Source organism: Podarcis raffonei, chromosome 5, assembly GCF_027172205.1.
Source record: "Podarcis raffonei isolate rPodRaf1 chromosome 5, rPodRaf1.pri, whole genome shotgun sequence".
Lineage (NCBI taxonomy): Eukaryota > Metazoa > Chordata > Lepidosauria > Squamata > Lacertidae > Podarcis > Podarcis raffonei.
The window spans coordinates 53,916,081-54,204,438 of NC_070606.1; the positions used below are offsets into that span (position 1 = coordinate 53,916,081).

The following is a 288,358-nucleotide window of genomic DNA, read 5'->3' on the forward strand; positions in this document are numbered from 1 at the left end:
AAAGCAATCCTGACAATGCAAACGATAAAACTAAATTTGCAGTTAAGAGGGAGGGGACAAAACAGAATTATTTTTAAAAACAACAACAACAACAACACAGTATCAATATTGTTTACTATGTTACTTCCGCATTAGCTTCTAGGTAGGAGGTGAGTTCTTGGGTTAGGCAAGAATGGGAATGTGTATCCACTGCAGCATGTTAAAACTGCAACCCTGGGTTCAGAAGTTAGCCAGTGTCCCCTGAAAAGGCTGCGGACGATTGCACGCTGAAACAGAGCGGAAGGGCATTCTGCACATGCTTAGGGGCTCTGGGAACCTTTTGGAAAAACTCCTAACAGGAACAAGTGTTAGAGAGTAGGGCCAGGGTGAGGCTCTCCTGAACTAAGCCACGCCTGACCCGGATGGCCGTTTGCAAGCTATATGTGTTTACATCAATTGGTGCTCCATTCCAGCGTCTCCGAGCAGCCCCAGACGCCCCAGTGCACTGTCTCCGTCAGTCGAAGTCTACCAGGAAACGCGAGAGAGGGCGGGGCGGCGGGTCCCGAGGGAACGCAACCTGCGTCACACTTGGAACAACCGCTCACACCCCCCCCCTGCGGATCGCATCGCCCACCGCCCGCCCCTTGGTTGCTAGTAGCAACGAAGACGTTACTGCCCTCTCGGCCAATAATAAAGGCGTCTAGGCGCGGTTGGCCTAGAGGCTTAAGGAAAAGGAGGCAGTCCTCACGTCCGGCTGCCGTTTGAACACCGCGTGCGGGGAAGATGCCTTATTCCAAAGCGAGGAAACCGCTCTTCCTTGAGATCTCTATGGTGCTCCGTCGTGCGTCGGTTGAGCCAACGAGTTCGACGCGGAACCAGAAGTGTTTGTCGCGGGTGGTTGAGGCGGTTCCCGTGCCTTTGGGCTGCTATGGTGGTCCCCGCTGCGGGTTGAGCAGCTGAGCCCGGCAAATAGAAGCGGAGAGGCAAGGCAGGTGAGGGACCTTGGCGGCAGGGATATGGAGGGAGGGGCGCTGAGGAAGGATGAACTGTTTCAATTTGGGGCTTTTAAAGTGCGGGATGGCGGTGGGTAAGGCGGGACGTGATGGGGGACCGAGAAAAATCGCACGGGATGTGGGGAAATAAACAAGTTTTCTCTCTTCCTCTCCTAGTACTAAAATTCCCCCTAGTACTAAAATGGAAGATTCAGGGCAACTTTTTCTCCCAGTGTAGAGTTGGAAGGGACCCCAAGGACCATCTAGTCCAACCCTCTACAGTGCAGTTGCTTCTGAGAGGTTTTGCATTTGCAAGGCGAGGTTGCTTAGCTACTCCCAAACATCTCCAGCAGGTGCTTAAAGAGGCCCGAGCTAATATTCATTAAGCAAGTTCTAGGGCAGCTCCGCCTTATGAAGATCCTGGATCAGCTGAAGTCAGATTTGGCAGCTGCCTATCTGCTTTAAGCTAAAGGAGGAAAGGGGAATATAGGAATGCAATGTTCACTTTTACAATAATCCCATGATTTCTAATCCTAGACAGATTGGTGGTGGTTGTTCTTCAATTCTGCCACTAGAAAAATGTCTGAATTAAAATTTCGGGAGGTGCTGCCCAAGCAAGGTGAGTGACTTTCCCCAGCATTCATCAAAGTACACTTGCCAAGCTTCTCAAGTGGCTGTTGTTGTGTCTCCTGTGCTTACCTCTTGTAATCCCCCTTCTTTTTGCCAAGTTACAAAGGTTGCATGGAGTTTCACCTTATCACACTACAAGTCGGCAGCACTCTTAGGGTTGTCTCTCTGGCAAATTCTTTATCAGCACTGCAAGATTTTATATTCTGCACTTTCTCCCCACAGCGTGATTAGGGCAGCAAACAGGATGCAATTTGGGGAAACTGTAGCCAGTATACGATACTATAATTTATGAGGACAATTACAAAAAACACAGTGCCTGGATGTACCTATTGCCTTCTGGAGCTCTGGATAAATACAACTGTATTCAAATTCCATCTGAACATGGGCAGGGAAGGGGACTGTCTGGAGAGACGGGGTGCTAACACAGAAGAAGCCCTCTTGTGCATTCTCATCCTCCTAGGCATCCACAGCAATGGTATTGCAAAAAGCGTCTCTTCCTGATTGTAAACTGTGCATTGGGGCCTACTGAGAAAGGTGTTCCTTCAAGTACTTGGGTGCCTAGAGCATTTAGGATGTCTGTATAATAGTACCAATACCTTAAATTGGACCAGGTAGCTCACCAGCAGCAGTGAAATACTCTCAGAATCGATGTGATGTTCTCTCTGGCCATCTACAGTTGTCTGAGAAACATTATATTGCAGGGATTTTTCCATACAGTGGTACCTTGGGTTACATACGCTTCAGGTTACAGACTCCGCTAACGCAGAAATAGTGCTTCAGGTTAAGAACTTTGCTTCAGGATGAGAACAGAAATCGTGCTCCGACGGTGTGGCAGCAGCAGGAGGCCCCATTAGCTAAAGTGGTGCTTCAGGTTAAGAACGGACCTCCAGAACGAATTAAGTACTTAACCCAAGGTACCACAGTATAAGTAATTATGTTGTTAATATGTAGCACAGGATCAGACATGTTACTTCAAGGTAACAGTTTACCACTGGCCTTGTTACAATGTTGAGATCTAAATGCTTCCTTAGGGAGGATTATGGAGCCTTTATTCTTCTCTTCATAGAAGTAGCCTGTTTTATAACTATTAATAGTTTTACACCTGTTTAGCTCTTTTATGCTCTGCATCCTGTATTATATATCTCCCCTTCAGTATTTTTAACAGAAGGTGAATAGATTAGGTTCTTTCAGCAAGGCTTGCCCTTTGACCCTTATATTGGAGCATATTTGTGCTAAGGGGCTAGTATCACACTTGAACTCCATTTTTTTTAGCACAGGTTCACAAATGGCCCAATAACATGAAAAGCTTTGATGCAAGTACTATACCAGCAGCTGCCCAAAATGTGAGGTGCTTAAATGGAAACTTCCATGTGTACTTCTCTACACAGCTGTCATATTTCACAGCTGAATAACTCAGAGAAGTGGGTTTGGTGGCATCCACATGGAACTGTAGTGTTTGTACTGGCAGATATATTCTTGAACATATATTTTATGAGCTTTGTAATTATCTTTGGTTTCTCAATTTTTCTTGTTTTAGGGATGTTAGCAGTAGAAGATGTGACTACTATGGTGTTATGCAAGCCGAAGCTGCTACCTTTAAAGTCAGTTACCCTAGAAAAGCTTGAGAAAATGCAACGTGAAGCACAGGAAACTATTCGACAGCAGGAACTACTTGCTCAGCAATGTTCAAACTCTGAATTCATTCAATAGTTTACTTAAATGGAGTTTCTGTACTGCTGTATCAATGTATATAGCAATATGATATGCTGTGTAAAACATTACACATGAACAGGATAGTGGTTGTAGATTCTTACAGATTTTCACAATTGTACTGCTCCCTTTTAAAATATATTCAAGTATGCAATCATTTAAATCCAGGTAACCTTTTAAAAAATGGCATTCAGAATCCTGCTCTAGGATTTCTGTATTGTTTTTCACATCGGAGGTCAACTTAGCAGCCTTACATATGTTACTGAACCTTTAACTTAGCATGGGGAACCTTTTTGGCCCAGCAGGTCAGATCATTCACCTCTGCAGGACAACTCTTGACAGGTGGAAGCTAATATGCCTGTTGCCTAATATCAAAATGATGCTGGATGATTGCCATGAGGGTTGCCACACCCACCAGCCCATCCCTTGTGCAACACTTGGGAACCACAATGCAAGTGGCTTTGCCAGCTCTATGCTCAGCAAAGTGCAGTGTATTGGGCTGGCAAAGCTGCTTTCTGCAGAGATCAGCTGAGCAATTGGATTTCCCAAGGTTTAGGTTTAAAAAAGTTGACATTTCTCCGCTAGACTATTAATAAAACTTGTTTCTATACTGTTAAATATACCAATATGCTAAAGAGTACTATTTTGTGTTGTGTTGAATTATTCATTTGTACTGTCACTCTTGCATTGGTAAGGTGAGCAATGAAACCATGAAAACATTCAGTACACACCCTTCTGTATGTAGACATGTCTAGGTTCATGAGAATTTAAGGTGTTTTTTTAAAAAAATCCATTCTATCTAATTCATACACATGCAGAGATTACTTTTAGAAGGTAAAGTACTGGTACCGTAACTTTAGGCTGTAGGACTGGACTCAGGACTGGCAAAGGTCGTGCAAAGACAGGCTGGCTCCTGTTATTCCATTTCCTGGCAGAGAGCCATGCTGCTGGGTGTGGGGCTGCCTCTGAATTCTGCTTTATATGTCTAATAGCTTTTCATGTAAGAAGGAAACATACTCTGCATGCATTCTAACTGAGCCAGTCAGTACCAGCTGTGGCTGGATACAGCCAAAATATTCCCAGTCTTCTACTAACTCGTATGCAAATTTCTTCTACACTTCTCTTTTTTTACAGCTAATCTTCCATCAACTTTGTCTGCACCGATTCTTACATTAAGGCTTTTAACCATGGCTGCAAACTAGTTTGAAGCTTATTACAGGCTAGCATTAACATTGGTGCAAACATTTCAGCGTACCATAATTAGCTTAGAGTGGGAGCATGTCTGCTAATAGCACACCCCTATTAACCATGCATAAAAGAATCAGCAATTTTATGTTAGCGGCGGCCTCTTTTTCTTGCCATGCAAACCCATTTCTGTGCTTGGCAAGCTTTTAGGATGAATCAGTTAAATTATTCCAGGATTAGTTCATTGTAGAGTAATGATGCTGGCATACATTAAAACAAACTAAACATACATTAAAACAAACTAAAGTGTACTTTAAGCAGATAACACAAAGGGCCACAGGTAGAGCTCCATAGATAGAGACGAACCATAGATATAGTTAAGAGTAAACGATTATGTACTTCTAGAATTGTTTAAGAAAACATGGCAAAAATCTGCTTCACAAAAGTTTATTTTGCAATACATTCTATCAGAACTGTTCGTTTTTCCAGTATTGTAGAAAAAATAGATGTTCCAGCCACCATTTGCTGAATTAATTTAAGAGCAAATCAATTGTTCCCCTGGAAAAAGATGAATACATCTTATGATCAAACTAAATTCTTAGATTCTTTAAAACAAAGAAAAAAACTTTTTTCTCCCAGCAGAAGCCAAAATAGGGTTCTAGCAGCTTAATGACCCATTCTATAAAGCTTTGTATAAACCAGTGATTTCACTATAAAAGCACTGTCCTTAAAACAAAGGAGTGGCAGGCAGGCATCAATGCAAAACATGGAATGATTAGGTCAAACATATGGCACTTCCAAAATAGTAGCTTATTTTAGCAAACCTCCACAGAAAGGTTGTTACTTGTTCTGTCCCAACTATAGCTCCAGAGAAAAGAAAACTGAAGAATTTCCCTTGTGAACACAAGTTTATAAAACCATCAGAAGGTATTTGTTCCCCAAAACAAGTGCATCTCTTAAAAAATAAATGAACTGTGCTAAGCAACTCTTACTATAGAATATATACATATATATTCCCTTAAACATCTACAGCTGCAAGAGTTTGTTCATTCAGTAGCTTTCAGCTTTCAGGCGGCCTCCATCTCCTTCACTTACAAAGCGCTTCCTTCCCCTAAAATTAAATATACAATTAGCTTTCAGTATATCCCTTAAACTTGGCCATATGAAGAGGAGGGCAGAAAGTTAATTTGCAATAAAAAATTGTAAATCACCCTCAAAGCAGTGTGGTTAGTTATATGTATGCAAATTATAGACACTTGCATTTGCTCTGTTCTATTAGCAGCATATGAGCTGCTTGTTGGATTCAAACTCTGATGGGGTCAGGGGAGGAAAGTTTGGAGCATTAAAGTGCAAGACCCAAAGCCAGGAATCTACAAAGGAGAACCCTACTCTGACATTTAAGGATAGATTGAGATTCCAGAATCGGCTCAGTTAATATCCTAGTTTTGGCGAGGGTTATGCTTCAAAATCATTTATTCTGCAGGAATCTAAGAATTCTTCAACAGGGTTATAATAAGTTATGGAAATTTATAAATAATATAAATAATTTATAAATAAATTAATTTATAAATAATAACCAGTTTCCTCTCACCCCAATCATCCTAGCAGAAGTGGAAAGAAATTAAAAGCAGCTACAGCACAGAAGAAGATTGGCAATATCTGAGAAAGCACAATGTAGCAACAGGAAGACACAAGTGAAATATCCATATAGTCTTACTCTCTTATATTTACATGCTGTTTTGCTTCAGTTGTAGAACCCAATGTGGCAAACACGTAGTTCCCAGGTGGTCACCCATTCAGGAACTGACTAGAACCACACCTAATTCACTTCAACAGGCTGACTGGCCTCTTGGGCCTTCAAGCCACATGCTCGGATTTAGAATGGAAGTTTGGATCAGAGATTCCAAGCTATTCCACCCACTTTAGCCAGCATCAGTCCTAAGACAGCCTGTACTACCATGCAAGAAGAAAAAAATAAGTTGCCAATCTGACTTGATTAAATTCTGTTGACAAACTAGCTAGGTTTGCACCCCTTGGACTTAATTTGCTGCACAGCTACCTCTCTGACACAGTGATCCTTAAGTATGTACCTGGAAGGACAGAGGTCTCTCATTGGTTTGGAAATTATTCCTGCTCTAAAGCATTCCTCTACAAACCGCTCAAGCACAGAGTAGGAATGTGGCACATCAAGATTAATGTCCGGGATTTCACGGTAAACTCGTTCATAGCCCTGCAACGTCAAAATTAGAATAAAATTCATTATCTCAGGAATTTTCAGTATGAATTAAGTAAACTTTAAAAATGTTTCTATCTAAACAGGTATGTTACCTTTAACTTTCACTTAAATATATATAATTATATATCTTTTATATCTGTTGCCAGACTTCATACTAATTTAGTCCCCAATATCTACAGTTTAAAATATTAGCAGTGACAGACCTACATTTTTGGGGCCCTGGAGCTTAAACTGTGATGGGGGCCCTTTCGCAACCAGCAATGAAGTCTGGGTAACCACTGTTACCTTCTTCAATGGGGTTGTTCCATGACAGTTCATCATCATCATCATAACTACTACATCTCACATTTTGAATAAAATTGCTGTACTGGATTATCTCACATGTCAAAGTCACTGGTGTGAATAAAGAAATTCCTATGCCTTATAGTTTTCAAGTTATGGGAGATGAAAATTAGGGAAATGTTATATACATGAATGCATCATAGATTGATTAGACTTGTGTGACTCAAATTCAGTCTACAAAACCCAAAAATTTTAAGCAATGTTGACTAAAGTGTCTTCTGGGGCCCCTTCAGGATTAGGGTCCCTGAAGCTTAAACTTCATTGCTTTCATAGTAGATCTGCCCCTGAATATTAGGTAGCAGGTGACAATAGAGCCACCATTACTAAATTTAACAGACAACCAATCTGACTTTTACAAGATAGATTTCTACATTCTTCCTAGATTTTCTTTTTAAAAATATTGTTGAAAAACCCTCAAATTCTGTAACGAAGTCAGAATTTGTGTTCCCTGATCTAATTCTAGGGCTGTTCATTTAATGCCAGTTAGTAAACACAAATAAATGCAACCTACTCTTCTCAGCTATAAGGATATTTAACAGGAAATGCTTAGAAATCTGTTAGGCACACTTACTCTCTTCATTTGGTCCATAGTAATGACAGCAGACCTCCAGAGGGATTTCAACAAATTAAGCATCATTTGAAAGTTTGTTTCTCCAGTTGATTCCAAAACCATCACAACTGCCTAAAATGTAAAATCAAATGAACTGAATGTTCAGGTAGAAATGGTGGGAAAGTACCTATTTTAAGCAAGGAACAAAAGTAACTATACTGCAGAGGAAAAAGGATATTATGGAAAGCACAAAAACAAGCTTGAGAAGAGAAAATCTCTCATAATCAATAGTGTGAAAGGCATCTAGAGATTTCAAGGAATTTGATACTATGCATTCCTATACTTTGCTGTTCAGGCCCATTTTTGGTAATCCCACAAAGTGTAATAGAGAAACATGTTTTTGAAGCCAGTAAAAAGAAACCCAAAGGTGATATGAAAACATTCTCTTTTGAAATGAACAATAACATGCAGTATTGATATTCCCTTAATTGAAAATGAAGTAAGATGTAGTCAATGAACTACTTAAGAAGGAACTTCAGTCTTTTTATTTACCAGGTATTTTATTAGGGAAATAAACTAGTATAAAAGGTACAGATTATGTAATGCAGGCTACTGTAGGAAGCATCTTTGTCAGCTTACAAGCGAGTGTAAAATAGTACCACCAAAGAGAAACTCTCAATAAAGCTCCTTCAACATAAAAATCATTATGCTTGTTAAAGTTTGTAACTTCAGAAGTAAACTTCCAATGACAGTTATACTACTATGTTGTAAAAAATAATAAAAAATATAAAGTTACAATCCTGCCTTACTTCATATACAAGTTCATGGTGAAAATGTGGTACTTCTAACTCCTGGAGACAACGTTCTGCTTCAGAAACATCTCCTGAAAGAAGGTATTCTTTCAACAGCATATCAATCTAGTAGATTAAAAATACAGGAATATATAAGACCAGATGTTAAAAAGCTTACAATTCTGAAATGTTCAATGTATTTCAATTTCTAAGTTAAATGTTTACTGATGAGCACCCTCTATGGCACAGTGGTCAATGCTTTCTTGATAAATACAAAAAATATATGAATTCATTATATAATGCAGGCAAGATCCCAAAAGATAAATTATGTATTAATTATTGTAAATGAGATATAAACGAAATGGAAATGAAATATTGTTCAGTACATATGTAATCATGAATGAATAATCATGAATTTAATAATATACAATGCATTAGTAAATTACTAGAGGAAAAAACAAAGAGGCAGCAGTTGCTTTGTCCAGTAGTTTACCCTACGTCTCTTCCTACTTGCACTCTCACTTTTTATGGCAGAACAGAGGATACCACTCAGTGGGGCCACTCAGAAAGTATGCAAGAAGAACAGCCAGTGGTAGCAGAATACCACCGAAAGACAGCTTGTGAGCAAGTTGAGACGACGTGGCAAAGGCATTGGGTAGCAGTTGCTCCCACCTCTGCCTTGTTCGCTTTATATGGTGCAGCAAGAAACATTAGGCCTGCTTGGAGGTGCAGAAGGAGAGTGGGAAGACCAAAAACATGTTGTCAAGGGGCCCCTTGTAACACTGAACCAGTCCTGTTAACTGGATATAAAAGTTAACCACTAATGAACAGCTGAACTTAATTACCTACCTCTTTAACAAGATGTTTTACAGACTGCTGCCCGCCTCCTGATCCCCACACATTGTCAATGCGTTTTCCACCTTTGGTCATACTCAGCAATACAGTAGCTCGATCCAGAGCAGCCCTGTGAAGAGAAAGGAGAGTTGCAAATAAAAGCAAACATATTTAAGAATCTTTACATTCACCATTAAGCCTTTAAACTACACTGTAGAAATCTGCATTAACAATGAGATGCAAGATTTATACACCAAGACTGCTATTGTAACAAAGTGACCTAATATTTATGGGGTCTGGTAACTTGTGTTCAGCATTAACTTAGGTCAAAAAGCTGTAGCTTGTTCACTACAAATCATCAATCCAATTCAAATTATTTTTCAAAGTTTTACACAGTGAATATAACAGTCACATTAGTTTATTTCCCAAAATAATCCTGCAGCAGGGAACTATTATTAGCTACTATTTAAGATATGATACATGTTTCTTGATTGAAAGGACACTACCTGCATGATGCTTCCTTGGTGAATTTTCTTTAAAAATATAGTCCATGAGATAGAGTACCCTATATCCATCATACCCAGATGTTTGAGATAATTGCTTCTGTTTCTTCTATCTAAGGCTCTAGCACCTCAATATTCTACCACTTTTAGAACTGATGCCCTAAACATCCAAACTTAGCAGCTGCTGATTATTCCTTAAATTTCCATTATTTGTCTAAAGCTTTTCTCTGAATTCTGTACTTTTAGCCATTCACTGCCTTTAGGTATTAAATATTCCACAAGCTATGCAATGGAAGGAGGCAGCGGAAACATTATATCTTCATAACTTTTCAAGAAAGAGTATAAACCCCAATCTTTGATGTTTTTATTTCTTAAAAAATAATAGGTAAGCCTTCTTTAACCTGGCAAATACAAAATTTTTACTGGATTATCACCTTTAATTGCGAACCCCAGCTATGAAGGGCAATGCACTTACCGAGCCTGGACACAGTCCACAGTGCCTTTGTAACCATCTATGTAACTATTGCAAAGAATCCCATCTCCGACTGCTCTTGCAATAAATTGACCCACCAACTGCCATGAAAAAGAAATATGTCTTACAGATTAAATTTGAGATAGACAGGGTTTCTTTGATCAGTCACAATGTCACACGAAGCAGTAGTACACCCCCAAAATGGGAGAAGGAAGCCATACCCAAGCACCCCTGCTGTTTCCCTCTCGGGCTGGTTCAAGCAGCAGTACAGGCAGTGCTGCTACCTCAGCTGCCTACATTTCTTAATTTTACATAAACAGATGAGCCAATCACATGCAGCTACAAATGTAATAAATAAGAATATATTGGCACAATACATAAAAGATAATACAATACATTGGGTGGTAGCAGGGAAGACAAGGAGTTCTAGGACACAGAAAGTTAAGGTACATTGTGCTGTGATGGAATTTGCATATAAATTCTAATGATTTAGCCATTAGGGGTATCAAAACTTTAGATAAAGATTTTATTGTGTACCTTTATGCCATAAAAGTACTTTAATAAATGTGAGCAACAGAAGTTACCACAGAAACAAATTATAATTAATAATAGGCAAGGCTTTTTTCAACCAGAACTCACAGCAACTCAGTTCCGTCACCTCTCAAGTGGATGTCTTTGCCATTATAAGAGAACAAGGGAGACGTTCATGGTGAGTTCTGGCACCTCTTTTTCTAGAAAAATAGCACTGATAATAGGTATTTTAAACAAACCTGTGGTGCTCTGGGAGTGTCCAATACCAATTCTGGCATCTCTCTGAGAAGCCTATCAAATGATTTTTCAACGTCTTGTTTGCCAACTACTGTCCCACACAGGTCAGCAAGAAGTTTAGATGTCATTTCTCTGTGACTGGCCTTTCCCTCCAGAGCCAATGATACAGCCAACACTGGTACACTGTATTTCATTTCACCAAGATTGAGGTCTTTCAGCATCTCCTAAATATGTGGAAAGTAAAATAAGCAGTCATTTTATTTTAGTTCAAGTGCACATGAGTTTTATAGTAGAGATGAGAGGAAAAAAACAAGCAAGGAAGAATGTCTCTCTTATGGAACCAGTATAGTAAGAGAAATTCTCTAACTAATGTGTTTGCAAGTTAAGTAAACTCCTTTGACATAAGGGACAATTGTCCAATTACCGTAAGTCAGAGGAGACCCACTGAAATCAATGGATGAAAGTTACTTAAATCAATTGAGTTCAATAGAACTACTGTGAATATGACTTATTTGGGAATCACTCAGGAGCAATTTTAATTCTTACTATATTTTTGTGGAAGTAGCAGGAGAGAGGAGTTCAATCTAAATATATGGATTTTAAAGAAAGGTACCATTTCTACCTATAAAATTTACCAGTCTTTACCATGAGTGTCAACTTTCTTAGGGTTTTAGTATTGTTTTAAATACACTGGCTTTTGTGTTTTTAACTGTTTTTATCTGATGTGTAAAGTGCCTTGAGACTGTTGTTTAGAAGGCAATTAATGAGTCAGTGATAATAATAAATAAAATTACTAGATGCCATCAAACTAATCTGCAACCAACATACCCACATTTCATAATCTAATAAAAGTCTGTTTATGCCACTAATTATTATAAAAAACAGAAATTTTAAAAGTAACATTAAGGACCTAAGTACTCCACGCTTGAAAGAACTATTTTAAATCTCATTAATCACTGCTTGTAATTTCCAAAATATAAGCCATGAGACTTACCGCAACTTCATTAGTATCCCCATGTTCAAAATATTCCTGGATTATTGGAGTTAGCGTTTTCTCAAATGCTCTTTCTTCCAAAGGTGGAACTACTGTTTCATAGACACAGTTATCCTGCTTTAAACAAAGGTGCAACAAATTTAATAAAACAAAATTTATATTGGGGAGGCTCAGAACAATTCAGTTTTAGAACATAGTTCCCCATAAATTTTCACAGGCCTTCCATTCATAATCCCTTTAATACTGTCAGTCAGGCTTCTATGAGTAATGGCTTTGTTCTCTGCAGTTGCTGCCATCAGTTTCAACTACTCTATAACACCAAGAAGGAAGAGGTAAGCTGTTGAACTAATCCAAAAATGGAGAAATGCAGCTATAGCTGAAGATTGATATGAAAAACAGCTCACAGTGTGTTCTTCAGCCACACTTCAATTCCACCTTCACAATTTATCTGTCAGGTGAGCAGAACAGCACAGCAAATGCTGCTTCAAACCCCTATGTTTTGCTCTTTCCCGGTCGCTGATTCTATCACTGGGCCACTGCTGTTTTCTCCTGCTCTAGGAGCTGTTAACTAAGCACAGAATTAAATGTCTGTGGCTAAATAGAGTTGAGATGGACTTTATGCCCAATTTCTGTTTTTATCAAGACTAGAAAGAGTCAGTGAAAAACACAGACTACTTACATCATCAGTTTTTGATGAAATAACTGTTCAGGGGTGGGGCACTCATCAGATGAGGAAGCTAACCATTTTCCTTACCTGAGCATCATCATAGTTGGGATCTTTAATGTCTACTTCCTCCAAATCATACACTTGCCCAGGTGTTCCCCAAACACCTTTGCCTCCTGATCCACCTGAAAAAAAGTTTAACAGCAAAGATGAGAACCAGACTACAAGTCAGTGTTATTTTTTGTCTTATTACTGCACTCTAACCTTTCATAGAAATCTAGTTTTCAAATTCACATGAAAGGCTCACAGAAGCTGAACAGCAAAGCTGACACTGTTCACTATCTTCCTAATATGAACAAGACAGGAGGCAATCATTTTTAATCAGGCTAAATAGAACAGCATAAGCTATCTGCAGCAGTCATTATCAAGTCTCCAAGTATTTGTGTTTGTTTTATTTAATTAACAATTTCATATTAAAATTATGAACCTTAAAATTTCAGAGTTCTAAATTAGAAAAGTATTATACATGCAGATATAAACTATGCAGATCTCTACTGTGTCTATATTCTTGTTGCTATCAAATTAATGTAAAACAAAACATTTAGGAATAAGTACAAAATGAAGATCAATCTAAACCTAGATAAACTCTCAATAGGTTATTTCTGTTTGCTGTGAATTCAAAACACACCAACCTTTCTTGGGTAGACCCCTTCCCTTTCCTGAACGAGATCGCCTATCCAGATGCTTTCCCTTTGGACTTGTTGGTACTGTGACTCCATTCTTCAGTGCTTCCCCATTATCACTCACTGAATCTCCTCTTCCAGAGTCTCTAGAAGAGTTTTTTCTCAGTCTCCTCTTTGCTCTGGCATTGATCTTAGCTTCATTAATAGACGTTACAGCGTTCCAGTTACCATTGATTTCAGGTTTTATTTCCTCAGTTCCACCATTTTCTTCATCACCGGAAAATGGAGTATCACTCAGATTATCCAGTTCTCAAAAACAGAAAGATACAGGAAGGTTTAGCTATTGGCAAGTAATTTTAAAATCACACAAATTTCCAACATGGTAAAAGTTCCAACGCCATTCTAAGCATCATGCAAAAAAAAAAAAAAAAAAACGTTTTTAACAATCCTTGACAGATTTAGTTCTTGCAGCTCTCCTGCAAAAGTGACAAACTAATTATTGGGTGAGATCAGGAAGAAATGTTTCAGGGGCATTTGGTGGAGGAGGAAGAATCAGCTGACAAAAGCTAACATGGTATTATAGTCACAGTGGGATATATCGCAACAAAATTGTAGTTTACCTATTGCAAATTATATTCATGAAGGGTTTGTTTAATGATGTGGCTGAAGTACAGCCCTACTTTTATATTTGTAAGCCACATTCATATGTATAACAGTGGACAGCTTATGACATATCTTTTTCATCAAGCCTACAGGTGTCTGTGTCTTAAATGTATTTTTGTGTTTCTTGTGCTTGCAGTGCTATACAGACGCGAGATTTATACAAAAGCATTGATTTGTAAATTGTTTTGTTTATTCACTGTGATTTGAACAATTACTATACAAATATGGAAAGGTGGAATATATATTTTTAATAAAGACATTAGAATTTGGGGGGGGGCTTGATTATTGTACAGTAGTTACTTTACACAGGAATATGTATTTTCCAAAAGTAAAAAAAATCAAGGGGATTTTTGAAAATAATAAGCGACAAAGACCTAGTTCAACTTCTTATAACAATGCAACATGCAAATCCAAGAGCATATGGAATGGGATACTGTAAAATTAGAACAACAAAGTCATTAACAAACCCAGTAGCATATCTCAGAGCTTAAATAAGTATAGGTATTAGGAACAATTTTCTCAATTTAAAAAACTTTGTTTAGTTATGTGTTCCATTCTATAATGGAAATGCATTTTGCAGCGTTTCAAGCATCAAAGACCGCAAATGAATTGGGCTGATTCCTTACCTGTCAAGTTGATGTTGTATGTCTGCTCATTTCCTATTTCCATAGCTGTTTTACAGTAACTGAACCAAACGCAAAAAAATGTTTAATATTGTTGTTTCAGACCTAAACACAAAAATAGAACCTTTTAGTGCAATTAGAACTATAGAAACTGTAGCTGTACAGTGTACTTTCTTTGATAAAATTGTAACACACAATATTTTGTAAACATTAAACCTTATGCAAATTTTCTATTATTTTTATTATTGAAACTGAACCAGCCAAGTTATTCTCTTGTTCTAAAGACTTCTCTTAAGCTTAGGATTTGTAAATTCCTACAAGCAGAAGTTTGGCAGGAATCATCCCTCCCTTCTATCAGACATTTTTTTGGAAAACTATACTATTTAGATGGGCCTTTGTAATATGAATTTTCTTTTTTAACCCACTCAGTATTTGTTTTTATGCATATTTTTGTTGATTTTATTCTCATACCTATACTGCCTTGAAATGCTTTTATAGACTATAAATACATAATAAAAAAAATTGTTTTACTTCATTTATCCGAACAACCCATAATCATTATTTCCACTTTGCAGTGGAACAACAGAAAGTTGCTTGTTTGCCATCCAAGTTCAGGTCTGAGGTATAAATTTAATTAAGACTAGCGTTTTTATTTATTTATCTAGTGAGTGTGTGAGTGTTTGCATCTATGTACCTATGTACATCAACAAAATAGAAATTATTTAGGCTGCAAGTCTTACTACCATGTTTTAATATTTATATAGCACCAGTTCTGCTTAGGTATTTTGTAGGGATAGCACCTGTTTTTTGGTAATTGTTCCATTGTTTCATCAGTCCTGTCAAAATACCATGCAGATCAAACAACGAAAAATATACTTTATTTGTATTTATTCTTTCACTCTAAGAACAGATCACCACCTTCTGGGAATTCCTGTTGCTCTCTGTTCACCTCCAACCTGCAGCTCATCCAGTGTTTTACCCCATGGTAGTACTCTCAAATAAGTTGGCATCATCCAAATCTAATCACATTTGTTTTAGATAGCATAGCTACAACACTTCCACTAGAGGGAAAGCATGCAGATAATACTAACAGATCTTATATCTTGCATCACAATTTTTACCTCTGTAGCTTTCATTAAACATTCAGCAGTCTCATTTGTGTTCCCAGGCAGTATCTGCCCCAAGTTTCTTTTCCTCCTTCCCCCACCTTTTATCTAGCAAACACTATGCATTGTTGAGTGGTGAGATTATGACATCAGGTCTTTCACATCATACCTCATAGCAAAGAGTTTTTCAACATTACCTTAGCCAATCATTCAGAAGTTTGCAACGTTCTGAAGCACTTTCCTTTCGATAGAAGAGTTTCCTCAGATCTCTCAAAAGGCAGAAGATTGGAGAGTTGATTTATTAGCTTGTAAGGTTAATTTTTGTCCTCTTGGTATTCCATTACATGCATCAACTCTCCTTCAAATCCAAAGGAAAAGCACAATGTTTATATAGAAAAATGTATAATTAAACACTGGAATTATGTATCTTCAGTATCTTGCAGATATGCAAATGTACAACACTTCATGAAATTAAAATAATTTCTAAGTGACAGCATGGGTAGGGAGTGGCAAGCAAACCAAAACCCTCCCCACACATCAATTAGGGCAGCAGAGGGAGGCAATGCTGAATCCTTGGGGGGCATCCTTGTTCTAGATAGTAACCCACTAGTTCAAAACCACAGAATTAACTTCTAGTTTAACAACATAACCACACACAAATGTTGTAAAAGTACTACATACCAACACCATGAGATGTGGTGCTGCAGCATAAACAAATTAACTCTAACACAAGGGTAAATGGGATGTGTAGGACAGGAACAAAACAAAATTCATTAAGAAGAAAACTCTTCTCACTTCTGTTACATGCCTGGAAACTACTGGCCTGGAAATCCACAAGTCGTCAGACTGCACAAATACAGACTGCCACATACTGCAAGCCATGCTTGCTAAACCATCCTGGTTTTGTGGCAACTGTGAGCCTGAGGCTACAAGAATAGCAAAATTAATGAAGCATCTGATGAGACATAGTTCACGATTGCTATTACACATACACTCCAGCTGGCAATGAACCATCTCTAAAAGTACAGAATTTTTTGAAGGCCTGAAGTCTATAATATGGAAAACCTGCCTCCTGCAGATGACTGCCTGTGTTCAACTTGTTTGACACACACTTTAAAAATAAGAAAGGGAAGTGGTTGTATGGTTAGTTGATCTTTTTAAAGTTTTCAAGTAACATCTGTTGCTAGACCTTTAAATGGTAAAGGAAACTGTGGTTTAGGAGGCATTTAATTTTTGATCTTAAAGCACTTAGAATGTTGTAGTTTCTCTATGGTGTTTCTGAACAGCAGGCAACACACATTAAATCATTATTCTCAACAACAAAAACAGTCCTGTAGCTCTAGAGTACTGAAAGGGTATGTGGTAGCAGACTCCTCACCCAATCAGTTTGTTTATCCTGAATGCCAAATTAAATTAATCCAGATTACCAAATAATATAAACATAATCCAAATTAAGTAAAGAGGGTCAATATAGTCGTGAAAACTATTTTGTTAATCATTAAATGCTTTATTGAGGATGTTTCCATGTGAAGAAACTGGCCTGGTTCAGATGTAATGGGGAAATGGTTTTCCACTACAATATTAAATTGCATCATACCTCAGGTTTATGTACTTTCTCCTCCCTGAAGGAACATCAGCGTAAAACTAGTCACAGTTCCCTGACATCCAAATTTAAGGAGCTATGGTTTCTTTACCCTATAGTTAGTAACAACAAACCAGAAAAACATGGTTTCAAATCATAGCTTGTTCTCTCACTTTAACTTTAAACAGACCACAGACAGGGAATAGTGGTAAGTTTAAATTCAAAGGCAAAATCTTTCGTCTCCTTTTCTGGATGGGAGAATGAAGTGTGGTGGGCCTCAAGCTTGCTATAATTCATTTTCAAAACAGGAAGCTATGGTTTGCTGTTATGTCTGAATCACACCATTGTATCCTGAAAAGCAACTTTAAGTTGTTTACAGGGGCTTCATTTATTTGAACTTTATTAAACTTGTACACTTCAAGGACTAATCATTCCAATAAAATATAATAGACACTCATAACATTGTTATACTTTTTGTGGTCACACAAATTGTAAGTAGACTAAGGTATGCTGAAGCCTTAAATTCAAATGCCAAAGCTTGACTAATGAACCCTAATAAAAGTGTCTTTAGATAATGCTGACAAAGTGGCATAGTAAACAACTACAAAGTGAGGTAATGCTCTCATTCTTCAGAAGACGATTTTGGCAATGAAATCTTATGGATTCTGTAATATTAAACTTCCAAGTCCAGTGAGTCCCTTATTATTGCATTTCACAGAAGGGGGTATTCCGATGCTTAACCAGATTCAGAAGGATAAGCATTTAGCAGCAAAAGTAAACGTAACGGGGTATCTTTTTGAGAACTATAACAATATCTATACTGATATCCAGTTGTCCCAAGAACAAGTTGGGGAAAATCAGTGCACATAAACTGATATAATCCAGTGGAGGGAGTGTTGTACAAAAATTAGTGCAACTTCATCCTGACCCCAAAAGCATTAAAATGCAGGATCAACCATCTAGCCTGCTGAGATGCAAGCTGGCAGGTAAGTGAATCGGCATTTGATGCATAAGGCAGGACAATGGTGGTTTTCAAACATCAATTAACTATTTCGACATTGATTTGCCTGCCACAAACCCCTTGTGTGCAGCAGAGAGTTCTGGGGCATGTTACAAGGGGCACATTCAATGACTTAGGTCTACGCTGGTTTTCACTTTTGCTCCACAAAGAGCATAGCCGCTAGGCCCCCCCCCCCCTCAGTGCTCCCCAGCAGTTACACATTAGGAGGTGAGGCCAGCAGTGGAAGGCAAACTGCCTTTTGCGTGGAAACCCAACTGCCACCCTTGAAATCAACTCCCGCCTCAAAACAAAAATAAAAATGCTTTCAAAGAGCAGCAGGATTTTCCTGAGCACGGTCTTCACATCACGGAGAAAGCCCTTCCTGAGGGAAAGAATATACTCCTGAGGTGGGAAGCCCCAATAAATGATACGGCGTGTACTCAGCATAACAGCAGCTCTCCCCTCCCTTTTAATACACGGGAAGCGGCACTAGGCCAAGCCAGGCTGTTCGTCCATCTAGCCCAGCGCTGTCTACGGAGAGCGTTATCGGTCGTGTGAGGCCAGTTCAGGAGCTAAGGTGGGGGAGGGCGGCCAATACACCGGCCAAATGACGGGCGTAAGGGAGGCGGAAAGGCGAGGAAATGGGCCCCCTTCCTCCTCCTCCTGAGGAGTCGGCAGACACGTACGTCCCTCTCCGCTCGGCGTCGCGAAAGGCGGGAGGGCACAGCCCTAACGGGAGACCCCCCATTCCCGTGCTCACGTTTCTGGGGCCGTGGTGGGGGTGGGGACATTACCGTAGGCGGCGGCCCCGGAGCTGCGCCACACGGTGTTTGTTTTTGTTCTGCCCAGCAACACGGCCACGAGCGGCCGATCCTGATTGGCTCAGCTTCGCCCTGGGGCCCGCAACAGCCAATGGTAAAAGGGACTCCGAAAGGGCGTTCAAAACAAAAAACCAGTTGGAAAACAAATGAGTTATGAGTGTCAAAATGGAGGGGAGGGGAAAGGGCGTGTGACGTGACGCGACGGGTGGGTGAGACCATCGAAAATCCAGGTGGGGGTGGAGGGTGGGGGAAGTATCTTTAGCCAAGGGGCGACAGAGGAAGCCATAGAGCTGCCTCACTGTAGCCTGGAGATTTGCCCACTCAACATTTTCTGCTTGGGGCTGATAAAAAGGTGTGGTGGAGGGCTCTCGCTTCTTTGGCTCCCAGTCATGTATCAAATAAAACTCCAGTTCTTCCCAGAGGCTATCATGTTATAGAGAAGCGCATGGCCTAGAGATCTGTTTATTAAATTTTATCCTCGAGCTTCCATATGTTTACTTTCAAGGAAGTCCCATTATTGGGGCTTACAGGTAAAGGTGCAAATGGTTATGCTTAAAGTTGGAGGAGCTCAGCCTTTCACACCTACCACATGAGAAAAAATTAAGGAGGTGGCACTTACTGGTACCCAGTAAAGAGCTGCTATGATGAGAAAGAATGCAATTGCTGCATTTAAAAAAAAAGCATTTGTGTCAGCTCCATGACAGCCTGAAAAAGGTTGTCAACCCTATACCACACATTTCAAAACACTTTTAGGCTGCACTGCTCACTAACTAGGAAGTAATTTTCATTGCACTTAATGAGAGATACTTTACTCCTGAGTGAGGGTGGTGTAATGGTTAGCGTGTTAAACTAGGTGCTGGGAGCCCAGGGTTCAAATCCTCACTCAGCTGGGTGACGCTGGATCAGTCACTGTTTTTCATTCTAACCTACCTCACAGGTTTGCTGTGTGAGGAACTTAGAGAAAAAATGGGATACAAATGTAATAATAAATACCATTAAAAATACACAGGATTGTGCAGTTAGTAAAATCAAGTGAATTTGTTCTATCAAGGAACATAGGACATTGCCTTAGATAATGTGTCTCAAGCTGTCAAGGTCATTCTGTATTTGGCCCTTTGTTATCTTCATGCTATTGTCTGATGTCTGAAACAAGAACCTTTTGCCTCTTTTTCCTCTCCTTGCTGTTCCTGCCCCAAGCAAATCATGAAGGCCCTTTGATGTTTGAAGTTTACTGAGCCAGCACAAGGCTATGGTTGGGAAGATGGCTGTTCCTGAAGTTTCGAACAACTGATTCACAACTGCAGTCTTCAGAGTCAGTACTAAGAAATGAAAGTGAGCCTACAAAATCCTATTTATGTTAAGCTCACATAAAAAATGCAAAGGTCACAAAATTGCAAGTAAACGAGTTAAATCCTATGTAGTCAGAGTCTCTGAAATGGCTGGCTTAAGCAGTTTGAAGATTGATATGTGCACACAGCTTATGATTAACCAACCTCCACCCTCTCAAAAAGACCTTTTCTTGACCTTACAGACAGTTTAATTTATTTTCTTGAAGTATACTCAGAGCCTCCCTATTAATTACATACTGTGCATAACACTGAATGCTGTACAGCCGTACTTAATTAGAAGGCTTAATGCTAATGTTGTTATGAAATATTATTACTCTTAGATATTCATTGCCAAGACAAGCTGATATACATCACTGATTCTCCCAGGATGCCACATCCCAGAGCTCTTTTAGGGATAAGATTATATATGGTGTAGTCCCATTCTGTGACTGTATTTCTCCTCTGTAAGCAAATGTATTGATCTGTCTATAGATGCACCCCCTTGAGTACAGGGCAGTTTAAACGTAAGGTTCTGAACTGTAATAGCACAGGCTTCAACATAAACTTAAGTAGTTAAGAGCTATACAAGAATTAAAAGGCTAGTCTTGTTACTACAGGTTCTTAACGCAAGTCAGTAATTGTTTGTATGTCAACATGCAACGCATACCTAACCTGTAATGTAAACATCAGGGAATCTGTATAAGTACATGAGTAACATATTTACTGTGTTTATGCAGATTCCCAGATGTAGTTTGGAAAGAGGTAATGACGCCACTCTAATGGCTTAATTATAAATGCACACCGACAACAGTTTGAGATCCACAAGTCACTTCCTGATTTGTCTTTGAAATGTTTTGAAGCACAAGCACCCAAGTTGTAACTTATAAACATTCAAGAACTAAGCACTGCTAGGTTTTACCTCGCAGGCCTCTTTTGCCTTTAGAGCTATATGACAGGCAGAAATTTACCATGTGAACATTTACCTAGCAAGCAGATTCACCGATGCCAGAATTTGCTTCCGCCAGGCAGAATCTCCACAAATCAAAAGTTGGTATCCTTCCTAACAACAAACAGAGTATCATCCCACCGCCTCTTCACATCCAGCCATTCCCTGGAATCATTTAAGCACACAAATCCTCTAGCTATAGAAAATAATTGCTACATGGGATATGTTAAACCACTGGTGCTGAGCTTTTTAAACACTGCTAGCATATATATATATTATATGCAGCCTCTGCTGCACCCTCCTGTTTTTATCCAGGGGTACTGCAGAATCCATTACCCGTACCACAGGTTGGAACTACATCCTAAAAGCAGAAGAGGAGCCTTTCTGGGTCAGACTAAAGATGAGAAGTCCACAAGTAGGACACAAATACGGTTTCAGGTGATTCACTGAAAATGGTATTCACTGGACTACCACCTACAATAATAGCCACTGGTAGCCTTATCCTTCAAGTCTGTGGCCATCAGTAGATTCTGTGGCAGTGAGCAATCAAAGGGGGGAAATGCTGCAAAATGAGTTTCTATTGATGCACAAATTTGTATCACTCATTAAAGTCTCACCATTAAGAAAACTTAGGAGGTAAGAATATTGCTGTCGTGATCCAAGAGAAGCATATTTTCAAACTCCTGTCTCCACATTGCCCTAAACACTCCACTGCCCTAGTTCCCACAAGGTGTCCTTTGAAGCGTTGCATAAAACTCTGTAAAGAGTCTAAATTGCAATTTAGTAGCTGAGCAATTATGAGAGGCTGAAACCTGGCTTATTGTTTCTCAAAGAGTCACAAAACCATGCTGTCTGAAAGAACCAAAGCTACTCTCTAGTCAGTTTCCTTGTTCAAATCCAAAGCCATCTAACCACAAAGTGACCCAAGCATAAAGAAAGGATATCTTAGAAATATCGCACTCCAACTAGGCAAATAGCACTGCACCACAAGACTCCAGCAAACCAAATGCCAAGCCACGTGTTGCAGGAAAAGCAAAACACCATCAAAGTCGCTAGCCAATCAGACATGGGGAAAACATTCCTTCCCAATCAGGCAATGAAGATAAGCGAAACCTATTGGCAAGTCTCTGGAAGAGAAGTTGCACTGGCCAATTGCAACTGTGCTACGCAGCGTCCTACCTCCAGTTAGGGAGTTTATTGGTTCTCTCGACTTACCTGCAAATTATGCCATCTAAACCCCAATGTCGTCGCCTCGCACTTCACAATACCACTAGCCCCTAACTGAAGCACTGAAAATGAATCCGAATGCACCCTGCATAAGTTTATCGAAGCCTCCATTAAGCTAGGTGGGAAGTCTAGATGCATCTAAACAAGCCCAAGTAGTAGCCAGAACAGATCACAAAAGCAGCAACCTTCAGAAAACCGAATAAAAGACCACTGACATGCAATAGCAGCACTTCATTTTCCCCACCACAATCCTACTTAAAGCAACTGGGCGCATCTGCAGCAAGGCGCACACCATTCCACTGCACGCTTACCTAGGAGCATGCCCCATTGGGCGCCATTGGGCTAATTTCCGAAATGACTTGCTACAGGACCCAGGTGAAAAGTCCCGCTGACACCACTTTCGATTCTATGCACTTTGTACGAAAGGGGCTTCCTTCCGAGGAAAGATGCAGAGGTTCGGGTTACATGCCGCCCACAGATTACAGTCTTATGCCCATTTTCTCGCTTGCAAAATCTATGAACACAATGGAATTTATGTCCCAGACAGCACAGGATCGGCAAAAAGCGCAGTCTAAGGAAACACACCCTTGCCTGGAGCAAAGTTCACTGCATACAGTGGAACTTAATTTCGAAAAAGCATGCATAAAATCGGGGTGCAGTATGACGAAACACTAAAAAAAAAGGCAGCAATCATAAAATTGTTATCCCCTTTCCCAACCGTTATAGCCAAAATGCATTATCAATTCGCTTTTTTAAAAAATGGAGCCGAACTCGATTGCCGAGAAGCCGTTTAGGAACAGCTCCTTTTGCTCAGATACGGGGATTTCCGCTCACATTTTTGCACCGAGCTCGCACGCCGCTTGCTTTGCATGTCTGGGTTTCTTTTCAGCAGCAAATGACAACGAGAGGCAAAGACGTAGCAGCCTAAACCAACAGCTACTTAAAGAATGAAAATGTGAGAAAGTCACCCTTTTCCTCCTCTTGCTTTTACCCAGAAGCTGTTGATCATAAAACTCTGGCCCACAAACTCTCTCTCTCTCTCGCCTAGTTTTTTCCTCGGCAGATCAGCACCAGATTTCTCCACTTGCGACTGTTTTCAAACAACCCTGTACTTCCCCCCACGTTTAAGGTGGCGGGGTAGTCCCGCCTACGGAGCGGAAGGAGGAAAGCTATTGGACGAGGTTGCCCGCATAATTAGAATAGTGGGCCTTCCCACCCGAGAAGGGCGGGTGTTTGTGAGACTTTTTTCCCGGGGTTGTCAGAAGCTCCTTTAACAGCCATTTTTCACTGGCGCAGATGATTTTGCTTAGAGGCGTTCCGTCGATTTCCGGCCTGTTGGCAAGGCTAGTTTGCTTTTGAGATTCCTTTAACGCTGCAGTATTTTACATGCCGATTCACTCCAACGTCAGAATTTATCAGTTGCAAACCTTCCAAAGAGAGTTAACATGCCAATGGATCAGCTTCGTTACTTTAATTTTTTGATTGCATTGCAGTTATAATCTCACAAAACATTTTTACAGCGGTGGGAGGGCATACCCTAACATTTGAATATTCCCCATATATTCTGCTGCGTGCAAAAGTAATGACTTCGACAGAACATTTATTGGGAAGGAACTCTCCCGCGAGCCCTGCTGGGTAGAGATTAGAGAGCCACGATTGCCTTACAAACCTTGGTCTTGAACCTACTTGCAGATCGATCGTGATCATATTTGCAGATAAGCAAGTGCCGCTGATTTCAATGAAAAGCTTCCCTGAATGCTAAGAAGTGCAACAAATTAATCTGAAAAATGGAGGAACTGCACGCATACCCGAAAGCGACGGGTGGGCGTGCCTGGGTGGTTACGGAAGAAACAGGAACACGCTGGCTTCTCAGAAGTATGGAAGGGGGAAACGGAAATTTGACTTACTAAGGCTTTCTGCGTGTAGATGCTGCAGGAAAACGTTCCTGCTGGAAAGTTTTTGCCTTCTTTCCAGTAGGAGTCACTGCTCTATATAAACTAAGAATGAATCCACCGTCACTTGAAAATCGCTAAGGTTCGTGGCAGACAATTAAAGGATGTTTCTGCCTCTTGTTTAGCAAATGTAATGCACTGCGCTAGATGCTACATGTGAAATTTCAATACATTTAAAAATCACTAGGAATATCTATGTGAAAAATGCAACAAATGGATTTTTAGCTCAATGGATGTTCTTTGCACACATGCCAGAGACCACTTGACTGAAGCTCATGTGGACCAGTTTGCGAACTCTGCAGGGTGGCAATTCAGAAAAACAGTGTCTCTCCCCCCCCCCCCGTATTATGAAATAGTATCTGATTATAGGCATTATGGGCCATGTGGGGTGGGGGTGAGGGCAAAGTAGCTGGTGAGCTGCCTGTAGTGACATTTACACTATGAAAAGCAGAATTTGTGAGTGGTGGTCATGTACGCGAACCCAAGAAGATTCCCACATGATTATTAAAAGGCAGGTGTGATATCATGGTGTGTAAATCAACAGAGCTGAATAATATATCCTAAGTTTTCAGCCAGGTGATCCTCTTTAAAATATATGCTGAATATAAAAAAGGAAGAGGGGCCCAGGGTGTTTTGCAATATGTTGATAACAGAGCCAGACACGTCTTTTGGGATCACAAGTCATTTGTTTTTCTGTCCATTCTTGCCGCAACAAGACAAGCACTTTGGAAGCACTCCACCTACCAAGAGCAGCGCAAGAGAAAGTGCACCATGATCTGATTGAGCCAGAATGAAGTCTCTACGGAGAGAAAGAAACAACGCTGAACAGACTTTGCTTCAGCATGAAGGAGTCACATGTCTGGTTTCCCAGCTACACCCACAGGTTTGTACTATTGGAGGCTATTATTATTGCTGCTGCTATTACTACATACTAACAGAAATCTCAGTTACCAGAGTGTGGTTGCATAAGTAACCAATACATCAGCACCCAGATACAAGGAGGCAGCACTGGTATGTGCAGGCTAACCCAGTGGTTCACAGAAGTTACTCCCCTCCCCCCAAAAGAAAATCCTTTAGGGGAGGGGAAAACCTAAAAGTGGAGAGACCAAAAACTGAGTATATTTAGAAGGCATGGAATGCTGACTGGCTGCAGAGAGGGGATGAGAAACCAGGAATGGGGCAAGGGAATAGCTTCAACACTTAACAGTGAGTGCGCACGCTGCACCATTTTGTTGTAGGTCCCACTTGTTATCATAATATTTAACATTTGCATAGTGCTTTCAAATATTCAGAGTGCTCCTCATGCATTATCTAGTTATAATCCTTACAACAACCCTGCAAGGTGAAGTGAGGATTATTCCCCCCCCCCCCCAGAGCAGATGGGGGACAGTGGCTGAGAGAAAACAGCTTGCCTAAGACCATCTCAGCTGTGAGTCCTGGAAGACCTGCTCCTTGCCTTGCTAGGCTTTTCCTACCTGGCCTGGGAGGGCGGGGCCCTGACTGACTCGAAAAGTTGAGACTGCTGAACAGATGCTAGGGCTGGGATATGGTTTAGGAAGTTTTGTTGGGTTTGTGTGTGTGTTGCTGTTATTGATATTAATTTTTTTTGTATCTTTATTTTAGATCTTATGATGATTTATGTGGAAATTGTTTCAATTTGGTTGTATACTTTGTATTTATTGTTTATGGCTATTTTTGTTATGTTTGTAATTATCTTTCTCAGAAGCTGCCTTGAGCATGGAAAAGAGGCATACAAATAAAATGATGCATGGATGCAGTGCTTTTTTTTCTAGGGTGCGCAATACTGGCACCTTTTTCTGGAAGAAAAGCACTGGTTAGAAGTGTGGCACTTACTGTAACAACTTCATGGTGAGTATCGACACCTTTTTTCTAGAAGAAAAGCACTGCATGGATGTATTATGTGCCACTAGTAGCTGCCTGTGGTGCATGGGGGGGTGCATCACAATGCTGTCTGGATTTGGGGCACTTAAATATGGCAACCCTAACTGCAAGTCACTTTAGGCCAGGGGTCAGCAAACGTTTTCAGCAGGGGGCCAGCCCACTGTCCCTCAGACCTTGTGGGGGGCAGGACTATATTTTGAAAAAATAATAATGAACGAATTCCTATGCCCCACAAATAACCCAGAGATGCATTTTAAATAAAAGCATACATTCTACTCATGTAAAAACACTAGGCAGGCCCCACAAATAACCCGGAGATGCATTTTAAATAAAAGCATACATTCTACTCATGTAAAAACACTAGGCAGGCCCCACAAATAACCCAGAGAGGCATTTTAAATAAAAGGATACATTCTACTCATGTAAAAACACAGATTCCCAGACCTGTCAGTGGGCCAGATTTAGAAGGCAATTGGGCCAGATCTGGCCCCCGGGCCTTAGTTTGCCTACCCATGCTTTAGGCACTTAACAGGTTCCCCAAGTGCTGGAACTGTAATTAGTGTCCTAGAAGCTGCCTTATAGCAGAGCTGTATCCTGTCTTAGGTGCTGTTGCATCTCTGATTTCACAGTACCACAGTCACACAGCAACCTTTTATTGAGTGTTGCGCCTATGGATCTATATAACATATTTATCATGACTGAGTCGTTCTGGAGATAAGTGTGCAAAACCTGTATGTGAAAGTTTGCAGCTGTGGAGAGCATGGTCATTTGGGCGTTTACTTTCTCCCTCAGTAATTAAGTGCAGAGCAATGGGTTTGCAAACAGTAACCGGTATTCATCAATCAGTCTTGGGATTTCAGTTATCAGTAAGAGAGTCTCAGTAGATTTGGGTGGGAAAACAACAGTTGCCTAGAGTTTCTAGGCATGTGATCTTCAAGGGCTCTGTTAGTTAGCTAAAACTGCTAACAATGGTGAAGATAGGACGAATACTTCATGCCTACTGATGATAAAGCCTTTGAGCTTTATATTATGAAGTTTTTCTTTCTTTGACTCAAGAAAATCTGATGGTGCATGCCCTAGGCAGAATAATGGTCTTTTGGGAGAGTGTGCAAGCTTTGAAGTTCATAGCATTTTTCTGCAGGATGTGGATGCTCATGGTGGCCAAAATGACCTAACTTTCCATCTTCTGAGATGGACAGTTGTGTGGCTGAATTGTGTTTTTTGGGGTTTGGGAGCCCACAAGAAGGCTTAGCAATAAGTTTATTCATATCATCGTATCTTTTTGTCTGGCTTGCACATTGGCCACAAGAAGGGCCTTATGAGATGACAGGATGACATTTGCTGCTGACATTTAAGATAAGGATCTAAGATAAGATTGTTATCCCAGTCCCCTCCGCTGAAAAGTCCTTGTTTGCTGCTGTGCCTTTTCCCATTTCTTCAGTCTCAACTAAAGAGTTAAGTTTCTTAGAAGGAAATCCGGATCCCTCTGTTTGGAAAAGATGTAATGTAATCAACAGAGGCTGCACATGATCCAGCATCCAAGCCAAGTGAAATCACCTGACTGATTCCAGTGCCACCTTTGCCAACTGTAATAAGCTTTCTTTGTTTTTTTTAACTGGGAAGTGGTGCTAAAATGTGATCAGCAGTTCAATATTGTCAACAAGTTCTAGGCAGAAGCAAGAGGAAGAAAAGAGTTATATTTTTTTTAAAAAATCTAAGTAGCCAGTAGCTGAAAGCTCTTGTATTTCTACAGGCAAACGTATGACATGACCCCCCGCCCCATCATAGAACTGTAGTGTTGGATGGGATCCAAAGGGTCATCTTGTCCGACCCCCAGCAATGCAGAAATCACAACTTAAGAATAGGCATCCAACCTCTGTTTAAAAATTTCCAATGAAGGAGAGTCCACCACCTTTCAATGTAGTCAGTTCCACTGTTGTACAGCTTACTGTCAGAAAGTTCTTCCCAATCACTCTTCATGAGATGATATCTTAAGGAGCTCCCTAGATATTATCACAATGGAAAGAAGAGCAGCAAACATTTAATTTGCCTAGGACAAAGAAAGCTCTTGGGCTAACCCTGTTTCTAGCCATCTCCAAGTGTTCAATTATCCTTGTCCTCAAACCCCCCAGGGCAAAATAATCTCACAGCTTCTTCCAACCCAAAGGCCTGGTAGGATGGCTTATAGCCATGGATTGCTAGCCAGCTGCACTGTTAATGGTCTTCTAATTGTAATAAGTTTACTTGTTTATCAATCATTGGCTTAAACAGAATGCACAGATACAATGAGTCATGTGCTAAATGCCACAAATGATATCATTTGCTACTAAGCACAGGTCTAGGCTGAGCATGTCTAGGCAATTCTCTTCCATCTAACTACTGACTTGGCATGCAACCTTAGGCCACTCACTTAATATCTCATCTTCTACCTGCTGCAGAACAATACTAATCATATACACCACATAAAAGTGCCATGCTTGCAATGATGCTTGCAATGCCTCTAACAACTGGGTACACCTGGGGGTATTTGGTAGCTCCAAAGTCCCGATGAGGACATCTAGCACATCTCAGATAGAAAGCTTTTATTAGAAGTAGGCTATGATTTTGTCCTAGGAAATTTTTCATGAATAATACAACAATGAATGTACAGGAAAAACAAGTTGCCAAAGAGCTGTTGAGAACCACCTTTCCCATTAAAACCTCTGGTCCTCCTGATGGTGATGGACTGCATTGGCCCAAACCAGCATGGCCAATGGTCAGGGATGATCGGTGGTGGAGTCCAACATCTGGAAAGCCACAGGTTCCCCACCCATGATTTACAGAAAAATTGTACATCACGTGCAGGTATTACTACTACTACTAGCTTACTGGTTCTTTCTCAAAGCAGAGCCCAGAGTGGCTAACAACAAATATAAAATACAACAAAAAAATCCTAAGAAACACAACATTAAAAATGAATTAACCAGCATAAAATACATTTACTCCAAACCAACACAGTCAGTTGCACAGTAGTATAAGCCAATAGAGCTGCCCTCCTTATGCTCCAAAGCCCAATACAAATAAATGTTTCAAGTTGGCATGTGAATGTAAATGGGAAACAATCTGATCTGTACTTGGAGTTTGCACATGAGATGCCACCACTAAGTATGCTCTACTGCATGTACCACCCTCCCTCTCCCTCTTCCAACCCAGAACATATTCATCAAAGTCACCAGCAGCAGAGTTTCCAGCCAATATTATGGTCTAGTCAGAAGTTGTGTTGTTTTTAAAAATTATTATTAATTTATTGCAACGTATTTCTGCTGTGGGGCATCACATGAATCTTCAAGCAGGTTTCAAGGCAGGGAGATAGGACGAAGGGGGCAGGATAGGAAGTAGACACAGGAACTAGAGGCAGGCTAGTGGAAACCTGAAAGGGGCAACACCTGTGGCAAACCCCACAGGACCTAAGCCAGGAGAGGTGTTGCCGAACTTCATTTTCCCACTCCGTCTTTAGCTTACTTTGGTAGAGGCACTTCTCCATTACTGGGCAAAATTAAGAGATCCTGGTCCAGCTCCACCACTTAGTTCAAAGCTGTGATTACAGGCTGCATGGGTGGCCTATTCATTTCATGCTCCAACACAAACATGGCTTTTCTCTTGAAACACCCAGTTACTCCTCACAGTGCTTGTAGAGTCTCTCTGCTTTGTTTGAAGCAGACTGTGATACCACAGTAGGTGAAAATGGGGACATGGCATCAATTCTTAATTCACCTATTTTTCTTGCCTTGAAAGATGACACTGGAGGACAATAACGGCAAGTTCCCACTTTCACCTCAACACACTGTTACATGATTTGGATCTGCCAGCATGCCATAGCTATGTGACATACGACTGTGTTTTCAGTGCTGTAATCAGTTCCATTTGTGCAACTTCACTTTTTGCAGCCAGGCCAGGTTTCCCGTCAACAGATGCAGATCTTTCAGCTGAGGCAACACCCTCCCCTCTAGTTCAAGGTAAGCGTCTGTGGCCACCAGCTGGCTGCTATCTGTTGAAGATAAGCTTAAGTAAGCCAAGCTGCTTTGCCAAGCCTACCAACAACAGAATCAGTTGCTACTTCTTTCTTCTCTTTTAAGACCAGAACAAAGAATACATGTTCAGACAAGTTCCAAAAAGCCTCAAGGAGAGATTTCATAACCCAAGATACAACAGATCCCAAGTTTTGGAACGATGAAGGGTAAATGTTATGCCAAGGGAAGGTGACATTTGCATCACAGGCCCCACCTAGCACCTGGTGGAAGAACTTGGTAATTACCGTATTTTTTGCTCTATAAAAGTAAGGGGAAATGTGTGTGCGTCTTATGGAGCGAATGCAGGCTGTGCAGCTATCCCAGAAGCCAGAACAGCAAGAGGGATTGCTGCTTTCACTGCGCAGCGATCCCTCTTGCTGTTCTGGCTTCTGAAATTCAGAATATTTTTTTTCTTGTTTTCCTCCTCCAAAAACTATGTGCGTCTTGCGGTCTGGTGCGTCTTATAGAGCGAAAAATACGGTAACTAGTACCTGCTTAATGGGTTGCAGTACATGGAAACAGGCTATAACTTGTTTAATGTAGCATGAGGTCTCATTCCTGACTGAGCTGAGTTAGAGGAAATGGTGTATGCCATTGGCAAATGTTGATCTGATATTGGGTTTGGGTCACCTTATCCGTTACTGAATCTGAATCAATATGGTTTACTGATTGCGTGTCTTCTGCTTTCTGAAGGTCAGCTCTGTGGCTTAGTGGGAAAGCAGTAGCGTTGACCGGTCAAGTTTAATCAGATGCGTAATATTTGCCCTACAAACAAAGATGACTGGACAAAAAGCCACTTTGGCTTTCATGCCCACAAGGATAATTAATAAATGGAAGGGCAATGCAATGTAGACTGAAGTAGAACTATTACGGCCTGCAGCCCAGTTTCTTCACAGTTCCCTGTTCCCTGTGCAGCAAGCAGGGATTTGGGCCTTATTCCACAGCAGATGGGAGCAGAGGATGAGAACGGTCTTTAATTGACGAACTATGTGGAAGCATGGCATCTGCACACTTTCCAATTGCCTTGCAAACTTAGTTTACAGGGCTTCCACCTAGCAACTTCAACAAAAACTTTCAGGGTTCGAAACTGCAGAAGTGAAATCATTCCCAATAATCTGTGGGTAGCAATCTGATTTTTAGGAACTTAAAAATCTTGCTGTTACGGTTTAGGCTGCTGTAGAACACATGGTTTGCATTCCTCCACAGTGCTGCTTCCGAAGTGCTTCCAGTCTACACAGCAATGGAATTTGTGTCTTAAAAATACACACACAAGACTGCAATGCAAAAAACAACAACACACACCCTAAAATGCAAGAATGCATAAAACCTAAAAGTCTCCGCATCGCATCTGGTACGTAACTCCTAAACGCCACATTTGAGTATCAGTTTCAAAACCAGTGAAATGTAGCTAATAGACATTCATTCACAAATATGCATCAAGTAAAATTATGAAATTCAAATTATTTATCCAAGAGATAATTGGATTGTACAGCAGTTTGCCACTGGTATTTTAAATGTACTATTTCATATACAATGTTAGATTAAAAGCTGAAATACTGACTCATGTCATTGCTGCAATAATTAACTGTCCAGTAGGGGGAATACAATATACATATCAAATCTAAAAAAGGAAAAGCAATATATTTTAATAAAATGGAAAAGGAAAAAAAGACTTAAAAATGGGGACAAGAATGAATTTCACCTGACTTATTTCTTTAGCACTACACAGGAAAGTTATTTGAGGTTCCTGTAAAAAGAAGTGTGTTTTAGTAAGCTTTCATCTATATCCCCTACCCCATAATACCTGCTTAAGGCCAGTTTACAGAGTTCTTTTCTTCTGACACATGAACAGTTAAATCTTCAAGCCATACCCTGATGTGCCACAGTTATGATATGAACATGATTATAGCTAGGGTCAGGCTTTGTTCTGGAACGACCTTCTGAATGCCTTGGCCTGGATGCAGACAAACAAAATGTTTGTTTGAGCAGTAGAGGCACCTGTCCTGGGCTTTGCATTTGTCCATCTCACTTGCAGAATCAGGATGAGAACACTGTGAAGTCTGGACCCTGCATGTTAGCTTAAACAAATTAAGCTTAAATATTTTGTTTGCATTGCGTGGAAAGGATCTGGGGGAACAGGATGTGATCTTGCAGCTTGCTCCTGACCTCCACACTGTAATTAAAAGGATCAGTAGCATTACATCTACAGAGAGAGGCATGTGCCATTGAAAGAAAAGATCACCAGTTCTTGCATAGCCATTAAAATTCTCTTTATTACAATAATTTGTCCATTTTAATAAACACAATTTGAAATCTCAGGTACACAGAGCAATTAAAACTTGTGATGCTTCCTAAATAACTTAAATTCTAATACATTCTAAATGTTTACAAGCCAATGATTAAACAAGATTGTGTGAACTCAATAAATAGTAACGTCTGGTCCAGTTCAAGTATATACCAACAAACACAGACTTACAGAGACAGAAAAACCCTGAAAGCCTGATACTAAACTAGTGTGCAGGCCAGTAGCATAGTTGTCAAGTTTTTGGGGGGGGGGCAATTCTTAGATTCTTTGGTTTTAGAATGAAAAATAATAATACATGGGATACTTAACACCCATTACAGTAGTAAGTAAAGACAAATAAGAAATTATTACTAGTTCTAAATACTTTAAAAAAATTATCTGAGATATTTTGCAACACTTTATAAATAAGAAAGCTTTTTACATAGTAGTAATAAATAGTCTGCATTGTGCTATACATACAACTTAATGTGTACAAATGACATTTGTGAAGAATTCAGTCAGGTATGAAAGTAGCATTTCTTAAGTTTCAGATTTTTGGTGCAAAAATTCCAAGCCAAGGTGGCCCATTGTTGCAAGAGAAGAGCCTCCCACCTCCACAGCTATGTGTGGTTATCTCCCAGCAGGATATGCATACTTCATTGGGAACTGCCCATGTCAGCATTTTTACTGATGGCAAAATAAAGATCTCCATGTTCCCTCCACAGATTAATTATGACTTTCCTGTAACAGTGCAAGAGTATTCATATTTCTAAAAGCCAGCCGTAAACATTTATTTCTTTTATTGCTGGTTTTCATTTTTCTATTTTAAGAGACTTAAAACTCTCTTATCCACCTTTGAAATTTTTATGCTGAAAGGTGGAATAAAATGTTTTAAAGTGGATGGATGCAAAGTTCAGTACACCTGATACGTGGGATTAGATGTGTGCTTGAAAGCCATGTCTGCCCCTGCCTCTTACTTACATTGCCTAGCCGAAGGTCAGGACCTCAAAGGCTCTAAAGTTTATGAATCTGAAATGTGCTGTTTGACCTCATCTCTGATGGTAATAAATGGAATGTTTCTGCCATTTAATGAAATGGAACCTAGCCTAGTGACAGCACACACTTACAAGATAACAAAGAAAGTTAACTGAAGATGCTGGTTCCATTTCCTCCCACAAAAAAACATTTTAATATGAAACAGGTAATATATTTTTATTGGGAGATCTTGGCAACTGGGCGATTTTTTTGTGTTAATTTACTCATAGATAAGAAAATGCTTAAAGGTGCCAATAGCAAGAAAATATAATATGGTAAACTTTATGAAGGCAGTGAATGATGGGAAGATACATTCACAGATATTTTCCCTATAATTTCTCAAATTTTCTTTAAAAACATTAAAAAAAAGAAATGCAACAAATACACTTGCTCTGATTTTAGATATGGCTCAGCAACTCAAATGGTACCTGGTACATTTTTAAAAAGATCATCCTGTGATTAATGCTACTAACAGTTTTACAGAATCTATGCATTTTACCACTCCAAGCCTTACTAAAACAACAAAAAAGTAAAGCAGTTTACTTTAGTGGAACTCTGGGTGATATAAACACACATATTGCTGAAACACAACTATAATAATACTATACTGGGCACCTATATCATCAACATAGAAATTAATGGAAGTGAAATTCAAAGTCTGCTCAGAGCTTTAGCTGATCAATCATTAAAAACATTTTAATTAATTTAGATGGTGTGTCTGATCAACTGGGCAAATGCAGGATATTTTTTCTTTAACTGTATATCTGCCTTTCTTCCATTATGCAACTCAAAGCATACCAGATGCTCCTCAATCATTTCCCCATGCAGGCACAGACCACACCCAACCTGCTTAGTTTCAGCAAGGCTGCTGCATCTTGTGTTTTCTACCATGCCCTGGGACCAAACCTTCCCACCATCATGTGCCACCACCTCCCTCCTGCATCCCTCATTGCACATTCTAAGATGGTGCAACAAGTATGTTCATCATCTGAGACAAAGGAAGATGTCCCTACTTTAGGACTTCTTTTATTCATGTGCAAATTTATGCAGACTTAATACACTTATACTGTCAGTCGACTAAGGTTTCTTAAATTGGGTGATGGCTCTGAGTGAAACAAAATTAAGTGCCTGGTTTATTTCTAAAATTAGGAAGAATAAAACCTTAAGGAAAGAAGAGAAGAGATAAGTAATCCTACCAGAGGCAAAACGTGGAACATATTTAGTCTTCTGAAATGTTGTCAAGGCACTGAAGGGGGAAAGGGCTTCACTGCTTCTGCCCCACCCCCACCCCAATGTAGATTGTAAGCCCTTTGAATATATGAACTGTGAGTATTTCATACAAGACATGGATATTGTTATCATCTGATTGAACCCATGTTATCAGCAGTAACACAACAATAACTTATAGATGTACTTACAAGACCCGTAGTTCGCTGCTGGACTAGGTGATGTAAATAAAAGTATTTTAACCAAGGATTTTTCAGGTTATTTCTTCCTCACTCCCAGAATATTTTCACTAAACAATTTACCTGAACCAACACTGAGAGAATCCCTGAGAATTCTAGTTTAAAGAGAGCTGTTGTGCCTATTACAGGCTGAGAAAGTGGAGCTTTACTGCTATCAGATATGTCACTTTGCTTCACTGTATTTCAGACATTGTTTTTAAATGGTGCTGTCAGTGTAGATGCATAGAACAAGCTTCTCACTATGCTTGCCTTTCAACAGTGCAAACAAAAGGTGCATAAGCAGGATCAGCAGAAAACCATTAGTGTTCACCTCATAGTTATTTCTCCTCAAAGTGAGGGACAATCCCATTATCATCTTGTGGCAAACTGCTTTCTTTCTCATTCATCTTCAGATTCTCTTCTGCAAGCTGGGATAGGTACTTCTGTGGTGAATGAAATAATGGAAATATAGGTAATTTGATTTTCAACCATATAACTTCATGCCTTCAAGCCACTGCCACAAATGCTTATGTCACTCTATAGGGCTGAAGATGCCTTGAGGGATAGGCTCAGCTAGTAGAGCATGGGACTCTTAATCTCAGAGTCATGGGTTTGAGCCCCATGTTTGGTGAAAGATTCCTGCATTGCAGGGGATTGGACTAGATGATCCTCGTGGTCCCTTCCAACTCTATGAGGTCCCTTCCAACAGTTCTATGATTCTAATGCTCACATAACTCCTAAAATGGAGGAAATACCAATATGATATCTAGGCCCAAAAACAGAAGTCAGCATAACCAGGCATTTACCAAGGCTCACATGCCACCAAAGGACCCCACAGCTGAATGAAAGATTATTTTACACCACATCTTATTACTGTTGATCTGCCTGCAACCTCACCTCATGCCCAACAGGAAGAAAACACTACCTATTTTGCCACCGAAAGGAACAGGTGGACAGGAACTAGCTAGGGATGAGAAATACTGCCACAGCAGTGGCTGTGAGCTTGTAGGAACAGCTGTCCTCTTTTTCCTCATAACTAGGTTGCTTTGTCAGCTTGCACCTCTGAGCAGTGCAAGGAGGGGGAGCCACATCATTAGTATTTAGCTAAACGTTAATTCACTATTGGTTTGTTCTGTAACAATAGCTCTGTTCAGAGCTTGATTTGAACAAGGTCTAAACTTGGGAACATGTGAAGTATTAAAGCAAAGTACTTCTGAATATGTGTAGCGAGTCTTCTCCCATCAAACTGAGTAATAATCCCATGAATATACTGTCCACATTATTTGCAGTACCAGGAAAGGAAGTGAAACACACCAGTCAATATGACATTTATAAAGTTCATAATGTCCAGCCATTCTAGTGCTCAGCCATGAAGGAGAGTAGGATAGCCCATCTAAGAGTTGCTTCACACAACATACATATACACAGCATGTTTTAGATATATATTTGAGATGGAATTGTGTACACACAAATATGTTTTCCCACCACACATATCATTCATATAGAAATGCCAGGGAATTGGGATTGATGTGGCTTCATGCTGCCTTGTACACCTAATAGTCAATGCAGGGTTGTTGTTATATAATGGCAGTGAAACCGTTTAGAAACTGCATCTAGAATCAGGGCCAGTTTATCTATTGCATTTGGTATTAAGGGGAGGTGGTGGCTCTCCTATTAATTCCCTTACCCCTCCCCACTTTATGGCCCTACTTTTGTAGCAGGAAGGGTGCTTCACATCATTTCTGATTAGCCCCCAACTCCTACATGCCAAGCTGCAACAGCAACTATGAACCACACATGACGTCACTTCTCTTCTGCTACTCAATGACATCACAGCCTTACACAGGGCAGTGCTCTTAGTATAGACCAGCTGTGCACCTAATGAGAAGCTGGATTCAGTATAAATGCACACAAGGGGTGTGGTGAAGCTGACAACTGTCTAAGTGCTGCTTCTCCTGACTCGCTGCCAAGGAAATGCCAGTTACTTCACGCTCTTAAAAAGAGATTCATCTGTTGCTTAGGTTCACTAAAACCATTAATGTATATAGACTTTTAATGAGCAAATGCATATTTTTCCATCTATTTAAAACTGCTTTGGTCTTGGATTAGTGGCTGCCCTAAAGGGAGAAAAAGAATCCCGAAGGCAAGCCTTTCACCTGTTGCCATCTCCCCTTTCACTTAGACTTGTGCGTGACTTGCTACCGTGCTCTACACAGCATTCTGTATTAACTTGCAGCATGCACTTCATTTTCTAGAGAAAGGCCAAGGCTGGGTGACAGTTAATCTTCTCGTGATGTGTAACAATTTGATGCGCAATGACTTTTGATATGTGCAGCAAGGGAATTGAACCAAAGCTCTTTAGCTTCTAGTTGGTTTTGACAACTTGCGAGATTTAACAGAGGGCCTTAACTGTAATCACACAAAATATAGAGGTCTGAAATGGCCAGAATTTATGATGAAAACAGCAATGGAAGTTCTTGAAAGTCAGAGCAGAGAGCTGTAGGCAAACACATATCCAAATAGAAAAGGCTTATTTATCTGAAACAGAAGTATGCAACATGGGGTTACAGTAAATCTTCAGCTCTTGTTATCTATAGGTTGTTGTTCTGTACCAGAAAATTTCAGTGACATACTTCTTTATTCACTTCATTTGACACGTAAGATATATATCTAAACCGCCCTGTGATCTTTGGATGAAGAGCAGTATATAAATTTAATATAAATAAATACATTTTGAAAGAAGAAAGCAAAGAGAGAAAAGGTGGATTTCAGAAAGTGAATTGGGTGTGATTGCATTAAGACCAGTGCTTTTTAGTTATTAGAGATATAGGAGGAGTTCATTTGGTCTGCTTTGTTAGTAGATCAACAGAATTCTACGTTCCTGAACTTGCTTGCAGATTGGAAGACTACTATTAATTGGATTATGCAATTCTCTAGATTTTGTGCTGCGGTTAGAGGAAATTAATCAAAATACATTGAAATGCATTGAAAAATGTGTACTTCACAGGCAGAGAGTGTTCAAAATGTGTACAATTTACATGTAGGCTTAGAATGTTCACAGAATGAACTTAGACTCATACACCCATCTCTTCTCACTGCTGTCTTATACTAGGTGTTCAGTACTGAACTCAACAGCTAACAATCAATATCCCATTATTTGTACATGATGTACAGCACACATACTCATATACTCCCTGCTGACAATGACTGCACTGCCTATAGATGTTCAACCAGGCACCCACCAAGCTGAGGATGTTCCAAAACACCTAGGTAACAGGTAGGAAGGAAGCCAGACACCCCTGCATCATGCTTCTTCCCAGAGCATAGATGCCATGGCTTCAGCCACCCTTAGGAGGTGCTTTACTAGAAACAATTTCTAAGCTTTGCCATGGCTGCTATAACTCCTAAGGCTCCAGGAAAAGAAGCTTGAAAGGTTGATCCTAGAGGGCAAGACTGATCCATCCCCCTAATCTGTGTCATTTTTTTTGCCATAGTTGAATACTGCCCATAAACTATAAAATGCTGCAATAAATGAGCTGTAGAACTGAAAAATGGGTTGAAAATAATCTAACTTGGATTCACAAGTAGACAGTGGTAAGTGCTTCACATCACAAGGGTGGTGAACATGCAGTAGTGCAGGAGGTATGCACCAAAACTTGTTTATGCGTGCCATTACATTTCAGATACTAATTTGCATGAATAAATCAGTTGTTACCTGAAGATTTTTGTAGTGAACAGTACTTCTGCAATGACGAGTCTTTGCTATCTCCTCATTTGTATAGAAAAGTCCACAGAGTTTGCAGTAAAAGCCAGTTCTGGGCACAACGAATTCCATGCCTATAAAACAATATTGACTTGCAATTATTACCAGGGGGTGGGGTGGGGTGGGAATCAGATAGCCTTATAAAGAAAATTCCTTTCCATGGAGAGAAAAATGGTCGAACTTATTTTGGCGTCACCGGAATTTATTAAAGTACAGTGCTTTCACTTCTCAGATATTTATAATTTCTCTATCAAAAATAATATAGAGTAATGTAGCATAGGAGGCTGCCCTATATAGAGTCAGACCATGGGTCCATTGTCTCTCACTAGTGGTCTTGGCTAAGTCACTTTTTCTTACTCTCTCTCCCACCTGACTGTGCCATGTGCCAGCCCTTCCCGTAACCTAGGGAATTGTGGTTGTCCTATTAGTCAGCCTTTAGGTCTAACCTGGTTGTCAATGAGGAGGCTGATCTGGTCTGTATTACTGAGTTTTGGGTGGGTGAACAGGGTGGAGTTGGTCTCACCCAGCTGTACCCACCTGTGGAGCACTAGGGCAGACTTGAAGGCTGGGGAGGGAGAGTTGCTGTGGTCTATAGAAATTCTCTCTCTCCAGGCTCTCTGTCCAGTGGAGGCCTTTTAAAGTCTGTGTGTGTGTTATTGTGTTTTTTTTTGTTATTACTTTATATATTTTTGTGTCTTTATATTGTAAACAACTCTGTGATCTTCAGATGAAGGGTGGTATAGAGTGAATGAATGAGTGAATGAATAAAGATAATGCAGGCCTTGTGCTGCCAGAATGGTTGAAGGTAGTTTAAATGGATCAGGTGACAGGTCTGATATACATTCAAGAGGTGAAGATAAGCTGTCATGAATTATTAAATAGATGGGCACATTCTGTCACATATTAAAAATGATGCTTATTTTAAGTATCTGTCTTTAGAGATGTACTTTTTTTTGTCTGATAACAATGAGTGATATTTATGTTAAGTTTATCTTTTATACTTGTCATGGATTGTATTTTTGCAGGGTATTGTATATGCATTAATAATAAATAGAAGTTTTAAAATATTGACCTACCTTGCAGTCTTCTTATTAACAATTACATAACGTAATTCACGAGAAGGGCTTTGAACACCAAGTTACTGACTAAATAGAGGCTCACCCCCTGTATTTGACATCTCTGTCCCAGTTTCAATGCTATTCAGTGCCTCTGGAGAAAATCAGAAGGTTGACTTGACTCTGTCTATTTTTAATTTATTATTTCCCCTTATGTCCCTAACCTGACTAAACACTGCTATTAATATATTGCCTAATGCCAACTGAGTGAGAGCAACAGAAACTTCTCTTTTCAGAAGCTAGTAACTCTTTTAAATAATCTGAAACAGATACCATGGTATTCTTGCAAAACAAATGTATTGTAAAGAGTTAAATGTTTATCGCTTATAATAAGACATACCTAGGGGAATGCTGAGCTCCGTAAAAACATCTTCTTGTTCCCATGATGGTGAAAAGTAAGATCTTTTGGATTCTACCTCTGGGAAGTCAGTAGTTTTCATTTCCTGATACCTACAATTTGCTTTGAAAGCAAAAGCACACTGAGTAAAATCAGTTTCCATGCAATATTTATAACCTGAACCCAACATATTTTCTAGATCAATCCAGTGTTGCTTCTACACTAAATATCCCCCCCATCAAGTTTTAAAGAGAATTCAGATGACATGGTTGACATACATTGCATTCCAGTGTTTTTTGGGAGGTACAATGTATATACATATCCTCTCTTGCTTCAGACCTCAATAAGGAATAGCTATAATTTTTAGGTGAACAGATGGCAACTCTAGGCTTTAGAAGTTGGCAAGCTATATGAGGTTTGAAGATCTGTCAGAAGGACTCCTACAATCTGAGCCTCAGTTATTGAGAAGAGAAACATGATAGTTTGCCAAAAGTAACAGGTTGTTTTGTGCTGTGCCTGTATGGGACACATTTGAATTCAAATTGTCACAAAGATCAGCTAGATAAAGATATTTGAAGTTAGCTGTGTCTTGAGGCTATACAACATCTGAACCACAATCCCACTGTTTGAATACCAGCTACAGCCATGGCCTTTGACTAGAACAATAAATTCTGAACTATTAACATAAATCATGAACAAAGAAACATATGGGTAACAAAAACAAATCAGGGAAAATAAATTATTATGCTCTGGCATGAAAAAAGAATGAAATGTGGCAATCCCAAAAGCCATTTCATGCCAAATTAATCTTTTAAAGATATCTAAGGAATATTTTTTTATCAACCAGACATAAATAATTTAGTTCTTGACCTGGTCTTCCCATTAACAATTCTAAGTAATTTAAGCTGGGTGCTCCAAAGGTTCAGCTCAACTTGTATGAACCCAGAAGTGACCATAATAACGGATGTCTCTTCCAGAACACTTGCTTGATACATATCTAATTTCCTTGACACAACTGAATAAGAAGCTTAATTTTGACAGTCCTGTTCTTCAACTGAGTTTCTTCCTAGGAAAATCACAACGCTTTGAACAATGTTTACTCTTAATGACAAAATAACTAAAAACACTGAACAGAAAAAGGACAACAAAACTGATCTAGCAAAGGGAGAGAAGGAAAAATATACTAGTTACCCGGTGCCTTTTGATGTTCCTGACTTCCACAGCTTGTTTCCTCCTGGGAGTTTTTTACCAGCATTTCCATAGCTTTTCTACTCTCGCTTTCTAATGATTCCATTGCTTTATCATCACCTTCGAGTGTGTCATTCGGCTGGAAGAGCTCTTCTTTTGGAGGATCAGAAGACACACACTGCTCTTCCATCCTTAAATGAATGTTAGTGCTTTCTGTTATTTTTCTTTGCTTAACATGGTAATCAGAATCCCTTAGAGGTCTGTCTTCTTGCAATTCATCTGGCTTCTGCTCAGTGTCCAGATTTAGATGTAGTGCTTTATCAGCTGCATTATCACCTTCAGAGCCAGGGAGATCTCCTGCGTTTTCCTCTTCTGACCCTAAGCTTGATTCCATTGCATTTGATTTGTTTTTACTTCCACTTAATAAGCTGTGCTCATTCTTCACCTGTAATCCAGCAGCTAAAGAACTCACTAAAGGACATTCTTGGTCTTTCTGACCTACTGTTACTATTTCTTCAAGTTCCGTTATATCCGGTTCCATTATAAGGTCGTCTTCTCCCACCTCATCTACAGTTACAAGCTCTTCCATATTAGTTGGATACCAGGTCTCAGCTTCCATCTCACTTCCGCTCTCCCAGTCCTGTAACAAAGATGTACATCCCATTGTCAATATGTCAATAAAGAGGATATTATTGGAGGTCCAGTTCAGATGCAACAACACACCATGGTTCATTATTTTAATAATGAGTCACAGCAAGTCACAGGCTAACACGTTCCTTCTCTCCCCTCTCATCATCATCATTATTATTATTATTATGCACATGTGGAGATTGAAAACTTCTGCTTCCCCCTTTTTAAAAATGCTGTTTTTATTTATTTTCATAGAACAGAAGATAAATTTTGAGAAAACAATTCTTATAACAGTAAAGAACAAGTAACTTGTCCTGATAAAACTATGGACTTTTATCATGCCATGTGTTAAGGTTTCATTTGATTGCTCTAAGAGATCACACCTTTTGTATTCGGGTTTGTAGACCAAGATGGTTACCATATACAGGTCCTGCACATTGCACTAATACTAAAGCCCAGGTATTTTTCTCTCTTGGCACCAGCAGTTGTTTTTAATCCAATTTCTCTACTCTATTATAAGCTCCTCCAGATTCCATGCCTGTGCATAACTTTTGACTCAGTCAATTTTATAGCCTACCACTCCTGGTATATCACAACAATGAGGAACCACAGGTGAGGCTGTTCCATTAGGCCAAGTGGGGAACTGCCCCATTATCCACAGTCTGCCCCACCTGTTTGCTTTTTTACAACCAGTCCAGGGGATGCACTGTGTGTTACCTTCTCCTTAGTGTCTCAGTGTTGCCCTTGTAGATGAAGATGGTCTGGAGAGTGGCCACATGAGAAAAGGCCTTTTCTGTGGTGGCTCCCCATTTGTGGAATGCTCTTTCCAGGGAGACTCTCCTGGAATCTTCATTACATATCTTTAGGCACCAGGTGAAAACATTCTTCTTTATCTGGGCCTCTGGCTGATTAATCCATCTATGGCCTTTAAAATATGTTGGGGGGTATTATTTTTGTTTATTTTGTTATTATGTTATATATTTTGTGTTTTTATACTGTAAACCACTCTGATCTTAGGTGGAAGGGTGATATATCAATTTAATAAATAACAACAAAGGGATTAAAAGTAGAATTAGTTGGCTCTGCCCCTCACTGGTTCCAGCTCTGCCCCTCATTGGCTTTGCCTACTCTCAGCCTCCCTGCTTTCCGCCCTACTAGTCCCAACGTGCATCAGCCAGCATTGAAGAATCTGTATGGTTTTCACTAGCCCCCTTTCCCCCCTATCATTTATGATAAAACAGCCTGGCACAAATGCTAGGAATTTTTAGATGGATGATGAATCAAACTTGAAAAAAGATTTTGATAGCAGCTAGAGGAACGTTTTGCCTAACAACTTTTGCTTCTGTTCAAAAGGCTGCATATGGCACACATCAGCTGTTAGAATCCTTATGTGTGCCCAATGCAGTGTGCCTATGGCTCTGCTGTTGTAGTCCCATTTGAACTTTTGACCTTACTATTTTTCATTGTTATGACAATTTTTGTCATATGCCCTGGGAGGAGCAATTGTAAAGGGTTGGGGGAAGGAAACTTCCAAAAATATAAAAGCTAAGCCTATTTGTTTCTCTCCTGTTTGCTCTATTAAACTTATCCTTCTAGTGTCCTAGAAAGGCGCGGAGGTTAGATACTCTTGGGAGATCAGTTTCCTGCTGCTATAGATACTGCTAGCTTTCACATCTGATGATCAGCTCATGACCCTAAAGATATGATGCTGGAAAACATCCAAGGACATTGGCCTATGTTTCTTCAGAGCTGGACTGAGGGACTAGCTTTTCACTTATGTATCCATTCAATAAGTTCTCACTTTAACTTTATTTAATTTGCTCCTGCTCAAAGTGACAAGTTGGCCTAATGCTTGGATTTAATTTTTAAAACTCTATAGCTTTTCAAAGATGCCACATTTTTGAAAGCCAGTGCCAAGTATTCAAAGCAATCTAAGTATGTAGAGAACAACTAAAAAAAGAGTCTGAGGATCTGTCCAAAGAAGCAAAGGTCATGATGACATAATTTGTAAAGCCTTTGGGTGAAATCCAGTAGTGTCCTTCTACAAGCAGAATACACACCATTGGAGCAATGGATCTTCACCCCTGCAGCATCCCACATACTCCCATAAAATGATGCAGAGGTTTGGGGTACTTTCTGAAGCAGATTTGGATGTGGGGAGTTGTGGGAGGAAGAGATGAAAGGGAAGTCCTTCTCACACAACAATGAGTGTCATCCCCACACCTAAATACTTTTGGAAGTGCCCTTCCAGTCCCAATTCAAAGTGCTGCTTATTGCCCTTAAAATCCTAAACAGCTTGGGTTCTCTGTGCCATACAGAGAGCCGCCTTCTGCATTAACTTCTTTTCAGTAAAAGTTCAGAATCTGCTCCCCAGATTGTAATTGCATTTCTGGCTTTTAGGGGGCACGCAAAAACTTAACTATTTACAAAAATTAATTAATCAAATAAATCTGGTGGCAGTTTTTTAAAATTAATATAACCGTACTGGCTATTGCTACTATTAATAGACCACCCTTCCTCATGATGGAACCCAGGGCAGTCATCAGCATAATAAAAAACACAGCAATTGTACACAATCATTTAAAACATTTTAAAACAGCATGATTAAAATTATAACTTTATACAGCAGCAAAGTAATACAAGACCCCATACAAAACATATGTCCCCAAAGTCTGGATGAACAAAAACATTTTCAGCTAAAATCTGAAATTTGACAGTATTAGATATGATCACACTTCCCTAGTGGAGGGAAATGTCCTACTGTTGAGGTGCTGCCACTGTGAAGATTCTGTTTTAAAGCAACACACCACAGGCCATGCTCATGAATGTGTTGCCTTCCTGAAGATTTGCACCTTCATTGTGCTATGTGTTTCTATCTGATTTTAGTGTTGTTTGTATTTTTCATGGTTTTGATTATATACTGAATATCTGGCAGCCAAGTGACTCAAGAAATTTTCAAACAAATTTTACACCAGATATCAAGGCCCATGAACGTATAAATCTCACCTTTTCTTTTCTTGAGTTTTCCATAGAATCTTCTGCTTCTTTCATCTGCTTATTTGCGGGAAAGGGTATCTCCATATTAGAATATATTTTTTTAACCTAAGACAGAGATTGTCTATGGGTGAAGACAGATGTAATATAAAAAGTGAACTTACATTGCATCCCTTATTCCTGATGTGAGCCCTCTTCCTCCCGCCTTCACAATTTGATGGATGGATGTACATACCAGAAAATCAAATGCTGATTTAGTGGAGGCCTCATCCACACTTCCACTTGTCCCGTGCCTAGAAAGCATGGGTCTTGGCAATATTCTGCTTGACTCATGCTTTCTAGGCATGGGTCCGAGCAATTTTCCCCTTGTCCTATTGCTTTCCCAGGGAAAATCTGCTCTTGAGTTTTAAATAAGAACAAACGGGAATGTGCAGAAAACCCAATTGTTGCTTGCTCCAACTGAGTTCTAAAGAGCAGTTTTCCCTGGGGGAAAACAGTGGAACAAGAGGAAGTGTGGATAAGCTCTTAGTATTGCCCTTTCTCCCAGGTTATCAGATGGGTTACCTGGTTTTTGTTTTGTTTTGTTTTAAATTAATTTTTACTGCACTCTGCAATCCTCCCCTCCCCTCCCCACCTCTTTGTGAACTTAAGCTGATCTTAGGTTCCCAGCTACAAAGAGCAAAATAATAATGCTGAATACTGGAGTTATCAGAAGATCCAGACAAGTCCATTCACTGTAAAATTGTACTGTAGGAATGCACATTCTTAACTTGTACAAATTAAGGTAAGGATTTGCTATTTTAAAATGTCACAAAATCAGTGAATTACCTTCCACATTATGACAGTTATGAAATAAAAATGAATGTGATCCAGTTCTCAGGACAATAATTATAATGGGAAATATTGTAAAAGTAATTTGATTATAATTAACAGTAAGTCACTTCTCAGCATAAGTAATGATACACTGGGCAGGGATATACAGCTGTACTGAACATTGCAGTAAATAGCTTTATGCAAATTTTATCAAATGTGACTGCTGTTCCATACTGATAATCTGCACCAGGAATTCTAAATTAAACTGTTGCAATATGCTTCTTGGGTATCTTTTTCTATTCTATTCCATTGGAAACTTTAGCTTGTATGTCCTTGTGATTTTACTTAACAACAACATTTGCTCCTAATTTCAAATCCCTTAATTAACAAATAAACAACACAAATTCTTAAATAGTCAGTTCCGTTGAGGTTGTTCACTGGCAGAATGACAAAGTGGTGACATATAATCAACACAGCAGATACACACACACACACACACAAATATATAATATAATATAATATAATATAATATAATATAATATAATATAATAATATACACTAGGAGGTGATGCCTGCAACATGGGGGGGATTATTTAATCTAATATGTAGAAATAAGCAAGGAGAGACAGTGTTGATGGGAGTCTAATTTACATCTGTGCATGTTCATTCTGTAAATTCACACCAAGTTATTTTATAGAAGAGGTACTTTTAATTACAGTGTGTCTCATAAAATTTTCCAATAGTAACTTAAATCACTTATTACCTCATTTTCAGTTCCTGCCCCTGTATTCACATTAACTCTTTCAGCCTCATCAGGTACTTCTTCCTCTGACTTTTTATCAGAATCCTTGAATTTTTCCTTATCACTTTGCTTTTGCTTGATACTGTCAGGGACCTTGTTGGGTTTCTGTTCTAATTTTTCTTCTCTTGTTGGATCTTCACAGTGAGAATGCTTGTGTTCTTTCAATCTTGCTTCTTCCTTCCTTTTACACTTTGGAGCTGTATCCAGTGTCTGTTTTGAATATTTATCGGATTTTTGCTTTGTTGGTTTCCTATAATAGTCTTCTTCTCTGTTCTTATATCCAGGCAAACCATGAATCCCCTTTGCACTGGGTGACCCCCCTCTTAAATATTTTTCTCTGTAGCTTCTGGTTCCTTCAGAACGTTCTTCCGAGTCTAGTTTATCCAAATGGCGCACATAATGTTTTCTCTCATGCACCCATGTGTCAGTTCTATCTCTTTTCTCTTCCCCATTCTCTCTCCAGGGCATTGAGTCTCTTTCTTCCTCCCTTCGGGAATATGAAGACTGATCCCATTGCTCTCTTCCATTTCCCCAGTCTGTCCAGTTTGTGCTCAGCGGACTATGTGGGGAACTGCAGGAAGTAAAGCTTGGAGTGTGTGATCTTGGGGAAAGAGAACGGCTTATAGGGCTGCGAGACCGAGGCCTTTCAGGTCCATATCTATAACACAAAGAAAAAGAAGGATGCTACTTATTATTCTTATCGTTGTTTTATAATAGTTTTATAATATTTTATACCACTTTTCAATCACAAGACAGAAACACCAAAGCAGTTCATACCATCGTAAAACATTACACTATCCAGTAACAATCTTAAGGACATTAAGATTCGTTCACATAACCAAACAATCTGATGATTTTGAACTGAATGCATATCCAGCCATCTACATATATTAGCTCTAGAGAATGACTAAAATACCTTAACTACTTGTAGTTAAGTACCTTAACTACAAGTAAAAAGATAATTTATGAGTTCATCTACTAGTTTTTTGTCTTAACTATAGACAACAATAAACAGGAAATAATAGAAAGTGGATTAATATTTTATTTAAAACTGGTATTTCACAGTGTCTGTGCATTTGGCATTTTCTTCTTGAAAATTTCAGAAACACGTTGTAGTTTGTGCTCAGCAGATTTTACTGAGAATGTCAGTATTTCAGCATGCATTTTCTTAACACAGTGGTACCTCGGGTTACAAACACTTCAAGTAACAAACTCAGCTAACCCAGAAGTAGTACCTCGGATTGCGAATTTTGCCCCAGGATAAGAATGGAAATCACGCGCCAGTGGCGCAGCGGCAGCAGGAGGCCCCATTAGTGAAAGCACACCTCAGGTTAAGAACGGTTTCAGGTTAAGAATGGACCTCCAGAATGAATTAAGTTTGTAACCCGAGGTACCGCTGTATAGCAAACAATTTTTAAGTCTCTTAACTTTTCAAAAAAACATTTGAAATCAAAAAAGTAAAAGCTGTTGTTCCTAGCTTTAGACTTGCAGAAATGTCTCCTGTCTGCCTATTTTTGTATTATCCAAAAGCATCTCTGTTCTATAAAGCAATCTCAGCGTCTTTCTGCCATCAACTGCTAACATTGTGTAATACCTGTCTGTCTCCCGCAACATGTCCCGCTCCCTCTGAGAATGGATGTCTTGGATTATTGCTGCCACATTCTTACCTGGTTTCTAAGCCAAATATAAACATACAGATTAATAATCGTAAATAAGCTTCACACTTCAAGCTATTTAAAGAGAAGCACTGGTATGAATATTTGCAATTATTTTATTATGCTTACTTTGCAGAATGCTATGACTTAATTTCTTACTGTTGAATAAGAGAAAACTAATCAACTAAAAACAATTATTCAATTACCAAGAAACCATTTGGTTAAAGAAGTTGCTAAGGACAGTACAAGATGGTGGTGAAGGCAGCAGCATAATACCTGACATTGCATCAATCATGTTGCTGCTGCAGACCAGGAGGCAGAGGAGAAGGAGCGAAGAGGGCACAGTCCATTTGCAGTACACCAACCTTGCCCCTCCTGGTAAGCAGGAGTGATACGGTTGCAGGTCAAGTGAGTCTGCTGCCCCACTATAGCATCCATTGCTAGCTAGTGGCTTTACATTTCCACTCAAACTGCTGAGAAATTACAGCTATTAAGAGCCCTAATAGACACATTATTTAGACAATATTTGGTATATATGGTATAGTATCTCATCCTGTGGTTAGTTCTGGACAGGGCTTTTTTCTATAGAAAGAGGTGCCAGAACTTGTTGACCTTTTTTTAGGGGGAGCTAAAACCACCACACTACAGAGGTTCCAGAACACACAAAAGAAGAAGTCCCAGATTTGTCTGTTCACTGGAACAGACACATGGAGCCTACAGAACTGAAGCAGCCATGTAGCTGAAGCTACCATTCCACATTACAAGTACCAAACTGATCATCTTCACTTGGCATTTATTCTTACCCACCCAACATTCCATTCAGCCCACACTCACTCCTTTCACAGCAGGTTCATACTGAGCACATGCGGACGACATACTTATGAGAGCCCACTGACTAACACTGGCTACAAAAATGCCTTTTTAATAAAAACTACAAACATGTCACACAACTCATCAGCAATGGCACAAGCTACACGTTTCCATTGATATGGTATATTGTTTACAGAAAAGCCCCATAGATAAAGTTTTGCTGAAATCTTCTCTACACAGGAGTTTATTACCAAGAGTGGTTAACTATCAATCCCAATTCCCAGGGAACACAGGGTCTGTGAGGGGAATAGGGGTCTTCTAACAACTCTCAGCACTCTTAACAATCTACTGTTCCCAAGGATTCTTTGCAGGAAACCATGACTGTTTAAAATACTATGATAGCTCTTTAAATGTATACACAGTGCAGATGGAGTCTATGGGAGAAATCAGGGGTCTTATTTGTCCAATACTTTAGTCTAATACTCAGTCTAAGCAGAAAAGGCAGGCTTGCCCAATAAATGATACCACATAATATTATATACCACATATATAAACAATGACATGGTGAAGGGGTAAACAGTAGAAAAGAATTTATGAAAGCTTATCTGAAAACAGCATACTAGCAATGAAAGCAGTTGAACAACTAACACCAAAATTCACAGTAAGACAGGATAACTAATTAATTTACCTTCAACTGAAGTTCTCTGTATCTTTTAGACATTCTAATGAGCAATTTGTCATCATTTATCATTGCAGGTTTTTCTTTGTAGTACTGCACCATAGCCTGAGCTGCCTCAGTGTAGGCCATTTCTAGAAAAGCCTGTTATAATACAGAAACTGTATTAGTAAAAAAAGAAAAACATGACAAAAACTGCATCTTCATAGTATATTAAAGTGAAGATCATTAGAATAAATAGTAAGATTATCTTAATATATTGTGATATTTATGTGTTGATAAGTAGACACACTTATTTCTCTACTAATCAAGATATGTGTGGGTGCGCGCGCGCGCGCGCACACACACACACACACGCATAATTTTAATTACACAGAAAGACAGGACACCAGTTGCTTCCACTGATATGTGAAAGAAAGTAGCTTGGTAGATGCATCTTGTAATCAGGGACGTTGAAAGGACAGTCTGCTAAGATTTCCATCTTGTACTAACGGTACAAGAGCCTTGCCCTCCTTTGCATCTAGCCACACAAGGAAAAATATATCCCGAGCCCTGTGGAAGATTTCAAGTAATTTTCATGGGACCGGGCACAAAAAAATTAGTAGAACGGAAACTCATAAATGTGGGTTTTTAAAAAATGATAATTGATTATTACAGTTTAACTATAAGCTATATGCAGAAGGAAAGGAACATTGGCCTCATTTACACATCATGGTAATCCAAAAAGTGGTTTACTGAAGCTGTGCAAACTGGTGCATTCTGGAGAGCAGCCTGTACCCACTTTGCCTTGGTCCTTTGAGCACAGTGCAGCAGCTAAATAAAGGTATGGCTTAGCATGTCATCTGAACTGGGGATTGGGTTTAAAGTTTCTCTTCCTCAACCATGATAGGGGTTGGGAGAGAAATTTGGTTCACTTTGCATTTCAATATTAACCTACCTAAATCACATTCCTTAAAATAACATGCACACTGAAACAGCCTTCCTTCAAATTTCACACTTCTGGATTTTACAATGCGTTTTTCCAACCCAATAATGTGTACAAAATTGTTTCTATTAGGAGAAAGCATGCCTAGTGAAAACAGCATACAAAAATGAGTTATATAAGGAAAAACTGCTTCCAAAAATGTATGTATATCTATATAAAGGCCAAAATTGCATCCAAAATGTGTATTATCGGGAGAAATGTGCATTGCTGTTCTGATGAAAGTTACTGAATAAATTTGTAAACTAGTGTGAAAATGTGGAGATGCAAACTTTAGGTAGGAAAAATGAGAAATTGAGAGACACAAAATCGATAGATTTATCCATCCTTAAGACTGGCTCTTAAGAGTGGACAGGAAAACCTAACCTATACAAGGATGTTCTCCTCCACTGAGAAAAGGTCACTAATGCCACTAATCTCCTATAATGCAGTCCTGTGTTTGCTTGACAAAGTTCCTGTAAAATATGCAGGCATCTGAAAATACAATGATCTAAACTCGGCATCTGAACTAGAGTATACACAATTCACCTTAAAAATAAAACAAGCAATTATTCTGGAAGAACTAAAGAGCTAACTACACACAGTCACTTTTGAAATACCAGTAACTACTGCACTTTAAGAAAATGCAATTTCTGTTAAAAACTCAAACAATACATTTACATATTTATGCTTTCATTATAGCAAACAATAAAAAGAAGGACATACTTGATTGGTAGATTTCATAAGGATATAATTAGTGACTTTTCCAAAGGGAAGTCCAAGATTAATAACATCATTCTCTGTACAGCTTCCTTCAGGAAGATTACAAATGTGTACTACTCGACCTGGTGTACTTTTCCTTTGTGGCAGCTGAAATTATTAAAAATAAATGTATAGACAGATATCTAAAACAGCATCCATCTAGACGCATACTTTAAAAAACCCTTTTTCTTAACTTGCACTGTATAGGAATACAAGCCTTAAAGGCAAATCTATGTGTTGTCTTTCTCCTGTAATCCTATGCATTCATTTCATATCTCAGACATATCAGTTTTCCATACACTGCTCAAAATACATTAAGATCAGATCTAGTAACAATAAACACCTTGATCAACAGTTAGGATTGGGATTTAAGTCTATCCTAGCCATAATTATACTACTGTAAATAGTTAATATGAATTATTTATTATTTATTATTATTGTTGTTGTTGTTGTTGTTGTTTGTTGTTGTTATTTCTTATACACTGACTTTCCTGTCTCAGGGTGGCTAACAATAAAAAACGAAACATTGAAATGAAGTTGAAACCATAAAACAATGGAGCCCCCACCCTGCCTCTGGCTTGCATGAGTGACAAGGTGGGGGCTCCCTTACACGGAGGGGTGGGCAGCTGTGTGCACCTCAGTGGAGAAGTTTAAAGGAGCCTCCACCTAGCCTCTGGCTTGCACAAGCTGGAGGTGGGGCGGGGGCTCCATTATACTTCTACATTAAGGCACACACAGCTGCCTTCCTCTCAGTGGAGAAGTGCCAGGCAGTAGGAGCAAGCTGCCTCATCCCTAGGTCCACAAAGCACTGGGGTGAAACCGCCTTAGCTCCAAGCTGAGGTGGTTTCACCCCTGCGCCTTGCAGGGCTGGGGATGAAGCAGCTCGTCCCTCCCTTCTGACATCACAATGTAGCACCAGATCACGATCTTTGGCTGGTGATACATTGCAATGCTGAAAACCTAACACTGCACAGCTCTACAGGGTGCTTTTAAAGCCTTTTAATTTTATTTTCTACATATCACTTAAACAGAGAGGAAGCATATACATGAATGTGGAAGGAGTATGGGCCCAGCCCTGGGCTACACGCAGGCCAGCAATTAATTCAAAATTAATTAGAAATACTGTTATATCATTTAAGTATATTCAATTATATTGTTTTAATGCTGTTAAAGAAAACCCTGGTGTTCACTAAGAGCTGAATGCTGAACTATACTTAGTATATTGTGTGAGATACTCACATTTACTCCGGATAGTATAGAAGAAAACGTAGAACCTGGCTGGCCAAATGAAGGTGTAGAGTTGTATGATGTCCCCACGTTTAAAGTGTAATCTAAACAAATGGAACGTATTCAGTGACAACCCAGAAATGTGTATGAGGTACAAAAAAATGAAGAAGTGCTACTTTCTTAAATAACTAGTATCTTTCTAACATTGGGAAAGCAAATCCTATCTGTCACAGCCTTCCAGGTTCATGGAGGTATAAGCCCATCCTACATAGCAGTCTTTCTCTAATGATAGGCTACCACTGCCCATGATTCTCTGGAGAAATTCTACAAACAGAGGGTGGGCTGGGGTGATTTCTTGAGCCCAGTGAAGCATCAAGTCAAAATGAAATATCCATCATGGTCCTGTTTCTGCTGGGCAAGATGAACATAAGGAGAACCCTGCTGGAACTGACCAAGCAACTATCTAGTCAAGAATTCTGTTCTCACAATGGACAAAATGCCTATGGGAAGCCCACAAATATGAAATGAGCGCAGCATTCTCTTGTTATTCAGAACTGGTATTCAGAAGGCATAGTACTTCTAATCCAAGATATACTATGTAGCCATTATGACTAATGGCCCCTGATAGCCCCATCCTCTGTGATGAATTTTGTTTAAGCCTCTTTTAAAACCATCTAGCTTGGTTGCCATCACCAGAACATTTAGTATCAAATTCCATTGGCTAAGAATGTGTTTAGCGTGCTCCATAGTTTAACTATGCATTATGTGAATGAGGATGTACGTACTTCCTTTGGTCTGTCCTGAATCTCCCACCATTCTGATTTATTCACTGTAGCACCATTGCCTGACCTTGAGATGTGCTCTTTGTTGTTTTTAGGATCTTTGTTGGAAAAGGCAAACAGCCAAGGGGGCATAGCGGTCTGATTCAGACTTTCCCCATGCCTGTCTTCAGATTTTTATTTATTTTTTAAACAATTTTTCAACTTTTTTTAGAGTGATGAACAAGTATTAAAAATAAATCTAAATAAATTTAAATATATAAAAACTGAAGTAATATAAAATGGCAATAAAAAGCAGATAAATCAACTAATTCAATTGAAGTAAAGCAGTAAAGAATACAAAAATAAACACATCATCAGCCAGCAGTCAGAGGAATAAAACCAGACTTACTATTCATTATAAAGGCTTAGATTCATTTAAAAGATTTAAAAGATTTATTAGAATATGGTAACAGTGACAGAGCTATGGGGCATTCTCCTTTGGCTGTATGCATGATTTGGATGATAGGTGGCCGCCTGGACAGATGATCTAGTTCATTTGCTATCAAAAATGTCTGGATGGGCTCAATCAGAACAGTTATAAATATATCCAAATATACAGTATATTTGTTCTTTCTTTATATATTATTGCATAATGCTACATTATCGCATAAAGCTTTTTTAAAAAAAACTTGGAACACAAATACATTAACGTATAGCTAATATTATGTCATGTGCGAATAAACATACAATTAAACGTAACCCTGCTTGCTGCAACTGTATGCCAACTAAAAAAAGGTTAAGGATGCAATCCTATGCTCACTTACCAGGAGTAAGTCTTGTTCAACTCAAAAGGTCTTACTTCTGAGTAGACATATATAGGAGTGCACTGTTAATTATATATTTTTGATATTGTAATTTACCTTCGGAACCAGAAAGATTAAATGCAGATGTGTTATTTGGAGAAGAGTGCAGCATTCCTTCTGCTGAACTTAGCACACACCGTATGTTGGAACTAAAAAGAAACAAAGGTTGACATTCAGCAACACAGTAGGAAAACTGGAAAAGATCTTGGCCTAAATACTCAGAGTTATCACAGAAACTCCCCTGCTCACTACCAGAAATTATTCTGTTATTGCAGGGACATTACATCACTGACGTATTAGGACTGCTTTGTAGGGCATTTGCACTATTGGTTTCACTGCAGCCTCCTCAAGAATGTCAACCCATAAGGATCAAGCATGCAAATGAAGTGGGAGTGGCAAAATAATGGTTAGGATTGTCAAAAATAGCATAAGCCAGTGTGAAGCTATGGGTTTCAGATGGAAATTGTATCTGGAGAAAGCATGCATTCCTTCTGCTTCCAGTAAGAACAGCAGTATGTGTGCAAATACATCTGTCTTGCAATATAGTTGTTTTGCATGACAAATAATTGGACCTCGGTACTCTAGTCTACATCTTGATGTCATTTGTCATGCATGCATTGTCTGTAGAAGATTCGAAACACATACATTCAATTGCAAAAGGTTCCTGTGTTCATTACTAGAATTTACATCCACACAGTATTTATGGTTAACATGTTTTATGATTAGATCACAACTTTAATTCAAGACGCTTGTACAAGAAACTAAATAAAACAGTAATATAAGTCACAAAGCAGGCACAAAATTGTTTCTTTACTTAACACTCACTTCTCTGAGAAAGCAATGCATTTTTGAATGTGAAGATTTCCTTTAATATGCTGATCCCAGTCCTACGTAAAAATAGTGAGAAAATATAATAAAATTGTGGGAAAATAGAAGAAAACACGTGCAGCAGCATTTGTTATAATAGGCCATATGAATGGCTGTATTAGAAGTTTCCGGGGATTTTTGTTTTTGTAGAAAATTCCATACTATTCCAAAATTTGACATGAAATTACTCCAGATGAAACAAATCTGACCCACTTAAACTCTGCAAACATGCATTATGCAAGTATCCAGGCCCATAAATTCCTAGCCATAGCTGGAGTCCACAAACTGCCAAGCCCTACTGCTGTGCTCCTTCCAGTGACTCTACTGTGGCTGAATTAAGCTGTTCCAACAGCTGCTGGAATTGCTCATCCCATTTACAGCAGTATCACTGGAGGAACACTGAAACAGGACTGGACATTTTCTGAACCCCTACTGCAGAAGGGGGTTTTGTATGTGAAGGAGCCATATCTGCACAAAGGGACTGACTGATCCACCTAAATCCATCCCACTTCAGTCTTGCTGGTGCTCAGTTGTAGGTTCATTCTGTCCCATTTTCTTATTTATTTATTTCATTTGAAATCACAAGGTGGTGGACAATAAAGAATACATTAAAATTACAGTATGAATTAAAACAGCAGTTAATACGTCAGGGTAGACATACAATTAACAAATACAGCAACTAATGGACAGCAAGGTGCAAACATCATTCACTCATTAATTCATTTTATGCTTTTTTTTTAAAGAATACACAAGAAGTCTACATTTAAATGGTGTGTATTTTGTACATGCTTTTAACATAAACTGCACAATTTTCAATGTATTCATTTGTAAAATAAACATTTTGTGTTACATAATATATTGCTTTCATGCATATTTCTGTGCAGTGAAACTGCAACTCAACTGCATCTGAAGAAGTGTATAGTCAGACTGGGAGTTACATTCTTATCCACAAGAAAATTAGGAGCACTAGATCAGGTTGAGGAACTGTAAAAGAGCAAACCAGACAAATTCCTCCTCCATGCCTATCTGCACAGTGCCCTACAGTGCAGCAGAACTGGTACTCAGGCTTCTTGTTTTTAATTGCAAAATACAAGAACCAAAAAAGCCGGGTGACAAGAAATCTCCTGCAATATTTCTGTTTTTTAAAAGGATTATATAAGGGAGGTTGAGTAAAATTAATGTAGCGAAAATTTCTGAAGTGCCGAATATACTTTGCCCACAAATGTTTTTTAAAAATATTTATTTCAATGTATGTGACATTTAAAAACAAACTAAAAAAAAATCTTTGTTCATTTACCAAAATTTCCAATAAGGAGAGTTTTTGACAACAAAGATGAAAAATATATCAACCCTGAGATATGATTCTTTTCTTAACATGTCAAATTATGTATTTATTGATGATAATAATATTAATTTCTTACCTATCCGTCACTTTAAGGTATCACGGAAGGTTACAACAATAAAAACAGTTTATTTCTCACCATATGGGGAACAATCTGACATAAATCACTTACAAATATGAATCAGGCTCCAAATACATATTACCTGAGGATAAGGAACTGGTACCAGAAGCTGGCAGATTACTACAGTACCATGGCAAGATAAGAAGCTAGGTTGGGACAGACATTTCTCTTACCAAGTTTTGTTCTAAAGGATACACTTTTCCTAGCACCAGAAATGTAACTCCATTAGTATTAATATTTTCTTATGGAGGAAGTTCATCATTTCACAAAAACAGCCATCTTGTAAAATAAAATAACATGGCCTTACTTGTGACAACTGGATGAGAGCAGAACCTACCTACTGCAGAATCGTGCTTAATTTATCTACTATTTTAATATCTGCTCTTCGTGAAGCGGTCTGACAAATCATTGAAATACTACAGCTCTTCTCCCCAAAGTGCTTCAGATATAAGGAAAGTTCTACATTTATAATCCATCTGTGTGTATAATAAATTTCCTCAGTGTACAACTAACAGAACGTTTTAAAGCATATTTAGCTTGAAGCAAGCCCTGCTAATTTTAATGGCTAAATCTTTTTAGGATTGTAGCTTTTGGGTGATATTTAACAAAGTTTTACTCAGAGAAACCTACTGAAATGAATGGACACAACATAGTAGTGGTCATTCATTTCAGTGGGTCTGCTCTTGAGTAAACTTGTAAGACCCATGTAACAACCCACAAATACACAGATTAAAAAAATCTAATAAACTCAACAGTTACACAACTTATATCAGGAATGCCTTGGAGTTAATTTAATGAAACACACTTCCAAGTACTAGAAAGATGTCCAGTTCTCCCCAAGACGTACCTTTAGATCAAAGATCTTCTTATCGCATAAGGTGCAGATGTGAGGGAAGCAAACAGGTGCTATACTATGAAAGTCATTTAGCTCATGAGACTGAAGAGGTCTCACTGAGAAATCTGCTTCCTGCTTCTGTCTCATTCGTGAGTTGCTGAAATTCTGCTTACTGCTTTTGGTTCTGCTGAAAGGAAGTGGAGCGCCAGCACTGAACTTTGTGTCAGGCGTTGGTTCTTCAGGGTTGTAGAGATCGTTTCTTATTTCATATGGGGCACTTGTTGATGGCCACATGCTGGCATTGGGCATGGTGTCAGGCTTATTTTGGCTAGGAAAAGTAGAAGGATTTTCCCACTGCTTTGTTTCTGTTTCATGTACTACAGAACCCGCCTCGCCTTTTTGATTTATAATCTGATGAGAATTATGTGGATCAGCAGCAAAAGTCAAAGTCTGTACACCAGCTGTATGCTGGCCTTTAGAACTCACTCCATAAAAGTCTTTCTGAAATCCTGGATGGTTGTCATGCTTACCAAAATGACCATCATAGGTTCCAACTCCAGAAGAAGTTGGGACTGAATGAGACGCAGTGGTCACAAAGCCATGCTGGCTGCACTGTTCTGCATCAGAGGGAAATACTTGTTTACCATAGTCATAAAATCCACCTGTAGCAGAGGAGATGCCAGACTTATTTAGTCCCATAACTACAGCCTGTTGTCCAGCTGTCTGAGATATTACACCTCCAAAAGGATTTATGACAACAGCATTTGGGTTTTGATTTTGAAGGTTATTTACAGGCCCCAGAGTTCCACTCGGTACTGCCAAAGCGGGGTTTTGTGCTGGAAAATGTATTCCACCAGGTGGGAATCTAGAGTTGGTAACTCCAGGCCCTCCAACATGTCCCTGAGGAGCGTTAAACATGGATGGATGTCTTAATTGGTTGAACAGAGGCTGAGACATGGCCACTTTGGAGAGAACTTGATTCAGGACAGTTGCAGCTGCTGTGTTGTTGGTGACTGCTGTCTGAGCCAATTTTAGCCTGTGCAGGGTAAGCTGGGCTTGCAGCTGAGCAAGCTGAAGACCTGCAGGAGAAGGAAGCAGAGGATTCGGGGTGCTGACAGAGAACAGATTCTTGTCCAGAAGCTTGGCAGCACTGCAAAACAACAGGCAATAGTTTTAGTTTAAATTAGTAATTTAACAGTAGACCCTTGTCACCATGACTAAGTGGTAAGATGCTACCCATGATATCTATCCTTGCTAAACCCCTGGAAGGAAGGAAAGTGATTTATGACATACTATTAACCCAGCCCGTCCCCTAATGTGTCTGGAACTATATTCATTTCAGTTATGATGCTAAAGGCAGATCAGTGTATCAAAGATTTAAAAAGAGGCTTATGTTCATTTGGGACCCAAGCCAAAAAACTATGTGAAGGTCAATGGAAGGACTTCATTGAATCCAGTGGGTTTTCTTAAAAGCCCATTACTGAGCAGTTAATAGAAGGGCACTTTCCTTGTAACAAATAAGCCAATGAAAATTAAATTTGCCCAGTATAAGAAGCTGGTCAGTGCAGGTCAGCTTTCACCAACCTGGTGTCCTCCAGATGTTGTTGGACTACAAGCATAGCTGTCAACTTTTCCCTTTTTTAAAGGGAAATTCCCTTATTCCGAATAGGATTCCTCACAATAAAAGGGAAAGGTTGACAGCTATGACTACAAGTCCCATCAGTCCCAGCAATATTAAGCTAAATGGGTCAATGGTATGACTCAGAAGAAGTCAGCTTCCTAGTTTCTTAAGGTACCAGATATTCATTGCTACTGCACAAGCAGAATTGTCACTGTTTCCAATGTATGCTCAGGCAGGAAGGGGGAAATACACATGACAAAAATTACAAAAACCGTGTTAAAACGGCAGAGAGCAAATATAGAGCTTTAGTTTTAGCACTGCTGGGTGTTAGACTAGATGATGTTCGGGGTCCCTCCCAACTCTACAATTCTATTACTGTATTCTATAATCTAGGGCTAGTGTAAAGTGCCATTGATTAAGGCATGGCTGTGGATTGAAGGGGCAAGCGTCCTTCCCTGTGCCAACCATGTGCAACTCACATGACTGTTTCCCTGTTTCAGGCAACCTGCCCAACAGCATGTTCCAGTGGTGTATCTGAGATGTTCTGCCAGTATTATCTGCAATGGCAGTGATGTATCAGGTGTTCTGCCAGTCCAGTGAGGCTTCTGCCAAGTCCTTTAGCCCTTCAACTATAGGCTATTGTGTTTAAGATTATGCCTTAAGGCTTTGAAGGATCAGCATTTGTTTATTAGACTAATTCACACACCACTCTTACTTTTAAAAAGCCCAGAGCAGTTTACAAATCACACCCAAATATACAATAGAGTAAATTACAACCATAAAATCATATTCATCCTTAAAACAGCTAGTAAACACGTCCATTGACTACTAGATTAGAAACATGATAATGATTTTTTCCAAGAATGCAACTACTGACCACTCTTCACTAACCCTCCCCATCCAAGGGCATTTTGGAGATGGGCTTCTGGTTTAGGATTATTGGTCAACTTGGGTTCAAGGGACTGAGAATGAACGCCTTGAAAATATAGGCATGGCAAATTGTTTCATTGTTTGCTATTACTGTAATTACTATAAGCATATAGAATAGGAATGGCTTTCTGGCAAAAGTTATTTACAAACAGATGTTTATTTTAACCAACTTTATTAGTTTAATTATTGTTCTCATGAAATGCATATTTGTAGGGAAAATTTACTCAGAGAATACAAAGAATTCACAATATAACATTTATGTGTGTGTTTCATTTAAACTAGGAAGCTGATCTGACATATTTTGGAGGGGAAATTGATAGCAGTTGAGTGCCAAGTGAGGAACTGACGGAACACAAATGACTATCCTTTGTCATTCCAACCAAGTTACATATCTCCAAATCCAAGATATCTAGCTTATACTATTATTGTAAGTTACACTCTGTGAGCAATACATTCTATTGTTCAAACGATGGCAGTTAGATGCAGAGGAATGAGTACAGCTGCTTTTCATATCTGCAACATTGTTTGTTGGATTTTACACTGTTAACTGCCTCATTGACTTGTGCCATAAATAATCAGCATGCTTCAAATGGTTGTTCTCCGTTTCCACAATTAGTTACACTACTTATAATGCTGAAATGAACAAGAATGATGAGCCAAACAACCAAACGTGGATTTCAAAAGCAAATTTGATTGTAACTTTCCTGTCTTTCTTCATCTGCACTTCTTCTGCTATCATTAATACTGGCAGATGAAAATTTAAACCATTTACTAAACAGGATTGCCAGATCTTCACTCAGATATGGCACTTACCTCTTTCAGAGTTCTATAGTGAGGAGAGGACGTAGCCATTAGGCTTTCATCCTTGCTATCCCACTGTCCCCTTTACCCCTTCACAGATGATGAAAAACTAGAAATCTGTTTCTAGGGAAATAATTAAAAGGTCAACTTCAGGCATGGTAAGGAACCAGTTAAGAAATCAGCTAATTGAAACAACAAATTTCAATAATGGCAGTGCCTGGAAAAAGAAAGCAGCTGCTTAAAAAAGTATTGAACTATTGATGATTGAAAGTTGAACTCCTAAACACAATTTGTACTGAATGGGACTTACTTCTGAGAAAATATGAGCTGTCCTATGGGAAATACAGTGCAATGTCTCATATGGAACTGCAATTTCAATTCTGCTTTCAACTGATTGAAGAATACCAACTGGAAGAATAATGGCTTAACAGTGGTAAAGGGAGCTGGTGTAGTAAGGAGCTTCATTGATGAGCAATGAACCAATTAAATAGCACCACACTGGAAAAGGACGTGATTATGAGGAAAGGAATATTTCACACCCAGCATACAAAATCTGGACTAGAAAGAGGGCATATTTATTGCCAGAAAAATAAAAAAAATAAAAACTCAAGTTGGTACAAATGATTTGTAATGCAGTTATGCAACTTTGTATCAGTTGAACATGCTCTAAATAACTGGCTTCACTTTATTTATTTATTTGTTTGTTTGTTTGTTTGTTTATTTAAAAAAATAGTATTTTCCTTTCACAGACACCCCACCGCTTAGCATTTCAACTGATTTCATGAGAGTTTAACCTTAAGACTTGCTTACGAATGGTAGATACAAATAAGATACTTCACATTCATAAACACCAACTTGTTTCTGCTTGGGCCAAGGCTTTCTCCCATCAACCCACCCAACCTATAAAAACTAATGTCAAGATTTGAGACTGCTCAGCTTTACAAGATTCAAGCCATTATGTACCAAACCTTAGCGTCCCAACATATGTGATATGATCGGAAACTCCCATGCATGTCATTACTCCTACTAGAGAATTAGGCACACTCATGCCGAATTATATACTATGAAAGATAGACTGTGTAGCTGGCATCTGGAATGCTACATTTTATACTTTGCTATGTGGGTATCACAACAATTACAACTATTGTTTTATTCCTTATCCATATTCTGCTAATCATACCAAATGTTTTTTAGGCAACTTGACTCAAATGTGTGTTAATGAACATTAAACAGTAATTTCAATTTTAAAAGTGAGTTTGAATTACCTTTTAATTCCTTACTATTTTAGAAGAGCAAATAATGTTTCTTTAATTTGACCAAACGAAAGTGCATGCATTAGCAGGCACAACTCGGACTAGTTCAACAGCTGCAGTGGCAGTCTAAAACTTTCTACTATCTGTGAGATTCATGGAATGGGCACCTGAGAGATACAGTAAAATCATTCATCTCTTCTGCATGCTGTCATAGTAAGTCTTGAATGCACCAGGGGCTTTCCACACCATAAATAAATAAACCAGTTAATCTGAGAGGGCTGATCCATCCCTAAGGACATTGTTTTAGAATACCAAAATTTCATTACAGGAGCAAAATGAACAACTCAGCGGGTAAGGATAGTGTGAAGATCAGCTTCAGTTGCTAAAGCAAATACGGGTCTGCTTAGTAGCAGAACAGAAGGTGAGGTTGTGTCCCTGTGGCAAAATGTTTGGGTTGTTTTGTGCAGCTGTTTTAGAGTACAAGTGACCTTTGCAGCACCCAGACTTTGGAATTCCCTAACTAGGAAGGGTTTGTTTTTGCTTGTTTCCTATGTAATGGCCTTGTGCCACAGCCTTGAGAGGCTGAATTTTATTTTATTTTGCTTTTTTGCTGTCCCTCCAAGTGTGGAAGCTATTTTATGGGACTAGTCTTTGATCGATATATAAAAGAAGTCCCCAGCACAGACAACACAGATTCTTTTTTTAAAAAATGCATGAGGTGGGGAAATACATTTTAGTCTGTAACAGGTACGAAGTTTAAGGTTAGACTTAGACTACTTAGCAAAAGGCCTAGATCAGACTATTGAGAGAGGGGTAGCAGCAGGACAGGAAGGGGATTTCCTTGGGGTGTTTGTTTCATCTCCTTGTAGCTCACATTAGTTGTGGAAAAATTGAACAATATGTCATACAGAAAACTGCAAGAGGGAAGTGGATAGGAATCTGGAGAGATGAGAAAGGCTGGATTTAAAGTAAGCCTGCTGAAATGAACATTTTGTGATTAGTATTATTTCAGGCTTATAGTTGTCTATTGCCATTTTCATTCTGTCATCATCATGATTAATATTGACGCAACCATTTTTCGAAATACTAAAAATATGAAAAATCAATATGGCTTGGGCCCAAACTACCTGAAAGATTGTATTTCCCTATACAAACCTGCTAAGATCCTTGGGTGAGCAACTTCTCTTGGATGCATCAATCATAGAAGCACAGAGTGACGCAAGAGACAGCCTTTTCTGTGGCTGCTCCCATATTGTGGCATTTCCTCCCAGGAGGTTAGACTAGCTCCCTCTTTCCACTGCAGACGTCTGATCTCATTGGAGACCAAGAGTTGTGACAACAGACTGCTCTGCCTCCTTTCTTTTAGCAAATGTTTTGTGCCACTGGGGAAATGGCAATTCTGTATTGATTTTGTTTTGTTTTGGATGTTGTATGTGATGCCAATAAAAGGTTTTACGAATATGGAATACAAATATGGAGCTCCCTCTTTGTTATCTGTCTGCTGGCAGCTTAAGACCTTTTAATTCCGACAGACCTTTGAAAATTAAGCTGCAGATGATGCTGCTCACTAGGCTGCTGTTAGGGGAAACTGTTTTTAATTGCTGGTTCTAAATGTGTTTGGATATGTTTTAATTATTGCTTTTAGCTAGTTTTTATTATTTTGTATTTTATAATGTTGTTTTATTATTTTATATTTTAAAATGTTGTAAGCCACTTTGAATTCCAATTTAAGAGAAAGGTGGGATATAAATTTATTAAATAAACAACTAATTGCATTTTGGAAAATTGTGGATGTATTTCTTTTGATACATACCACACAACCAGTGCAGCTGAGTCACTCTACCACTTCTGTCGCCATTAACATTCAAGAACCTATAGTTGTTTATGGTAAGTTATCTAGATCTCTGGATTAGTAAAGTAATCCCTTCTGTGAAAGTGATGAAAAGCTAAGCAGAAAATATGCCCCTTCAAACATTCAAATAATCTGATGATTGCTTATTCAAAGCCAAAATAAATAGCAAATTAAGTAGTTGTGCATGTGCTTTAAAAAACTATATTTCTATTTTTAGAAACAAAACATCTTTGAATAACATTTGTAGAGTGATTGACTTCAACTGGTGGGCTGACCATTAGGTAACAGAATATTAAATTAGTCTGCAACCTAGTTGTCTTGCAAACCACACTGTAACTAAGATAGTAGGCATTGCATTTAATTAATTATCCCTTTAAACCAGAGCTTTCCAAACGGTGTGTCACAACACGCTAGTGTGTTGGCTGCAGTGTGTAGGTATGTTGCGCGTCCTGGGGCTGGAAAGGGGTTAGTTTAACCTCCAGTTTGCTAGTAAAACTGAATTACTGTGTTGCGAAATGTTGCAAAACTGAATTACTGTGTCATGAAATGATGCATGTCTAAAAAGTGTGTCACCAACATGAAAAGCTCTGCTTTAAACAAATATGAAGAAAGGATCAGAGGAATCAGGTCTTTGGCTGATTTATATTCTACAGCCTTTTAAATGTGTTTGTGGGAAGGGGAGAGGTTGTAGTTTTAACTATTTACTTGTGTTTTTACCTTGTCTTTTATGATATGAACCTCCCAGAGATTTTGTGATGAAGGGCAGTATATAAAATGAATGAATGGGAATCAAGCCTTACATCCAATAATTCACTATCAGCAGGTGTGTTTGGAATTTTCACAGGGAGTCTAATCAGATTCCCAAACCAGTAACAGCCTATAACGCCAAACTTTTACATATTTCTGCAAGGAAGGGTCTGAAAGGTAAACTCAAAACTAGTTCCACAATAAGGATTAGGAGGTGATGGCAGTTAACACTGTACGAAGTACTTGTACATAAATCCGCTGGCTAACGCAGATGGTAATGTTTAACTATCATGGACATAGCACTAATTTTAACAACATGCTATCTATTCAACACACCACTTCAAAAATTGGCAGCATCTCATTTTTTCCTCTCTCTGAGCAAAGTCTACTTCCTAGCCAGTGAATGATGCTGATATGGTGCCAACTGTGGAAATACTACACTTAATCCAGACCATCCTATTCTTATGATTATTAGGGTGCTGTTGTTTTAAGTTAACACAGATCTTAGTATTTTGGATATGTGGGATGTCTCATTCCTTCAAAATGGCAGATGATAAGTCACTGGCTTCCCTACCCATTCTCCCTACTACATGACTATGGATATTGCTATAAGGAATTTTACCCACAGTTGGCTCTGCATTGCGGGCTGTGGGCTTTTTTCCTCCTCTATGCATGACTATGATTTGTTCTTTAACAATAATAGAGTAAATCGCTCTATGATTTTGGTCCCATTATACAGTTTTAACTTTATTCCTTACAAGGAAGGTATTGGGACAAATATATATAAGTGTTAAGTGGGGGTGGAAACCCTGGTCCCCAATGGAGATCCTCTTCAGCGATCCTGCCATTTTGCTTCTTAGTCCAGGTCCAGCTCAGGGTCTGGCATGCCAGCTATATCTCCAGGTTCACAGGTTGCTTATAGAGGAGTGGACTCAATATGCCAGGCGTTCTTATCAGCATTGTGCTAGTAAGGGGGGGGGGTTGCATTTGCCAGCAGGTAGGCTGCCTGATGGCGGAATCCTTGCACTGCCAAACTCAATGAGCTGCAATAACCTTAACTGTTTATCCTATGTGTAGTCTTTGCTCCTGGAAAATGAACTCTATGATGCTGGCACAATAAAATACCAACAGCAGTACTATTAACAAAGTTTTTAAAAGCTGACTGGATTTCAATTGTTGTTAAAAGTTCTGGTAAACAGAACAGTCTGAGCCTGGTTTCTCGGGGAAAACAAAACAAATGAGCAAAGTAAATTTGCCTAGAGAGGGAATTTCACATAAAACGTACTTTCACTGGTGGCTACACACATGACCTCTGAAGCCAGAGGCATTCAGAGAAGGCTCTCAAATGAAAAAAACCCAATTGTTGGGCAGGTTTATATGGAAGAAAGCACTTCTTTAGAAACCCTGGCCCCACAACATTAAGGGCTTTCTGGTAAAAATCAACACCTTCTATTGTGCCTGGATACAAACTGGAATCCAGTGACATTCATTAACTACTGGGGAAATATGTTATTCATGACAGTTCCTGATTAACAACTACAAATTAACAATTTCTAATTCTTTTTACAGACAGCTCCATATTTAGCACACTGTAGTGATAAAGTATGGCTATCCATTAGCAATACTGTAGCTCAGTAGTATGCAACCTAAGGCCCATGGGCCACAAGCGGCCCACGGGGGTTGTTTAACTGGCCCACGAGCTACCCCTGAACCGAGCAACCCGCTCAGTGAGTCCCCACACGCTATGCTAAACTGGCACAGCACAGATGGGTACTCGCTTCCGCAGTGCCAGAAATAGCGTCTGCACATGCTCAGACGCTGAAAATCACGTCTGTGCAGATGCTGGAAATCATGTCTGTGCAGACACAGATTCTGGAAATCGTGGCTAGAAGTATCTCTGCTGGAGTGAACTGGCCCAGGCGAGATAAACCTTGCCAACCCCTGTTGTAGCTGCTGCAATAGTGTTTGGTGTTTTATGAAATTGCTCATTTGCCACTGCCCAAAACAGCCACCTCTGCACCTAGACTTATTGAAGCAGATGAAATACCTAGGCCCCTAATCTTTCTTTTTCCACTCTCTAAACTGTTAAGCATACTTTTTGTACAGTTTAACTACAGGGAAAAATCAGGCTCTAGTTAAAATATTATATAGAAAATTTAGCCCCTTATTATGTCCAAACCAAAACTACATGCTTCCAAGAAACTGAGAAACATGCAGATTCTGAAGCAATTACAGATAATGGAAAATATGTTTAAGCTGTCATTCTATGGGCCCTCTAGTTCATCTTCACATTCATCCGCTCCTCTCGACCCCCGGCCAGTGGCCCAAACACTTAGCTTTCTTTTGTTTCTTAAAGTCAATGGGACATCTATAAGAAAAGTTAGAAAGCAAAATGTGGAGGCAACAGTATACAGTGGTACCTCAGGTTACATACGCTTCAGGTTACATACGCTTCAGGTTACAGACTCTGCTAACCCAGAAATAGTGCTTCAGGTTAAGAACTTTGCTTCAGGATGAGAACAGAAATCGGGCTCCGGTGGCGCGGCACCAGCAGGAGGCCCCATTAGCTAAAGTGGTGCTTCAAGTTAAGAACAGTTTCAGGTTAAGTACGGACCTCCGGAACGAATTAAGTACTTAACCTGAGATACCACTGTAAAGCTTATTAGGTAAATACAGAGGCCCAACTGTTGTTAGGGACACTTAGTCACCTAAGTTTTACTTAAAGCAGACATATTGAAATTAACATAACTGAATTAGGTTCATTGACTTCAGTAGGTCTACTCTGAGTAAAACTTATATGAATTCCACCTTAATTTCAGCTGTGAAAGAATGTGAGACATTTCCTGCTAAAGAGATTCACTCCCTTCCAACAGGAGCAGCTTGCAGCAACACATACACAAGTCCAGGAACATACTGAATGAAACTGTGTGCCTTTAACAGCTGTGCAGCTGGCACAAATTAAAGAAGCAAGGCTTTTCTGGTCTGGAAATACAATTATAGGGAAAGCTTCACCAGTTGACATTCTGTCTGTCAGGCATCTTATTATTTGTGACCCATGATTTTTCATCACAACAGCTTGCAACATTCTGAATGCTAGGGGGGGAAATGCTGAGGAAGAACTTTTTATGAACTAAAAAGTTCATTTGGATAAACTTGAGCTGAACCAGTTCCTTTTATAAAAGGAAAAAACTGGAACTAGTTCCTTGTGGACAAGATGAACTTGAAATAGAACAAACTACTTTTTAGAAACGAACTTTCAAAGCATGGCTCAGATGTGTATTTACCTTTACAATTTACTATGGGTTCAGTTTTATAGATGGAGAAGCTTGAAAGCTGGGGGCCAAACTACATGGTGCATTAGTTATTAACTGAGAATGGGATACCTACAAGAAGCCTTGGGAGCTATATAAAATGAGGCTGTGAGTGCATGTGATTCCCAAGCCACATGTTTCCTACCTGTTTGTTAGTGGGTGTTTAAATATCATGCTTTTGACTCTTTCCTAACAAAAACCAGCCAAGTGATGTTCAGGGCTGCAGAGAAGGGGGGTTAAATCTTTCCTGCCAAAAATACTCCCTAAGTCTGCTATTTGCACATATTTGCTCTTCAGGGGCAAATAGCAGATTTAGCAGGAAAACAGCGTATTCTGTTCAGTGGCTGCTTTTTGCCACAGAAGAGGCTAGTCCAGTCACAAACAAGATGTTTAAATATGCTACTAACATATATAATACACTACAATGTTAAATTAAAAATTGGCTACTGCTTGGCAGACTGCTGTCTTGCTTGGTCTGTGGCTTCATATAGCTGGTGAGCAGCTAGTGGCAGCCATGAACTGAGACTCAGGATGTAGCTGATGCCTAGCAGAGACTTTTCCTGCCCAATGACTTTGTAGGGGCAGTAAACAAGAAGACCAGTGCTAGCTGAGACTAAGAGAGCTGGTGGGGTGGGGGAGCAGTCTTCCTACCTTTAAGCTGCAAATCATCTGTCTGCCTCACAGTTCCAGTAATTCTAAGGAGTAGTGCAGTGAACTGAACTCAGAGGATACATGCTTGTCATCCCTAGTCAACTCTTTTCTCCTAGGCTGATGGGAAGCAAGCATCAGGCTGTTTCTTTTCAGCATAACTTTCAGCTCTTGGGACCTGTGGTTTAGTCAGCAATGTCAGATAATTCTGTTGGATATGGAAATGTGAGCAAAAATTGCCCACAATTTGCATGTTCATCTAAAGCCATGAATGGAAATCGCACAAGTGAATATGAGCGATATTTACTATTACTGTTTCTGTAGTCCGCAAATGATAGATAAATACAGTGGTGCCTCGCAAGACGAAATTAATTCGTTCCGCGAGTCTTTTCGTCTTGCGATGTTTTTCGTCTTGCGAAGCACGGTCAGTCGCAAATGCACCTCTTCAAGTGGTTTTTTTAAAAAAGGAAACAAACTCGCAAGACGTTTTTGTCTTGCGAAGCAAGCCCATAGGGAAAATCGTCTTGCGAAGCAACTCAAAAAACGAAAAACTCTTTCGTCTTGCGAGTTTTTCGTCTTCCGAGGCATTCGTCTTGCGAGGTACCACTGTAAATACATTATTATCTGCATTGTTTTTGACATTTCCCTTCCCTAGAAATTAATTATAGAATAAATTGCATTAGTTTTGGCCATCACAAATAGTGAGATGAATAATGAGGGTTTTAATCGAAGCCAAATTGTAGCGGAAGGGAAACAGTATTGACTTTGACAAACACAGGATGGGATGGAAATCCCTGCCTCCTTACATCCCTAGGTTTGGGGTGGGGGTTAAAAACTAGCTTTCCTGCATATGCCAAGGGTCTCTCTCTCTAAGGGAAACCCCTTCAGATCAGTAAATGCAAACCTTACTAGTGACTGAAACTGTGTTAGCAACTGTGTTTTTTGATTAAGCACGTTTTTTTTTAAATGTTCAAATCTGCCTGCTGCGAGTATAGAAACAAAACAAATACACGATTGTACAGCTAAATAAAAAATAGCACCTGTTCCAGTGCTGTCCCGGTACAAATTACATAAATATAATTCACTGCAACTAACCATAAAATAAAATAAACCACATAAACATGTGCTAGCAATACTAAAAAATGAACCCATCAATTTCTTATGAAATAGGTATCATAAATTTTAAAACATTTATTATACTGATATGTTCTCCCATTCCAGCTTTCATTGTTAACTACATGTAGATGAGATTCGTTTTGTGTTGTTTATGTTATTTTTGTGCTATTATTATTATTATTATTATTATTATTATTATTATTATTATTATTTCCTTGAGATATAAATGTGGAAGGTTAATAACTACTACTACTAATAAAAATGTTTGCAGTTGCTGCTAGCAAAAATGATAACTGAGTATAATATGTTGAAAAGTAGACCTGAATTTTGCTCAAAATATCAAATTCCATAGAGTTGCATGGGAAAGCAGCAGAAAGAGAAAGTAGCAAAAGGTTATTACCCAAACTCTATCGCTCCAAAGAATTTTAGGTGAATATTGGTATTCCTTTATATTATGAAAATGCTGAAAAAAGTTTGGAAATGTATCAGTATTCCTATTAATCTAACATTAGATTAAATGCATTTATTTTTGCTGTAGTATTATTCTAAAACTGTGATGCAGTATACTTTCAGTTATGAGCAGTTGTCCCATGGAAATAAATGAATTTTACGTATAACTGTATTTAAGTTTACACTGTTTGTTTTAAGAAACGCTTGAATCTTAAATATATAAGATTCAAATATTAATAAAAAGAAATATACTTGTTTATAATTTTATAAGATTTCATAACTCTTGTTTTCCAGAAATGAAACATGAAAATAACTTAGGCTCATGTTTTGTTATTCAGTTTCACTTTTCTCAAATAGTTCGATGCCCAGTGCCTAAATATCAACAAGTAAAATGTACACATAAAAACGCAATCCCTTGGTAATGTAACACATTTTTAAAATGTGACAGAATAATTTAACAGAACATTCAATTGTTAACTTCTGTTGTAACACAAAGTTTTGTTTCAATTTAAATTATAAACCAATCAGACAATTTTATACTATAGTCACTACTGTACAGGGGGAAAGAACAACATTATGGAGATGATAGAAACCTGTTTCACTTCCATAACAGCAGACTGAATGACATAAGAGAATCTTACCTTTTGGAGCATACCAAAATGCAAATAATATATCGTTCTGATCATGAAAAAGGATAGTGAAGTAGTCATTTCTGGTGTTATACACAGTCTTGTAAAATTTCATTTACACGTTTTCCCTGCTTAAACAACACACACACACACACACACACACACACACACACACACAGCTACATCCACGACTGGAAGATAGGTCACATGGCTCTGGGTGCCATTCTTATTGCATTACACATGCTGAGTGTAAATGGCAAACAATATCAGTTGATGTTTATGCCATATGTTCCGTCTCCTCACATTATTACCACCACAGCAGAGACATAATTCAAAGAATCCTGAAGAGGAGAGGATATTCTAGTTTAATAGATTCTGCATAGCAAAAAGGAATCAGTTTGCTTTTGAATAGGAAAAAAACACTGGAATGAATAAACCTATGAAGCTTAAAAGCAAGCACTGGAACATTTACATTGTACTCGATCGGCCAAATTGTCACCCGAACGCAGTGTTACCAAATCTCATATTTTAATACCTTCATTTATATTTATACCTCATACAATATACTTGTACACCATACATTATTGAACACGTTTTGTATTATATTCCTAATACATTCAGAAAGTGGCAGGAGATGCCCCTACACTCAATAAATATTGTAGAAAAAATGAATACACTTGTGCTACTATCAGAATAAATATATATAACCAGTAAGCATATATATTACTGAAGCTCTAACTGGAATTACATAATTACTGACATTAAAAAACTTTAGTGTGAAATTTAGTATTATAATTCAAGTCTGAAAGAACAGGAATGATTGTTTCAATAGATAGGCTTGAAAAAGTAGCTTATTAAATTGCCCTGCTATTAAGATTTATTATAAAATAAATATTTTTAAAGAGTTAAACTTTACTTTTATTTACGTAACAGACAAGTTCAAATATTCAGTTAACTACAATTTTTAGGCAGTGTGTGTGTGTGGGCTACGGGTTTTGCATATGAGGTTTTTTAAATAGAGCATATTGTTGCACCAATCAAATAATTTCTTTTACAATTAATTTTTTTGCAGTTCATCTGATTCATCTTTAAAAGATCCTAAGAAAGACATCTCTTTTCCAAATATCATTTAGTAAGCGTTGTTAATCTATGAATCTGTTGAACCATAGAGGGCATTTATTTGTAGTTTACTAAGTTTTTGTACCTTAGATAATCAAACTAAAAATATATTTGGAAGAAAACTCAATTTGCTAAAAATGCTTTCGTAACATTATAGATTTGCTCCAAGACTGACTTTTTGCTGTGTTTTATTTGTAACATCTCAAAAATATTTTCTTTAAAGAATTTAATGGCATGATTTAGGGCCGTCGTATCTATATAGAAGCTCGCTTGAAGTTTAACTAAAATGGAGAGTACTCAACAGATGGTCTTCCGTTGCATGAAACTTCAACAGTAGAAAATAGCCGAAAAGTCCAGAAAAAGCTATAGAAAGCTCCGTAACGCATGTGTCAAAAAAATATATATGAACATGCTGGGCATATCCTATTAAGAGTACTAAAAACACATTACATACTATCGTTATCAAACCTCCACAATGAATCTGTTTCACGTAAAGTTTCCGAGAAGCGTACGGAAATACATATGGTATGACTAGCCTAATAATCACAGTCGATTTCTAAATCCAACAACGAAACCAATCCTCACCAAAGTCTTGAGTATAACTAGCACCTGGATTCTGGGGGTCCTTTCGGTTCCAGCGACTCAGCCATCCTACAGCATGGGTCAATCTTGAGACCCGTTCTTTGCACAGACTAAATGTCCGTCTCCTACAAGTCAAGATGGACTGACGACAGAGTAAAGCAACCCAAATTAGTAAGATTCCTTCTACCTAGCGTACAGCCTGCTCCCAGTATTTTAAGTCTAGGGCAAGCAATATTCCAATTGCTTAGTCTTACGTTGTCCCCTATTACAGTCTAAAATTTAGTTTGTCATCCAACATTTTTATTTCACTCAGCACCTTGGGGAGAAACTGCCCCAAATAACAGCATTTCAATGAACCATGGCAAGCCTCACTCTTGTGGAATGTAATTTCCCACCCACCCCAATAAGGAATTTCAATTTAACCACCAAATATGGATTTCTTCCTTTCAAGAAAGCATTGCTCCCCATAAAATATAAAGAAGTATAATGCACCTTTCCCTTTGCTCATAGCTACAATTAAATGACCAAAATAAAGTCTTTTAAGGGTTCTTGCCTTATTTGACATCTGAAAATTAATCCAGTGGAGAGATGGATTTGTGATGGTACAGCCTTTCTGTACTTGATATGTAACATCAGGACTAGGAGCCATTTTACTGTTTTCAGATGGGAATTCTGGTCTAATCTCTAACCCACACTTGATCCATATAGATGGTCAACCATCTGTCTACATGCATGCCCAGCTGTTTGTGTAATAGGGTGTCTGAACAATCTGTAACTCAAGGGAATTCATAGACACATCTTAAATTGCACGGGTGTAAGAGAAAATCATTAAAACCATCTGTAGTGTGAAAAAATGCTAGAGAGAAACAAAACATTAAATGGCAATGACTCCAGCAAAAATAATCAAGACAATAAAGTCCTCCTCTTTCTTATAGTGTGTGGTAGGAAAGGTAAAGGACCCCTGGGCAGAAGGTGACTATGGGGTTGTGGCGCTCATCTCGCTTTTCTGGCCGAGAGAGCCAGTGTTTGTCCAAAGACAGCTTTCTGGGTCATGTGGACAGCATGACTAAACTGCTTCTGGCGCAAACCGACACCGTGACGAGTGCAGGAGCGCACGAAAATGCTGTTTACTTTCCCACCGCTGTGGTACCTATTCATCTACTTGCAACTGGTAGGCTTTTGAACTGCTAGGTTGGCAGGATCTGGGTCAGAGCAACAGGATTCAAACCACTGACCTTCTGATCGGCAAGCCCAAGAGGCTCAGTAGTTTAGACCACAGCGCCACCCGCATCCAGTATGTGGTATATGCCTGTGATACTCTTCTCTTGAAGGAAAAGATAAAATACTATTGTTCTTGATCATTCCCACCTATTCTGTATCTTTTTGGGTGGAAGAATGAGGCAAGGAAAATGTCTAGGATAAATGTCAGAACTCAGGCGCTTAGGTCAAAGGCTATTTGGGCCTACATGGTAGCATTTTCAAATATACTTACACATTCAAGTTTGAGTGAGTTGACAGAGCTACACGTTTAATAAGGTTATAGTGATGTCAGAGCCACCATATAAGAGTGGTTTTGAAGCTACAAACTTATTGGAGATGGAACAGAATCTATTCCTTTCCAAGTAGCTTAATTAGACTTGTGATATTCATCACTGTTTTCCACTATTTTGATATAAACTTCCTGTTTCTCACTAAGGCTTTGTTCAAAGTTTAAACTATGGAATTTGCTCCCAAAAGATCACCACAAACTTGGATGGCTTGAAATGATTAGACAATATTTCATGCAGGATAAGGCTACCCACGGCTCTATGCCACAATGGCTATGTTCTATCTCCACTGTCAGGGGCACAATGTCCCTGAATACTAATTCTGAGAGTCACATGTGGGGAGACTGCTGTCACACATGTCCTCTTTGTGGGCTTTACATAGGCATCTATATGGCTGCTGTGAGAAGAGGATGCTGCACTAGATGACATTTTGGTTTGATTTAGCAAAGCTCTTCTGTTCCTATGACAGATTATTGTAGATGCAGCCTGGCTAGTGGAGAATGGAGTGGAATTATTACTTCTTGTGATCTAGACACTAGACTTCTGTTTTTAGCAGCCACTTTGCAGCGCTGGCTCATGTTTAGCTTGTGATCAACTAAAACTAGATCTGTTTCACATGCACTAGTGCCAAGCCACGTCTCCTCCACCCTATACTTGTGCCTTTGATGCTTTGTACCTAAATGCAGAACTTTACAATTATGTTCATTTTATCATGCTTGTTTTAGCTCAGCATTCCTGCCTGCCAAGATCATTTTGAAACTTGATTCTGTATTTTATGGTGTCAGCTACCCCTCCCAGCTTTGGATCATCTGCAAATTTGAAAAGCATCCCTCGTACACATCTATACACTCTTCAACATTCAAGTAATTTATAAAACTGTCAAAGAGCATGGAGCCTAGCACAGACTGCTGTGATGATCCACTCTGTTTGGCACACTCTCCAAGGAAGACCTGGCCTGAAGGCAAGTCCAGCTGCAGCAACTTCTTGACTTTCTACACAACTGAACTAATACCAACAATGGATTCTTCCTAAAATTGTTTTTTGCATGGAAAATTTTTTGGGTGAGACCTCCTATTGTCGGTAATGCAAAAAGGGAATAATTGATTCTGTGGAGAGGTCAGAGGGAGAAGAATATTAGGAGTTGTGGGATGCTGAAGAGGCAACAGAATTTAGTGAACAAGGAGAGCTGGTGACAGGGAGCAGTTCAGACTCAGAGGCTGATGCAGAGGAGGTGGGGTAAGAGACTGCAACAGGAGTTTGCCTCTCCTAATGCAATTAGCTCCCCTTCTCCTTGTCTCCAAGGACATGCAGGATGATGTGTAAAGCAGAACAGAGATTAAAGGTTCCAGACACAGTTGGAGGTTGCTTGGGAAACACCCAGCAGGGGAGGAGTCTTGGTAGAAGGTGAGCACCGTCAGTCCTGGCAACTGCTATAAAGGGGCAAGACCTGCTGGGAAGTGTTGCTGAGATGTATGACATTTTTTGTGAATAAAGGATTAACTGAACTGACAGACTCTGCCTCTTGTGTGCTGATCAGCATTTGAACCCAGATTTGACACAAGAGAACAACTCACCACCTGAAAGACTACCTTCAGCGACCAACTTGAGATTAATGTAGCTTGACATGATAATAAAGTATAACATGAGAAAAATCCCCTTTGCTCTGAGATTCTTTTGTACTGTATGTTTTTTTATTTTTGGTCTATTAATCGTAACAAATTGATTGATTGACTGACTTACATGCAGAACAGGATTAAAATTTCATTGGTAAAGAAAGGGAAATGATAGCAAGCTCATCAATCCTGCAGACAAAACTGTTGCAATGCATTATTTAAAAAAATTAAGCATGGGCCAACACTTTTCAAACCTCATTCAGCAGTAGACCTTTAAAGCTAGAATGTGCAACTTGCCAAACACAGAAACCCAAGATATAGTTATAGTTCTGCTCTATTACTATGATACGACAAATTTCAATAATGGCGTTTGTAGCCATGTCGGTTCCACATTATAACAGTGAAATGATACCGTTTAACTGTGCAATTTTGTGGTAAGAGTTGAAAAGGTGAAAGCTTGTGGTAGATTTGTAAGCTTACAGCAGTTTTAGGCTCCAATCCTATAAAGCTAAGAGTAAAACCAACTGAGTTCAGTGGGTCTTACTTCTGAGTAGACATGAATGGGATCATACTATCAATCAACTATTGTTAAAAGGTCCGTCATTTTATTATTCTGCATCAGGACAATCACATACAGTAGCTCTTCCATTCCTTTGGATTTCCTGATTTGATAAGTGGCTTTTCAATAAAAAGAAAACAGACAATTCTTATAAGCTGAGAATCTGAAGATTCTTGTTTCTTAACTACTGTGGTTAAAAATTTGTATATCTTTTTTTAAAAAACTAATTAGGATTTTTCATTTTGTAGACATGTCCACTTTTTATAATAATTTACAACACTGCACTGTTTGCTGAGGCATTTTAACATTTTATTTTTAATCAAAATCCAAAACTGATGTATCTGTATAGTCAATACGCCCGTTGCTTCAATACAAAACTGCATTCTTAATAAAAATGTAAGTGGTGATCTTTTTTTGGGGGGGGGGATCTAGAAAAAGAATAATAATAATAGTATGAAACACACTACTGCTGATGGGAAAATTCTATAAAGAGTGACATCCAATGTTTAGTTATACTCAGAACAGGCCCCCTAAAATTAATGGTCTTTAAGTCGAAGTATGATTACTTAGTCAGATATGAGCCCCAGAGCATTTTTTCTCTTTTCCAACCAAACACAACCAAACACAATAAGTCTTTGGTTATAAAAAGAAAAGAGAAATGAAAACAAATATATTAGGACCTAATTTACACCAGTTCGTGACACACCTAGGTCAGCAATTCAGGAATTATCATCTCAGGAGAAAGGACCAAACTTGCAGATAGGAGGTGTGTAGATGGAGGTACTATTTGTATGAATGAATGATTCCACTTGAGGGATGCACACACAGCCATCACAATTCTCATTAAGCAGTCACCTAGTCTTTTTTTAAGGTGCAAGTACCCAGTAGCCTCTTCATACTGTCCTGTCCTGCCATTTCATTATTTTTTACTCCGCCCCCCAACCCAATTTTATCTAGTTCTTTTCAGGTTTCAGCAATGAAGTTCACATCTTTTGTTTTAATGAGACATCAGCCATTTCACTCCCCCATCCTTGTACCCCAGCAAGACAGCTACCAAAAGCTAATTACTACCAGTGCAGGATTGATCTATTTAAGATAACAGAAAGGCACACTGCAGGTGACAATAAAATCATAGAGCGTTCCCATTACAGAAAAAGGTATAAAGCTTGTGACAGGCAAGTTGAGAGAAAGAAGCAGATTTATAAGATATTTCACCAGCAACTGCTCTCAGTGAGGTTGTGATGTTTATTTTCTCCAGCTTGAGTAATTCTGGTAGCACTGCCCAAGTTGTTGATGACCCACTCTCTGGATCATCACCTTGTAGTGGTGAGTGGGCTTGCACGTTCCTGTGATCCTTGTGAGCGAAACTGTCAGGAGTACCGTACTCCCAGCAAGACGGTAAGGTCAAGGGAGAAGAGCTAGACAAAGAATGATTTAAGAAGTCCCCAATGGCAGAACAGGCGGAAGATAACAAGGGAAATACTACAATGGCTGTGACGGCAGATGAAGGCTGCAGCAAATAAGAATCTACCAGTCACCGTGATACTCATGCCATCAGAATAGAGCCTTACTGCAAAGACTGTGCATTGGTCAGCGTGCACTGATCTCCACACATAAGGCTCACAGGCGTCTTCCAGAAACACACCCCAAGCCCAACTCACCCATCCACCAAAAAGCCCCATGGCGATCGGCAAATGATAACGGGGGCAGGACCATGAAACCTGGAAGCCCCTAGTCATGAACATGGGTGGTGGATACAGATTCAGTCGTTCTGACTTAAGGATGAGGCAGTTGAGTAGCCCGGCTGTATCCACAACTGAGCAGCCCTATTTAGGATCCACTCTCTTCACCCCGAAAAGGGGGAGGGGGGCTAAACATAGTCTGCCTCTTTTTCTCCTGAATGGATTACCACACCCAGTGGTGTCACCACCCAGCGGTCGTAAAAGACAAGTGAAATTTGGAACATGGATTATACAGACTTTGCTGGATAACACAGATAATAAATATCCCGAACGCAGGAGTGTCATCATTGTAAGCTGCAAAGTTTTAATATCAATAATGCAGCACTTCAAGAAACTCAAAGAGCAAGAGAGGGACAACTGAAGGAAGAAAAAGAAGGAAATACATTCTTCTTGGATGGTCTACCTGAACAAGAATGATGAATACATGGCGTAGGCTTTGCTATAAAAAATGATCTTATAAAGCTCTTGTCAGAAGTCCCTATTGGCATTAATGAGCGACTTTCAACCCTTCAAATAAAGCTCACCAAAAACCAGCAGACAAATATTTTACATGCTAATGCACCAACAGTGGATGTTGATGAAGACATTAAAGAAAAAAATTATTCTCAGCAGGATGCCATCCTACCAGAGATGCCTAAGGAGGATAAAATTAGCTTCCTGGGTGACTTTAATGCAAGAGTTGGGCAAAATTCCGATCTGTGGCCAGGGACTATTGGGAAAGAAGGAATTGACAAAAGCAACCAGAACAGAATTTTACTCTTTGACTATACAGTGGTACCTCGGGTTACATACGCTTCAGGTTACACACTCCGCTAACCCAGAAATAGTGCTTCAGGTTAAGAACTTTGCTTCAGGATAAGAACAGAAATCGGGCTCCGGCAGTACACCAGCAGCAGCAGGAGGCCCCACTAGCTAAAGTGGTGCTTCAGGTTAAGAACAGTTTCAGGTTAAGTACGGACCTCCGGAACGAATTAAGTACTTAACCCGAGGTACCACTGTATGTCAAGCGCACAAACTTGTTATAACCAACACACTCTTAAAACATCATGGAAGCACCCTCAGAACCACTGGCACCTCTTAGACTATGTAATTGTCTGAGCCAAAGATTGCCGCGATGTTCTCCTTACCAGAGCGATGACGAGTGCTGATGACTGCTGGACAGATCACTGATTAATATGTTCCATGATGGTTATTGAAATGATATCTCAATGCAGGCTTCAAGGAAGGAAACCAAGGCGCAAAATGAATACTCAAACCCTTCAATATCTTATAAGTGGGACTGCTTCCAAATGACTCTTTAAGGGCCATCTGCTTTCAGAGTTCCCTGACAATATTGAGGAACACTGGACCAAGTTGTGAACAAACTATTGGATACCAAACCAAGAAACACCAGGACTGGTTTGATGAGAATGACACCGAGATTGAATGCATTATCAACAAAAAAAGGATGGTCTTTCAGATCTGGCAAAGAGATAGAAACTGTGCCACTAAGGGGAAAAAACCTATGCCAATGCTAAGGTTGAGGTTCAAAGAAAAACCAGAGAACTAAAGAACACCTGGTGGATAAAAAAAGCTCAAGAGATTCAGCACTTAGCAGATACTCATGATGCATGGGTCTTCTTTAAAGCCACAAAGACCCATAGCTGCTGAGATCCTCTCACAAATCTTCAAAGTGGGCGGAATTAAACTTACACAACAACTTTACAAGCTCATCGAAAAACTCTGGGGGAGAGAGGAGATCCCACCAGACTTTAGCGATGCCAAAATCATCATTATTTTTTTTAAAAATGGTGATAGAAAGGACTATGGAAATTATCGAGGCATCTCTTTATTAGCTGCAGCCAGCAAAATTCTTGCAAGGATCTTAGCAAACCATCCCCTAACTATATCCAAGGATATCCTTCATGAATCCCAAAATGGTTTGCGACCTCTAGGGGGAGAGTGGGTATGATTTTCACTGCTTGATAGCTTCAAGAAAAATGCAGAGAGCAAAACCAACCCCCCCCCCCCGTATATGGCATTTATTGACCTGACTAAGGCCTTCAACACTGTAAAACACACTGCCATGTAGACTGTCCTTCTGAAAATCGGCTGCCCAGGTAAATTTGTGAACATCCTTCAGCTCCTTCATGATAATATGATGGCAACAATTGCAGATAACAATGGCTCTCAAAGTGAACCATTCACAGTGGAGTCAGGCATTAAACAGGAATGTGTTATCACCCCAGCTCTATTTATTATCTTCATCACCATGATCCTACATATTGTCAAAGGGAAATTCGCCACTGGGGTAGAAATCATATATCAAACAGATGGAAAGCTCTTTAATCTGAGTAGGCTAAAAGCAAAGAGTAAAGTTACTGTAACTTCCGTCATAGAGCTTCAGTATGCTGATGACAACGTACAGTGTGCACACTCAGAGAATGATCTCCAAAACATCCTAAATATCTTTGCAACACCACAAATCCAACTTAATGGTGTGATGTTGGAAAATGTCGACCATTTTTCCCACCTGGGCAGTGCTAAATGAGAGATCAGTGGACACAAGCTGTGAATTTAAAAACAAATCACCACTAGATGGAGATGTCTGACTAAATCAATATTAAATAGGTTGCTTGTGTTGTATGCATCTATACTGAGGGAAAGATAAATCTAGGAACTGGAGGGAATTTATCTCCTTAAAATTATCTCAATAAAAACATAGAAGAAAAACTACATTCACCTAAGACCTATTATATGTTTCAGAAACATAGTTAAGTCTTTTAGGACCCTACAAAAAAAAATTCCCAAGTAATGTTTTGGGGAAATGCAATATGCCTCTCTCTTTCTTGTACTTTCAAAGGTTTTCTCTGTTTCATTTACAATGTGTTTATAATGCAAATGAGACTTGCCATGCAAATTTAAAAACCTATTCTTTCCAGAGACAGAAAGAGGTCTATGTTTATGGTTATTCAGAGCAAGTATATCCCTAAGACTGAGGTTTAAAACCAAACAAAGCCCTTGAATTGATCTCTGAATATTTCCCCCATAAATGGGTTTATAGTTACGTTTATGCCACCAGTGGATTTTAAGACATACTGTACATTTCAAGGGAAATAAATGGACAAATGCTGATTAAGAGAAGTTAACTAAAAGACTAAATTCCTTTGCATAACTCACAAAGGAAACTATTCAAAACAGAACGCTACTGCATTCCATTGTAATTGATGGGGCGGTGGGAAGGGAGAGATTATAAAATTTGTCTGAAATAAATAAATGCATTGTCTATCAGAAAAAAATCCTAATTAGGTATTCTCAGGACATATGGATAGGCAAGAGAAGAGAACAACAGTAACTCTCATTCCATCTCCATAATACAAGCAACATACGAGTATAAAACAGTTCATTAGCAGCTTATCAAGTTTTGGTTTTTTTAGGATTCAGGTACATGACCCATTCAAAACATAACTTTGTAGCATAACTCTGCAAGTCCTGGTTCAAAGATCTGATTCCCATACAACAGATCTGGGTTCCCCAGTGTGATGCCTGTGGGCACCATGGTGACCATGAAGTCCTACCAAGGCACACTTTTCCTCCCCCTCTGTGATGGATTCTAAGGATAAAGTTGATGAAGCAGTTCCAATTCCTCCTTGCTAGCTTTCCCATGTTGTCTGCTAAGGCCCCCGGCTGCTGTTTTGACTGGAGGAGAGACACTAGGAGTATTTTCACTGGATGCCAGCATACAAAGAGGAGGGGAGGCAAATAGAAAGAAACAAAGGAAGAGGTGGGTTTGCCTGTGTAGAGAAGGGGGTAAGAGAAGAGGACCAAGCAAACCAAAAGAGAGCTGAGTCAGCAGTGTTAACACGGGCTGCTGGAATCAAGAGAAGCACTGGCTGGCTTCACAGTTTTTCCTACATTGTGATTTTTGCATAGCATGCACACACACACCATGATTCACGATATATTTCCAGGTCAAAAATGAAACTGATATCACGATATGGACTTCAGACTGCTTTTAGATGACATAGTGATATATCGCCCAGCTCTGCTACCTGCCTACCACTAAGTAGCCATAAAGTGAGGAGGATGGTTCTAAAAAATTAAGCAAGCATAAGGGGGAGACACCCTTCCTTAAGTAGCCTTGCGGAAGAGAACAGAAGCAAAAAAAACAGCAACCATGGGTGGAGGGGAATGGAAATCTGTGAGGGGAGAAATAGGAGGGAAATGGAACAGCCATAAGGGAAGAGGGGGCCATGTGTGTTTGGGCAATAATCCTGGAAAGCAAAAGATAGCACAATTGCGTCCAAGTGACAAAAGAGAAAGGATGTACATGCCTGTAGAGGGAGAGGGAGTGATGAGGAGGGTAAGTTGTCTGGCAGAAAGAAAAGAGTTTGCCTTCTCTGAAAGTATATATTGTTGGAACAGAAAGCAGAGTTCAAATGAGATGTCCTATGTTCTGTGGCTCAGACCTCACCTCTGCCTTGTACTCAAGTCTCTTGTGCAAATTACTCATATTTCAGCTTCACCAGTTGTTGTTGTTGTTGTTGTTGTTGTTGTTGTTGTTGTTGTTGTTGTTGTTGTTGTTGTTTCTATACCACCCTATACCCAAAGGTCTCAGGGCAGTTCACATTAAAAATCACTTACATAAAATCAAAACAAAAACCAGATTACCCCCACCCCCACCCGAAAAGAGCCAGCATTTTAAAAAGGCTATAGGATATCAGATTAGGCAAAGGCCTGGTTGAAGAAGAATGTTTTCGCCTGGCAGAGAAAGCCCATTCTCGTGTTGCCACTCTCCTGACCTCTCGAGGAGGAGGTACACGAACAAGGGCCTTAGAAGATGATCTCAGGGTCCGGGTAGGTTCATATGGGAAGAGGCAGTCCTTAAGGCATTGCGGTCCTGAGCTGTTTAAGGCTTTATAGGCCAAAATCAGCACTTTGAATTGGGCCCGGAAACTAATTGGTAGCCAGTGCAGTTGGACCAGGATCATGTAATATGCTCAAACTGTTTTGTTCTGGTGAGCAACCTGGCCGCTGAGTTCTGCAGCAGCTGAAGTTTCCAAACCATCTTCAGAGGCAGCCCTACGTATAACAGTAATCTAACCTTGAGTAATCTTGCAGTAATCTAACCTTGAGGTTACCAGAGCATAGACAACAGTGGTTAGGTGATCCCTGTCCAGATAGGGGTGTAGCTGGGCCACCAGCTGAAGCTGATGGAAGGCACTCTGGGCCACTGAGGCCACCTGGGCCTCAAGCGACAGCAAAGAATCCAGGAGTACCCCCAAGCTATGAACCTGCTCCTTCAGGGGCAGTGTAAACCCATCAAGAGCAGGCGATCTCCCAACCATCCGGTCTGAGGAACCACCCACTAACAGGGCCTCAGTCTTATCTGGATTGAGCTTCGATTTGTTGGCTCTCATCCAGTCCATTACCGAGGCAAGTTTACCTACTGTGGCTAATAGATATGGATACCAAGCCTTTGGCTGGTTAAACAATCTAAGGCTTTTTAAACATGTTTGTAGCAAGGGGGCTATTGGTTTGTTTGGGGGTTTTTTATATGTATTTTGCTCGTTTTGTAACTTTGTGTTGTGAACCACCCTGTGATCTTTGGATGAAGGGTGGTATACAAAAATTTAGTATATCATCATCATCATCATCATCATCATTTCATTGAGTGACTGTAAGCTCCAGTGTCATAACTCCCACAACAAAATTAGCATTAGAAATAAGCTCTATTTGTACTGTTCTTTTTTCTAGTGCTATGATATTTGTTTGCCCAGACAGGCACATTATGTGACCCATAAGAGCAGTAAAATAACCAGACTGTACAATAGTGAAGCTCAACATCAAAAAAATAAAATAAAAACGAAGATCATGGCCACTGGTCCCATCACCTCCTGGCAAATAGAAGGGGAAGAAATGGAGGCAGTGAGAGATTTTACTTTCTTGGGCTCCATGATCACTGCAGATGGTGAGAGCAGCCACAAAATCAAAAGACGCCTGCTTCTTGGGAGAAAAGCAATGACAAATCTAGACAGCATCTTAAAAAGCAGAGACATCACCTTGCCAACAAAGGTCCGTATAGTAAAAGCTATGGTTTTCCCAGTAGTGATGTATGGAAGTGAAAGCTGGACCATAAAGAAGGCTGATCGCCGAAGAATTGATGCTTTTGAATTATGGTACTGGAGGAGACTCTTGAGAGTCCCATGGACTGCAAGAAGATCAAACCTCTCCATTCTTAAGGAAATCAGCCCTGAGTGCTCACTGGAAGGACAGATCGTGAAGCCGAGGCTCCAATACTTTGGCTACCTCATGAGAAGAGAAGACTCCCTGGAAAAGACCCTGATGTTGGGAAAGACGGAGGGCACAAGGAGAAGGGGACGACAGAGGATGAGATGGTTGGATAGTGTTCTCGAAGCTACCAGCATGAGTTTGACCAAACTGCGGGAGGCACTGGAAGACTGAAGTGCCTGGCGTGCTCTGGTCCATGGGGTCACGAAGAGTTGAACACGACTAAACAACAACAACAACAATAGTGATAGGATAAAATCAGGCCAAATATTTATTGACAGAAGCAGGCAGGGCCAGGGTTGGCATGGCATTGGGTCCTAGGATCAGTTCATCATTCCACAAGCCCCATGGAATGGATCTGCTGGGTTTGGATCATTCCAAACCTGAACTACGGGAGTCAGCCAGTGTTAAACCTTGCTGTGGTGCAAGCCAAGCAAGCAAGATCTCACTGGGAGACCAGGGTGCAGATTCCAACCAGGCAGATACTGAACCTATTTGTTTAAAGTGGAGCAACAGAACATGCATTTGCAGAAGAGATGCATAATTCTATCTCAAGTAGCTGCTGGATACAGACACACAATTAACTTTTTCTCTTCCTATTAGGGAAGACATCATTTTACATTTGGCCCTATATCTTCCATAAGAAAACATCATTTTCCATTCGGCCCTGTATTTATCACATAGAACACTGTTTCCCTTCCACTGCAATTCATCTTCTGCCCAAAACTATGTTATTCATCTTGTTGTGGTGAAATTATGTAACTTATGTAAATTATGCCACCTCATTCATTCCATTGCAAAGGAAATGCAATGCAAATGGGGGAAATACCACAACCAATTACATATCATTTGCAGACTGAGCAAGAGCAACTATTATTACTGATCATATTCACTGGATTGATTTCCATTTCGGACATGGGATAATAAGTGAGCATCAGCAATTTCCTCCCCTGTTTCCATTTTCATTGAAATTTCCTGACATCCCCCCATAGATACTTGGTGATGAAAACGCTGAAGTACATGCAATTTTCAGGTCTTCATTATAATCACTGACTTCTAAACTCCTCTCAAGAAGTGAGTCACAGAGAGTTAGGTCATGGAGGGACTTGAGGAAATGGTTCAAAGGCATCAGAAATCTCAAGTAGAATGAGATCAGAGAAAAGTCCTTTAGATATGGTGCTCTAGTAGGACTAAAGGAGATGGTTGGCTGTATCAAAGACAGCAGAGATCTCAAGTACGATGAGATCAGAAAAGAGTTCTTTAGATATGGTGCTGAGATCATGGCAGCTTTAGTGCAGAGGCAGAAAGTGAGAATGTAGAAGGTCAAGAGAAAAACTGGAAGAGAGAAAACCAAGGCAGTACTATTATGTTCCAGATGTTCGGAAATAAAGTGTAAAAGGGAGTTCAGTAGGTAGGTATAGGGAGGAGAATTGAAATTTGGGCATAGCACCTGTTTCAATTTCTTAAGGTGTCAGGTAAAACAATTTTATTTAAAGCATTTGATGGGATTTAATTTTAGGCAGCAACTGCTTTTTCATCTGTTTAGTTCTGTTGCTTTGAATTTATATCTCTATTTTATTTTGTCTTTATTTTTATTTTGTAATGTTTAATTCATTTTTATTAAAGAAAAAGATATAACTTATTATTTTTAAAAATATGTTAAAAGATAGAAAAATAGAAGGAAAAAATAAATTATTATTTATGTTCTAACATATTATATTTAGTTTTCCATGAATCTTCTATGTGTATAATAAGTGCAAAGTAAAATAAACTTAAAATAAAAGAGTAAACACAGAGGGTTTGAGAACTGCACATTCTATCACATATTAGCAAAAGACATTACAGTTCCTCTTTTTATATTTACCTAGGAAAAATGTCACAATATGTTTTTGCAGGAGGAAGGGGAGAAACTCCTCAGTTTCTTAATAATTTGTTACTCAGGGCCAAACATGACATCATATCAAATGTGGCTTTGAATATAAAATGCATTTTTAAAAATCTAAGCATCAACTGCTGGAGGTGGTGTGGTAATTATTTTATTTATTTATTGCATTTATATCCCATCTTTCCTCCAGGAACTCAACGTAGTGTACATGCTTCTCCCTCTCCTCATCTTATCAGGATGATCAGAATCACATGCACGGACAAAATATCCCTTTTCTACCCTTGCTGCAGGTCTAAAATCTACCAGCCGCCACCACCACCACAACTGTCCTATCTATCTATCTATTTATTTAGTGCACATATTACATGCAGAGACACATTTAACATTATTTACAATTTGCTGCTATTACACCTGTTCTTTGATTCTTCCTGGTTTGATAATGGGGGACAAGCTTTATTGTGCAGGACATCATAAAACACTAGATTAAAACCAACTTTTGCTTAATGCCATAAAAATAGAGTGTTAAATAAAAAACAGAAGAGTCTTAATCACAGCTGTGTAATTCAAAGACTACAGTGATGAGGGAAGGTTTGCTTCACATTGGTGGCAGCCTATCTTCAAGAGCAATACATGAAGCAGAAGGCTAGTTATGTTTGAAATCCTATCCAGACAAGTCAAACAGCCTTGATGCTTCATCTACAAAAATATGTGCCTCCCACACCTTCCAAGCTCTTGGGAAGTTATGAATTTCACATACTTCAACATATGTTGTTTTTCATTTGCTGCCAAAAGATTGAATTTCTTTCCAAGCATACAAAACTAGAGTTTTTGCATAATACTATGACACATACTAGGGATGCGGGTGGAGCTGTGGTCTAAATCTCAGAGCCTAGGGCTTGCCGATCAGAAGGTCAGCGGTTTGAATCCCCGTGACGGGGTGAGCTCCCGTTGCTCAGTCCCAGCTCCTGCCCACCTAGCAGTTCAAAAGCACGTCAAAGTGCAAGTAGATAAATAGATACCACTCTGGCGGGAAGGTAAACGGCGTTTCTGGTTTGCCAGAAGCGGCTTAGTCATACTGGCCACATGACCCAGAAGCTGTATGCCAGCTCCCTCGGCCAGTAAAGCAAGATGAGCGCTGCAATCCCAGAGCCATCTGCAACTGGATCTAATGGTCAGGGGTCCCTTTACCTTTTATGACACATGCTATTTGTCTTATCGGGGTTTTTTAATCGTTTTTTTATCTTTTTTTTCTTATCGGGTTTTTTTTTAAAAAAAACTGGACACCCACATTTTAGCCTATTTGTTTTAAAATATGCCCTGTTTTTTCAAAATATGGCATACTTTTCTGACACAATTGTCATCTAGCATTCACCATCTAGCTCCACTGAATTCTATAAAACAGAGAGAAAAGTTCTATAGAGGTTGTTTAAATTCTTACAAATTCTTACAAATCCCTAGAAAAGTTGGGAGTATTCCACATAACTTTCTTAGTTTGGGATTAAGTCTTAAATTTGCTACATAAATCCAAGCTACCAGGTCCAACTGCTGGTATAAGCAGCAACCCTAATTTCAGTAAATTCAAGTTGTGGGCTTATTCTGCTGTGATTTTAAATTGTCATAAGCTGCCTTGAGTAGTAAATGGGCAGTACCCTGCTCTAAATTCCTTGAACCAAGGGTGGGATACTAATGTGAAAAAATAATGTTTTCCCACTGAAAGATTATGCACTTTCCAAGATATTTCAGATTTAATGAAAATCTCCTCCTCCCCTCTTTTGAAGTCCTTCACTGGATTAGAAGTTTGTAGGAAGCAGCATCTGAATCCACACCATTATCAATTAAACATTTCAGGAATATATATTTTATGTGAACTGAAATTATATGTAATTGATTAGCTTTTCACATAGAAAGGAATCTGATTTTCTGGGAGTTGTACACCAACCTTTCTAAATACAGTGGTACCTCGGGTTACATACGCTTCAGGTTACAGACTCCACTAACCCAGAAATGGTGCTTCAGGTTAAGAACTTTGCTTCAGGATGAGAACAGAAATCGTGCTCCAGCGGCGCGGTGGCAGCAGGAGGCCCCATTAGCTAAAGTGGTGCTTCAGGTTAAGAACAGTTTCAGGTTAAGAACGGACCTCCGGAACGAATTAAGTACTTAACCTGAGGTACCACTGTATTAAATATTGCCTGATGTTAAGTATAACTGTTTGGCTTGCACTTCTAAAATAAACTGGGATGTGGAGGAAGAAACTGGCAGAGGTCTGGGTGGCAACTTGAACAACCTATGTGACTCTCTGCTCAACACAGGGCACCTTTAAAGTGAATCAGCTTTTCCAAGCTTAAAACAGGCACAATCAACACAGCGTTACCCAAATGTTGCTGAACTACAACTCCCATCACCACTTACCATTAGCTATGCTTGCTGGGGCTGATAAAGAGTTGTAGTCCTCAACATCTGGAGAACACTATGCTGAGTATCCCAGGCTTAAAGTAAAGAAAACCTTAAATCTCCTTTGATTGCTTAAAGCACCAGTACGTCGATCACGGTATATGATAGTGTAGTCTTTAATTTTATATTACTGCGTGTTAAGTGCTCTCAAACACTCTAGGGGCTTGCTTTGCAACTGAATTCACTTTAGCAGGCTGCTCAGAAAAGGCAAACACAAATGCTGGTGTTAAATTTGATGTACCAAGATTAGAAGATATAATATTTCAATATGAGAAAATGAGCTAGATAAGCATATCTTCATGCTCCATAAAGTTATAGACATGGTTGCCAGACACCAAAAACAGCACACAGCCAATCGAAGATTTGCTTGCTTAATGCAAATAACCTAAAATAATTAAAATATTTTCAGTGCGATATGAAATTAATATGGGTCGCCAGTGAAAAAATTCTCCTGATCCACATACACACACAGACTTCTTGACCTTTACAATTATGCCCAACACTGGGATGCAAGCTAGTGTGGGGGCACTTCTATTTACAGTAACAATAAATCATTTTATGTTAGCTACTGTCTATGAGTCTGAGAGATCAGTTACCATGGTCTCTGACAGATATCTGAACATTTCTAGTATAAGGTTTGTCTAATTAAAAGGCATAGTCACAATGTTGTAAAATGAATATCCAATTCTCTCTCTCTCTCTCTCTCTCTCTCTCTCACACACACACACACACACACACACAGCAGGGAGGCATGAAGTATATTTCTGCTCATAACCTTAAGAGTTAAGCCAAGAATAATATTTTGTTTTCTCAAAGTAAGCCTCACTGATTTGTTATTTTCAATACTATCTTCTTATAACATCACCATATTAGAATTTCTACTCATAAATTCAAAGCTTTTTTTAAAAAAAAACTTTTGAGTCATATTTGAAACACTGTACTTACTCTTAAGCACTTAGAAAATGTTAGGAAGAACAAACAATGTGGGACAACGCCCCCTCCCCAAAGATTTCATAGTGCAAGGAAAACTCATCAGCAATAATCCAACAAAGTACGTCTCCTAGCACAAGCATTTCCACTAGTGCACTAGAGTGCCCTCTCCAAATCTCCTCCAGAGGATTGGGAAAGCCCCTGAACAGATTTTGGGGGATGCGTAGTGAGAGGGAGAGGAAATTCCACTCAGCATCCAGAATACCTTCTGCCAACAGAAGTACTTCTTTGGATACTGCCCACGGCTTCTATTGGTTTATGGCTGAAAATAACACCCAATGGCTATTGTCTACAGGACACAAGGCTTGAAATTTTGGGTAAGAGTTGACTGAGCTCCCACATTAGCACTGCAGGGCATCCTCATATAGATGCTGCTCAGGTTGTCATGGAAAGCTTGAACAGATGGAAGGTTTACAATAGGAAAACCCACTAATATGCAGTTGGCAGAAAATTATTTGGACAAGAGACTCCCACTTGCTGGACTCTCTGGATTTTTCCTTTCCCTGGACTTTTCCTTTTCTTTTCAACCTCTGTGAGAGTACAGCTTTTTATGCAGCATTCACAAAGATCCTTGACATCTGACTGGACAACACAAGGAATGTACACTTAAGTTAACATTGTATACTTTTAAGTGTAATGCGATACTCACTGGGGCACAAAGTCCTGACTTTACATATACATTGATGGGGCAGTGACTGATGGGAGAAAAAGATATTGGGGTCATGGTGGTTAACACAACGAAAATGCCAAACCAGTATATGGCAGCTGTGAAAAAGGCAAATTTCATGCTATGGATTACTACCGAAGGGATTGAAAAGAAAACTGACAATATCACAAGTCCTTTATACAGCACTGTAGTACAACTACAATTCTTCCATTCTCATAATACTAAAATCTGGGATCATCCAATGAAGTGGAATAGTGGAAGATAGAGAACAAACAAAAAAAGGTACTTATCCAAGAGTGAAATTGACAATGATGAACTTCGACTGCTTTAAAAGGGGATTCCATAAATTAATGGAGGATAAGGCTGTCAATGACTATTAGCCATGATGACTATATCCTACCTCCATGATGAAGGGAACAACTTTGGGAAAGGACTATTACCTTCATGTCCTGCTTGCACATTTCCCAGAGACATCTGGCTTACTTCTATGGGGAAACAGCTTGGCCTTTGGGCTACCCAGGAGGGCTCTTCTTATAGTTCTGAAATATGTTCTTTTGTTTGCTAGTGCTTATTTTTCTGTGCTCTGCTGATTTCTATAATTTTGAAAAATTCATTTGTTTTATTAATATATGTTATTTTCCCTAGGAGTTTTTGAAACAGAAGGGTAATATATGTGTTTTTTTATTCAAATAAATAAAAAGAGTGAATCCAAGTTATATTTTTAATTATCAACTATTAACAAACACTGTAACACAGCATAGCAGCACACAGAACATTAAGAAAAACGGAAATCTTTCCCCTGGAAAATGGGATTAAGCCAATGACCACAGGAAACTGGTACTGATATGGAAGGGATTACTAACCATGTGTCCAGGCAGAATTAGGAAAAAAAATAAGTAATTCCTGCATAGGGAAATCATGCCTGAACAAAGAACAGAAAGCAAACGAAATACAGGTACACCCCAAGAAAACTCCAGAAACAAACTAATTTAAATGATCATCTGTCTTACGGGATAACTTTGCACGCCTATCATTATTAAGAGTACTAATTTCTCTGAATTTTAACTGATCCAGGGACTGAAGACTTGGCTTTGCTCTCTGAACGATTTTCACAGTGCTACAGCCTTAAAATCTGTTGGGTGTGATCGCTTGCAGACACAGCAGATTTCCATCTGTCATCGTTATCAAGCTGTGGCTGTCAATCCCAGAGGTTTCACGGGAAGCCCTGGTGTTACCAATCAGCCTGACCTACTGTGCACACGCCACATAGCAATAAACCATAACATTATTGTTTTTATAACAGCATTGGGTTTAAAGCTGCTCTTTTGTATTCAAACCACAGGACTTTTAGACTCCCCAAAATGCATGACTGTGACATGTGGAGTATCTGGCCAAGCACTTTTGGCAGGTCTGGGTTGCTAAAATCAAGATACATTAGGTATTTCTAATATCTATCTATCTATCTATCTAACCTGGTAAAGTATTCTAGATATCTGACTGTTGGATGGCCCAGATAAATGGGTAAAAAAGGAGGAAAAATTGGACAAGAATGGATAGTTTTAAAGATGTGTAAAGTCTGTATTTCATTCATGCTATTTCTGAAGCACAAGACCACTGGCAACTAATCATGATGCCACAAGTTAGGAAATTACATCATATATTTGGCAAATATTACAGGATATAAATAACCTGGAACAGCAAACTGTTCACAGAAAACAGATGCAAAAGGGAACTAATTTACATCTGAACAGCAGGCACTGTATAAAACTTACAGGTCTGTCACTTTGAAAAGTAAGTTTCCTCTACTTTTAAAAAAGACATGTATTAGCAAGGAGACTTCCAATCCAGCAAAGAACAAGGAATAACCCTGTGCTTTTGAGATGCTGAGGTACTGAGGTTAATCTGATACTTTATGCAAGGCTATCAATGTGCAAACATAAATAACATGTTCCCATTCCCAACATTACAATCTTTAATGTGAGCAAAGGAATAGAAAACATGCTTGTTAATCCATAGCACTTCACTTGTTAAGACCTTTAATGGCTTCCAATGAAAAACTATCCACTTCCTACATAAGAAAAGAAGTTTCCCACAACATCCCCTTTTAGTTACGCCTGACCTGTTCACACCCAGATCTGTAAAGTATGGTTGTGGCAAACATATGTCTAGAGATACATACAGGTACACTCATCATGGTACACTCATTCAGGTACACTCATCATGGAGCTGTAGTTGGCTTCAGTTCTTTATATGGTATACATTTGACTGGAGAATCCAGTTTTGCCTCCCCATCACAAGTGAAATGGCCCTTAGTCTATACCTACATCAGTAATCCTCACATTTCCTGTTGAATTTTTTTATCCCTCCTGCACTCCCTGTACAATCTTGCAATGTACTGCACATGTAAAGCAACATCCTCGCTTTCACTGAGACAAGCTATCTCTCTAAAAAATAATCAGTAGAGTTTTTACTCTAGATAGTGTTACTCATATGCACTATCATCTTCAGGACTGAATAATGACCAATAATCCAAATAATTTCCACACAAAGAAACATTTGTCAAGCCTCATTCTTTATAATCAAGTGATCTGAGAACAGCAGACGCAATCCTGTGGAGACTGCTGTGATATCCAGCCAGGGCACTGGCCCACATATCTGTCAACAGCAGCTACTGACCTCATCTGCATCACATGATCTTTCACTCCAAGATATGGTGTAGCTGGGAGTGCTGGAATGAGACTGGTATGAATCCATCAACAAGAGAACCTTTAGGGTAATAAAACTCTAAGTGCAAAGCTTATTTTATGCTACGTGCTACATTAGGGAAGGGACAGAAGGATGAATCCGCTCTCTCCTCCACTTCATGCATGCATGCATGCACACACACACACACACACACACACACACAAAACATGAGCTACCAACATGAGTTTGACCAAATTGCGGGAGGCAGTGGAAGACAGGAGTGCCTGGCGTACTCTGGTCCATGGGGTCATGAAGAGTCAGACACGACTAAACGACTAAACATACACAAACACACACACATGCACGTGTATATGCGCGCGCACACATGCTCTCACATTCATGTGCACACAAATTTACAAATGGGCATACCTACACATTATACAATACACACGGGCACACAGTGTAAGTGAATTGAAAATGGCAGAGGGAGTGTCCTTTAATGCTCTCTCTTCCATGCACACATCACCATGTCTACCTGCTCCTTCCCCATACTATTTTTCTCCAGTTCCCCTTTTCTCCCAGAACTCCAAATGCCCTCCTTACCCCTTATCCTTCAACAGATGGGGCAGTGGCAAGAAATGACAAAGAAGGGAGGCAGTAATCTCTAATCAAGTAGAGTTGCTGAGACTGCCTTGGGGCAGAACTCAGCTTATGTGCTAAGCCATATCAAATCTCCCAGATATGAATGCTTAGCAAGCATTGCATTGCTAATGGGATATTATGCTTTTCGAAGTGTAGAGAGTCTCTCTCATGGCTAGAGGTCTTCAACTGCCCTGACTGACTTTCTAATTTTTGGTTTTGGTCATACAGATGTAGATTAACTGAGTTGAGAAGCAGGATATAGATTAACTGTGTCTTTTCAGTATTAAATCTGGGGCAGTTGCTCTTTCCCTTCCTCTTACACAGGGGTCAGCAAACTTTTTGAGCAGGGGGCCAGTCCACTGTCCCTCAGACCTTGTGGGGGGCCAGACTATATTTTGAAAAAAAGAAAGAAAGAACTAATTCCTATGCCCCACAAATAACCCAGAGATGTGTTTTAAATAAAAGCACACAATCTACTCATATAAAAACACCAGGCAAGCACCACAAATAACCCAGAGATGCATTTTAAATAAAAGGACCCATTCTACTCATGTAAAAACACGCTGATTCCTGGACCATCCATGGGCCGGATTTAGAAGGCGATAGGGCCGGATTCGGCCCCCGGCCTTAGTTTGCCTACCCATGCTCTTACATGTCTAATTGGGATTGTGCTCCACAGTGTGAGTCAGCCACAGTGGGAAAGCAAGAACCACACTGAAATGATAGGTGGGTAAAAACTAATCACAGTATTTATGTCGGTCCCATTACCCAATCTAGGGAAATCTTAAGGAGTGGAAGGCAAATTGAAGACAACCAATACTGTGACGATTCATGCCAACTTGGGATGAAACAGTCATGCCAGCAACTGACCTGTGCTAGACCTTGAATGGACACTCCCAGGACTCCTTAAAGTGATTTCCCAGTGGAATCTGGAGAGCCGACTCCACTTACGCTCTGCTATGAATCCTGCCCCATGTTTTGAACACCAACCTGAACAGTTGTGACAAAAACAGGTAACACCAAAATAGAACCAATAACTAAATACATTTTGTATTGAGAAGGCAAAACCGCTCACTAGGCCAAATGCGATTGCGGGTAAAATTCCTTCCCAGACCCATCAACTGACAGCTAGCATGTGTCCATAGCAAGGTAACTGATAAACAGTGTAAGATGAGAGAAGCAGCCCAGGACAGCGAAACTGGCACTAGCTGAGGTCTAATTGGTCATCTAAATTTATTGCTCAGAAGTAGTCTAGATGGGATAGGTTCTCCATCTAGTACATGCCACAGTCACGCCTTGGGGAAATCAGAGGGTGCACCTGTTTGTTCCCCTGGTGGAGGCTAAGCTGCAGCACAGCCAAGCAGCGGCTGGACTGTGTCACCACGGGGCTGCACAAACCTACTACAGAACTCTCTGACTGTCCACTGTCCACCCCCAGCAATACTGGGACAAAAAGGGGCCCTTGGTAAGCAGGTTGTTTATACTGTACCAGGATCCCTGATGAAAGCTACACGTTATTCATTATACTTTTAATAAAAGCACAGTATTTAATCTGTAAGGGATTTATCAATTAGGTTAAAAATAAATGCATGAATATTTCAGAATAAACATAAAATACACGAATACTTTCCAGCATAGCAAGGAATGCCACAAACGTTTAGCTTTTAGCTTCATTTTGCATTTTCTGTGCAGTCTGGTTTATATTACTACAATGGGATCTAGTCACATGGGCATAGCCAAAAGGGGGTGGGAGAGAAGCTCTCCCCCAAATCAAATAAATAAATAGAAATTATTAACTAACAGCTTGTTCTGCCCCCGTAACGAAAATCCTGGCTATGCCCATGTCTAATCACATAAACTCCTGGAAGGAGTTAACATTTCAAGTATACCATGAGTAGCATAACTATTGCCAGAATAGTGATATAAGGCTACAGTGTCAGACACACAGAAATGGCTAGAGATCCCCAGAAACCCGTGTATTATTTGGTAACTATCTGTGGCATTTTCCTATAGAACACAGATAATATTATTATTGTTACTAATTTTTTTAACCGCCCTTCTAAGGTCGCAGGGTGGGTTACAAAATTAAAACAGAATATTTTAAAAAGATGAAAACAACTTGCAACATGACTATACCGGCATATATTTTAAAAGAATACCTTAGTGCTGAATTCCCAACAAAACATAAAAATACTCATCCAGTTAGTTAACATTAGATTTTACAAGTTGTATTTTGTACTAACTGTGGTTTCCAAAGGTCGTCCCTCATACGCTAATAACATATATTCTAATCCAGAGGTTACCATGGCATTGATCATTGCGGCCAGGCTACCACTGTCAAGGTAAGGATGCCGGTGGCCTACCAACCAAAACTGGTCGAAAGCACAGCATATCATGGAGGCAGGTGGGAGGGCAGATGGTATGGAAATCCTGTCTTCACACAGATAACTTCAGTCATTCATACTATTGTCATGCTTTCCTGGGGAGGGGAGTTTTCAGAGCATGGAGTTTTAACGTTTGAATTCGTATAATGATAAGAAACATGGAGCTCTTCAGCTCCAAAGAGTACAAAGAAACATACTCATAATCCTCACACAGAGCACTGCCATGCAAAACTATTTTCCAGTGGCATCTATATTGATTCGTATGTGTGTCTAAGATTTTATTCTGTTCTGTCACCCTTCATTTGTATGTATACACACACACACACACACACACACACACACACACACACACACAGTATTCTTACATTTATATTCTTCCCAGGGTAAATATATTCCAAACAGTTATTTTTATTTATTTTAATCACAAAATTAAAAATGTAAAACAGAATTTAGAAAAGTATAATCTTGACTATATAGTAATGAAATCAACTAAAGTGTTTATTGGCTGTTAAATTGAGCATAGTAAAAGTGGCAAAATAAACATTTTAACAATATGGCTTATCACTTGTATGTTGCCTTATTTATTTCAAGTGAGAGTTGTTTATTACAGAGCGTTATAAAAATCACACATAAGTTCTTCTGGCCAACTGAAAAACTTCCCAACATTTATTGCATCTATTTGCTACAAAAATGTATAGATGGACTGCTCTTTTTGAGATTTACAGTTTTGTACAGCTGCTGTGTTTACAATACACACAAAAAAACCCACAGGGCATTACTAAAACAGTAGACAAATTATTTGGGAAATTAAACACCACCATCTGTACAAGGGAAGCAAAAAAAAAAGCACAGATCCAAATTTTAGAATAGATGCCTGATAGAAAAGTTTAATATGAAAGATTAATCTTTTAAAACCAGGAATGTGTGGCAATTAAGACAGTCACACTTCAGAATTCCTGCTGCTCACGCTATAATTAATGTAATACTGCATTGTGCAATATGGGTGACTGCTTACTATAATTTCTGAATCAATGCCATGCCACACAAACAGGTCTAAATATATTATATATTTCTGTCACATTCAAAATTCAGAATTGCTCTATTTTCAATGGTTTTTCTAAATCTAATAATTATTTCCTTGATTATTCTTGTTCACTACCCTTTTGCTTCCCTTAGCCGAAGCTTAGATTCAACTTCAATCTCCTTTTATAGCTGGATAAAAGATATCACAATGCTGAAGACCATTGCACATTTATCCTGAAGTAAACAACATCAAGCAGGGCCCTGGTCTCTGAGATTTCTTTTTTAAAAACACATACGCATCTCTAGCGCTCCTAGAAAATTATGAAGCAAAATGTCCAGGTACCTCCTAAGCGAGATCTGAGTTGCCTGGTTGCTTCTGCCCTTCAGTGTTTTTAGTCAATGAGTCAACTGGCAGATGCGTATGGTCCAAAAGAGGTGCTGCTTTCCCCTATCTTTTTAGCACACTTTTCCTGCTTCTGTCATGTTTTCTACTCCTTGGAATCTCCATAGTTTGTCCTTCCTTTCCCCCCCTAGCAACTCTGATGCATCTTTCCTGTATGAGGTTCATCTGGTGGCCAGGTAATCCCTAACGGTTATATTTGTCAATAAAACTACACAGTATGTGCAGGTGAATGTTAAAAAGGATCAACCAACTCTCACCCACAAACACTAAGCGCAAAATGTGAAAACTTTGCAAAGAGGCTTAGACAAGCCTCTTGCTGCCTAGGAGCTGAACGGCAGGCAAGCATGAAGAATTCCCTACATACGGTAGTTAACTTACAGTGCAATGGAATACATATCTACTTAGAAGTACATATATGTGTTAAATTGGACTTACTCCCTGGGATTGCAGCCTAGGTTTTAGTTTGGGGTTGGCACTGGAAGAAAACAAGGTTCTTGTGCCTTTAGCAGCTGTGTGGTAGGCAGAAATTCAGTAGGGTAAACCTTTTCTAGTATGGAAATACAATTATGGGGAAAGTTTCGCCCATTCACATTCTTTCTGACTCGTTTTCTGTAGCCTCTGGTTTATTTTTGGGCCACCTGCAAACGAGGACACTAATTTGGATATGACACAAAACAAATGCAATTTTTATACAAATCTGTGTCATCCTCTGGAGATTAGTCAAAGGACACAAGCCACATACACTGTACGGGGTCTACAGAATTCTGTTGGCACTCTGCAAGCAACACTTCAGGCCAAGAGATGTACCAAAAAACTTAAGGTGAAGAGGCCAGAAGGAAACATCAACATTGTCTCTTCCCCAGACACAACAGTCTTTGAAAAAGACCCATGGGCCTGTTCACACTTTGAACTTACCTGCCTCAAACAACTCAAAAAATGTATGGTGTCTCTATATTGCCCTTTCCCCTCACCACACCATTGAGCTAGCTTAATCACCTTGTCAGAAAGGGTCCTGTCAAAATTTCCAAGTAGAAAACACGTAAATGGTGTTGGTGAGAACATTTTCCAGGCTCCAGTTCCTCTTCTATGTCTAGTTTCTCCATTTCAAATGACAGGACAGAGGGTGAAGATAGAGAACCCTCATCCACACCACTTTCACTATCAAGAGCAACAGAGTAGGCAGTGCCCCATTTCCTTGGATCTGGATGCCCACTCTACTCCTCATAAGATCAACTCTCATTTTAATTGTTCCACATCCTGGGAACATTCAATGACACAATGGCTGTGTGACATACTCTATCACACAAGGGAATGGTGCAATTAAACCATCAAAGCCAGAGTTTTTTCCCTACTCATGAGACATTCTGCAAAATAATGCACAGGGAGTATAAAGAATAAAGCAGATTAGTGACATTATGACAGTGATAGGAGAATGTTTTCATGTAAGCATTCTGCGGAAAAAAAAGTGTGTATCATCATTTTCTCCTATTTTATAATCTGAGAAAAAGCAGGGAAACTTTTTGTAAAATATAACCTGCTGCTTCTAATCATATCTCTTGGAAATATAACCAGTGAATGTAGAGTTTTCTGAACTACTGGGGTGGCCTTGAAACTTAGCAGTTTCAACCCATCCAAGCTCATAATGCAAGGGCCAGCAAATGAAACACAGTGTGGTTTGACATTCCAAAGAGAGAGGCCTGGGGCAAAACTAGCATAGCAGATTTTCAGATTATCAGGGAGGAATAACAGAAGTGTCAAAGCCTGGGTTATTCCACAGAGAGACATTTATCAAACAAGACAGCTGTTCTGAATCCACCATCTCCCTTCCTGCTGGAAGGGTTGCAATATTACTACAACAGAACATGATAGGAATGGCCAGTCATGCAGGCATAGCACACATGGGAATCCCGCTCTGGAGAAAATGTTTCAAGTAGGAGATTCACTTTGATGTGCTTTGAGAAAATTCCATATTCCCAAGAAAGTGAGAAAAGTGGGGAGGTACTTTCCATAACGAAACTTTTTCTTCTTGTCCTTGAGATTTTTGAAGAATACAACCTTGTATATTCTTCACACTTCATAAAAATTATCAACAAAGCCACAAACCGTTTGTTGAAGTTGGGGGGGGGATTATGTACCCTTCACTTGGACTTTTCCATGGTATTAAAACCTCTAGAATATTAATGTATTTGACGGTTTACATTTTGTTACATGGAGGTAATAGAAGGCTGACCAAAAAATAATATGCAATCCAAAGCATAGGTTGAGAACAAGTCACATACAACAACAAAATCCAACTTCAACACTTGCTTATTGCTTCCACTGTGCGTGACTTGGCAAACATATGCATAATGCCAGCTTATGTCCAGACGATGTATCATACTCCTGGAATAAAAATGGAGTGACTCCTAGGAGCATATGAAATTACTGGCACAGCTGAGCAACAGCAAACTCTTTCTGTCATACACCTTCAGAGAGCAGTCTTTCTCTAATATACACCTTAGTTCTCATATATATCAGACAAGCATACAATTAACACCAAATTTATAATATTATTAGATCTTTAATTATAGCATATTTTATATTAACTGTATTTATTTCTGCAATTAGAGAGCTTTTTTCTTATCAGATTCCTTGTGATAGTTAACTGCTACTATATGCTAGAGATTGTATCTGATTATATATCTCAAATATTGGTTAAGGATTCAGTTTTCTTATTAAAGAACACAAAGTACTGTAGTTTATATTTTTAAAACCACTGGAATTTTTTGAACATTTTGTGATTATAAAAACTCAAGCTGAAAACTCTAAAATATAAATGGCATTTTGCATAGAAATATAAGAAACATTGTTAGTAGATTATTTTTTAAAATTCTCAAGGTACCATGTTTAGCAATAAATATTTCCAAAGCTAACCTAGTTTAAGGAATCTGTATTTTCACAAAGTTCCTATACTGATCAAATTAGATGGACAGAACAATCCAAAGAAGGGGGTCAGGGAAGAGGGGGAGTGGGTGAATTGAACATAGATGAACTCGTGGCCATTTTAATAGGATGCAATTTTGTAGCTCTTTGGTTAATTATTTTTATTTGAAAATCTAATATTGCTTTCCATTTACATATTGCTGTTGTATTTCATTCATATGTTAATTTTATTGTAATATTTCAGTTATAGCTCAGTCTGTATATTTTCATCATTTTTGTGCTCTGATTTTAATAAAAAATTCCAATTTACTTTATTTTTTGTTTGATTGGCCTCTTTCTGATTACCACTACTAGTTTTCCAGAGCAAGCTCAATGGAGAGAAACTTAAGAACCTATTCTCACCAGGGAAATAGCAGCCTAAATTGGATTAAAAACAAGAGCATGGCATTGTGTTTCCTCTTTCATACATTTTCACTTAAGCTACTGCAGAGATAGGGAACATGTGGTCCTCCAGATGATGCTGGACAACACTCTCATCTTCCCTGACCACTGATCATAGTGGCTAGGGATGATGGTACTTGGGAGTTGATCAACATCTGAAGGATCACAGGTTACGCATCCCTGGATTACTGCACCCTTCCTCATAGCCAGTGAGAGTGTGAACCTGGTTCACATAAACTATATCAAGACAATGTTCAAGCTGCTGTCTACTATTAGGAGTCTCCAGAAGAATGTGGGAGCAAAGGCAAAATGCCAAGTAGCCCCCCACAAAGGTCTACACCTGAAATTTTATTCCTTGAAAGTGGGGTAAGTAATAACATTCTGGTATGGATTTTCACCTCCCAGCAAAAGTTCTTCAGGGTTTTAGCCAGCCAGTCTTGCTGTCCTTCAAGAAAATCCATCCCACCATAGTCACATTTTCAGAGTTTAGTTTAGGGTTTTTTGGTCCAACTAGCACTCAACATTCTATAACTACTAAGCATGCTCATTCCTCATTCAGCATTTTTTGGGAGGGAGGATTCTTCCATAGGTCTTATTTTTTGAAAATTTTTGTTTTGTTTTTTTACTTTTGCAAAGCCTTAAAGTAAATCCATCATGTTTCACCATGGCTTCAGTCCTGTTAGTACTCATTAACTTAATTCACCATTAGTAAGGCGAAAGTGTAATACATTTTTAAAATGAAAAAAACAACGACAAATGACCAGAATTGAAAACAAAAGGCAGTTTTCTATGAAGAAACAAACCACTCTAATATCAATTTATAGTGTCTATGATAAAAATCATTAATTCAACACACATTTTCTCATGTGGACAACTTAGAGAAGAATATATTGCTGCTTCAATTTCTTGGAAGCAAGCCTACCATACTATTTAAGGATATAAATCCACCTTTCACTGCCACATCCGAAGAACATGTATTTGTTTCATAAAAACATAAAAAGAATGCTGCTGGATCAGACCAAAGCTTTTTTTTTAGTTTCCCCCAAAGTTGAGCTTTTTGGGCAAAATTGCAAAGAAAAAAAGAAGCCATTTTTGAGTTATTTTTCTGGAAAAACGGCACTGCCGACACGGGCTAACATACGTCTGGATTTTCCCAGACATTTGTCCAATTCCTGCCCAGAACCTGCTGCTGACTGCAGTTTTCCAGTTATGTCCAGGAAAATCCAGACATATAGCAACCCTATACCTGTTCCCCAGTAGCTAGTATTCAGAGACACTGGTGGCACTGTGGTCTAAACCACTGAGTCTCTTGGGCTTGCCAGTCGGAAGGTCGGTGGTTTGAATCTGCACAACAGGATGAGCTCCTGTTGCTCTGTCCCAGCTCCTGCCAACCTAGCAGTTTGAAAGAACTCCAGTGCAAGTAGATAAATAGGTACCCCTACGGAGGGAAGGTAAACGGTGTTTCCGTGCCCTCTGGTTTCTGTCACGGTGTCCTGTTGTGCCAGAAGTGGTTTAGTCATGCTGACCACATGACCTGGAAAGCTGTCAGTGAACAAACACCGGCTCCCTCAGCCTGAAAACAAGGTGAGCTCTGCAAACCCATAGTTGCCTTTGACTGGACTTAACTGTCCAGGGGTCCTTTACCTTTTACCTTTATTCAGAGGCATAGCACTTCCAGGACTGCAGACATAGACATTGACTAGTAGCCACTGCCAGCCTTATTCTCTATTATATATCTGTCCTATTTTCCAAGAGGAACGTCTTAATCCCCTCTTTAAGCCATCTAAGTTGGTGGTCATCACCACAACTTGTGGTAGAGAATTCCATAGTTTAACTAGGTACTTTCTGGTTTCTGAGTGTGCTGAGCTGTATGATAGTGCTAAGCAGAAAACAATTTTAAGTATGAAACAATCCTGGTAAGCACAAAGCAATGCAATAACTGAGCTACTGGATGCTGACTCTGGAGTCCTTCTCTTGCTCTTCTGTACAAGAATATGACTCACATAACTGTTACAGAAGAGGGATGCTCAAGGCACAAATTGCTCATGATACCTGATAGAAAAGCTGGCAAAACTATGGACCGAGCCACCAATGCCTTTATGAGCACACAGGACTCTGCATTTGGTAATTTCACTGAGGATCTAGTCATCGACAATGTCAGTTATATCTTATATTAAAATATATATTTTGTATTTAAATTTTAATTTTAAACATGTCACAAGTTATTATTTCTCCTTGGATTGCATTCTCTACATTTGTTACAGTATTTTGACAAAACGATACATGAAACGTATTCCTATTTGCAGAATGTTATTCTAAGACAACTGTACATAATTCCAAAATCTGAACATTTGTGAGCGTTGGAAATAAAAAACTTTGAGTTGTCAAAAGTTTCAAAGCTGTTTTAATCACAAAACAAAAGTAGCAAAAACTTTAACTGTTATGTATTCCAGTTACGTATTCCTCCCTCCTTTTCCAATTTATGAAGAACTGTCTATTAAGAACAGAAGTTAATTCATTTCTCACCATTAGTCTTTATGATTAGCTATGGCATCAATTTTGTCTGATACTGACACCTCTCAATACTCCAAAAAACTGAAAATTCATCACCCCCATTGATGTGGGTTCAACTTTCTAATCTGAACACAGAAACTTATGTTTTCTATCATAAATGTGTTCCCTAGTCAGATGTATTTACTTTACTATTAATGCTTTGAAAACAATGATATCCATTATTCTTAAAATCAAATAGATATTTTAATGACATAAAACATGATCAAAGCACTATTTCAAATCAAGATCAAAAGAGATGCCAGTTTACATTCAAGTGAAAACTGAGCCTTAGCTGTCATTGAGCCACCAAAGAGGTTGCAGCTTTTGTCAGGCACAAAACTAAGGAAGCAGGTTTTGAGGAAGAGAGTCGGATAGGCGATACGGTAAACTCATCAAGAAATCTCATATGAAATATCACTCATTGCTATCCATAAACATGAGCCTGGTTTAGATATATTCAGTTACAACTAGAGAAGTGTATAATTAACTAGTTCATTACATGGAATGACTAGCACATGTGCAATCTTATTTATGATCTCTGCACCTGTGTTTTCTTTGGTTTAAGTTATACTAGTGATCTTTGAAAGTACATGAGTGAAGTATCTTAACTTAAACAGCTGACACACATTAATGTATTCTAACAAGTGAACAGGAAGGCATAGAACCATTGTATTTTATCAGTAAACTAATAATAATTCATCAATGTATTTGTTCAGATTTCAAGCCTCCAAACCATATAAGGGTAATTCCAGCTATTCAACACAATCACATATTTGGTTATCAGCCGCATTCACATGTGCTGCTGCTACTTGTCCCAGTTTGAAGAACCAGAGTGATGTTGTGGTTAGAACATTTAACAAGCACTAGAAAAAAACAGCTTTAAATCTCTGCTCATCCATGTAGCTCACTTGATTAGCTTGAGCCATACGTTACCTCTTAGCGTCCCCTGATGATTATTCCTATAGAGGTCAACTGAAACTAACAGTATTTTATTGGAACAGTACTGAGGATGTGATTTGTAATACAAATCCAAAGGGGAAAGCATGCCTATTTTAAAAACTGTTTCCACTTATACTTTTCAAATTGTTCAATATTTTCCCCCTTTTAGTTGTTTACAAAATCAAAAAAATCAGGGCAGTGTTAACCCATATAATTGCAGCAAAAAATTCCACTGTTAGACAAATATTTCCTGCAGAAAATGAGTCAAGTGCCTAAAATAAAATATAGACACACAACTTTAAGCATCCACATTATATACATCTTGGAAACCTGTTTGGCACAGCTCTCAGTGACGGAAGAAACAGCAGAGACAGAATAAATCTGAAGAATCCAGACTGCCTAGTTCCAATGTAGCGAAGTGTAACAAATCCAATTTATCAGCTTTCAAAAAGTAATGTATTTGTTGGTCTGTTTCTTTACAACAATTAACTTGTACACACATCTCCCTTTTATAAGTACAGCTTTCTCCCATATTCAATGTACACAGTATATGTATCCAATTGTCTTCAGTGGAACTTTAATATTTACTGTATATCTAAGCTTGTAACCTTAAATATAGGATTGTGCTGTAGCTATGCATGCTTTGAAAGTAAATGTATGCATAGTGTTGCAGCCTTACTGGACAGCCAGTCTTCTTGAAATCAGCAACACTTACTTGCAAGTAACTATGGTTAGGACTAGGCTATAAAAGAAAAAAAATTTCGGAGAGTGCTGGTTAAAATACTAAAAAAAAAATGTTCTAAAGCAAAAGGAACTTCACTCACTTATCACAAGAGTCTGATTTAAATACAGATAACTTGTTTCTCCTGAATCCAGAGACTATGAGCCAACTGCTTCCAGAAACTCTTTAAAAGCATATTTAAGGCCTGATTCTATGAATTATTAGGCCGGGATGTATTTCAGATTATTAAAAACTCTAATCCATCTCTCTTCACTACAACCTCATCTCAGAACCAAAAGCAATAATATCTTTTGTTTAGGATTTCTGCAACTTGATAAAATATATAAAGTCAACTCTGCCAAAATTTATTAAAAATAAATATATTAATTTGGCATTATTTTCTTTCCTTTCTCGGTACATTTCATGCAATTTATTTTGGCACATTGTTTTGCTAGTACCTTCTAGTTACAGCTGTAAGTTAGACATTTTCTTTAGAATGAGGCATTATTATTTCAGCAAATTTATACAGTTGCTGTCCACATAAATGAAGCATACATAGTTATATTAAGGCTAACATTTTAAAATATGTCCTCCAAGAAGTTTAATACCATTTTGTTAGCCACTATCTAAAATAAGCCAATTTAGAGTACAGCATAGTTACTCAGCTCAATTTTTGGCTTACAGAACACATTTTGTATATTCATACTCTTTAATGAGTAATGTGGCTTTTGATCTACTGTTGCAACTATTGTTTAATTTGTTTGCCTTGGATAACACAAACACACATTTGATTAGAGATTTCACATTCAGTATATTTTTCATTAAAGTTTGATGTACAAACTAGTGTTCCATTCTTTTAGCCTTCACTGGGTTTTTCAGGGGGGGAAATGTTAACATATACAAGCACATAAATGTTGTTTCCATGATTAAGATTAACCTGAATGTAGTACACACTGACAAAAAACATTTGCATTCTAAATTGAAGACCAAGAAAAATGCGGGAGCAAGGAGAGTTAAAAGTTTATCACATTCTAAAATATATAAAATACAGCTTACTACACATCACTAACTAGTTTTCAAAACTTTACATACCCAGTACCTTTGTATTTTTCAAAAAGCTTGTTAGTAAGTAACCAAAATATACCTGTCTGTGACCTTTCAAACCTTCTAATGGTTTTTTTCATATACTCCCCCAGCCCATTTCTTTACTTGGGCCTTGATAGCAGCCATGACTGAGTAAAATTAAAAATAGAAATCCAAAAGCTATGGCACTATCTAGGTATTTAAATACCACAACTATCTATGTATCCCCTTATGACCTACCATGGATAATGATATGCTGTCAACAAAGAAAAGGTGATAAGGTTCTCTGTTTCTGCCACTTGACCTGACAAAAGCCAGGTCTGGTTAATCACTTCAATGTCAAAAATAGATACTCTTAACTGAGAAAGCAGCTGCACACATTTCCAAAGTTATGTCAGATAAAGTCAATTCTATGGAATCTATTAAGCACTTGATATAAAGGAATATGGTACTGCTATTACCTCTTTAAAAATATCCCATTTCCCCAAAAGCCTTGAAAAAACAGTGTGATCATGAGTATTAATATGCAGTTTTTCAAGAGGACTCATTATAATAATGGGGACTCAGTAGTTGGCCCAAAGCCATATTCCTATCCTTTAGTCCAAAATACAAATGCATAGGATCAGGTAAATAAACACATCAAGTGCCTTGAAGCCACGACTGTCACAATCATGGCATCACTACCACTTCCTGGGACAATGCAGGGTGGCAAAGATGTTGGGTCTGTGTCAACACATTGACAAGCACATTGAATTGGTTGCATCCTGGTAAGCAGCAGTGACACCACTGTCAGGAGGACAGCTCTGTGTGCCCACCCAATCTGATTATGAGTACAGCTGAATATGGATCTAGCACTCTCACAGCTCTTCAGAATGTGATCCTAAGCACTAGGTTAGATTGAAATAAATTCAACTAAAAATAAATAACTACTAACCACAGCTGGACAGTACCTTTATTAAGACAATCCAAAAAGTCACAAAGTAGTAGCAAACTTTAGTTTAGAGCAGGGATGTACAACTTCCAAGAGACTGCGATCTACTCCCACTAAAATAAAAACTGGCACTGCTCTATTCATTGTATTGACCAAAATTGTTGAACTTTTTTGGGGGAGCATCGATCAGAGTTGTTGAGCTTCGTTTGGGAAGGAAGATACAAAGTTGTTGAGCTTCTTTGGGAAAGGGAGACCCAAAGTTGTTTTTGAGCTTTTTGTGGGGGGGACGCCCCATGATCAACTGTTAGATCGCGATCAACCTGTTGGACATCCCTGGTTTAGAGTACTCCAGAACCCTTCATTAGGTAAGATGCTACCCAAAGAGTAAGGCTGTATATTTAAAGTACATGGTTCCCTCCAAAGAATCTTGGGAACTGTAGTTTACCCTGACAGAGCTACAATTCCTAGTACCCTACATTTCCAAAGATTATTTAGGGAAAATAATAAGCTTTACATGTATGGTGAGTACACAGGCTGAATAAATCTCTGCTAAATGTTGTTAGCTATAAGGCTACACACCTAAAAATATGTGATAAAGCAATGTGTGGCTTTCCTATTTTTGAAAACTTCCTAAAGGTAAACAAATGTGTGAATGTTTAGTCTTGGACAAAACCAACAGTGTGTCTAGCAATAGCTTTTCGAAGTTTCAAGAATTCAGGAGTTGTACATTGTTTCTTTACAGAAATGAGCTACAACTGGTGTTCAGCTACTGCATTATTCCCCTTCAATTGGTTAAAGGGCAAGCCCCAGAATACTAAATTCCTACCAATAAATCTGAAATAAAGCCTTGACAAGTGGACCTAACAAAAACAGGCATTTCCTTTGACACTTTAACAAGACACAGAGGAGAGAAGAAATTTGTGAAACCTTTATTTCTGAGTCTAGGTTATGAGGTAAGGCTGATTATTGCATTGTTTCTTTTCACCATCTGGTTATGTAGCCAATAAAGCTAAAGACTTTGAAACTGAAAGTGTTCTTCAAGATTTCATGCCACTACACCTGAGCCAAATGTTTGCTATAGAAAACTTTCAGCTTGCAATGTGGAGAGAGCAAAAGGTCCCCTGAAACTGAAACTCCAAGCTCACATTTCTTTTCTTCACTTCTCCCAGTTGTTGACTAAAGCTAGCGGCACTTCTTGTAGCAGCTAGAAGCAACTACAAACAAACAAACAAACAAACTTGGAAGTCCTCTCATAATTCTGAGGGAATGCTTGGGGATTTAAAAAGGGCAGGTGCAAGCCACTGAGAGGACCATTTCTACATCTGGTCAAATTGAGGCAGAGAAATCGGAGGGGTTGTTCCAGTTTAGAACACGTTGAAAGGTACAGACCTCCGCCACTGACTCTAACTGCTTTGTGCATCCTACCAGATGAGTGTGGGGCTGTAACTGCCACAGTACTTGCCAAGAGCACTTAAAATGACAAACAGATAAGTGAAAATATGTGAGTAATGCAAGATGGCGAACATATATAACACAATCTTTTTTTGTCTTATGTACTGTGCTTATTATGCAGAAACATATACACCAGCCTATGGCTATTTGATGTCATCCACAAGCAGCACCTCTCAACATTCCAAAGGTCTAGCTCGGACATATTTTTAAAAGTCTGAAATGGTTTTTAAAAATACAAATACAAATACAATTCTATTACTTATATTCAACTACACCAAATCCTAAAAATACACTGCATTTGATATTAAATTACCTAGGAAATTCTTGCAAAAACTTAAAACTCTACTCCCAAGAATAAGGTAAAGGTAAAGGGACCCCACATGCTGAAAATAGAATAGGGAATAAACCATAAGACCTGAAAAACACAAGAGGTACACAAACAAACAGGGGGGGGAATACAAACTCTTAAGATAAGCAACAAAATATTGTGCGCATTCTAAACTAGAAAAACTTTGATAAACTTAAATTAAGACTATTATAATACCCACAAAGAAGTCCACCAAAAAGTCCTTATAGTGGGAAGGTACTGCATGTGGTTGATTGAGAATTTATTAGAATGCAATTTATCAACTAGTGAACAGTTTGCGTTACTTAATACACAAGATTTCTTGTTATACGAGAGATTTAAGAGGTAATCAATCTTCTGGTATTCACTGCCTGCTGACTTGTTAATCTACGTTATTCATAACGCAGTAACGGCGAGTTTGAATTAAACAAGTTACAGTTGTATTAGGCTCCTGAGCTTCCAGGGGATGTTTTTAATCTTGCTGAATGAATCAGCATAGTAAAGTTACATCATTTTGGAAAATATTGCAAGAAAACAACCAATAATATCAAAATATCACGCGCATTAAAATCAATTTGAGTTTCATAACAAATTTCTGCAGACTGATTGTTATGTGAATGGTGCACTGAAACCTTGGGTGGGTAATGTCGATCCTTTGAGTCCACAGACCACCAACTGGGAACCACTGGTCTAATCATTTGCAGTAAAACTTTCCAGATTTATTCTTTTATTCTCAGAAAACATTCTTTTAATATATAATATGTGTATATCTAGTTATGTGTATCTATATTATTTGTATGTTTATTATATAAATATAATACTTTTGTAGGGCTGCAAAAGCTCATCATAAAATGATGAGTTTGTTTTGAAATCAACCTTAATTGATAGTAGCATATATAGGACTGTAAAAGCAATTATAAAATGACAAGGCTGCTTTGAAATCAACCTGACTTGATTTATCAAGCCCAACAGCTGTTTGAATATGCAATGAACCGTGAAACAGTATCACTCACCATGGGGCTCAAATATATTCCCTGCTCCACCAAGACTGCTGGTCAGAAAGTGAATGACAGGCAGTTCACATAAAAAAAAGGTTGGGACCTGGAAATCAGGTTTCTAATATCTTACATATAGAAGATGTTACGCATAGCCAAACTTTGCCCTCCAGATGTTTTGGGACTACAATTCCCATCATCCCTGACCACTGGTCCTGTTAGCTAGGGATGATGGGAGTTGTAATCCCAAAACATCTGGAGGGCCAAGATTGGCCATGCCTGCTTACAGGAACCTGCATTCAAGGGATGATAGGGAGGGGGAGGGAGGGTGCATCTACTCTTTGTTGAATGGAACAGTGTAGGTTTCCATTACCTCAGAGGTTTTGGACCCTGAGCTGGAACGGAATTAATACAGTTGCCCCTAGGCATCTTCTCTGCAATGCAGTGCCTATCTGGCTCTCTCATTTACCACACACTATGTAAAGTCAGTGAAGCCAGTTGAATATTCAAGTTGTGGTTTTTCCATGACATCCAACTGTGGCAAAGAGATCATTTGCCCAGTAGAAGCTAATGACTACTTAACCAGGAAGTGTTGCATGAGAAAGGCTTCTAAACATAGTTGACTGATGTGGAATCAATACAATACAAAACAAACAAAACAAGGGATAGTCAGGCCTGAATGCAATGCTATTTTCACAAAAATATGGTTTGAGACAGACAATATCAGTCATGGCAGCCAGAACACATTAAAAATTAATATAACAAATATATTATGCTTCATTCTTTTACAGTATTTTTGTGTTTAAAATGTTGTTCCTAGAAATGTCACCAAACATATTTCACTAATTCATTATACATGCAATAAAAGAAAATTGGGAGAAAATTCATGTTACAGTCTACTCCCATATATTATGTATAACCAATGAATGGTATGCCACTTAGGAATAATTGATAAAGGGAATCTGTACCCTCTTCCAAAATGTACCAACTGTTTCAAATAGTCTTAACAGCAAACTGTCACTCACAAAAAAATCATAAAATTTGGAATATTACATTAATGAAAGACTTTGGAATAACTAAGCACAAACATCTGAAATAACTTCGCATTACAGAATAATATATTTTAATGGCAGGACTGGATGAACAGATCTCCTATTTGTTTTCTTGAAAATCAAAATATAGAACACCATGGCTAATTAAGCTAGAGTAACAACCAGTAATGTAAACAAACATTGTTAGAAGTAATATCACAATTCCACATGAAATTATTTTGAAAAGCAGCTTTATACCTATCCAGAAAAACACCATAAACACACTCTCATTAATTAATAAAACCCCCACCCATTGTTCCATATACTGTACATATCACTTGCTTTGATAAAACACGTTATTGGACACTATGTGAAAACTGCCACATTGCAACAGGATTGTATCCAGCTATACTCTACTTACAGCAGACACACTTAAATTAATGGATTTGAGGTAGTCATGTCCATTAATTTTAGTGCATCTATTCAGATTGTGATTAAGCTAGTGCTGTGTCCCTGCTCACTTCACTCACTAATCCTGCCTATCCCCAGCCCCCAACCCACCATCTTCTCTGCCAAATCCACTACTTCTTCCCCTTAAAGTTAGTTGTCTGTGGCTCGCCTGAGCCACCTGCCTCCATCTTCCCCTTTGCTTCCCTTCTCCTCACCCTCCAACACTGCAGTGATGGCCCAGTAGCTTTCAGAAGGCTGTTGTCATGCTGTACCTTGTGGCACCACCTGTCAGCCACCAAACAAACTGCTGCATAATGACAACAACCTTACCTTGTTAGTATATGTCAGATATGGTGTACAATCAACAGTTTCTGCTGAAAGCCAATAAATTGTTTATAAGATTTTAATACTGCATTATCCACTCACAGGTCTGAAGATACGCTATAATGAAAAATCCACAGTGCTGTTAGTGTCAATTTACACAGCTGTTGGAAAGACTAGCCTATGCTGACTTCAGTCGAGGGCTTCAGTCAATACAGAGCTGGCCACAGGTACTGCCACAGGTTGAATTCAATTCTTGGTACGTCATTAGAATCCCTCTCCCAGTATATAAAAAACCAAAACTGGGCTTAATGTGTAATTCAACAAGGGAGCTGAAGCAACATTATGGAGCTAAAACTGCTAAAAGTCACAATTAGTCCTTTCAGTGACTGTCATGAAATGGTTATGTGAATCATCCAGTTGCCCCTCATGTGTCTGGCTACAACAACTTAGAACTCAGGTTCCTATCCACAATAGTACCTTTTCCACTGAAAAAAATCTAGATATTCATAGATGACTTGTTATTTACTTTGAGAAATGTTTCCAACCAAAAAACTGGAGCACAATCCAGCCAAAGTTAGGCCCTTTAAAGTTCTAATTATTTCTATAGGAAAGAGCCAATGAAATGCCATATATTGTGGGATTACTCCCAAACTGCAAACTAGATTTCAGTAATTTTAACAATTAGATTCATAACAGCAAGTATGATCCACATACAATCTAAAATCCCATTGATTCCAAAACCAGAGATTAAAACAAATGCTAACTAGTCCATTTAAATCAACAGGTTAAAAGTACTTAACCTGGACTGGACCATGCCCTTCGTTCATCCAGTTTCCAAGTACATAAACACTGGCAAGATCTGCTAATTGCTAATGTGCTCTTCAAAACCAGCTTTCCATGGGAAATAGTCAATCCTGTAGACATCTTAACTTAATGTGACATTGAGAATGACTCTCAAACCAATGATCTACTTTAAGTACTCAACAGATTGACTGTAATAAATACCTAGATTAAACAGCAGGAAGATTGGCATGTTATAGCAGCTTTAATAAAGATTAACTAATGCATGCTTTGAGCACCATTGTTATGGAGCTATGAAAGCAGCATTACAGTTAAAATGTATCCCTTTTTCAACACACCATTATAAAGTCTGAACGCTCTTTTGTTGTAGACAGGGGGTGCCTCAATCAGCACTGAGGAAGCACATAACTGCCAACTAGCAGTCTGCCCTCGATTATAATTTGAAGCTCACACTAGGGGCTGCTAGTCAGTCAGTAACTGCACATTTGCATGGTACTAAGGTGCCCTCTGTCTCCACTGCCTAGCAGTTACGGGCAGGAATTCCATTCTTTCCATTATCACTGCACAGCAATGATTGGCATTTTCCACTAGCAAATCACTTGACTATCCAGCACTGTTCAATAACTCATGGGACAAAAGTTTGCAGTTTCTGAGAGAGGATGGATTTTTCACATGGAGATGATTATGGACCATAATGAAAGAAAGCTAAGGGGTAGGCAGCTCAAAGGCAGAGGCTGAAGGAAATGTAAGTAATGGAAAAAGAAAGAAGTAGGAAGAGTAAATGAAGAACAGAACTTGATGTAAAGGGCAGAGAGGATGATCAGACATGGTTCTGAATAAACTTCCTAGAGCTTAAAATAAACTTGATGGTGTTAATATTACAGAGGAGTGGAAGTAAGGAAATGTGGTCAGGTTGGCAAAAGGAACTGACAAGGTAGGCAAGGTAGAGTGGCTGGGGAAATCCAGCCAGATGGGTGGGGTATAAATAATAAATTATTAAATTATTATAGGCAATGACCTGGTTCTAACATAAGCGAATGTTTGTTTTCTGGTTGCCAGCCACAATATGAAGTCATGTTTGTTCTTTGCTTATGAACCATAGCTTGTCATTATGGCAAAATTGAACAGCCTTGCTTGACCATATTTTCTTTAGCCAGCCAATCACATATGTTCACTAAACTACAGAGGCACACGGCAAGAACAGCTGGAAAACAAGCTGTGGCTGGTCTGCTTGTTTGTGAGGTGATTCCTGATTTGTTGAACAGACCATGGTTAAAACAAACCATGTCTCAGCATTATGTAGAAATACAAGTGAAAAGTGTGATCTGGGGAAACAACGGATACTGGAGAAATGGAAGGGCCAAAGAAAAAGTATGACTGGGAATGTGTACTACGAGTGCAGTGAGAAGTGGGAAGTAGGAAATCGAGGAAGGACTAAGGGCTGTACATAAGGTTTCAAGTCTAAAGCTTAGTCCCTAAGAGGAAAGTGCTGTCAGCTGTCATTTCCAATGCCACTGCAGCAATGTGACCCAGCAAGACAAAAAGACTAAATGGCAATTAGCAGTGAGGGTAGAATAGGAAAAAACCTGAATTTTACATCTGAACTAACCAGCTAGTTCTTTGACTACAGGCTTCTAGTATGTGCACACACAGTAAGAATTGTTTTTTTAACAAAACTGAAAACAGAAAGCTTTCTTTCCTTAATCTATATAAGAGAAGTACAGCATTCTAATAAAAATACAAGCAGTTTAAATACAAGGTTTCTAACTTTCTAGTAATTTAATCCAGGTACTACATGTCTTACACCAGACAGACTGAAACCAGTAAGATTTTTAAACATATGGCTGTGATTTCTAAACAGATCATTATTTTTCAGGTAGCTATCCCAATTTCCCTTAACTTACTGACTGTAAATCCCTTTTAATCTCTTTGAAAGTAATCTGACCATTCCCTAAAGCTCACTTTTTTACTTTAAAGTGATTTGCAGACATTCACACAGTAATTAGCTATAGGCAATGTTGGTATCATTGTCATCTAACAATTTTTAAGCAGTAATTATTATATTCTCTTCTATTTTAACCAATTTTAGATGATATTTTATTACACCATTTAATCAGTATCTTATATCTTATTCTCGTTACAGACTCTTTGCATCATGACCATGCCAAGATAGAAACTTTTTATAAGTTTAAGACTCAGAAAATGATTTTCTTCTTAAATTCAATAGCTTCACATTTAAGGGTTCCAAAAGTTACTAGAACACAGCACTTTGTAGAAAACATACAGCAGAATCAACTGTTCTTAAATATATTTTTCATTCTCAAATAAAAATTTCAGAACCTTAGAGACATTTTTTCCCCTCAGCTGAAATTGCCTAAGGAATTATCTCTTCCTCTTCTACAGTAACTAATGAAAGAAGTAAGAATGAGAATGACACAGAGTAAGCAACTTGGATAAGACAGCTCTACAACGTTATAAAACTCACTAGTGGATTTGGACAAGCCAGCATCTCATAGTGTTCTCACAGTTATTGTGAGGATTAATTAAGATATGCCACCCAGAATTCCTTGGTGCGAGGGAAGACTATATTACAAATATAGACTGCCCCCCTCAAAAGACTACAGCTTACCGTATATTCCATAGTGTATAGAGCTGACAAAAAAAATAGATAATATTATTTAAATCAGGTTTTTTGAAAATGTTAATTGATTTCTTCCCCAAATTTCAGCTATAAGAAGTTTTTCTTTTTAAAATAACCTGGTTTAAAATGAAATCTAAACTTGATGTAAATTTACCATCTTCTAAAACTAAGTTGTCAACCTCTTACTAAGGGCTTGTACAGGAAACAGCTTCACAGCACATGTATCGTTCATGTATTGATGTAATAAGGGTGACAACCATTTCTTGCAGGGATTCCATTCCCAGCCACTGCACGCATCAGCGGAGTATGCCTAAACATGCCCTGCCCCGCCTCCTGTTCTTCCCTGTTCTGGGTCCAAAAGGGCCCACGCATCAGCAATCGTAAGTCATTTGGATGTGCCTAAAATGGTCACCACCTGTAGTTTGATACTTGAGGCCACAGGTACTAGAACCCATATTAATGCTAACCTGTATCTTACCAGGATCATACATTGAGCCCATGTGGCAGATTATGTACTCCTGTTTCATTCCCAGCTACTTAAGCTCGGTTATGTGTTCAGTTTTGAGAGTTTGGCATCTTAAAGATGACAAAAATTATTATTACTATTATTATTATCCACTTCAACAGATGCATGTTATTCTGAGCTGCAAGTAGATATATAGGTGGGAGGCAGGGAATTGTAAACAGGTATGCCATAAGGAAAGGAAATTCGGGGGGGGGGGAGCTCAGAGATTCCCAATTATCTCACAAACAGGACCCATTCACAACATATAGCAATTGATAACACAATATCTTTTAGCACTGGTAAGCAAATTAACATATATAGTCTGCTAAAAATACATTTTTTCTCATGTGACATATAGCTTTTCTTCCATTACATGTGTTGATTGGCTTACCAATGTCAGGAAGTTTATGTATAGCTACTGTGTGTGTGTGTGTGTGTGTGTGTGTGTGTGTGTGTGTGAATGGCCATGAATAATGCAGTTACCATTGTCCGTGCATTTTTTGCATTTCCTTCTCTTCCAACCTACTGTTTACATTTAAATACACCTCTATCATGCATATCTATACCTGCAACTCAGGAAAACAGTCCCAAGAAAACTTATGTCATTATAAATTTGTTAATCATTAATGTGCTTGTGTGCATGTGTTTCTACAATAATTCAACACGACTACCACTCTGGGACTTATTAATATTCATGAACATTCATCTTCCATCTTATGGAGAAACATTATTTTGTATAATACTGTATTTTTCCGTACATAAGACAATGCTTTTGCTAAAAAAAACTTAGGCAAAAATTGGGTGTCGTCTTATACACAGATAGTGAATGCAGAGGGGGGATGTGTGATTAATGGCAGCAGAAAGCAGGAGATTGGCAGCGGCGATTGGGCGGGTGATTGCTGGCTGCAGCAAGACCTGCTGGCGATTGGCTGTGGCTGTGGCAATTGGGAAGGCGACTGGCGGCTGCAGCAAGTGGGCGGGCTGTTGGTGGAGGCAAGCGGGCAGACAATTGGTGGCTGCGGTGAAGTGTGCGATTGGCAGTGACTGTGGCAAGCGATCGGCAGTAGCGGGCAGGCAGGTGAGCGATTGGTGGAAGTGACGTCCCCCCCCAAAAGCTAAACAACTTAATTTTGGGTTAAAAAAATAGGGATCGTCTTATACATGGGGGTGTCTTATACACGGAAAAATACAGTAACTACCACTGCTTGATTTTGGCAAGTTCTGGAAATTATTACAGTACTGCTCAATCATGCACATATTTACTCAAAAGAGAGTTCCAATTTCTTCAGTGATACTTGTTTCTAAAAAAAAAAAAAAAGGATGCACAGGATTGTGAACTTAGCCTTCTAGTAAGTGATTTTGCTCATCATTCTTAGATGTGTACATGTCTTATCTGTAACTAGGCAATAACAACAACCATATATAATTCTCCTCCCTACCCAACCCTTTTCATTTAAAACTATTGAGTGCATAACCATTCTGCAGTTATGCATAATCATTCTGCATCCAACTGTTGTTGACTTTCAAATTGATTCATGTTTATATGATACCTGGGTGTCATGACCTAGGACCCAGGTGAATGTTGTGGCCCAGGAAGTATGTCAGAACCCACAGCAAACACACCTATGAGCACACCTTCTGTCACAGAACACATCTCTGATACACAACTGGCCTCAGCCTGCTAAGTGTTCAGTCTGCATAAACACGTTATCACAGCCACAACCACAAGGTATCCGTGCCATTGCCCTGTATTGGCAATGTATTGGAAATATAGCAATCTCTCTACTGTCTGCTTATTTTGCAAGGAATTTAGTGCTGCCTTGAAGCTCTAACAGCTTGCTAATTCACCCTGAACCCCCTACCTAAAGAGGACCGGCATATTTCCAAACTCCCTCTGTAGGGTAACATGCATACATGGACATCCACTTACCTTGAAAGGCTCTGAAATCTTTTAGCAAAATTGCTCCTAAATGATCTCATTCCAAAACTAATAGAATGGGCTTTAGATAGATAAATATCATTCACTAGCCACTGCAATCTGTCGACAGAGTACAAGCATATACAGTGGTAACTTGGGTTAAGAACTTAATTCGTTCTGGAGGTCTGTTCTTAACCTGAAACTGTTCTTAAACTGAAGCACCACTTTAGCTAATGGGGCCTCCAGCTGCCGCTGCACGATTTCAGTTCTCATCCTGAAGCAAAGTTCTTAACCTGAGGTAATATTTCTGGGTTAGCAGAGTCTGTAACCTGAAGCATATGTAACCCGAGGTACCACTGTATAAACACTACGAAGCAGATAAAATTATCAAATTAAAATTATGAAAACTTATCTCTTGGGGTCCGCTACCCTACTCTTTACACACACATCCCCAACTTTTCTACCTCCCCCAACCTCAGGTGTTTTGCTGCCTTCCTTCCTGCCGCCCAAGTTTAGAAGGGGGTTCCCCTTTCTTACATTTTACCCTGGCAGCCAGGTACACTACAAAGCAAGGTAGCAGGCAAGGCTCCAGCTACACACCACCATTTCTACAAAATGCCTTTGGGCCCATGTGGCATCCAGGGGCTATTTTAGAAATGAAGATGGCAGGCAACTGCAGCCTTGTCTGGTACTTTGCTCTGGAGCACACCCAGCCACTCAGCACAAATGTGTTGTTGTTGTTTAGTTTTGGAAGGCTTCAGGATCTCATGGGTGTCATGGAAGGTCTCAGCAGGCACTGCATTAAGAAAAACATTGAGAAGCAGAAATGTACTTTAGGCTGCCATGATCACATAACAACTCAAAGGAGGGGAAGGCCTGATTCTTGTCTGTGAAAGTAGTGCATGGAGCAAAAAGGTAGGAAACTTAACACATGTGGACATAATGCAATAGGCCTTTGCACACAAAGACACACATGTGAGAATAAACACTGACTGCTCTGCACACGTAAACACAGAGGCTGCAAGTTTGCATGGTTAGTACTGTATAGAAAATAAGCAGATTACTGAGCTGTCTCTTGTTCCTCAACCACAAAGCACAATAAAAATATTACTGGCAGGGTTACAAAAGATAATAAAAGGCCCATTTAAATGCAAACTTTTTTAGTATGTCCAGCATATAAGTTTACAGTGTTACAGTACAGTAACATGAGAAGAGAATGTTTTGAATAAGTGGGTAATTGAATTAACAGAATCCTAAAGAAAGATTTCACATTCACATGCTTAAATGGATTAAAAATAGAATACTAGAACTGTCTGACTTCACTTTTTAATTTTAGCTTGGTGATGAACTGGCCCTAAATACTGAAAGGCACAGCAGTTTTTTTCTTCTTCAGCAAAGTGCTCATCATATGTTTATATGAAGGAAATGTAGCATGTTCTATTAATAACTCCTGCAGCCACAGTTAAATCTGTATACCCTGTGCATCAGGAGAATGCTTTTGCTAGCTACTATAGGTCAATCAATCTCAACATGCAATTGTAGAACTTTATGGAAATGCAAACCATTTAACAGTTTAGTTATCCATTCCCCTAAGAAAATATGTTTATCAACATTTTAGTTAATAAACAATAATAATGTGCAAAAATGTCAGAAAATAATGTGCAACACTGTATAAAGCTTTCATTTATTTTAGAGAAGAAACATTGTATCTTTAATATATCATTGTGGACAATTGGCAGATTTCCAGTTTATGTCACTTTCGCATATATTCATCTGTAAAAACGTTTCATCCTGCTTCTGCATTTTTAATGGAAAAATGATCAAAAAGTATAGTATTTTTAAACATGCTCTTTCTCAAAAAATGCATTTCTAAAAGTATTTTTATTCTTTTTTCAGCCATGAACTATAATTGGAACATTCAGGAGGTGCAAAAGCTAATTCCAACCCCTTATTTCACACAACTAAACACACGGAGGGGAACCAAGATTGCACTGGCTAACCCTGTGCTTGACATCTAAGATATTAGCCAAAGGTGCGAATAGCAATGTAAACTCCTATCATATCAGAGGTCCCAATAGGTGTACAGTTATACAGACATAGGACAACTCCCACTCTTTGATTGAAACATGGAAATTAGAGCCAGAAGACATGCAGAAGTGAGGCGCTGGTTCAGCCAGTATGATCGCTCTCCAGGCATTCAGCCTTGGAAGAGAAAGTAGGAACAGGACTACAGGGTGATTTTATTTCCTGCTTTAGAAGCAGCTGATATTCTAAAACTGTTCATCTTTGAATTTTCAAGTGTGTATGTGCATGTATTAATGGAAGGCACTCTAGATCTTCCTGTATAGTACAATAATCTCAGTAATCCTAACAGCCCATGATTATCCAAATCTAAACTATTCAGGTAATCATACATTGGATAAATGGAGGTGTTACTTGTATAGGCTTTTAAATGTAATGTAAATATATGGGTTCAAGCTTCTTTTGAAATGGAAGGGCATTTGAAAAGCAGATTATAGCATGGGGGTCATTTATTCAAAAGGGGGGGCCTCCACCGAGCTAGCAGAAGAAGTACTCTAAGAAACACATTGGATCCCAACTCAAGATGGAAAAATGTTGCTACTCCTCTATTCTGACATTAAACTAATTATGTCATACTGGCATTGCAGTGGCAATACCTACTGAGATGCTAACATAAATCTTTGTCATTCTAATGCAATTGCAGTTTTATCTCAGATTTGTTTGTATCCCTATTTCTTTACTATTCTGATTTCATTTTTACAACTCTGCCTTGCTTCATAATTTTGAAAATGCCTCAAATGTTTCTGAAATATTTTCTCATAGAAGCACTCAATGTTCAGTGACACTCAATCATCCAGGCCTGACTTCTTGTTTAGCATGCAGAGATTGCTATATTCTATTTCCCTTCAAACTCTTCATCTAACACTGATTTAGGCACAGGTCCCTCTTCTCCCTGGCTCAGGCATCAGTAACATCATATTTCTGCTATGAGAGTGATGACCTCTGCTTAAGATACTCTTGCAACAAATGAAGTGCAAGACCACTTAAAAGCTGGATCGATGACAGTAAGTGATCCTTTTATTTTACATTGGATGTCTTTCTTAAATCAAATATGCTGTCTTATTGCCAGGCATTTTAAAACGTCTTTATAATCTTAGTCAGAAGACAGTATGTTTTTCAAAGGTTATTTTGATTCTTTTTCTTTTCTGTCTGCATCAGTAAAATAGCTGGTAAACTTTTCAGTGAAAGAACAATCATTTAAATTAGCTTTTGAAATACAATTTGGTCAATACGTGCGTAACGTACTATTGCTGGTGACAGAAATATTCCTGAGGTAGAGGACAACCGAAAGCCTGAATATAAAAGGAGAGAGACGAGCAGCTTTTTTTCTTTCTACTACTTGATATATAGTTTAAGAGATCTTCTTTCACTTTGCCTTCATGTGTTATTAAATACAGGCATTATTTTTAACTGATTTATGGGAGAGCTTCAGTTTTACCTTGTGAAGAAAAGGCTGAAGGGATTTAAATTCAGACACAGCCAATAAAAAGTTATTTCTCTTTGTCTACACTGAAAGAAAAGGCAGGCAGAGTTATGTTTTTGCAAGGTTCCTTGCCCATGCTCTAATGTAAATTGATTACAATGAGAAAATCCCAAGAGCAAAGATTTCAGTTTATCACGATTCAAACAGGAAAATTCCACAAACTAGAAAGTTAAAATTGTCAAATTCAGAGGCTGCAAAATAATTATCTCAAGTAAGCAGCATATGCAAAAAAAATTATTATCTAATAAAAAACTTCAGTCAAATGTAATTGGGTAAACTGTGCATTGCTAAGCAGCATAACACTTTCTAACAGTGCCAGCTTAAAAATAGACCAATACTGTAAAGAAGAAAGGAGAATGATAGTTCTGGTATATTGGAGGACTTCAGGTAAGGGGCACATGAATTTCTGCTATGATCCATAAGTGAAGCATGATGTGTTGAAGTTTTTTAGCTCAAAGTTGAGATTCCCTTCTGGGCAGCTTTCAGGAGGGGGATAGTCACATGCCAATGACTGTCAGGGCCAGACGCAAAAATAGGCAGAGCAATGGATGTAAAAGTTGCCTTTGTACAAGAGAATACACTCACACACCTCTCTCTATCTTCCATCCAACGAGTGTCATTATCAGAGTTCAAGGACACATTCCAGACAGGCGAAAACACTCAGTGTAGGTAGGTGTGAAGCAGAGCCAATGATGGGTGTGGCCTAGAGAGAATGGATATGGCTAGGAAGCGGTTGAGGCGTGGAGAGAGTCCCAAAGACCAGACAGACATGGAGAGCAGCATTTGGCCCATGGACATGACATTCCTCAACCTGACCTACTGGATGATCCTCCCCAAATGCTCTCTCCTGAGAAGCATAAGCAACCACTGTGTGTGACCCAATGGCTCTTCACTCATTTGTGTGAAAGGAAATACTCCATGTACCTAATAATTTGTCAATACGCATGCTAAATATTTGCTTTGTTCATAGACAGATTACTTGTGCACGTGGTCTTCTGTGTATAAAAAATGCTGCATCACAGATAAGACATTCAAATTGACATGGCAACAATGAGTAGAAATATGAAATGTGAAATTATGAATCATTAATCAGATGGCAAACATCTAGCAAAAACGGGTTCTAATAATTTTTTTTTTAGGATGCACTCCTAAAAGTTGATACACCTCATTCAAAACCTTGCTGGGCTCTCATCAGCAGGGCAGAAGTAGATCATCACTCTTAAGCTCTACTATCCTTTTATGTTTCTCTCTCCCCCTTTAATTAATATGTCGCCCATTAGAAACAGCAGGAGGGAAATACACTATAGCTAGAATACTTAATTCCCCTGTTGGGGGCTTTTGGGGGAACTGGGCAGGTGTTTGATCCTTTGAATCTGCCCTTGGTCCACATCCAGCACAACTCCTTTTCAGTCCTACCAACAGGGAGAATCCAAGATCGGTAGGGGCAGGGTTTCCGTGGTGGCAAGTTTCTATGATGGAAGGAGGAGGAATTGGACATTGGTTATACCTCTCTGAAATCACAGCTTACTTGCTTGTTTTACACTCAGAAAGGGGTATCTGGTGCTTTCTGTGTCCCTTGGGATAACACTTATCCTGGCTGCAATCCTAACCCCATTTATCTGGAACTAAGCCCCACTGAATTCAGTAGGAATTTCTTCTGAAGAGGCATAGTTAGGACTGTGCTGTAAAACTTATTTCATCAAGCTTTTCTTAGTTCTTCAATGTTGAATTGCGCTTTCCCAATTCAAAGCTTTCCTGATGACATATAACTTACCTAATCATCATAACGGAATAAAAATAGGGGAGAAATTATAACCAAGCATTCTTTTATTTCCCCCCCCCTAGATAATTAAATGCACATTCTACTAATTGCACATCACATGTGACACTTCCCAGCACATCAGTAAGCAATGTTTTTCTATTTTGCTTGAGTCCACAGATAGAATGCTCCTGGATTTAAAATTTTAGGTCAGTATAACATTCCTGCACATATTTGACCACATCCACAGTATACCTCCATTTCTATATTCTACTCCCAAATTCCTTCTGCCAGTTTCATATTCAACCTTCAATCAGTAGCAGACAGTGTAGTGGAGCTACACCACTCACCTTAACTCCCTCTGTCTGCATCAATGCTGCATACAGGGATGGAGAGATGGAGGAGCATAGACATAGTACAGTATAAAAACACATCAGCAGGAATGTCAGATTGGTTCTGCTACTGTGTTTGTACCATACTGATTTCACCTCTCACTATTCCATACTGCAGCAGCAGCAAAGCTGGAGAGAGCTCAGTTGTGTGGCGTAACACTGCATGCTGAATGCTTCTGCCTTCAGTACTGGAAGGTATCACTTGCACCAAATGCTGAGATATTAACCAAGGAACTCTTATGATTTTAGAATCTAGAATGATCTATCGTTTAGGAGATGGTTGCAATGAATTAATACGACATATGCAAAAAAAATTTATTTCCTTCTAGTCTACATTTCTTGAACAGTATGAATCCTTGCTCTGGATCATGACAATTCATAGGTGTACTTGTACACGTAACTTAAGATAACCGCATAAGAACAGCCTGCTGGATCAGGTCAGTGGCCCATATAGTCCAGCATCCCGTTCTCACAGTGACCAACCTGATGCCTATGGGAAGCCTTTCTCCACCTCACCTTTTCTTCCTTCCACTAGCGCCCCTTTCCACTGCACCTGTTGACTATGGTTGTTACTGGTCTAGTTCATTTTTCTTATGCTACAGCTGATTGTGAGCAGCAGGAGCAGGGGTGGGGCAAAATTCTGGTTTAGTGGAGGGAAATGGGATTTTTTATTGTACAAAAATTCATTATCCTTTAAATCATAGAATTCAAAGAATTGTAGAATTGGAAGGACCCCTGATGATCATCTAGTCCACCCCTGCAATACAGGTAATACAGGAATCAAACTTGCAACCTTGACATTATCAGCACCATGCTCTAACCAACTGAGCTTATCTCAAAAAGCAGAGAAGCATTATTGAAAATGATTACTTAATTGTGATAGCATATTCTGGTACTTAAGGCATGCATATCTTAAATCAGATTACAGTGGTACCTCGGGTTATAGACGCTTCAGGTTACATGATTCGGGCTGTGCACCGTGCCGAATCCAGAAGTACCGGAACGGGTTACTTCCGGGTTTCGGCTCTCGTGCAAAACCACTAAATCGCGCTTTGCGCATAAGCACCAAGTCCCGACCCGCGTGCGCAGATGCGGCGCTGCGGGTTGCGAACGTGCCTCCCGCACGGATCACATTCACAACCCAAGGTTCCACTGTATTTCTCCTTCCTTCTAACGTATTACTTCATGTGCGACAGCTCATGCTATTCAGTGAGAGGCAACCCCCGAGTTTGGCTTTTCCATGGTGCAAAGGGAAGCAGCAGCAAGTAGGAAGTGGATAAATAGCATTGCAAAAGAAGAACTTGGTTCATGGTTCTCTTGAGTTATACACACTCTTATTTTGCTCTTTGAAGATCCTGCAATCTCTTGCTCTCTCCACTCCATTCACTCTCTCAGAGTACTTGAAAGCATTGTCTTAAAACTCCCTACATCTTAATACCCTTTCAAAGGGCCTTGCTGTTTGTCCCACATTTTTAGGATGTGAAATATCTGACTGAGCATGGCAGAGCATTCTCTATACTAGCATCAAAATTGTGGTATAGTGTTTCCAAAGAGGCCTCTCAAGCATCTCAGACTAAATATTTTTCCCTACCCAATTTTTCAAACTTGGCCCAAAGTTTGTCCTAGCTTCTGATTTCATTTTGTAGCACCAGCTTTTTCATTTGATCTGTTATCACAGTGCTGGGAGTTCAGTATACTCGGTTGCACTCCAGCCAATCACAAAGAGATGAGCTGCCTAGAATGTAGAGCTAATTTTACTTTGTTTTTAAAAAATATTTAAGAATTCTCTTCACATAGGAAAAAAATCTTTCTTTTTTTTAAAAAAGAAGTCCAATAATTAAGAGGATAAAACTACAAATTATTTCTGGATAGCTCATTTACATGCCTTCACAACTCACAATCAGGGTCAGACTTCTCACAGAAGATAGGAAGGAAAGCTCCTGTATGTGTAGTGACCTTGAATAAAGCTGTAAAGTGAAGGAAGAGCATGATGCATAAGTGGGAGGAGGGTGGTGACCGGCAAAGAATGTGCCAAGTGCCCAGGTGGCGAAAGAGTAGAGTACAAATAGGTGGCTTGGCGAATATGGATACTCATGAATGTTAAGAAGTGCTAATAGGAAGCATTTAAAGAAGATAAATAGAGATAAGAGTAGAGAATTATACTTGTTAACCAATACAATTTTTTATTCTTGTATAAAAGAAACGAAACCCAAATCTCCAGCACTCTTTTGACATGTGGATTATTTTATCAACAGGCCTCATTTTATTTGACCAAAAGTATACTGTTTCTGAACTTGCATGAAACATTATAACCATTAGCATGAAATAGCTATAAAAAGACAACCAATCTTTTTTGAATAACAGAAAGAGTTCATAGATGGTTTAAGTTGTCAGCACATAATTTTCTTTACAGGGGATGCATTTCGGCATGACCTTTTATTAAAAAATGAAATGATAAAATGTTAAATTTGTTATCAAGTACACATGGAGACTATAAAGCGATCTCCTTTACTTTTTTTACACTCTGATGAATATTAATTACTTATTTTTTATCTTTAAACACCCTTTGGCATTGTAATCATAATGAATGAATACCATCCACCGTATTATTTTTATTTATTTTTGGCCAGGTGAGAGAAAGCAGTGAGTTACAGAAAATATATCTAATAAGGGATAGTGTGGAAAAAGTTTTGTCCATGATATATACACAAAGTCCCCAAAAGCAGGGAAAATCCTAAACTCTTTAAAATGTCATATGAGAGTAAATGCCTCTGAAATAATTGTGGCTACTTCAGTCATTTATTTCATAAAATTTATATACCACTGAATTGTAAGAAAAAACCTCAAAGCAGTTTTACTTGACACTGACAAACATACACAGAACAGTCACATACAGGTATGAACAGAATCACAGAAAAGCAACTCCCAAGTTGTTTAATAATCCACTGTATTAAAAGCTGCAACTTACACTGAGTATGCTGATACCTCTTCTCTTGAGAGTGAGTGATGCAGTCTTAGTTGCATAGGCAGTGGCACTTACAGAACTGAAGTGTGTGTGTGTGTGTGTGTGTGTGTGTGTGCGCACACAAAATGTTCAACATGGTGTGCTTTTGTTCAGAGTTCCAGCTATTCCATTGCAGTCACCCTCCCCTGCAGTTTACTCCCCCCCCCCCATCACCTAGCATTCAATGCTTCCTGAGCATGCCTGAGCCTAATAAGGATTAGGTTGGTTCATTTGTGGAGAGGGGGTTAGGCTGGGGTGGGCACACTGGTGCCTAAAACCAACCTGCATTAAAATATTGGATTTCTCAATGGGTAGCTCTTGATTTCTACAGGCAGCTCTCACTTGTGTTCCTTAGTAAGGTAAAGGGACCCCTGACCATTAGGTCCAGTCATGACCGACTCTGGGGTTGCGGCGCTCATCTCACTTTATTGGCCAAGGGAGCCGACGTACAGCTTCCGGATCATGTGGCCATCATGACTAAGCCACTTCTGGCAAACCAGAGCAGCACACGGAAATGCCGTTTACCTTCCCGCCGGAGCGGTACCTATTGATCTACTTGCACTTTGACATGCTTTCGAACTGCTAGGTTGGCAGGAGCAGGGACCGAGCAACGGGAGCTCACTCCGTCGAGGGGATTTGAACCACCGACCTTCTGGTTTAACCCACAGCGCCACCCGCGTCCCTCTTGTGTTCCTTACATACATTTAAATACAGTGGTACCTTGGGTTACATACGCTTCAAGTTACAGACTCCGCTAACCCAGAAATAATACCTCGGGTTAAGAACTTTGCTTCAGGATGAGAACAGAAATCGTGTGACGGCAGCGCGGCAGGCCCCATTAGCTAAAGTGGTGCTTCAGGTTAAGAACAGTTTCAGGTTAAGAACGGACCTCCGGAACGAATTAAGTACGTAACCAGAGGTACCACTGTGTAGCTTATCAGTGTGAACTTGGAAATAAGCTATCCAGTTTTGTCCAACCTTTCTACAATTATATGATTCTATGATTCTATGTGGCTCTTCCTCCATCCTCTTTTCCCGGCCACTCCCTGTTCTCCATCTACCATATGACTGTTTCCCTCAAAACAATTCCAATGGCACTGAGCATACTTGGTCTTCATTGGACTGTTTTGTCAAGTTACCCTCTCAGAGTTCTTTTTTCCTTATTTGTATACTTCTGCAAACCTTTGTGTTTTTCCAAGTCTACTAATATCTCCCTGTTGTTCATTTTGGTTTCATAAGCAACAGTGCTCAAAGGGCTCGGTCATAATTAGAATGTAGGATGGACATATAAAATTACTTAGCTAAGAAAAAACTGTTCAGATTGAATTACAATTGTGAATAAATTAAAATACCTTGAGAAACAGAAGATTCACTACCTGTGGTTCCCCCTGGAAACCATGGGGAGTGCAGGCTTTGCAACTTTATGAGAATTCTTATGTTAAATCTCTCAGCAAAATCTTTTCAAATTTAATGAATACCTGATGGGAGGAAAAAACTAGTTATCCTGTAGGTAAACAATGCTTTCCATCTCCAAACAGCCAAAATAAAATAATAATAAATCCAAGATTATAATCCTATAATAAGATATATCAGCAGTGGAACTCTAGAATATGGCATATTTTCATATACGGTGCAGCTAGTGTAGATCCGATAGCACAGCTCCTTAGATACACCATGCAATTCCACATTACCTGGTGTGAATCCACTAATAGAAAGCCCAAAACTAGCTAGAGAAAAGGATGTGACAGGCTAAAGAGTGGACATATGCCACTCAGATCCTCATCCCACCTACAATGTTAGTATAATGCTACACTGACCATAAATCTAACATAAGCAAAAACTTACCTGCTGAAACAACAGAGAGCCAAAAAAATATTTTAAAAATCCTCCCCTCATCCTGCCTTGCCCACATCATCACAACAGAGTACAGAATTCAGCCCATCATAAAGAGCAGTGTATGAACCCTAGACAAGGAGACCGCATTTCAGGGGCACATAGCTATATCTTGCAGACGCTGACCACACATTATGTACACTTAGAACACACAAAGAGGAACTATGGAAAAAGAGCACTCATATTAAAAAAAAGTACCTCATGCAAACAGCCTTGTCTCAGAACATATATTAGAAAGAGACTGTTAGGAAAACTTCCTATCCCAGATCTGTTTCAGATGTTTTCAGCTGCTTCACCTTAGAACTCCAGACACAACAGCTACTGCCAAACCACTCCAATAATTAGATATGCAAGCTCCTCCTCTTGGTTGCATGGAAGGCAGAACAGCATGTGAGCCTGAGGCTCCCTAGAACACATATGTACCCTGTCATCATGTAAGCACAACCGTTGTCCATTGCATCCCATCAAGAGACATGAAATAGCCATGACAGTAATTATGAATGAGTTGCCAAAACAATGAAGGCATTAACATTTCTACAATGCAAGTGGAGCTTTGCTAGATCTTATTAAGGATTTAAAACAACAGCTTGTAATTGACAGTTAATAAACTTAAAGGGGCACAGGACAACAGATTGATCATATCTTTATAAATTAGAACTTGCCACAAAGCCCATAAAGGGAATAATAAAAGTAATAAAAGGAAAAAATCATAACTGTAATCACAATGTTTAGCTGCAAACAGTCAGAATAAAATGCTGTCACAATTTTTAAAAACTACAATTTAAAATGACAACTGTGAAGAATTCCAAAATTAGTCTCTATTATGTACAATTGTAGAGCATTTGCTCCCTTAAAATTCCTAATGTATAATTTTTATGAATTTAAAGAAAAAATATATTAACTGAAATATTTTTCTGTGATTTGTTCCTCTTTAGAGAGACACTTCATAAGAAGTATTTAGAAAATTGATCATAATGTGCTAATTTCATAGGCAGTTTCAGCATTTGAATGAACTCAATTTTTTTAGAGAGTAGACTGATTTAATAAAATAAACATTTCCTAGTGTCTCCACTCATGGGAACAGCAATATTAAATTCTCAGTTTCTAAAAACTCTGGGTAATTTTGTTGCAGTTAACAGGAATTCACTGTCATGTGTTTGCTTAATTTAGATAAATTCTCATTATTCTATTGAGAAAAAACACATCATGGAATTTACAGGCATTGTTGCAATTCCAATCCATGTTCTGTGGAAATCAATGATCCTTTCCCCTTTACAGTCTACAAAAGCACCATGTTCTACAGGACCATTCCAAATTGGCTAATGACTAGAACTAACAATGAAACACAGATAAGAAGGGAAATCTCTATTCATAAGGGGTTTCCGCAATCTTTGAAAGGAAAGCATTTCCACTTAATATTACATTTCTTCTACCTCAGAACTTTCTCTAAAAGGCTTCAAAAGCTTTTTCCCATGCTGCATAAATCTCACAATGAAAGTCTTTCCAAATGTTACATCTCATATCCCACAGTGAAACTGAAAAAAGTTTGTATACTTATGAGATATTAAACAGCAACTAGTCTGTTTCTATATTCCATACTGTGCATCAGACAACAGCTGATATATACACAGTCCGTTTCCTCATGTACACCAAACAGCAACAGGTGAAATAAATTATGAAAGAACCATAAAATTATGGTGGACCTTCATTTTCCCCTGAATCTTCTATTTCTCTTAAACGCCAACATCTTTCAGTTTGGATTACCATGCCTACCACCGGGTTTTAAGAACTCTTAGTTCTGGTTGACTATCTTATTAATCACTGTCAAAGAAGTAGTTCATTAGGTATACAATGTCTTATGTGATGTGTTTAAGACAAAACTAACATATTTAGACACAACATGTGGTAAAAGTAATTCGATGTGGAACTTACCATAAAGAAAAATGTAGCTTAGTAAGCTTCTGATTAGTTCTTTTTGCTGTTTCTTAATATGCGTGAACATCAATTTACTTCCTGTTTATTTTTACAAAAGTGGCAAGAGGGGGGGGGTAGTTTATCTGACGTGTCCTTCATGTGGACTGAGGGGTGGGCTAAGGCAGTGGAAATCAAAATCCCAAAACGGAGAAACTTATTTGTTATTTATATCAAACTTTCAAATACATATAAAACACCCACAAAGGAATGATAATACGAAACTCATTTGGAAAGTCAAACCACTAGAAATATAATTATAAGCAAACTATATCAAAAGCTTTTTTTGTTACAAAGACTAATCCTACATCTTGATGCCTCGCACCAGTCAACAGAAAACAAAATAAATCAGTTTTAAATAACTAAACTGAAACTCAATAAGCAAATCTTACACTACTTTGTCTTAAATACTATGTCAAAAAGAGCAACTAAATTAGATTATTTCAAGAGTTTCTTTTCTTAACTGGAAACCAAATCTGTTTTGGGACATAAGGTGCGAAAGGCCACATCTATTCTTGGTATTTCATAAAGTGAGCTTTTCCCACAACTCTTGCAGTACTTACTTTTCCCCAAAATGTTTGTTTTTAGGGAATTGTTGATAGGAAATCTTAATACTGTATCAACATATGTAAAACAAAAACACTAATAGCATGTGGTCCTAAGCATGCTCATTTGGAAGAAATGGGAGTATAGAACTTGTATCATCATTGTTCATATATTACAGTACAACACTATACAGGTCTTCTCAGAAGTACGTCACACTGTGTACAAGGGGCAGGGAGTATAGAACTCATCTTAAAATCTGCAATCCATGAAAAGGCCCAGACTAAATCCTGACATTCCCTTGAAGGATTTATTCACACAGCTTTGTCATTTTTTTTTCAACTTATAGTGGCTAGAAATTGGGAAAAAGCCAGATATGCTTAAATCATGTTGATGGCAGGATTATAAGGGACAATCCAATCTCTTGCTGCAGTCTTCCTTTCTTACTCCCACTGGTCTGAGAACAGAATTCTCCCAGAACTAACCTCTACTGTGGATGTCATCAAGGATATGCACGCACATTCATCAATCATACTTTTAAGTCTGGAATCCTATACACATTTACTTGGTTGCTATTCCCACTGTGCTCAATATGGCTTACTTCTGGGTAGGCCATAGAGGATTTCAATTTAAGTCTGATTAAACTTGAAGTGGATTGCTGCCTCTAAAATTTGTTTCATCCAGTCCCTTCTGATGCTGTTTGTTTCCCATCAGCGTTATTTCAATATTTTTTCCCCAATCATGTACCACCACGGTAAATGCCCCATAGATATCCAAGATCCATTGGTTTCGATTGCAAACTCTCAAACATTGCGCTGCCACAACCTTCTGCCCTCTCTTCAGAACTCTGCTCACCCAGCCAGAATACAGCCAAATCCTTTTCATGTCTGTAATACCATTGCCTAAACATGCCCCTATACTGGTAATTTCATCCAGATTCCACATTCTTAAGGAGCGGCTGCTTTCCCCATCTGAGACCTCGGCTCTTCACTAATCCTCCACCCCCTAGGAAGTCAGATGTCCCAGTTTAAAAATCCTAAATCAGGTGGCATTTATGCATTACCACTCAAACATAGAACAGGTGAAATAATGTAATCAGTATATCGCAGGTGCCTAACCAAAACTGATATTATATTTGAAACACTGGAATACAAATCTACAACTGCAGGACATGGGGGATAAAGAGTTAACACGAAGTCCGCAGAAAGATGCTGCCTTGCCCAAGGCCACCCAGAGAGCTACACAAATTCAATATCTGAGCGGAGATTTGAAGAGTCTCCCATGAACACAGCACTTAGTATTTCTCATCATGTTTTAAATTACTTTTAATATGTAATAATTTGATTTGTTAGAAGATTTAAACTTCCATATTAATTTAGGATACAGGATGCTGCATTCTTACTCCTTCTCTTCCTTGCAATTTCCCCACTACACAAAACCGTATTTTTCCAGATTAAAAACCACACCCCACAGCAAAAATTACTATATTCCATCTGAAACTGTACCCTTTCTATAAATGTAAATGTAAAGCTATTAGCTAAAACCTTATAATTATGAGATTTAGTCAATGGTTGTGTATAAATGAATATATAACTTTCAATGTATAATGCTTATAATTACACCTGTGAAAAATATTTCTGTCCAGAAAGCGCAGAATACTTCCTTACCAGTATATTGGACTGAATTGCTCAGAGTTTAATCAAGTTCTTTCCTATAAAGAGTTAAGACAGCTATTTCATTTGTTTTACTGTAAAATAATAAACATTTTACCTGCCATTTTACATATTTTTACAATAATATCAATTTCTAACCATTTTATGAGTAGGAATATTAGAATATTGGTGAATCTTGTAAAACACAGTTCACTTCTGCTTCAGCAATATGAAAATAAATAGAGCAAAACAAAATGTATGTGATGACAATTAAGCACCTACAAGCAAAGCCATTTTCGGAACTTTTCTACATGTGTAAAAGTAATAGAAAATAATTAACAGTCAAAATAATTTGAAGGCCTACTCTTTGAGTTGTTCCTCTAATAGCTGTTTTAATTTAACTTAATTTAATAGCATGTTCAGTTCGCAAAACACTTTTCAAAATTCTTATGCCAATCACTTTCTATATTATTTTCCAACTATTTCAGAAAATGAACCCAATAGCAACATGTATCTAATCATTTTCTGTTTACTACAGTTAATATTGAAGCATATTAATTATGTCAACATGCAAGAAGAGATTAAATTATGCAACGCAGTTACAAATACCGCGATCATGTTCCACTACCATAGATGGAAGTTTGACATTTGCAATTTTACGCCATGCTGCCATGATAAAGAATGGCTAGAACTATCTTCTTTAGCTTCATTTTTTAAGACACATAATGATAGCAGGTTGTGTATTTCAGCATTAACCAACAAAAATGTTTCTGAAAAATATATTGTTTTAGACCACTATAATTTCTCATAAAGTTGTCGTGCTTAGGCTGCAATCAAAAACATGAAGAAATAAGCCCCACTGAAATCAGTGGTTCAGTGAGAAAATAGTTAGTTCTGAGAAAATATGCAAAGGATTGCATGGATAGAAGAACAATCAGAAAATAATATTGAAATACGCTTCCATCAAATTTTGTGGTTGTGGAACCCCCCAAAATAATGTATAAGTAAGGTCTACAGCACCATACCATATTTTGAAGGCCTAGATCATCTTTCTCAATGGGAGGCAGCTTTACAAGTGCGCAAATATTAAGAAAGCTATGATTACTCCACAAACCACCACAGCCTTTCTTCTTCATACAGCAAATTCGATGAATCAACAGAAAGAACTACCGTATTTTTTGCACCATAACACTCACTTTTTTCCTCCTAGAAAGTAAGGGGAAATGTCTGTGCGTGTTATGGAGGAAATGCCTACGGGTGGCATGCCTATGGATTTTCCTCCTCTAAAAACTACGTGCATGTTATGGTCGGGTGCGTGTTATAAAGCGAAAAATACGGTACTTTCTCTGGGACCTCTAGGCAATGATATTAAAAGCTGACTTTTTACCACATGCAAAATTATCCCTCCACCATGTCTTTTTTAGTCATCAAGGCAAACGATGACTCTTATAGCAACGTCTGCTATTGTAACCACTTTCCGATTTATTTAAAATTTAGCCAGGATTTATTTTATACTAATGTTCTAGCCAGATTTTTTGGGGGGATGGGGTGGAATCCAATACATATAACCATTTTCCTTCAGGCCAATGGCATCTGTTACACAGTGTTATTTCAATTTCAGCTAATCTTCAGGCGTTTCATTTAATTAAGAGGAAAATACATAGAGCCCATGGGCAGATTAACATACCAATTTTCCTCCACGATGGATATATGCGGAAATTGAAATAGATCAGTCTGCTGTAATTATGCAAACTTTCTTATCAGTGTTTTTACGACCAGTACGATTGTAAAAAGCAAGCCCATTTCACCCACTGGGGTTGCTGCTCTTTATATACAGCAGCAACTTGTCCTGGATTTCCATTCCCGCACATCTAATTCCCATCGAGGCCTTAGCAAGAGGAGCCTTTAAAAAGTGGGCAAGAAACGCGAAAGCTGCAACATTAATATGTGAACAAGAAGAGTGTAGAAGAAATACCCTCATGCTTGTAAACATAAGATGAGCGAGGCTTTCTCCCTAAAAGAAAATGCAGCGGGCGACCAAAGCGGAGGAATAAAATTGAGCCACATCCATAGGCTTTTATATTTCAAAGAAAATCTCACGGCTGCTGCGGAAGGTCAGAAAGGTGTTTTTTTTTAATCCCTGGAGAATAAAATGGGGATCCCTTTTTTTGTATGTGCCCCACGAGGAGATACTCCAGGGAAAGGAGGGGGAAAGACCGCTTAAGTTATTAAACAATCCCTGAGGGAAGCCTATATGCAAACAAACCTCGCTGGCCCTGCGCTGAAGAGGGAGGAGAGAAAGCGCCACCGAGCCGAAAGGGAAGCCCGGAGACCCCCCTCTCCGCCGTCTCTCTCTCCCCCCCGCCGCCCTCCGCCCTCCTTGCCCCAAGCAACGTCCCGGCGCGGCTCTTACTTCTGGATGAGTTGGGGCAGGTTCGGCGCCGGCGGCGGCATCCCCCTGGAGGGGCCGCCGCCACCGCCTCCGGCTCCGGCTTGGAGAGGAGCCGAGGCGCGGGCATCTCTGCTCTCAGGCTGCTCGGGGCCATTGGGGTCCGGGGCCTGGTTCATGGCAGCCGCGGGGACCATTCAGGCAGCTGGCGGCGGGTCAGCCAGCACCACCCGAGCCTCCCTGGGAAGCCGCGGGGAGAGCGCCAGACACCCGACCCCGGCCGGGCAGCGTGTGCAGCAGGAACTCGACGCAGGCGGCGGTGGCGGCAAGTGCCCCTCGCGGCCGCTCGCCCTTCTGGAAGGTGTCTGTGCTGAGGGGGCAGCGGGAGGCTGCGGAGAGGCATTTATGGCGATGCCTGGTGCAGCGGAGCCAATGGAGGGAGGAGGGGCCCCCTCCTACGCCAGGACGGAGGCTTATGGCCATGGCGGGGATTTTGCTGACGGGGAAGGGGCGCTGCAGTGAGGCGACGGGGCGCCCGTGACCTAGGATAGTAGTAAGAAGTCTCCCATAACGGACAGGGGAGGCTTCCATCATTTCCTCCTAGGACGCGCGGACCGAGAAATCCCCCGGTTCCGCCAACAGCGTCTCGGTCCCCCCCTGCGCGGCCTTCGGGGGGCGCAGCGACATGTTGTTTTCCTTCTCCCCTCAGGACGTTTTGGCGCCATTCCGCGCCTCGCGCCTGCACCCGCCAGGGGTTTTTTTTGGCGCGCGCAGCCACTCTCTCGCGCACGTGGCGCCTGGCCCACTCGCGTCGCCCTCTGGTCCTTTGCGAGAGGTTCGCTCGCGTAGCCGCCAGCGCGCCTCTATTCACCTGTGGGAATAAGGTGGCCTTTTCCTCGCGCCTCAAGCAGCGTTGTTTCGCCTCCTCAAGACAGCGTGTGTTTCAGCCCTTCACAGGAACCCTAAAACCCCACATTGCAGCCAAAGTGGTTGAGGAGACTTTTCGCCCCGTTATGTTTCCAGACGACCTTTTTGCTGATTGCTCATTCCGATCTGTTCCCTGGGAGCTTGAGGGCCTTGCCTCAAGCCATTCCTTCTCCTACTCTTTCGAGTGTATTTTCCCCTTTCCTCGGATTGTCCTTATTTTAGGGTGGAATTCAATCAAATACCAACAAATTCAGGTTGCACAAATAAAGTTTCTGTGCTGTTCTTGCACAGCAAATCTGCTCCCCTTCCCCACCCCATGGTTATTTACCCCAAGGAAAGGGGAAACAATTGCTTGACATCTCCATTGAGTGTTCAATAAGCAGCATATGAGCTCCTCACAAACTTTGTGTGAACAAATCAAGACAAATGCTCAGTAAACTTTTGAAGCAACCGTTGCTGCGAAAAGTCAATAGAGTGCATTTCCCTGTCACTTTCCTTATTGCAAAAGATTTGTGTTTTTCTGAAGAAGCAGGTTTGTTGAGCAAGAGCACCAGGTCAGCTTCCATTGCGCAAACTGATTTTGCCAATATGTGATTGTCACTATTTTCACATAGGATTCAATCTGGAAGGACCCTTTGACAAAAAAACACCCCTTCCATATACAGTGGTTAACTGTGAAACCTGCAAGTAGATTGCCACATTGGATGATTGCACATCCATGCATTTCTTACAGATGCACTGAGAAAATTCCCAGCTAATAGTCATGCCACAAAGTGTATTTGACTGTCACACGGTCGGCACAGGTCATTTTTCTGGAATTTCCTCAGCAACATGGCATTGGCAGGTCTCATCCTCCTTTGCTTCCCTGCCTCACTCCCCTAGGAGGCCCATCACCACCACTCAGAGGGCGATTGAGAGTAGCAAGAAACAGGAGGCAGCAGCTGGTTGCAGCTTCCACTGCTTGCTCACCTAAGCAGGCACCTGCAAGGAGCAGCTATTGCTGCTTTCATTCTTTCTGGGTGGTGCAGTGGGTGCAGCTGGACCCAGAAGACCTACTGTGCCACCCAGAGGGAAAAAGTATGGAAGGAGGCAGCATCTGCTGCTTGCCATGGCAATTGTCTCTGTTGCAGGGCTCGCTGCATTACCCAGAGGGAATGTGAGTCTGTGGAGAGTGTAGCATCTGAGCTTCCACACTGCGGAAGTGGTGGTTGCCCCTTGCCATCATCACTCAGCTGCTCATTTACCGATCTGAGTGGCAGTGCTGGGCCCAATCCCCAGTGCCAATGCACCAGGAAAGGGCAGGCAAGCAAATGGAGGTGGCTGTTCTCTTGAACTGTCGCTCAGTTACTTGCTTGGGATGGGATGGAAGGAGGGGCTGCTGCAGGGTGTACCGTTTTAGCACTGAGAGAGGATCACCCAAGTAGAACTAAGTCTCCCGTGGGACCCTCTCAACAGCAGTGTCTGTTTTTCCTCAGTGGCAGCTAGTCAGATCGGTGTGACCCATATGAGGCGGCTCTCTTGAGGCTCAGCAGCTGCCTACCTGCTTCAGCCTCTGAAGCTAATTGATTTTTTATAAAGCATAAAGATTCAAAAAATTAAGTTGGCCTTACAGAAGGTTAATCTTTGATTTGTTCACATTGTGCCTTAAGCTTACACTTTTTCTGTGTGCATACATATGTCTGTAATTTCCTGAACAGGCAATGTTTTCTACGCAAGTTTCTTGGTAGAGAAGAAAGGAAAATAACACCTACAATAATGGAGTTTAATTTTGTAACAATATTACCAATTTAAACCCCGGTATCTATGCAAATGGAAGACAGGAGGGTAAAATGTATATGGGACACCATTTTATATCAAGGAATAATATATCTGAAAGTGAAACAAGATAAAGGACCTTTAAAACATCAGTCATATTCAGTAGTTAAAACTAAACACTACGGGAAAATATTTATGTGAAGACTATTTAGGTAGCATTAAACAAAAAAAGTTCAGTTGGCAGGGGATTGTTTTTAAATTATAGTTTTTTTCATATTCAGGCTAAGTGGTGATTTAGTGTCTGTTACACAAAATGAATGGAGGGTGGGAAACTAGGAAGAACAATTTCACAACAATAAAATGAGAGTAGTCAGACTGCAATGTGTAATCCCAAACTATGCCTGATTTACTATTGTATTTACTGCAGGTGCGCTTTTCCATCTTCTAATTTCACTAGCCTTACTACTACTACAGTAAGGATTTACACCTCTTTCATCACTTTTACATCTGCTTGTGCTTTTCGTCTCCTCTTGAACTCAGAAATGTTTTTACAGTTCCAAACTCAGGTATGTAGTGTTCCCTTTCATCAACTTCCATTTTGCTTTACAAGTTTTCTTTATACTTTTGGCCCATTCCATTAAACTATGCTTCCTTCTCATCAAGACCACATATACACTACAGACTTATATATATTGGTTTGTACTAATTGTACTGCCATGGCTTCTCATTAAAAATATTGGGAATTTTAGTTTGATGAGACTTCTGAGAATTATCTGTTAAAGATAGGATTAGAAAGTCTCAAAAGTGTCTGTAATTTCATGGTATTATTTTTTTATTTGTTGCTTTTTTTGCCATGGCAACTCAAAGTGACTTTTAAGCAAAACAAGCAAGCATACACAAACATACATTAAAACCAGCGGTAAAAAACCAACAATCTAAACAATCTAGAAGACAATTTTATTTTTTAAAAACTAGTTTAAACATCCTATCCACACAAAAAGGCCATAGATAATTAAAAGACAAAGGCTTTATGAAAATGTAACAATTTCAAGGTTAAGGAGCAAAAACAAGGTAGCAAAACAGTGTCCTGTCCCAGACTATTCCTGGTTCTAAAGTTTCAAATCAATTGCTCTTTTTTCTTGTATGTTTTTCCAGCCTTAGGATATTTCCCCCTGTTTCTGAGGGAACAAGAGGTAGATTACCTGCACTGGAAATCAGTTAGGAAAACCTTGGAATCTTCTACGTATAAAAAATGGTGCAAGATTATGCATACACATACACAACGCCCAACTCTGTGCTCCCACACTTTGCCCTCTGAGATATAGTTAGAGAACCATAGGCTCCTCCCATACAGCACCCTATAGAAAACCTATCATTCAAAGGGTTTCAGAAAACAGAAAATGTCCAGTTCAAGTGTGCTGTAGATTTGCCCCCCTTCTCCTACCATCTTTTTAAGCAGCTGAAATCATTTCTTAATTTTTGCTTTTGAACCTGGCAATCCATATTGGGCTTTGAGATGAAAAGGAAAGGTCTGAATTATTCAAATGCTTTTGATTCCTTAAATGCCAGCCGTGTTGCAAGGCTATGAAAAATGGGAGGTTGATAGGATCTAAACAAGAGCCTGGAAGAGACGGAGCAACAAAGAACCAAGGCTGCACAACCCAATCCTATATGATTGTCTTGTGTCATAGTAAGCCAAAATGTATTTTAGACTTCAGTTTATTCTCAGATTTTAAAATGTCTACTCTATTGTGAAATATGATTCTCCAACTGCCCTGTCTCCTATAGACATTCACACCTGTACAAGAAGTGTGTACAGCGGCTGTAAAAATACAATAACCACTCTGAATAAGTGGAAAATTCCAATTACACACAGTTTACATCTACTTGGCTGAAGTGAAAATGATTTTGCCACATGCAAAAACAATGGAAGAAAAGAACAGCAAAATGTAGTCGCTCACAGAACCTTTACCACTAGCTCTTCTAAAGAATTACTTTAATTCAAACTTTTTCTTCAGTGGTGTTTTTAGGCAATTTTCCAATTAATTTTAAAAGTTTCAAACTATTCAGGTTATGCTTTCTGAATAATCATCTTATACTATAACAAAACTTGCGTGTCAGTTTGTTTTATGTTAAACTGCTATTTAATGCTCTAAATTTAAGGGCCGAGTACAACCATCCAAGACAGGCTCCCTCCATCACACATACCACAGTCCCATGCTATTAATACAATATCACAACTCATGCAATAAAAGTTTATGTTCTAATTCTGAAATTGCATTTACCATATGTTTGAAATTACACTCTGATCCACACTGGGATTTTTCTACCATGCCCCCTTTCTGCTACTTTTGTTTAACACGCACATCCTTTCTTCTACTTTTGTTTAACGTAACAACCAGCTTGAAAAAGCATTCTGCTATTTAGTAACTTTTTGACTGGTATTCATATAATTAATATCCTTTCACTGTTTTTATTTTTTTTATTCTAGTTTACTAACACAGCACCAAACATTCCATTAACAGATCAATTCATTTTAAAGTTTATTTTTAATTACAAAAACATCATCTCCCCAAAATTGATTTCTTGCAAGTTCACACTCAATAGACAAAATAGTTAGGAGGTTTAACCATTCTTGCCCCCTGGGGCTATGCAAACTTCAGTGAAAGGTAGCTATTGCTGTATTTTGTAACTTACTGTAAATGAGGGTAGTTCATGCTCCTTTCCAAAAGTACGGTAGTTTCCTGCCCTCCAGATGCAACAATTCACAAATAAAATTCTGAGATACTTGTGAATAGATATTTACTCACTTTTTCATTTACTTATATTTTGAGCATGCAAGTGTTATAAGCCGCACTGACTCCCACTGTTCCTGGGATTAATGGCCCTGATTATTATAGGGCTTTGCTCCTCCCTCCTGTCTCTGTGGCTGAAACTTCTTGAGTGAGCACGTCCAGATAAAAAATGCAAATATTTCTGAGTGGTATTTAACTGAGATTTACGCAGAATAGGCCCATTTAAATCAATGGACCTAACTTAGTCATGTTCATTAATTTCAGTGGGCCTACTCTGAGTAAACTTCATTGACTACAAGTTCTGCTTATAGACGTGGGCTTGGGTGAGCAACTAGCACAATGATCTGAATGTTGCTTGTTCTGCTATAACATTCCTGTTTGGCCCCACAAATCTCACAAGGTTTGTGCACAGTAAAGCCTTATTCTGAGAAGAAAGGGGAGGAGCGGACTTTCTTCAAAGGCTTTCTGGGACATGTACCTATTGATTTTGGCTAGCAATGGATGTGGCACATTTCCTTTAGCAGTTCGCCCTCATTAAAAGCTTTGTGAATGAACAAGAAATATGACTGATTTTCTGACTCCACTCTTTGCTTGATATTTTATTATTTATTATTGAATACCCTTTAATGAGGCCTTGATCACAGTTTATGGTTATATTTTATGACATTTGAATGAAGTGCATATTTTGTGTTCTATATTGATAATTGAAATATATAGAAAATCCAACAAAAATAATTTTAAAATAATAATTGTGAATTAGGGGCATATTATGTTTTGCTCAGTTTCTTTCCGTTTAGCTTTAGTGGTGAACAGTTGCTGTTTCAGAATTAAGAAGGGAACAGAAAATAGTCACTGATTACATGGGGCAGTATTTTGGGATCCAAGAGCATGTGTAAACATCAAAGGTATGTTAAGTTTCACACTCCAGTCTTTTCTAAACTTTCAGAATGTAGATCAAGCATTATGCTGTCACCAGCTTTAGGTGGCGGGTAAGGCAGTAATATCCCTTCACTATACGTGCAAAAGACAATATTACTTTAGCAAATGCTTTCTTAAATCAGGAGGAGACAGTTACAGTATGTGACTTTCATCAGCTGACTAAGCCTCTCTGTTGGAAAATTTCCCCTATCACATGATAACCTGGACAAATGTGGAATCTGTGGAAGTTTGTGTGATGGTCTTGTCTCTGTAAAATACCATTTTACTCCACTGTAAATCTTCACCTGCTTGAGTCTTGATGACGCATAACCACAATTTTAGGGTTTCAATCAACTTTGAATTCTCACTGTTGTAACTTTGATTGGGATGGTATAATCTTTTCAAGTGCTTGTTTTATTATATTTGGAGGAAGGAGCTTTTCAAATAACCTGCTGACACTTGGTATTAACCATGTTTAAATATACTGTGTATACAGCATTAACACACTGGCTTTATTTTTGTGACTCTCAGCCCAGAAAACACTTTTTCCTCATATTTTTATATTCCTTCGCATCTGAATTGTATGTTTGTAACCACATAACCAGTTTATGTTTCTCCCTATCATTAGACAGAGTGAGTTGACTGCCACAAGGCAGCTGATTTGGGGTGTCATGAAAGGGCATTACATTATTTATTTGTATTTTTACTGTCAGGGAGGGAGAGAGGTGCTTGTGTGGGGTTTCTGCCTCAGGCACCAAGATAACTTGACTGACCTGGGTGCTATGTATCTTGTAGGTGCCACTTGCTGCTTTCCGACAGGCAGAAAAAACTAACCCAAATATTAGTTTCACCTTTAGAATGTAAAGGTACCCCCTGACCGTTAGGTCCAGTCACGGATGACTCTGGGGTTGTGTCCTCATCTCACGCTATAGGCCGAGGGAGCCGGCATTTGTCTGCAGACAGCTTCCGGGTCATGTGGCCAGCATGACTAAGCCACCAGAGCAGTGCACGGAAATGTCGTTTACCTTCCCACCAGAGTGGTACCTATTTATCTACTTGCACTTTGACATGCCTTCGAACTGCTAGGTGGGCAGGAGCTGGGACCGAACAACGGGAGCTCACCCCGTCGCGGGGATTCGAACTGCTGACCTTCTGATCGGCAAGCCCTAGGCTTTGTGGTTTAGCCCACAGCGCCACCCGCATCCCAGTTTCACCTTTATGTATTCTAAAAACATTAACAGCATTTACACACTACCATTATACAGCAGCACTCTGAGATATAAACTAGTTTCATTTCTCTTTGTGCTGTAAGATACCCATGTTTTTATTTACTACTCATATAGCAACATCTATGTGCATGGTGCCATTCATGGTTCAAGAGGGTCTAGCGCTGAGAAATCACAATCTAAAAATTGACACAGGGACACAACAGAGGAAGTGGGGAAAGTACTATACAGGGCAGATCAATTCAAAGCAGACTTTTGCGAGGGAATGAGGAGATAATCTTTTGCTCTAGGGAACAGATCAGCTTTGGAACCAGCAGATCCATGGCTGGCTCTGCTCCACTCCCAGTTCATAACAATCTGCCTTGAGTCTCTTTGTTTGCTACCACCACCAGTCCTATTGACTGCAATTTATGTGATCGCAGAAGCAGCCTCCACAGCATTAAAGCCCCCCTCCTGGCAGAAGGCATTGGACATGCACATCTGCTGTACCCTAAGCCCCTTCAGCAGCAAAGACGAGGCAGGTAGAATCACTCTTGTACTAACTAGGCTATAACATTATTTATAATACTAAAAAGTATTGGAGTTATTATAGAAATGTTTAATAGTTATTGTACAGCATATTTTCATACTCATATGGGATTCCTAGAATGGGTTTTGCACATTAGCCTTTCTAGCTGTTTAAACAATGAAAGGAGAGGTTATGTGGCATCCGTTGTGATTTATTTTTACCGGATGATCAGTGGAGAAACAAGATATGCATGACATGCATTGCCTTGGCCTTCACTTTCCTTTGATGATTAGGACAGAATTTTAATTATGGTGCATGCGGATTTGTGTAAGTCACTTGAAATAACAAGCGCTGCATATCAAAACAAAAACGTCGCTTTCAAATTCTGCAGCTCATGGATGCAAAATTACAATTAAAACAGCAACAACTGATTATAATAATAATAATAATTTATTATTTATACCCCACCCATCTGGCTGGGCTTCCCCAGCCACTCTGGGGGGCTTCCAACAAAATATTAAAATTCAGTAATGCATCAAACATTAAAAGCTTCCCTAAACAGGGCTGCCTTCAGAGGTCTTCTAAAAGACCTTTCACATCTGGTGGGAGGGCGTTCCACAGGGCGGGCGCCACTACCGAGAAGGCTCTCTGCCTGGTTCCCTGTATCTTGGCTTCTCGCAGTGAAGGAACCCCCAGAAGGCCTTCGGCGCTGGACCTCAGTGTCTGGGTAGAATGATGGGGGTGGAGACGCTCCTTCAGATATACTGGACTGAGGCCATTTAGGGTTTTAAAGGTCAGCACCAACACTTTGAATTGTGCTCAGAAACATACTGGAAGCCAATGTAGGTCTTTCAAGACCGGTGTTATGTGGTCTCAGTGGCCACTCCCAGTCACCAGTCTAGCTGCTACATTCTGGATTAGTTGTAGTTATAAAGATTGCACATCAGTGGCAGCCTTCACCAAAATGTAATAGTAAAGTATGCATATTGTCAATAAAGAAATAAGTTGCCGTAGCTCGGGCCATCTGGTAAGTCAGCTTTTTTGCATGTATAAGTGACAGTAGAGTATTTGATTGCAAAATAACCAGCAGGTTCAGCACAAGACTCGTGGATGCTGTGGTATATCTTTCCTAAATATTGCACTGCCACCATAAAGGTCTAAATATTTAAGTAGAAGAAGCATATTGCAACATATTTACCTCTGTTTTAGCTTGGATGTGTCCTCTATTTTTCAGGGAATAAGAACAGAGGAAGAGCCCTGTTAGATCGCACTAAAAATAAAGGCTGTAATCCTATGCACACTTACTTTAGGTTCAACCTCATTGGCTTCGTGCATAGGGTTTTAGTGCTAGTCCAGAATCCTCCTTCCCATAGTGGTCAACAGTTGTCTCCCGAAGCCCACAAGTAAGGTATGAAGGGATCACCCCAGGTATAATTGGAAGAAAGTTTCTCATTGTTGCTTACAAGCTTGGGATTTGCACTCTGCCCACACTCTGGAGCTAACTTACTTTAAACGACCTTCTAAACATTGTTTTGGTGAGGTAATCCCAGTCTAGAACGCAGACTGGTCACCTCTTCAGATGCAAATGCTTTGCCCTTTATCATTCCATGGGCTACTGAACTGGAAACATATAACCAATGCTTACCTCCAGCCAGAAACATCTGGGAAATAAATTATTTTATTTTTATTATTATTTTTTTTGTTGTTGTTGTTATATAGTTATTTATACTTCACCTTTTTCCCTGACAAAACTCAAAGCAGTTTACAGATAAAACCCACTAAAAATACAGTCATACCTCGAGTTGAATGTGCTTCGGGTTGAGTGCGTTCGAGTTGCGCTCTGCGCCAACCCAGAAGTAACGGAGTGTGTTACTTCCGGGTTTCGCAGCATGCGCAGACGCTCAAAATGACGTCACGCGTATGCATGGAAGCGGCAAAACGCGACCCGCGCACACGCAGACACGCCGTCACGTCTTGTGTTCTGTTCAGGATGGGAATGGGGCTCCGGAACGGATCCCGTTAGCATCCCGAGGAACCACTGTATAGAAGAATCAATCATTAAAATACAATTAAACATTGATAGAATTAAAACTATGTACATATATGAACTGTGTTTAAAAAATACGAATAATTACATTAAAACAGCACAGCACCATTAAATTACATTAAAACAGCACTTTCATTAAAGCAGTCAGTTCCCAAAGGCCTTTTGGAAAAGAAAGTCTTCACCTGCCAGTTGAAGAACAACTAGGAGGGAGCCAGTCTAGCTTCTCCAGAGAGGCAGTTCCAGAGTTTGGGAGCAGCCACTGAGAAGACCCTCTCCCATGTCCGCACCAAGCAGGCCTGTGAGGGTAGTGGGACTGACAAGGGCATCCCCAAAGATCTCAAAACCTGGGCAGGTTCTCATATGCAGGAATGTGGTGTTTCAGATAGCTTGGATTTACATCATATAGGGTGTTATAGGTGATAACCAGCACTTTGAATTGTGCCCAGAAACAGCTTAAATATGTATATTTTATTGCTACTTATTATTTAGCATTTTTAGTACTGTTATGTTTGAAACCCATCCGTGCTATAGACGAGTGCCTATATAAAATGAATAAATAAACATATGAGGCCAAGGTTTTTCTGCATTATATATGCAGTGGTACCTCAGGTTACATACGCTTCAGTTTACATACGCTTCAGGTTACAGACTCTGCTAACCCAGAAATAGTACCTTGGGTTAAGAACTTTGCTTCAGGATGAGAACAGAAATTGCGCAGCAGCGGCGTTGCAGCAGCGGGAGGCCCCATTAGCTAAAGTGGTGCTTCAGGTTAAGAACAGTTTGAGGTTAAGAACGGACCTCCGGAACGAATTAAGTACATAACCAGAGGTACCACTGTATGCTAAATCTGCAATCCACAGATCTCTAGCAACTGCTGGCACAGAGTCAGGCTCCAGTGAAGGAGCCTGCTGTGGGGGCGCCTATTTGTGCCCCCTCTCAAAATTGTGCCCAAGACAACGGCACCCACAGCACCCCTCTGATTGCTGCCCATTCCAAATTGCCCAGCTGAAGCCTTCTTAGAGGGGTTGTTGGTTGCAGACCTGTTTGCTATGCTTTGCTCCTGTTGTTTGCAATCTGTAGCTGATCCCACCCCCCCATGCAGCAGCGTAGCTCAGGCCCCCGGAGCATCACGTGCACAAGGAACGCCACCCACTGAGCGGGGCAAGCTGGGGCAGGGTGCACTGCATCGAGCCTCGCCACTCCCCCCTGCCAGCTGTAGGGTGGCTGAGGGAGAGGCGGCAGACGGATGCAAGCCCCACGCTGCCATTTTGGGCAGCGTGGCGCCTGCAGGTGCCCAAGCCACTGTGTCACATAGCCCATAGCCATTTTGTCACCCACTTCAGGGATGACACCCGGGCGGCCCATACCCACTGCACCCCCCTTGGGGGGGGGACATGCATTGGAAATATTTTACCACAGGAAAATCTAGTTATTTGAAAATCTAGATGCAAAGTTCACCAGTGAATCTAACCTTCCCTGAAGTCCATGCACATTTGCTTCTGAGCTAGGCTTTGGATACTTATGCTGCTGCAGATCCATCTGCTTTCATTTTTGTAAGAACCATATATGGGTTTGAAGACATAAGCACACACAAGGTATCACCAAGCAGTCATTAGCACACCGCATGGCCATGATGTTGAAATGTTTCTTATTTTCATTCCCTAGTACTAAGCGCTAATGCTTCAAAAACTTTGCAACAAGAGCCTCAGACTATTAGTGTGCCAACAGGAGCCTGGAACTGCTGTAGGTTAACAAAACATGAGTCTGATGATAATCCTCACACCGAATTTCAACAGTGGAGTATTTCATGTCATAATTCCCAGTGCACAGGGATAAACCCCTTCTGAAAAGGTTAATGCAGACAACAATCTTTCCAATGTTGTGTGTTGCAGTTTGTAGTCCCACACACACCTAATAGACCAAGCAGCACAAAGTGTGTGTGTGTGTACATACATGCACACACAATCATACAGGGAAGCTTACAGTACCAAAGCATGATTCTAGAGAAGATCAAAAGTAAATGAAAGATACCTTGACGTTTCATTTTCATATGAAACAATGGTATGGAAGAAAGTTTGCATGCTAGTTTTACAAAACTAAAAGCAGTTGACTCCCGTCACATGCATTATTATCAGACTCTGCTAGTGATAACAGTCATCTTATTTTAAGCATAAAATCTCATTATTGAGATGTTTGGGGCTTAGTGTTCTAAATCAGTTCAGAAGATGTCAGACGTTTCTTTTTGAGTAAAGGTGAAGCTGTTGCCATATCCAGATTAATTGAAGATGGAGCTCAGCATTTATAACTGCTATTCTTCATTTTAAACTCCAGGGGAACATCCATTAACACATTACAGGCTTGATCTAAGAAAATTGAACTTAGATCCTATTGAAATCAATGGGATGAGTTAGTCATTACCTAAATTCCATGGATTTGTATGAGAGCTAAATTCAATAAATTTAGCTTGCAAACCTATACACATCTGGAAATAAGTCCCATTGAACTCAACGATGCTTACTTCTGAGTACAGATTAACAGACTTGCACACTTAGTCTGTCTCCAACTCTATATGTATAGCTTAGATATGGTTTCCAAACAGAGTGGGTATTGGTTTCATGCGAAGACACTTAGAATAATTTTGGCATGTTTTCTGATATGCAAACAGTGTTAGTCATAAAACTAGAATGCTGTATTTGGGGAAGTCAGCAAGCAGTGATTTTGAAACTAGCCATCCTGTGGTATTCGAAGACATCACCAAGATGTTAACTAATACACACAGCACAGCCTTGTGAATATTTTTACATAGGGTGTGGCTGCCAAAGCAACTGCAGAGACTTAATTAAGGCACTTCCTTAGAAGGGATGAAAGGTGAAAATGCTTGCCAACAAATACAGCTCTGTCATGGACGCATCAGTCAAAATGATTTGTGGATTGCTTGGCTTGTAAAAGTTTTATTGCAATGTGCTGTCCGGAAAGTCTCATGTGACTTTTTTTTAAAAGTTGATTTAAGAAATGAAACCTATTTTATAGTTGTAAGAGCAAGTCACACTTCCTAACTGAATACTGATAATCCCCATTAAGTGAGGCAGCACACTTGTTTTAACCCATCACTCTCTTAAATTATTGTTGCTTCAGAGCCTTCAATAAGATGGTACAAACCAGTCAAAGCATTTCTGGTGGATTATTGCATTTGCAGAGGGTTGAAAGTACTTGGCCTTCAGCCTCATGTCTTACAACGTGTCTGAGGCCTCAGATAATCCTCCAGAAATACACTACCCATTGAGTTACTACTTCATTAGAGACATACTTCATCTCTGTCTGCTTTCCAAATAGCTTTCAAACATCTACTAGCTGAATGGTAAAACCACAGAAACACAGGTGTTACAGAGCACCTGCTGGAGTAAAAGAATTATAGTAAAAACAAATTGTGGAGGCCCATGAGTCTGTGGTAGTGCTAACAGCAGCAACAACTATGTCTGCAAAAAGGAAGCCACATTTAATGTCTGGATTTTTCGTTAGTTTATAAAAAGGGAAACACCAGAAACAGAATTCCTGTTTGTGCCTGAAGGTGAAGTTTCTTTAGCAATTGCTACTTTTCAATAAGTATGTTTGATTAAGTTGTTATTTACACAGTGTGTGAAAAATACTACCAACTGGTAATAAATAATGATTGCTCATTTATACATAAAATCACATCCTGATAGGCTGATTTGTCCAATCCTAATTGCATGTCTGCACAGACAGGCACAGATCATAATTATGTAGATTCACAGACTCAGAAGTAAGTCCTAGTTAATTACATGAGGCTTACTCCCAGGTAAATGGAGTTAGGACTGTAGTGTTGCATGAAGTGCAAGCTCTCATCACAGAGTCTGTATTGCATGTGTATTTGATGTACGTTATCTTGTATGTATTCTTTACTACTATCACGTATTTCCATATGTGAAAAAGACCAGGTTATTATCATCCTGTACAGCAAACAGACAGCGTGGGTGGTTATTGTTTTTGTTTGTTACTATATTATGTATTTTTGTGTTTTTATATTGTAAACTGCCCTGTGATCCTCAGATGAAGGGCAATATAGACATTTATTAAATCAGCATCCGTAGTGCATGGATAGGGACTTTCAGTTCTTAGAATGAACTAGTTCAATTGAATGAAATTCACTGAACTAGTTCAAAACTCTCTGAACTGCACCTGAGTTCCCATAAGTGCCAGATGAATGAAAGGTGAAATAAGTTCATTTGGGGGGTAGAACTCTGAATATTTTCTAGTTCATCTTCATGTTCATCCAACCCTGCTACCCCCATTAAAAAAGAAAGAAAAGTCATTTTGGACACATATAAAGAAAGTTAGAAAGCAAAACATGGAGCCAATTCTCTGAGGCTCATTAGGGTAGATATGGAAGTGCTGCTGTTGTTAATAATGCAGCACTGTTGTTAAGCAATTGGAGGAAGGCATGTGAGGCATTTCTTGTAATTTCCCTTCTGAAGAGTTTTATTCTCTTCCAACAGGAAGAGCTCGCAGCAAGAAATCTCGGTCCAGGAACAAAAAGAATGTTGCCTTGTGCCAGCTGTGTGGCTAGCACAAATTAAACAGGGTAAGCCTTTTTCTAGCATGGGAATACAATTATGGGGAAAGCTTTACGTGATGACATTTTATCCATCAGACATATTATTATTTGCATGTGGCCCCTGATTTAGTTTTGAATGATTCTGTAAAGGAAATTTTGTAACTTTTATGTAAGAGACTGGGATCTACTGGTAGAACACTGGTTTGCAGTACATAAACAACAGTTTCAGATTCCCATTTATTTCACAAGAACAATAACAAAATGTCTGAATTAGGCTGTTGTGCAAAGAAAGCTTGTTGGAAGGAAACAGGAGCAGATTTTTGTGTAAAAAGACTGAGCTCAGTTGAGATAATAAAACAGTTCTGGGGCTGTGCATGTGCTCAAGAGTTCATGTCTTTTGTGTATCTCTTTGCCCTTAGCTTCCATTACTGGACCTTGAGGGCTAGTAGAAATTAAAGTAGATTATGCAAGATGGAAGTCTGCCTACACTGGGTGTACTGTAATACTTGGACCAGTCATAAGTTCAATATCTATGTTCACTCATGCAGCTCACTGTGCAACTGTGGCCAGTCATGCACTCTCAGCTTACCCTACTTCACAAGATTGTTGAGATGATAAAATAAGACATTCCAATGTATGCCGCCCTGAGCTCTTGGGGGGGGAAAGGGAGGATACAAATAGTTGGAAGTGCAATAGCAGGGATCATTCACTTAGTAACTAAAGGGTTAATTCTGTTCATAGTTAGCCACCCGGGTGGGTGAAGTTGAAGGTATTGCCTAGCAACAATGAGTCAGAATGGCATGACCCTTACTGAGCTAATTCGTGCTCTGAATGACTGTGCAGTTCTGTGGAAGTTTCAGCCCCATAAGTTTAGCTGTTGAATGTATTTCGGATGTGAACAAGGCCTGAGATAAAAAGACAAAAGCCCTCTGTTTATTGCTCTTCAAGTTATACAGTGTTCTTCAATTTACCCAGTAAAGTATTGTTTCCCAACCGGGAGGCATATGGCCCCCCTGGGGAACCCCATGATATCCCTAAGGGGACTACAGGTGAAAATCATGGAAACGGGGGCCACAGCACAAGGCTAGAGGGCCACAGAGGGAAGTGAGAATGTTTGTTTGTTTGTTTGTTTGTTTGTTTTTAAATCCTGATTAACTGGCTATCCGCTTGGCCAATCACAAGCAGCTTGACATAAGAAAGGAGCAGGCCACCAGGGCCTAGTGCTCCTTTTTGCCATACACATTTTTTGGGAGCAGTCTTTGTTTCTGGTGGGAGAGGGCAATTGCTATGGCCCCCATTTTGGCCAGTAGAGCCTGCAGGCCAGAACCCGTTTGTCAGGTATGTGCAGTGGTGGGGTGGCAATGGGTAGGGCTGGGTGAGCCAGAGCTGCTTGTTGCTGCCACCAGTGTTGGGCCCAGTGGCAGCCTGAGCTAACTCTGCAAGGCACAGCGTGCAATCCATACCAGCACTTGGCGGACTGGTGCCTTCAGATGTTGCCAAGGGGTGCAGGGCCTGTCAGCAGCGGCAGCCCGGCTCTGCAAGGTGCCGGATGAAATCTACCCCAGCGCCTAGCCGAGAGGGGTCATCTGGTGTTGCTGACTTGCATCTAGTAAATAACTAAGTGTCTACTCAGAAGAAAGCCTCACTGCATTCAGTGAGCCTTACTCCCAGGTAAGGATGTGTGGGGCTATAGTGTTTTATCTAGGCAGCTAGGGCTCCTCCGGATGACAAGATCTTTTTGCACCAGGTCAGTGGGGACCACTTACTTTTTTAAATTCTTCCATATATATAGAACTCCCTGTGCACCTTTTGGACTGTATCTTTAGGTTTCCCCCTCTGTGTCAAATAACTGGGGTCAAATAAGTGTTGTTTACTTTTTATAATAGATGGAAGATGGATCTCCTTCGAGAGGTTCTGGACTCTCCTTCCTTGGAGGTTTCTAAGCAGAGGTTGGATGGCCATCTGTCATAGAGGTTTTAGCTGAGTTTCCTACATTGCAGGGGGTGACGCTAGAAAGATGACCTTTGGGGTCCCTTCCAGCTCTATGATTCTATGTTTTTCTGCTTCAACAATATTTCGTTGTGTTCCTATCATTTTATGTAATTATATTCTGTATAAATTATAAAAATTATAAATAAAACATATTCTGTTTAGAAAGAAAACATTAAAATAGTTATGCTTCTACCGGTAGAACATGGGCATAGCCAGGATTTTTGTTAGGGGGCAGAACCTCAGATTTGTATTGATTTGCATTGGTTTTTACTTATTGTAAAAGGGGGCATAGGAAGGAAACAAGGTTGGAAGGGGGCCATGGTCAGAAAAAGGTTGGGAAACACTGCAGCAAAGTATTTTCAGTTTCTTTTCTCTCTGGACACCATCTGTGTTGAAGTGCCTTTGCTAACACAAATGCGAAAGTTCAGTCATCAATGGTGAACTCCTATGCCTGCCTACTCAAAAGTCTTATTCAGTTCACTGAGACTTACTCCCATGTTAAGTGTGCAGCCTTATCCTGACAGTTAAAGTTAGCTTCTGACTGTGATGTTTAATTTTTTTCAGGACAGAAAAATAGACCTGCTTGCATACATTGTGCTAGTGTAAATCACATTCGTTTAAGTACTTCTTTAGGAAGGTGGACATCGCACTCTTCCACCTCCTGTTCTTTCTTAGGCTCACTTTGCATCAGCCATTCTATCCTTTGTGTTTATAATTGTTTGGCAGGCTTCCATATTTGTGGACTGTGCAGTCATCACTGCACTAGCAGTGCTTGAAGCTGCTTTTATTTATTCCTAGTGTATGATGAATTGGGCCATCTGTCTTTTATGTCCGCCCCCAACACTCCCCTGCTGGCATGTTGTCGGCGCCGCTGGGCTGTCAGCTAAGGTCAAGGGCTCACACCAAGGTCCCTGTCCTTTTCTGTCTGTTGGGGAAATAATGGCAGAGTCCTGAGGTCACCTCTTGAAACTTCACTGTGGAGCTGTTAAATAATCCGAAGAATTGACAAATCATGAAAGGGATCAGAGAGTGACATGTATCATAATAAAGGCAAACAGGATAATCTGTTTCCTACACACAACTAAATGTTTAAAGAGGCACAGAGTTTTCACATAATAGAAACAGGTTGGGTGGAGAAGAGGCTAATGCTTATTTGAAAATTTCACAGAAGATTGATTTAATTGTGCTTTTAAAACAGCTGCAATTTTATGTTAGCTCAGTAACTCCCAATAATCGTCTATGGGGAATTGATAAAAACATTTTGCTCTTGTTACTTTTACCAGACACGGGATCCACCTATATCATCCCTAACTTTAGAAAGAGAGAAGTTTGGAGTTGTGAGTTGTTCACTTGGACAGAACTTCTGTGCTTGGGAGCCTCATGATGAAATTGACAAATTTGGGCTTGACTCATTCACAGACCATTTCAAGCTGTGGCAGTGATGTGGGTTTTTTTTTTTTTAGTTAGGCTGCAGAGGTTTTCACCAGCACTGCCAGGAGTTAAACCAGTCACATGAAAGTTGCCTGGTGCTGTATCCACTATACAACTATACACTGAGCTGAGCCTGGATTCAAGGTCTCCCACATATGAAAACTAGATGTGATGGTATGTAAAAAGCAGAAACAGCTCCAGCTAGTGCTGGCAAGCGATGTGGATTTTAAAAAAATAGTATTGTCTACTCAGACTCTCCAGACTTACCTATCCATGTGAATGGGGACTTGCTGTAACTCTTGAGGAAATAGGAGCTGTTTCCCAGTAAGCATTAGGAACTAGAACTACCCTGTTGCCAATACTTAACACAATCCAGTAATCAAAGTTTGTGCAGTGTGTGTGTGTGTGTGTGTGTGTGTGTGTGTGTGTAACCACTATTCTTTCTGCATAGACCTGCACTGGATCATGATACACAAACATAAAAGAACTATGTTAAAACTAATGCAATATGCTTCTGCTTGCAAATGGTGAGTGTGCATCAGAGGATTGAATTGTGTGTCTGTTCCCAGTTGTTAACCACTGTCTGCCCTTGGATCCAGATGCCACACTGGATGGGGCTGATGGGAGTTGGAGTCCAAAACATCTGGAGGGCACTCAGTTGGGGAATGCTGCTATGGACCCTCGTCCCACCCATTTCCTGAATTCCTCCCTTTGCTAGTTGCAGTGTTTGTATTTCAAGAGTTTGTGTTGTAATCAATGTGTTATGTCATAAAAATAATACAATTACTCACACTACCTACTCTTCCACTGGCAGAGAAGTTATTATGTGGCCTGAAGCAAAGACCAACGCTGTTGATGGGGCAGCATTCTCCATCATGCCTGAGGCCAGCAAAGAGGTTAGGATGTACAGCACAGGCCATGCAACTCCCAGACCTCTGTCTTTCAGCACCTTAACATTGTCCCCTACTATCTGTTACCTGAGGCAGCTACTTCATGCTTTTGAATAGTTAGGCCAGTCAATGTTTGGGCTTATCTCAAGTGGGAAAACAGAATCAGTTTCAAGATAGGAGAAGGTTAACAACTGGAAATTGGCTATAGAATATGTTTGGATCATCACTGCACTAACAAGTCCCTGAAAGACATTTCAGGCATTAAAGTATAGAGGGATTTACAATAGAGTCTAGGATTCATATCTATATGTTGGCAGAAGATCAAAGACATAAAAATGTGAAGTATGCACAGTATGGCATTTCTATATACAGAAATTTTCTGTTTTCTTTGAAGCAGCACGGGAGATAATTAGAGGAGTTTCATCTTACGATTCCATATGTTGCAAATTACTAATTAAAAAGATGATATGTGTTCTCTGCAGTATGATGTAATTCGTTTCATCAGTTTGAACTTTCCATTATTTTCTGAACCCTCTATGTACTTGTACGTCGTAATTCTGTGCATGTCTATCATATTTCATTTTGCAAGAAGTGCTTTGTAATACTCAATCTGTTTTATACTGGGTCAGTTTGTTTGTCTATAAGGCCCAGTATTTTCTACCCAGTCTCAGGAACAGGCCTTTCCTCTCATCTGTTACCTGATTATTTCTTAACAGGAGATGCCAGGAACTGATGTCCGTAACTCATCCTCCTTGCCACTGTGCCATGGTCATTTCTCTAACTCAACTTTGCTCAGAAAGGATTGGACATCTCCCCTGTCCATGTTTATTTCTTCATGGGATGTTGAGCAAGTACTGGCAAGTGAGGGAGAGAGAAAATGATTTGTCTATTATTTGCTGAAAATACATTTAGTTTAAGAACTTTAGACCATATTAGTACATGGATATCCCTTCTCAGAGGAACACATGTGCCTTCCATACCCAATTGCATATATAGCAAATGCACACATATTTGTTTTGTTGTGTGTACATGAAGAATGAGCCTGCTTCTCATTGCATTACCTGCAGCAGAACAGACATATGTCACAGTCATCACTTGTGACAGTGTAAACATAGGAACATGCAACAGATTATATAGACATTATTCCTGTCTAGGAAATTAATTTTGTGTTAAGTCTTCATAAGGGCAGTCAATTACTCCATAATTTCCATGCTATTTTTAATCTTAGTTCCAGGAATGTGTTCCCCAAACAGAAATATTTATTTACACCATAGCAGATTTACTTTAGCAGTGCTGTGGTCTTTAAAAACAATTTATCTTTAAACTTCACATTTAACTATCTTCAGTAATAAATAAGAGCAATCCATCTGTACTATGATTTTACAGAAGTTGCTACATTTTCATTTTGTTGATACTTTGATCCTTCTAGTCTGCAGCTTGCAGAAAGGATGACCACCACATTAAAGGAGGGATTATTTAACTTTGAAATTTTGTATGGGATACTTGCAAGGCACAGAAATGGCAATTTCTTGCAAATTATAGTTGGATTTTTTCCCCCTTGTACAACTAGATCACAAGTCATCAACGCCTGCCAAGTCAGTGATCTGGGGTGGGGAGGTTAAGGACACTGCTAGTGCCTGTCTTGTTCACTTGCTACTATCTTAGACAATTCAGATTTTGGGGTTTTTTTTTCCCTTTCTGCAAAGTTATGAACGCTTTACTGACAAATGTAGTCTGCAAAAATGGGGCTCTGGTTTTATTTCATTAATAAAAAAACAACAGAAGTGGTGGATTCCTAATTACCCACAGTGTCCAGTCCCTAATTACTTACAGAGTCCAAATCTTTCAAATCCCCTGAAAGATATTATTTGACAGGAAGTTTGCCAGGTGGCTGATTTTAAACAGCCCACTTGTTTCTGAGTGGAAAGGGAGAGGCATTTATCCCTGCAGCCTTTGATAAGGGGTGTGTGTGTGTGTGTGTGTGTGTGTGTGTGTGTGTAGTTGCCCACAGTGTTTGTGGAATGGTAAAATTTCATTTCATATTTCCAGGCAGCCAGTTAACATCATTGTTTATCAGAAGGATTGCTAGGCAGTTTAAAGACTCAGGGCCCGGGCCCGTAATACAATTCTGTATTAAATGTATATAGGGTGTCTCAACACTGCACTTGGCAATGTGCCCAGCTGACCTGTAACCAAAACATCAGTAGCAATGGCCCTGGTAGCTAACTGTGCATTTTACCATCTTCAGCTGGTTTGCCAACTGTGACCCTGTCTTGAGAAGGTACAGCCTGCCTCAGTTACTATGCACTGGGTACTAAGGGTGCACACCAAATACAAGTTTCAGTTCAGATCCTGATAATAGCACATTGGAAAACAGCAGAAGTTGAAATCCTTTGGAGGCTGTTCTAATGTGTCTCATGATACAAAGCATGACTTAACATCTACATTAAACTGCTGAGTGGGGTTACCCAGAAGTTTGGAGTACGTTGTCAGCAGTGATCTGGTGACACACAGCTCTACATCTCCTTTCACGTCTGCAGGTGAGGCAAGTGGATGTGCTGGACCATTGTCTTGCCTCGGTAATGGACTGGATGAGATCCAATAAACTCAAGCTCAATCCAGATAAGACTGGGACACTCTTAGTGGATGGTTCCCTAGTCTTGGTGGATGGGAGGTTGATGGAGTTATCTGATAGGTGGGAGGTTTATTGGGTTACACTGGCTCTAAAGGAGTGGGTATGCAGTTTAGGGAACTTTTCTAAAGTGGCTCCTGTTTTGTGGAATGCTCTCCCCAGCATTCTTTTTGTCAGAATTTTATGAGATTTGCAGGGATTTTTTGCTCAGGGCACAATTTAAAAAGGAAAGGCCATTATTTTTATTTATTTATTTATTTAACAGAATTAGATGACCTTTCACAATTCCAGAAGGATGGCTGCAGTGGTTTTCCTGGAGGAGCAGGCTTTACTGTTCTAGAGTGGTTGAAAAAGGATGCACTTAATCTCCCTTACTGTTTTATGGGTCCTGTGTATGAAAACAGAAAACGTTATAGAGATACCACTAGGTGAGAATTACAGAGAAATAAGTCCAGGGGTGTTTTTTTATGCTAGGCATCTCTAATATTGATTTGGAGAGGAGTGAGCTCAAAGGGATTTTTTAAACCTCCCTGTAGTTTTGACCAATGATTTTATTATGATAATGCTGCATGTAGTAAAACTGTCCCTGAGTAACCTGCAACATTTAAGGAGGATCGGTGTAGAAGATAGAGACTTAAGATGAATGAAAGAACCAGCTTCAGGCTTGTGTTCTGCTCAATTTGCATCAAAAGTCAGAGGAACTAAGTGCAAAACTGATTTGACAGGAGTGAATGTGTGGGCATGTGGCACAGAGGCAAAAAAGAAACTGGAATGTCCAGCAGTTTCTGAGCAAGCACCATCACTGAAGATCACAGGACAGACAAAAAGGTGACATATCACATCAACATCCGTTTCCCCAAAGCACTGTAATCGGAGAACTCTGGCAAAATCATTCCTTCTGATTAGGAACTAGACCTGTGCAAATCAAAAGACCCTTTCCCGCCCTTCTCTCCCCACCCTGACTTTTACCTTATATGACTAGGTTTCTCTTTTAGCAGACAAACTTTCTGCTGGAATAGCAGGATTCTTTTTATATTCCGAAGTAGATGAGGTAGGGGGTGGGGTGGCTATTTGACAGAGCAAGTAAGTTTGAGGTAGGAATGAAACAGGAAAAACAGGGCCAAGTCACATGACCCATTTATATTCAGTGTGTGATTAGTTTTTTGTCAATTTATTTTGTGTGTGCATATGACAAAGCAGTTACTGACATGCTCCACAGAATGCTTAGACCCTGACTTTCTACACCACAACCAACACTTTTGGAATATGGAATGCAGTAAATCGGGATCTGGTTGAGCCTCAGACAGCTGCTGTCAAAATGGGCTATCCAAACTGGTCCATAGATTGCAATCTGAAACACACTTAGTAGGGTGTAAGACTCATGGCTTATAATGGAAATCACTTCTGAATAAACATGCAAAGGATTGTGTTGTTAATTGCATTCAGATTTAGTAAACTATTTGGGGTTTACATTGAATGTGTCTGCTGCCCTGCAATGTTGGGTGCTGCCAAATCTCTCTATTAAAATGAATAGTGAAGCAGTGAAGCCGTTGCTTCTGTAGGGGCAAGACTATGACGTGCAAACTGTGGAGACATTGAGACAAGATCTATTATTGATTCTGAACTTCTGCTGTTGCACAGCAGAACATTCTAAATACTGGTGCAAAGCATGTTTTTTTGGGAAAGAAATTCAACAGCTCAGTGGGACTTAACTCACAGTTAAGGGTGCACAGGATTGCGGCCTTAATCAGTTTAATTCCAAACATTCAGTCTTATTTCTGGAGGAGCCTGCTTGTATTACAAACAGCATGAATGGAGTAGAAAGGCATTCCCGCAATGACTACATTGTTGGCATGGAATCCTAACCTTCTGCTGCAGCTTTTCTGGAATTTTATCACAATAAACAAAGGACTTTTTAAACTGATAAATGCCCAGAATGCATCTTAATGCCGTGGCTCGAACTGACTTAACTTTTTTTCCTTCCTAGGACATTTGGGATGTGGATCTTACCTGAACTGGTAGAGAGATGGAACTTTTGCCATATTGCTAAAGTTGCACTGCAGATAACAGAATTTAGAAATAAATGAGGGTGAGCTTATTAGACTGCTACAAACATTCCTGTATAAAGGTACTGTTTTTACTACTGCTGGATGAGCTATGCTTCTTCAATTGCTTCTCAAAATAAGCATGTACAGCCTCTAAGGCTATAATCCTAACATGTGATGTTGAGTAAATCAATTAGATCAAAAGTGGGAAGATCAATCCACAAAACGGAGCGCTCGTCCAAACTTCTGCTTGTCCCATGCCTAGAAAGCACTGGTCCAGAGGAATCCTGAATTGTTGTTTGCTCTGATTGAGTGCTAAAGAGTGGCTTTCCCCAGGAGAAAGCAGCAGGATGAGAGGAAGTGTGGATAAGCCTGAATCTAAGGAAGCAGTGATGTATGATGTATGGGGCAACGTTCGGCCCTCCAGATGTTTTGGACTACAATTCCCATCATCCCTGACCACTGGTCCTGTTAGCTAGGGATCATGGGAGTTGTAGGCCAAAACATCTGGAGGGCCGAAGGTTGCCTATGTCTAATGTATGGCATGTTGGATGGAAAAGAAATAATTGCTCACATACATCCTCTGATACAGTTCTGTTTAAATTCCTGCTGCTTAGATGACAGCACTAAAGTAAGTGCCTTTCCAAACTTCCCATTTACAGTGGTATAGTTCAGGGGTGGGGTGGATTTTTGATTTTTTTTGGCATGTTGCCATATGACATCATCAGTATTCAGCTACCATTTTGGAATAATGTACTAGAAAAACCACTTTTTCTCCTACCATAAAAAATCCAACTTTTGTGAAAGATCCATAACAGATCCTCAATATTTTTCATTTGTATGGCATATGTACAAGCATCACCTGTGTTTCTTTGTGGAGGGGGCGGTGGGCAAGGTTTGGGAGACATCTGTTTCAAGCCATTTCCTATTGATTGGTGTGAGCTGTCAGTTTGCAAGCTCAGTTTAGAGGAGAGATGAGGCAAATAAAGATGATGATACTGAGTAAAGTACAGTGGTACCTCGGGTTAAGAACTTAATTCGTTCTGGAGGTCCGTTCTTAACTTGAAACTGTTCTTAACCTGAGGTACCACTTTAGCTAATGGGGCCTCCCACTGCCGCCACCGCGCAATTTCTGTTCTCATCCTGAAGCAAAGTACTCAACCTGAGGTACTATTTCTGGGTTAACAGAGTCTGTAACCTGAAGTGTCTGTAACCCGAGGTACCACTGTACTGCCCATGACAGCATTCATTAGCTACAGGCAAAATGTTGTCACAGTAACCAGCTGAATAATAGTTTCTTGCTGAATCTCCTATTCTCTGGCAAGGTTAGAATTCTGCAATACTAGACATTTAATACAAACACCCGGCCTGCGAAGCCACAAAAGGGCTATCCCGATGCACATGCTCATAGCTCAGACATTCACAGACTGAAGGAACATGATAGTATTTAAGAGGTGTGATCACACCCATCAAACTTTTCTCTGTTCAGGCACAACCCTGCATTAGTGTGGAAAGGAAAATCCTCCACTAGCTCTAAGAAGAAACAACATGTGACCAAAGGTACATACTGGATCAAACAGCAACTATACAACTAGAAATTGTAAGTGTAGAAGAGTTGAAATTCTGTTAGTTTGTTTGTTTGTGTGGAATTTTATTATTAGGAAACAATCCAAGTCAGATTAACAATTGAGAAAACTTTTCTGTCCACAGTTCACCCCTTTAATAATCTAATTGGGTGCAGACGTACCAATAGTGAAGCTTTGGTATTGTGACTTTGTGTATGCAATTTTTGCCTGAGAGTAAGGCCCATTTAATGCAGTGAGACTTACTTTTAAGGAGATATACATAGGATTGCTGTCAATGTTCATAATCGTTAATCGGCTCAAACTCATTAAATCATTAATTGGCACAAAGGAAGGTCCATAAATCACAAGGATGGGAAATATATAGAGTTCTTTTTTTCTTTCTCATGGTTTAGAACACACTCCTCTCACATTTCTTTTCCACACAATAATGAAGTTATTAAGTTTTTTTAATTTAAAAAACTGTTAAAGAACAGTTGAGTGTGTTTTATATAGTTACTTATTGGTGATCGGCTTTGAATAGGACATCATTTTTAAAAGCAGGACAAAAATCTGTGAAATAACTTAAAAACATTATTTTAAGGTTTGAACACAAATTGAACACTGAGGTTCGCATACTTATGTAACAGTAATACCCGGATTCCTGATGGCGATGCTTCCTGAGCTAAAATGATCACACGTCTATTAAGCAAGGAACGGTTGGGCGTCTCAGTGTCTCAAGTATCGAGACTCACTTTGCAATTTATTCCATCATATTTCCATCAGGCTGGGCCTCCCCCCCCCCTTTCCAGCATATACTAATATTGCCATGTACTACTGGAGTAAATTAGTTTAAAAAATTGAGTCAAAGGAAGGAAGGAAGGAATGCAGCAATTTTTGGAACAAACAAAGCAGATAATTGCCAGTGCATGAAATGTAATTTGAAACAGCTGCGTCAAGCTTCCAGTAGCACTGAAAATTGATGCTCACCCGCTGTGCTTATAAGTAGGCACGCTAAAAGCAACTGCTTGCTTCAAGAAACATAAACTACTTCACACTTTGTCCATTAACCTTACGAAGAATGGAACCTGAAGGCAGCAACACTTTGAAGTTGCACATTGCTATTTGACTAATATGAAACAGCTGGCAAGTTAAAGAAAAACATGCGCTTGGCCATGCGATGTCAGGTTAGAGACACCACCTGGCGGCTGTAAACACACACAGCAAGCAGAGCTGAAATAAATTCCCATAAATATTTAAAATGGCAGAGTTTTCCATTTTTCCACATTAATTTTTCTCAGGAGACCATTTCAAGCAAGTTTTAATTTGCATTTTGAATTGGACACTTGAAAGTAAAACAGTTAAAATGCATATTCTTGACTCCTGGTGGTTCTGATTTTGTCAAGCTTTGTCAATAAAGAAAATACGCTGTCATCAGCAAATAACATCTACATTTATCTACCAAATACTGTCAGGTATTTTAAAAAATACAAGTCTGGAAGCCCTGCCCTCTGACGCGGAAAGCCTTATTCCTGCTGTGTTGAGGCTCCTCTGGCCCTCCAGATGTTGCTGCACTACAACTCCCATGATTTCTGACTATTGGCCATGCTGGTTAGGGCTGCTGGCAGTGAGAGTCTGACAGAATCTGGAGGGCCATAAGTCCCTCCAGCCCTGCTTCAGGGCAAGGGTAGGCAGGCTTCAGGTTTGCATAATTTAGTGTGGGCATTCTTTTTCAAAATTAGAACCTCACAATCCATTATACACAGAACAGAGGTTCAGAGGCCAATTAACCAAGACAAACGTACTAGAGATCAAAGATTCTACTAACAAACCCTACAAATGACTGGTCGAAACCTGGCCAAAAGCAACAAAACAGTAACACTCTGATTCTTCATATTATGCCAAGAGATGTGTGATTTGTATGAGGCCAGCCACTGCCTCTATAGCAGAATTTTTTACATATATAATTACCAGAGCGAGTGGGGCCTGTACGGAGCGGTTAAATCTCAGTTGTGGAATGCTTTCCTCAAAGAAGCTTGTTGCAAGCCTACTTCACTGCCTTTTTGGCCTCGGCAATAAACTTTCATCTTTCCCAAGCTTTTTAGATATATATTTTTTTAATCCTGCTGCTTTATGCTTTTTGTTGTTTTGTGGCTTTTATCTTACTATTTAAAAATATTAAAATGCAAATGCATTCTTCTTGTAAACCACCCTGGGAATGTAAGTGTAGGGCTGTACAAAAATGCTGCCAAAATGCTTAATATCGTAGGCAGGGCCACAGAACTGAGAAACAAGGGACCTCTGGACACAAGCCGAGCCCAAGAATGGTACCAGGGCCCACTGTCTTTCCATTAAAATAACCCCCACTCCAATTGATCCTCTCCTCCTTGTGCTCCAGCAGCCCACTTCACAAAATAGAGCGTGTTGTGTTGGTGGTTGCTTGAAATTTGGGAGTAGCAGGAGCTGACTGGTGGAGAATTATTTTGCACATCTTCTTCCCTGGTCCAGGGTGGGATCTGCAGCTATTAAATCCCAGGATAGTTGAGGAGTGGATATGGCATCAAAAGGGAAACTAGAAGCTACCCTGAGAACTCCCCAGTGATGCTGAAATATGCTGTTACCACATACCGGTACTTCTCAGCCAATCAATTAGATGTGCAGTATCAGATGAGGAAGGGATGTAGTTTAGCATGCTTTTTTTCAGAACAAAATAAAACACCAAATTGGTCAGTCATAGAGATGGGGGGGCGGGGGTGGATTTGATTCAGTTTGCATTTAAAAGAGAATTCATCAAATTCACTCTTTCCAAAACATTACAAGAACCAAAACACAGCCATCCTTCAAATTTGACCTCTGAATTTTGCAATGCAGGTCTCGTCTAGTAACATTTACAAAAATGCATCTTCTGGGGTAAAGTGTGCGTAAGTAAATATATATATATATAATGGAAAATTGCTTTGCAAAAATGTGTTAGGGAAAACTGGATACAATCAAATATCATGCTAAAATGATGGGTATTCATGAGGGTTTTGAATAAGATTCACACAGTAAAGTGGAAATGTGGAGAATGGAACTTAAGCTTTGAAAAATGAGAAAACAGAGAAATAAAAATTGGCAGATTTGCCCATCTCTAATCAACAGTCGAAAAGTTCCGCACATCCATTCTAGGATTCAGCCCTGGCATTGAAATCAGCTTCTAGAACTAACTAAGCCTACCATGAGGATAGGGGCCACAGCTCAGTGGTAGAATGCACACTTTATGCCTGCCAGGTTCAATTAATCTCATGTCTGAAATTAGTTTGTCCACCAACATTAAAATTGGTTGTGTTCTGCTCCACAGTCAGTACTTCTAGAACTTGGATATAGAATCTGTGTCCACCCCAGCTCCCATCAGCTCCAGTCAGCACAGCCAATTGTCAGGAATGGTAGTTGTAGTCCAACAAATCTGGAGGGCTACTAGTTCCCCTGCATGTCTCCTAAGACATGCACTAGAATTCTGTGTGGTCTACAAGGCTTCTGTGACCAGATATGCAGGGAATCCTTGGCAGATGTGGAAATGGATCCCTGATGACCAAGAGTCTGAAAACAAGGGTGATAAACCATTGTGTAACAACTAACACTTGTCAATACTAAAAACCATCCATTGTGTATTAAGCAAATACTAGTGTGGGGGAACCAGCTCAATAACAAATATTCAGAGAATGTGTAAAAACCTGGAGAATTTTCAAGCAGAATCCACAGATTCTGAGTTGAGGTGAAGTTATTATATATTATCTGCTCCTGATAATAGGAATGTCTCCTGTCCTCCGTTTCACAAAAGAATGGAGAACAAAGATTTGAAAATACTCTTGGGCTCACCTCACTATATTCCAAGAAGTAAGAAATTCCAGGGTCGCAGTGCTTATTACCCTGGTTTCGTGTTCTTTGGAAAGGAGCTAACTGTAATGCTGTTATCTTACAAAGCCCAAACACAGCTTTCTGACTTTTATTTTTTATTATTAATAATAAATTTCTTCACCCGTAAGGGTGAGGGTAGGTTACAACAATTTAAAATACAACATTAAAAACAGTTTAAAACAAAACATGTTGAGCAGGTGGGGTGGGGTGGCTGCTCACCTGCCAAGAATGTCACGTGCTAATGCCTAATCTGGTACAATAGTGACACTAACGAAAAATGTTTTCATCGTGCAACAGCTTCAACAATGCCATTTCAAATTTTTTTAAAAAAGCATTTACTGATCAGCTCCTTAAAAACTGTACTTTGTAAAAAAGAAAGAAAACCTATGCATAGATTTTTAAAACACTTTGAAGCATTAAGAGATTGTTTACTCGAGCAACACTAAATGAAGCCTTGGCTTGCCTCCCTGGCTTGGCATTCTAAAAGTTTTATTTTACAATGCCACCAGCTGCTAGTTTGGCTCTGCCAATAGCAAATAATATATTTTGGATCGCCCATCTGAATCTAGTCAGACATAAACATGGAACTAATCCTACATTGCTTGGCTACTTTCCTAAATTACTAGGGGAGGGGGTCAGTATTAAACCAAACTAATATCTTTTTCCTGCTAATGCAGCACAGCTGATGCATATGAATGGGTTTTTGTTTTTGTTTGCTTGCTTGCTTTGTACAATCGAAGATGATCAAGGAAGGTACTTTGAGGTAAATTCTCACATAAGTCTTGCTCTCCAGAGTGCTCCACTTCTGCAATGATATCATGTGTGAAGGATGTAAACCTCTCTCTGTTTGACACGGCTATACTGAAACCTGAAAGGAGGTGACATACTTGTGGAGTCACTCATAGATTGGGATAACTCATGATTTTAATCTTAGATATAATTTGTGGGAGAATCTATATGAATGACCCAGTTGCTGCTGAACTACAGCTTTCATAATCCCTGGCCATTGGCCAACTTCGCTAGCACTGATGGGAGTTGTAGTTCAGTAATAACTGGAAGGCCAAAGTTTCCCCACACCTGTAAAACATCTGTAGAATAAGTAAGTTGCACTAATACATCAAATTATGTAGAATCAAAATTTCCCACCCCATGCTATCTAGCAATGAAAATGGTAGAAATATGAGATATTTCAATTAACCAGAACAGATGCTGTGCATATAACTAACTTGAAGTGGAGCATGATAGGTGTTCAGAGTTGCATGAGTTCCTAAGCTATAAAACAGAGTAAAGATGATGGAATAGAAAACCTATCTGATTGTGAGGACCGAAGCCCATAAATCACAAGCAGAAGCTTACATAAAGATTTACAACCAATCTCTGTAACCTATCATGACATCTAAAAAGCCAGTGACCTACAAGCCAGGAGTAAATTCATCTATAAGCTCTATTGCCAAATATTGATCTCCATACACATAAACAAACTGCATTCTACATGAAGTGATAGTAGACAGTATAGCAGTTCCCAATATCAAGAACATGTATCTAAATTACAGCATTAAAAACAATTATTTTATTGAAGCTATTTAAAAAAACCATGTGAGGCAGTATAAACATTAAAATTGTAACTGGGAGGGAAGGAAGAACTGGCATTTAAAACTCCAAAAAGTTAAAACACCAAAAAAGACACATTAAAAGTACATTTTTCAAGCTACAGGTATAGTATGAAGGTAAAATTAACAGGTATTTTATAAAAGAATTTAACAGCACATATGTAAAATGGAATCCAATGTATACAGAAGTCATAATATTCAGATGCTCCATTAACTTATGTTAAAATAGCTTTTGAACAGTCACAATGTATTTCAGATTTTACACAGCTGCCCAGTGTAGAAACAAATATTTTACAGACTTTCCCAACAGGCTGACAGCTCTCTGCCACTTATCCATGAGTAGTATCATCTTCCACAAAGTCTTTGGCCATCTCTGCTGTGATCACATCAATATGACTGACCTAAATCAGAAAAAGAAACACAGTATTGAAATCAATGAAGATGCTAGCCAACATAACAGCTCCATGGTGTTTATGAAGCACTCTCCCTCTAAGGTAAAGGTAAAGGTACCCCTGCCCGTACGAGCCAGTCTTGACAGACTCTAGGGTTGTGCGCTCATCTCACTCTATAGGCCGGGAGCCAGCGCTGTCCGGAGACACTTCCGGGTCACGTGGCCAGCGTGACAAGCTGCATCTGGCGAGCCAGCGCAGCACACGGAAACGCCGTTTACCTTCCCACTAGTAAGTGGTCCCTATTTATCTACTTGCACCTGAGGGTGCTTTCGAACTGCTAGGTTGGCAGGCACTGGGACCGAGCAAGGGGAGCGCACCCCGCCGCGGGGATTCGAACTGCCGACCTGACGATCGGCAAGTCCTAGGCGCTGAGGTTTTACCCACAGCGCCACCCGCGTCCCTCTCCCTCTACAGTACTGTAAATTTGTAACTGTGTAATTAATGTATGAGCCAGGCAAAATCATTCTACCAAATGTTCCACACACAACTCTACATTTTGAAAACGTGCAGGAAAATCTCAGCATGCAATACTGCATCCTAAATCCAACTTCCATTTCTAACCTTTATGCTTGCAAATATGTACAGGCATCATCCCACTTAGACACAATCAACTTGCATGTGACCACAAATATGCACGGTGTCAGGAAATAAATAAAGGTATTAAAACCAGGAAATGGCAGGAGAGAGCTGGAGAGTCCTTGTGGCCAGTGAGGAGACACTCCCCGGAGCCCTAGGAGGACTTCAGTGAGGGTGGAGGAAGCCCCAAAGAGATGAGAGATACAGCAGGGCTTTGTGTAGGCTGTTCATTCTCCCCACCTAGCAACTGATGTGCACAGTAGCACAGCAGCCACTTCTCTGTGCAACCTCCAGTCTCCAGCTGGCCCCAGAACTTTAACTCTAGGTGTGGAGAGAGAGTGGGAAAGAGATTGCTGGACAGCAGGGGGAAATGGGCATTTGGAGGCTTTTTAGCCCCACTTACAAAATATTTGCTTATGCATGCAGGGCCCCAGAATGTAACCTCAGCATAAGTGGGGAGACGCCTGTATTTGAAAGTGAATGGACACTGACTGCCCTGTGATGTTTCAGAAACTGGAGTGGTGAGTGTCAGAACAAGATTTCCATTACTCAGAGCTTTAGAGTCCTGCATACCTGATCCCACCACCTATGAACAGCAAAGGCAGAGCAAAATAATCAGCCAGAGCAATTCAAACCCTGGCTGGGCAGCAGTGCAACACAATGAAGTGGCAAAGCAACCACTGTATCCACAAGCTAGTCCACCCCAGGGGTGGGTACAGGCCATCAAGTGAGGCCAGCGGGGCAGCGCTCAAATACCCTGTTTTGAACCTTCATGGCAGTGGTTCTTCTGCCAGCCTGCACTTTCAGTGGAAGAAAAAGGGAGCTCCAAGTGAATAAAGCTACACTTCACAGTCAGTGGGGCTGTTCTGGGCTGGTGGAGGGTGACCATCCCATCCACACACACCACCCCCAAGTGTGAGACATCACGTGCATTGGTCTGGACTCTTAAATGACAAGAGTTACGTATTTTATACAAACAGCACAATTCAAACTCTTGGCACAGGATCTTTAATAGAATGGCGTGCATACTCTCCTACTTTTAGACTCATCTACAGAAAGTAGCCTAGGAGGAGGACAGCACGTACTTTGTACTAAAAATAATAAAGGTAAAAAATAAAAACCCTCCAGTCATATGTTCCGAAATGGCTGTGTATCTAGACATCTGTGCAGTTCTACCCTTGCCTTCAGTCAGTCAAATGAAGCTGAAATCTATGCAAACACTAGAAATCAAGTCACTAGAAATGTGTCAGAGGCCATCATAGCCTTTAACATAAGCCTGTTGAATTCATGTGCCTTTATTGTTAATGAAGTGATTTATAAGCAAGTTCCAGATTTATTATTTATGGTAACAGTGTCCCATCATGCTTTGGAGGGACTTCAGCCATTGCCTACAATAATTTATTTAACACGTTTTATAATTGCATACCTTATTTCTGAATTTTACACCGTAAAATTTATCAGCAGACTCAAGCAGTTCTGGCCTGAAAGTTGTTGTAATAAATTGAGCATGTTCTGCCAGTTCCATGATCATATCTGGGGAAGTAAAACAAATTTCTCAACGAACATTGAGATAATTTTCCAGGCATTTTTTAGTGGGTAAGTAATAAAATGCAGCAAGTTCTGGTACATAACAAAGTGTGATATTAAAATGCAAGAAAATTTCAGCAATTGGCTCGAGTGGGCATCACATGACTATTCTGCAAACTGTCATAGGAGCTCGATTTGGTCAGCATTTGATTCATCATGTATGGAATAAATGTGGAAGGACTTGGAAGAAATATATAATTGGGAATATACCAGTCAAGAAATCAAGGGGTAACTCCATCTTCCTGGTTGCTGCACTGCTCTTTCGTCATTCCAGAAAATGTGCCAGAGCAGGATTGGGGCTGCCACTATGAAAACTTTTCCAAGGTTGATGGAAGCAGTAGCAATAAGGCTTGGTTGAAGAAGAATGCTTTCGCCTGGTATCTAAAAATATATATAATGAAGGCACCAGACTAATCTCCCTGGGGAGAGTATTCCACAAACAGGGAGCCACTGCAGAAAAAGCCCATTCTCATGTTGCCATCCTCTGGACATCATGTAGAGGAGGCACATGAAGAAGGGCCCCAGGTTGGTTTATAAGGCTTACACATCTTAATAAAGCCAGATTTCCTTCTAGAAGTCATACTCTGCCTTATTATTATAATGTCATTCCCATCAGTGAGACCCAGACATATCTGGGGAATCCACAGAGCTAGGGAACTGGTCAACTTGAAGTGGCAAATATCTCTCTGTGTTCCTTCCTTCAGCTACAGTGAAACAGCCAACCATGTTCCCAAAAAGCATAACAGCAGTTCACTTCTGTACCCCGGAGAAGGACAGCCACAAGACGCACATATGCCACATTAAGCAGCTATAGTCCCAATTATTTTTACTATGAGAAGCTTTCTTTGTAACTGCAATTAGATAGAGAAGTAATATGTAGTATTGTGTTGAACAATAAAATACCCAAGACTCTACCTGAAACTGCCTTTCTATGCTGGGCATCTAGGGCTTGATCAATTTCATCAAAGAGGTAAAACGGCGCAGGGTCACATTTCTGGATAGCAAAAATTAAGGCTAGAGCCACAAGTGACTTCTGTCCACCAGAAAGCTGCTGCATTTCTCTCATTTCACCTTGTTTGCCAGTAAATGACACCTGCAGGAACAATGAAACATTAGTTACTGCTAATTCTTAAGCATTACCATAATATAATTTGTGGTCATGAGAGTGCAAGGTAAAATATTCCATTACCCTAATCCCAACTCCAGTGAACTGGTCTACAGAAGGAACACTACTTTGAGATCCTGATCCCTTTTCACTCTCAGCACCACCTTCACCTTCATCTTGAGATTGACTGCCTTCCACATCACCTTTCTTCATCACGAGTGTAGCTTTCCCCCCAGGCACCAGCTTCTGAAAGACTTCACTGAAGTTCTTTGAGACCTTGAGAAAGTGTAGTTCAATCCATATTAATCTTTGCACAAATAACCTGAAGGCTTTTTCTGACAGACAAATATTTGTAAAAGTAATAAAAGGATTTCAAATGCTACTTTGGTAAAGTATTGCCATAAGAGTTCATCCTAAAAAATCCCATCCCATCCCATCACCTGATTAAAGAAGTACTCTAATAATTGCTGATTCAGTGTTTCCAAAATGCACTAAACACAAAGTAGCAAACTGGTGTTTGCCACTGGCGCTTGTGGCAAAACAAAAAACTTGAATGACAAAAGACTGGAGACTGTATGGGCTGGCTCCCTGTATGTGTATAAGGGACCCTACGCTTGCAACAACATGTGTACACAAAGCTCCTCCATGTGTGCACAGGCGTGGGGGTGGGGATAGAGAATTTGGATTGGCTCAGGATCCCTTCTCATGTGTAGAGCATTGATATGCAAGCAGAGTCTCTTCACACATGCACCAAACGCAAATACTGCAGTTGGTGGGTCAAGGGCAGGTTTATCCTGTATCAAACCCATAGCAATTCTGGTAAATGTAGTACAGTATAAAAAATTTCTAGCACCTACAAATATTTACAATCCGGTTAGAATCTAGTCTGAGACACATGCCTCTGTTCGGACCTTTTCATAGCGTGAATAAGTTCTTGCTAAGATTTCAGTAACCTCAGTTTGCTTGTAAAAATAAAACCAGATGACAATTTATGAACTTTACACATGCAAAATACATAATACAATTGTTTCCAACATGCAATTCAAAGCATGTCAAACAGCCTTGTCACTCACAATGGGTGCCAAATAATACCTGTTTGAATGTCAGCTGGATTGCTTCATATTTTCTGAGTTCAAGGACATTCATCAACTCCATGATGGACTTGTAGCCCCTGTCCAACTCTTCTTGACGTTTTATCAACTTCTCCTTCTGCTCTGAGAAGTTCACAAACTGATCTAGAGCTTTTTTATTGACATGACTGTATTTTTTGAGTTCTGTGTTGCATTGTTCCAGTTTGCGAAATAGCTGTATAAAAGAATTGAGAAAATCCATCAGAGCACGGTATGAACCACCACTCACTGTCTCTGGAGAGGAGCACTCAACACTTTTGTTACCTGCTTCAGGCTCAAAGTCTGGTATTTTTCGAACGCTTCCTGGGGAAGTGATCCCAATTCCCTGATTTTCTTCATACACTCCTCCTTCTTCTTCAGAAGCATGCCTTGCCGGTTAGTCATTTTTTCAAGCTCTTTTGTGTCATGATTAATAGCATCCATGTGCTCTTTCTCCATGTTCTTCCAGCGCTCCATGCTCTTTTGGAGTTCTTTGATTCCTGCTTCTGTTTTATCAATTGAATTGTCCAGATCTAGTATAACAAATCAAAGAATTGTATAAATTGAGCCTTACAACTGGATATACAAAGAAAATGCAGAACATTGATAAATCTTTATTAATAATATCTATGATTTTAAAATATAACCAGGGTAGGGTGGGAATGTACTCTGGAATGTTGTTAATAAACTCCCAAAGGTGATGAAGAACAAGACAACAAAATCCAGATGTGCCAGTATAAAGAAATGAAGGTATGTTAAGATTATGTCAAGCACAGCATCCACTACAACTTCTAGCAGCAGCTTCAGAAAGAAGCCATGGAATCCATTGCATTAAGGGAGTCCAGTAAGCTTTTATAGTTTGCATCCTTCTGGAGGGCTTAATGGGAAGCACAGCTAATGTGTCCAGGCTTGTGCTACCAGTTCTAGTTATTCTTTATCCTTCTTTGTACTATTTGTACTGTATACTCTTTGAACATGATTTCATTTCAGTGTTATAATCTTTGTTAATTGTTCTTTGAATACTTTAACTGTATTTTAGAATATGTTAATAAAATATACTAGATATGACACCTTCTCTTGATTACCAACCTTCTGAGCGTGCCAGCGTATCTTTCACTCGTTTGTTGATAGCCTCAAGCTCTGATGTTGTTGCTGTAAGAACAGTGCCACCTTCTGTCTCTCTCAGCTCATTCAGCTCCTAAAAATGCAAAATGTTAACAGGATGCAAGTTCAGTTGATGCAAATAAGGAAGCTATCGGCTATACTACATAGAAGAGGTTACTTTTCATGGTTTACAATATATTATTATTGAATAGCTCATTTTTATAATTGATTAGAAATATATAGATTGCAGCTTCACGCCAAAAATTGCATAAAGAGAATTTATATTTGTGTCATCATAGGATTCTCCAAAATTTGTTGAATGTTGGCAGTTCAATAAATAAATATTACGTGAACATCCACTAACTTAGAGACACACCAGTAAATACCGAGTCACTGTGATGATTTTAAAATAGTTTTTTTAAAAATGTTAAGAATGGAGTGGATCAAAATAAAATATCTTACTTGTTCAACTTGGTCTAAGCGCTTTCTCAAATTCTCATTGAGATAAGTCTCGACTCGTGTGATGATCCCCTCAAGCTTGATCCTTTCATTCAAAAGCTGTCTGTTTTCCTATAAACCAAGAAATACATACGGATATACAAAAACAACTAAATATTGTTGGCTGGTTGTTTTAAAAAATAATTTTATTTCACAATATTTATACATCGCTTTATGTTACTAAAACCTCAAAGTGGTTTACCAAACTAAAATTATCAGATTAAACAGTTTTACTGGTATGTCATTAAACGCTTTATGCTCTCCACTATTTACATACATGTTTTATAAGTACATTCTAGCAAGCCCACTGAAATCTATGAGCATGCATTGATTTCAGTGGATCAGCTCTATGAATGATGAACGTTGGTATCACACTATTTTTGCTACCAAATGAAAAGGTAGCAAAGGTAGAAAGTGGGGAAGGGAATTTTGTAAATAATTTCCCAACATTCTTAATCACAGCAATTTTATTTTTCATTTTAAGTGTCCTTACTTGCTGTAGCTGTCGGATCTCATCATTAAGTGCATCAACTCGTTTCTGGTCCTCTAAACTGAGCTGCGACAACAGGTCTGTCCCCAGTTCTGCTTTTAAAGACTCCCGGGTTGATTCCATAGCATGTAAACTTGCCTCCAAACTTTGTAAGCTGCGTTGCTGAAGAAAAAATTAAATGTGAGTATCATGAAAGCAGCCTTCCAATTTATCTAATTATGTGACCTAGCAGCAAATGCCATATAAAAAGGCTTAAACGCAATAAGCAACAACAGTGATCTCACTCATATATGTACCTACTCAGAAGTAAAATCCTACTCCGCAGCCTTAGGGACTCTTAGGGAATATGAAACTGGACTGAGAAATAATCATAAGCATTACTATTACTATCACTTGCTTCATTCCTTTTTTTAAACCAGTTAATCTACTGGATAGCACACTGAACAATCCAGATAATGAAAGTATAATCTGCTGTGCAGGAAGAGCAATCAAAGCCCTTGAACTGTCATGCTGGAGGGTGTTTGGATGGAGCGGAGATGGCCCTTTACTAGACTGCTGCTGGGGAAGCTCCACCATCAGGGGAATGCTCGCTTGTAAGCACAGGATCTGCTGGATCCTGAGCAGGCCCTACCGCTGTCATAAGATGGCAATTAGCATAATTCAGCAACGGAACTGAACTAGCAAAGGGGCGTTTTTTTCCTGCTGCTGACATGACTGGCACAAGTGACTGGGCTGTGGATGCACCAGTGGTTGCTCTATTCCATTAAACCAGCCAGTCACTTGCGAGTCAAGTGTTAGGATTATAGTTATATCTGTTGATAGCTCAATCAGTAGAGAAATAGATTCTTAATCTCAGGGCTGTGAGTTCGAGCCCCACGTTGAGCAAAATATTCCTGTATTGCAGAGAGTTGGGCTAGATGACCCTCGTGATCCCTTCCAACTCTACAAATCTATGATCCCATACCTTGGGCATAAATGTTTTTTCTGACTGCTGTCTCTTCTCTTTCAACATTTTCATCTCCGATAAGATGCTGTCTCTGGAAGCTTTGAATTTTCTTTGTTGGGTTTCAATCTGCTGCATCTGATTCATTAGCTGATCAATTTCATTATTAATCCATGCAGTGTGCTAAGGAAAAATTCTGATCAACATGTACATTATGAATGATATAAAATCAGTATGTTGTTGGTCTTAAAAAATGAATCCTTTTACAGCAATGAAGGCTGTTTACAAATCATAGCATATTAACATGACAGAAATACTACATGCCACAACCTTCTATAAACAAATGCAAGTTACAGTATGGCTGAAAATTGTACTTACAAGCTAATCACCTACCAGACTTGACCACAAACCCAGCAAAAACAATCTCATGTGCACTTTTTGAGCAAAGCTGCTGGCATATTTGTTCAATTTCTACAACGCTACTGGTGAAGAGCTACTCTCTGCAAATATACGGTTAAGACCCCTTTTTCTGTTCTTCTAGGCTGAGCAAATCTTGACTGATTCTCGGCAACAGAATATACCTACACTACTTTTTCTTAACAACAACCAGCCCTTCTGAGTTTCCTGAACAGTGACCAAAGCATAAGAACGTAAGAAGAGCCTGCTGGATCAGGCTAGTGGCCCATCTAGTCCAGCAACCTGTTCTTACAGTGGCTGAACGGTTGCCTGTCAGCAAGCAGGATTTGACCACAAGAGCACTCTCCCCTCTGTGGTTTCCAGCAACTGGTATTCAGAAGCATTGGAGGAAGAGCATAACCATCATGGCCAGGAACCACTGACAGCCCTTTCCTTCATGAATTTGGCCACTACTCTTAAAACCACCCAAGTTCATGGCCATCACTGCCTCCTGTGGGAGTGAGTTCCACAGTTTAACCATGTGTTGCATGAATAAGTAGTTTCTTTTATACATCTTGACTCTTCCTACACTGATTCATTGGTTGTTCATGAGTTCTAGTGTCATGAGACGGGGGGGGGGGACTCCACTTTTCTCTATCTACTTTCTCCATGCCAGGGTTAATTTTATAAACTTCTATTATGTCATCTCTTACTCGCCTTCATGCAGAAGACAAATGCATGTACACTGAGAGACATACAAAACTACCAACAGCATTCACACACTATTTGTACCTCAGCCATCCATTCTCTTACACACAATGCAGTTATTTTACTGAGAAACAGGCAAATAAGCAATCCCACCAACAACATCCTCCACATATGAACAAGCACTATGAAGGATATTTTCAATGTTTCTTCGCAGGTTTTCATTGAGCTTTGCTTCAAGTTCTCCTAGTTCTTCTTCCACCTTTCTTACATCTTTCTGCAGTTCAAGTCGAGACTTTCTTGTGTCATAATAACCCCCAGTCAAAGCCCCTCGGTGGCTGACTTGATCACCTGGGGGTGGGGAATATATTTGTGAAGAATAGATGCTAATCTGATGTAGGGCAGGTGAGTGTGACTTGGTTGAAATGGCCCTGCCAGCCAAGTTGAAAGGCCTAGAAGAACTAGTTAGGCCTATGGGCTGGAGATTCCCCTTCTGCTACTTTAAAATTATTATTAACACTTAATGAAAAACATTTACAGCTCTACCTAAGTTATTCTAAGAATCAAGCAACTACATTTGTATGAACTGGCCTTTTCAATATATAGCCAGAACAGGGTTTGGGAGAGAACTAGTACGCAACAAATTCAGCTTATCAGAACACAATGAATTACATATGCTTTGTTGAATTGCTGACAAAGAGCCAAGTAAACGGTGAAATCCCTTTCCTTTGCAAATAAAACTGAACCAAAGTCATACCTTCCAGAGTAATACAATCCATAGTAAAAGCTCTGGCCAGCTGGGTAGACACTTCCATACTACGACAAATAAGAGTCTTTCCAAAAACATGCTTGAAGGCTTTATCAAATCTTGGATTGTATCTTAGTTTACTGATCATAGGAATAGCATCCTGAAAGCAAGAATATTAAACAGTTAAAAAGAAGTACAAGAGTACTGCATTTATTTTCAGGTACAAAATGTATACTATAAAAAAGCCAACCTGGTATCAAAATTACAAATAATTGAAATGTAGACTATAATAACCTAGAATGTAAGTAAATCACACAACAATTCCCTTAAATTAAAGGAAAATAACCTGGCTAAAAGACAGATTTAGAACGGCAACATGCAGGGACATATGAAATACAGGTTGCATCCACCTTTGCAATCATTTTATTTGTGGCCAGAATAGCACTGAAACGATTACAAGTATGTAGGCCTAGCAGACAATTTGCTATTTAAAGAAAACGATGACGGCAGACTCACATTGGTTTCAGGGTATGCAGTATCTCTAACATCCAGCTTGTTCAGAGGCAGAAAAGTTACTTCTCCAGGTAGATTCATTTTATTGAACTCCATTAATATCTTGGTACTAACTTCATCAGAATCTACAATATGATAAAAAAGCCTAACATGAAAAGAGAGAGAACAAAGTTGAATGAATGAATGAATGTTTTATCTTAAATTAAAACTGCATTGTCTCCCCTCCTACATGCCATCAAGCACTACCAAGAAAAAAATCCTATGGAACAAAAAAGTTTTATGCACTAATATTTATTAGAAAAACGCCCAATTCACCATTTTATGTGCTAGCAGACAATGGTTTATAGTTAATATGTTCACATTGAACATTTCTACAGGAAAAAAGCCTAGTAATCAGAACTATACCTGTTTCCTGCAGTAACTTCAACACAGGTGTAGAAAGCAGGCTCACACTCAAAGTTATTCATTACTATTCCATGATAGCCATTCTGAACATGTTGGTTAATGCCTTTGCGACGGAAATGCTCCAAGACTTTGTTTATGCTGTCAATGCCATTTAGAATAGCCTGTCATAATAAAGCAGAATTACTTGAGCTTCCTATACTTTGTGGAAATAGGGTAAACCTCATCTCTATTTCTCTCTCTCTCTTTAAGGATTTCCTCCACTTTTAGTTATCTTCAGTTTTATACCAACAGGGCAAAGTTATACCAACAGGGCAAAGTTATGCAATGATCATTATAATGCACACAACACTGAATCCATTATTTGTTCAGACAAGTTAATATACACAGCTACTTAAGTTTAGGTATAGGGCAACTGTATGCACTTAAGCAAGTGATTGGTGACCACAGAAGCTAATTTTAAAAAAACACAGTTTGGTATGTATTTGTGACTTGGTAAGTGATAAATACTTGTTTTAATACAAATGAATTTGTCTTTAGACAGTTTTGATTTTTACTTTTGGCCTGACCGTTCCCCACAAAATTCTTCAGAAGGAAAAAGAACTATATTAGTTACTGAAAATCTCTATCATAATTATGACAGCATGCTATGACTCTCACCTTTCCTGTTGCTGCTCTAAGAAGCTGCTGTTTCTTTTCCAAGTCCTCCCGTTTTGCAGCAAGAGCTTGCTGTTCTGCATTCTCTTCTCTCCACAAGTAACTGAAAAAATAGTACACTTCCATATTACAAAATGTATCTTCAAGGAAAAACAGAATAAAATACCAGATCAGGGTAGTGGTATTACAAGGTCTTTAATAACCTTGTCCTAATCTAAAGCTTTCCGCGAGCATTTTTTAACGCTATTAACTCTTTTGTTAAATCTCTTCTACAGTGTATAGCTCCTCAAACTGATTTATTATCCCTAACAAGAAGAGACAATATGTCACATATCTCTTAAAGTATCACTCCTTTTTCCTAACACAGCAAAAATCCTTGCCACCAAGATTGGAGAACAAAAAATTAGATACACCTTACTTCATGCAAGCCCCCTGCCTCCAGGTTTCACATTTTGGGAAATTTAGAATATTTTTGAAATAGCTGGAGTACTAAAAGAAGTGCAAGGGAAAGTTGGAGAACAGCCATCATATGTAGGAACCTGGAATTAAACAGAATTAAAAACCAGGCCCTAATTGCTAGAATCCATGAATGAGGTTCCCTCTGATGGTAAAACAGTGCTTACACATTCTCAAACATTTCTCCAGAACTATCATGGCTATAATCTCTGGAAATTGTGAAAGCTCAGATTCCCAGGAAGCTATATTCCACTCCATAATTGTTTTCTATCTCAACACAGATTTTATGAGTCAACTTCATGGGCTGGAGTATAACAGTGCCTATACTAATAAGATGACAGAAGTTCAAGCACTGCTATAATCTTTGCTTCCAGGTACAGTGCACTCTTCTGGTACATGGATGAATCCAACTGGTCCCCTTCCACTGACAGAAGGGATTTTGATTCATAAGTTGTGTGCACTAACATTAGAGGATGAGTGATTTTTTTCAGTCCCTCTTCCCTTCTGCAACTCCCAGTAACCTGCTAAAACCAGCTCCATAAAGTTGAAAGACCCTTCAGAACAATGTCGAAGGTGGCACGGGGACTGCAGGAGTCATCAGTAATAACAGTGTTTCCTCCTTTTTTATTACCAAACATCTCTATTGGAACAAAAGTCCTATCCTGAGTGTGAGGGCCCCCAATGGATGGTACCCTATACCAATAAAAGTTAAACAACGAAACCATATTTATTAATGTCTGAGTAATCAATATTTATATACATCACTGTACATATTCGCACAACATAGGTTAGGTCAACCCTTAAAAAAAATAAATACTAACTTTCTCTCACTCTGTAGTTCATCTTTTTTGTTTTTCACTTCATAGTATTTTCTGTCCAGTTCTTCAACACGAGCTTTCACTTCATTAAGATCCTGATCCAGTTTCTAAGGCATAAAAGAAGGTATTTTAAAATTCAGCATCTCATGATTTTAATTGACTCCAATACATTTTGTTCCCTTAAGCGGCAGAATTATGTTCAGAATAAAATAAAAGATCCTATTTACAGCTTGTAGAGAACATTGATAAGAAACTAAAGCTACAACTGAGCAATTTAGATTTTTTGGCTACTTTCAGCATAGGGTACATTTGACTACAAAGATAGAACAGTCATATTTGACAATTGCTTGGAAGGTTTTCATTCATGGCTCAAGCCCATGCGAACAGCGAGGTGATATGGAGTATGCTCTTTATATTGTACTGGCCCCACATACTCCAGATCCATTTTACATCTGCACATTTAATGAGCCCAGGTCCAACCTGTACAATCTTTGCTCTGCAACCCGCCTCCCCCCCCCCCATTCAACATGTCCTATGCATGGAAAAATGAGAGACCAAGTTAAGGGGTTAGTAGTTTACATGAGGCAGGATTGGGGAGTAGAGTTCCAAACTCACACTACATGTCTTCTAAAAATATTCAGGAAACAGGATGACAAAATATAGGGTTGAACTTGTAGCTTACTCAATTATACCATAATTACACCTCCAGTTTTTAAAAACAAAATCATAGAACTTAAGATAATGGGTTACATCTAACAGGTAGCTCACACAAGGAGAACTTGCCATTTCTTCTTCCTCACCACTCCCCCCCCCAAAAAAAATGTATTCGAAAGTTACAGTACATTTTCTATCAACATATCCCCTCCACAGACACCTCTGTGATGGTGATGGCATTAAACTATGCTGCTCTTCTTCAATAAAAGAGAAAAAGGGAGACCAGATTGTGTCAAAGGTCTCTTTTTTTGAGATGCCTTTGATTAGTCACCAATGGTATGCCTCCTCCCCACCGATTCCTAGGTGTCATGACCTGGGACCCAGATGGATGTTGTGGCCTAGGACGTATGTCAGAACCCATAGCAAGCACACCTATGCTCACACCCTCTGTCACAGAACACATCTCTGATACTGTACACAAGTGACCTCAGCTTCCTAAGTGCTGAGGCTGCTTAAACACGTTATCACAGCCACAACCACAACTGTCCTGTACTGGAAATGTACTGGAAATATAGCCATCTCTCTCCTGCCTGCTTATTTTGCAAGGAATTCAGTGCTGTCTTGGCCTTGAAGCTTGGATAGCTTGCTAATTTTCCCTGCAACCCCCATCTGAGAATAGAAGCTGCATTTTTGTCTTTTTGCTAACAAGCAGTGTCTCTCTTATCAGCTTCCAAAGCAGAGAAAAGCAAGCTAACCTTGGTAGATCTTCTAAGAAGAGAAGCAGTACATTCTTCTTACCCAGATTAGGCTTCATGTAACAGACAGCAGAAAGGCTGGCAGCATAGAATGCAACATTTGTATGAGTCAATAGTAAATTTATTTTCTTTGCTTAGAACTATGGTACTGCACAGTACGTAGGAGCATGTCTTGAGCATGCGTAGAGATAGCCAATTAGGATGGCTTAAGCTTCTGTCATAAATGCACTCTTTTCTATAAAATTATTAAGTTTTCTGCACCCTTTGTTTGGGGTTCCAGCTTTTCAGAGATATCTACTGGGGCCTCTAGATTTATGTTGCAGCAACAAATATGAACTCCTTCCACGTGCTGAGTTTGTCTTCTTTTGGCTGAAGGATCAGTGCTTTTATTCCACCCTCCTTTGTAGGGTAACACCACAGGAGCGTCTCCTAATGCCTCCTTCTCACATTCCAGATGTTTCTCAAGGGTTCCCTGAATCTCAAGAGTATTTACGGGAGAGAGGGGGCAAGGAATTTCCACTGTGCCAGCATAGTGCTGAACGCAACCCAACACGTATGAAGCCACACCCAACATACAGAAACCCTGATTATATACAGTACTTATAATTTACCGATTCAAATATTTCTGTACCACCAAACTCAAATCCTTACACTATACTGCTCCAGATTCTTCTCTTTGTTAGCCTCCGTGTCTTCTAAATCTTTATGTATAGCAGCAATCTGCCGTTTCTTGTCATTGATGGCTTGATCTAAGGATTTCAGTTCTTTTTTAATCCATTTATCTCTCTCTTCTTTTGATGTAAACTGACTTCCTCGACCTTGCTTTGCATAAAGATCTGTTCTTTCCTGGGTGGCCTGTGCCAGTCTGTTGGAAGAGAAAAATATAACTGAAACCTTTTATCATGAAATTATAATGCTATAAACCTAACAGAGAAGCATATTCTTCATATTTAACATGACACATCAAATTTGAATTAAACTGTAGCAGGGAACTGAAAGAAGTCATTTCAAGAAACACTTGTGTTCTTTTCTTTCAATTTTGTTATTTAACAATTGCTTCTCTTTTAAACTTGTTTTATCACTTTCTACTCAATCATCTTCTATTTCAACAGGTCTCAAAAAGCAGAGAGAGAGAGAGAGAGAGAGAGAGAGAGAGAGAGAGAGAAAGCTTTGAAATTTTTTTGATAGTGAGATAAGATATATACTATTTCTTTTATTTTATTCTGTGTTTTGCTCAAATACCTATTATTATTATTTTGGAATTTTATCAAGCTCTCTAACTCCAAACATAAACACATTTGCTCGGGAATGCAATAGGATTTACTTCTGAGCAGACATCTCTAGGACTGAACTGTTAGGCTCAGATTGGTCAGCACTTTCAAACATAAAAATCCCAAGCCTCTATCTGTTGACAGAAAACATTTTGTTTTCAAGTGGCAGAAGGAAAACACTAAGCTCTTCTACTCAATCCTGTGCCACTACCTCTTACAGAGGACAGCTCCATCCATTCTACTAGTATGCGTCTTCTCTCTCTTACAGGGAAGTTCAAAGATCATAGAATCATAGAGTTGGAAGGGACCCTGAGAATCATATAGTCAAACCCCAGCAATGCTGGAATATGCAGCTGTCCCTTATGGGGATTGAACCTGCAAACTTGGCATTATCAGCACCATGCTCTAACCGAGTTAACCATGCCAAATGTATTCCAAATTATTTTCTTGCTCATCCCATGATCTATACTAGAACCTTTCCAATTCCTTCACAAAAGAAGAGCTTGTATATGCAGAAGTATTCCTCATTGCACATGCTAAATATTTCCCCTTCATACCACTGCTAATCAGCACACAGACCTGGCAATTCCTCGTTCCTCTTTTTCTTTTACACTATTGAACTTTGGTTCTGTTTCTGCTAGTTCTTTCTGTTTTTCTTCAATTTTCTCAAGAAGTTTCTGCCTCTCTTTCAAGAGTCTTTTCTGGAAAAACAGACAATATGAAGGTCAACAATAAGTAAGGGAAGTGGTTTATCAGAATGTTTTTGGGGGTGAAAAGAATCAGTAGCTATAGAAGCACTAGAAATTATACGTTCAGAAAAGCTTCGGTCTAGTTTACAGCTTACCAAACTTCAGAGCAGCATCTGTGCATCCCCAATTTTAATAGAGCTACTTAGCAATAAGCTATCATAGACTGCTGCCTTTAACAAGAACAGTAATCTGTGAACAAGCTCTTCTTGTGGAATGCTATTAAATAAGAACTTCAATAAGAAATTTATACGGACAGCACGAAAGCTTGATATAGTTCAAATCAATCTACAATTGGCTGCTTTTATAGATTTTCTCAATATGTACCAACCGTAGACTATGTACAGACTTCTGTTTACTCTGCATCCATGGCACACTCAGCACTGGCTTGGAAAGTGGTACATAAACAAAGTTAGCCATAATTCATATCTACTCTGTTGTTTCTTATGAAATATTGTACTTTAATGTGTTACCCCCCCCAAACCAGTTTTGATCCAAATAGAGAAAAAGAATAACCTTGCTGTGTTTTAATTAGAAAGACAGGTGCTCTTTTTTCACTATGGCAGTCTAGATAACCAGATAACAGAGAACAACTGTCATCGTACCCCTACTGTCCTTTTATAAAACAGAAGAATTATTTGCCCTGCAGTTTTTACATTCTAATGAGAGAGTCCCAAAAGACAAAATAAAATACACCTTGACATGTTATCCTACAACTAGCCTCCAGCCCTTACCCGTTGTTCACTATTTCCAGCCAGTTCATCTTGCAAGTCTTTTGTTTTAAGCTCTAGTTTGGTCCTCTGTTTAATCTGTTCCTGTCTTTCGGCACTGAGCTGCTCCTTTTCTTCCTTCATAGCTGAAATCTTGGTTTTAAGTTCTCGGACCTGCCGTTCAATTTCCTACAAACACAACACATCAACAGAAGATTTGAAAAGTACAACAGGTTACATAATTTTAAAACTAAAACAATTCTCAGCATGATAGGTCTAGCCAGGGAGATGCACATATAGTGTGACATGTCACCAAATGCACTCTCTATCAACAATGCATCATATGGATGAAAACATGCAATTCTGTCTTTTTCACACCCCATCCTGAGTCTCTGTTGCTTGTTACTATGGATTAAGGCAAATGTAAAACAGAAGCAACTACTAACTCATGTGCTCAATCTATGAGGACTTAAGAGCAGCCTTGTGCAAAGATTTAAATCTCCCAGTTGAGAGATCTACTGTTTGATTAACTTTTATGAGTGAGCAGGTCCTCCTACACTTCTGAAAAAATGACCTGTTCTGCCTTTAGAACAATTTTAAGGAGAAACGTTTGTGGGGATGAAAAGTTAAATTCTTCAGGGGAGCAAACTTTTATCTGACAGAATGCCTTGTTTTCATAATTTTTTTAAGTGTGTTATTTTTTTATTCTGTTTTTCACATTAAAGGTATTTATATAGTTTGTTTTTTGTAATGGCTTTGGCTACACAAATAAATATTAATATTTGTTTTAAAACAGTTATTTAGATCAGAACAGTTCTGATCAGAACAATGAAGACCTCACCTCCATTTTATCTCGAGCATCCTGCTGTGCATCTCTTAATTGCCTTGATTTTTCTCCACTTGTTTCCCTTTTGGCAGAAAGCTGAAAAAACATCAGTTGTGGGTTAACATGCACAACATAACTATATTTTTTAAAACTACGTATGTTGAAAAACAAACGCTGGTAACGAAAATAATAGTTTAAAAATGGCTTACCTCATCAAGTTTAGCCCTGGTTTCATTAAGTTCCTGATTATAAATGGTGTACTCCAGTGCTCTTCTCATTTTATCCCACTTTTGATATTGAGCAAGCTCTTCTTTCTCCTCTTCCAAAGTATGTAATCGCTCTTCTATATATTTCAACAGCTCATTTATTTTCTCCCTTTTCCCCTCTTTAGAAATGATTTAAGAAAGAGTTTAGAAGACTAAGTATCAGGAATCTGTCATTAAACAGAACAACAAAACCAACTACATGGCAGAAATGCTCTTTTAAACAACATGTCCTAACTGGGGGAAATCCACTAAACATAATAGCTTGTATTCTCAATGGTTATGATAAAAAGTTGCCTATGATTTCATTATTTATACTAAATCTCAAAATCAATGATTCATATTTTCTATTGTTCAAAATAACCAAATGATAAAGCAGAGTTAACCACATACAGCATCATTAATGATTTATTTTAAAGGAAAAATAAAGAGATTAATTGAAAGAAACTCCTCATAACATGAAGGCAGGTAGCAAACAGCTACACCGCAACTAGGGATAAATGTGCAGTTCCCAGTCTGATTCAGTACACTGCTCTCTCAGGAAAATCACCAATAACTCCAGTAAGCTCTTTGGGAGAATAGCTGGATTTAGCTAAGTCACGTGCACCTTGAATCAACATGACTGATTTACAGCAGGGAACCCTTTTTCTAGCCAAGGACCATGAACCCTTCTGGACAACAATCTGGGGGCTACATGCTAGGGTGGGAGAATCAAGAGGGAAAAGTGGGGGAGCAATGAATGTGAATTTTACCATTTTACAGTACACTAGTTTTACATACACACTCCTCTCTCCTCCATCTGGACAAGCAAGAGTCATTATCAGAGTTCAAGGACAGACTTCTGGTAAGCAAAAACATTCAAGGTGGGCATACAGTAGAGCTGGTGGGGTGTGTGGCCTGACGAGACAGGGTGTTAGCCTCAAAAGGCTCCTCAGAGGCCTGATAGGCTGTATTTGGCCCCTGGGCCCAGGGTTCCTTCCCCCTACTTTATGGGGTTAAATATGCACAACCTTGATAGAAACATGCAGATATGCAGTTGGACCATAATGGATGCATCATAGAATTCTACACCATAACAATAATTTCCAGATTGTGTCTGGAAATTGTGCCTCATTGTTTCATATCCACTGTTTCAGTGCATTCGCAGTAAGCCAGAAAATACACTAAATATATCAAAGTAACATGACATGAAAATATTATGAAATGCTACTGAATGATAATCTTTACCTGTTTCTTTCATTAAGGAGATACTCTCTTCTTTACGTTCATCATATACCCTAGTGCCAGCTACTTCTCTTAACAGTTTTAATCTCTGAGAGTCAGGAGCTGTGGCCATCTGGTTGATCTAAAAAAGAGAGTAAGAATAATGTAACATTTTGGACACAGTTTGAAAAAGCAACAAGTAACTATAAAGTTTTTCATAAATGCTTTTTTAGACGAAAAATTATTGCAACAAAATCTCCAATGACACTGCTGCAGCAGCATTAGCAATGATGAGCAGGTGTCACTGTCAACACAATACAGTGGTACCTCGGGTTACATACACTTCAGGTTACAGACTCCGCTAACCCAGAAATAGTGCTTCAGGTTAAGAACTTTGCTTCAGGATGAGAACAGAAATCGTGCTGTGGTGGCGCGGCAGCAGCAGCAGGCCCCCTTAACTAAAGTGGTGCTTCAGATTAAGAACAGTTTCAGGTTAAGTATGGACCTCTGGAACAAATTAAGTACTTAACCTGAGGTACCACTGTACTAAGCATTTATGTGCTAGAGCAGGGGTTGTCAACCTGGTCCCTACCGTCCACTAGTGGGTGTTTCAGGATTCTAGCTAGGAGGTTCTATGGCACAAGCTGAATCCTCCTTCCATCAAGGACTGGTGGGCGGTAAGGAAATTTTACCATCAAGAAAGATGCATTAGTGGGCAGTAGGTATAAAAAGGTTGACTACCCCTCTGCTAAAGTCAGAAAAGACTTGTACATTTTGTAACTAGTGTTAACAAATGTTTGGTGAAAACTCTACCAATCTATATGCCTAAAACTGATACTGTCAGGTCTATCTGAGCATACAAAGTTATATGCAATTTTCTCATCTTAAAATATGACTGTATAGGAGATTCTTTAGGAAAAAATAATTTGGTATAGTTAATTTATCACTGCTCAAATATTCAGTTTAAATTGTCGCTATCATTATGCTACTGCTACACTCCAGCACCATAAAAACGTAACTGACAGAAAGAATACCACAAGAATTGAAGCATGCTAACCAGACAGCAGCTACAGTCATATATCATGGTATTTTTCAAATTATTATGAACACATCCAATGATTAAGGAAATATACATCCATTAAAATAGAATGTAAAATAATATGCCTACTTATTAGAGAACTACTTATTCTTCACATTAAAGTTACTATTATTCTTTGTTCAAAGGATAGTAATCATCATACCTTTCCTTGCTTGACAATATAGTAGGGGTTGCTGCGAGAAAATCCAGCACTTTCAAGAAGGTTCATCACATCATTTTTCCTGGAAGCAAGTTTTCAAACAGTAAAGCTTTCAGTGCATCAGTTTAGAATGAGCTAAATAATACAGGACAAAAATAACAATTGGCCTGCTTCCACTAGACTCAGACATGAAAATTTCTTCTGTTTCATTTAAGTGCTTGCTGCTCAGTCCTCCTTCTACATGGGAAGTAACAGGTTGAACAGAGATGACAGAATACTTGCTACTGAAATATCATTACCCCCTTTCCCCCAATTCTTGGCACCAAACTTTTGCAATTCATTGGCACAAGCTCTGCCTTGTCCTCCAAATTCTAAAATCATTCTAAAAATCATTTAATTATACAATCAATTCAAATCAGATTAATGGCAACCATTGGGCTAGAGTTCTGTGAGGATTGCTAAAGGAGGGGGTCAGGCTGTGCCCTGGCCAAAGGCCTGGTGGAACAGCTCTGTCTTGCAGGCCCTGCGGAAAGATGTCAAGTCCCGCAGGGCCTTAGTTTCTTGTGACAGAGCATTCCACCAGATCAGAGCCACAGCCGAAAAAGCCCTGGCTCTAGTTGAGCCAGCCTAACCTCTCTGTGGCCCGGGACCTCCAAGATGTTTTTGTTTGAAGACCGTAAGGTCCTCTGTGGGACATATTTGCTAACCCAAAGATTGCAGGATCCTTTTTGTAAGCAAACCAAGAACTTTCCCTTTAAATAGTTTGTGTCTTGCCAAATGCAAGGTGGCAATTTGGAACCTTTTTTCTTCTTTATTTTACTGCCAGAAGATGAATACTTGTTGGCTGGAAACTCTGTGCGTTACACATTCACTTATTTGCAAAAATAAATGCCTGTGATTTATTCTAACGCGTACTTCCACGGCGAGTGTTTGTTTAAAGGTGGATGAGGGCAGATATAAATCTAACAAAGCTTTACTGTGCTTGGTGCAAATGCCAGAGTTGGACTGTCTCTTCCAAACCTCTTTCCCCAATATGGAATAACACCCCCAGAACAGCAAGTGGCGGGTGTGCAGGCAAGGTGCAACTTTCTGCAACGTCTTGGAGACACACAAAGATTGGAAGAGCACACCGCTGAATTCCACCTACAATGTTTCAAGTCCCTTCCCCCACAAGCAAACATGAAGACTGAAACAGTAATCAAAACTGTTTTTCAGAAAAATTGAAGACTGAGATTTTCTAGGTTCCAAAATGAACTTGCAGACATCAGAAGAGCACCCAGCTATGAGCAAGCAAGCAAGCAAGCATCACATACTTGTCATTCATCCTGGATTCCTCCTATTCATTTGTCAACTAAATATAAAACGTCTCTAGTTGACTTACATACGTGATTTTTTAAATGATTGTCTAGTTTAACAATAAAACATTCCCCCCCCCCAAAAAACCTGTTATGGTGTACATTTAATCCAGATTTGGTTTAAAAGAAAAAAGGAACTGCGCTTACGTCACCATTTTCTTGTCTAGGAAATACTGGTCCTTTTTAGCGCCAATGACTCTGCGAAGAGATACTTCTTCTTTATCAATCTTAATAAAACAGAAGGGCAGATATTGCAAACTATGCCTCTTAATATAAACTAAAGAAAACAAGCTGATGTACACTATTTTTAACTTACTGGTAACCTGTTGTCCGAGTTGTCAAAGATGATTTCCACAAAAGCAGAAATAACACGAGGACCTGTGCCTTCCTAAGAAAGATCATAATATTAACCCACATTTTAAAGTGTGTACTTTGTATTACAATCTTCCCCATGCCATGCCCATTTTTCAGTGATTTAATAGCTTTGTAACAACTTTTTAATTTGTTTTCTAAATTAGACTGCTCTAATGAAGCCTTTTCGTGGGAAACCACTAATGAATTTAAGTATGAAACGAAGCTAACTTCAGATTCTCTGAAAAAAATATCTGTCTGAGCATGTTCAAGGCCTCTTGTTCTAAGTGTACACTGCATCTCTAAGCAAGTAAACCTGTTCCAAACAGTGGAATGCCTACTATTTATTGAGGGATTTTTATTCCATCTTTGCCCTCAAAGAGTACCCAAGAGAGCTGATCAAGGTTAAACTCCAAAAGTATAAATAATAGCATCACCTACTTATCATTTCAACAAATGCAAGTAACATGCACCATTATTCCAGCTAACTATTTTACAACAATAGCATGCTCACGTCTAACTGTTATCTTCACTTACATGCAACAAAGCCAACCTTTGCTCAGGACGAAGATGACTGAATTCATCACTGAGAACAAACTGAATTGCTATAATGAAGAAAATAAAATAAGATGTTAATTTTTAGGATTCTGTTCAGAAGTATTCAGAACTATCAATCAACAGTTTTTATGAATCTCTTATAAATAACAGCATAGGTTGCATTCAATGTGTTGCAAAACTTGGACAAATGTTAAAGCAAGGATCTCTTCAGGAATTTTTCAATTACTTCAGTTTGAAGCAGAACCCAGATGCCTGCCCCACAATGACCAAGTAAATAATAATAACAACACTTTGAGAGACACAATTTCCTGCTTTCATCTACCCTCTCCCCCCAAAATACACACTCCACTAGTGACCACTCCAGGCATTAGCCAGCGTCCGGCCATGGATATCAACCACTAAACATGCCACCCACTCAGCAAGTGAAACCCATAGCCAGAGTGAAGGAGGTTACAAGAAAAGGGGATTAAAAGAAACTCATCTGCCTTGCAATTAACATTCCCAAAGCAATGCACTTCTCGGGCAAGGCACATAGGGATATGGAAGGAGTTGGAGAAGACATTTTAGATTATTATACATAAGATTTCACTTACCATAGAAAAAGTTGCTTTTTCCAGAACCATTTCTGCCCACTAAAAAGAAAAAGTAAGTTACAGGTTAAATTGTGTATTTTCAGTAACTAAATGTTTCTAAATTGAGGATTATAGACCAGCTGTAAAACAGATAGACAAATGTATGTAAAGAGTGGAAGATCAATGACAATAAATTATAAGGTTGGCCGAACTGCCACCTGACCCATCCCCATGGGACTCCATTGTGTGTTATCAACTCTGCAGCTCAGCAGAGTGAGAAAGACTCTTTAACATGTGTTTGTCCTGTATAATTGCCCCTTCTCATTTGAACGCCAGCAACAGCCAGTCACTCTGTATGGGAGAGCGAGAAGGAGGAGACCAATTCATTTGTCTGCAGAAACCTTCAAGCCCTTCAGGGAAAAACTATATATACACTCAAGGAATAGCAACCACCTCACTATGAAGAACAAATAATATTTCTATCACCTCCATGAAGAGGCTCACTTAAACGATACACATTTAATATTATAGTCATTGTCCTAGAAAAACTTACCAATGACATTATGCTTTGAACTGAAGGGATCTACTATAGTCTGATCTCGGTAGCTTCGGAACCCCTGAATGATCACCTGAAATAAACAAGTGCAAGTTTTTAAAGTGGCCAACAATACCATCATTATTTGCTATCATCTGCAGCTTTTATAACTACATGTTTTAAAAGAGAGCAATATTTTTCAAAGGTACAATATTGATTGTTGTACTTTCTAAGCTACAAGTTATTTGAGAATTAGCAGGAAGCATACTTGGGGAAGGACTATATAGTCACCAGGAAGCATTAATGGATGAGCAGCTGGAACAACAGCAGCAGCAACATCCAATGCCCCCCAAAAATAGACATTGTCTATTATCATCTCTCCAGGTTTGTTTGTTTTTTACAAACTTTGTATACCATCGAGAAAACTTTGTTAATATTAATTAATATTAATAATATTTATTTATACAGTTCCTAATTATTACAATCCTATAAAGTTGCCCCAAATCAACAACTCATCAAAGATGCACAGGAAAAAAAAAATTGCACCGGCCCTCTCACTTTTGGCTCTTCAACCCAAATTCTATAGGTGATTAAGACACAAATTTAACAATAGCTTTTCTTTTTTACATTTAGCCAAATCATATTAAATCAATAAACTCTTTAAAAAGCCAGATCTTGCCAGTGTGACATGTATACATGAAACAATACCACTAATTACTAAACAGCTATCATCATATACCGGTATATAATGTTTGCAACTCTGCTAATACAATAATTTCAAAAAATATTTCACACCCAACTCAGTAATTTAAGTACATGAGTTCAGCCTACAAAGAAGCCACACAGGAGCGAAGCCTTATCAGTGCTTGGAATGTGGGGAAAGTTTGGCTTGACAGCCAAATTTTGCAGCACTTAAGAGAATCCGCACAGAAGAGAAAGCCTATCAATGTTTGAAGTGTGTGAAATACCTCACTCAGGACTCACACCTAAGAATGCACAAGTCCACACAGGAGAGAAACCTTATGAACATCCAGATTGTGGGAAATGACATAGGGGTTTCATCTTGAAAGTCACCAGGCAACCAACCCACTCTGGACAAAAAGAGTGCATATGCCTACAGTGTGGGAAATATTTCTCTTACATATCCCTCCTTGCTAGTCATCGAAGAGTGCATACTAGAGAAAAACCTAACAAGTGCCTTCGAGTGTGGTAAATGTATCAGTCTGAGCACACACCTCAGGACTCATTGCAGCTTGCACACAAGAGAAAAACAATATAAATGTCCCGAGTGTAGGAAATGTCTTTTGATCTATCAGAAAGTCCACATGACACCAACAAAATCATGCTAAACCTTGAAAACCCCATACAACACAAACTTTGTAGACAGGCCATGCCTCCCCAAACAGTGGAAAACAATGAAGCAAATCCACACAGGAAAGGTATGTATGATGGGAAAAGACACTGCCTGTATAAACTGTCTGTTCATTAAAAAAATGAAAATTATCCAGGGCTAGTGGGGAGAAAAGGAACCCATATATAGGAAAGAAGATCTGTGGATAGCATCCAGAGAACACTTAAGATTCAAAATAGAGTTTTGATAAGAAATCTGAAGAAACTGCACAATAGGGTATAAAATGTCCATGTCCTTTGAAAATTAGACAAAGAGTTGTAAGCTGGAAAATGGTTCCTTGCTTCTCTTTTTGTGCTGGTTTTTGACAGTGATGCATGTTACCTTCCAAATGGTCACACTTGCACATGATGTTAAACCCTATTTTGTTTTGAACTATGGTTTAACATGAATAAGCTTCCCCTGCTTTTTCTTGATGTGCTAGCATTGTTTTGTGTGCACCCACCTTGTGGTTTGAAAGAAACCATGAACACCTAGCTAGAATAAGTCAAGGGTAAATAAAATGCAAAAACAAAAAAACCATAGTTCGCAAGAGTAGTTCCACATAGTGCAGACTGAGAAAGTGGGGAGATCATCTTTAAATTCAACATTGCAGGTTCAGCTTTCAGCTTAAGTTACGTGTAAGTTTCAAGTTTCAGTTGCAATCTTTAGCTGATAAGCTGAAGAGTGGGCTGAAGGTAAAGTTAAAAGTTGAGCTTTGGCTAGGTTTTTAAACCAGTTAGAGATTATTACGTTTTTATCTCTCTTAGCGCCAAGGAGAATGCAAATCAGAGACTCAAAGTGTCCTTGGGAGATGCAGCTTTTCACAATAGACAGGCAGGCAGAGAGCTGTCAGGAGCAATGCCTCAATGCCTTCCACATGTGTTGCATTAGGAGGATTTTGGGGATCACATGGCAGGACAGTTTCAAACAAAGATGTGCTCTCCCAAGCCCACATTCCCAGCACATTTGAACTCTGTCTCAGCAACATCTATGTTGGCTTGGTCATGTTCACAGAATGGAAGATGGCAGGATCCCCAAGGATGTGCTCTACAGGTAGCTGGCTTCCAGCCCCAGCCGACTGGCAGACCAGCTCTTGTGATACAAAGATGTCTGCAAACATGACATGAAGGCTGGCAACATCAACCCAACCATGTGGGATGTCCTTTGCAGACAACTGCAGTGCCTGGAGACAAGACAGTCTGGTTGTGCCATAGGAGGAATGACCATAGGCAATGACCATAGGAGGAATGACAGCACCAAGAGAAGAAATGACATGGTGCATCTGCAGCACTACAACCGGATGCCTTCATCTGCCCTAGCTGCAACAAAACATGTCTCTCCCCTATTGGTCGCTACAGCCACAGCAGGCGCTGCAACCTTCCAACGGTTTGACTTCACCGCCAAAGGCAAACTCTCCCTGAGACAGATGCACAACTACATGCAGGGGGCCTTTCTTCTATGGTGGAGGGGAGACTGTCCAACCATGCAAGCCCACCTGCAATCTGAAGTGTTGCAATCCAGGTTTGCCCCCCTCACCTACTACTGCTTTTAAGCACAAGGCAGGGGCCTTCCTTTAACAAACTCAGAGAGGCCTGAGAAGGGAATACATACTTAAAAAAAACCCAAAAAATTATTTTCTAGCATTCACATAATACTGCCTTTTAACTGGATCCTTCCGGATTCTGAAGAGGAAAGTCTACCCCTGCAATGACACACCGCTACCAATATGGTATTCTGAACGTCCGCTCCAGATGGGCCCCAGCACTTCCCAGTGTTTACATCTCTCCCCGCCATGCACTGCAATACGCAGGCCATGGGCGAAACCACCTCCTCCCCCTCCCCCCGCAAGTCTGAGAAAGAGGACCCCCCCGCCCCTCATTCGAAAGTGGGATCCGCCAGAAAGGCCCTTTCGGAGATGACAGCCTCGGCCGCCCCCCTCTCTCCATCTATGGGATCATCCCGTGAGGAGAAAAAACCTCCCGAGCAAAAAGCCGCCGCAGCCCCCCTCGAGCCGAAGCCCCTCTTCTCTCTCCCCAAACCAGATTCCCCCTCCCCACAGCGAAATATCGTAGCCAGCGTCGCCCTCCCCCATCAGATACTTTAATGAAGCCGCCCTCCCCTGCGACAGCGGAGCCGCCTCATCACAAAAAAGAGGCCCCATCACTCCGTTTACCTGTTTGATATACATGCTGGCGGCGGCCTCTCCTCAGCCCTGAGCCCGCCCCGCTCACAAACCACGGACAAAATGGCGGCCAAGCCTCCCCGATCCCGTTCGCCGCGGAACGCACCACTTACTCTCTAGAAATAGGAGGGTTGGGAAAGGAAAGCACGAAGAGGCAGCGGAAGGCGCCCGTCCCTTCCCACGTTTTGAAGGCGCTGTTCTATCTGCGGTTTTCGCGTCGCATTCAGGACTCGGTGATGTAGGCCCGCGAGCTAATAACGCGTTTTCTCCCCCCACCTCGTAGGAATTGGTTCAGCCCGACATGAACTTGTGTTGGGCGCCAAGGCGAGGACAGCCAATGGGAGCGGGAGGAGAGCGCCAAACTGGAGACGGGAGGGTAATGGAGTGGGCGCTTGAGCGCAGAAGGAGCGCTAGAGGGCGCTCGTCATTGTAGTGAAGGCGGGGCGGGGGTCGTTCTCCGAGTGCCAAATCCCCCACCCGGACAAGAGGGAAGTGTCAGCATTCTTGGGAATCCACGATAACGAAAGAGGCAAACCCGAAACAGCCCGGTTCGAAATGATGGCTGGTTGTTGAGGGCGGGGAGCAGAGAATTTGTGGGTGAAGAGAGGAATGGACCCTTATAGAAAAAGAGGATGGAGAGATAGTTCCCTGCACAGGAGCACTCCACGCTGCAACATTTTGTTGTAGGTTCTTGCAATGCATGTAACATTGCTTATGTCGTAAGCACCGACTTTTTAAAAGCAACCAAGGCTATTGTGGCCCCTGAAGGACCCCGCAAGCTGTAGTTCTTTTGCACGTGTATGCAGCAACATGTAAACCACCCCAAAAAGCTTGCAGTATGCGCAACCTGTAGGTCCCTTAGCACCTACAAAATATCACCTCAAAATTTCACAATTCACAAGCTCGTCGGGTGCAGCTTCTGTTTGCAGTGGGTTGGCCTCTCCCCACCACTGAACTCGCTCCCTCCCTCCCAAACATGCCCACATTTGATTTCCAGGATTGGATTCCCACATTGGTGCAAAGAACATCTGAGTGTGATGGTGGCTGATGTAGGTGCTTTTTTCTGTTGACTGAGCCAGGGAAGCCCATATCATTTTGTGTTATGCCGTTCTACACTCACACACCCAAATGCAGCCATTTTGCATTATGCCACAGAAACTATTCTACGATAGGTGTCCATGACACTTTTGCAAAACTCTAAATGTGCCCACTTGCCCCCAAAAGTTGACGACTCCAATCTCCAAGCAGAGGCAGATTTAGGGTGACTGGTTCAGTCGCACCACAGGGGGCACCACAGCTATGATGTAGAATGGAAGGTGAGAGGTTGGGGGGCCGCTGAATTTTGGTGTCAAACCAGGCACTGCTGAAATGTGAAACCCCAAAGTCTTCCACTGCTCCAAGGAATAACCCATAGCCACACATGTTATAGCACGCGCATTTTTCATACATGGAAATAATCTTCATTTTGGAAATGACAAATATTGCAATATATGAAAGGTAGTGTGAGTGTTTTTGCTATGGGTTAGTTTCTTGGGTAATTGATACACCCAATGGATGTCTAATAGAAAATACTTGCATCACTCTGCTTACCTGTTTCCTGTCACCCCTAATCAATATAAATTGGCATTCTAGATCTATCATGATTTCTCTTTCATTTTTATTTTTCTGTTTAAGTTTGTAAATGAAAAAAGAGTAAAAGGAAAGTTACTTTATTCTTTTACTATCAAATATTAATATAATAGATAATAAATTTAACAATTATTTTGTAGTAATTTCTGTAGTCGCTGCTGCTTATCTCTTACCTCTTATCAATGCTTAGGATGCAATCCAAACTCTTGGCTAGTAGTGTGGGATTTAATGGAGTGAAGAGGCTCCCACCCCATCCATAGCGCTGTTGCTTACGCCAACCATAGCAGAAGAAGGGAGGCAGGGGAAAAGCTCTTCACTGTGGCAGCTCCCAGGCTTGTGTAATGAAGACCCCTGGATCAGGCCCACTGCTGCCACATGATGCCAGCATGGCTTGCTCAGAATCCAGTGGCTCTTGTGCCATCCCAGCTTTGCATCTTCCCTTTTCACAGTCTACCACCAGCAGGGATCTCTCTCTCTGAGTGACTTTGCTTGGCACGTGAGTGGGGAATGGGTACCAAGGAAGCATTTACAAAGACCACATCTGTGAATTTTCACAGGATTCTATTAGTCTTTCCCATATGAAATATGGAAAACTGAGGCCAACTACTTGCAAGTACTATACGAAAAATAACATGCTGATTGAGTGCTATAAAGGCCACAAAATAATCTGAAGGAATAAAGAGAAAATTGTTATTTCTACTTTCTGTAAATTATAGCAATTTTAGGCACGACGTGTAACAACAGTGGGAAGAAAATTTACCAGAGGAAATGGGATTTTCACCTTGACAGCATCTCATTTTAGAAGTGTAATTATTATCAAAATCAATTTGTATGTATAATAGAATTTTTGCAACTAGCCCTTTTCCTATTAAAACAAATCTGTTCAGAACATAATTGCCTGGTTCCTGTCTCTCTGCTGTGAGCAGTAGATATGGCCAATTACTTTTCTTTATCATTAGCATTCCAACATCACAAAGTGCTCTTATCACTCTTCTAATAGCAATAATAACAACAACACCTGTAACACCTGAAGGAATAGTTGATGCTGAGAACACTGCCAGTAAGGGTACTTATTTAGGTTTTAATCACATCCAAACCCAAAAGCTCAGTGTGGGTAAGAATTCTTAAAGCACATGCACAATAGCCAATTAAAATCAGTAAATCCATAAAACCCTTTAATTAAATGAAGCGCTGTTAAGCTGCACATATACTTGACCTTTTCTTGGGAGATTTGTTGTTGGCAGGCATTCTAGAATTCCGTAGGCTCCTTTGCCTTTAATAGCTGCATGACAGACTTCCGGGTTAGCGCCATCACCTAATGGCGGATTCCCTCCGAGCTCCGGAGGGAATCGGCTCAGCAGGGGTCGGGTCCTGCCGCGGTGGCGACGCGGGGACCCTCAGAAACCACAGGCGCTGAAGCCTGTGGACTTGGTGACTCGGCGGGCACCATTTGCGCCCCCCGACCCGCGAAGAGCCTTTTTAAAGGCTCCGGAATGGGGGACGGAGGGCGGTGCGGTGCTGTGAGTCGACTGCTTCCCTGGCTGAGTGAAGCTGCATGCCATGGACGGAGAGCGCTGACTTCTTTCTCTGAACATTTGGATTAAAAGCAACAACCCGTGAGTAATTACGGAAATTGGACTTAAAAGGGAAATTTTCTTTGGGAATTAGGCACGACCGGGTAAGGTGTAAAGAGGAAGTCCGCCTACCCGCCTTGTAAACATCGTAAAGCAAGGATTTTACAACTAAGGTTGTGAGAATACCTTTCTTCTTTGTGGATAAAAGCAATTAACTCCACGTTTTGGCAATTTAAGTGATTGTGCTGGAGGATAAGAGCTAACATTGAGAACGGAATTCACCCCTCCCCCAAGACCCGGGAGGTGAGAGAGCCTGCGGAAGAGACATAAAGACTTTGACAGCTGTCAAACTAGCTGTCAAAGTTGGGAAAAAAGGAGAACTTTGTTTTTGCTGTCTTTGCTGGTTATATTCGTTACAATTTGGTAACAAATTGTTAAAAATTGTTAAAAATAAAGAAGAAAAGGCTAACTTGACTTTTAGGTTGGAACTGGAAGATACTAAGAAACTAGAATCCCTCTAGAGGGGGTTTAGGACATTACAAAAATGGCTGTAAGTGGAAAAACACTGGCTGAATTGGAAAGGACTTTTTTTCTCTTGGGAAAGTTGCAGGAACAGAGTGATGTTTTGGCTACAAATGTCACAATACTGAATGGAACAGTAAATAAAGTTGCTGAGCCTGGGAGGGACTTGACTCAAGTTTTTGCAGCTGAACAGGAAAGTTTTGCAGTTGACTTAAAATTTTTTGCAGCTGAACAAGAAAAGAAATTTGAGAAATCTGAGAATGTGATGAAAGAGGAACATGATGATTTGAAGGAAAAAGAAGGAGGAGCTATAATGCCACAGATGATTGAGGAGAGCCAGAGGCCGGTTAAGATGGATATAAAGGAAAATAAGATTAGGATGATGAAAATTTGGTTTGAATTGAAGAAGGGAGAATGGAGAGATCTCCTTATGTGGAGATCTGAAGACCTATGGAATACAAACCTGGCTAAAGTGGAAACTGGAGCTTTTGGGACATTTGGACTTAAGAGAAGTAAGAAACAAGATTTTGGCTCCATTTTTAAATATGGAGGCCTGGCTGGAAGAAACATGGACCTTACTGGGACAGAGCTCCTTCGAGATTTGGAGTTTAATATAAAGGACTATCAAAAAAACCGGCAAAGAGGAATTGAGAGAGAATTGAGAGCCTCGGACGTGAGGTCGCCAGGCTGACTGCAGATGGACTGATGGACTTTTGTTGGGGTTCGAAACCGGGAAAGGGGGTGGTGGGGCTTTGGGAATCCAAAGGGTGTATAACTATATTCTGTTTCATTTAATTTGGTTTTGCCACTAACATAAAAATGGGGATTTTGGGGAAGGGAATTGGGGCCGACCTTAGAAAAAGACCTTTAAGAATAAGTATTGACGTATAAAGATTGAGGTTTATAAGTTAAAATTGGTTAACTAAAATGATGGGGCTGACCTTAGAAAAAGATTTTTAAGAATAAGTATTGATGTATAAAGATTGAGATTTATAAGTTAAATTTGGTTAACTAAAATGAATTAGAGAAAATAAGGTAAAGTTTGGGGACAAGAACTTGCTGAGCTAAAAATTGGAACTGGAATACAAGAAGGGGAGGTGTGGGGAAGTCAAGGAAATTGGTTATTGACAGTAAGAAATGTAAACTTTATGTGTTTTTAATTGTATTTTTTATGTTTTTTCTTTATTTTTTGAAAATTCCAATAAATATCTTTTTTTTAAAAAAATAGCTGCATGACAAGCAGTAAGTCAAGTGTTTGAAGCCTCCCCCTATTATCTCAATTCTAGGGGTGTGGTGGGGATGAAATCACACTTTGAACTTGTTCTTTATTCTAAAGGTCCGAATTAAAGAATCGGGGCGGAGGAGTTGGTGTCCCAACCACTCATGGTTAAGAAGTTTCTTCAGTAACTAATGAAATCATGCTTTCCTACACTTAAATAATGTCTTTATGTGTTTCAACTTTCCATCTCACAGCCTTGCATTTGTAAATTGTTATCAGTACCTCTGCTATTAGTCAATATCTACTCCTCCATATCAAGAACAGTCAAGAGGAAAGGTTACAGCATTTGGAGCTTTTTTATTTAGAGACAAGGTGACTAAGACATGATAGAAGCGTCAGTGCAAAAAAAACCCTGGACTGCCAGTAGTGCATATGAAAACATCTAGGGGTCTCAGTAGACCACAAGCATAACAGTGTGATGCAGCAGTAAAAAAAAAGCTAAAGCTATTCAGGCTGCATTAACAGTAGTAGTGTCCAGATCAAGGGAAATAATAGTCCTGCTCTGTTCTGCCTTGGTCAGACCACACCTGGAATACTGTGCTCCATTCTGGGTCTCACAATTTAAGAAGGATATTGACAAGCTGGAACATGTGCAGAGGAGGACCAAGATGATCAAGGGTCTGGAACCAAGCCTATGGGGAACAGTTGAGGGTGTTGGGTATGTTTAGCCTGGTAAAAAGGAGACAGAGGAGATGTGATAGCCATCTTAAAATATCTCAAGGGTTGCCACATGGAAGATGGAGCAAGCTTGTTTTCTCCTGCTCCAGAGGCTAGGACCTGAACCAATGGCTTCAAGTTACAAGAAAGGAGATTCTGACTAACCATCAGAAAGAACTTTCTGACAATAAGTGTCACGGTCCGGTTCATGGGCGATCTAAGTCCCGGCAGGGGACGTCAGGACCAGGGGCAAGATGGCGGGGTGGGAGCAGGAACGGGAGTCCAGAAGCCAGGAGTCAGAAAGCCAAGAGTCCGAGGGTCAGAGAGCCCGGAGTCAAGAAGCCAAGGGTCCGTGGGTCAGGAAGCAAGGAGTCATGAAGTCAAGGGTCCAAGGATCAAGAAGCAAGGAGTCAAATGCAGCAAGGCAGGGAACATGTTGCAAAGAGCCAAAGCGAAAATGCTGACCTATATACCTTCCCGGCTCTTGCCACTAGGTGCTGTGAGTTACCAATTGGCCTCACCTGTGAGGCTGCGCCTTGCCTCTTCAGAACAAACTTAGGAAGGCCCCAGTCCTGCAGAGTCCTATTGGTCACAGGGCCTGGCTCCTGCACGCACACCTGACAGTAAGAACTGTTCAACAATGGAACGGACTCCCTTGGGAGGTTGTGGACTCTCCTTCCTTAGAGGTTTTAAAGAAGAGGTTGGATGGCCATCTGTCATTGATGCTTTAGTTGAGATTCCTGCATTGCAGGGGGTTGGACTAGATGATCCTTGGGATCCCTTCCAACTCTGCAATTCTATGAAATGAAAGGAAGTACTTATTCACACAGTGCATAGATAGACCATGGAATGTGCTCCCACAAGAGGCATACCAAGTTACGACCACCAAGTTGGACAGCTTTAAAAGAGGATTAGACAAATTCATGGAGTTCAAAGCTATCAGTGGCTGCTAAGAGTGTCAAAGGCAGTATGCTTCTGAGTGCCAGCTGCTGGAAGCCACAGGAGGGGAGAGTGCTGCTGTGCTCAGATCCTGCTTGCAGGCTTCCCATGGGCATCTGGTTGGCTACTGTGAGAACAGAATGCTGGACTAGATGGGCACCTCACCTGATCCAGCAGGACTATTCTTCTTATTTTTATTCTTGCTATCATTGGAAGATCACAGGGTGGTTTACAGCATAAAAATACAAAATGCATAATTTTTTTTTAAAAAAGAAAACCACACATTTAAAAGGTGTTTAACAGTCAAAGTTCTGGCTGAAGAGGAATGTTTTCACCTGGCACCTATGTTCTTATCTACAGTAAAGTGTAGATCAGGCCTCTTCAAACTTGGCCCTCCAGATGTTTTTTGGCCTACAACTCCCATGATCCCTAGCTAGCAGGACCATTGGTCAGGGATGATGGGAACTGTAGTCTCAAAACATCTAGTGGGCTGTGTTTGAGGAAGCCTGGTGTAGACGAATGCAGGAAGTAGTGCACAAGTCAATCAGTAGGTGACACTCTGCACCCTTCTTTGAACATAGGATGCTATCATATACCAGGTCAGGTCAAACTTGTCCAGCTAGCCCAGAACTGCCTACTCCAGCAAGCAGTGACTCTCTCCAATTTCAGGCAGATATCACTTACTACCTTAATTCAAGATGCCTGGGATCTCAGCAAATAAGGTGCTGTACTACTGAGTTATGGTTCCTTCCCATGGTGGGCCAAGGTTGCCCAGCACTGCAACATTTCATCTACCTCTTCTTAAATGAACTGGTACAATCTCTCTGCCAACTTTCAGAGTGGTAGGGCAGACTGTACTATTCTTAGGGCTGGTAAAGTAGAGTTCACTTTATCTCTCTGTGAGCAATCAGCCTCAAAACTTGTGACGCAAGGGAGCTGCCACTGGGTAAATACATACTAATAGATGGGTAAGCACCCAGTGAATTTTGTGGCCAAATAGAGTTATACACACACGTGTGCACGTGCACACACACACATGCACACACACACTTTTTTTAATTAATTTTCACAATTTAAATCACATTAATGTAAAAATAAGAAAACATAAAAAATTCAAATTCAACTGTATTCACATAGTATTAAATCCACGTTTTGGGATTGCTCAAAACCGTTGACTTCCCTCCACTCCCTCCCCTGATTCCTTTGTATTGTCTTAATTTATGTATGTCAATAATGTCTTTATCTTTGATTATCTCCAAATTTAAACATTCTACATAACCTTACAAGTGTTTTTAAAATCCTGCTCATTTATTAACTTCCTTACAATGCTTTTGTACATATGCAATAAACATTTTTTCATTCTTTTTATTATATTTGTTGTCGTCTTGATTTCTAAGTTTCCCAGTTAATTTGGCCATTTCAGCACTCTCCATTAGTTTGATTTGCCAATCTTCTTTAGTGGGGACTTGTTCTTCTTTCCAGTGTTGGGCTAACAATATCTGTGCGGCCGTTGTAGCATACATGCCAAATGGAGTTTTGAACCCTGATTTCCTCAGTCTAAGGTTGTCATTATATCCACTGTTGGGGTTTGGAGGGAGTGAGGAAGTTTAAACAGATGGAAAGTCCCAGGTCCAGTCTCAACTAAGGGGAAGAGGGGGCCTGCCTGAGAGATCCTGAAGAACCACTCCCAGCCAAAGTAGACTATAGTGGACTACAGGGCTACTTTTCAGCCTGAACTCATTGGAACTCAGTTCTGGCACTGCCATTAAGAGAACAAGGGAGGTGTTCATGGTGAGTTCCGGCACCTCTTTTTCTAGACAAATAGCACCAGTAGACTAGAAGATCAATGGTCTGACTCAGTACAAGGTGGTTTCATATGCTAATTAAATTTCACTGATGAGGTTATATCATCATAGCCACAACAAAAACAACAACACTTTAAGTAAAAAATAAATGCAGGGAGCAGGGCTTTAGAGATGAAGGGCTTAGACTCCTCGGAATGGTAATGTGGGTTCCTTTTTTCCACTCACTCAGCCTATTTGCATGACGCGTAGGAGGGGACAGCAAGAGGGTCCCCCTCTGGAGGCAGCACCAGGTAATTATCTTACTCATCATTCCCAATCCCTCCATCTGAGATGGAATATCCCTGGTATTTGAGAGAATAATGATATAGCTATAAAGAGTGTGTCTGCATTCTCCTGGGTATGTTCAGCAACCAGTAAAAACCACCACCACCAAACCCATTCCAATTATAGAGGAAAGAGCTAACAGTCATAGAAACATCGGTGAATTCACTCACTGGATGAACCTCATCTGAGCATCAGATCTGTATTTTCCCCCTCCTCCTCCTCCTCTTCCTGTTAAAGAGCCCAGGAGAGACAAGGCAGATGAAGTCGAGGGTGATAATGACAGACTAGATAACTAAAAGGTTTGATGCAGGATAGGGTAGGGGTGGGAGGATGAAAATGGGAGCCTTTAAGGAAGTGTGGTAGAACTGTAAAACCACACCACTTCCTTGTGCTCAGCTCTAGTAGACATCAGGGGAAGACAGCTGTTTTATGCTGAAATCGTGTCTGGGAAAAGAATCATCACCAGACATTGTGTAGGGGTGGAAGTGGGGGCAGGATGAGGAAAAGCCAACAAATACTCCCCTAGGAAGCTGAGGCACATTTCCAGGTCCTGAAGGCGTCCTTTCTCCTTTGCTGATGTGAGCTGTGAATCCACCAGCCAGTGGGCAGTTGCAGCCCCAAGGACTTCTTATTAATAGCTCCCACTCCTCATTCCCCACCCTGTTCCTGTCTGCCCAGAGATGTACAGTAGCAGGGAAAGGCAGTAACTCCTCCAGCGTCTCGGAGTGAATCAGTCACAGTGAGGTGCTGCTGACAAGTGTTTGACAAGCCTTTGTGGTGAGGAAATCTGGAGGAGGAGGAGGAGGAGGAGGAAGCGAAAGAAGAGGAGAGTTTAAATATGTGCAAGTACAAGCCTCAGATCCCATACTTTAAACACAGGGTGCTGGGATTTATTTATTTTATTTTTCTCCCACATGCCAGCTCATCGTCATTGATTCATACACCAGAGTGTCTGGCTTTCAGAAGCAGCTGTAAGCTAAGGAAGTTTCTGTCTCTCTGCTCAATGGTTAGCACTGACTTCTGAAATGAAGAGAATATGCTTCTATGATGATATTATGGAATGACAACCTACATCCTTACAAACAAGAGGTTACTCCAGCTCTGTTGTTCCTTTGGGTTTCTTGGTTGTTTCTACATCTCTGAAAACTAGAGAAACTTCTGACGGCTGAGTTTCCTCAAGTTCTGCATGCAGCAGACCTCAGGAAAAATAAGTGGGATACAAGTGTAGCAAGGGAGGGGCATTGCTACAGGTACTGCTTCTGACAGTAGACAGCCATGCAGATGTTGCCTGTTCTTTGCCAGGCTGTGCTACCAACACAGATTACAGGAAGCTGCTGTATGGTCAGTCAGACCATTGGTCTATGTAGTTTAGTTATGTATAAATCAGAATAGCCAATATGATACGTTCCCCTCCAACAATGGCGGACCTTGATGCCTCAGATTTCAGTGGTGCCCTATGAGATGCCAAAATACAATGCCTCTCGTCTTCCGTTGGATGTCATAGTTGTGGCACCCCCTGCAGGACCCCAGAAGCTCCGTGCCCAGTGCAACCACATCAAGTGTGCTCTTCTAGATCTGCCTTTGCCTCCAGATGTTGCTGGAGTCCAACTCCCATCAGCCACAGCCAGCATGGCCAATGGTCAACGATGATGGGAGCTTTAGTCCATTAACATTTGGAGGGCACTATATTGGCCTTCTCTGTTCTAAAGTGCCTGAAATGATTCTCCAGGCTTACAGACAGGCTTATTTTCCACCCCGACCAGAGATGCCAGAAACTCAGTCAGAGTCCTTTTGCATTCAAAGCACGTACTCTGCCACTAAGTGTTCTTGCTTCTGAAGGGTCAACAAGAAATGAGCCTTCTACTCTTTATTATGTAAACATAATGTGTGGCAAATAGTAATATTGTAGTTCAGTCTAACCAGTAGACGTGCCATCTGAATCTTCTTCCTTACTCTGTTAATGTCGTTTAATCGATTAGTCATGTCCGACTCTTCATGACCCCATGGACCAGAGCATGCCAAAATGAGTTTAATACATTTCAGAAAAACATAGTTTCTCATTGCTCCACCTTCTTGCCTCTTCTCTACCCCCTTTCCCAACATTGCAATAGTCTTCACAATGACATGCTATTTTCCTGCACAGAATTGCATATCCAAACTTCAATTTTTAAAGTTTTCAGTTATCTTAATGTACCTTCTTGTAGTCATTCAGTGTAACTATGTGAAAAAATCCACCTCTTTTTTTATCATGTTGCTGGGTAATATCCAATGTTACGGCTCATCTGTACCTGCACTGTGCCTGGAAAGCATCGGTTCAAGACGTTTTCTGCTTGTCTGGTGCTTTTTAGGCATGGGTCCAAGCAGTTTTCTGCTTACCCCACCACTTTCCCCAGGAAAACCGGTTCTTTACTGCTGAATCAGAGCAAACGGCAACCCACGGAAAACCCCATTGATGTTTGTTCCCATTCAAGAGTAAAGAGTGGTTTTTTCCCTGGGGGACAAACATAAGTGTGGACAAGCTTCAAGTCCTATTTTGAGTAGACTTATCTCCATTGCTTTTAATGGGTCTACTCAGAGCATGACTTCCAAAGTCTACATAAGGTATACTAAATCGTTTAAATAAACGAAGTTGCATCATAAATGTATCATTTCCTTTTATTTTATATTAAGGCTTGTGGCCCCAGCTGTTCCACATTTAAAACATCAGTTTGGAGTTTTCAGGAAAGTAAATTCCTTGCTTTTGTTATTGCAGAATAATACAGAACTTTAAAATGTGGTAAGGTACACCAAAAATCCATTAAAGTGATCCATTATCATTATTGCATTAGCTCCAGATATTTTAAGCTAGTCCTGTCCTTTTGGGAGAGATCTGACTCATCAACTTTTTGTCATTGGAGTCAGCAATATCAAAACCTGTTTTGTGCATGTTCCGTGTCTCTAAGCCTGTCCTGTGTCTCTAAGGAATTGCCAGACCTTACGGTCCATTTTATGATTTTCAGTCAAGCTAGGGCATTACTGTCTGAGAGCATTCAGCTTACCACCCACACCAGTTCAGTAACAGCTTTGTATCTTGAGAAAGTATGCTTAAGACTGCAACCCTAGCCCCACTTACTTGGTAGTAAGCCTCACTGAATTAAATGTGCTTGATTAGACATGGTTAAGACTGCAGCCTATCTACTTACCTAAGATATGTCAAGTATCCTAAAATATAGAAAATGTTTTCTGAAAATTATTTGCAGATTGATATTCTGGATGCTGGAAGTGCGAGCTGAAACACGTCTGGGCTGTCAAGGGAATCACATCTATTTATTCTGGCTTACTTTAGGACCTTCTTCCCACCACGTTCCAATTAGTGCTTTGGAAATATGCTTGTGTTTTCTGTTAGCACAATGTACATTAGTAAGACACATTTCTCTTTACTGAAGGTCTTATATGGTACGAGGACCAAAAAACATTTGACAAACGTTGAAAACTGAGAGTATTTTTCTAGAAATATTGTGTCCTTAAATATTATAAAATCCAGAAAACACCAGTCTGATCTTCATTCTGAAATATATTATCATTATTGATTAGTCTAATCTATTTGCCTGGGTGGGGCTCTGGTGTCATTTGTGACTTAATGGGCACATGAACCGCACACTTATGGCTAATCTAATACTAAGGCTTCACAATTAAAGTGAAGCTGGCTTTCACAGGAAACATATCCCCCCACTTAAAAAAATAAAAATCAATACTTTTTGCAGTAAAGAAAGTGACAGGGAAATACACAGAAATGTCTGGGATATCAATTGCTTGATGCAATGTCTACAAAGTCCATGCAGACAAAGCTCTGTGGATGAGAGCTCCATAAACATAATAAGAGGCCTGCTGGATGAGGTCAAGCATGTTGTTCTCACAGTAGGCTGACCATGAGAAGCTGGCAAGCAGGACTTGAGCACAACAGCAATCTCCCCACATGTGATTCCCAGCGACTGGTCTTCAGAGGCATACTGCCTCTGGTACGCAAGCAGCTGGATTCTACAGGCTGCTGTTATGACTCATACTCCTCAATTGGCCTGAATGCCCCAAAGGGTTCTCTTCCTGAGCATGGCCTCACCTGGGAGGAAACCATTAAAGCCCTCTTAGCTCATACGGAGGTGAAGAGACCTCCCTAATTACGGTCATCTAATCCTTTGCGATTCAAAGGTTTCTCTAAACTGCTCCACAACACTCTTACTCATCTGAATCAGTCAGTGCAGGGTGATCATTAGGTGTACCAGGAAACAAAGCTTTCTTCTCTGTATGCAATTGTAACTAAGTCGAGCTTGCTTTGTGCAAAATTGTGTTTAAGTTATGCCACAGCACTGGGGAGGCTGGAACTTCTTTCTATACTACAAAGGCTGAACATTCTTCCACTGCCTTGGCCAAGACAATAGCCCTGTCAGGGCGCAAATCACAGACCCTCCAAGTGTCCCTATTTTCCGGGGATGTCCCTAATTTAGAGAAGCCATCCCAGTTTCTTACTTGATCCCAAAATGTCCCATATTTTCTTAGGATGTCCCTATTTTCTTTGGATAAATGTTGGAGAGTGTGGAGTTATCTGACCCCTGGGCCGTCTTGAATTATATTAATAACAACAGGAACTGTAAACGCATAGCTACCCGTTAACGCGGGTCCTCTACTTACTGCCGGCTTCTGATTCCTGCTTGTAAACCAGGGTTAAATTGAATTGAAATTGGTAATTAATTAGGTAATTTTGAGGCATAAATAAATACATAATTAAATAATTTGTAAGCATAAATTAATAAATAGATAATTCTTAAATAACTTTTTGAAATTAAGTTCAGCTGATTTTCCTGTCTGCTCTGCTGGTATTTGCATCCTCACCGTCCTCACCCCAGTTAGGTTTTAAATTAAACCCAGTTGGGTTTTACTGGTGCACACAAGATCGAACTGGATTGGGTGTATTAATTCTCTTTCCTTGAAGTTTTGCCAGTGCAGACAGTAGTGAACTACGTGCATTAGCTGAGCTAAGTGGCTGGTGTTCCATTGATCAAGGTAAGCAAGAGCCTAGATCGTATTATGTCTGGCCAAGGAAACCAAGTAAATTCCACCGCATCCGGGGGGCCTCAGGGGAATCAGGAGGAGCCCCAACCCTTTGTAATCCCAAGTAACCCTCAAGCCCTGGCAGAGTTTTTCACGGCTTTTCAGGATTTCTATAGGCACAGGTCGTCAGGACAAGTGGCAGCAACACCGGCAGCACCAGTGGCAGGGGCACCACTGGCACCAGTGCCAGCACCACCGGCACCAGCGGTGGCGGTATCTGTACCAGAGGTACCAAGAGCATTCACACAGGACTTCATTCCGGAAACACAACCCAACGAGGTGCAACTTCCCGGCACTTCTGCAGCTACTGTGGCAGCGCTGAGAGCAGCCAAGGAGTCAACACCGCGGCCTAAAAGGAATACCCGAGCACAGTCGGCCGCCCCAGGCAAGGCAAAAGGGGGCCAGAGGGGTGGAAAAAAGGGTAAGGCTTGCGTTCATTGTCCTGGGGCTACTAACCTGCAAAAGGATCCAGGTGTTCCGAGTCTCTTTCAGAACCCGCCACCGCAGGCGGCACCAGTCGAGGTTGCCTCAAGTTCCTCTTCCGATGAGGAAGCCCAGGGGCCGCGAGCTGCACAGGCAATCACCGTACCGGATCAAGCCATGCCAGAGGGCCAGCCAGGGAAGAGGAAGGAGAAGAGAAAACACACCTCAAAGAAGAGTAAGAAGAGCAGGCATTCGGACTCAGAGCATGATTCAGGTACCTCCTCTTCTTCCGATTCGGATAGCGATGCTCCTAGGGAGGAATACTGGGGCCACGGGGAGGATTCTGTGGGTCTTCCTTTATGGGTGCATGAGAGAAGGGCCAACTCCTACAGAAAATCCTTTAACGGGACCCTCGAATGGAAGGATGGCGCATTGGTTCAGGATGTTAAAACATCCACTAATCTGTCTACGGATGTCATTGTAGGCACTCATTTATCGGAGAGAAAGAGGAATAAGATCCTCAATGGGGACTTTGTAGATATATTTAGACTGTTACCTCCAGCAAAGCTAACGGGAAAAGGGGAGAAGAGGCGCACGTATGGTAAACGCAGGTACAGAACACCTAGAGCTGAGCGAACTTTTGACAATTGGCTGGACGGGTTCCAGGTGTTTATGGGTGTCGTCAGTGCTGCTTATCCAAAGAGGGCGATGCACTTGATTGCGTACCTGGCCCATGTTAGGAGGGCACGCGATTTAGCGGGAGATATGGCTGCTCTAAATTATGATGAAGATTTCCGCAGAAATGCGTCACTGTTGTCGTCCACGCGCTGGGATCTGCGGGACTTAAATTTTTGGTCGGAGCACGTGGGTCCCTTCGTGGATAAGAAGCACCAGGAGTCGTCAAAATCTTGGAAGACCGCTGCGAAGCAGAGGCGACTGTGTTGGGAGTACAACAAGGGGGTTTGTGCACGGGCTGTCTGTAAGTACAGCCACGAGTGCGAAAAATGTTTTGGCAACCACCCAGCCACTGCCTGCATTAAAGGGAGGCAGCCCTTTCGGGGTGGGAGAGGTGCCTACAATCAGGGACCTAGAGGTGGCCACGGAGCGCCATTTGGACCCCAGGGAAGCAGGCAGTAATTTCAGTCTGGGCCTAGCCTGGTCACCCATCAAGTTGGCCCCGTTAAAAAACCTTTTAGACCATTACCCTAACAGGACTGCAGCAGAGTATTTATGGGAAGGCTTTAGTACCGGTTTCAGGATTCCAGTAGCCTTTCCCCCCAATTCAGGTGATCCTCCAAACCAAAAATCCGTGAGGGAGATGCCCGAGGTTGCCCAAAGGAAAATTAGTAAGGAAATTAAAGCAGGAAGGGTAGCCGGCCCCTTCCTAGTCCCTCCAATTGAAGGCCTCCATATATCCCCGTTAGGCATAGTCCCCAAAAAAGCGCCCGGTGAGTATCGCATGATTCACAACCTTTCCTACCCAAAGGGGGGGTCCGTCAATGATGCGATACCGCAGGAACTCTGCACAGTAAGATATGCCACGTTTGACCAAGCGGTACAGCTCATACGCAAGTTCGGCAGGGGGGCGTTGCTGGCAAAATGTGACGTTGAGTCGGCCTTTAGACTCCTGCCAGTTCATCCAGAAGATTTCCGGTGGCTTGGCTTCAAATTTGAAGGGGCGTATTTTGTGGACAAGGCAATGCCCATGGGCTGCTCTGTGGCATGCGCAGCCTTTGAGGCATTCAGCACCTTCCTGGACTGGGCGCTTCGCTTTAGAACCGGCGCTGAGGGCGTGTCGCACTATCTGGACGACTTTATCCTCGTGGCTGATAGCAGGCTTAAGTGTTCAGAGCTCCTTGAAGCCTTTACATCATTAGCGGGGGAACTGGGGGTTCCTCTAGCCGCCGACAAAACGGAGGGTCCAGCTACGACAATGGTTTACTTAGGTATCGAGCTGGACACTGTCGCTCAGACCTCAAAACTTCCCAGGGAAAAACTCATCGCGCTTGGTGACCTTATTCGGCAGCTGCTCCCCCTTAGAAAAGTTACACTCAGGCAAATCCAGTCACTGTTAGGACACTTAAATTTTGCTTGCCGCGTGGTTTCCCCTGGCCGCCCATTCTGCGGCCGCCTCGCAAAGTTGTCAGCGGGACTGCGTTCCCCTCATCATAGGGTTCGGCTATCCAAGGAAGTGAAGTCCGACCTGGAAGTCTGGTTGAAGTTCTTGCAGAACTACAACGGCATTTCCCTGTGGCAGGACAACTTGTCGCTGCAGGTTGACTTCCAGGTCCATTCGGATGCTTCTGGCTCTCTGGGGTTTGGCGTTTACTTTAGGGGCCAATGGTGCGCTCAGCGCTGGCCCGCCGCCTGGCAAGGGGGCCCCATTACCAGAGACTTAACCTTCCTGGAATTCTTTCCGATTGTAGTGGCGGTGCACTTGTGGCCTGAAACCTTTAGTAACCATAGGGTATGCTTCCACACCGACAACCAGGCCGTAGTGGCGGTACTTTCCAGGCAGGTCGCACGGTCACCAAGGGTAGGCGTCCTCCTACGTTCCTTCGTTCTCCGGTGTTTAGAGCTCAACATACACTTCTCTGCAAAATTTGTGCCTGGTGTAAATAATGACATTGCAGACGCCCTATCTCGCTTTCAGATGGACCGCTTCCGCTCGTTAGCACCGGATGCAGAGCTGCTGCCTCAGCCGTTCCCGGAACATCTGTGGAGTCTCGGGGACCAGAGGCGTGGGGACCAGAGTCCTGGGAGCCAGAAGTGATTCAGGGAGTAATGGCCTCATTGGCACCTTCCACTTTGAGATCGTATAAGAAGGCGTGGTCGGATTTTTTAAAATTCCGCAACAAAACCCCCGCCATTAGAAACAATGCCCCTCCCGTCAAGCCTGAGGTGCTATCTTACCTAGTTTACCTGAGACGCTTGGGCCGCGCCCCTAGAACCCTCAACCTTCAAGCCGCAGCTATTTCATTCTTTTGCAAGGCGGTATTTTCCACAGATCCTTGTGACGATTTCGTTATACGAAGGACGTTAGAGGGTTGGCGCAGGCTACAGCCCCCAAACTGCGATATGAGAAGGCCAATATCTTTCGACATCCTTTCCCAAATCCATAAAAAATTGCGAACAGTATGCTGGTCAAAGTATGAGGCGCGCTTATTTTCAGCGGCTTACTCCATTGCCTTTTTTGGAGCTCTGCGCGTGGGTGAGGTAGTTTATGAAGTGGGTCGGCACGGTTTCTCCCGGGGCTTGCTTTTAAGCGATGTTACCCTGTCACGGGAGGACCTGGTAATACGGATACGCAGCTCTAAAACAGACCAGTACGGGAGGGGGGCTCTTGTTCAGCTTATGGCCACCGATAGTCCTGGCCCATGTCCAGTTAAAGACACAAGGCGCTTCTTATCCCTGAGGGCCAACTCGGCAGGGCCTCTATTGATCCACGCAGATGGTTTACCTTTGACGCGTCACCAGTTCACTCGGGTTATGCGCTTAGCACTGGCAGCATGCGGCATCCCCGCAGCAGATTTTGCATCACACTCTTTCAGGATAGGAGCAGCCACCACGGCAATGCACCTGGGTCTGACGACTGAAAGGATTAGGGACTTAGGTCGCTGGAAATCTGACGCGTACAAGCGCTATTTGAGAAAGAATTTGTGACGGTGACTGACCATGGCCTGTTCTTTCGATTTCCTACAGGTGATATGGGGGTGCGCGTCTGGATTGTCGGGCACAGTATTGTGCATTGGGCCAGGGTACGCGCCATCAATTCCGGTCTCGGGCCGCGCTTGGGCTTACCACCTGACGTCACCATTTCCTGGGTCTCCCGGAGGGGAATGCGCTGGGCCGAGATGCTGCCCGCAATTAAGACCAGAGCAGCAGTAGAGGGCCCCCCAGACGCTTTACTGATACAATTGGGGGAAAATGACCTAGCCTACAGGAAGGCAGTGGATTTGCAGTGGCATATTTTTAGCGACTTCGAGGAGCTGAAGGCCGCTTACCCGAATGTCACAATTATTTGGGCCTCGCTGATGGAGAGGCGGGTTTGGAGAGACTGCAGGTGCCCGATAGCTATGAATAGGGCTAGGAAAGCCTTGGATCGGGCGGTGGTGCGTAGAGTGGCAGCCCTGGGTGGGAGGCTCATTGGCCACCCGGGCATTCGCTTCAATCATGAGGCCCTCTACCGGTATGATGGCGTGCATCTTTCGGATGCTGGTAACGATGTTTGGCTGATGGATATTGCAAAGGGAATAAGGGATTGGATTCAGGCATGAGAGTATTGGCGGCGAGCGACTGCTCGGTGGCGGTAGGCATTGGTAAGAAGGGGTTAAGAGGATGTGGGGGGGGGGAGGAACGCCATCACCTCCCCCCAGTGAACGAAGGGTGGTCCATTAAAGGACTCCGGGGGGCGTGGCCCTGTCCGAAGCCTATGGAGGTGTGGGCCAAAGGCACGCCCCAGAGCGGTGACCCGGGGGAGCTCCTAGTCGACGTGCCTCGGCGGGAGACTCCCCCGATTAGTGTTAACCCTTCCCCGTGTCTCCAGCAAATGGGCTGGAGCCGGATAGTCGATAGGACCAATGCCTAAGCCAATGCCTCTCATTCCTGAATTCAATAAAGTTGTGGCCTAATTCGCCCAATTAACCTTAATTATGGTGTCTCGTGTGTTTATTTATCTTGGTGGGGGGCGGGAACTCGCCACGCAAAGCCACTTCCAGGCCTGCCCCAGGAGGTGGGGTTGCGGGCATCACGCCCTCCCCACGTGAGCGGGGGCTGGTTTCAGCCCCCGCGAGAACAGGGGAATCCCAACGTCCACGCCTCCCAGCCAGCCAATCGGCTGGCTGGGGGGGCGTGGCTTGCCCTATTTAGGGCCGGAGCGGAGGGGGCTCGCCCTCTCTTCTCCGGCTAGCCCCCACGTTTTCCCACCCTCCCTCCCTTTAGTTGGGCTTTAGGTAGGTCTGACTTTGCTATGGACTTCGGTCTGTCGCCGCAAGGGGCATGGTAGGAATTTTTCCCAATTGGCAATTTACAGCCTTTTGGTTTTTCGCCTACCTCGTAGCAACTCGTCACAACTCTTCGGCATTGGCGGTAGGCATTGGTAAGAAGGGGTTAAGAGGATGTGTGGGGGGGGAGGAACGCCATCACCTCCCCCCAGTGAACGAAGGGTGGTCCATTAAAGGACTCCGGGGGGCGTGGCCCTGTCCGAAGCCTATGGAGGTGTGGGCCAAAGGCACGCCCCAGAGCGGTGACCCGGGGGAGCTCCTAGTCGACGTGCCTCGGCGGGAGACTCCCCCGATTAGTGTTAACCCTTCCCCGTGTCTCCAGCAAATGGGCTGGAGCCGGATAGTCGATAGGACCAATGCCTAAGCCAATGCCTCTCATTCCTGAATTCAATAAAGTTGTGGCCTAATTCGCCCAATTAACCTTAATTATGGTGTCTCGTGTGTTTATTTATCTTGGTGGGGGGCGGGAACTCGCCACGCAACACTCTTACTCATCTGAATCAGTCAGTGCAGGGTGATCATTAGGTGTACCAGGAAACAAAGCTTTCTTCTCTGTATGCAATTGTAACTAAGTCGAGCTTGCTTTGTGCAAAATTGTGTTTAAGTTATGCCACAGCACTGGGGAGGCTGGAACTTCTTTCTATACTACAAAGGCTGAACATTCTTCCACTGCCTTGGCCAAGACAATAGCCCTGTCAGGGCGCAAATCACAGACCCTCCAAGTGTCCCTATTTTCCGGGGATGTCCCTAATTTAGAGAAGCCATCCCAGTTTCTTACTTGATCCCAAAATGTCCCATATTTTCTTAGGATGTCCCTATTTTCTTTGGATAAATGTTGGAGAGTGTGGAGTTATCTGACCCCTGGGCCGTCTGAAGGCAATCCTGTATGGGGAAGGTTTTTTTTTAATGTTACTGTTTTATTATGTTCTGTTTTATTATGTTATTTACTGTTTTATTATGTTTTTATATATGTTGGAAGCTGCCTAGAGTGGCTGGGGCAACCCGGTAAGGTGTGGGGAGGTAGAAATAGTAAAATTATCGTTATGGAATGGGATGCGCCTATTTTCATTGGAGAAATGTTGGAGGGTATGAAATCATAAAACAGATTTTGAGTGAATCCCAGGTAGATGGCTCCCAGTTCCATCTACCTGAGATTCAAGAGTAGTTAATGTGATGCTGCTGCCATCAACTCCCATCAGCCCTGACCACTGGCTGTGCCTGTGTTCTCTCTTCCATTTGGCCAACCAAATTCTCTTGGGAAACTTGCAAAGAAGGCTTGATTGAATTGTTGCCTGTTGTTCACTCTTGTACAGAGAGGTATTCCGCTGTTGAACATGGATATTCCATTCCCGAGTTTTGTTACCTTACAAATGCAGTTTCATAACCAGTAACTGTGAATTGACCTGTTTTCTATGAATGCACATAACCCTTTTATATTCCACGTTGTGCATCAAATCCACATCCACAAATCTGTCTCTTTTGCCAGCTGCAAACACATACTGACCACGGGGCTGCAGAAAATCCATGCATGCCTTATAAATAAAGACCCCTGCATTCCCTGCCCCACCCCTGTAGTCAGTCTATGTGCTGGTACCCTTCGCTTTGAGGTCCTTGTTTTACTGCATCTATGTTAGGAACCTTTTCCTGAGCATTTTAATATTGGATAGAAATAGAGTGAGAACATATGATGCAGGAGGGAAGGGGAGAGCAGGAGACATGAATGGTGACCTGTACAATGATGGTGACTCCACATAAGAAGCTCTGAAGGAGAATGTTCTGCCTCAGTAAGTGTCTTGTGCTTCTCTTGCTTTATCTGCTTGAGTTCATGAATGTATTCTTGCTCTCTCTTCCAGGCCCCTCATGCTCCACCACTTCCTCTCTTGCCTCCCTTGATTTTCCCAGCCTGAGGCAGGAATTTCTATAAGAGTGGATTGTTCTCTTTTTTTCTTGGGGAGGGGGTGTCCCTCACAGGAAGAGGAGGAAGAAGTGGGCTGGAAGACAAAGAAGAATGGGGTGAAGTTGCTTGAAGTGGGAAATTTGCCCTGCAAGGAAGGTTCACAGACATCTCCCATTTGTCTTGGTGACCTAAAAAGAGAGAGGCAAAAACAGAATCCCATGAGCCATACACTTTCTTCAGAGCTTCCTGTTCCTTCCTTAAGGTCTCTCTCTCTCCCCACACCTCTCTCTTCCTCTCCCCCTGCTGCCCCTCCTCTCCACTTTTTCGAGCCACTTCTCCAAGTCATCTCAGGCAAATGCCCAAAGAACAAAAAGCAAAGCAAGTGTTCTTCACAGCTGTTGGGAGCAATCAGAACTGTCAGAGGCCCACTTTATGACTGCCATAGCAGGCAGAACAAAACATCTTCTGTCTTTCCCCTTCCCTAGGAGTGCCCCCCTGATCAATTCTCCGAAGCATATCCCTCTGCATCCACCCTGCTGAAGGCCAGAAAACCAGCTGCTCTTCACAGCTGGATTTAGTAAGCTGAACCGTGTCAACTCTTTAGTGTTCAGTAGCACAGACATTTTTTTCCGCCCACCTGGGGCCTGACATTGTTTACTTAGCTGCAGAGTGGCTGACAACGTGCTCTGCATAGACTATTAAGCCATTGTAGAAAGTGTGTTGACTGGTACCTTTTGATTTCAAGTACATGACATTTTACAGAGGGTAGGGAAGAAGAATCAGCCAACAATTTGCAGCCAACATTGCAGGTTTACACCATAAAGAACTTGGAGTCAGTATGAATTGAATGGATAATGCGCACATAAGCTAGCCGTGGTGCACATCTGTCTGGCATTGTGGAAAATGTGCACCTATTGAGAGGGTGAGTGGGGAATTGTGTACTTTGTCTACTCCATTTGCATAACCTCAAGTCATAATTTGAAGATGTGTTACATAACTTGCCAGCACATGTCACAGTTTCTAAGTGGATAATGTACATATTGACCAGGCAATGCGTTAAATCACGGGTAGGCAAACTTAGGCCCGGGGGCCAGATCTGGCCCAATCACTGTCTATTAGTGCTTAAATATATCAGAATCCAGCAGATGGAAACCTGGATGTGATGACAAAGATGGCACTGCAAAACAGAAGTACAGGTTCAGATTTTGTTATTCACCTGTCTTCCAGGTCCCTTCCTCTTTCCTCTTCTGCAGCACCCCCACTGATGCAATTCAAACTCCTCCTTTTATTTGGGTTTTGAAGTAATGTGGATTTAGGATTTATTAATTCTCTTCTTCTTTTTGCAAATATGATACAATAAAATACAGAACACTAGATGGGGATATGAAACTATAAGAAAAGAAACACACACACTTATTTAATTTATGAAAAGTTCTATGGATCTTTTACACTGGGGTCTGCAATGTAAGGTAGCTGCCTATTTTTAAGATTTCCTTCCCAATTCCTGTGGTATAGACAGACATGTTCTTATAGACATAACACTAAGATTTATTGTCTTTTTCAAAATGAGTTGTGGGATTAATAGAACATTATATTATTTACAAGAAACTGCCTGCCTAGGCCAGCCTTATCATTGTCCTCCACGAATGCAGCTTTGGCACTCAGCAACCTGCTGTTACTCTTTGAGAAGAGCCTTCAAAGGTAAAATTGCTCTTCTCCATGGAGACCTTGATGTTGCTCTGACTGCAAATCCAGCTGAGGTATCCAGTGGTATATCCAATTCTCATTTTTGGCATCAGTTGATGCACTCTGATGATGTGGACAAGGTGCTTGTAGGTATGAGGCTGACCAGGTTCCATCCAGACCATTGCCCTTCTTGGCTGATTGCTAGAGGGATGTGTGTGTTCATTGGATGGGTCCAAGGTGTGGTGAATGCATCTCTATATAGGGGAGTGGTGCCTGCTGCCCTTAAGGAGGCATAGTATTACCAACCTGGAAATGTCCACTCTGGATTCAATAGTTTTAGACAACTATCATCCTGTCATTAACACCTACTTTTTGAGCAACATAATTGAGACAGTTGTGGCAGCACAGCTGAAAGTATTGTTGGAGGCTTTTGGTTATCTAAACCAGGTGTGGTGAACCTTTGGCCCTCCAGATGTTGTTGAACTACAGTTCCCACCAGACCCAGCAAACATAGCCAATGGCCAGGGATGATGTGAGTTGTAATTCAACAACATCTGGAAAATCAAGAGTTTCCCAATGCTGATCTAGACCCATTTCAGTCAAGGTTCTGATCTGATGGTTTTGGCTATCATGGTGGATGACCTTTCTCAAGAGAGGGATAGATGGAGCATGGCTGTGTTATTCTGATGCAATCTCTCAGTAGTTTTTTTTTTATACCATTGAGCACTGTCTCTTTTTGGACTGACTCTGCAAGATAAAAATTGCAAGCAGTGTTCTTCAGTGATTCTCTTCCTACCTGCAGGGTTGGTTTCAGAGAGCAGCATTAGAGGACTGCCTGTTGGCACCACAACAACTATGTTTTGTGGGTCCCAAATCTTGCCCCCATACCGTTTAACTATATGAAGCTGTTAGGTCTCAGCATTAGTATGCTGGTGACATCCGGTTCTGTTTCTCTGTGACATATGAATCAGGTGAGGTTGTCCAAGCCCAGAGCCAGTGTCTGTAAAATTCAATATAGTTTTTGTGAAGCGCCCACACAGTTTGCACATATATCAGGCTGTAGACAAGGGAGGAAAATGCATCATTGCTGGTAATGGAAAATGGAATTTCTCTCCTAATCTTAATACACTCTATGAATAGCAGAGCAGCTCTGTTTGCAAGCTGGAAAAGCCAGAGCAAGATGGCCCCATCATTTCGAAACAGATAGAAAACAAAATGGGATGCTGCAATTGCAATCCCCCGTTACATTCACTCAGATGACTCAACCCCACCTCCTCAGCTATATTCATAGTCCTCATTTGGAAAATTTAATTTACTCATGTCTCAGAGCAAGCTGGTGATGTGATAGAGCACAAATGTCAAGAGAACTGAAATGTGTGAGGCTGGTGGTAATGCCTCCCTCCTCCCCCAAAATCCTACTTCCCCATATTCATGGCAAATGCCTTTTCTTGCAACAGTAAGAATGAGGTGGCATCACTTTTCATCATCAATGCATAAAAGAAGGGGCGTAAGAAAGGAAAACTCATGAACCTAATTCATCCTTGGTGCAACTGTATTCCTTATCTTTCTGCTACAGGATAATGTGAACCAAGACATCTGCACACCAAATCTTGATTTCAGCAATAATTGCAACAGGTGGTCTTAAGCAAGCTGTTACTTCTTGATCTCAGTCCCATCTCTGCAAAACAAAAATAATATTCATAGCTTACGGGATGGTTGCATTGTTGAGTATTTGTGAAATGCTTTGAACACCCCAGATCAGGGGTTGCCAAGCTTTTTTGGGTTAGTGGGCACATCTGAAATTTTGAGAAACATCACCTACATCAGCCACTGCCATGCTCAGTCGCAGAGATGGAAGTGTGCATATCCAGTGTTTAAAAGGGCATGTTCAATATAGGAGAGGCCGAGCCTGTGCAAACAGAAACTGAGCAGGAAGAGTAAGCAGTCTATTTGTGCATTGTGGGTTTTTGATGGGTATTAACCAGGGACCTTTCACAAAGACCATAGGATGTACTGGCAGACTGGGTGACACCTGCCATAGATCACTGTGGCCTAAACTAAAACATATACATATGTTTGACTAGCATACCAAATTCTGTGTTGGATTTAGACCTACATAAATGATTAGTAGTATTATGCCAGGGAACTAGCACATACAGTTGTACCTTGGTTTGAACCATTCGAAAACCAAGGCATGGCTTCTGATTGGCTGCAGGAGCATCCAGCAGCCAATCGGAAGCCACGGAAGCCACACTGGATGTTCGGCTTCCAAAAAATGTTCAAAAACTGGAACACTCACTTCTGGGTTTCAGTTGTTTGGGAGCAGATTTGTTTGGGAGCCAAGATGTTTGAGATCCAAGGTTCAACTGTACTTAAAATGCCAAGGCCCAATATAATGTAAGAAATGCAGTGTTCTATAGATGAGGGTCCTGCTTTATGAACACTTGCTCTGCAAATATTCAGTTACCCAAACATGAGGCATTAGTACCCAAATGTCACTTATACACACTGCGGATTCAGATATTGGAACAGAAAGCATTTTTCTACTTCCTTGTTGGCTGAGGAACAGAGGGGGAGTGACTGAACAAATCAGAGGACATTTGGGTTCCCCCCCGTCCCCCCCTCCACTTTTTATGGTTGGGAATGCATTACAAATTTCCCCATAGGAATCAAGGGAAATTACAGACTCCTTACGCAAACACTAGGGACGCAGGTGGCGCTGTGGGTTAAACCACAGAGCCTAGGACTTGCCGATCAGAAGGTCAGTGGTTCGAATCCCTGCGGCGGGATGAGCTCTCGTTGCTCGGTCCCTGCTCCTGCCAACCTAGGAGTTCGAAAGCATGTCAGAGTACAAGTAGATAAATAGGTACCGCTCCGGTGGGAAGGTAAACGGCGTTTCTGTGCGCTGCTCTGGTTCGCCAGAAGCGGCTTCGTCATGCTGGCCACATGACCCGGAAGCTGTACGCCGGCTCCCTTGGCCAATAAAGCGAGATGAGCGCCGCAACCCCAGAGTCGGTCACGACTGGACCTAAGGGTCAGGGGCCCCTTTACCTTTACGCAAACACTTGCCTAATGAACATTTCCCAGGAAACACATTGTGTTCATAAAGTGGGACCTGCATGTATTTGATTTATTCAACGTGGAAGCCCTGTGCATTACAGAGGGATTTCTAAAGAGCACACTCTTATTTACATGGGTACTGAATACTTGAACCTCATCAAAATCCTATGGTGAGCCATATTTTATAGAACTCTCACCAGAGCATGGTTCCATTTGAGGGCATAGGTAGGCATAAATAAATACATTCAATAAACTGCCTTGAAACCTATTTTTTATTGGCTTGATCATCCTAACTAACTCTCCTTCAGAAAGTAGCTGCTGTAGTTTTGAGGGTATTGAGAGCTTAGTTAAGCAGTTTCGTACTGTCTTTGCAGAACAGCAGCAATCAAAGTCCTTGGTGTAAAAGCCATGATAGTTACATGCATTTGAAACTAGGTTGTGAATGTTTTAATTAGGTAGAGCTTTTAAAATGGTGTGTGTGCCCTTGCATGCACACACAGGACAGGCTTCCCTGCACCCACAAGGTATAGTAATATCTCTATAGAGCTTTGAGGGTTCTGTATTTTAGTTGGCATTTAGTTTTCCATTCTATGAATTGCATCTTGAACGTTGCAGATAATATTTTCACATGTTGTCTGACTTGGTGCATATAATCCACGGAACAAAAACTTTCAAATTCTGTTATTTTTTTACGTTTTTATTTTCTTTTTTTAAAAAAAAGTTCTCATATTCACATTCACAAGTTTTCCAGGCAGTTATTGCCATTTCTCACATTTAGAAAAAAAATGTGACTGAACAAAGCAACAGCAGCACATTGAGCCACCTGTAGACATACAAGCTAGACACACAGATCCCCTGGAAAAAAGGACCCCAGTTGGCTTAGAAATGATGTTATTCCACAGCCAGAAATGTGTTATGGAAGAGATCAATCAATACAGGGAAAAGCAAGCCACATGACGTTCAACAAGACCACGTAATATATAAATGGATAACACTTCAATGGGGAGATGCATTGTTTGCAAGCTGCCCCCTTCCAACTTTTTCTTAAAATCTTAAAATGCAGTAAATCTAATTGCAACGAAAAGAGAAAAATAAATTTTCATTGAATAAGCATTTAAAACTTTTCAAGCATTCCTTTACATAACCAACTGCTGTAGAACTGCCTGCTCTTTTAAAATTCCTTCTTTGCTGCTCTTTAGTGAGTGCATACTGTTAGAAGAGGCGGCAGTCATCTCTCAACAGAGGTCCAAGTCTGGAGTGGGGTGACAATATGGTCTGTGAACAACCTGTGCAGCTCCACCCATTTATTTTTTGCAGCCTGTTAGCTCAGCACTATGTCCTACACATGGCCATTACTGAACTGCAGCTGAACCAGTCTGTGCTTTGGCCATTTGCATCAAGCCAAAATAAAGCTGTAGAACACAGGTTCTGCATTGCAGAACCCTACTTGAACTTTCAACCACGGGATTTCAGGAACAGATTAGCCAGTGTGGAAAATGTGTAGCCTTCCTGATGTTGCGGGACTATAACGTTCATCACCTCTGATTTGGCCATGCTGTCTGAAGCTCATGCCAATGCAGATGTCCAACAACAACTGGAAGGTCAGCAATTCACTCCCCCCCCGAGTAACAGTACATCTGTGCACACCATCAGCCTGAATTTGACTATACTCCACTCAAAGGGTAGGTGCAACATGGCCACCATATGCCAGCCACAAACAGTTCTACTGGTACCATTTGGGAATATGTGTTGCTACATCCAGTTACAGAGTTGGTAGGGTTCTACTATAGTGTTCAGGGCTGAAATAGAACATAGCAGGTGCCCCCAGTGGAACAGGGGAAACCTCTTGTGTTTTGATAGGACCATGGTGTTTTAAGAATGAAACATCCCCTGGAAATAAGGCATCTCTGGAAACACAAGCTGGATTCAACTGGATGAGAAAGAGTGGAACCCCTAGGATGTTGCAGCCTTGGGACGTGCACAAGTTCCTCTTGGCAAGACTACCTCGTTTTGTTATCCAGACTAGAAACTGACAAGCACCCAAGGCCTCTGGGGAAGGATAAACCTGACCCCAGTTGTACAGCAGTAAGCAATGGTCATTGGATGTGGGAAGAAAGAAGTCTTCTGCTCCTACCTTCTAACCCACTTGCAGCCTATGGTGTAGTACATATTAAAAACACACAAAACAGGAAAAAGCAAACATTCAAGTTTCTGCCATCACCGAAATGTCAGTGTTTGCTTCTTTTGTAAATTGTGCTTTTCATTACAGCTCTGCTTTCCTGACACAGCTGTTTATTGCTTACACTTTTAAAACAAGGCTATAATTAAAAGAGAGGGAGGGAGACAGCAACGGAGAAGCAATCAGACCAGACTGACTTTATGCGGCGTTCTCTCTACCCCAGCGTAGTCTGGAAGTATAGTAGTGGGTGCACAAACAGTCCAGAATTTATTCTTAAAAAACCCTTAAACAGTGCACAACTTTTCTTTTTTTAAAAAACATTGCTTCTTTTGCAAGCCTGATCTAGCCAGTGTCCATACACTTATGTTCTCAGCCATAACGAAGGGCATCTACTTCTGGGAATAGGAAGAATTATTTTCTAGTTCAAAGCACAAGCCTAGGACAATTTGAGCTACAGCAGGAGTTGGCTAGACTCAGCACAAGTTAACAACCTGAAATGGCATAGCTATCCCCCAAACTTAAATGCACTGAACAAAGACTCCATCTCAATGTAAAATGACTTTTCCCCCTTCCAGGTATAGACAGCCCCTCAAGTGTCCAGTTCCAGGTGAAATTCATGAGGTCCTCTGTATTGCATGTAGGTGAAATGTTTCATTATACTCTCTACCAGGCTCATGGGACTGTATTGTCTCTTGCTCCCAGGAGGGTCCAGCAGGATGAAGACGCAGCAATATTTAGCTGGTGGACAGGTGAGTGAATGGGCACGGAATTCAAAACTGAGGTAGGAAAAGCAAAACAGGAGCCTTCGAAGCTTTTGCCCAAAGCCAGCTCTTCGGTGAAGAAAGACACAGCATCCCTTTTGCAAGAGGCAACAGGAGGGCTGGGAGTTGAGGACAATATTTCTGACTCATACTGTAGCAGCTGGCCCATGAAGCCAAAGTTTGGTGAGATCAGACTCCTACGTTGCTTGATGTAATCAAAAGCCTCCTCCAGGCGGAACTTTCTCATTTTCATCAGATACGCCATACAGATAGTGGGAGAGCGGGAAATTCCAGCTTCACAATGCACCAAGATCTTACCCCCTGCCCGTCTGGTGCAATCTAAAGAAAAAGAAGAACAGAAGAGGGTGGTGATGATGCATTGAATATGTTAGCTGTCACTATAAGTGGATGCCCACAATGGCAGCATAACATTCTGCAAACAATTGCCCAAAAGAGGTAGTGGGCTGACAGAAGGTGTTCCACAAATGGAATTAATGTCAGAATGCCAGAGAAGAAATTTCCACTTTATTCACTAACACTGGCTGAAGCATTTAATGCATTTGTTCAAATAACAAAACTTAATAGCTATAGGGTAGATTAATCACATTTGGATAAAGTTAAGAGGTTTGCCTTCCCCTCATCTAGCCGAACTATGGCAAGAGATGTGTAAAAAGGCAAATACTACAATGCCACAAAAGAATTGAATTCACAGTTAGGTTCTTTTCGAAAGTAGCACAGACCTTGCGGCAAAAGGTGTGGGCTTGCTGCATGTTCCCTCCCATCTGATGAGGAGATGTGCCTATTTTTCCATTGGGTAAGAGCATGAAATGTACTGTCCCCACCTTTTGTGGGCCTTTTTGGTAGACACTCAGCATGCATTTTGAGCAGGGATGTAAAGTCCCTGGGTTCCTGGGGTTTCTACCACAAAATGCACAATAAAGTAGCCTAACATCTCTAATTATAACCCTTGATAAGTGGCACTTGGATTTAAGTCAGGCTATAAATGGCTGAGGCAGAACCACCATTTTACGCAACGGGAGGCCCCCAAGTTACTCACACAATTCAATTATTGTTATAAGATTAAAAGGAAAATTCTGAAAATAAGCTCCTTGTGCAAAACGCGTTGATTAAAAATAGAACTTGCCCTGTTTGGCTGGCGTGAGAAATATATTACCCACATTTCATCTTACTGCATTCTGCTCTGGGTCACATCCTCAAAGGCATGCCGTAATAATTGAAGCATCCATCTATCTTAACATTTCTTGAATCCTCAAACTTCTCATCTTCAATATTGGAGTTACTGTTTCATATATTTTAACATAATCATTATTTTAATGCTTGTTAATGCAATAATGTGTCTTAAACTGCTTCCTGCTACCAAGCTTAGGGTACAGTACTGTATTAACAGACATTAAAATAATAGTACTTGCACTAAATGTAAAGCACTTAACATTTTCAGTAATTCTCACAACAACACTATAAGGTAGGTCAGCTTTGTTAAACCCATACAGAGACAGTAGCTAGCTTTAGGAACAAAATTTGAACCAAGGACTCCCTGATTTACGGTTCAGGTAGATTGGAAAAAGCTGTTTTTCCTCCTTTTAAAAAATGGAGAAAAATCAAGGTCTCTGTAGAACCATGCCTACAGTTTTGTGCAGCTTTTTCTTAAGCAACGAATGGCGTTACACTGCTTGTGGCACACTGGCAGACATAGTCATTTCTATCATTTAGTAATCCTGCCCTCTCTACATATCTCAAATAGCCCTGGGTCAGAGGTCAGCACCCCAGACTCTTTTCCAGTCATGCACATTAAATACTCCTTCCCTTGTCACCTTCACCACCTGTCCCCGCTATGCAGCCTCACTTACAGTACGCTTGCAAGTTTGCCGGCTGAGAGATGCATCTAGCCCACAGAGGCCTATGCCACAGTAGTTTTTCTGTAGTTTATACCTCACCTTTCCTCAGTTAGCTCAAGGCGGGTAGCAAAATGAAACCCTGCTCTACAGCCACTTATCACTCAAAGCTTCCCTGTAATGAAATATTTTAACCACCCTACAGAAGGGGCAGGAAGGAGATGCACCTCCTGGTAAGTGAGAGAGCTGCAAAGCCTGATCACAGGCTCTGGAAGGGCTTTTTCCTTAGCCCCAACAAAATGTATTTCGGGACATGAGGTTTGGTCTCTGATGGCGGCCTCCATAGAGGTCACTATTATCTTCAATAGAGAAATACACCTACCAATAAATTCTATTGCTTCCTGGAAGTGTGAGCTGATGTCTGCTGTGTGATTGTCCTCCACTGGAATCCATTTATAGCAGTATTGATCCGTAAAGGGCTCGGAGCTCTTCCTGGAGACGTTCAGGAGTGCTGTAATGTTCAGATTGGCTAGGGACTCGCACTTGGAAGCATGGTAGGCACTGCCAAGATACAGGAAAGGAAGGATCTCCACTGGGCCACCCTGGAAGGCAAAGAACCGCATATAATTATAGGCTCTCGTTTGCCGTTTTTTCTTCCACACACACAGAGACGCAGTAGAACACAGACAGCAGGGGCTGAGCTTTGGACAATTTTAGGGTGTTTTCCAGACATCACTGAGATCAGAGCTGTAGCACCCAGACAGGAAGTACTTTGCAAGAGGTGCAGTTCCTGCTGCGGGGGTAGAATTACTGTTGTGGTCTTGGCACAATGAGAGCTTTGCCAGTCCTGCTACTTCCGTACTGGCAGGGACTGCCCCTTAAGACCTGTGGGTTGTGAGCAATGCAAAACTCTGATAGGGAGGTCCTGGTCAACCACTTATCCACCCATATAGGCTAACATAGTAGCTCACCAGCAAACCACTGTAACAGAAGACTCCTTACGAAAAATCACCGGATTTGGTTTTTCTCATTCACATTTGCCATGTGTGGTATCATGAGCAATTTCACTCGTGGGTTTCCTTATGCCTCCCTCCCCCTATGAAGCACACACCAAAAGGATTTTTACTTGTCCCTTCTGTCACCATGTAAATGCAGGGGCAAGTTTTTTTCCACAGAATCATACTAAAAATGTAGACACAAAGCCTGTTCAGTGTCTCTTGACGGAGCCTGGTAGGCATGATGTACTTTAACCAGAAGCATTTGTTTTAAAGTTCAGTTTGAAAGAAAAACATGAACACATTACTGGGCTTAGCATGACACTCTTTTCATGCGTGCCTAATTAATAATTGCAGGATGGCAGCTGGCATGTGCCTCCTCAGACTTCAAGCTGTCTTAGCCTCCCCAAAGCAGAATCAGCATGGGGCCCTCAGCCCTGCCACGTCAGAAACACAACACTCTCCCCTGCTGCTCTCAGCCACTCAAGTCTTCTCCCCCTTTCTGAATAGAAGGCGATAAACAAGAAAAGAAGCTACATGCTAGAAAACGTCACAGCATTATATTTAGTGCCCAGAAAACCAAGCCAAGGCACCATTCATATTTCATAAGGTGTCGGAAAACCTCTTTTTAATATATCACCTGTGGGAATACAAAGTATGCCATGCGTAACAGATCCCATGTGGGCGAGTGGTTGCACATGTCAAGGCTAGGACTGGGAAGTCCTGGGTTCAAATCCACTCAGCCTTGAAGCTGACTGGAGGTGACCATGTGTCTGCCACTCTCAGCTAAACAACCCCAAAGGGATGGTGTGGGAATAAAATGGGGAGAAAAACTGTTATAGGAGTTCCTAGGAATAAATGTGGGATAGAAATGTAAATACCACTATTAAGTTCTGCAGAATATAAATACTTAGGTAGAAATATTTTCAATTCCTAGTCTTTCTGAAGAAAATATTTTACCATTTAGAGATGAGAAGGGGAAGAACAGGCCCCAGCAACAGGTGCAGGTGGTGGGAGGGAATACTAAGGGAGCACATTGTGTATGTGTGTGTATATATACTTCCAATAAATAGAAGAGCTGGCTTGCAATGGGAGGGAGAGGTAAGGTGATAAATCCCCACTCAGCTTGAAAGGTTGCTGGGTAAACCCTTGGCCATATGCAGTCTCTCAGGCTAAACTACCTTACAAGACTGTTGTGAGGGAGTGAAGCATGTATAGCTCCTTGAAGGAAAGGTGTGAACAGAAAGATGTCACTATACAGTTCTTAAGAGTTACAAACTCTTTACATATTAGGGAAGAAGAGGGGGGGGGGGAAATAGGTGGCTTTGACGGCATCTATCTCTCTTCGTTTTAAGGCCACTTGTCTTCAAAAGTGCATCACACTCAGACTTCTTATTTGAAACATGACAAACATGCACGCCGAGTCCTTTTGTCACATTGCCAGACATGAATAAAAGAGTGAACTAGTCAGCTACGAACAGGATGATGACAGGAAGAGCCCCTGAGGAGCCAGAGCGTGGGTGGGATTAGTCATATCTTCCCCTCAACACACCTGATCGTATGCTGGTTTGTGGTGGATGCACGGCTTCTCGTAGAGGCTGCTGGTGCTTCTCTCCGTTTCAGGTCTCTCTTGGGATATGGGTTTTACATCTATGCAAAACTCAGGATACTGCAAATAAAAGGTCTCGTAGCCTCCTGAGGAGAAAGAAGCAAACAAAGAAATGTCAATTAATAGGGTTCAGAAGTGTGTGTGGGGGGGATAGTTTAATTGTTCCTGATCGTCAATTAATTTCAGGCTGTGATAGTTCTCACTGCATGATGAACATTTTATGAATAAGTGGGGAAGTTTTTCCTATCACAGCTAAACAGGGTTCAAAATTAGGAGGGCACCAGGCGCTTTGTGCCTGAAGATTCTCCATTTGCATCTCCAAAAGTCTGGGTGCCATTTTTTGCACTTGGCTGACCCTCAAGGATTACTGAAATGTATGTGCTTTGAAGCCTCACAATATATGTTAAGGAGTTTAACAATAAAGATACAGCGTTTTGAAAACCGGGGTGTGGTACCAATATTTTTATTATAAATACCAAATTAAACATCTACTGTATTAACAATTTCTGCTAAAAATGTGATATTAACAATGTGTCACTTATGTCAATTGCGTATTAATTCACGCTCATCAAAATAATAACTAAAAAGTGTTGCTGACTTACACCCCCACCCATGGCGACTAGACATTCTGTTTCTGCGCCCACAACCCAGATCCCAGGAGCCATTTGGCTCCTAGCTTTTCTATCCCATTTTCTAACACTGTAGCTAAATAGCCACAATCAAAAGAAAAACAGTATGGCAGTTAAAGGTTAGTGATAGAGATTGTGATTCTTTGCAAGCAGAAATCAGCTGACTCTGTTTCAAAGATTAAGACTAACACCAACAATTCTTCATTTACTTCTGAGACATTTATTATCATACAGCTTCATATTTGCATCCATTTGAGGAAGGGCAAGTTCCGAGAGGCTGTTCTGTACTGATTAATAACTTCCATTCCGTTGTGTTATGGTAAATGAAATGGATCCATTAAGAGCCATAAAACTTAATTAAATCCTATGATGGGATCAGACAACAAAACAGCCCCAGATGAGTGCTTTTTTTTAAAAAACCTGATATAAATTAGTTAAGTTCTCTGCACAATTAGTGAAAATGAGCGTATCTGTTAAGCTCAGACCTTGGATGAAATTGTGAAGCATGCAAATCAGCTACATCTTGAGCAAACCTGTGCTTTCAAACACAAGTTATATTCGTGGATTTCTATGTCTTTTGTTCAGGTCTCTGAAAGGATATGTTTACTTGGGAAACAAAACCCGTAACTTGTTTCAGTGAATAACTGTCATGGAAAGTGCTGTACTGCACTGCTACATCTTCTCAAAGATAAATTGCAGCAATGGATAAATTGACGTTCTGAAACTCTACCTAAGGAATCACACCTAGGATCTTACAAGCCTGCATTTTAAACCCTTCTCTCTTTAAGATTTCTATTCTGCTACATATTCTATGCCATGGGTAGGCAAACGAAGGCCCAGGGGATGGATCCGGCCCAATCACCTTCTAAATCGGAATCAATGTGTTTTTATATGAGTAGAATATGTCATTTTATTTAAAATGCATCTCTGGGTTATTTGTGGGGCATAGGAATTCTTTCATTCCCCCCCCAAATATAGTCTGGCCCCCACAAGGTCTGAGGGACAGTGGACCAGCCCCCTGCTGAAAGTTTGCTGACCCCTGTAATCTATGTCCTTGAGTAGCTGCGTGCTGAAACATTCTTAGCAGGATATTGACAGTGAGGAAATACAGAACTAAGGAACCAGTCCAAAATCAGTGGAAGTGTGGGCTTCCGTAGATTCCATGGAGCCTCTTTTACAGATTCATTTAATCCAGCCAGAACACAGAAGCTTAATTATCCTGCATTTAAAATTCCAGTTTACCCTTGTTAAAAGCTACTAGCTGAGCCTTAAAAAAAACATTAACAGGGAATGTATCCCCTTATCAACTAAAGTTCTGAATATTGTTTTAAAAAAAGATTACATTGATCTATCACATATTTGCTGAATGAAAAAAAATCTCCTTATCACTCAGCAGAATGGGAGAAGACACTACTATTCTGGAACAACAGCTCATTTCAGAGTACTTTGGTCACCTCTCTGTATGGGTTTTCAAGAAGGCCGTGAAAACTGTTATTTATAGGAACCAGCTTTTCTCCTCGACCTTTTTCTGAAATATACTGATATTTAATTCCTATGCCTCCTGACAGTTTATTACTAGGGATTTTATATGGTGATCTTTCCTCAATTCTATGCCCATGGATTCACAAACCAAGGGAACCAGCCAAACGGATTTCTCTTGGGTGGCTGGTGCCTTTGCTCAGGAGGCTAATAGAAAACCAGGAGCCTTTGGGGATCAGGAGATTTGCAGGCAGTTCTTAAAGTGAGTCACCTTTTCAAGTCCTCCAGCTCTTTCTCTCTCACAAACACAGGCACACACTTCTGCTCCCCCACTGGCTGAACTCTGTTGCTATTATTTCTGCTAATGCTACATTACTCATCTTGTGAGAGGGGTAGGCTTCATTTTCACCACCAATGATTAAAATCCTATGCATAACAAAGTGGCAGAAGAATCCAGCATTATTTTTATTGACATTTACAGCTGCAGCCTCTCTCATGAAAAATGACTGCTTTATTTTATAGGTGGGGGAAAGAGCCCACACTAGACCCTTTGAGGATGCCCCCTGCCAATTTAAACGATAAAGCCTATCACAAATTTAAACATTGCCACATATGAAATGCAATGAATTAACGAGGGCTGGAAGTTTATATAAAAAGGGGGGGTGCTGAAAAGGATTGTGTCATTCCGCAGTAAAAACAATTCCCTGAAGAGCGAGGCTGCGTTTATGGCGGCTGACAAGAGTTCTGACTCACACCTTTATCTCACTAGGACTGCCTAAGTCCAACCCCAATTGGAAAACTTCGTTCCATTCAACCGTGAATTCTCTCTCTCATGTCACAGTTCAGACAAAACCCTTGGGATAAACCCCGGGACTCTTCTGTTACTTCATAGTGAACATTCAAACGGAACTAAAAATATAGCAAGAGTCTCAAGAGCTTGTGACTCACACAGAATTCGCCAATTTAGCCAGCTTCTGGAAGATGGAAACCTGTGGCAACAACAGAGCGTTCTATTTAAGGATGTGCAACTTAAGATTGCATTCAGACTACAGGCTCGCTTTTTAAAAAGATAGTTTCCTACTGTGGCACCACGCTCCTAAATGCTCTTCATTTTCGTTTTATAAAATCACTTGCTATAGGCAGGCAATTTTGGCTGCTTACATGCCATGCCTTTAAAGTATATTCAATGCATATTCTTGACTTCAGAATTCTGGGCACTGTAGTTCCCAGCAACCCTTTTAACCAGCTACTGTGCCCATAATTCTTTGAGGGGGGAAATATGCTTTAAAGGTATGGGGTCTACATAGATGGCCTAGAATAAAAGATAGCGAACTCTTTAAATGTGGATTGGAAGAATTCAAAGCAAATAGCCGCACAGAATTTGCCATACCAGCATGCCTAAGGACTGGATGGCAGGAAGTCTTTGTGGGGGACGGGACTTTGATATGATTGGCGTCCAGAAGAATTGAATATTGTGCTAAAGTGCTGTCTGTAGGCAAAGCCACTGAATAACCCAAAGCTGAACCAAGTTGTGAACACTGTCTTACAATAAAAAAAGGTTTCTTATCTTGCAATATGTAGGGGAGGAGGGTGAAGAGAGCTGCAGCCAAGCTTCAGGGTGGCAATAAGGAGCTTTGGAAGGGAACATATTAGCAGCTTTACCTCATGAAGTTTGTGGTGCAAAGGTCACTCTTTGAAAGAAAGCGGTACCACTACCACATTCCTCCACCCCACTCCAACACCCACTTAGCTCCATAGATAGGGGCCACAAGACTTCCACAATCTTTCTGTACATCTACGTTCTTTATATATAGGGGTAAGGGCAAATGTAAAGTCCACTTGAATTAGGCACACACTGTACGCAGAAAGTTTGCTTCATGCTCAGTGATGAAAATGGACTTTGCCACTTTCACACAAGGAGAATCGAACCTGCAGGCAGTTTGCATAAAAACATGCAGCACCTTTAACAGGACCAGCTCCCATATTAACTCTCGGTCCTATTCTGCTACATACAAAGGGGCAATTGTTTACTTTTCCCACTCTTACAATTTAGGTGGAAAAGAGGTTGGCATCTATGACCGTTGGCATCTGCCTGTCTTGGGAGACACTGGAAGAGTGCGCATCGGCATCTATATTTCTTTTTAATTTCGTAATTTACAGGAAACTGCCCTTTAGAGGGCACTGCTGAGTTTTTACACTGCTGAACTCCTTTTTATTAAAAGAGCAGGGGCATTATTATGTATTCTAAACCTTGGTTTCTACCTCCAACCCATCCCATGTATTAGTATACAGCATTTCCGATAAATTTACTCAAAGATTATAGTATTACTGAGCAGGCCAGGAACATTTTAATAGTGTCCAGCATTTTGGAGTTTGGGATACTTGCCCGTGTCCACAGGGCTTAATTTATTCTACAACTCTGAATCCCCCCAATCCCACATTTCTCTTTAGATGAATGTTTGATGTTTTAACCCAGTACGGATACTGACCGTAATTAGTCACGCAAGTTTCCCTTCACTAGGCAACTGAACATCATTTCAATGCACCTATTCAATTTTAAGTTGTTTTATTTTCACCACCATCCGATTTATCTCTTGTCCGTTGATGGGGAAAACTTTGGGGAGACTATGGAAAGGGGGAAATACAAACCATTCTCTGTCTATATCCACCCAGCAGCAGCAAGCCTCTAGTCATGATTCCCTACGCCGTGCGAGTGCATTCGCACTCTCCAAGACACACGTTGCTTTTGGCGAGGAACCCACTGCCTCCCTCGAGATCTGCAAAAGCTTTGCAGCCCGGCATTCCTTATCCAACATCAGCGCCTCCTCCTCAAACACTAATGCGGGTGGGGGTCTCCAGGTTCCTGGCATCGGATGCTGAGGGGACGGGCTGATTCGCGTGAAACTATTATTGCATTCGCGTTAAATTAAGTTAAGGAAACAGGCGAGGCGAGCCTAGCAGGACCAGACTTCGGTCGGCGGACGTCCTAACCAAAAGCGCGAGGAGGCAGAGCAACAGAAGGCGGCTACACCTCGTTGGCTTCCCGATCGCTCCTCTTTCCTACCCCGAGATCTCGCCTTCTAGGGCAGGCAGGGGGGTCCGGCTCCTTAGCCGTCGTGCAGGCGAGGGAAATGACTCGCAGAACTCTTTGGCCGGGAGGAGAGGCTCCCGCCAAACTCCGCCACTAAAGCAACCCTCCAAAGCCCCCGCGGCTCCCCGTCCTCGCCTCTCCCCCTCGGGCCGCCCCTCACCTCGCAGGAAGCAGACCCTCGCTCCGGTCTCCGGCAGGCTGGCCAGCAGCGTGTTCAGCACGATCTGCGCCGTGCTCTCCTTCTTCAGCTTCCGCCAGTGCCGGGTGTTTTGATCCAGGACGACCACGGCCGTCAGCAGCCGCCGGGAAGGCACCGCAGCGTCCCCTTCCCTTTCCTCCTCTTCCTCCTCCGGGCAAGCCCCAGGCAGGAGCAGCCGCCCCCGGGCCGCTTCGTCGGGCACCACGAAGTGCAAGGGCACGGGCCGCCCGTGGGCGCGGCGGATCACCACCGAGTTGAGGTTCACGTTGAGCGATCCGCGGAGGCAGGAGGCCGAGTAGGAGAGGTACGGTCTGCAATCCAAGACCAGGCAGCCGGCGGGCTCCTTCCGCAGGAGCTGCTTGAGCTGCCGGGAGTCAAGAGCGGTTACCTTCATCGTCGCCTTCTGCCCCCTATAGTTCCCTTCCCTCGGGGAGGCTCGGGAAAGTAGCGCAGCCAGGCAGCGATTAAACTAAGCGGGTCTGGAAACAGGCACCCCGCCTTTTTTTGCTTTTAAAACGGAGCCGGAGGGGCTGCCAACCCGCTTCCTTTTAATGCCCCTCCTGGCTGCGGCGCGCCCCTCCCAGCCTTTGCATTTCCCTTCGCGTAACTCCGGTCAGGGGATTCCGCTTACAAGAAGAGGCAATTTATCTGAATGAAACGCCGGAGCCGCGCGGCGCTGTCCATATAAGGCGACTGACGTCACAGAAACGTTCCCAAGCTGGCACGCCTCTTCTTGCTAAGCCGTGCCCGCTCGTGGAGAGAGAGAAAGAGAGAGAGAGAGAGAGGAGATTCCCTCCCCCAGGAAGAGGGAACGCAGAGGCGATGCTCAGTAAAGCGTTAGTCAGACTTCTTGAAGCAAAGGAAGTTGAAGAACGCCTCAGAAATTCTCTAGTCATCAGAAAGCCCTCCTCACACTCACACTCACTCAATCATCACTTGCTTCCGTCGACTTACTAAGAGAGGGAAGGAAGTGTGATGGTGGCGGTGATGATGGTGGTAGCTGCGGGGAGCAGAGGTTGCTCGCTGCTCAAGTTGCAGTGGGCAGGCCCTTAAGCTGCCCAGTGCAGGCCGCAGTTATTAAAATGGCTAAAAGTGGGGATGCAAACGGATGAAAAACAGCCCCTGTTGAATTTCTGTCTGTCACACAGCTGTTAAATGGACAGATGACATCTAGGCATGTGCAAAGGGCTTAGCATAGATTTTGGGGAGGGCTGGTTTTAGCACATCTCATCCCACACAAGACACCTTGGGATGCTGCCATTTTAGCAGGGCAGGTTCCAGAGGCAGCACAGTTTTCTTTGCTCCAGGAGTAGGGTAGATGTGTGGTGGTATGCCTTTCTTGACAGAAACTACATTATTATTATTAGAAAGTATCCTTTTGAAAACGGGAGTAAGCTCACATAAAGTCCTATGTAGAGTGAAACATTTTATGTGAAAAGGGAAGAAGCAAACTCTCTTAATCACTGTAGTACACAGTTTAGCAATGACTCGAGGATGGTTTTATTACGTACGTGTTGTTTACACATTGCTTCATCCAGGCTTGTAAAGAATGTACCATTTTGATTTCATGCAAACCATACGGGCAACTGCTGCTTTGTCATGCACTGATCTCAACTAGTCTTTAGGGCAAATCAGCCCTGAATGCTCACTGGAAGGATAGATCCTGAAGCTGAGGCTCCAATACTTTGGCCACCTCATGAGAAGAGAAGACTCCCTAGAAAAGAACCTGATGTTGGGGAAGATGGAGGGCACAAGGAGAAGGCGACGACAGAGGACGAGATGGTTGGATAGTGTTCTCGAAGCTACCAGCATGAGTTTGACCAAACTGCGGGAGGCAGTGGAAGGCAGGAGTGCCTGGTGTGCTCTGGTCCATGGGGCCACGAACAGTCGGACACGACTAAATGACTAAACAACAACAACAACAACAACTGGAGTTAGGAGACCAGGATGACCATGTTAGGTGGAAGGCACCTGTGTATTTTAAAATCCTTTGATTATCCCTTGGCAGTCTTCTCCCACTTCTCTTGATATGGATTACCACCATTCACAAGTTCTGCCTTCCTCAACTGAAAAGTCACCATGCACCTTTCCAATTAGTACAGGGAAACATATTCCCTCACTGGCCTGCCTATTCCTGGTGCTGGCCTGCATCTTTAAGCATCTGCAACAATGACATCTATGGACAGCTTCATGAGAAGAAAGAGTCTGGGGGTAAATTTCCTGACATTCCTCAGGCATCCTGTGTGTGTGTGTGGGGGGGTTTCCATATGTGTTTGGTTGGCCACTAGTTGATGAGAACAATAGGCTAGATTAGACAGACCTTTGGTCTGATCCAGCAGGGCTGTTCCCATGCTCTTATGAAAAAATCAAAACTCTACTGTTCATTCCAGTGTATGGCTTTTTAAACAAAACACCTTAGAAAGGTGAGACAGCTAAAGGATAGGTTTCCAGTTTCATGGACATGGTAATACAACAAATTGAGTCCCCAGTGTGGTACAGTAGTTAGAATGTTAGATTAGACCCTGGGAGACCAGGGTTCCAATCCCCAGGGCTCACTGAGTAACTTTGTACTAGTCACAGACTCCCAGACTAACCTATCTCACAAGGTTGTTGTGAGAATAAAACAAGGAGGAAAAGAACCATGTACTCTACCTTGAGCTCTTTGGAGGGAAAGGTGTGTGTGTGTGTGTGTGTGTGAAGAATAAGCATACATCTCAGATGTATTTTCTTTTATTGGAGCAGCATGAGTGTAATATCATTGGGAAAGAAAACCCACCACCCAGGGTGTGCGATAGCTTCAGTCGTTTTTGTTGATGTGTGTGCTGCATTTACAGTTCATAAAAATATATGAGAGATCCCAGTGCATTACAAGGCATTGGGAAGAAGAGTCAGAACTTGAGAAAGATACTCACTCCCTGTACAAATACATTTGAATGCAGAAAGCAAGGAGATTAAAAAATAAAATGATGCTTTGTGACCCCTTTGGCTCATGTCCTTCATAACTGATCAGCCTCCTGCACTTAAGGAAAAACCTGAACTTGCTCCCCTGCTCATGGCTCAGCACTTCCGTAGTGGGAGGAGAAGTTAAAAAGTGAAAAAGTACTCTATCCAAATAGGGACAGTGGTGGTAGTGGAGGACTAAGAATGAGCTTGAGACAGAAAGCATGTGCTCACAAGTGACACAAAATGCAAAAAGATTGAAATATGGTTATAAAACCATCTTCCCCTAGGTCAGTGGAGCGGAATTTTCTCTTTCTCCATAGACCACTTGAAAACTGCAGAAGGTCTTGGCAGACCAATTAATGGTAGTTCTGCCTGTTGTAGCAATTGTACTTCCATAGAATTCAAATTGTAATGCAATAAAATACAATAAAAATCAATGAGGAACATTCAATCAGAAATCCACAGACATGCCATGGACCACCTGAATGAAGCTTGTGGACCACAGTTTGGGAACTCCTATCTGTCTTTCACAGGACACAGGCTCAAACGTGCTTTTTAAGTGGCATGTGTGGCTTTGGTCATAGTTTATAAAGAAGAATGTTGGGCAAAGCCCTCTAAAAGAAAGTACCTCCCTTCCCCACTTCTTTTCCTTTCCTTGTTCTTTTGCTTTTCCCATTTCCTGTATGGTAGCCCAGGGAAGTCTTATGTGGATATCAGCCTGAGTGAGCCCTGACACACAGGATGCCTGAGGAATGTCAGGAAACTTACCCCCAGACTCTTCCTTCTCATGAAGCTGTCCGTAGATGTCATTGTTGCAGATGCTTAAAGGCTTCTCTTTCTCACAAAAATACTGTTGGGGACAGAGCTGGGAAAATTACAGTGAATTTGACTGTTGTTAAAGATTCCCCCCTTATCATATATCAACAGTCCCTGGAGTAATATGTGAAACAGAGGGAGGAAAGCCAAGGGGAAATCACTCTTCTGATTCAATTTTAGGCAGCCTTTGCTGGTTGCCTTAGCAAGGAAGGGAATACATTTAAGATGGCAACAGGGCCACCATTTACCATCTTCTCCTTTCACATAGAGAAATCCAGGTTTCCTCAGAAGTATGAGCCTATGGCTTTCCTAAATTTCCTTTCCTATATATTTTATGTAGGATATATACTGTAAAGAGCTTTTTCTACACAGAGTCAGATCAAGGATACACCCAGCCCAGTAGGTCTCACAGAAAAAAGTGTCTCTCGGCCCTCTTATCCGAGATCCTATTAACTGGAAATGCCAAGGTTTGCATCTGGGACCGTACAGCTCCAACACTGGGCAACAACATTCGCCTAATATTTGTTGTGTCTAGTTAAGTGTCAAGTGCAGCCTGATCATTTGCTAAAGTTCTCTGGGAGCCACACCCTGGTCTTTTACTCTTCAGCCCAGGGGTGGGGAACGTGTAGCCTTCTGGGTGCTGCTGGACCCCAGCTCTCATCAGCCCCAGCTAGTATGGCTAATGATAAGGGATGATGGAGTTGGGAGGGCAACATTTGGAGGGCAGTAGGTTCTCCACCCCTGATTTAGCCAGTGCTTTAATGAAACCCGTAACACTATTCCATTATTACCAATGTGCATTTCCCCCCTTAAAGATCTATCTTCTGAAGCCACAAGGTTCTTACAAGTATATATACAATATTAGTCTCCCTTCAAGTGGGGTAACCTTTCTAAGAAACTATGGCAGGAATAACAAACATGGTGCCCTTCAGATGTTTTAGACTTTAATTCACACCATTCCTGATCATTGGCCATGGTGGCTGGGGCTGATGGGAGTTGTTTTCCATAATCATTAGAGGGGTCCATGTTGGCTATTCTTGTACTATGGGCTATTCATACACTATGGGCTGTGTAACAGCTGCAATCCACGTAACTGCTTGGTGACCTGCCCCTATTTCATCAGGGGCAGAGCTCACAGCTACCTCAGAGAGCCACTAGAATGGCTTTTAATAGATGATCATAAGATGAGGAATCATTCTGTCATTAGAGAAGGATGCTTTGGGACTGAGCCCATCAGCTCCCATCTGAAAACCCAGTATCAATATCTAACCTTTGCTACTGTAAAACCCAGTTCCTATGGGCGCCTACACCAGCAGGGTAAACAACAAAAACACCCTGTTCTCATGAAAGCAATTTATTACGTTTTCTAGAAAGCCTGGGGTTAAGCCAACGCATAGGGGCATTAAGGAATGAGGGTCATAACAGATGCTTCCCCTTTGGCGTGACTCATCTGTGCTTGTGTTTCACTTCTAGCAGGTTGCTAAACTGAGAACTGAAAAAGGAGGTGCTTTTTTATTATTAAGGGAAATGCTGTGTAAGAAAAATACCCCAGCTTAGGTAGGAAATTCCCCTTCTTTCTCCTGTCAAACAATATCTCCTCCTTCTTCCCCATTTTGCTGCCATGGGATTTCTCCCCATGACCAGACTCCTGGTGATTTTGACACCTGTAAATGAAGAAGAATGTCAGTACCTCTGGCTTTTCCAGTCCCGGGGCTATGACAGAAGGAGAAGGGGCCCCTGTAAAATTATCACAAACAGCTGAACCTTGTCCCACAATGAATCAAGTCGTTCAGCCAAGATGGATGTGGGCTTTGGTCACTTGCACGGGCTGCTGGATGACTATGTGTAAATACAATTTATACTCAACAAACAAGCTTAATCCTGAGCATAACTCTTTAAAGCAAGTCTTGTCCAGACTCTTAACACCTGCAAAGAAGGCTTCCTACATATTCCCCAATATCAACCATATCGAGCCCTATGTGTCATGATAGGCCAGGAGTCAGCTTCACCTGCTGAACAGCTGCCTGAAGGTGTGGAAGGTTGACTCCACCTGAAGCTGATCAGCCTTCAAGAACACAGAGGAGAAGGTTCTGATGAGAACCAACTGGCTTCAGCCTTCCTAAGCACAGCTTCCAGCAGCAGTCAGATGCTGATAACAACTCTTGTAGTTCTTTGCCCTATCTTGCTGCTTCCTGCTTGTCTTGACCCTTGACCCTTGACCCTATGATCATTGGTTTCTCTGACCCCTGGACTGCTGACACATGGATTGCTGTTCGCTTGACCCTAGGACTGAACCTGACATTGGATGCTGACTCTATGTCCAGGTAAGTATACCTCAGAGACTATTCTGGTTGGCTGGCCTCCTACTCCACTGAGCTCTGCACATAGCTGCTCAGCAATGAAACTACGATACTATGATTGTTAATGGAGGACCTGGTAGTGCTGGCTGCCTAGCGTTGATATGTGATGGGGCCTTCTTGGTGGTGGTTCCCCATTTGTTGAAATGCCTTCCCCTTTGATGTGATTCTGTCTCCACAATATTGTTGTTCAGGGGAGTTTTAGAACTTTCTTGTTTACCTAGGCATTTGATGGCTGAAAAATACGTTTTCTGGTAATCTAGATAATTATTTGCTACAAGGGATGTGACTGCTTGTGTGTGTGTGTGTGTGTGTGTATGTATGTATACACAGTGTATATATATATAGTTGCATTATTTTAACTTCTATTATGTCTACTGCCCTGAGCTCCATTGAGACGAAGCGTGGGATATATATTTAAATTATAATAGTAGTAGTAATCTACACAAAAAAGGTTTTCTGTTGCAGGACAACTGCCCTGATTTGGTGTGCATATACATTAGTCAAGAGGGCATTCTTGGTAAACTTATAATATGCCGTCTATGCAAGTGGTTTAACAACACCAGGGTTATCTTGCAGGTCTTATCACCCAGTGCCTTCAGGGTCATGTATAACATCTACCTTCATTCACAGACTTAATAATACAGGCAACCTTTGTTTTGCATGGGGGCTATGTTCTGGACTGTGTGTGGGTTAGTGAAATGCATGCAAGCCCACTCTGCCCCTGGCCCTTTTCATTGTCTTTATGATGTTTTGGTGCTACTTCTGGGTTTGGCACTGTGTGTGTGTTTGCAATTGCATGTCATTTGGACACACTTAAGTCGGTCTTTGCCTGTATAATATTCTAAAGCAACATCACATATTCATCCAAAACATGCAAATCTCCTAAATGCAACACACATCTTAAGAGCAGAAGGAGGTATGTCATCTGAGCAGTGCCAGAACATTACCTTCTTTTGGATGTTCACCCTCTCTTTCCAGCAAACCTTGACACACAGCATAGAAAATTGGAATTGCTAGCTCTGCCCTGGAGCCCCTTCAGAGAAAGAAAACCCACACACTTATTTCTACATTCAGGCAAGCATTAATCCAATGCCAGGAGGACAATATCCTATTCCCAGGTACAGTACTGGAAAGGGCAGTAGTCTTGCTGAGGGGAAGTGAAGGGGAGAGATGTGAGTCAGTTCTAGAGGAGTTCAAAGGTCTGCAAGATCAGAGCACATTGCTGTGTCAGATGAGTGAATGTGCTTTATTTCGTGGGACTGCATGACTTTTTCTGTGCCTGGCTGTATGCTTCTTCTGTTCTTGCCAGAAGGAAGAAATAGAATAGACTGCAGTGCAATCAATTCACCTATGTAAGGGAAAAGACAAAATTCACAAGAATGGTGTTGAGTATGAATTGGGATGGGAAACTGTATCCCTCTACACATAGAAGACCCTTTATGGCTGCAGATACCAGGGAAAAGGTTTAGTTAGTTCCACTTTAGTGATGCCCCTTATGTTTGCGCCCTTTGCTTTTGCCTACAGCAGCAAATTGATTTTATGAGAATGGCAGAACACTACGTACACTGAAGGGTAGGGGAGAAAGAGAACTAGAGGAGTATGGGAGGAGGGAGGTTGCAGGAGGAACAGAGTCAGGGCCAACACCAGATGGGCATGGCCCCAGAAAAGCACCAGAGGCATATTTTTATGAAATGTGGGACTGGAATGACACACCACTCGAAACATGAACAGATAAGGGGTCACCCCAACCTTCCTTCCCACCAGTGAAATCTCATGGGCTTCTCACTCGTATCTAATAATGGCACAGACACTATCCAATAGCTATGCTTGTCTCACAGGAAATGAAGAACAACAGTACGCTCCTTCATGACTAATGATCACCCACTAGGCCCTAAAGCAGTAGAAGGATTCCACTGCAGTGCATACAAGAGCCAGGATCTTCAACCAGATTTCCTGGCCCAGTAACTCTCTTTTTCAAAACAATACTTTTCAAAAGCAGAATTTCTAGCTTCATGCACATAGGCCAGAGAACGTTAACTTTTTGATGATGAAGGAAGGTGCAGTAAACCTTAGAGTCAGTTCTCACAGGAAACTCCAATATAAGTTTCAGAAGAACCCTCTTGGGTGAGCTCAAAGGCCGATCTAATCCAACATCCTGTTTCCCATGGTGACCAGATAGATGTTGAAGTGAAGCCTATGAGCAGGGCCTGAGGGAAAGAGCCCTCTCCCACTGCTGTTTCCTCTAAAGACTGACATTAAGTGGCATGTCCCCTCTGTTCTTTACAGCCTTCGTGACTAGTAGCCTTTGATAGCCTTTATCTTCTGCAGTGAATGTATCTATTCCACCTTTGAAGCCATCTCAGTTGGAGGCTGCCATCACATCAAGGAGCAGCAATTCTCATATCTTAACTGCTATGCACTGTTTGAAGAAATACTTCCTTTTTGTCTTCCCCTGATATCGGGCATTGTCAGAGGACAACAGATTCTCTAGTGTTATGAGAGATAGAGGGAGGGGAAGAACCCTTATCTGTACCCAGCCCTATTCAGATTCACTTTGTCCAAAGTCCTATTCAGGGATGAAAAGAATGCCCCAGGGGAACAGACGGTGCAGCAGGTGTGGGTGACCACACCCTACCAAGTCACCACCACATGCCCTGCCTCGCCTGCTCCGATCTCCCTGCCCTGAATGGGAAGGTCCCACTGCAGGGTGAATTCTAAGCACACCCATCTAAGCGGACTTGGAATCTCTTTTCCAATCTTGCTGGTCAATGTGGGAAGTGCAGGAATGTAAGGGTGCCACACACAGGGACATTAGGGCTGTGGCTAGGGTATGGCTCTATAGCCTCTCTCCAGTTTGTGTCCTCATGTGTTCTTTTGATTACCTGAATAGGGCTTGAATTGATGGATTGGCAAACCGTTCACTGCAGAGAGACCGTGGGATGCAAGATAAAGCTGACTAGTTCAGGATGTACAAGTTGGCCACTGCTATATTTTACAATAGTAAGCCCACAACATTATGGTGTTTGGGCAGCAGAGAAATGTATTCTTCCTGTTAAGGAAGGAATTGCTATTCCCAAGGTTTTAGGGGGAAATAGAGCCAATATCATAAGGGTGATTCATGGGTGAAGAAGAAAGGCGGGGGGGGGGGGTATTTCCAGGAGGATGTGAGGATAGGAGGACTTGAATGAAGAAGGGTGCGGTGCCACTAAAGACAGGTGTGAAGTGGACTTAAATATCTTGCACGGTGGCACTTCTGGAAGGAACTGCCAAAAAAGCAGGGGAATTGAATGATAATACTATGATAAGAATAGAATTTGGCAAGCAAACTCCTTGTTCATAATAATTCACAAAGTACAAGCTATCAAAACCCGATAAATTCCTCAAAATGAATGTAGCTGTATAACTCATTGCCAAAAACCTCAGAATTTATAGGCCTTGCCCAATATAGTGCCAAAAGCATACTTTGCATTCCAATACAATAGCTCACTTTGTTTAATTGCCCCACACAGGTATGAATCACAGAGAAACCAACCCTCTTTAAAAAAAAGAAAAGAATTAATAAAGTACTTGCTGACCTGAAGATCACCTCTTAAGCACAATTTTTCGATAAGACAGGTTTATGGATTTTCCCATAATGTGTTGATAGTTTGTACTGAATTTACCATTAGAAAGATCTGCTGTTGAGAGGGTTTACGAATGCCACAAATTATGAAATCAGGAGGTGCCAGAAGGGAAGGGGGTGTTGGAATATTTGACCAAATTCCTTTTCTTCCCTGTCAGCATCTCATAACTGTATGATGGGCAATAAGAGGCAGGTCCTGGGTCACCACAGCTCATCACTCTAAAGGCTATGATGGGCTGATCCTGGATCACATTACGGTTATTAGAAAATTTGTCCTATCATTTAAAAACATCCCTCATACATTGGGGATCTTCTCCAAATCAAAAAATGGTTTGAAATTTTAAAACCAGTTGTTTTTGAGATTACACAAACATTCAGGTTTTGTAAAAAGAAACAAAACCCTGAAAGACTGTTTACATATTAATTAACCTCTTTTCTTTCTTTAGCTACCTATTAACCTCATTTTAAAATTAAGCTTTAAGCTTTAACCCAAGGAAAGTGCACTGCAATTTAGTAAACTGTTCCTCAGTTATTTCAAGGCAAATAACCGAAAGCTCTTCCATAGATCAGCCGGTAGCCGGAGATTGCTTTCGTATTTTGAATATTTTTGACGTTGCCCATTAAAGTTTGTAAAGCACAAATTGTAATGTTTCTCCCTGTAGCTACAGCTTGCTGTAAACATCTTTATCAGCAGGAACTCAGTGTCATTTTGGAAGCTTGTAGTATTTTTCATGGTGATTTTATTTGCACTTTATTGCTACCTCTTTCACTCTTTAGCTAAAGGATGTGGAAATGAGGCATTTTAGAAGTGAGAACGTTCCCAGAGTGAGAACATTTTCTCAGTGACAATTATTCTTAAACTGTGGTCTTCAGTGCAATTTCAATTCATTCCCAAGACCACCACGAAAATAATATATGGGCATGTTTTTGGAGCAAATGTTGACAAACAGTGCTCTAAAACTCAGTCCCTTCTGTTCTGTGAGGCAACATCAGTGGATAGGTGCTGCCAGGTTTCCACATTTTCTCTGCCACTGATATGCTTGTCTGAAGAGAAATATAATCGGTCTTTTCTGTGGAAGGTTCAGTTGGCCCTGAAAAGTAGTGTATATGCAAATCCTAACATGGGTAGGCAAACTAAGGCCCAGGGGCCGGATCCGGCCCAATCGCCTTCTAAATCCGGCACGTGGACGGTCCAGGAACTGGCATGTTTTTACATGAGTAGAATGTGTGCTTTTATTTAAAATGCATCTCTGGGTTATTTGTGGGGCATAGGAATTTGTTCTCCTTTTTTTTCAAAATATAGTCCGGCCCCCCACAAGGTCTGAGGGACAGCCCCCCTGCTGAAAAAGTTTGCTGATCCCTGGAGCACTGAACCACATTACCTAACAGAGCTCTTTACCCTTTCGCCCAGCATTAGGGATTACCAACTTGCCCTCCCTTTGTTGTTGTTGTTTAGTCATTTAGTTGTGTCCGACTCTTCATGTAAAGGTAAAGGGACCCCTGACCTTTGGGTCCAGTCACGGACGACTCTGGGGTTGCGGTGCTCATCTCACTTTACTGGCCGAGGGAGCCGGCGTACAGCTTCTGGGTCATGTGGCCAGCATGATTAAGCTGCTTCTGGCGAACCAGAGCAGCGCACAGAAACGCTATTTACCTTCCTGCTGGAGCGGTACCTGTTTATCTACTTGCACTTTGACGTGCTTTCAAACTGCTAGGTTGGCAGGAGCAGGGACTGAGCAACGGGACCTCACCCCGTTACTGGGATTCGACCTTCTGATCGACAAGCCCTAGGCTCAGTGGTTTAACCCACAGTGCCACGCGCGTCCTCATGACTCTTCTCATCCTCATCCGGCTCTTCATGACCTCCTGGCAAATAGAAGGGAAAGAATTGGAGGCAGTGAGAGATTTTACTTTCTTGGGCTCCATGATCACTGCAGATGGTGACAGCCCTCCCTTAAGGAGAATCAATTACCACTCTCCCATTGCCATCCTATGGCATAAGTCTCATAGGGAGTTACAGCTACCTCAAAGTCACTCCCTGGTAACACAGGGATGGAAGTGAGGCCTGGCTTGTCTGTTTCTATCCCCTCCTCACAGTGACTCACCTGTAAAACTCACTAGCACCACTACTGGAGTTTCAATTCAAAAGGCTAACAAATCCTTTCTCTGTGGCAGCCCAAAGAAGAAAATGTGGTAGTTCCAGAAGGCGCTGGTTCTTAAAAAAATAAAAAAGTGATTGTGAGATGAATGTTTGGTATGGGGGTCTCTTAAATATATTGAACAAAAAAGAAGTTAATGAAAATAAAACAGTTTGCGGGGGGGGGGGGCGTTAAGAATTGCAGTATTCTAAGCAGCAGAGAAGCTGCTTAGAAAAGCTGGTGTTGACTGTGGATAGAAATGTAACTCTTCACCCACCAGTTAAAATGTCATTTTCTCAACTGACTCTCTCAAGATTGTGGAAAGCAATTAATAATTTGGATTGCCATGTATCATTGGAAAAAGCCCTTATATCATGCTACTAAAGCAATTCAAGTTATCAAGGTGCCTGGTGGGTGCACAAAATACAGTGTGGGATGGAGATGTGAAGAAATTTTCCATGGCAAATGTTAAATCCTCTGTTCTCACATCCCTGCTGATTTGTGAGCTGCAAGTGTGCAGATTTCCTTTCCAGCAGCCCACGACTTTCTCTCGGAAACCAGCCCAAGAATATGCCTGGATACTAGGAATGTTGTGTTCCCATGTAGACCTACAGACCTGGTATGGAGCAAATATCAACGCCCTCTCTTTTCGAGTAAGAGCCTATGTAAGGAAATAGGAGATTACAACAGAGGGGTGAGAGAATTAGGGAATGGAAACTTTGTTGTCAAGAAGCCTGATCTCCCCTGAAACAGCTCTTGTCTGGCACAAATGTCACTCTGACATTCCGGGGTGCTGAGGAAACACACAAGCAATTTTTTATTTCATTTTAACAAGTTGCGCAAACCATTTTAAGCCAATGTCCTTTGTAGCCCTTCAAAGCTGAAGCCAGAATGGTTGTGTCATCCTTTATCATAGGGTACAATGTTATCTACCAGTCTCTTTCCCAGGGAGAGCGTATTCGGATGTGGGGTGGCCCTCCCAGTCTGAGACTGATGCAGTGTGTGTTTAGCTCAAGGAATTATTCGCAGAGGAAGTGCCAGATAGGTTTGATCTAGCAGACTCAATTAGCCAATGCTTTGCTCAGGAGTGCGTATGTAAAATCCTCCCAGGGGAAATGTTTCTTTCTTTAACATATTAATAGGACTTCCCCAGAGTTAAGAGCGCTAATGACAGCCTGGAGCTCATCTACATTAGATTGCTTGAAAAAACATTATGTGGGAGGAGGATTCCGTAGGGGTGAGAGTTCAGAAAATAGTAGGAGTGGTGGAAAATGTTCTTAAATGCTTTTTTCGGAGGGAGGAATTGGTTGGTTGCAGGAACCTTCCATTCAGATTTCCCAGGATTTAGACAAAAATGAATAGCAGGAAACAAGCTGTATAAAAAGAATACATTCCTTTGAATTGTATGAAGAACATACAGCACAGGCATACATCCGATGGGGGAGCTGCTTGTTCCATTCAAGATAATCTTTCACTGCTGGCAGCCATGATGACTAATAGCTTGATCAAGAGCTACATCAGCACAATAAGTAACTCCTGGATCCAGATCTAAATCCTGCATCTGGCAAGCAAGGCCAACAGCTATCCAGCTCTACCTTGCTTGTCAGACCGACTGATTAGTGCTGTAAGAAGGAAATGGACAGTTCTAAGGCTCAAACAGCTTTTAGCATGCTATGTAAGGAACTGTCAACTGTGTCCCATTTATCTGCCACTGACTGCCACACAGTCATCTCTTATGCAATACTGTGGTAGCCCAGAGACCTAGCCCTGACCTTACAACTTCCCACCTTATTATGTTGGAAATACATCCTGGTTTCTTCTGAAGGGAGTACCAGCTTTGTTCTCAGAGGAGAGATGGTGGTTTTACATCTAGTCTACCTGCAGAGCACACTAGCATAGACTATGGCTGTTAAGGGCAGTGGCTTCTGGTACAATTCATTTCTACCAAAATGACTTCGCCGTTCTGTTTCCGATGTTGAGGCTGTATATGCCATTTCTTAGGTAGGCAAAATGTGGGAAATATCAGCAGGCTTGGGAGGACCCTAAGGTCAGCAGAAGTCAAAAAGTTGTTAGGGTGATGCCCCCTCCCCCCTAAAAAAACTCACAGTCCAGTGAGACCTGTTCATGTGCAGTGGCCTGGTTGACTGTTGGGGGAGATGGGGGGCAGGGCAGGGATGAGGCGGAGTGGCTAGATTTCTGATTAGCAACACTTCACACTGTAACATTTTGTTACAGGTCCCATTTGTATCCAGTATAAGAATAGTGTGCTACTCTAGCCTTTAAAAAAATAAAAAATAAAATAAACAATTAGAGTATATCTTATAGATAGCTTAGAATGATTGACATAGGGACTCCCAGGAGTTTCCAGTCTAATTGACACCTACTTAATTTCTACAATGCCATAATCACTGGTGATCCTGGAGAACTTACTGGCCTTGTGATATGTATAGCCCAGTTCTGTGTGTGTTTACATGGAAGTAAATTTCGCTGTGTTCAGTGGGGCTTACTCGTAAGTAAGAGTACCTAGAATTCCAGTTTGTTTACTTTCAACCATGCAGCATAGACCTGTATAGGCTTTCCCCTGAAATTTGGTGCTAACACAGCTCTTGAATATGCAGAAGAATTTTTACAGCATTTGATTCAATCATCTTCAGATGCATGGAATAAGAAATCCAGACACTGGTAAGTCAGCCTGGCCCTGGAGTCACCTATGATTGTCCCTAGTTTTGGGTCCCAATTTCCTGTTGCTTGCTTGCTCAAGAATATCACAGCCTCATAGAATGAAATTAATAAAATGTATGTCAAACCACTGCAGTTAACCACTCTGAAAGGCTCAGAACAGGCACTGTATTACTTTGGCATTTGCCCTTCTTCTTCTTCTTCTTCTTCTTCTTCTTCTTCTTCTTCTTCTTCTTCTTCTTCTTCTGATTAGGCAATACTACCATCAGCTGAGAATCATTTCTTGCAGCCAGCATCTTGTCAAGTTTAGGCTACTTAGTGCTGCACCTTTAAGCAGGAAACTACATCTCACCCTGCAGAATAAAGCAAAGCACATTTCACCAAGTGTGAGAAAATAATCAAGAGGGAGTAGCCAAACTGGATGTTTGAAAATGAAGCATTACTTGAAATCCCAGTTCTTGGCTGTCCTGACTGTGTTGCTTAATATAGTACACTCTACACACTTTTTTAAAAAAGAGAAGATCCTCTTCAGGTTTCGTTCTATTCTTTTCTCTTCAGGTTTATATCCTGCCTCTCAGTACAAAACTTTCTAGGTGCCTAACATAACAAATATGTAAAACAACACATTAAAAATCCAGACAATTAAACAGCAGTGAGACTGTGGTAAAGTGATCAGCTTGGATTCCCTCCAGATTTGAAATGTAGATATTTATCAGTGTTTATTGATAAGCTTTTATCTATGGTTGCATGTCACCTATTACCATTGTTTGCCCATAAACTACCAAAGCATTCTGAACAAACTGGATTCAAACATCATATATGTGACATTTTGTTTTTCTTTGTGCCACACCGGGGCCTGCAGGATATTGCACGATATGCTACACTGAGAGCCTTAGAAAGGAAGTAGGTAATATAGCATGCCATAATAACCGAGTCTGACCGATGGTGCATCAAGATCAGCTTCCTGCCTCCTGCAGCAGCTAGAATCAGATTATTACAGGAAACGTAGAAGGAGCCACAGGGCAAATATGGGATAAATGGTTTACTCTTAGATTCCAACAAGCTGTGGCTAAGGGCAGCTTATTCAGTACACTATAAATGTGAGCAATTCTCTGTCAAAAATGTGGTGATGGCTAATACTGTAGATGGTAGCAATACAAATGACTATTAACAAGGGTGATGAAGGCATACATCCTCCTCGAGATACTTTTTAGCCTAAGGATGCTGGAAGCTTTCAATTAAAACAGGGAGATGACTTGCTCCATTATTGCCCCGTGCTCTTGTACCATTCTGAAGCATCAAGTACCATCAGAAACAATATTCTGGGCCTCAGCCTGACTGAGGAAGGCTACTCCTGTGAGTACTGAATGTCTTCTATAGTAGCCATATTTTAGAATTAGACTTGGACTGTGTGGGGACTTGTCCAGCTTTTTCTCATCATGAAAAGGTATCAACTGGGACTACTGTCACATTTGAATCTAGTATGCTTGTCACTTCTAACAGATGAATCTCATTAGCTCTGGTTTCCAAGAAGCTCTGGATTTGGAAGATTGGCATAAGGTTCGTCCACCTGTCAGAGCTGCTACGCTGCTCTGACAAGAAACCCAATTCTTGCTGCAGATGAATGCCTGTCACTTATGAACATAAGAACTGTCTTGCTGGATCACCTCAAGGTCTATCAGTGGAAGCCGGACATGGAGACATAATGCTGCTTTCATAGTTGATAACCATTGATAGCCTTGGATAAATTCATGGAAGTCTATCTAAGTTAATGGTTATCATCCCATCATCCTGGGCAACCAGGCAGGTTTCACCCACAGTCTCATGAGCCACACCAATCATTATTTCCATATACAGATAGCATAACACCCATACAGAATAAAGGAGACAAACCACACAGAGATTATCGAATGTGACAACAGCACCATTGTCTATTACACTGGATGCAGACATGGTGACAGCACAACCAAACACAGCTTCTCGTTGTGTTTTCACACAGTGAAATAGATATTTGTGCAATCACGATGGAACATTTCAATCTTCCAGGAAGCTTTTCTGTTGACCTTAAGGTGTCTATTCTGAAAAGGGAGACTGCAATGTGAAGCTACTGACATAGTTTATTGAGAGGCTCCCTGTGGCCTGAATCTAGACAATGGTTTTTGTTTTAAATCACACTACATTTGTTAATTACCAGTGCCAGGATGTTTCTGTTATCACCAACCCTGTATTGTGAATGGTCACTGTTAATTCATTTCCCTCCAATGTCACTGTTTACATTTCACCACATACACCCTTTTATATATAATATACCAGCAACTCAGAAGGAGGAATTCAGTGTAGCACTAAGGAAGTTGCTCCATCAGCACAAGTATCTCTGCTTGCCTGATGAAAAATATCCTGTCTCCTTCCCTCACATGCTGCTTTTGGGATGGAGGGGAAAGGGGGAAGCCTTGATGTGCTAGCGGAAGCCATTGTGTGGGCTTCAGCTGTCTTTTATTCAATCATCCCACTGGTTCTGCTAGCTAGGGGTGGTGGGAGTTGTAGTCCAACAACAGCTGGGGACCCAAGTTTGAGAAACACTGCTCACACCTGGCCCAGAACAACACTTGATGCATCTAATGGTGGGTCCAAGGTTGAGGAACCTGCGGCCTTCCAGGTATTGCCAAAGTACAATCCCTACCATCCCTGCCCATTGGTCATGCTGGGGTGGATTGGAGTTATAGGGCAACATCTGGAGAGCCACAGCTTCATCACTCCTGAATAATCCACAAAAGCTTATTTTTTTTCCTGTAGTTTTTCACCTGGGTTTTGTATTTTAATGCTGTTTTATTATCTGCATTGTGTCTTAGGAAGTCTCAGAATGTAGAGTGGTTTATGGATCCTTACGTACATAAATAAATGGCAGAATAAATTTGTTGCTCTTCAAGGCGTTACAAGTCTCTCTTGATGTAATTCTCTCCCTATGCCTGCTTCAAGGGCTAACTTTGTAGGAAATATATTCTGTTTAAAGTGGCACAAACTGGATGATGAATTTATTTGGCCACTTCATAAATCCTGTTCCAAACAGTGAAATCTCAGAGAAAGATCTGCCAGCTACTTTTAGTACAGACATGAGGGATTCTGAGATGCAATTAGTTGCGGCAGAGACACTTATCAGGATCACAGTTAAGTGACCACAGAAGATCAATGGGATAGGAAGCCCATTAGCAAACCGAGATTATGCACAGATATTTATTTGCTGCTAAGTGCAAGCTGCTCCGCCATGGCTCATCTAGTAGCATTAACATGCGAAGTAGCACCAGTGACACAAATTCTCATGTGGGAAGTGTTTGTTTTTATTCTCTTAGTCATGGCAGAAGTGAAGGGGGAAATGGTAGAGCATTCAAATGACTTGCTTATTTGTGAGTAATGCTGCTGTTGAAGTCAAGAAGAAACTCTTTGGGGCACATCCACACTGACACTCGGGGCCTGCAGAGTTCTCACTTCCACCTTAGCGGAGCAGGAACATGGGATGCTCTTCTTGGCAAGAAGACTCAGTGTCACTGCACTGTCATGCAAGAATGTCCAGTGTGAGGAATTAACTCTTTATTTTTGTTTTAAATATATTTTTATTAAAGATTTCTTACAAAATCTTACAAAAATACATGTGTTGTCTCTTTTTTCAAGTTGTGTTTTCTACAGATCAGTTTCATTTGCTGTGAGACATACAGTGTTAGGGGGGGAAAGAGGGGGAGGGGGAATGGTGAGTTGGGTGGTTATGCTTCTATTCTCCTATTTAGTGTATGTGTGGGGTTTTGCGTCAGCATTACTTGTATGGGTTCTCTTACTATTAGCTTGTTGTATTTCCTTGGTGGTGAGAGAGGTTGAGGGTGGCTTAGGGTGTAGTTGGTTGACTGTACAGTCATACCTCACGTTACATTTGCTTCATGTTACATTTTTTCAGGTTGCGTCCCGCGGCGACCTGGAACTACCGGAAAGGGTTACTTCCGGGTTTCGCCGCTCATGCATGCGCAGAAGTGCAAAATAACGTCACACGCATGCGCAGAAGTGGTGAATCGCAACCCGCGCGTGCGCAGATGTGACGCTGCGGGTTGCGTTCCTTTCATGTTGCGAACGGGCCTCCGGAATGGATCCCATTCGCAACCAGAGGTATCACTGTAGTGAGATTTGCTTTTGTGTGTGTGTGTGTGTTTTAATCAGGTTAGCCAGATTGATTCCTATGTTGTTGGTGGATTCTTGTTGTTGTCTTGTTGGGCTATGTATGTGATAAAGTGGAGCCATACTGGGATGAAGGCATCTTCTTCTATTTGTGCCCATGTCAGTTATTTATTGGTTACTTTTTCTAATAGGGCAGTTTCCCATACTATTTGATACCATTGGTCCATGCTTACTCCTGACAGGTCTCTCCAGTGTCTGGCTATGATGCTTCTGGCTGCTGAGAGTAGGAGGAACTGACTCTTTATTGCCAAAAGTACACTTACAAGTTAAGGGGAGTCATGTCCATCAGTCCTAAGTCTCTCAGCTACTCCTAGCTGTGCACCTGATAAGGCAGTCATTGCAACAGAGAGGTCCCTCCCCACCTCGGCTTATGTATCTCCCCCATCCAAGGTGCGTGCAAGCAGATGAAGACCACCTGCGTGCAACCTTCTGCTCCTTCCGCTTTAATCCTCTTCTGGTCCTGGGAGATGGTGCTGCAGCAGAGGTGGGGGAAGGAGGAGGAGGTGTGGAAGCCTTTGACAAGGTCTTGGAGTGCATAGAATGCACTTTAGAATGTTCTATGTACGTGCCCTGAATCTTAGTCCTGATTTGCATGGATATGCATTTGCCCTTATGCTCACAGCCAGTGCAGCACAGTGCACCTGAATCTAACACCAAAGAAGCAAGCTGATCCATAAAAGTAGAGCGGGGAGCCAGCATCCTGACATGTTGCTTTCAGGCCACTGCTGTTCTTAATTGTGAAACTGAGCAGATGCCAAACAAGGTTCTTCATTATGCATTAATAAACTGCTTAAATAAATTGCTTAAAATGGATCCGTTCTGCTGATCTGACTACGTAGAGCCTTCTCTCTTGACTCTTGAGTTATACGGTGGTACCTCGGGTTAAGTACTTAATTCGTTCTGGAGGTCCGTGTTTAACCTGAACCGTTCTTAACCTGAAGCACCACTTTAGCTAATGGGGCCTCCTGCTGCCGCTGCGCCACCGCTGCACAATTTCTGTTCTCATCCTGGAGCAAATTTCTTAACCTGAGGTAATATTTCTGGGTTAGTGGAGTCTGTAACCTGAAGCGTATGTAACCTGAGGTACCACTGTATAAGGATCTGGCAGGAAATGGGTGTGCTGTAATGGACAGATACAGGGTCTACCTTGGCTGCTATAAGCTTCCATTTTTCTGTTTTAGACTTTACTCATGTTGCTAGGCAAGTCTCTGAAATGATTTCTAACTTCAACCTCTGACTCTGAGATTTCAAACTTTGGTCCCAGAGAGCTGCAACCCCATCCCCAAACACTGGGCCTGCCGTTACTGTATTTAGAGCAAAATCCTATTCATGTCTACCCCAAAATAAGTCCCACAGGTTCAATTCAACTTGTTCCCAGGAAAGCATGTTAAGGATTGCATACTTGCATATTCACAAAGCACAAATGTGACCTGCTGCATGTCATTGGGAAACTGAGTCACAGGATGCAGAGGTGCGGCTCATATCTGAATAGTCGGAGCTCTGCTGCTGCCTCATCACACAGCCAAATATTCCCTGGTGTATTTTTTAAAAAAATGGGGAAAAAAGTTTATTATAAGAAAGAAATGATATTCCAAAATAAACACATACACATCAAATCAGTATAACCTTCTATAACAAGACATGATACTATAAAGTCCCAGGTGCAGGTGAGAAGGATTTCTGTTATATTTGTGCATATCTCTGACAGGCCATCTTGGGCACTATCCATAACATCAGCATCTTCCAACTCTGGACTGCTGTTGCATATTTGAATGAACCTTTTATGAGTCCCATATCTGCACATGCCTGGCTGGGATTTGTGTCATACTGCCTGTTTTTAAAGCATATTTTGTTAAGCCGTTGTCTGGTATATTAGAGCCACAGGTGATGCAGATCCTTTTCTCAGTCAATCATTTTATTTGTATGCCGCCCTTCCAAAGTTAAAACCATGACCAAGGCCGCTTACAACATACTTTAAAAAATACATAATCACTAATTTACTGATATTTTATTTCTTATGCAGCCTATAGCAACATACATACCACAAGGGCTACAGTCAAACCTTGGTTCCTGAAGCCTCCGTTTTGGAACATTTCGGCTCCCGAATGCCAAAAACCTGGAAATAATTGTTCTGATTTTTGAACATTTTTTGGAAGCTGAACATCCGACGTGGCTTCCGCTTAAGTGCAGGAAGGTCTTGCAGCCAACTGGAAGCTGCGCCTTCGTTGTCAAACATTTTAGACGCCAAATGGGCTTCTGGAACGGATTACGTTTGACAACTGAGGTTTGACTGTATAGGGATATTTTAAAGTGGAATTTTACTTCCCAACTCTATGGCATTCTGAGATCTGCTGAGACATGCCTCTCTTTCAGCATATCATTAGGTGCCTAGGGATCCAGCTTTACACAATTTTCACAACTCACAAATTGCATCAATGAACAGTGCCAATACCCATTAATAAATTCAGACTGTCTTCACAGTTCTAGTTATTCTGGCTCCACCGAACTCCCGCTACTGTACACATGACATTACCCATGATGCAGAGCTATCCTGCAGTTTCTTGAGAAATATGACTGTTTGAAGCTGATTTGAGGGGAAAATGCATCAACCTGAAATGAAAACTTAAGTCACATTTACTTTGCAGTTAAGCAAGACAGCCATTGCACATGCACAGATGACAGTTTCCTTTTTTTTAAAAGAATATTTATTAGATTTTCCAATTTTAAAACAAACAAACAAGAACAGAACAAACAAAAACATTAAAAAAGACATAAAATTCATAAACCATACTTTTAAATAACGAATTTCTCAGACCTCCTCATACTTCTCCTCCTTATATCCCAATTAAAATTCTTTGTTCAGCAAATCCTTCATTTAAAGCATTACAGCTTATAACCCTTTTCAAACCCTTTCCCCCCCATCTATGTTCCTTTATATCATTACAGCTAGAAACCCCTCAATTTTAATCCAACACCATTTAACTTTCCTTAGTTTTACAGTATTTCTGTAAATAGTCCTTAAATTTTTTCCAATCTTCTTCAGCCGACTCTTCTCCCTGGTCACGGATTCTGCTCGTCAATTCTGCCAGTCCCATACAGTCGATCAGCTTCATCTGCCATTCTTCCAGAGTGGGTAGATCTTGCGTCTTCCAATACTTTGCTATGAGTATTCTTGCTGCTGTTGTAGCATACATAAAAAAAGTTCTATCCTTCTTTGGCACCACTTGGCCAGCCATGCCCAAGAGAAAGGCCTCTGGTTTCTTCAAGAAGGTATATTTAAATACCTTTTTCAATTCGTTATATATCATTTCCCAGAAAGCCTTAATCCTGGGACACGTCCACCAAAGGTGAAAGAATGTACCTTCCTTTTCCTTACATTTCCAACATTTGTTGTCGGGCAAATGGTAGATTTTTGCAAGCTTGACTGGGGTCATGTACCACCTATATATCATTTTCATAATATTCTCTCTAAAGGCATTACATGCCGTAAATTTAATCCCGGTGGTCCACAACTGTTCCCAGTCAGCAAACATAATATTATGTCCAACATCTTGTGCCCATTTAATCATTACAGATTTAACCGTCTCATCCTGAGTATTCCATTTCAGCAACAAGTTATACATTTTTGACAAAGTCTTAGTTTTGGATTCTAGCAATTCTGTTTCCAATTTAGATTTTTTCACCTGGAAACCAACTTTCTTGTCCAAATTATAAACCTCCATTATCTGATAGTAGTGAAGCCAATCTCGCACTTTATCTTTCAGTTTTTCAAAACTCTGCAGTTTCAATCTGTCCCCTTCTTGTTCCAAAATTTCCCAATATTTTGGCCATTTGGCCTCCATGTTAAGTTTTCTCTGAGCCTTAGCCTCCATTGGTGACAACCACCTTGGAGTTTTATTTTCCAATAGATCTTTGTATCTAGTCCAAACATTAAACAGTGCTCTCCTGACAATATGATTTTTAAAAGCCTTATGTGCTTTCACCTTGTTGTACCACAAATATGCATGCCACCCAAAAACATTGTTAAAACCTTCAAGATCCAAAATGTCTGTGTTCTCAAGAAGCAGCCAGTCTTTCAACCAGCAAAATGCTGCTGATTCATAGTAGAGTTTAAAGTCTGGCAGGGCAAATCCACCTCTTTCCTTTACATCAGTTAATATCTTAAATTTTATTCTAGGCTTCTTGCCCTGCCAGACAAATTTAGAAATATCTTTCTGCCACTTCTTGAAACAATCCATCTTGTCCAAAATTTGCAAAGTTTGGAACAAAAACAACATTTTAGGCAATACATTCATCTTTATAGCTGCTATACGACCCAACAAGGAAAGCTTCAAATTCGACCAAATTTCTAAATCTTTTTTCACTTCAGCCCAACATTTTTCATAATTATCTTTAAACAAATTCCCATTTTTAGCTGTCATATTAATCCCCAAATATTTCACTTTCTTAACCACAGTCAGGCCTGTTTCATTCTGGAACTTTTCTCTCTCTATCGATGTTAAATTTTTCTCAAGAACTTTAGTTTTTAACTTATTCAATTTAAATCCTGCAACCTGACCAAATTCTTGAATTAATTCTAAAACTCTTTTAGTACTTGATTCTGGCTCCTGTAGTGTCAAAACTAGATCATCTGCAAACGCTCTTAGTTTAAACTGTTTGGCTCCGACCTGTATACCTTTAACCATCCGGTCCCTTCTAATCATGTTCAGCAAAACCTCCAGGACCGAAATAAAAAGCAGGGGAGGAGATCCCTGTCGTGTCCCTTTTTCTATCTTGAACTGTTCTGTAACCACATTATTTACAATTAGTTTAGCCGTTTGTTCTGAGTATATTGCACCAATACCATTCTCAAAACCATGGCCTACCCCCATACCCTGTAGGTTCTTTTTCATAAAGCTCCAAGAAATATTGTCAAAGGCTTTCTCCGCGTCCACAAATATCAAAACTGCCTTAGTGTTTATGTTCACTTCTAACTTCTCCAAAATGTCAATTATATTCCTTAAATTGTCCGACAGATGTCTACCCGGGAGAAAGCCCGCCTGGTCCTTATGAATCTCCTCAATCAGTACTTTTTTCAATCTCTTAGCTAAAATGTCAGCAAAGATTTTGTAATCCACATTTAATAAGGATATGGGACGGTAGTTCCTAAGTTGAGTCTTTTCAGTCTCTGTTTTTGGTATTAGTGTAATGTAGGCCTCTTTCCACGATTCTGGTGCCCTTTTCCCCTCCAAAATTTCATTACAAACTTCCTTCAATGGTTGCAATAGCCACTCTTTCAAAAGTCTGTAGTAACAGGAAGACAACCCATCCGGTCCTGGAGACTTGCCCACTTGCATACTTAGAATGGCACCTTCTACCTCCTGGTCGGTTATCTTACAGTTCAGCATAAGCTTACTTTTTTGTGAAATTTTTTGTAATCCATTTATCTTCAAAAATCGATCTATGTCCATTTCGTTCTGTGGCCCTACAGATGACAGTTTCCTGATCAAGAGTTGGGGGGAGGTTGTAAGGTGGAAACAAAATCTTTGTACCCATAGAGATGCTTAACGTGAAATATTTTACGGGATCTAAACTGGGTCATTGAGTATGGGAGAGACATTTTTGTCTGGAAGCCTTGATGATGACCCCTCGACATCCCGGGATATTGATTTATTAAAGCATCATTTCCTCATCTAAAGTTTATGCCATACTTACAATTGTAGGCTGGCTGCTGTTTTCATATGATAGGCCCAGTCATGGCTGCTATTATGAGAGCTGTGGATGTGGGAGTTCATGCTGAAGGCTCCCCATGTTTTGAATTTCTTTTTCTCATCCCAAGTCTAGAGACTTTCAAAACAAGCAGTGATGCATGTTGTATTAAATGTAGCCTATTCTCTCTCTCTTTTTTCCTTTTTAGTCAGGCAGCTGGAGGTGTGGGAAAAGGAAATTAGTCAGCAGAGGTAAAGATAGCTGGGCTTGAGGCCAGTGGCTGACAGCGCACTCTTTTAAAATTAATGATGTGCCCGGATATCAAGATGATGGAGCTATGATTTCATTTTGTATACAGACAGACACATAATGATGCTTGCGCACACTTACACACATATACACATACATATCCATGGACATGGTTTTCCACAACCAGATGCATTCATATCCTGTTGCACCTGCAGAACAAGGAATGCTAATTCAACTGGCCTGGAGGATGTGTACAATAAATGTTGATCTTTCATTTGAGTCTGTTAAGATCTGTTGAACACTTATGAATACTGTAGGATCTCAAGGACTTAAAAGTTCCTTTTATGGACTATCAATGAGAGAGGGGTGGGGGAAACTTGCCAGTTATTACCACCAACAATGCAGCCCATCTAGCTGGGTTCCAAGTAGGAAGAAATCAATTTCAGTGCCTGGCCGACTGCTCTGCTGTCCTGTCAAAAGCTTTGCAAGGTTTAGCATTATTGTGCAACCCTGATAGCTCCTCAAAAGTACCATATGGTTGTGTCTTTTACTATGGTTATTCAGCTGCACTGAAGCATAGCTTTATGGGTATGGTCATGTGCAGTGCTTTTTTTCTTTAAAAAAATGTTTAGGGGTACTCTCATTATGACTCACCATTTTAAAGTTCAAACTGGGGGAAATAAATACAGTAAACGGACAAAAGTACAAAGATTCACAACATTTTTAGGGGTGTGCATATCCCTGCATACCCCCAGAAAAAAAGCAGTGCTCATGTGTGTGCATGCTGGAGTTATGTCACTGGGGCAAGAGTGTAAAACATCACACTGGCAAAGTGAATATTACATCAGCCTAATCATGGAACGTTGTTCTGACTGTAATAAAGACCTCAGCAACAGACCTGAGGCTGCAGCTTATGCAGTAGAAATAGATGCTTAGAGTGTATGGGATTCCTACTCCCTTTCATGCTCCAGGCATAACAACCATGGACAATTACTGGGGCCACAGCTCGCGCACATAATGTGGGCTTGTCCAGCAGTCGTCATATTTTGAGCTGAAATCTGAAGCAGTATGACCCTGATTCTCAATTCCTCCATCATATATTTAAGGGGGTCAGTGCCATATTTCATGTATGCATGCATATAGAATATAGTCAGGCAACATTCTTATTGAGGATACTCCTTGTTGCTAAACATGTGATTCTCAGGAAAATGTAAGTCCCTGCCAGATCATGAGAGATGGGTTAGGAAATGCTAACTCAATCAGTCTTGGAGCAAGTGACATTCATGAGGTGAGGAAATCTGGAAAAAAGAGAGAGGGAGCGTGTGGGGTGGGTTTTTGGAGCCATGTAAGATTTACCGTATGTTGCATATACACTGTACCTTTAAAACACATTCAAAGGACGTTTGTCTCCTCAAAGAATTCTGGGCAGTGTAGTTTACTTCTTGCAGACTTGCAATTCCCAACAACCCTTAAATTACAGTACCCAGAATTCTTTGAGGGGGAGACTGTGCTTCAAATGTGCTTTAAAGATATAAGCCCTGGATGGATACCACTTCGACCATGCTAGAGCAGGAGGCCAACTGTGTGAAAGTAAACAGATGAGGGAACAGAGGACAGTGGTTGTGATGAAAATTTGTATGTGTATAGTTTTTTTAAAAAAATCTTCTAGGACATGTTAATAAACAAATAAAAACCTTGCTAACAAAGGAGGAAGAATAGGGCTTCATGTATGGCCATGGGAGTGGGGGGTAAATTTCTAGGAACTAAAAAAAAAGTAAGAGAGAATAATAAATTATTTAAAAGAATGATCTTTTTAAGCCATATGTTTTGGTGAAAAGTAAGGTGCCATGTGTTTTGTTAAAATAGTTTATCAGTATTTACTAGCTATTGCTAAATAATTATTGGTTGTTTTACTCTGAAGAAACTCTTTAAACTAATGGCTTGAAATGCTTATGTGTCAGGGCAGTGTGATATGCAAGGAAGACAATTCTGTATCTGGGCAAAAAACTAGACTGATCTTTGCATGTTTGCATTTAAATACAGTAGCAGCTGCTGTGCAGCAAGTGGGGAGAGTATAACCCTTTCTTTTCCTGCTGTGGTCCAAATGATTATTGCTCCTCTGAAACTGCTGTTTGCTATTGGCACCAGTGGGGGAATTCCTCAGTCCCTTAAACACTGAGAAGTTCAGATCAAGACTTCTCTCTCACCTGTTGACAATCACCGCTAGATACAATTCCTATTTTAAGCTGGAAATATAGGAGAAGCTATACATTTGTGGAGGGGGAACTTTGGGGAAATGCGTGTGGCTATGTGTACGTCTGCCCTTTGGTGGCGTTCATGTGTTAAGGAAGCTTGCACATGTGTAGCTGTGGTCTGGGAGGGGGGCAGAATGAAGCAAATTCAGCACACCTGGGCTTAAAAAACCATGCTGATATTAGCAGGATGCTGTTTCCAGATGGAGATGGTGCTTCTTCTGTAGTTTTTAATAACTGTGCAACAATATGAAGCACAGGGCCAGCTCCCACTGCTGAGGAAGTGCCCTGTGGTGGGCTGCTCCTGCTTTTCTCCCCTGATGCGCATACCTGCTGGAAGCAGCAGCAGAATTGCAATCTGCACCATGACCTGTGAGGATTGCTCAGGGGCACTGTGAGCAATTAAAACAGCAGGCAGCTCCCAGACCCAGGTGTTATGGCCTCTTGCAGCTGCCTAAGGTGCTGACACAGGCACTGACAAAGCACCATAAATGAAATCTAGCGTCCCCCTCTGCTCCTTCCCACCTTTGCTAGCATGCATCACCCACACTACAGCATATTTCTAACTCAATTTAACTTCAGCAGCAGTCTGGCCTGCTTTTAATAGTAGAGGTTTGCCCCCTTGCAAGTCAGACAAATCAGAAAGCAAACAATTAATAGAGAAAGTGTTAAAGCTTAGTTAATACTGAGGAAGTGTAACATTTATTCATTAACAAAAAAATTAAGTCCAGCAATTTTTCGTTTGCCGTCTGCAGTACTGACCCTGGGACCCGTGCCTCACCTGAGTGGGCTAAGCATCTTTTCACTTTTGCAATTTAAATTAGCTTATTTGTCCGCCGGAACCACTCGTTGGATTTAGAGGCTGAATGTTCATCCAGCTACCACAGGTGTGCAAAACCTAGGATTATGGTTTTAATATAAAAGTTATCTAATAATAATAATATCACACAGGCATGCATTCACACCTTGTCAGGCAGCTCTAGGGCACTGAGGAGGATAATAGGGGTGCCAGATCCCCACACATCCTCCATCCCCAGCATTTATTGTCACCAGCTATTTGTCTTTTGCAAATTTTTATGTAGGTGCTAGTAGGCTCAGAACATTATATTTTGTTTCATCTGTCTGAGGTTCAAATCTAGGGAAGAGGTGAGAATCGCAGCCATGGCAACTAGGCTGGGAAACTCTAATTATTTCCCTTGTTGAAACAAGAGTCTGGAATTCTATTTCGGTATGTTGAACCTCAAATCTGCATGTTGCAGCTATGTGAACTAGGTGAAGCTTTTCTTAGTCTAGCTTGCCAAGTAGAACAGCAAAAGAAGCACAACAGGATTTTTTTCTTTTTAACTGTATAAAAAAGCACTGGCAAGGTTGCTCCATCCCAATCGCTTTCCTTGGGCAAATGTCATAGATGACAGAAGGGGATCAAAGTGTGCTTTCTTTAATCCTGCAGTTGGTTATCCTGAAGTCGCTGGAACACCTTGCGTGTGAGCAGAGCATGCAGGGTTTATCTGTTCCACAAGCGCACATATGTTGTATGCTGCCACATCACAGTTCTTTTTATTTCATTCCCCACTGTTGAGATGGCAAGACCCTGGATGTAACATTCTTTGAACCGGTTTGCTTTGCCCGGATTTGCTTCTTGCTCCCCCCCCCCCGCCACCCTCCGCAAAATGTTACAGTAAGCAAACAGGGCTTAGTCAGAAGCCCACGTGATGGTCTTAGGTGCTCAGTATAATCTGGGTGACATCAGAGGTGTAGGAGGAAGCTCTCTGCAGTGTGTTTACCTACTTGGCTCAGGGATACTCCAAGCTGCCAGGGGAACAAACAGATGCTTCAAACATTTGCCACTCTACATCAAAGGCACAGAGGAAGGAAACAGCTTGATCGGATTTTCCTGTGGTCAACAGGAAACTTTACCTTTGAGCTGCTTCTTTCATATAGATTAATCTTGTCTTCATCTTGTCTTCCCTTCTTCCCAGCTTTGTTCCTTCCAGTGACTCCAACAGAAGCACCATCTTCTCATGATTAGTCTCAAAGGTTTCAGAATTGTTAAACACTGAAATCAAAAGAAGACATTTCAGGGTGCGGGGTGGGGGTTGAGCAACTGCCAAGTGTTTACATTTTGGTTAATTATTCTGTAATAGTTTTCTGCTTGCTGTGGGGGTAGCTGTTTTATTTAATTCATCCCATTTCAGAGCTATCAGCTCCAGGGCAATTGTGCTACGTGGCCTGACAGTGTTCCTTTCCTCATCCCACTCCCTGGCAAAGCTATTGAATATCTGTTTGAAGCCACTAGGTGCAGGGAGTTTGGGCTTGGTGTTATCAGTATGCAAACAGCTCACAGCTCTATATCTCCATTCCATCTGGACCACATGTAGCTGTGTTTGCATGTTGAACTGATGCATGGAAGCAGCAAGGGCTTCTATCCTGTCCTCCATTACTCACCCCCCAAAAACTAAAAAGCTCAAAACACAGTAACCTTTCCTCCTAGGACAAAAGAATTGGCACCAGCGCAAACTCAATTTAACAAGCTGTCAAAAGCTGCCTGCGACAGCAGAGTCTTCACAATACAGCAAAAAGCAGGAGTGATAGAGCCAAATGACCTTCTTGGGGAATGGAGTTCCCAAGCCGGGACGCAATTACTGAAAAGGCCATGTCCCACACAGCTACCTGCTTTTACTTCTGATGGTGACACAAAGCAGAGCCTTAGAAGAAGAAAGACATGAGAGAAGGGGTAGTTATGTATTGGAGGAGAAGGGCCTTAAGGTATCTTCCAGTATCTTAAGCACCAGCTGTTTGAACGTGTGGAGCTGGAAACAGAATGGAAGCCATGAAGTTGTAATATTGGAGCACTTGCTTGAGCTCCCATATGATGAATCCTAGTGGAGACTCTCACAGCTGCATTTTTGGACCATTTTCCAGTCTCCAATCACTCTTCAGAGACAGCAGCCCCATGTTCAGCATGTTACAGCAATCTAGGTTGGATGTTCCAAGGACATACTCAGCTGTGACCAGATCAGTTCATTTTATTTTATTTTTTGAAAGTGAAAAGTCCCTTTAGCTTCAGTGGGCAGTGGGAAAGGGTGAGCAATGGTAAGGAAGGGGTTAGAGAATGATGCATCAGTCTGCCTTTGCATCAGTACTATTGAGGATAAAGGTGGGTTCTGAGGTTACAAGGAGGTGGATGTGCGTCCACCTCAGCTGCACACACGTAAGCCTACTTCTGCACACGAATCTCCTTTGCTGGATTAGGTTGACAGTGTTTGTTGAGAGTGGCTTAGTGAGTCACACAGAAGTAGGAAGAGAGGGCATGGCTTTCTCTCTTGGCACTTCCTGTGTATAATGTCTAAGGTGAGTCTTGACATACATCTTCTCCCAAGGACGTTTTGCAGGAAACACCATCGTAAGTGCTTCCTCTCCTCTCCTGTTTGTGATGTGCAAAGCTTACAATGGCTTGCAGAAATTCCAGTAAATTAATTAAAACCTAATAAATACAGATTGCATGCAATGACATTCCAGTAACCACGTAAGCTTTGCCAAAGACAAAATTCCATGTTGTGACTTGCAGGCTTCTGCGGAAAACCGCATCGCTTTTTTAGCAACAAGCCGAGTTGTATCGCTACTCATTTAAGTTTAGCCTTAGCTAGTTCTAATGCAGATTGCACCTATGTGTCAGGCCTGTTTTGAATCAGCATAGCAGAGCGAGAGAAGGGGGAGCTTCCCAGTCAAAGAGGAGCAGCTAAAGGACACAAACTAACCAGCAAAGCCAGGCTTAACTCCCTCCTACATGACTTATCTGGTTATGGCTTGGTTATGTGACACCTTGAAAGCCTTTGCTTTGGAGATGAACTCTCTGAGGGATGTGCTTATCTCACATATCAACCACATCTGAAGGACCAGACAGGAAATGCAGATAACACATTTCACTGACATTGCATACTGGAAAGAGAGCATGAGAATATTAGATCAAAGCTTTATTATCAATCTTGAATGCCCAGCTCTAGTTAGTGAACTGGTACCTGATTTCCCACTACATCTAGGATGATCTTTGCTTCACTTACTTTCTTTTTGTAGTGATGAGATTAGTCTAGTAAAGAAGACAGGGGTGGAGGAACACTCAGCTAATTGGGAAGTAATGAATAAATGGGAAATGGTCAGATTGTGTGGGATGCTGTTCTATTTTAGGAGCTAAGAATATCTACGCTTGGAGACTGCTTAGATGAGAGACTGGGTCTGGCAGTCCCATGTGCCCTGTTCTGTGCTTCTTAGAGAAGTAGAAATGTTACAGATTTTAAATACAGTGTACAGCTGCATTTCAGGTCCATGCATGCTGTGGAGAAAGTCCCTCCCCTCTCAGTATAATACCAAAACTCAGGATGATACAGTGAAGCTCAAAATTCAGGACAGGCAAGAGACATTTCTTCTTCCCAGAATGCATTGTTAAACTGTGTCCTTTGGGCTGGAAGGAGTTCCCCACCTCTGCCTTAAAGTCAAGCCTCAGTGGCACCACTGGGCTTTTATCCTCACGTTCTGCTTGTTGGCTTTCCATAGGCATCTGATCAGAGGCTGTGGGAAAGATTATTGGAGTGGATAGGTCTTTGGTCTGATTTAGCAGTGCTCTTCTGATGCTCCCTTCATCCTAGTCTGTCCATCTGCTAATTCTTCTCTTCCATTTAGGACCCTCAGAATTATTTGCTCATAGCCTGAGGCTCCTTAGCCAGTGAATTAATGGCTGATATAAGAACATAAGAAGAGCTCTGCTGGATCAGGCCAATGGCCCATCTAGTCCAGCATCCTGTTCTCACAGTGGCCAACCAGATGCCTCAGCAGGACTTGGGCACAAGAGTACTTTCCTCTCCGGCAGTTCCCAGCAATTGGTAGAAGCATTATTGTCTCTGACTGTGGAAGCAGAGCATAGGCATTGTAGCTAATAGCCATTGAAATCCTTGCCTTCCATGAATTTGTCTAATCTTCTTTTGAAGCCATGCAAGTTGGTGGCCTTATGTGGGAGCAAATTCTATAGTTCAGCTGTGTGCATGAAGAAGTATGTTTCATCCCAAGGGGAAGCACTTTGCTTCAGTTGTTGGTGATAATAATAACAGAAGCAACCAAGCAAGTGCTCACTTGAACCCTAACAATTGCATAGCATCTTCACTAGGGGCATTCAAACTCAGATGGTCAGTGGCATCAGTTCATGAATTACTCTTGAGAAATCCTGCTGAGATCCGTCAGCAAAGCTAACTCAGAGTCCTCCTCCTCAGTAAGTGCGTGTGTGTTTAAATGCTTGACTGGCCACCTGCATTTGGCTGATCTGATTCCAGCCACCTTCTAAGACATGGCATGCCTATTTATCATAATCAGCTTACCAGGCAAAGGCAGTGTTAACTAGGAGCCACTGGATTAAAGTCTGCCGGCTAATTCCTAGCACCTAACCAAGTCATACAAATGGGCTGATTTTATTTGCTAGTTTCAGTATATTTTATCTGACATTAAAAGGCGGAGAAACAAGGTGCAGGGGACTTTCTTAGGAAAAGATACTAATGCTGCAATTTTCGCAGTTCGTTAAAAGCAATTGCACAGTAAAATGGCTCAGGAAGTAAAATGGTTTTATGTGCGTCAGAGGCATTAACGCAGCAGTCTCCTCAAAGCCCTAAGTGCAAAAGATCTTCCTCTATCAACACACACTCTTTTGAAAACTTTGGCCTAGTTCTAAAGGATGGAAGGACACTTTATTTTTTATTTTAATGTTATTGCTCCACCTACAACACCCTTCAGCCACCTTCTCATGCCTGCCTCCTTTCGAAAACTTGCTTCTGATCAGTCTCTTCCTTTCTCAGGAAGGGCACTTTATGAATAGTTCTGTGGTACTTTCTGGGGAGGCTGAAATTTAGAGTAGAAAACCATTAAGGGTTGGTGGAGACAGACCTTCTTAACAGTTTTCTCTTGTGGCATTTCACTACTGAAAATTGCTCCCCCCCCAAAAAAATATCCAGATGGTGGGGAGAGGGAAGACGTAAGTATATGCAGTTCTTTTTTTCCTGGGGGTACACAGGGGTACGCCTACCCCTAAACATTTTGTGAATCTTTGACTTTTGTCCATTTACTGTATGTATTTTTCCTGATTTGAACTATAAAACGGTGATTTTCTTGAGTCAAAATGAGAGTACCGCTAACCATTTTTAAAGAAAAAAACGCTGAGTATATGTATCAATTCCCCAGCAAGGCTAAAAGCAACTGGGGAGGGTTTGTTTATTGAAAAATGCCTTGAGGGAAGGTCTGGCTCCTTCCATGCCTGTCTTCTGTTTCAAATTGCAGTCTCTGTCATTAAACCATGTTTTAAAAATTGTTCCTAAAGGATCACAGAAATACATGCATGTGTCATTAGGAAAAGTGTGGCACCCTAGTTTTCTCCCTGGCATGTTAGATTTCTATCTGCAAAGATTTTCACCCACATTAATGCCATCCTCTGAGAACTCACCTGCCAGCTGAAGTGGTGCAGTCCAAGCCAGGTGCTACGCTTCATTGAGAATTCTCCCTATGCAAGCTCAAAAATTAAGTACAGTATGGAAATACAGTACCTCACTAATTAGCTGTATGGCTGAAGCCTACCAAATATTTCAGTCATGGGCACATTTGTTGTGTTTTGTTTCCCAGTGCTCACACTTTTTCATTCTCAAGGAGCTGCCCTGTTCATTGACTGGACCCTTATGCTGTTCGGGGCTGGGGGGGGGGTAGAGAAGCAGCAGGGAGTCCAAGAACAATGGCACAGCCAGGAAACATTATTGTTGTCCCACTGCTGTCAGACCAGGATGGTCTCTTGGAGAAGGTGCTTCCAGGAACTGCCTCATGGCTAATGAAGGACTCTGCCTCTCAGGAAGGAAAGCATGCCTGCCTCCATTACTGCTGCTAAATGTCTGGAAAGCAAAACATTTGGGCGTATCTTTTAGAAAATACTCATTGAATGGACTGGTTCCCAGTTTCCATTCTATCTTGCCTGCCTGCAATGTGAATTAGTATTCGAAACAAGTGAAAGAAAAGGTGGGGCAGGTTAATCAAGGGAAAAAACTTAAGCAGTGCATCTTTCCTCTTGCTTGCTTGGGTGTTCATTCCTTGGAGAAATAGATATGCGAACTGTAAGACGTCCCCCAGAGTCCCCTGTCTAGGACTTTCCTATCAATGTCTTGAGGAAACTCTCCATGGGTAGAAAAGGTGAGTGGATCGTAACTACTGCATATAATTCTGGACCCTTTTTGCCTTCTTTGTCCTTTTCCACTTCTTTAGCATCTGTTGTATACATAGTAATTGTATACATTATTGCATACAATACTACATTGTATACGCAGTAAATCTTGAACAGCAATGTATCAAATGGCACCGTGCCCCTGATTCCGCAGTCTGGTGACAAGGCTTTCACACTGCAAAGGTGGAAGCAAATGCTTAGCCTTCGAGCCCCAGCCCAAATATGCTCCCAAGATGTAATTCCTATTAGCTAGCCTTATAAAATACTCCTCCTTTTCTCACCATTGTAACTGGAGTAACATACACTTTACTGGGCTGTGTCTTCCCGAGTGTAGTAATGCAGGAATTGCTGTGTTGCAAAGGTTAAACAGGTGGCCCAAAGTAAGAAGCATGAGCTGCACACCATTTCTCCCCCTTTCAAAGTCATTGGTGTCCCCCATTCAAATCCTATCTTGTGGAACGGAACAGGAAGTGGATGAGGTCTGGGTTCATATCCTGCTGGGAACCTAGCAGGATGGGAGGTCTTCCTTTCTAGCAGCTGTAATCTCTGATTAACTTAAGAATGTTCCCCACCTAGCATAGTTTTAATTGATCATGGTTTGCATGTTAACCTGGGGAAGAACAGAAATGGGAATGTGGTGGAAACGTATGGCAGACATGCCTACAGAGGCTTAAAATCAGCAGGTGGAAGGGACAATCTTTGGGTGGTTTGTGGAACTACTTGATGACAGAATGACTGTGGTAGCTGTATGTGCCCTATATAGGATCAATATGGCATTTTTAAAAATCCCACTTTCATGTTAACAGGTCAAAAAAGTGACCTGTTCCTTTGGAACTGACACAAACTAGTTTCACCATTAGGTAAAGGCCACCCTGACCTCACCCCTCCCCTCCCTCCTGTGCTGCGTGGGTTGAACATGGATGGCATAAGACCTCAGCTGAATCAGTAGAAGCCACAGCTTGTATTTGGCACCAGAAAGGTTCAAGGGCAAAGGAATTAATACTGGATTACAGGGCCAGTTATGTACACCAGAGGCATCCAAGGCAATAGCCTTCACTTAAACCTTTATTGTCAGAGGCAATCCAGGGAACACCGTTTCTGCCCAATGAGCATAGAGCAGCGGCTGTTCTTTATTGTCATGAATGGGCAGAGCAGATAAGCTGGCTGGAGTCGACTCTTTTTTTCAATGAAGAAGACAGGAGACAGGCATCTTAGCCAGGGCTAAGGAAAGTATTTCCGCCTCATTGCCTAAGCAGTGACAGATGCACGGCTACGTCAAGCGGACCAGATCTGAAGATTTGCACTAGGTGCCAGCCCAGTGACGTCTTCTCCAAGTGTGCTAGCGCAGCAGCCCAGGGTTCTCCTGTAGCAAACGTCCGCTTCGCGCTGCAAGATATTTCAGCCGGTAGACAACAACGTGACTTCACCTAAAAATAAAGCACAGATAAGGCAGACTGGAAAGCTCCTGTTTGGTTTGCAATGCAGCCACTGGCTGTGGTATGCTGGAGCACAAAAAATAAAGGTTGGGGGTGGGAGAGAGAGAGAAAAAGAGAGAGAGAGAGAGAGAACAAACAGACAAACAGCTACAAAGAGAAGCACAGAATCTTTATTTTTGCTTCTTTGCAAAATTCCCCTCTGACAAAGGACCTTGCTGCTGCCTGCCTCTCATCACTAAGTGCTCTGCTTTCCCAGTGTTTGCTGAAAGTGTATTTTATGGGCCTGGAGTTCATTTTGTGCTCGGATATTAGCAATTGAGAGCTGAGGAAGAAAGAACAGCAGGCCGGCGGTAATTAAGATTAGGAAGCCACACAAATGAGGACAGTGGAGGTTGCAGAGGAAGGAGGAGGAGGAGGAAGAGCAGGTGTTGGTGTCAGTGTTGCTGAATGGGCACTTCTATAATAGCTGGGCTGGGTGACTGTCTGGCCATGATTACAGCTGTGCAGTTTGTTTTCAGGTGAAGAATGGATCAGCTTCTAGAAAGGGGAATGGCAGAGTGTGCCTGCCCTGTTTGGAGAAATAATGAACTGATCATCACTCCCCTCAAATCCATAGCCTTGCCTCTTTAAAAGAAAGGAACACACTGAAATTATTCACAGAGATCTGGAATTGGGAGTAATCCAGCCTATTTTCATCCACAGGATATATGTGTTGGGGGGAAGGTAGTGCAGATTGAAAATATGCAATCAGCTGTGGAGAACGGAAAAACAAAAATGATTGTGCGGAAATATCATTCAGGCAATGTACCCAAGAGAACCTCAGAATTTGGACCCCGCTAGGTGTGCATGCAAAAACCCAGAGCCTCCAAGTGTCCCAGATTTACAGAAGTCATCCCAGTTTCTGAATTCATTCTAGAATGTCCCACTTTTCCTTAGGATGTCCCTATTTTCATCAGAGAATGTTGGAGGGTATGGAGTTATGCAACCCCTGAGCCCCAGGAGTTAAGTAACTATACAACCTTTAGAAGACACCTGAAGGCAGCCCTTTGTAGAGACTTTTTTAATGTTTAATTTTTAATGTGTTTATATATGTTGGTATAATAATAATAATAATAATAATAATAATAATAATAAGCCACCCATCTGACTGGGTTGCCCAAGCCACTCTAGGAGGCTCACAACAAATTTTACATTTCAAAACCATTGAAGAGTTACAGTGCCTGCTGTGCCTGTAGAGACCAATAAGTTTCCTCTCTCTCTGCTCCTCCCAGCAGCCATTCTGACTATTAAACAAACTCTTTAGTTAGAATATTCTATTCATGTTGTTTCTGACCCAGTGAGGGACTGATCCCCAGTTAGGGTTGTGTTGGGGGATGACCTTGGCTGAGAACTGGGCATGGGGACTGCATCCTAGATGCTTGTGCTGGACCTCTCAATGGCTTCTGTTGGTACTAATGGCATCAAATGATGTCCTGCTAGAACAGGAATGATGGATATTGTGTCCTGGTGGACAGATATCCAGAAGAAGGCATTGGAGGATTACTGCAGAACTCCAAGACCTTTGGTCTGCACCGCAGTGTTCTGCTGTAATGTTTTTCCCATATGGCAAAACAAAATTGTGTAGATAGGTGTGGGGAACTTTTGACCTCCCCCTTGCTGGGGCTGATGGGAATTGTAGTTCAGGAACATCTGGAGGACCAAAGGTTCTCCACTCCTGGTGTAGACTGTCATTTATGGCGCAAGATTTATTTACTTGGCAATGGCTTCATGACACATGCACTTCAGTAAACACTTGCCACTGCACACAATTTTTTTAAGACTGAATGTCAAACTACATGTGACATGAGAGGCCCATGATTTGATTTCCTGATGTCTTTTCCTTTGATGAAAAGTAGCAGCTGAGGATGGGGGGATAGGGCAATGAGAGGATAGATTTTTAAAAACCCTTTTCTTAGGCCATCTGCTCAATCAAACTCCATCCTCTCAAAGCAACTATGAGCTTCAGAGGGCATAAAATATAAATATGATATGGGTACATCTCTCTCTTTCTCATCTGGCCCCAATACAGTGGTATCTCGGGTTAAGAACTTAATTTGTTCTGGAGGTCCGTTCTTAACCTGAAACTGTTCTTAACCTGAGGTACCACTTTAGTTAATGGGGCCTCCCACTGCCGCTGCCACACGATTTATGTTCTCATCCTGAAGCAAAGTTCTTAACCCGAGGTACTAATTCTGGGTTAGCAGAGTCTGTAACCTGAAGAGTCTGTAACCCGAGGTACTACTGTATATAGCTAATAGCAGCTTGCGTGTCTGATGGTTTAAGTTGAGGAAATGGTCCTCCAGTGCCACACAGTCCAAACTGGTGCCCCTGTGACTAGTTTTAAGGAGGGGAAAGATGTTGGGCAATGCTAGAACTTGGACAGGAGTGGGCAGAGGAAATGGGGTGGTTTTGTATCCAATCAGGTCAGACTTGGGGCTTATCCACACTTACCTTTCCTCCATGCTTTCCAGGCGTGGTCTGTGCTTTAAAGCTCTGTGTCCAAGCACTTTATTTTTTGCTCTGAGTCTGGAGCTTTCCCTGCGAAAACTTTACCACTGAATTGGAGCAAATGGCAGTCCGTGGAAAATCTGAACTGCTGCTTGTTGCGCTTCAGCTTTAAAGAGCGGGTTTTTGTGGGGAAAGCTCCAGGGTGTGTGCGGTGTGTGTGGAATGAGCACTTCGACATGGAGCTTTAAAGTGCAGGCCTGTGCCTGGAAAATGTGAGGCAAAAGGTAAGTGTGGAAAAAGGCCTCAGTTACTTCTCTTGAAAAGACATGATGTAGCTTTAGGGAGAGTGATATAGTATATTCTCAAATAAAGCCCTGAGGTCAGGGGAGCCAGTCACAAATCTCCCATGGTTTGGCTCTGATATTATCTCTGTGTAGGAAAATGTCATTTGTGGTCCTAAACAAAGACACACCTATTTGGAGGCAAAAAGGAATAACATTCATGTCTGGGAGCTTTTGTTTATGGAATGTCTTGTCTCCAGGTAATGCTTTCCTCTTCCTTCTAGTTCCACCCCTCTCTGCTTTTTCCTGGAAGGCTTTCCATTTTTGGACCCACACCTAGCAAGCAATCTGGACAATAGCTTTATGGTTCATTGCATCGGAATTTTAATATCTGTGAAGGGGTAGCGAAGACTTTATCTTGATGGGTTTATTTTCATTTCATTTTCTTTCTTTGGGAGTGCACTGTAGGTGCCTTGGAAAATGAAACCTCTTAAAAATAACCTGGAATCAGGTTTTTTGTTTTTGTTTTTATTCCAGTCTGTCTCGCCCATAAAACTAGAGTAAGTCGCCTTGTGTTGGAGGGGATGGAATGCAATGCAATGGAACCTATTGGCACATGTGGTGGTCTTGTAAACGTGTGTACAAATTTTGTGAAGAGACAATGAAGGAAATTTCTGAAATAATAGTGCCTTTAGACCACAAATAATGTCTTTTATCAATTTTTGATACTTAGATTAAGTCATGTTTATCCTTATTTCTGAAAAATTGACTCATAAATTAGCAGTATCTCAGGGTGCAGCTAAACCTATGGATTTTGCCTCTATTTGGCAGCTGCTTGTTATTCAGTGTTGGTGCTGACCTTTAAAGCCCTAAATGGCTTCGGTCCAGTATACCTGAAGGAGCATCTCCACCCCCATCATTCTGCCCGGACGCTGAGGTCCAGCGCTGAGGGCCTTCTGGCGGTTCCCTCATTGCGAGAAGCAAAGCTACAGGGAACCAGGCAGAGGGCCTTCTCGGTAGTGGCGCCCGCCCTGTGGAACGCCCTTCCAGCAGATGTCAAAGCGATAAACAACTACCTGACATTCAGAAGACATCTTAAGGCAGCCCTGTTCAGGGAAGTTTTTAACGTGTGATATTTTACTGTATTTTTGGTTTCTATGGAAGCCGCCCAGAGTGGCTGGGGAGGCCCAGCCAGATGGGCGGGGTATAAATAATGAATTATTATTATTATTATTATTATTATTATTATTATTATTATTATATGAAAAGTCTGTCGTGGAGATGGCAAGTCCCAATGAAATATAGCTTTATTTGGTATTTATTTGTTTTGTATTCTCTTTGGATCAGGTCATTTATTGTTTTGCGACATCTAACTTATTGTGAGTTACTTGATAATGTACTTTGAAGCTGGGTTATTTTTTTCTTTTCTTTTTTACTGGACTGTTATTTTGATCTTAGAATAAAGTTTTGATTTATTTATTTTTTAATTGAATTGTGCACAGTGGCATGTTAAATGGGCACTTCTTTGACACTAGCTTTAACTAGTCTTGCTGGTGTCACTGGGAACAGAGGATGACTTGCTCAATCCTCTTTTGAAAACAATACTCACAATTACTTAATTAGTTTTAAGTGGCAGATTTATGATACCAGATCATCTCAAACTGTGACATAACCTAATCCAGTAACCTACATATTAGACCCAGCCAGGATATATTGAAACAGCAATCAAATTAGGCTCTTAAGGGGTGTTTCCTGCATACAGACATTATATAATTGCTGTGGCTAGTCTTACTGGCTGCTTTGGTCTTGTAATTTAATAGAGTAGTTGCAGGCTGAAAATTAAAGCAAAAGTAACAGGAAGTTTTAAAATAGCTTCCAAATAGGGCAGTAACCAGTGGCGTAGCCAAGCAGGGAGGGTCAGGGTCAAAGCACTGGCACATTATTACACAGCAGGGAAGATGATGTCACCTCCTGGGGTGGTGCTGTCTTCTGCATACCAAATGTATGCTCTTTTTTCAGATAGAAACCCACCAAATAAGCTAAGCAAAGAAAGAGATAGGTTACACTAAGGGTTAAACTGCCACTTCTATTTTGAACCTGTCCCCAGCACTTGGTTAAAAAGGGTAAAGGGGACCCCTGACCATTAAGTCCAGTCGCAGACGACTCTGGGGTTGCGGCGCTGATCTCGCTTTACAGGCTGAGGGAGCCGGTGTCTGTCCTCACTCAGACAGTTTTTCTGGGTCATGTGGCCAGCATAACTACCGTAAGCTGCTTCTGGAGAAACCAGAGCAGCGCACAGAAATGCCATTTACCTTCCCACCAGAGCGGTACCTATTTATCTACTTGGACTTTGACAGGCTTTCAAACTGCTAGGTTGGCAAGAGCTGGGACCAAGCAACGGGAGCTCACTCCATTGTGGGGATTTGAACGACCGACCTTCTGATTGGCAAGCCCTAGGCTCTGTGGTTTAACCCACAGTGCCACCCATGTCCCTCTTTTAAACATTTACTATCCCACAAAAGACACATTTCTAAACTGCATATAACTATCCACATGAACATTAAACTATCCGCCTAACTATTCCCTACATACATCACTGTATTCTGACTCCCAATTGCCTCACCGTCATGGCTGATCCCTCACAGCATTTCAAATATGAGGACAAGCCTTAAGGGGGAAGCAGTGCTGGAATTACATATAAGCTAAAGAAACTATAGTTTAGGGCTCCACTCTCTTGCCCCCCCCAAAAAAAAATGAAAGGAAAAAAACCTGGATGTACAGTTCCAAAATATAAGATAAAAAACAAAACAAAAATAAAACCTATATACATCAACAGTGTTTTGTGCTGTGTAGGCGCCTATGATGTAAGTAATGGGCCCCGCCTGCTAGCCTGCTCCCTAAAATATCACTGGTTTGATCATTTCTATATATAGGGTGCCTACATTCTGCTATTTATAATTATTTGTAGTTTGCATCATATATTTACACCTATTATTATTTCATGTAATAGCAAGTTTCTAGAGACTAGATTATGAGTCTTTGTCAACTGTGTTTCTAAAGGAACTTTTGCTATGGCCAAATGCCAATGTGTTTGCATTATTAAGTGTGTTATGAATAAAAAATCAATTTTAGTTAGAGCTTAATAATTATTTCACTATTAATACATTTCTTCTTAGTTGTATTTCAGTTCAACAATTACTTTGATAAAATACATATTTTGTTATATGCAAATGGCTTTACAGTGTAGATACTTATTAGGTCCATAAACTACCATATAGTATATATTCAATACAAAAAACAGCGACAATTTATGGTTGACAAAGGACAGCTGGACATATAAAGGGCCCCATTACCTTCAGTAGCTTAGGGCCTCATCAAACCTAAATCCAGCCCTGGGGAGAAGGGTGGGGTATAAAAATGATACAAACAATTTGAAATTTCACACAGGAGTGGTAATCTGGAAGAGAGAAATGGTGGATGGGGAAAGGGTAAAGTACCCTTTTCTTCTCTTTCTTCCCAAAGCAGTTCAGCTTAAAAAACGGAGGAATTTGGAGAACAAAAGACAACCTTCTAGCTTGCTGCCTAGAAGGTTACTCTGTTGTTGTGATGAATGTTACATCCTGTTGCAGGAAGGCGGAAAAATAACAGGAAATTTTTCAAGGAGAAGAGGGAAGATGCAAAAGAGGAGAGGTCAGGTGGGGGTGCCCACTCTGAGACAGGGTTGGCTGTGTGAAGAGGATGCACAGTCTCAATTTCTTTTCATCCTGTGCAGTGAGAGAATAGATTAAAATGTTTCAGTCCTATGTTACTTGAGGTATAGTGTTGTAAGTGCTACATACAATAATTGCTACATGCAAGATTTTTGTTTGTTTCATCATCCTCATTATCAACATGGGGGAAAGCAGGTCTAATTATGCAATGTACTGTATAGGGCAACAGACACTCATGCCTTTAGATAAGAAGTAAACAAAACAAGCCTTTCCTTTAAAAAAAAATCTCCTTATCTTACAAGATGTTTTGTTTTCATGGCTCCTCCTCTACTGGTTCTTGATCCCAGTATTGATGTGTCTGGCCCTGGCTGCTTCTTCAAAGCCATCTTATCTGCCCCTAGGCAGGGATTGTATTAATACCTGTGCTTTGTGCAGTAACCAGGCCAACATGCCTTATATTGGGTACATTTAGTAGCTGAAGTAGTCATAGTTTAAGTGCATTAGGGTGATGACAGATGTAGCATTACATGAGAACTCTTAGTGGGTTCTTCACCCACTGAATAAACTCAGCTTCAACACTTGTGTTAAAGATCAAGGTATCATCCTTTAGCTTTATGCCTGAACCAGACCACTTTGTGTTGTGGCCGTAAGATGAGATTTATCTGTTATGTCAAATACAATTGTGACTTCCGATTTCAGCTGTGTTGGATGAGAAATGCAAAAGCATCCCTTTCATGAAAACACAATGAATCCAGAATGCTGCTGCCAGAGTGGTGGCTGGGAGTGGTTGCTGGGACCCAAGGGTCTGCAATGGATCTGCAAGTGCGTTTCTGAGCACAATTTATAGGTGATGGGCGGGAGTGACAGAAGCTACTCCACCATATCTTTAAATTGTGAAAAAATATGTTCAGAACACATTTCTTCCATTGCTGCCTACAGTGCTGTTTTTCTAGAAAAAGAGGTACCAGAACTCACCATGCAAACTTCCCTTGTTCTCTTATAATAGCAATGGTGCCCACCTGAGAAGTGCCAGAACTGAGTTCTGATGAAAAAAGCCCTGCCTACTCAGAACTCTTTACTCAGCAGAACATTGGCTTAAAAGACAGAAAACTTCATAACCAACTATAATAAAAGTCCTGATGTTGTGGCTAATGCCTGGCCATGTGTGTATGTAGGAAAAGGAAGGCTCCTCTCAACGTGTAACTTTCAGTAGAACTTGAAGTTTCAGAAAAGAAGTAAGAATCAAATCCTTGGTCAACACACTAGCATGGATCCTGTTTTCTTGAGCACATGGACTTGGAATTTTTTCAGGTTTGTAGCACCTGCTTAATACTGTATTGTAAATATGGGAGAGAATGGGAAAGAAAAGACTGAGGGAGGGAGGGAGGGAGGGAGGGAGGGAGAGGAAGCGATCTCTTTACTTCAGGTAAACAGTCTAATCCTTGTACATCTCCTTGGATAAAGAAAGTAATTAGAGACAAAAGAGCTGAATGCCGAACAGTTATCACTTTCATCAGTCAGTTATTATGGGCTAGCCAAGTTGGTGCTTCTTCCCCATTATATAAGAGAAAGTGGGCTTGTAGCAGATAATTAACATGCAGCCTTGAAGAGGCTAATTATTTCTACGGTTCTTAGGGGAGAAGTGCCACATTAATTCAAGACAGAAGATGCAGCTTTTTAATTACATCCTATTTAGCCATGTCTATTATCAGCTCCTGAAATATGACAATCAAAATGTTCCCAGGAGTTACAAACGGTGCAGATACACGCTGCTCTTCTGCGCTCTCTTTCTGAATAGCAATTCCCATCTGGAGTCTCAAATAGCCAACAAATTCACTTTCTAGTTGGGGGGAATGGATTAAAAGGGATTAGAAATGGAAAGGGGGTGGTGACATCAAGAAAGCCCAGGATATATTTCGCTATGTTCTCTGAAGGGATAGTGTCAATGTCTAGCTGGATTTTGAAAAGGAAAGAATAAACAGAACACGCTCCATAGACATGGCAATATATTTATGATATATTTATCCCATCCTTTAGAGCAGCTGACACACTTCTGCCATCTCATTTCACAACAGCCTTTGGAATTGTAGAAGAAATCTCAGAATGGTTTACAAATAAGATAAAACAATAAAATTATCACTAAGAAAATTACAAGCATAATTTAAAGCATACAAAAAGGTAAAATCTCAATAGACTAAAATTAATTAAAACTTATACTAGAGACGTCACCTTGCCAATAAAGGTCCGTATAGTTAAAGCCATGGTTTTCCCAGTAGTGATGTATGGAAGTGAGAGCTGGACCATAAAGAAGGCTGATCGCCGAAGAATTGATGCTTTTGAATTTTGGTGCTGGAGGAGACTCTTGAGAGTCCCATGGACTGCAAGAAGATCAAACACATCCATTCTTAAGGAAATCAGCCTTGAGTGCTCACTGGAAGGACAGATCATAAAGCTGAGGCTCCAGTACTTTGGCCACCTCATGAGAAGAGAAGACTCCCTGGAGAAGACACTGATGCTGGGAAAGATGGAGGGCACAAGGAGAAGGGGACGACAGAGGACGAGATGGTTGGATAGTGTTTTCGAGGTTACCAGCATGAGTCTGACCAAACTGCGGGAGGCAGTGGAAGACAGAAGTGCCTGGCGTGCTCTGGTCCATGGGGTCACGAAGAGTCGGACACGACTAAACGACTAAACAACAACAAAATACTAGCTTTCTAAATATCTGGGTAGGCATTTCTGTCCTTACACATTTTCCGTTGCTATAAAATCTAGCAGTGAAATTAAATGGCTTTGCCTCACAAATCCTTACAGCAGCCTTAGGGCACAAACAATGCTCTTATTGCCATTTTTGGGAGACCCGAGACTGTATTCATTTGGGGTGGGGTGTTATTCTACTTTCCACCAAAGAACTCAGGGTGTAATACATGGTCCACCCCCTTATCTTCACAACTGTCATTTAATGTTGGTTGGTTGAAAGAGAGAGGTATCTGGGCCCAACATCTCCAACTAACTTTTGTGGAAGAGCAGGGAAGAATTCAGGACTCACCATCTTAATTCCAGCACTCTACTCAAGACAGCACACTGATAAGAGAGTCGGTTTCTTAAAGCCACCCAGTCAATCATGGCTACACTAAGATCTGAACCAAAGATTTCTTAGTTCATACCTTATCTGCTGTTTGCTGCTCAACAATGCCATTTAACCCTTTGTGGTTGTGTTGCACATTACAGATATGAACAATGAAAGCAAGTTGTTGTTGTTGTTTAGTCGTTTAGATGTGTTCGACTCTTCATGACCCCATGGACCAGAGCACGCCAGGTTAAATGGTCCTATTGTGGGGTTAGGCAGAGTTGGTTGCATCATTCTGCTTTCCCAGCACTATTCATTGTTGACTTGGTACAAATGTGGCTTGATATGCAGGAATATAGCGAGTGCAGTTTTGCTGGGGTTTTTTTAAAAAATTGTCTTTTCGTAAAGCTTTTTAGGAAAGCTCTCTTTTCCTCTCTTCCTGGTCTTAAAGCAATAGTCACATCTACAGCAAATGATGCTTTTAGATTAATAATTGATTCTGGACCACAGCTCAGTGTCAAGGCATCTGCGTTACATGCTGAATGTCCTAGGTTCAGCCCCCAGTATCTTCAGGTAGGGCTGGAAGAGATTCCTGCCTGAAATCCTGGAGAGCCAGTCAGTGTCACCAATGCTGAGCTAGATGGACCAATGGTCCGAGTTCATACCGGGAAGCTTCTTGTGTTCCTTTTATAGTCATCAGGTTATGACCATGTTTGAACAATCATGTAAAATTGTTCCACAAGGCAAAGCTTGTGGTCCATTCAAATTCAAATGCCCGCATTACCATTGAGGTTGCAGTTGTCCTCTGAAACCACTGCCCAAATTTAGAGAGATTGACTATAAGTCCCATTTCCTTTTATCCCTAATATTGTTAGATAAATCACAAAAGCTGAACAGAGGATTCTACCCCAAAGGCCGAAAACATTACAAAATAAAAGGCGAGTTCCAAGGAAATACAGTCTTCCAGGCCTGATGTTGAAAATCTGTCATGCTTTTATCAAATATTTTGTCACATGAGGCAATCCAGATTTCTTGTGAAGCTGAGGAAAGCTCTTGAAATTATTGCCTTCCCCAATATGCTGTGATAGGAAATGGAATTCTTCCCCGTTCAACTCCACTATAGCACCATTTTACCTGCTTTCATTGTTCATAATGTGCCTTAACTCATAGACACCTGCACCAGCCATGTATTTTTATCCATTTAGGTTTCTTAAACCTATGTTTAAATTTATAAACTTAGATACTTTATATTAACTGTAGTTCCCTTGCCTGCTTTATGCTGCTTAAAAGTTCTTTTTTTAATTAATTCACCTCCCAGCTCTTTGCAAAGCTAATCTAAATGAATTTGCTGAGGAGCTCTTAAAAACTTATCCAGTTGGATCTACCATCTCAGCCCTTCCATGTTTATCGTGCTTATCCAAATTCCCCCAAAATCCAGACTTCAGTGTGGTACATGCACTATGTAGCCTTTCGTCTTGAATTGCCAAGTGGGTGGAAATATATCAGATGGTAATAGCCTAGGCTGCCCTAAAAAGTGATAGCGTTGGAAGGTCTGCAGTTCGTTTTCCTCCTTTGAAGGTGCAGCTGAAAGAATGGCTTTGCTCTTCATTTGGCCCCCTTAAGGGGCTAGGTCTGCCAAGTCTCTTTTCTGGCCTGCAGACTTGTCCCATGTCAGTTGACCTCTTGTCATTCCCTAGCCAAACTAGAGAAAACAAACTAGAGAGCAGCCGTGTGCTGCTTCATTTATCAGCACGAAGAAGGAGCCTCTCCAAGCAGCACTAAAAGAAGCAGCAGGGCACTCTATAGGAAATGACTTTAATTAAGCTCCACTAAGCCACAGATCCCTTTAAAAGACTTTTGTTTTTGTTTTTAAGCCTAAATGACAGGAAATCACTCACAAGTCCTCAGGAAAGGTTTGCCCAGAGTTCCCAAGTCTAAAACCTCATTGGTAAGAGTTGTGTCCCCAGGGCATCTGTGTGAAGGGTGAGGAACAGGGATCATGAAAGGATATAAGATGACATTTTAAAGCTGATATCAGCAGGAGGCCAAACTGGTACATATCCCGCTCTTCGCCAGCAGGTTCCAGAGCACCTTAAACAATTTAAAATTGAGAAATAGAAACGACAAAAACAAATTGCAATTACAGGAATATGATGGATATTGAAAGCACATACAACTTGGAAGCCAACGGTCAGGGGGAAAGTTGTGCACCTTCAGCAAAGCTGTGAAGATATCAGATGCACCTTTGCAGGGTGGGAATTCCACAACTTTGGGAGTGCCACAGAGAATGTCATTTCCTGGGCCAATCCCTCAAATTTATGAGGGAGGTGGAACTTCCAAGAGGGCTGCCTCTCCTGATCTTAAAACCTGGGTTTGTAGCGACCTTGCCTTGTATGTTCCCAGGCCTCAGCTCCTTGCTTCATTGGAAGCCAGATGGGCTGGAGATGTTGCCATTACTTGGCAATCCAATCATGTTTACTGCTCAGTGGATCCCAAATATTTATTTCCAACATTCCTGTAAAGCAGACCAGTGTTAATACCACATATTACAAATGGTAACCAAACACTGAGAGAGAGTGGTTTCCATGTGAGTTCTTGGCAGTCTTGATAATGAAACTGTTGCTTCCAGGTCATGTTCCTCCACCCCACCCCAGTAGACTAGTGAAAATTATTTCATATTAGTGTACATTCATTTCTTCATTGATGTTCCTCTCCTTAAAAAGAACCCTTCTTTATTCTCTTTGCCTGGAAAGGTGAAGCTGTAACTTCATGCAGAGAGATATGTCTAAAATCCTGTTGCAAATCTCCAGCAATCGCTGAGCCCAGACAAAGAGCATCCTGCAGCCAAGCCCTTTGTGGGGACTTCTAAACCAGTGGCTGCAATTTCCATCAGCCCAGGGTGTGCATGAGACAAGACTTTGCATTTCAAGCAGCAACCCGTGGGTTTGTGTCATGTGCTAGTGCCATTGCCATTGCCATGACAACACCTGTGCTTTGTAGATGCTGTGATGTTGTCACATGCTTAGCCCAACAAAAGTAATTGGGTAACTGGGTAGTGGGGAGAGAAAGGTGAAAAGAAGAAAGGATGCATAACTCATGTGCCTTGAGTAGTCTTTGTTAATGCAGCCCAACAACTGTTCAATTAAATGCTTTTCTGTTATGACTAGGCACAGACTACTCACTTAATCCTGGAACAACCTTTCCGGCTCCTCTTGATTACAGGCTTTGAATGGCTTGGGGGCAGAATGGAAAGTGAATCAGGAGGACAAGGTGGAATGGGTTTCTATAAACATGCCTGGTCCCCTTGCTTGTACAGGGCTTGATAAATTCACAGCAGTGGATAAGTAATTCATGAACGTTCATTTAACAGCCTGCCTCCTTTGCACACGTCCACTTAGGGATGGGAGAGCAAATGATTTAACAGCAAAGAGTGCTTGCTGCATATGTAAAGCCACCTCTCTCTGAGGCCTTAGGCAATGGTCTTACCCCATCAGGCTACCAGAGAGGTCCCAGATTGCCCTTGAGGCTTTTACATCCAAAGCATAGGCTCTAAATCCCTTCCCAAAGGGCTGCTCTGTAATGCCTAAAAATTACATCTGATGTGTCTTACATTTGTGTATGTAAAATTCCATGTGGCTTGGGGCTAGTGCGTCCAAGCGAATATCCCTTCCTGCATGAGCCTTCCTATCATCTAAAGAAAAAGTTTGAAAGTGGTTTCATTCAGAAGGTGAAATCAGCATCTCTGTGTGTGCATACTTATACTGTGGCATTTGCTGTGACCATTATAATTAGAGGGTGCCTACTATGCCAGAAGCGCATGAAGCTGCATTGTTATTTCCAGCATGGCCAGCACCCTATGTGTCCATCTCTGCATGTGGCAATACCAGGGGCTTCTAGATTGTGCTCTCAGTTCCCACAGAGATAATTTGCCACAGTGCTCTCAATTTGAAAAGGATAGTCCATGTTTCGCAATTTCCTTTTCTGCAGACCCACAGGCTTGAATAATGCTGATGTCCAGCTCCAACTGAAAAATGTGTTGGACTCCTCCTGTATAACCCAACTTGACAGAGATAAAGAGAGAAGGGGATCCATTGGTGAGAGTGGTGTAACTTGTGGCTGATTGAGCAAGGCTGAAGGTAGCATAGGGAAGTTTAGTTAGTATTGGGGGGTGGGGAGTGGGGAGGATAATGATCAAGAAAGAAAATCTATTCAGAAAAAAGGTGGGTCTAAGTTGCCACACATCCATACTCAAACAGAAGACAAAGTATGAAATGTGCACCCACACTCCAGCCACACAAACACACACACAAGTTTCTTCTCCAGATTGGTAGTTTTGCTCTGAAAATTTCAATTTAATCCCTCACATTGTTTGGTATACTTCCTGCATCACAGTACGTATACAAAAGTTGGTTTATTTTTAGCTGTCGGAAACAACATGAATAAGTAATTGATAGCAGACGCTTTTCACAGAGCAATTTCAGATCGCTCAAAATCACATGCTCCTACATGGAGGCAGCTCATGCTATGAGCAGAGACAAGAGAGACAGGGCATGTGCTCCTTTCTTTTGGCGGACATCAGAGCTTGCAAGTTGGTTTGATTTTGCTTTAGGGCTCTTTCTTCCCAGCACCTTTCTCTTCATCTACTCAGACTTCAAACCAGGCCTGATGCCCCTGCTGTTACCGGATCTCATGACTGCATCAAGGGATGAAGCCACAGAACAAGCATGCGCTTGTGAAAACAAAGCTGGCATCCTCTTGTCACCTGTTCCCAAACCCCACAGATTCAGACTTGAAAGGGTTTTGTGTGAGAACCCTAGCAGATCCCTTTCAAATCTAGGCTTTTTGTTGGGACTGAGTATAGTCATATAGTTTAGGGTTCTGCTTAAAATCTCATTATGCTGGGTTCCAAATTCTGCAGTTTGGCCTGCCTATTGAAAAGAAAAAGGCCTAGGTTAACTCAAAAGTGATGATTGTATTATAAATGATGGTGCAATCTCGCTGCTAAACTCTGGATTCCCTCTTGATCTGCTTCTTCCCCAACCCACAAATGCAATCTCAGAAGAACCGCTTAATTTTCAATATTTTACTTTTCTTACAAGAAATTTGAAGGACATTTAAAAAGCTCTTTACTATGAAGTTCTGTATTTATGTATGAGATTCTGTGCCACGCAAAGCATGCACAGAGAGAGATATGCCTGGAGTTAGTGCTGTAGAGTGGAAGTGGAAAGGGCCGGTGAGGGGGAGAAAAGGGTCTTTTGTGTTTTTAAAGAAAGATGTTGACCGTCCATTCAAGCAGAGGAAAAGTTTAGCCTCTTGGATGCAGGAAACAACTGATATCAGGACAAAGTATCCAAGCAAGATTCCAGTGGTGCTTGAGCGTTACCAGAAGGAGAAGACACTCCCTCAGTTGAGGCGGGTCAAATTCCTGGATTCAGGGGATCTATCTATGTCTCAATTTGTCTACAGTCTGAGGGCCCGCCTGTCCCTGACAGCCACTCAAGCCTTCTACCTGCTGGTGGACAACAAGAGCCTGCCCTGCCTGAGCCTGACTGTTTCAGAGGTCTACACAGCCAACAAAGATGATGACGGCTTCCTCTACATTACCTATGCATCTCAAGATACGTTTGGTGATGTTGGCCCATGAGCCCATTCCAAGGAAGGCCTCTGCAGTCTCCCCGTCCTCCCTTTCTCTCTGAGGCATAGTTATCACAACATGGATTTTTAAACTGCTCTTGTGTAAGAGTGGCATGGGAGAAGAGTATTCACCATCAGGTGGGCTCTTGTCACTGTCCCTGAAGCAACTGAACTACCTTCTATGTTGTATCTGCCTGAAAAGACGCCCAGATGACAGGGTGTATTTTAGGGTCATGTACTATCTTAACCAGGCTGGACGCGGGTGGCGCTGTGGGTAAAACCTCAGTGCCTAAGACTTGCCGATCGCATGGTCGGCGGTTCAAATCCCCGCGGCGGGGTGCGCTCCCGCTGCTCGGTCCCAGCGCCTGCCAACCTAGCAGTTCGAAAGCACCCCCGGGTACAAGTAGATAAATAGGGACCGCTTACTAGCGGGAAGGTAAACGGCATTTCCGTGTGCTGCGCTGGCTCGCCAGATGCAGCTTGTCACGCTGGCCATGTGACCTGGAAGTGTCTGCGGACAGCGCTGGCTCCTGGCCTATAGAGTGAGATGAGTGCACAACCCTAGAGTCTGGCAAGACTGGCCCGAACGGGCAGGGGTATCTTTACCTTTACCTTTACTATCTTAACCAACTCTGCAGAGCCATTGCTTTAACCCACTGCCAGCTTATTCTTTTAAACTATTTTGTTCCCTTATCTCTTCAGATGGATATAGACATAGATATAAAAAAGAGCATCACTACTATTGCACAGGAAACTTTTGTCTGGTTTTCTTTCTTATTTTAAACAAAGCTGATTGGCCTAATGGGAATCTGGAGGGTTCCACGAGTGGAAATTTTAACCGCACAGCTGCTTTTGTTACTTCATCTCTTTCTTCCCCCTTTTTAAAAAAGCCTTCTGACAAAACTGCAATAAAGAAATAAATGGGCACAATTACACTAAAAGAAAAAGAAAAAGAAAAAGAAAGAGAGAGAGAGAGATTCCAGAATTATTACCGATTTGGCACTGTGGCTCTCTCTTTGCATGAGAAAGCCATTCATGTTTGCTTAGGCATTCTAATATGCAGAGCCCATGTAGCCAATCAGAATCGTCTAGTGATATAACAACATAATCTTGCTATTGCATATGCTTTCTGGGAAGGTCTCCAGCTTCACATTAGGCCAGAAGCCCTGCTCAGTGCTCCCTCTCAAGCCCTTGCTGCAGCCTTGTTGGGAGTGGGGCTAGGAGCAGGGCCACTGTATCTGGGATGGTGTCTCCCGTGAGATTACACACACTGCAACTGCCATCCTCTCAATCCCTGCCACCACTCAGATGAGCCACATCAGCTGCAGTAGCAGCAACAGCCTAGGAGCAGTGCCAGTGGAACAGTATTTTCCCCAGTATGCCATGTGCTGGTGCCAGGCCTGTGTACCATTGAATGAACCAATGGTGTGGGGGTGCTTTCCACCCAGTCCCAGTTGGGTTGATGATTACATGGGAAGAACTTGTCTGACTGGCTCCACCCATATGGTGTTGGCCCTTTAAGCATGACAGCAGCACCATGGGATGCAGCCTCTCTCCCACCACGGCTATAATGTATAGAGGGCCTCTTTGTTATCTTTTTTTGTAGGGGGAGCCATTCATGTGTAGCCACTCATCATGCCGATTCTCCGATTTTCACCATGCCACCGCACACCCACATTTACAAGATGTTTGTGGCTGCACATGAATGATTTTCCATACAGATCGGCCTCCATGTGACTGCTTGGTCATAAGAATTGGGCCTTTGTTTCTTTAGGCCAGAGTTGTGCTATTTCCTGAGGGTCTTATTCAGACTGTCATAAGCCATGTGAACCTCTGCGTAGAAATCCAATTTCTCGTATTTCTGGTCGAAGAGGGTGGGAGATCATGAATATTTCCTTGAAGCACTTCCCGGAGTAACTTACATTTTTATTAAAAGGAGTTCGGTATGTTTGAAATTGCTTGGTTTTTAAAGGCAACGTGTTATTTTTTTATACGTTTCAGCCACCCCTCAAGCTGGCAACAGTGCAAAATCTTGGACTCACCTCAAAATGTTTCCCAGCTTAACTCGCATCTACCCCGTGGTTAGATGTGAGTCATGCCTTGTGGAAATGTTCAGTGTTGATTCAAACATTAATCCAAATCCTTGTTCTGATGAAAATATTAAGAGAATGCTACATACCAAGATGCTTCTAGCAGCTCTCAGCTGGAAACCCAAACACCCTCCACCTCTCATTGATATTTGGTAGGATATTTGGTTGATATTAGCAACCATTTCCATTACCTATCCATTTCTTTGGTTGCATTGCTATTGGTGAAGCACACTCAACAGTGACTTGTTTAATATTTTGTTAGTTGATGTGGCAGGCCAGTTCAGAATCATGTATGTTTGTAGCACCAATGTGCATTTGAAGCTCCAAAAGGAGTGTGGAGGGAAATTGGGGGATTTACGCCTTACTTGGCTATTCGTTATGTACGTGTGGACTGAGGTGGTTTGACCTTGTGTCCCTCATTGTTTTAGCCCCTTGCTGTGCTTCCCATGTCATGCACATTAGACATTCTGTACAGCCGGTAAATAAATACAGTCTTTCCAGTTGCCTCCTGCATGGGCAGTAAAGAAGGCAAGGGTGACTAAAGAATCACAAATCAGCAGAGGCCATCTAGACTTCCTGTGCAGTGCAGGATCTATAGTACAGGATGTGAGCAGGGCTTCCTTAACAGATGACTGTCCAGCCTTTGCTCAAATAGTATCTCTAGGGAAGGAGAGCCCACCACCTCCCAAGGCAGTCTGTTGTACTGCTGAACAGTTCTTACTGTTTGGAAACTTCATCTCCTATTTAGGCAAAATCTGCTTCCTTGTGATTTCTACCTATCCGTTCCAGTCCTGCCCTGTGGGTGCTAAAGGCTTGGGGTTAATAAATGCTAGAATTTTATTAGAAATGGTATGTTAGCCAGCCAGACCCAAAGGTGTATTTGGGGCAGTAAGAGGTGAGGTGGACCCACTGATAAGGTTCTGTTATTAGCACATGTTGGTTGGCATCCATCTGTCTTGGGAGGCAATGGCAGTGTGTGTCAAACTGTTGGAGAGTTACAGTGCCTGCTGTGGCTGTAGAGAACTATATGTGAGAGACATTTTTTGTTGCCACTGGAGCAGATGCTTGACTTCTAGAGCTCTCACTTTCCTGGAATGTATGCATTGGGGAGGCAGGAGAAAACTGAAATGAAATATTTGTGTCAAATTCAGGAGCAAATGAGTATACTGGGGGCCAAAATGGAGACGTGTCTAATTATTCTCAAACACTGGAAGATCTGCACTCAGTTTAATGTGAGTTTGGGCCTGAGAGGCATGCTGACGTTTGTATTTTGAACCCCCTTCAGGCTCAGGGCTATCACTTGCTGAGATCACATGGAGTCATTCCAAGGCTGAAATGAGGTCCAATTCCTCTCCATTTGGCAAGGTTGCTGCTTCCCACCCCATATTGCTGTCCATTCTGCTGAATAACAGTCTCAGATGGGCAGATTATGTGGACTTCCATGTTCTACGTGATTCACTTCTTCAAAATTTACTGGTGCCCCATTGGCACCCAACCACAGAGACAGGGCTACTAATGTATTGCACTGCACCAGGGACAGGGAACTAACATGCAAAGATTTGCAGGGCAGTCAAATTTCTTACTTGTCTTAATGCTACAAATGATGATTTGGGGTTGGGGAGGGGATAAGGATGTGAAAAACACACAAACGTGGAATGGTTTGGAAGTGACATCACCTGGTTTGCGCAGAATAAGTTTCCGGTGCCAGTTCTGAAGGAAGCAGGTAGTGCAGAAGCAATTCAAGAGTGAGATGACTCATTCACGCAGGCAGGCAGGAGGTGGGGGTGGGGGAGCTCAAGAAGCAACCTGCTGCTGTGTCTGTGCAAGGCCTTCACTTCATCCGTGATGTGTGTCACTGTTCACAGCTGGCTTGTACCTTTACTGAGTGCAGATAGGAAAGACAATTCCCCCTCCCTTTGGTCCCACAGCGGGAACAGCTAGCAAAGTGCCCTAGCTAAGCAGAGGGAAATTCTCCATCTCCCAGCAAGAGAGTGAAATTACTAAAGAGGAGCAATCAGAAAGGCTGTTATTTTCCCCACAGTGTTTATCGAAAGATCTCTAAGTAAAATGGACACAGGAGAATTGCACCTGGTCTTTCTGTTTTAATACAGAATTGGTCATGGGTCACCTTTGTGGCATCTGCTGGTGGCGCACATATGTCCACAAAACCCCGGTGCCCTCCCATCCATCTCCGGCTGAAATTAGGCTTCCCAGATGCACTCTTCATAAAGTTCACTCCCTATTCCTACCCCATAATTAGGCCTGAAAAATGTGAAAACCCTTTTTTGAAGCCTAAATGCTGGTGAGGAGGATGTGAAGTGGGTGTGCATGCATGTGCATGGCTAGAGGACAGATGTTTGTGGTTGTGGCACATCTGTAGTACCAGTTGCTGGGGAGTGGCACTTTGAGAGGGCTATTTGGCTCGAGCGTCCCAGTGGGAAAGAGGATGCTGGACTGAATCCTTGGTGAATCCTTGGTCTGAGCCAGCAGGATTCCTCTTAGGTTCGTACTGTGTCACTGCTGTTGTCAACACAGAAGTTAAAATGGCACAGGCCATACCTGTTGACTGTCCTGCTTTGAGCGGGACATCCCAGAATTACGGAAGGCATCCCAGCTTCTGATTGGATCCTGGGATGTCCTATTTTGCCTTGCATGAGAGCACGGCCCTGAAAAAACCATGTCCCGATTTTCCTCTGTGGAGCGTTGGAGGGCATGCACAGACATGAGATCTCCTAGCACCAAACTGCACCTTCTCCAGCAGTCAGAAAAATCCTTGAGGACTCTCCTTTTCACATTGAAATGGAAGAAGAGTGAGAGATTAAGCTGGTTGGTTTAATCTGGCCCCTGTGACAGTTTATTTCCTGGGGTAAAATCCTAAAAAAACCTCCACAACTTCAATCCTAAATAAAGGTCAACAACTTTGGTTTGCCCTTTGGTTGGCCCTCATGGCCCTTCACTTCATCAAATCTGGCCCTCTTTGAAAAAAGTTTGGATACCACTGCCCTAATCCAAATGGTTGTGGCTGGGGATGACTGTAATTCTTCCCAGCTGTGGAATTTGAGAAAATGCAATGAGAACTCAAAGCCATACAAGAAGTTATGTCATTTTCCTACGGCCTACACCAAATCCTCTTGGCCAGGAGCCACCACCTACTTGTTGAAAAATCCGTGGGGATGTGCTGTCATCTCCAGTCCCACACCCACACCCTTTGGACTCCTGTTTAGACTGCAGCAAACATCCCCCCTTGAAGACGACCCTGTAGCTGAAGATGCTTCCATTTCTCCCAGCAAAACCAGAATTGCACACGATGGGAGATGGATCAATAGTCTCCATTTCATATAATCACCGCACAGTCATTGCCTGCTTTAGCTGAAACTCATCCTTCCTGTTTCATCATGAGACAGAAGCTCATAAAGGTGCCTCAGGAATGCTGCGGCTGTGATTTGAACGTAGCCAGCTGCATTCTTCTCTCTCTAGCTACGGGGTGTGCCTCAAGATTGGGAATAAGAGAGGTCCTCTGTTATGTCATCACTACGGTAAATGGAATTCATGCCAGACGGGAAAACTTGACTTGAGACACCTTAGAAAACTATGTCAGACGCATATAATACAGTTACAGTGATTAGTAGGCAGTTGGTTTCGCCATTTTTGAGGCGGGGGCAATGGAATGGATTACATACAGAAACAGAATACATTCTTCCCAATGGGGTGTGCCAGAGAGGTCATCTGTATTATGGAAGGCTTAGCTGTGTTGAAGGGGATTTGGGCCTGTGTTGACTTGTCTCCCTGCTTAAGACAGCAATTGCAAGGAGTGGAATTCAGGAGGGGTCTAGGT

At 41.0% G+C, this 288,358-nt stretch overlaps 6 protein-coding genes and 2 long non-coding RNA genes across 27 annotated transcripts; 4 read left to right on the forward strand and 4 right to left on the reverse strand.

Moving 5' to 3' along the window:
* Positions 1–4,927: 4,927 nt before the first annotated feature.
* On the reverse strand, positions 4,928–24,556 carry PDCD4 (programmed cell death 4). 13 transcript variants are annotated; one of them, XM_053389225.1, is made up of 14 exons: positions 19,102–19,204; positions 17,323–17,420; positions 15,923–16,083; positions 14,623–14,724; positions 13,343–13,642; positions 12,741–12,835; positions 11,987–12,103; positions 10,995–11,216; positions 10,228–10,325; positions 9,265–9,379; positions 8,434–8,541; positions 7,646–7,756; positions 6,587–6,726; positions 4,928–5,607 (listed from the first exon to the last, which is right to left on the reverse strand). In XM_053389225.1, exons 4-14 carry the CDS (start codon positions 14,663–14,665, stop codon positions 5,547–5,549), a joined length of 1,410 nt encoding a protein of 469 aa, XP_053245200.1. In that variant the 5' UTR covers positions 14,666–14,724; positions 15,923–16,083; positions 17,323–17,420; positions 19,102–19,204; the 3' UTR covers positions 4,928–5,546. The 13 variants fall into 13 exon arrangements, with proteins under 13 accessions (XP_053245200.1, XP_053245201.1, XP_053245206.1 ...); XM_053389226.1 differs by lacking the exon at positions 19,102–19,204 and adding an exon at positions 18,994–19,016; XM_053389231.1 differs by lacking the exons at positions 17,323–17,420; positions 19,102–19,204 and adding an exon at positions 24,537–24,556.
* LOC128414241 (uncharacterized) lies at positions 18,348–25,973 on the forward strand. Its single transcript, XR_008330619.1, has 3 exons — positions 18,348–18,714; positions 20,326–20,920; positions 25,298–25,973. It is a non-coding gene; the product is annotated as an uncharacterized LOC128414241 (long non-coding RNA).
* A 6,814-nt stretch (positions 25,974–32,787) lies between these two features.
* Positions 32,788–140,497, reverse strand: RBM20 (RNA binding motif protein 20). Of its 8 annotated transcripts, none has more exons than XM_053389241.1 (14): positions 140,339–140,497; positions 57,831–58,968; positions 55,479–55,540; positions 54,711–54,802; positions 53,042–53,133; positions 51,767–51,910; positions 50,092–50,223; positions 48,533–48,612; positions 46,900–47,596; positions 45,336–45,431; positions 41,703–42,339; positions 40,515–40,634; positions 39,012–39,133; positions 32,788–35,739 (listed from the first exon to the last, which is right to left on the reverse strand). In XM_053389241.1, the coding sequence occupies exons 1-14, from the start codon at positions 140,356–140,358 to the stop codon at positions 35,635–35,637; spliced, it is 3,537 nt and encodes a 1,178-aa protein (XP_053245216.1). In that variant the 5' UTR covers positions 140,359–140,497; the 3' UTR covers positions 32,788–35,634. The 8 variants fall into 8 exon arrangements, with proteins under 8 accessions (XP_053245216.1, XP_053245214.1, XP_053245213.1 ...); XM_053389239.1 differs by lacking the exon at positions 140,339–140,497 and adding an exon at positions 134,984–135,690 and having other exon boundaries at positions 45,336–45,380; XM_053389238.1 differs by lacking the exon at positions 140,339–140,497 and adding an exon at positions 134,984–135,690 and having other exon boundaries at positions 45,336–45,383.
* Positions 140,498–148,651: 8,154 nt separating this feature from the next.
* Positions 148,652–160,698, forward strand: LOC128414244 (uncharacterized). The gene is made up of 4 exons (XR_008330620.1): positions 148,652–149,735; positions 156,919–157,081; positions 158,641–158,742; positions 160,188–160,698. It is a non-coding gene; the product is annotated as an uncharacterized LOC128414244 (long non-coding RNA).
* Positions 160,699–164,231: 3,533 nt separating this feature from the next.
* On the reverse strand, positions 164,232–193,200 carry SMC3 (structural maintenance of chromosomes 3). The gene is made up of 29 exons (XM_053389244.1): positions 192,927–193,200; positions 189,382–189,457; positions 188,850–188,888; positions 188,236–188,303; positions 187,664–187,735; positions 187,495–187,574; positions 185,996–186,074; positions 184,779–184,896; positions 183,498–183,673; positions 183,304–183,384; positions 182,487–182,651; positions 181,586–181,707; positions 180,387–180,600; positions 178,330–178,433; positions 177,056–177,155; positions 176,399–176,559; positions 175,997–176,138; positions 175,490–175,640; positions 174,931–175,083; positions 173,653–173,804; positions 172,692–172,850; positions 172,163–172,270; positions 171,686–171,794; positions 170,882–171,129; positions 170,580–170,792; positions 169,572–169,763; positions 169,298–169,475; positions 168,222–168,328; positions 164,232–166,168 (listed from the first exon to the last, which is right to left on the reverse strand). The coding sequence occupies exons 1-29, from the start codon at positions 192,939–192,941 to the stop codon at positions 166,097–166,099; spliced, it is 3,654 nt and encodes a 1,217-aa protein (XP_053245219.1). The 5' UTR covers positions 192,942–193,200; the 3' UTR covers positions 164,232–166,096.
* A 13,525-nt stretch (positions 193,201–206,725) lies between these two features.
* On the forward strand, positions 206,726–210,925 carry LOC128413387 (uncharacterized). The gene is made up of 2 exons (XM_053387427.1): positions 206,726–207,446; positions 209,826–210,925. The coding sequence occupies exons 1-2, from the start codon at positions 206,726–206,728 to the stop codon at positions 210,833–210,835; spliced, it is 1,731 nt and encodes a 576-aa protein (XP_053243402.1). The 3' UTR covers positions 210,836–210,925.
* Positions 210,926–219,499: 8,574 nt separating this feature from the next.
* DUSP5 (dual specificity phosphatase 5) lies at positions 219,500–232,289 on the reverse strand. The gene is made up of 4 exons (XM_053389245.1): positions 231,575–232,289; positions 226,159–226,301; positions 223,994–224,213; positions 219,500–222,097 (listed from the first exon to the last, which is right to left on the reverse strand). The coding sequence occupies exons 1-4, from the start codon at positions 232,005–232,007 to the stop codon at positions 221,670–221,672; spliced, it is 1,224 nt and encodes a 407-aa protein (XP_053245220.1). The 5' UTR covers positions 232,008–232,289; the 3' UTR covers positions 219,500–221,669.
* Positions 232,290–281,990: 49,701 nt separating this feature from the next.
* On the forward strand, positions 281,991–282,443 carry LOC128413389 (microtubule-associated proteins 1A/1B light chain 3C-like). Its single transcript, XM_053387428.1, has one exon. It carries the CDS (start codon positions 281,991–281,993, stop codon positions 282,441–282,443), a length of 453 nt encoding a protein of 150 aa, XP_053243403.1.
* Positions 282,444–288,358: the final 5,915 nt, after the last annotated feature.

Coding starts and splice junctions, on each gene's coding strand:
- PDCD4 (XM_053389231.1), bottom strand. CDS start 14,665: ATGGAAATAGGAAATGAGCAGACATACAACATCAACTTGACAG. Junction 12,836..13,342: donor AAGGGGTCTACCCAAGAAAG/GTTGGTGTGTTT, acceptor ACTTTTTTTCAG/GTGGATCAGGAGGCAAAGGT. Junction 6,727..7,645: donor CTATGGACCAAATGAAGAGA/GTAAGTGTGCCT, acceptor TTGACGTTGCAG/GGCTATGAACGAGTTTACCG.
- RBM20 (XM_053389235.1), bottom strand. CDS start 135,156: ATGGTCCCCGCGGCTGCCATGAACCAGGCCCCGGACCCCAATGGCCCC. Junction 55,541..57,830: donor AGAAGATCTTTGATCTAAAG/GTACGTCTTGGG, acceptor ATTTTTACGTAG/GACTGGGATCAGCATATTAA. Junction 48,613..50,091: donor ACAGAGAACTTCAGTTGAAG/GTAAATTAATTA, acceptor TATTTGGCTTAG/AAACCAGGTAAGAATGTGGC.
- SMC3 (XM_053389244.1), bottom strand. Junction 172,851..173,652: donor AAAAAACATTTATGCCCAAG/GTATGGGATCAT, acceptor TTTTTTCTTCAG/CAACGCAGCTTACAAAGTTT. Junction 168,329..169,297: donor GCATAGAAAGGCAGTTTCAG/GTAGAGTCTTGG, acceptor TTACTTCCCCAG/ATATGATCATGGAACTGGCA.
- LOC128413387 (XM_053387427.1), top strand. CDS start 206,726: ATGTCTGGCCAAGGAAACCAAGTAAATTCCACCGCATCCGGGGGGCCT. Junction 207,447..209,825: donor GGACTCAGAGCATGATTCAG/GTACCTCCTCTT, acceptor TCTCGCTTTCAG/ATGGACCGCTTCCGCTCGTT.
- DUSP5 (XM_053389245.1), bottom strand. CDS start 232,007: ATGAAGGTAACCGCTCTTGACTCCCGGCAGCTCAAGCAGCTCCTGCGG. Junction 224,214..226,158: donor ACAAACCAGCATACGATCAG/GTGTGTTGAGGG, acceptor TTTGCCTTCCAG/GGTGGCCCAGTGGAGATCCT. Junction 222,098..223,993: donor GGAAGCAATAGAATTTATTG/GTAGGTGTATTT, acceptor CTTTTTCTTTAG/ATTGCACCAGACGGGCAGGG.
- LOC128413389 (XM_053387428.1), top strand. CDS start 281,991: ATGCCTGGAGTTAGTGCTGTAGAGTGGAAGTGGAAAGGGCCGGTGAGG.